We start from the raw sequence: 288,358 nt of genomic DNA, 5'->3' as shown, positions 1-288,358 counted from the left end.
CCTTTTCTCCAATTGATTACTAAAAAATTGCTGGAAGTGTAGCTCTGGCTCAAGTGGTAGAACACTAGCCTTGAGAAAAAAAAAAAAGCTCAGGGACTTCTTTAAAAACAAACAAACAAACAAAAACAACAACTCAGAAACTGCTAGTTCAAATCCCAGGACCAGCACATAAACAAAAGATATTTTTCTTTTAGGAGTTCTTATTTGGGGCTTGGTATGGGACTCCCATTGAATCCCAGCTGGAATAAATTCTCTCTGAAAAATTTAATAGTAGCGGATGATTTTAGGGAGTTCAGACCACATAATTTTATAATCACATATCACTTAATCTTGGAGGAGCCTAGCTGTCCTCTGATCTTCAAGTGGGTCACTTCTGTGGTTTTTATTGTAACTGATGTAATTATTGGCTTATTAACCCTTTTCTAAAGACTTTAAAAGTTGTATAGGGTCAGGGAAAGAGGACAGGCTCATGCACCCTGAGTTAAACTCAATTTCATCCAAAAAAGGAACTAGTAACACTAGAATTGGTGTTATTAGGGAAGGGTTGGGGGTGAGAAAAATTCTGGGATAGAAGGGAGGGAGTAATTCTCAGCTGAGTTCAACTCAGTTCCCTGATTGCCCTTTCTTCCTAGACTCTTGCATTCAAGAATAAGACGAATTTGAAGGCAATTCACAAAGATAATTCACAAGAGTTACACTATTGCCAATGTTTTCTGTTCTTCTGCATATAGCATTTTTGGGTCAGAGAAATCTCTCCTTCTCAGACCAAGTTACTCATCTAAAGAAATTGTAATACCACAAATGATATTAACCATAGCTCCTGATTCTGGCTGATGCCATTTTTTTTTTAAATTTAATTTTGATGCCATTTTTTTAGATGACTGTTTTTCCCTGTCACCTTATTCTAATTATCATGCCTTAGTATTAACAATACTCAATTCCAAAAGGATTAAGATTAAAGGTAAACCAGGCACTGGTGACTCAGATCTGTAATCCTAGCTTCTCAGAAGGTTGACATTTTAGGACCATGGGTTTGAATCCAACCCAGGCAGAAAACCCCGTGAGACTCTTCTCCCCAATTAACTAGAGAAAAACATGCAGAATAGAGGTGTGGCTTAAGTGGTAGAGTTCCAGTCTCTTTCTTGGTAAGAAAGCCTAGCAAGAGATCAAGGCCCTGAGTTTAAGTCCCAGACCTAATACATTCATTAAAAAATTAAGCTAATAAGCTTAGTGTCAATTGCTCATACTTGTAACTTGTAGCTACTCATGAGGCTTAGTTCTGAGAATCATGGTTCAAAGTCAGCCAGGGCAGGAAAAGTCCATGAGACTCTTTACACAAGAAAAGACAAAAAATGGAGCTGTAGCTCAAGTAATAGCGCATTAGCTTTGAGATAAAGCTCAGGGACAGCACCTAGGGCCTGAGTTCAAGCCCCAGGACCAGCACACACACACATACACACACACACACACATACACACAATTAAGGAAGTATATGTTCAGTACTAAAAATCTTGTCTGGTGGGCTGGGAAGGTGGCTCAGTGGTAGAGCGCTTGCCTTGCATGCATGAGGCCCTGGGTTCGATTCCTCAGCACCACATAAGCAAAAAGAAAAAAGCCGGAAGTGGCGCTGTGGCTCAAGTGGTAGAGCGCTAGCCTTGAGCTGAAGAGCTGAGGGACAGCGCCAAGGCCCAGAGTTCAGGCCCCATGACTGGACCCAAAAAAAAAAAATCTTGTCTGGTGCAGGTGTTCAGTTAATGAAGACATTCCTATTACTCCAACTTATACAATCTACCTGTTATATTAAAATGCACCAAGATTCATCTTTCATTCATTTGTTCTTTGATCCAATAAACAGCACAAAGATGGTTTGTAATGCTTATCCTATACTGTTTTAAAACTTGAAGAGAGGCAGACAAAGAGTCAAGTGTATATGTAAATATCCATCATATCCATCGGGAGGCAAGAATAAAACTGAAGAAAAACAAAGCAAAGGAGAAGACAGGAAGTTCTGGAGAGGACTGTACACTTCAAAAGGGAGACTGACTAGGTTAAAAGCCACAAACAAACAACAAAAGAAGTGACATTTGAGCCCGACAGAGAAAGGAAGCAAGGGTCGCCATGCTGGTGTCTGTGGGAATGCTGCTCCAGGCAGAGAAAGGAGCTTACTCACCGTGAGGTGGGCATGCTATTGCCTTATCTAAAGGTGAATGTTCTAGAACAGTGTGGACAAAGAAAAGAAAATAGGAAGTGAGGTGAGGGGGGTCCTGGGAGAGACTGTCAGGTCCTTGGCTTTTTCTCTGTCTGCTGGGAGAGCCACTGGAGGGCTCTGAGCAAACCTATTGTGGTATCTGCTTTAGCTTTGATTGCTCTGATTACTCTTTTGAGGGTGGACTATAGGGAACAAAAGCAGAAGAGGAAAACATGTAGGAGACTATTACAATAGTCCTGGTGAGAAATTGCCAATGTAAGTGGAATTGGTGAGGGACAGTTCAGATTTGGAGGTAGAGTTGAGAGACAGCCAACAGCATTTCCATATTGAAAGTTGTGAGAAGGGAAAAGAGTCAATGATAGATATAAAGTTTTTTAAAATACATTTTTGTGCCAGTACTGGGGCTTGAACTCAAGGCTGATGATCTACCACTTGAGCTGCACTTCCACTTCCAGATAAGGTTTTGGTAGTTAATTGAAGCAAAGAGTTTTATATACGTTTCTGCCTAGGCTGGCTTTGAACTACCATCCTCAAATCTCAGCTTCCTGAGTGGCTAGGATTACAGGTATGATCTACCAGAACCTGGCTCTCTAAAGTTTCTTATCTGAGCCAGTAAAAGGATAGAGGTTTTTTTTTTTTCCTCCAAGTTTAAAATATCCTTGCTAATTAACTATCTTAAAAAGATCTGCCATATTTCTATAAGTTTTTAAGAGCAAAAAAAAAATACCTTATTTCTCCTTCATAGGTGTTTCCATGATACTTTCCTCTCCATATGGTAATCAGCAAACATTGATGAGTGATTGGCTGATTATGTCCAGCTTGTCAGTGACACTGATTAAATTTGTCATAAAGTTAGCGGTGCTGGCTAAGATCATTTCCCATGTTACAGTCAATAGACGCATGGTTATGGTTGAATTGGTTAAATGTCTCTGGAGAAATTAAAGGTTCTATATGAATATAGAAGAAAAAAAGTGTTCATGCTAAGAATTTATGCTGCTTTTAAAAGTCCCAGTTAGAAGCCAGGTGCTAGTGCTGACTCTTGTAATTCTAGCTCCAATTAACCACCAAAAAGCCGGAAATGGATCAATGGCTCAAGTGGTAGAGTGCTAGCCTTGAGCAAAAAACACTCAGGATCACTGACCAGGCCCTCAGTTCATGTCCCCAAACCAGCACATAAATAAAAAACAATCTCAGGTATAAAAGACAGTGTATTTGAACAATTAGTTGTAGAATATAAGTAGTACTGCAAACAAGAAAATCAACACAGGGGGCTGGGAAGGTGGCTCAGTGGTAGAGCGCTTGCCTTGTATGCATGAGGTCCTGGGTTCGATTCCTCAGCATCACATAAGCAAAAAGAAAAAAAAGCCAGAAGTGGCTCTGTGGCTCAAAGTGGTAGAGCACTAGCCTTGAGCTGAAGAGCTGAGGGACAGCGCCCAGGCCCAGAGTTCAGGCCCCATGACCGGACCCCTGCCCCCTCCCCGCCAAAAAAATCAATATATTCCTCAGTGGAACAATATGTAATTACAACCAGTAAGTCTAATGTTCTAAGGACTAAAAATAAATATTTTATTTCTGAAAAAAAATTTTTTTAGTCGGTTGTGGGGCTTGAACTCTAGGCCTGGGCGCTGTCACTCAGCTCTTTAGCTTAAGACCAGCTCTCTACCATTTGAGCCATGGCACCACTTCTGGTTTTCTGGTGGTTTATTGGAAATAAGAGTCTCACGGACTTTTCTTCCCAAGCTGACTTAGAACCAAGATCCTCAGATTTCAGCCTCCTGAGTAGCTAGGATGACAGGAGTGAGCCACTGGCACTCGGCTTCTGAAAATTTTTAATGGTCTTCTCTACATTAGCTAAAACCAAATGAAGCTCTTATGTATTTATTTGTGTGTGTCTATGTGTCTGCATGTGAATCTTAAACATGGAGAAAAGTATGTGTGTGCCAGTGCTGGGGATCGAACTCAGGCCTCTTGCTCTTGCTTACCTTGTTTTTTTACTGTGAAAATACTGTACAGAGGGGTTACAATTACATGAGCAAGATAATGAGTACATTTCTTATCAAGCATTGTACCCTCCTCCTTTGTTTCCCCTTCCCATCCCATCTACCCCCTACCCCCACCACCAAATCCTCCCTACCCCCACCAAAGTTGTAAAGTTCGTTTTTGACATAACGACTTGTACATCTCATTGTTGCAATGGGTCCATCTGTATCCCTATTTAAACGATTCGTTGTTTTGTTTATTTGTTTTTGCCCAATCATGGGGCTTGAACTGTGGGTTTGGGTGCCATCCCTCAGCTCTTTAGCTCAAGGAGAGCGCTCTACCGCTTGAGCTACAGCGCCACTTCTGAATTAAACGATTTGTTTTTTCCCTTCCCCTCCACAAATTATACTGACATCAAATACGGTGAAAGCAGGGGTTATACCGTGGGGGAGGGACATACAAAGCAACAAAGAAATAATATTATAAATGTGTTAGAAACAATTGCATGAAAGAAAAAAAAAAACATTTGAATACATATCTTAGGGTTCATTTCCCTAACATAAACTTATCTGACCTAGCCATACAATGGACAAGGGTCTCATATCTAAAATATACCTGGAACTCAAAAAATTAAATCCCCCAACAACAAATCTTCAAAGAAACAACTGCCCAATAAGTGGGCTAAAGACTTAAAGAGAAACTTCTCTGAAGAGGAAAGAAGGATGGCCAATAGACACATGAAGAAATGCTCAACATCCCTAGCCATAAAAGAAATGCAAATCAAAACAACATTGAGATACCACCTCACCCCCGTTAGAATGGCAAAAATCAAGACCTCTAACAACAACAGATGCTGGAGGGGATGTGGACAGAAGGGAACCTTACTTCATTGTTGGTGGGAGTGTAAACTTGTTCAACCACTTTGGAAAGCAGTATGGAGGTTCCTCAAAAGACTCCACATAGAGCTCCCCTATGACCCAGCAATCCCATTTTTGGGCATTTACCCAAATGATCACAAACAAGACCATACTAAAGCTGCCAGCAAGACTATGTTTATTGCAGCATTATTTACCATAGCTAAGATATGGAACCAACCCAGATGCCCCTCAGTAGATGAATGGATCAAGAAAATGTGGTATCTATACACAATGGAATTCTCTGCCTCCATCAGAAAGAATGACACTGCCCCATTTGTTAGGAAATGGAAAGACTTGGAAAAAATTATATTAAGTGAAGTAAGCCAGGCCCAAAGAAACATAGGTCCCATGGTTTCCCTTATTTGCAATAACTAGTATATGTCTGAGTCAAGCAGAAAAGGTCAGATAACTTGCTTAGCTTTTTTGTTCAATGCTTGAACCATAATTCCATTTATAGTGTTTTGCAGATTAATTGGAGATAAGAGTGTCAGGGACCTTGCTGTTCAGGCTGGCATTGAGTGGTGGTCATCAGATCTCCTCCTTCTGCTTAGTGAGGATTACAGGTGTGATCCATGGGCACACGGCTTTTTCTGTGGTCTACACAGAGGCCAATGAGAGACCAGCCTCACCTGGAGGTGCGATCATACATTTCCATTTGTGGACCCTCCTGGCTTTTCACACTTTCTGTGAAACTGAATCGAATCCTTCATTTTACTTCAAGTACAAATAACCCAGCCTTAAGCATTTTGGGATTTCAGTAGCATTCTACATTATAAAAAGAAAAAAAAAAGACAGAATGTTCTCAAAAAATAAAGTTAGTGGCTTAAAGCCAATCAATCATTCAATATTTGGTATGTCAGCTCTAAAGAAAGGATGGTAATTATTGAATTATTGGTCAATGCTCAAGACTAACATTTTTTTAATAGTCCAGACAGTGATCATCTTAACGACATTTTATACTTTAGAAAATTATGCTTTTTTTTTTTTTCCTGGTACTGGGGCTTCGATTTAGGGGCTTATAATTTTGCTTAGTTTTTTTTTGTTTTGTTTGTTTTTGTTTTGCTCAAGGCTTGTGCTCAATAGCTTGAGCCATACCTCTACTTTTGGCTTTTTACTGGTTATTGGAGATGAAAGTCCACAGACTTTTCTGCCCTGGCTGGCTTTGAACTGTGATCCTCACATCTCAACCTCCTAAGTAGCTAAGATTACAGGTATGAACCTGTGCCACCTGGCTCAAATTATGTATTTTTAATGCTGATAATCTAGCTATTCATTAGACTTTGAGATAGAATCATGAAGTATCACTGCCCAGAAGAGATGTTATTTATAACCACAGAGTATTTTTTTTTTAAAAAAACAACCTTATGTTCAAATAAATATTAATTCTTTAATAAATATTAATTCAATAGAAACTTAAGATGTTTTCATGGACACTTCTATATTCATCCCATTTCTCAAGTAATCTGTCATTTTTGTTTTATTTTATCTTATTATTTTGGTTTATTTTATTCCCTACCCCCAGACAGCCTCTATAGTCCTCAGAATGGCATGAATCAGATAGAGGGTGTTTTGTCAAAGAATTTTGCCCTTCACTTTCCAAATAAAACACAAATTTTGCTTATTAGCAAATATTTTGTAAAAATATTTCATAACTTTTTTTGGTAAAAAAAAAAAAATGGAAAGATCTTGCAAGCAAAAACGAAATGCTTTTTCCATGTTTCTAATCCAATGATACATGGGGCTCAAATTGGGTTATCATGCTAGTCCACTAACATTTGGCATACTATTAAATTCCAATACGGTGTTTGGTAAGATCACGATATTATACTCTGCAAGGGGTGAGATTTTTTTTTTAACCAGTCCCTGTGGTGTAAACAATTTTAGAAACCAGTAAAACCAGATAACTGACACAAACAGCTTGGCAATAGTATTTATTGCCATTTATTTTAAAAACAAAGAACAGATATACTGTGGATGGTCTTATTTTTCTTAATTCTAGGCATAAGTCACACAGGCAGGGAACAAATATGAGTCTATCATGAACAATAAAATCAGCTTTGCAAGTTCTACCTTGTGGCTAGAGTTATGATCTGTCCCCATTACTGACTCATGGCTCATTCTTTAGTTTCAGATACTGTAGGAAAATTCCATCTCTCCCTTGAAAAAAGTCCAAAGGCTCCCTTTCTTATTAAAATCCCATGCCTCCATGCTTCATATTTCTTCTTCCTCCACCTGTTATACCCCTCTCAGTCATGATAGGAAGTTATTTGGATAATGTCTAGAAGGGGAGCCCCACCCTCACCCCACCATTCAAAAAGGTTAGGGATGGAGGCATTTTGTCAATACTCGACAGGTGTAAATTTTTTAATGTATGAGCAGTATATGAAAATACAAATCACCGTGGAGAGCCAGCCTAAAGCAGACTGAAAAGCTGTCATAAGCAATTTTCCAAAAGCATGAGTTATTTGGTTTCTTTCCCAGGGAGAACAACTCTACAATCATAAATTTGGGAATGATACTTGACAATCTTAACAAGTCTTGCTCTTGCCAAGCTCTCTGTATGCCTGACATGTGATGTGGATTTTTCTGGTCACCAAAGGGGAATGGAGATAACCATTGAGATCTTGAGCTACCTTAGGCACCTATCAAGGAAGACATTACATAGCTTCACATTCTGGAACATTTTTTTAGGCAATTTATTTGACATCACATTTTCTTCTTGGTCCCTCCTCATTTGTATTGTTTTGTTTTGGTGTCAGTCCTGGGGCTTGAACTTAGGGCCTGGGTGCCGTCCCTGAGCTTTTGTGCTCAAGGCTAGTGCTCTTAACACTTTAGCCACAGCTCTACTTCTGGCTTGTGAGTCGTTAATCGGAAATAAGAGTCACACAGACTTTCCTTCCCAGGCTGGCTGTGAACTGTGATTCTCAAATCTCAGCCTCCTGTGTAGCTAAGATGACCAGTTCTTAGCCATACTAATTTATGGGGGCATAATATGAAGGCAGATGTAGATTCTTTGGAATGGACCCTTCCCCCAGTCACTAGCTTATATTCTCTAACGTGATGGAAGTTCTTTTCTTATTTTGGCCTCAGGTTTACTGAAAAAAAATCTTTAGTAACCAAATAGCCATCTCCTTAGTGTGAGGAGACTGGCTTTAGCCAGAGTCCATGATTGACAAGTTGGTTCTAATTGAATGAGTGTCAAAGCCAGACCCCAACAAGTGGTGAAGATGAGGAGGCCCTGGAGTGGTGTTTATTTCAAATCATATTATATATCCTTTTTTTTTTTGTTTTGTAGTAGCACAGGGCTTGAGGGAGAATATGTAAAATTGAGTAAGCTAGAAAATCACAGCTTTCTGCAGTAAGTGCAATGGAGAGATGTGTTATTTTTGTACTTTTAGTAAAACTGATCACATAAAATGTACTGACATCCACAAAACTCCACACTTGGGACAGATTAGAGCCTGAATTTGTCCCGAAGGCTTTGGTATGATGGAAGGAGGATATTTAAAAAAAAAAGAAAAGATTCTGTTTGTGCGATTTAAGATCCTCCAGGGTCTTCTATTCCTCCAGGACAGTGGCTTGCAAACTACTTTAACCTAGCGATAGCAGATCTGAATTACATGGCATGAGCAAAGTACCATTGTGTTAACGTGGACTTCTTCTGTGTCACGTGATTCAATTTGGTAAATTTCTATTCTGCAACAATTGGGCATAGGTAGATTCGGAGGATATGCAGTATTTTTCTGTTTCAGTATTATCTTCATCCACAAATTGCTAATGGTTCACAAATTGCTATTAGAAATACATGCACTAGAAGGTTCCGCATTGCCCAGATATTTTGCGCATTTCCTCCAGTTAGACTTTTGTTCATAATATTCTTTGCAGTATGCACTCCTCTTTTCTACCAATTAAAAAGCCTGGAAGTAATTGGGAAGCAGAGACGTCACCTTTTGCATACAGTATGGAACTCTGCCTTTGACCAGCCATGTCTTCCTTCAAGGTTCTTCCTGTAACCACAGAGATAGAAACAAATGGCTGACAAAGGATTACTGGCTGTGGTTTTGCCATCTAATCACAGGATAAGGTGACCCAGGCAGTGTGGAAAGCACATCTTAATCTGTGTTCTGAGTTTTCTTCCAGTCAAGAAATCAAGACAATGCTCTTTGTCATTGCATGCCACTACAAATCTGCTATACTTACTCAAATTCACTCATTCATTCAGGAAGATACTTTGGGTGCCAGCCTGTACCATGTGCTTAGCATGGTAGCTATTATGCAATGTTCTCCTGTGACCAGTAACTCTATTCCCTTAAGTCCTCTGTTTCTTTGTCTGTTTTCTTCACTGAGTGTTTGTCCCAGTTGACAGGATTTCCCAAGCAGAGAGTACTTAGAAGTATTTCTACCCTCTTTCTAAATCATGTCATAGTTTAAATATCTAGCAGAAGAATATGTTATGTAACAGTGACTTACTTTTCAAACACAATAATTCAGCTGAGACTAACAAATATTCATTGAGAAAAGGCCCTAACACAGTGAACTGTATTTAAAATGCTTTCTGTGTTGCCATGGTTTTGTGTAACTGCTTTGTAACCTGATGAGCTGTAGCAAGTACATATTTGGGAAAATAAATGCTAAATCCTAGCTAAAACATGAGAGATCACAGGAGAGGGGGAAAAAGGACGAGGAGGACGAAAGAAAATATTTTCTTCTATATTAAAAGTGGTAACTTCACTGGGTGCTGGTGGCTCATGCCTGTAATAGTGGCTATTTAAGAGGCTGAGTTCTGAGGATCATAGTTCGAAGCCAGCCCAAGCAGGAAGTCTGTGAGGCTCTAATCATCAATTGACTAGCCCCCAAAAAGGCCAGAAATGGAGCTATGGCTCAAGTGGGAGAGCACTGATTTTGAGCAAAAAAGCTCAGGGACAGTGCCCAAGCCCCAGAACCAACACCTCAGCCCCTCTCCTCTCCACCCCCTCTCCTTTCCCCTCTCTTTCTTCTCTCTCCTTTCCCTTCTTTTTCTTCTTCTCCCTCTCTTCTCTCTCTCTGTCTCTGTCTGTCTGTCTGTCTGTCTGTTTCTCTCTCTCTCTTGGTTCTCTCTCTCTGTCTCTTCTCTTGGTTCTCTATCTTGGTTCTCAATTTCTCCCTAACCAGTCCTTCAGACTTAGCTTGTGGTTTTTTTTGGGCCAGGAATTCATAGAAGACATAAAGAGTGATTTTTCTTCTCTATATAAGGCTGCCTGAGTTTATTTAATGTCTTTTAATTAGAAGTTAGACAGATTGGGGAACACAATTCCACACTCCTGTAGCTGCTACTTCAACCAGTACCTTGGCAGAAAAGTTGATGTGGCTGAGTTCACTGAAACTTAAAACCAGAACAACCTGCACATAGCTTATCCACAATGATAGACTTCCAACATTGCAGAGAAGAATGTGTCTTCTTTCAGGTGGCTGTGATAAAGTACAGTAGACTGGCTGGCTTAGCAACAGAAAGGTAATTCTTACTGTTATGGAAGCCGGAGGTCTGAGATCAGTATGTGAGGGTTAGACTTTGGATTGATGCTTACCAGCTTCTCATTGTATAATCGTATAGGAGAAGTACAGTAAGAACTTGCTGGGGGTTGTTTTATAATGGAATTACTGACTTTTCATGAGGGTTCTCTCTTTATGACCTATTTATTTCCCTCAAGACTCACTTATACATGACATCCTGAAAGAGGATTACAGCTTGTGAATTCTTTAGGGGGTCTTAAATATTCAGTCTATTGCAAGACACTTTCAAAGGTACTGTCCTCCAAAATAAGCACAGAGAGAAGCTATGAGTCTTTGTATCAGTTTTGACTCCAAAGTTTTAGAATATGTTTTCTGCCTTGTAAGAACAATGAATGAATTTTCAATTAGTGCATACAGAAGGAGTAGCCATTTGAAGGCATGGTCATTGTCTCATTGTTTCTGTGGGTCAAGAATCAAGCAGCATCTTCCTTGGCTAGGAGGCAGAATATCTCTCATGAAACTGTAGTCAGTGGTCCAGGCAAACATTTCACCTAAAAATCTGATTGGAGATTTTTTTTTTCTCCCACAGTCATTCACTTGGTTGGTTGAAAACTTGATGTAGGCCTCATCTTTAATACCATGGAATTGGGAGGCAGAGACTAGGGAATGATGTGTACAAAGCCATTTTGGGAAAAAAAAAAAAAAGAAATTTGAGAATCTCCATCTCAACCAGTGGCTTAGCATTGTGGCATGTGCCTTATATTTTCAGTAAAAGCACAGTATCTGGGCACAGTGACAGCACACATGTCATCTGCAGTGACATGAGAGGTATAAGTAGGAGGATAGCAGCCTAGGTTGGCACCATGAAGTAAGACCTTACCTAGAAAATAACCAGTGCATAAGGGCTGGGAAGGTGGCTCAGTGGTAGAGCGTTTGCCTTGCATGCTCGAGGCCCTGGGTTTGATTCCTCAGCACCACATAAGAAAAAAGCCGGAAGTGGCCCTGTGGCTCAAGTGGTAGAGTGCTAGCCTTGAGCTTAAGAGCTGAGGGACAGTGCCCAGGCCCAGAGTTCAGGCCCCACTACCGGACCCCCCCCCCAAAAAAAATAACCAGTGCAGAAAGGGATAGAGGTGTGGCTCAAGTGGTATCTGCTACTGCCAAGTAAGCATGAGGCAGGCCCTGAGTTCAATCCTCAGTGTTGCTATAAAGAAAAGGGAAGAACGTGGTTGGAATATCCTATGCCTTCTCATATGCAGAGTCTCGATTTAAGAAAATCACATGACTATAAGAAGGAGATTATACATGGAGTGGGGAGGTTGAAGAGAGAGCTATGAGTGTAATGGACATGATTGACGTACATTATATGCTTGTATGAAAACAAAATAATCAAACTCATTAAAATGTAAAGAAATTAGGCTCTGGTGGCTCACATCTATAATTCTAGCTACTTAGGAGGCTGAGATCTGAGTATCACAATGCAAAGTCAGACGGGGCAGGGACGTCCATGGAACTTTCATTTCTAGTTAACTACCAAAATTCTGGAAGTGGAAGTGTGGCTCAAAAGCATCAGCTTTGAGTGAAAAAAAGCTAAGAGAAAGGGATGGTTGGGGGAAAATAAAGGAGGGTGTAACAATGCTCGATAAGAAATGGACTCATTACCTTGCTCATGTAACTGCAAACCCTCTGTACAGTATCTTTACAATAATACACACACACACACACACACACACACACACACACACACATATAAAAGAGAAGGCTAAGAGACAGCACTTAGGCCCTGCGTTCAAGACCCAGTTACTACTGGCATGGAAAAAAAATGGTTGAAATGAGAGTTAAGAGTATTAAGAGAGTGAGCTGGGCACCAGTGGTTCCTACCTGTAATCCTTAGCTACTCAGGAAGCTGAGAACTGAGGGATGAAGTTTGAAGCTATCCAGGACAGGAAATTCCATGAGACTCTTATCTCCAATGTACCACCAAAAAAAGCTGGAAGTAGAACTTTGGGCTCAAGTGGTAAAGCATTATCCGTGAGGAAAAAAAGCCCAGGGACCACATTCAGGCCCTGAGTTCAAGCTCCAGGACCAGCACCCTCTATAATACAACAACAACAACAACAACAAAAAGTAATAGAGAACTGGGAATGTGTCTTACTGGTAGAGTGCTTGCCTAGCATGCATGAAACCCTGGGTTTGATTCCTCAGTATCACATAAACAGAAAACACCAGAAGTAGCGCTGTGGCTCAGGTGATGGAATGCTAACTTTGAGCAAAAGAAGCTCAGAGAGAGCATCCAGGCCCTGAGTTCAAACTCCAGGCCTGGTACACACACAAAAAAGGTAACAGAGAATAAATTTGATAGATGCACACTATATGCATCTATGGACATATCACAACACCCTTTTGTATAACTAATAGGCACTAATAAAAATGAGCCAGTTGCTAGTGGCTCATGCTTGTAATTCTCCCTACTCAGGATGCTGAGATCTAAGGATTGTGATTCAAAGCTAGCCCAAACAGAAATGTCTGTGAGACTCTTTAATTAACCAGCAAAAAGCTGGAAATGGAGAGGTGGCTCATGTGGTTGAGCACTAGCCGTGAGTACAAAAGCTCAAGTCACTGCCCAGGCCCTTCTGAATTCAAGCCCCAGGATTGGCACCAAAAAAAAAAAAAAAGAAGTTTATTAAGACTGGAAAGGTGGCTCAGTGGTACAGTGATTGCCTTGCATGCATGAGGCCCTGGGTTTGATTCCTCAGTACCACGTAAGTAGAAAAAAGTGGAAGTGGCACTGTGGCTCAAGTGGTAGAGTGCTAGCCTTGAGCTGAAGAGCTGAGGGACAGTGCCCAGGCCCAGAATTCAGGCCCCACAACTGACATCCCAGAGACAAACACAACAAAGCATTTTTGCTTTTCCCATGCTTGTAAATGACTGGGAAAGCAAGTATATTTTTTGAAAGCAACTTCTACTATTATAACAAGCTGGAATCAAAGTGACCAATCAGTAATAAGCCAACTCTCTATTAATTTGCACTGAATTATTTTCATTTGGCAGATAAAATAACCATTTTTCCATCCCTAATTGGAGTTTGGCCTAATAGGATTGACGAGGCAAACTGGAAGGAAAGAAAATGCTGTGTTTAATTGCTTTTAGTATTCAGGTTTTTTTTTTTTCTACTAGATTGAATTTTGAGGAAGTGCCAACGAAACTTGAAAATCCCATGGGTTTTTTGTTTTTGTTGTTGTTGTTTGTTTGTTTTTTTGCTTGCTTTAAACACAGACTGTCTCTCAGCAATGGACATCTTTAGAAGCGTGCTGTTAAATATTGACCTTTAAGTCCTCATTGAGCTTATACGTTTGGTACAAATGGGAGTTCACTGTGGTAAGCCCCTTAGATTTCTTTTACTCCTCTGTTGCATGAATATAAGTTACTCTGTCCTTTATAACTGTTGCTTATGCTAAAATGTGTTTGTGGATAAAGGAAACAATATGGACAAAACACATAGGCTTTAGCGTGACAAGAACTCAGGACTAAATTCTGCCTCATGTACTTCCTGGCTCAATGACCTTGATTGTGTAATTAATTGTCTCAGAATGGGTTATGGATAAGAAAAGGTTCTAGCAAAGTTCTTGCTCTGTAGAACTGGCTCTATAAATTACACTTGTTGGTCCTGTAATTCCCATGTTCCAGCCTAACCCCCAAGCCACAGAGAGGGATGAGGCTTAGAAATGGTCAGCTTCCCACTGCGTTGCATAAGAATGTAAAGAACTGGACTGGAACTGGCTGCAAACGTCTTTTTTTTTTTGTTTTTAAATGATGGGGTAATAATGTTCGACAAGAAATGTGCTCATTGCCTTACTCACGTAACTGTAACCCCTCTGTACAGCATCTTTACAATAAAATAAAATTAAAAACCAAAAAGAAATGACAGGAGATAGTGTAATGGGGAACTGGTGGTTCATGCTGGTAATCCTAGCTATACAGGAAGCTGAGACCTGGAGGAATGAGGTTAGAAGTCAGCCTGGACAGAAGAGTCCATGAGACTCCTTCTCCAAAATAACCAGCAAAAGTCTGAATGGGAGGCATGACTCAAGCAGTAGAAGTAAGGAAGTTGAGTAAGCTTGAGGCTCTGAGTTCAAATCTCATTATCTCCCCCCCACAAAAAAAAATAAAAAAAGAGAAAGTGGAACTATGTAGATGAAGCTAGTGACTAGAGAAAAATAAATAGTTTTAAGTTTGGGAAGGAAGTGAAAGGAGAGAAGGAGAAAGGAGAACACCTTGATCTGTTTTCTCTCACCTCATAGTCCAAGACGCACGGTGGTGGAATTTGCTGCTGTGGTTTAGAACAAGAATTTTCAAGCCTTTCCGTTTCCTAACAAATGGGGCAGTGTCATTCTTTCTGATGGAGGCATAGAATTCCATTGTGTATATATACCACATTTTCTTGATCCATTCATCTACTGAGGGGCATCTGGGTTGGTTCCCCAAGATAAGTATTTAAATGTTTATTTTTTCTTTCATGCAATTGTTTCTAACTTATTTATAAGATGATTTCTGTGTTGCTTTGTATGTCCCTCCCCCACGGTATAACCCCTGCTTTCACTGTATTTGATGTTGGTATAATTTGTGGAGGGGAAGGGCAAAAACAAATCGTTTAACTAGGGATACAGGTGGACCCACTGCAACAATGAGATGTACAAGACGTTATGTCGAAAAACGAACTTTACAACTTTGGTTGGCGGGGGAGGATCAGGTGGGAGGAGGTAGGGTGAGTATGGGAAGGGATGGGAAGGGGAAACAAAAGGCAACAATGCTTGATAAGAAATGTACTCGTTATCTTGCCCATGTAATTGTAACCCCCTCTGTATGGTATTCTCACAATAAAAAAAAAAAAATTTTCATGACTGAGCTAGGTGCTTGGTGGCTCACCCCTGTAGGCCTAGCTACTCAGGAGGGTGAAGTGAAGATCAAAGTTCAAGACTATCCTTGGCAGGATAATCCATGAGACTCTTATCTCCAATTAGGCAACAAAAACTTGAAGTGGAGGAGTGATTCAAGTAGCAGAGTGCCAGGCTTGAACAAAAGAGCCATGGAAGCCTGAGGCCCCCCCCCACACACACACATCAAAAAAGGAGAATGATCTTGACTTGCAATGCCATAATTGATAACTTCTTCTTAATCAACTGACATAAGATCTTATGTCCCAGTATTTTTTTTTAATTTAATTTAATTTTATTTGTGAACATACTGTACAGAGGAGTTACAGTTACATGGGCAGGATAATGTGTACATTTCTTACCAAGCATTGCAGCCTCCTCCTTTGTTTACCCTTCACATCCCTTCCCAGCCTCCCCCCTCCCCCCCTAATCCCAATCCTTCTCCTTCCTCCCCCCCCCCCCAGCCTCCCCCCCACCAATGCTGTAAAGTTCGTTTTGGACATGACAACTTGTACTTCTCATTGTTGCAACAGGTCCACCTGTATCCTTAAACAACTGGTTTTTCCCCATCTCCTCCACAAGTTATACTGACATCAAATATAGTGAAAGCAAGGGTTATACTGTGGGGGAGGGACATACAAAGCAACAAAGAGATAATCTTATAAATGTGTTAGAAACACATGCATGAAAGAAAAAAACATTAAAATACACATCTAAGGGTTCATTTTCCTGACATCACATTATCTGACCTTTTCCGCTTGACTCATACATATACTAGATATTACAAATAAGGGAAACCATGGGACCTACGTTTCTTTGGGCCTGGCTTACTTCACTTAATATAATTTTTTCCAAGTTTTTCCATTTCCTAACAAATGGGGCAATGCCATTCTTTCTGATGGAGGCATAGAATTCCATTGTGTATATATACCACATTTTCTTGATCCATTCATCTACTGAGGGGCATCTGGGTTGGTTCCATATCTTAGCTATGGTAAATAATGCTGCAATAAACATAGTTGTGCTGGTAGCTTTAGTGTGGTCTTGTTTGTAAACATTAGGGTAAATGCCCAAAAGTGGGATTGCTGGGTCATAGGGGAGCTCTATGTGGAGTCTTTTGAGGAACCTCCATACTGCTTTCCAAAGTGGTTGAACAAGTTTACATTCCCACCAACAATGAAGTAAGGTTCCTTTCTGTCCACATCCCCTCCAGCATCTGTTGTTGTTAGAGTTCTTGATTTTTGCCGTTCTAACTGGAGTGAGGTGATATCTCAATGTTGTTTTGATTTGCATTTCTTTTATGGCTAGGGATGTTGAACATTTCTTCATGTGTCTATTGGCCATCCTTCTTTCTTCTTCAGAGAAGTTTCTCTTTAAGTCTTTCGCCCACTTATTTATTGGGCAGTTGTTTCTTTGAGGATTTGTTGTTGGGGGGTTTAATTTTTTGAGTTCCAAGTATATTTTAGATATGAGACCCTTGTCCGTTGTATGGCTAGTAAAGATCTTCTCCCAATCCGTGGGCTTTCTATTGATCTTGCTAGCTATGTCATTTGCCCTGCAGAAGCTCTGCAACTTTATGCAATCCCATTTGTCCAACCTTTCTTTGATTTCTTGTGTTTCCGGGTCTCTATTCAGAAAATTTCGGCCTGAGCCAAGGAGACCCAGGGTTTCTCCTATTCCATCCTGTAATGTTTTCAGAGTGTCTGCTTTGAGTTCAAGGTCTTTGATCCATTTGGAGTTGATTCTGGTGCAGGGTGATATATAAGGATCTAGCTTAAGTTTTCTACATGTAGTTAACCAATTTTGCCAGCACCATTTACTGAAGAGGTTGTCTTTCTTCCATTCTATTGTTTTAGCTCCCTTATCGAAGATTAGATGGCTATAGGTCTGTGGGTTCATTTCTGGGTTTTCAATTCTATTCCATTGGTCCTGAGGTCTGTTCTTATGCCAATACCAAGCTGTTTTGATTACTATGGCTTTATAGTAGAGTTTGAAGTTTGGTATTGATATTCCTCCAGCAGTGTTCTTTCCATTCAGGAGCGTTTTTGCTATTCGGGGTCTTTTATTGTTCCATATGAATTTTTGGATTGCCTCTTCTATTTCCTTGAAGAATGAGGGTGGAATTTTGATAGGTATTGCGTTGAATTTGTAGATAGCCTTGGGAAGTATTGCCATTTTCACGATGTTAATCTTTCCAATCCAGGAGCATGGGAGGTTTTGCCATTTTTTAAGTTCTGTGTTGATTTCCTTTTTCAAGATTTTAAAGTTTTCATCATAGAGGTCCTTCACTTCTTTAGTTAATTCCTAGGTATTTTATTTTTTGTGGGGCTATTACAAATGGAGTTGCTTTCCTAATTTCAGCCACACTTTTCTCATTGTTGGCATACAGAAAAGCCATTGATTTTTGGGGGTTAATTTTATAACCTGCTACTTTGCCGAAGTTTTGAATCAGCTTGAGTAATTTGGGAGTGGAGTCTATGGGATTCTTTAAATACAAGATCATGTCATCTGCAAAGAGGGAGAGTTTTATTTCTTCTTTCCCTATTTGGATCCCCTTTATGTCTGCATCTTGTCTTATTGCTGTAGCTAGGCATTCTAATACTAGATTGAAGAGAAGTGGAGAGAGTGGGCATCCTTGTCTTGTTCCTGAGTTAAGAGGAAATGGCTTTAGTTTTTCACCATTGAGGATAATGCTGGCTGTAGGTTTGTCATATACAGCCTTTATCGTATTGAGGAATGTTCCATGGATTCCTAATTTTTCCAAAACCTTCATCATAAAGGGGTGTTGGATCTTGTCGAATGCTTTTTCTGCATCTATTGAGATAACCATGTGGTTCTTATTCTTGCTCCTGTTGATGTGATGAATAATATTAATTGATTTGCGTATATTGAACCAGCTTTGCATCCCTGAAATGAATCCTGTTTGATCGTGGTGTATGATTTGTCCCAGTATTTTAATTCACATCACAATTTAAAAATGTTCTGTTTCCAGGTAGAGGGAAAGGTAAAAATTCAAACGTAGTTTTTTTTCCCCCTCCCTTTTATTTCACACCTGCTATAAGTAAATTATAGACATAAATGCATTTGTTCTATAACTCACTGCGGCGCCTGATGCATCCTAGGTACTCAGTAGTTTTTGGCAACATGAAGGATGGCTTAATTAATTTGAAAAGCTTCCTGTAGTGCACTAATTCTTAGGTGATTTCATTAGATTAAATTCAAAGGAACTATTTTTATCTTATCTGCACAAATTCATCCATGAAACACTGGCAGTTGTAAAAAAATTAATTCTCAGTTGTGAAATAAGCATTTGCAAAAATATACCTCTCGATTTTCCTTATTGCATTATTCTAAAGGATGGAGACATGGCGTTCTTAACAAAAAGTAGAAAACTTGAAAAGTCTAAAAATAGTTTATTATATAGAGCGGAAGTATATGCAGTTCAACAATGCTATTTTTTTTACTTCCATATATTGTCCTATTAAAATACTTGATCGTTTTTTCTTTTGTGTGTGTATTGGCCCTAGGGCTTGAACTCAGGGCCTGGGCAATGTCCCTAAAGCCTTTTTTCCCCCTCAAATCTAGTATTGTATCACTTGTGCCAAGCTCCATTTCTGACTTTTATTGGTAATTAATTGGAGATAAGAGTCTGCCTGTGCTGGCTTTGAATTGTGATCCTCAGATCTCTGCCTCCTAAGTAGCTAGGATTACAAGGCATGAGCCACTTATGCATGACAAAGTTCATTGTCTTTTATTACCTAAATACAAGTTGAAAATAAAAAATAAAAATGTTCAACATATATAAAAAGCAGACAATTGTCTAACATACATAAAAAGAAACAACAATCAGGAAAAAATCATGAACACATGTCATATACAAGTAAAAACGTACACAAAATGATGAAAGAATAGTAAAAATTCAAATGGTAAGTTCTCATTTTATCCACTTTCTCATTTCTTCTGCCTATTTTTGCCAACTCACTGAAGGATTTTTAGATTTAAGGGAAAATGCAGAGACACCTGTTAGTCACCTGGCAGGCTTGAGAAAGAAGGCTGCTTAGAAGTTGGGTGCTGGTGGCTCAGGCTTGTGGTTCTAGCTACTCAGAAGACTGAGATCTAGAGCACTTTGGCTTGGGGCTAACCCAAGCAAAAAAGTTTGTTACACTCCATCTCCACAACAGTTAGGCAAAAGCACAATGGTGGCAGTGTGGCTCAAGTGGTAGAGTTCAAGCCAAGCAAACAAGCCAAGCAAGTGCAAGGCCCTGAGTTCACATTCGAGTAACACTGAGTGAATGGATGGATGGATGGATGGATGAATGGATGGATGGATGGATGGATGGATGGATGGATGGATGGATGACAAATAAGGCTACTGAGAGCCTTAGAGGACACAGGAGAAGACGCGGATGAGGGAGAGGAAGAGGCTCTTGGTGCCATCTCTGTGAGTAAAATACTGTTCTTTAAACTTAGGCTGTGGTACAACTTTTCTGAAGGAAGATTGTAACCACCTTCAGTTAAGAAGATTTCTGGTGGTAAGAGCAGGGAAACTATACACAAATCTCTTTGTCTGTCTGTCTGTCTGTCTCTCTCTCTCTCTCTCTCTCTCTCCTGAATATGTAGTTTCCTCACAGCTTTTCTTTCCCTGTTGTGCATTTAACTTAAATCGGACAGAAGCCATGGATGAATTTTGTCATAGACACTATTGGTACTTTAGTCATTGAAAGGCACTTTGGATGGGCTAATATCAGCAAAATTGTAGTGGGTCATCAGGGAATGCTACAGGAAATATGTAATTGGCCTCTGTGTGAAATAGTTCACTAATATTCTTCTGGGGGGGCATGCTTCACATTCATCTAAATCTGAATAATTTGTGGTAAGTGATTTTCAGCATATTTTAGGTACCACCAAGGATGCATTTGGGGCAGAAGGCATGCTTTAAAAATGAGGACCTAATGGAGTTTGGGGAGTTCATCTTTCCCTATGAAAATCTATATATGCTCTGTTTGATTCTGTGACTGTCATACAATCCTATAATGTGTACAGCTTTCAGCTTGAGAGAGGATCAAAGGTGAGACAGGAGACGGAGCCAGGGGAAGAAGACCTTTAAAATGCCACCCTTTCTTCTAGAAGATTCTAAAACTAGTCCTTGCTAGAAAAATCATTTCCCTAAGACATATCCTAGAAATTGCCCATAGGAACAAATTCTGCTTCGTTAAGTAATACAGCTAGTTCTAGAGAAATCCAATCTGCTTGGCCAAAGTGAGGCCCCTTTAGGCAGACAAGCGGAGAGAGGAAGGGCTGGTGAATGGAATCAGCCTGCTCAATGTACACATGCAAACATGGAAGCAGGTAGCTTGCTGGGATGGGTGGGGCTGGGGGAGATGGGAAGAATGATGGAAGGGGTGACATGGATCAAGATGCATTGTACTCATAAACTGATGTGTTGAATTGAAACCCCTTTGTACATGTACATAAATACAATTTTAAAACTACAGCATAAATAAATTGAAACTAGGGCCCTTTAGTTTTATCCTAGGGGATTCAGGCCCTTGGTATTTTTTTAAAAAATTGGTCTGAATTCTAACTTTCCTTTGTCTTTTTTTTAAAATGATGTTCTTGAAAAGTAGATTGTATATTGAGATTGGTTTTCCTCATTTCTTCAGGTCCTAAGCATTGAAAACAAATCTTCTGGGCAACAGTGGTTCATGCTTGTAATCCTAGCCACTCAGGAGGCTGAGATCTGAGGATTGTGATTCAAAGCTAGCCTAGGCAGGAAAGTCCATGAGACTCTTACATTTCCCATAAACCAGCAAAAATCCAGAAATGGAGATACCAGTCAAATGGTAGAATGCTAGCCATGAGCCAGAAAGCTAAGGGAGAGCACCAAGGCCCTGAGTTCAAGCACATGTGTGCACATGTACACACACACACACACACACACACACACACACACACACACACACACACACACACTCCAAATCTTCCTACTGACTGAAATATTTAACTTTCAATGAGATAGCGACCCACAATGTATTTAATGTATAGTCCAACTTCCTGGCATTTCAAGTCAAAAAAGTTTATCCTCGTAATTCTCTCAGTCTGCTTGCCAGATAAGTTAAAAATAACCACGAAGGCAAAAATGTGTCCCCAGCCACACCTTCTGCACCCTTGCAAACCAGCCTGCACTGTGTCCCCCTCCAGGAGGCAGGGAATGAGTCACTACTGAAGAGGGAGAGTCATTGAAACTCACTTCTTCCCAGTAGCTCATGGCATTTACTCCATTTCCCTCATATCTGTAGTATGCATGTTACAGTTTCCTTCTAGAGTTGTCTTTCATAATGTGCTATGAATGAAAGCTAATGGTTTTGTTATGAATGTCTAATATTTATATGTGTATGCTGGCTTGAAACTCAAGGCCTGGGTGCTGTCCCTAAGCTTTTTGGCTCAAGGCTCGCACTCTACCATTTGAGCCACACCTCCACTTCGGTTTTCTGGTGGTTAATTGGAGATACAGGTCTCACAAACATTCCTGCCTATGCCGTTTTTGAACTGTGACTCTCAGATCTCAGCCTCCTGAGTTGCTAGGATTACAGGCGTGAGCCACCAGTGCCAGGTCCACCACAGAAAAACTTCAAAGTCTTTCTCCAATCTTTACCTTAAATCCTGTGTTTTACCATTCTTTCAAAATTATGCTAAAATAACCAAACTCCATCCATCTTCTCCATTGTATTACAAATTCCTTAGGACCTTTGCATGGTCTGTGTCTTCATACACAGAGCTTTTCCTTTATTTCTTCTGCTTCATGTTAAAAAACAAAAACAAAACTTTCTCAGTGAAAGCATCTTGGTTGATACTGATCAAGATACATTACTCACACACTGACATGTTGAACTAGAACCCCTTTGTACAACTAAAGATAATAAATAAAAATATCAAAAATAGCCCAGAGCCAGTGGCTCACACCTGTAATCCTAGCTACTTAGGAGGCTGAGACCTGATGATCGCAGTTCAAAGCCAGCCCAGGCAGGAAAGTCCATGAGACTCCTATCTCCAATAACTTACCAAAAAGGCTGAAAGTGAGCTGTGGCTCAAGTAGTAGAACCTTAGCCTAGAGCAAAAGAAGCTCAGGGACAGTGCCTATGCCCTGAGTTCAAGTCCCAGTACTTGCAAAAATAAACACACACATATATACATTTTTGTGTATACATATACATGCACACACACACATATATAAATAGATATGTGTATGTTTATATATAATAAAATAAACATTGTCTCTCTCTCTTGCCTCTGTGTACAGTAACAATATTTGTAGTTTTGGAGCTCTAATATTCTCCCAAAAGCCATGATCACCAGTAATTCCACTTGTCAACATTGATCAGAGATTAAAATATTATTTTCTCTTGTATAGAAGAAAACCAACAACAAAAAGATCCCACTAGGTTCTTTGAAGGAAGTAGTAACACATTATATCTTATTTACAACAACTGCTAAATTATGTTTAGATTGAAAAGGGTAAATATTTTGGTATCAGATTTATGGAATGTAATCTCTCACTGTTCATCAACTGCAATCATTTAAGTATCTCAGCTCTATATTTAATTGTACTGTAACTTGATGATGGTTATTGTTTTGCTTTTGTTTTTGCTTGTGTGTGTGCTTATTTGTTTGTAGGTTTCTGTGCCTGTACTGGGGCTTGAACTCAGGGCCTGGCTACTGTCTCTTAGTTTTTGCTCAAAGCTGGCACGCTACCCTGCGAGCCACACCTCCACATCTGACCTTTTGGTAATTAGCTAGAGATAAGAATCTGACAAGATTTTATGCCTGGACTGGCTCCACATCCTCATTCATAGATCTCAGCCTCTTAAATAGCTAGGATTACAGGTATACGTCAACTTCCATGATGTGCTTTTTTAAAATATTCAAAATTAATGGTGTTTTCTCCTCCTGCTCATTCATTTGAATTAAACCCAGCTTGATAGTGGCAGGCAGCATATTAACCATCCAGCCGTGTGACAAGAGCGCACGATTCTCCACTTAATACTGAGAAGCAACAGCTAGTAAACCTCAGGACAGGAAAAGAAAAAAAAAAAAAACCTGCTCATTTCTGTTTGATTGACATTTTCCTGCTCATGTTTTCATTTTTACTGTTTACCATTTTATCATGTCTTGACTTCTTATGAGTCAAAAGGACTGTTAGTAAAAGCAGAATTAGATCAAAGAATTATGAACCACCCTTTACCTCTTCAAAAACATGTTGAATGCATGATATTTCCATCAGAAGCAAGAGGGGTAGGGGAAGGAAAGACCAGCACCTTGGGAAGGTACCAGTGAGTGTCTCATGCCTGTAAGCCTAGCTGCTCAGCAGGTTGAAATCTGAGGAGCCAGCCAGGGCAGACAAATCCTTGAAATTCTTTCCTCCAATTAATCAGCAAAAATGAGAAGTATGAAGATGTGGCTCAAGTGGTAGAGTGCCAGCTTTGAGCAACAAAAGAAAGATAGGGGACTGACAGAGACAGAGAGAGAGAGAGAGATAAGGACAGAAACAGAGACAGAAGGATAAAGAGATGAAGATTGAGACAGAGAAAAAGAGGACAGAGACAAAGACAGATAAAGGGAGACTTAGAGAGACAGAGAAGCAGATAGAAGAAAGATAGAGATGAAGACAGACAGGTAAAGGTGGAGAGATAATGACAGGAAGATTGAGACAGGCTCTGAATTCAAGCTTCAGCACTGACATACACAGATGCGTGCACACACACACACACACACACACACACACACACACAAACTCTCTCAGGTCATTCACACACACACCTAGTACTAGAGCTGAAAATGAAGAAGGGCATAATTGTTTTATGATACTAATAAGTTCAGTTCTAAGAATGCCGGAGTATCTGGCACTTTAATCCCTGAAAGGCATTAAAGCAAGGTAGTAACTTGACTGGATTTCTTTTTTGTAAATGCTGAATTTTATAATTTAGTAGGAATTCTGGCCAGGTCCATGAGACTGAATGCGAGTAGGTCGCTGTCATAGAAGATGATGGCATTCCTGGAGCAAAGTGTGGTAGTCACCAAAATTCAGGAAATTGGGCAACACGGCGGGGGTGGGGGTGTTTGAGTTGGTCAGGACAGGACCAGTAGCACCTCATGAATTTGTAGGCATGGGAATGAAGAGAGGTAAGGTGACACATGACACTGTCTTTTCTAGCCTGGATACTCTGGGGGATTTTTGGTGTTGTTTTTGTTTGTAGGATTTTGATGTGTGTGTGTGTGTGTGTGTGTGTGTGTGTGTGTGAGTGTGTGTGTTGTAGCACTACTGGAGATTGGACTCAGAACGTGGGTTCTGTCCTTTAACTTTTTCACTCAAGGCTGCTACTCTACCACTTGAGTCACAACTCCACTTCCAGCCTTTTGCTGGTTAATGAAGAGTTTCACCAATGATCCTCAAGTAACAGCTTTCCTAGTAGTTAGGGTTACAGGCATGAGCCACCAGCTCCCAGCAATTCATTCATCTTAACCAAGATATTGTACCATTTGCAATTTGTACTTTTGACATGAATTTACTGTTTTACTCTTCTTAACCACCCCAGTTTGTCATCTGCCAGTTTCATTCCACTGAATTTGAACTCAAACGTTAGACAGAAAAGCCAAGTGCTAGTGGCTCAATGCCTGTAATCCTACTTGGGAGGCTGAGATCTGAGGATCACTGCTTGAAGCCAGCACCAGCAAGAAAGTCTGTGAAACTCTTTATTTCTCATTAACCACCAAAAAGCTGGAAGCGGAGCTGTGGTTCAAGTGGTAGAGCACTAGCTTTAAGCAAAAAAACTTATGGACAGTGCCAAGTGAATTCAAGCTCTAGAACTAACATACACACACACACACACACACACACACACACACACACACACACACACACAACCTCTCAACTAGAGAGATTATCTCTAAAAATGTACTATTGCAAAAGGCTGTTCTAATTAGAAAACATTCTTTGTATTTCACACTTTTAAGTCAACAAAAGAAGAAACGAGAAAAAGAGCAATCCCCACCCACCTACACACACCATCTTGCCAGTGTGCATATTACATGCACAAGAAATGCTTCAACCCTGAGGTGTGGAAGGAACACCCAAATTGTGAGCATCGTTCTTCCTGATGGGTTGCATGTTGTGATCCAGAACGTGGGCTCCCCAGGGACTGTACACTGGCACATCCATTCATTTATCTTCTAAGGATTAACACTACCTTTGTTATTAGTGCCAGGGTCCAACGCTTTAGTAAAGTCCTCATTCACAACGGAGCAGATGGATAACTGGGCTGTAAACTAGGTCCTGCGTAGGTCATTTTAGGTGGGTGCTTGAGGTAACAGGGTGGCCTCACCCAGCAAGAAAACCATTCTTGCTACGAAAGCCCCTAAGTTGCCTATTTAATGGGAAGCCTGTAGGAAGCAGCGAGCTCTTTGATGCTGAATTCTGAGCAAAGAGTTCTTTGTGGGGAAGTCTTATCAAACAGCCGGGTTTCCATGACAACCCCGGCTACATCACCCATTTGGGAAAATACTTGTAGGACCTAACACTCTATCATCTGTCATTCAATAATTTCATGTTCATAATAACGAGGAAATCAATGGCTATCCTTGGAGACCGTTTGTAGAAAAGGGCAGGCCTGCTATTGGCAATACCCAGGCTTACATTTGTGTCTGTTTGTTGTGATTCTCGTGCCAGGCTAGGAGTGTGAGGGAGAACTTGTGCGTTTGGACTGGCACAAAGATGAAAGGCGGTTGTCTTTTTTCTTTTTTGCAATCCAATTACATCTGTAGTGTTTCCATGTACCAAAGAGAGAGAAAACCAAATGGCATATTCCTAAAGCCTTGGCTAGACTGCATAAGGAAGTAATGTTTACATTTCACATTTTAAAATTCTGTAAGAAAACCTAAGCCCCAGTTATCACAAGACAGGGCATGAACAAATTTGAGACCGTCAAAGGCGTTTTTCTTATCTCAGCTTTCTAATTAAACTGCTTATCATTGTACAGAGCTGTGTTACCTGGATGTATGTACAGAATATAAAGTGATTAGAGAAAAGTAATTAAAATTTTTAAACACGCAGCCCGTTGACTTTACATACAATTAGCTTTTAGAGTGTGAGGTGTGATAATAAGACTCTGTCACTGCAGAAGAGAAATATATACTTAATAATTACCTTGACAGTCTTTATCACCTGGAAGAAAAATGTCAAGAATCATTTCAGCAGATGGATATTATAAATAAGAAAGCAGGATGAACTGAGATCATAAATGAGAGCAAAGGAGAGTAAAAAAAAAGAGCATTTGGCATTCTGTAACATACAAAAGAAATAAAGAGATTTCACCTTTGTGGAAACATTTATAAGATACTGATTCATACATTATTAAAAGAGAAAAGGCTAATGGTTTTCTATTTCCAAGTGTTTCTACACATTAAGATGAAGATGTATGTAAATTGCTTCAGCACAACAGGTTTTTTACTTTAAAACTTACTTTTAAGTTTAAGTGTGTGGGGTCTAAATATTGTCAAGGTAGAAGTAGGCATTAAAATACCTTCTTTCTCCCTGGCTGCCAGTAGCTCATGCCTGTAAATCCTAGCTACTCAGGAAGCTGAGACCTGAAGATCACAGTTTGAAGCTAGCCTGGGCAGGCAAATCTGAGACTCTTGTCTCCAATTAACTACAAAAAAATCTGTAAATGGAGTTGTCGCTCAAGTGGCAGAGTGCTAGCCTTGAGCAAAAAAGCCCCAGGACCAGTGTATGCATACGCGCATGCGCACACGAACACACACACACACACACACACACACACACACACACACACACACACACACACACACACACACACACACACACACACACACACCTCTTCTTTCTCCTGTTTCTCAGTATTTGAGATAAAGTCCTCTCAAGTGAGTTTATTCAACATTTCAAAGAGCAGTGATGAAGATTAGCATGTGAAATGGGAGGACATTTATTTGAATTCATTATTAATGCTTGCTTGAATGAAAAATGAGTGTTTTTGTTGTTTTTAGTCTTGAAACCTACAAGTACCCCTAAACTACTAGGATATGTATATAAATAGAAACCAAAGATAGCAAAGACAACATTATTGCTAGTATTGAATGAATTTCAACTGCAAGTAGTTTGAAAAGAGGAGATTGTATTTTAAAATGTAACAACAGATTAAACATCGGGTTGTAGTTGAAGCTGATGAAACATTTCTGCATAGTTAGCAATGGCTTTTATTTTGCCAGTCCTGGGGCTTGAACTCAGGACTGGAGCACTGTCCCTGAACTTCTTTTGCTCAAGGCTAAAGGTCTACCACTTTGAGCCACAGTACCACTTCTGGCTTTTGCTGTTTATGTGGTACTGAAGAATCAAACTCAGGGCTTCGTGCATGCTAGGCAAGTACTCTACCACTAAGCCACATTCCCAGCCAGCAATGGCTTTTAAATACAGGGGAGTTCTCACATTTTTGTCTTTGGAAACCAATATTAAATGCCTCATCTTTCTTTCTTTCTTTCTCTCTCTCTCTCTCTTTCTTTTTTTCCTTCTCTTCTTTTTTCTTTTCTTTTTATTCTCTTTCTCTCCCTCTCTCCCTGCCCCTTCTCTCTCTCGCTTTCTTATATTTTACTCCTTGGAAAACGTCCTGATCATCTTCCTAACCCACCTTCCCTTCCCTCCCTCCCTCCCTCCCTCCCTTCCTTCCTTTCCTCCCTCCCTCCCTCCTTCTTTCCTTCCTTCTTTTTTTTCTTCATCTCCTTCTTTTTTCCTCTGGTCCTGTGGCTTAAACCCAGGGCCTGGGCACTATCCCTGAGCTTTTGTGCTCAAAGCTAGTGCTCTATCGCTTAAGCCATAGCACCACTTCTGCTAAGAGTCTCACCAACTTTCCTGCTCTAGATGGCTTTAACCCATGATCTTCAGATCTCAGCTTCTGAGTAGCTAGGATTAGAGGTGTGAGCCACCAGCACCCAGATCATTTTCTTAAAGGTTCAGCTGTAATCTGTTGGTTAATCTTTAATTCTTTTAGTGCATGTATATATGTGTGTATACATATATACACATATTATTTGTATATGTTACAATATTACATACTTTTTGATTGAGCATATTCCAGATCTCCATCCATTCTGCTTGGTACAAATGTTACAAAGACCAAGTTTCCATCCCTGAGGGCCTCCCAGGCCATTTCCAGACAGCAGGATTTATAATGTAATGTGAGGGCATCAAGAAGATTCTTGATAAATCTTCTACCATTGTTTGATGCATTTGTTTGCTTTATTGTAGGAATTAATGATATTAAGTTATTTCTGGCTAGCTTTTGTGGTACTGGGACTTGAACTCAAGGTCTAGTAATTGCTTAGCTTATTTGCTTGGCTGGTACTCTACCACTAGAGCCACATGTCTAGCTCTCCTTTTGGAGTAAAAGTCTCAAAGACGTTTCTGTCCAGCTGGCTTTAAAAACTGCAGTCCTCTGGATGTCAGCCTCATGAGTAGCTAAGAATATAGATATGAGTCATCAGTACTGAACACTGACCGTGTGTGTGTGTGTGTGTGTGTGTGTGTGTGTGTGTGTGTGTATACCAGTACTGGGGCTTTAACTCTAGGCCTGGGCACTGTCTATTAGCTTTTAACACTCATGCTTTACCACTTGAGCCATAGCTTTTTGCTATTTGGAGATGGGAGTCTAGGGACTTGCCTGCTTGGGCTATCTTATAACCGCCATCCTCAGAGCTCAGTGTTCTGAGTAGCTAGGATTATAGGTATCCACCACTGGCTCCTGGTGTGTTTTTTTTTTAATTATCAACTATTTACCACCTTATAAATTAAGACTCAGAAATAGCAACATGTCAAAGATTTCACTACATTTCATGTGACAAAAGTCATTTTCATTTTCTTTTATTATTCATTTATATATTATTTTATATATTCATTGTTATTTATGATTCATTTATATATTAGTATTATTATTTATTTTATTATTTTTATTTATTATTCATTGTCTCACTGTCAGCATTTTTGAAATCCAGATGTCAGCTAGGCGTGTTCTGTCTGAAGTCTTTAGGAGAAGATCTTCTCTTCCTTCTACTTTCTCATAATCCCAGGGATTCTTTAGCTTGCAGTGGCATAACTCCAGTCTTGGCTCCTGCTAATATAATATTCTCCTGTGTCTGTCTACTATGATATGCTCTGTGTCTGCCTTTGTAGTCATTTTTTCAGAGCACCAACCATAATAGATTGGGCCCTGCCCTATATCTGCATGACCTCATTTAACTAGTTATACCTACAATAACCTTAAGACCAAATAAGGTTATACTATATGGTATATAACCCCAATATATTTTTGGTGGACACATTTCAACCCACCAGATATATAAAATTCCTTCTTAACTCTTAGCCTCTTTGAGAAAATTAATTCAAAATGCAAGCCATAACACATTTAACTTATCAGCATGGTTTCAAGCACTTGGGTTTCCTTTAGTGTATCTGCTTTAAAAAAATCACATGCCTAAAAACCTTTCATGTTCTCGTATGCTGGGAAATACGCACAGAGAAAATAATTACAAAGATAAAGGGGAGAATTGGGTGCCAGTGGCTCATGTCTACAATCCTTGCTACTCAAGAGGCTGAAATCTGAGGACCCCAGTTCAAAGTCAGCTTGAACAAGAATGTCTGTGATATTCTAATCTCCAATTAACTAGCAAAAATCCAGAAGTAGCTGGGTGCTGGTGGTTCATGCCTAAAAACCTAACTACTCAGGAGGCTGAGATCTGAGTATCACCGTTTGAAGCCAGCCCCAGCTGGAAAGGCCTTGAGTACCAGAAAGAAGAAGAAAGAAATGCAAGGGCCATTGTCAGCATGGACAGATTTTCACCCTATCAGTAGCTAGCTGAGGAAATGTTTGTCACATCATCTTGGGAATCTATAGCAGGTTGAAAATGAACTTTACAACTTCAGGGGACAGGCAGGGAGGAGGTGTGGAGGTGGGGAGGGAAGGGATAGTAGGGAAAAACAAAGGAGGGGGTAACAATGCTCTATAGGAAATGTACTCATTACTTATGTAACTGTAACCCCTCTGTACAGTATCTTTACAATAAAAAAAACTTAAAAAGCCAAAAACATGAGCTGGGTGTCTATAATGGGAGAACAGCCCCCATCTATAAGTAGAACTGGGTTTAAAAAATAACTTACTATCTTTAAGTAGTTGTACAAAGGGGTTTCAACATGTTAGTTTACTAATACCGTGCATCTCAGTCAAGGCCACTCTTTCCATTGTTCTCCCATCTCAATCCCAGCCCTCCCTTCAAGTTACCTGGGTCTGTTTTTACAAGTGCACATTGAAAATCATGACTGCATTCACTCTCCTTCCTCTATCCATTCATCTGTCCCAACTGCCCTTGACCCTTACCCCCCACACCCACAGTAACACATATTCCAGCTTCCTGGAATTTATTTTGTTGAAGTGTAAGTTGCTTAAAAGAGTTATACCATTGGAGGATTAACTTACTATGAATACCATATTAGTAAATGTGTTTATGTATATGTATATATATGTATGCATATGAAAATGTGTATGTTCTCATCTATGATTATAATTTAGACCTAACTTCCACATATGAGAGAAAACATAGATCCTTCATCTCTCTGAGCTTGACTTACTTGACTTAACATAATGTTCCCAGGTTTATCCATTTCCCTGCAGATGACATAATATTTCCAATACATGAGTAAAATTCCATGTGATTCCATAAATCCTATTTATGGCACACACAGTATATATGTGCATGTATAAAAATATATGCACATATATACATGTATATATGTGTGTGTGTGTGTGTGTGTGTGTGTATATATATATATATATATATATATATATATATCACATCACTTTTTTTGATCTACTCATCCATTGAAGGACATCTGATTGTTTCCCCACTTGGCTATTGTCATTAATGCAGCAATGAGCATGGTTGTGCTAGTGTCTTCACTGTATCCTGACTTGTAATATTCTAGATAAATGCCCAAGAATGATATTACTGCCTCAATGTTTAGTGTTTTGAGGAATCTTCCCACAGCTGTAAGTAGTGCTGTTTTATTTTTGTCCTAGTCTTCCTTTTGAGCCCTAATTCCTTCCTTCTCTGATTTGGAAAGGTAGAAAGGAGAGGAAGTAGAAAGATGGCAGTTCCTGTGTGTCACCCAGAGCTCCATCATCTCCCTGGATGGTGTCTATTTTTAGTTTTAGGCTAGATCAGTGAAACTTGTACATTTGAGCGAGAAATATCATTGATCATGCTGACTTCTCTCCCTGGTTGAAAGAAAGAAAAATCAATTGATCCCTGGTTCCTTGTTTATTGGACACTCATCAATAGAAGCACACACATTGCATCTTGGGTTCGGCTTTTTACTATGTTAGAGAACTTGTGGGGAAAATTCTGGCTATTTTATCCTGTTGAGTTAATGCTTTTTGGGGAGGGGGAGGGATACTGTTTAATTGCAGTAAAAAGAGATACTTCAAGTAAAAGGCATAAAAAGGAATTTGATTTAAATCTACTTAATTCTTTACAAGGCCATATAGAAAACAAAATGTAGCACCTGTAGTCTTGATTTTTTATTTGCTTCCTTTCTTAGTTTTAGTTCATTGTGGGTGGATGTGCATGTGTATATATGCCAGCACTAGGGCTTGAACTCAAGGTCTGGGCACTGTCCTCTATCTCGATGGCTCAAGGATGCCACTCTACCACTTGAACCATACTTCTAGCTTTTTGCTGGTTAATTGAAGTTAAGAGTCTCATGAACTTTTCTGCCTAGGTTGGCTTCTAACCTTGATGCTCAAATTTTAGCCTCCTGAGTAGTGAAGTAGTGAGGATTAGAGGTGTGAACCACCGGCGGCTGGCTAATTTTAGTTCTTAATGTGATGAGCAACCTTTTATCCCAGATGCTACTAAGAAGAGCTCTGCTTGTTAACTAAAGGAGACAAAGAAGTAGAGCAGGGTTAGGAACAGAGCCACGGGCCTAAGCTCTCATGTCTGGTGTGTACATGGTGTACATGGCAAGGAGATTCTCTTAGACTGACTTGAATTGCTAGTTTTCAGGTTAAAGGTCTCCTTATTGAAAGTTGAATTCTTATGTTTTCCCACAAGTAGTTACATATACACACATAGAATTTGGTGGCTAATGTAACAGTCACAGAACTTCTTGGACCACATGGATGAGTGTCTCTGATCTCCATTTTCAAGACCACTTTATGTCCACGGGATTTCTTCACCTCCAGTTTTGTCCATCTTGTGCCTCATGGAAAGACAGCAAAAAGAAAAAGAAAAAGGTAAAAAAGGAACAAAAGTGATTTGAGCTAACAATTTCGTTATAATCCCTTGATTAGAAACTTGTCTATATCTGAAAGTTAAGGCCATCCTTTGGGATAATCATGTACTGAATTTAACATCTGTAGTGTCATTGCACAACACACACAATATTGGATAAAAACAAATAGTGTCTTTTATAAAGATTTATAAATAGGCTTATGTACTGAGTAAATAAAGGCAGAGGCTAACACGAGAGAAAAGATTATATTATATGAGAAAGGAAAAATAATAAAAATACATAACATAGCTCATCAACTCAAGGCTTGGGTGCCATCCTTTAGCTTTTTCACTCAAGGCTGGCACTCTACCATGTGAGCCTCAGGTTTTTGCTGATTAATTAGACATAAAAGTTTCACGAACCAGCACCCAGAATATGCATTACTCTTTTTTTTTTTTTTTTTTTTTTCGGTCATGATGCTTGAACTCTGGGTCTGGGCATGTCTCTGCACTCTTCAGCTCAAGGTGAGTATGCTACCACTTGAGCCACTGCACCACTTCCTGTTTTCTGGTGGCTAATTGAAGATAAGAGTCTCAAAGACTTTCCCACCTGGGCTGTCTTGACCCACGATCCTCAGATCTCAGCCTCCTGAGCAGGCATGAACCACCAGCGCCTGGCTATACCTCTTGAGGAACTTGTAGAATGTGTGAGAAGAGGAAAGAACATAAAAAAGATTGTCATTTCAGCTTGTTTGGGTACTAGAAAGATACAGACTGGTTTGGAATTGAGACACATGTAGAACAGTGAGCAATATTCTCTTTTTTGCTACGTATCCCTTGTAAAATTCCAGTAGTAGCCTGGAACTTTGCCTTCTCATATAGTCTAGGACTTTATACCTCACATAATCAAATAAAAGTTAAACGAACTAACATCTTGGCCTATATATAAGAAAGTATTTGGCACTGGTAGCCCACACCTGTAATCCTAGCTACTCAGGAGGCCAAGATCTGAGGTCTGTGGTTTGAAGCCAGTCCAGGCAGAGAAATCTTTGAAATTCTCATCTCCAGTTAGCCAGAAAAAAGCTGAAAGTGGAGCTGTGGCTAAAGTGTAGAGCACCTGTATTGAATTAAAAAGCCAAGTGACAGTATAAAGCCCTGAGTTGAAGCCCTAGTACTGGCATGAAAAAAAAGGAAAAGGAAATGAAGGGGGAGAAGGAAGGAAGGAAGGAAGGAAGGCAGGCAGGAAGGAAGGAAAAATATAGACAAATTGACATCATTAAATTTCTCCATAAAAATATAGACAAATTGATATCATTAAATTTCTCCATACTAATAGCATTTATTGAAAGGCATCCAGCATTCTTAGACATATTTAGACTTTGGGGGAAGTATTATGAGTCAAGTATATCAATATTTTTCCTCTATATTTACAAGAGAAAATATTGGATATCTTATGGTAGATAAAACAAACATAATTATTTGGAAACAAGGAATTGAGTCCAGAAGTCATGTTTTGCCATGGCAACCTTAACACTGAGTTACAGTACATCTTTCAATTTTACAAAGGGTAATTTATCATGCGAGGACTGTGCTGAATATGTCACATTGCGCTATCTGCTTATTTAGTTAGGTAGCCAAGATCTTGACTCTCAAAATAGAATTATTCTACATTTTCTGTCTGATTTTCATGCTTGCAAGTCTCATATGCATATGCTTTAAATTCAGTTTAAATTTTAAATGGAATAAAACAGACTGCTGAGTGAGCACACAAGACTTAGAAGCGAAGCCATATTTCAATATTCTCGCCTGACCATATAGTCATGTGATTGGTAGAGACCCAAGTGTTTCTTCTGAGATGGGAAAAAAAATTTTTTTTCTTAAACTGAGTCATTGAAATTTGAAGATTTAAATGTGGTAGACACTGTAAAAGAAAAATTGATTTCAAATGAAAGCAAATGTATAAAATTTTTCTGACTTAAAATTTCAATCTTTTAGCCAATATGTGTGTGTGTACATATATGCACGCACATGCGGTATGCATGCACATGTGAATGCTGGGGCTTGAACTCAGGGCCTGGGAACTGTCCCTAAGTTTTACACAAGGCTGGCACTTTATCACTTGAGCCACAGCTTCAATTCTGGCTCTTTTTTTGTGGGGGGGGAGAGGCAGATAATTTATTGGACGTAGAGTCTCCATCCTCAAAACTCAGCCTCTTGAGTAGCTAAGATTACAGGTGTGAGATACCAATGTCTGGCTTCTGATACATTTTTTAAAAAATATATATTCCACAGGAAATTCAGATAGCCACTGGAAATTCCTGTCTCCAGCAAATGGATTCTGTTTGTTCCCTAGGTTGATGTTTTAATTTTCTGCAAGTTGGTTTTCACATACATGTAAGATGAGCACACTTTTTCCCTTTTTAGTACTGGATATTCAACCCAGAGTCTTATACATTGCAAACCAGTTCTGTAGCACTGAGCTAAATCCACAATCCATGTCCATCCGTTCCTAAATACTACAGTACAGTTCTCCTAGCTGAGTACAAGCATGTGTAAACTTCCCCCCCCCAACTTAAACTCCACCTTACACACTTTACTTGATCATATACCTTGATGTTTATAAAACTTCATGCTTAAAAAGTCAAAGAAGCCAGGTGCCTGTGGCTGATGTCTGTAATTCTAGGCTACATACCTGGTGAAGAAAAGTGCACCAGATTCTAATTAACCAGCAAAAGCTGGAAGTAGAGGCATGACTAAAAGTGCCAGCATTACATGTAAAGTGCCAAGCAAGAATATGAGGCTCTAATTTAAAAACCCAGCACCAGCACACACATACACACTGAGTCAAAAGAATATGCTATTGAAGACACAAAAATTTGACTTCATCTATGATAGCTTAAAACAGAGAGGTGGTTTAGGTTGGCACTGGTGGCTCATGTCTTTCATCCTAGCTACTCAGGATGCTGAGATCTGAGGATCTTGATTCAAAGCCATGCTGGAGGAAAGTCCATGAGACTCTCATCTCCAATTAACTACCAAAAAGCTGGAAGTGGCACTGTAGCTCAAAGTGGTAGAGTGCTAGCCTTGAGCAAAAATGTTCATGGACAGTACCCAGGCCCTGAGTTCAAGCCTAGAGACCTGTACCAAAATAGGGGAAGAGATAGAGAGAGATTAATTTGTACTACTTTTAGAGATGATATCCTGAAATAAATGGACTGCCTAAGAATAATTCCCAACTAGGCAAAAAAAACTAACAGTGCCTCAGTTCTAAAGAAACTCATTTTTATTAACTTTTTTTGGGGGGTTGATGTGTGTATGTGCATGTGTGTGCCAATACTGCGGCTTGAAATATTGTATTGTTGTCTTTCCTCCTCTCCTCCATAGCTGATATTGAATTGATGACCATTTGGGGCGTGATGCCACCTTTGATGAGTATCATTGTCAACATGAACCAAATAGCATTAACTATGTAAAAGGGAACATTTGGCAAAACCATTGGCAATGGTAATAGTTTAAAAAGATTCATTCATTCATTGTGTCAGTCCTGAGGCTTGAACTCAGGGCCTGGCTGCTGTCCTTGAGCTTTTTTGCTTAAGACTAGCACTCTGCCACTTGAGCCGCTTCAGGCTTTTTCTTTTTTTCTTTTCCAAATTCTTTATTGTGATTAAGTGATGACATAATTCCCCAAATTTCACAGTATTGTGGGATAGTGATGCTTAGTTAAAGTCACAACCACATTCTAACTTTCATGGGCAAATTTTTTTTTGTCTATCGTGGTCTATAACATTTATGAGTTCTATGAGCTTTGCAATGCAGTTATTTCTTCCACATTGGGTGATATGGACATTTCTTTTGTTTTGCATAGCATCACTTTCCCACTTGTTCCCTCCCTCCCATCGCTGCCATTGAGTTGCTTAGTTCATTCTGATCAATATCCAGTGCAGCTGATGGGTCTCGCTGTTGTTATGTTTTTCCCTGATTCCCTCTAGGGCTTTTTCTTTTTCTTTTCCTTTTTTCAGTTAGTTGGCTATAAGAGACTCAAGAACTTTCCTACCTGTGCTGGTTTTGAGCCAAGCTCCTCCGATCTCAACCTCCTGAGTAGCTAGGATTACAGGCATCAGCCACCAGCACCTGGCTAAGAGGCATGTTTATGATGTTCTTCCTGTGACCAATATTTCATTTTCATTCACTTCCTCTGATCCTCCAGTTGTATTTAAAAAGGGTTCAATTCCTCAGTACCACATAAACAGAAAAGGCTGGGAGTGGTACTAGCTCAAGTGGTAGAGTCCTAACCTTGAGCAAAAAAAGTAGTTCAGGGACATGCCCAGGCCCTGAGTTCAGGCCCCAGGACTGGCAAAAAAAAAGTGTCTACAGAGCCTCCAGCAGGAATCAAGAGGCCAATAACACTGTACTCTGGAGATGTTAAAATCTAGCAGGTAGCTGACGATAGTGTTGGAATTCCTATGAAAATGATACATTACACTGTGCTACAGAAAGAGCACATGACTCTGCCACAGGAAGAAGGGTAAATATGGAAGCGGAAAGTGTGAATTCTCAGATGAATGATGGTATTCAGAGTAGAAGGATCAAAATACACCAATGATCAAAATACACACCTGCTATCCTAGCTACTCAGGAGGCTGAGATGTGAAGATGTGGTTCAAAGCCAACCCAAGCAGGACAGTCCATGTGATGCTTATCTCCAACTTACCACCAAAAAAAGCTGGAAGTGGAGCTGTGGTTCAAATTGTAGAATGCCATCTTTGAGTGACAAAGTTAAAGGACAGTGCCCAGGCCCTGAGTTCAAGCCCCAGTATCATCTTGGGAGAAAAAAAAAAAGCACACAGACTGAAAGGTGGCACAAGAATGCTGTAGTACAGATGCTGGAGGGGATGTGGACAGAAAGGAACCTTACTTCATTGTTGGTGGGAATGTAAACTTGTTCAACCACTTTGGAAAGCAGTATGGAGGTTCCTCAAAAGACTTCACATAGAACTCCCCTATGACCCAGCAATCCCACTTTTGGGCATTTACCCTAATGTATACAAAAAAGACCACACTAAAGCTACCAGCACAACTATGTTTATTGCAGCATTATTTACCATAGCTTAGATACGGAACCAACCCAGATGCCCCTCAGTACATGAATGGATCAAGAAAATGTGGTATATATACACAATGGAATTCTATGCCTCCATCAGAAAGAATGACATTGCCCCATTTGTTAGGAAATGGAAAGGCTTGGAAAAAATTATATTAAGTGAAGTAAGCCAGGCCCAAAGAAACATAGGTCCCATGGTTTCCCTTATTTGCAATATCTAGTATAGATATGAGTCAAACGGAAAAGGTCAGATAATGTGATGTTAGGAAAACGAACCCTTAAATATGTATTTTAATGTTTTCGTTTCTTTCATGCATGTGTTTCTAATGCATTTATAAGATTATTTCTTTGTTGCTTTGTATGTCCCTCCCCCACAGTGTAACCCCCGCTTTCACTATATTTGATGTCAGTATAACATGTGGAGGAGATGGGGACAAACAAATCATTTAAGGATTCAGGTGGACCTGTTGCAACAATGAGAAGTACAAAATGTCATGTCAAAACGAGCTTTACAATGTCGGTGTGTGTGGGGGGAGGGGGGTATGATTGGGTGGGGGGGAAGGGGGAGTCTGGGAAGGGAGGTGAAGGGTAAACAAAGGAGGAGGCTGCAATGCTTGGTAAGAAATGTATGCATTATCCTGCCCATGTAATTGTAACCCCTCTGTACAGTATGTTCTCAAATAAAATAAAATAAAATTTAAAAAAAAAGAATGCTGTAGTAATACAAAGATTTTTAAAAATCTTTAAAATTTAGAAAGAGGGGCTGGGAAGGTGGCTCAGTGGTAGAGCACTTGCCTTGCATGCATGAGGCCCTGGGTTCAATTCCTCAGCACCACATAAGCAAAAAGAAAAACAAAGCCAGAAGTGGCGCTGTGGCTCAAGTGGTAGAGCGCTAGCCTTGAGCTGAAGAGCTGAGGGACAGCGCCCAGGCCCAGAGTTCAGGCCCCACAACCGGACCCCCACAAAAAAAATTTAGAAAGAATGCTGTAGAATGGCAGGACTTTCCCTCTGTGTCAGATGAGTAAGGTAGATTAAAGCTATAGGTAGGGACATGTGGTATAGTTCCCAAGATTTCACTCTACTTTCATGCATACATGATACAACAGTTACTCCAACATGTTAATTCCCTTGATAATCATACAGCACAAACCCCAATTCATTAATTTCCTTATATAAACATGACAGTAGGTGAGAAATGACTCTTTTATATGCAGCATAATACTTGGGTAATTACAGGTTTGTGTGTGTACATGTACGTGTGTACTTGGGTTTGAACTCGTGGTCTAATGCTTTTGCTTGGCTTTTTCACTCAAGGTTGACAACCAGTCACTTGAGCCACATCCACACCTCTGACTTTTTGGTGGTTAATTGGAGACCAGGGGGTCTCTTGGATTTTTCTGCCCAGACTAGCTTTGAACCATGATTCTCAGATCTCAGCCTTTTGAGTAGCTAGAATTATAGTTATGAGCCACTAGTGCCTGGCTTGTTTGTATATGTTTAATAAAAACTTGAACATTGACTACCAAGTAAAATGTATGCAGTTGTAATAGGGTTACTTTTTTCCTGCTTCTCTGGCTAGCCTTCTGCAGCAGATTATCATTTATTTGAATTTATAACTGACATTGATAAACAACAAAAGTATACTGATACTGCATGTATTTGCTTCTTAAATAGAAACATGCTTTAAATTCTAAATGGAAAAACTGGGAACGTGGCTTTCACGCTATGCAATGTTAACTGAAAGTATATTGTCAGCCTAAATGACTCATTGGTATGATTTCTGCTGGTATATTATCTGGAAAGAGTAACAAGGAGAAAGACACTGTGATAGGTATTTTTCAACACTATCAAAGGCATTCCAGCTTACAGTGAAACCAGGAAGTAACTGGAGCAATTACGAATAGAGATGCCACCTCTAAAATTCTCCAAGGATTTTTATTGCTGGTTAAAATAATTTTAAATCTCTGACTTGAAGAAAAAACACTCTAGCGAGGTGTGATAGCTAACGCCTCTAATCCAAGCTGCTCAGGAGGCTGAATTGAACCTCTGAGAATTGAGGCTCAAAGCCAACCCAGGCTGGCAGGAAAGTCTATGGGACTCTTATTTCTAATCAACCACCAAAAGGCCAGAAGAAAAGCTGTGGGTCAAGTGTTAAAGCACTCCCTTTGAGCAAAAAAAGCTAAAGGACAGTGCACAAGTCCTGAGTTCAAGTCTGGCACATGTGGTGTGGGGGGGGGAAGAGCATAAAATAAAATAATTGTCAGTTTGAAAAGGAAGTTTCATCTTCATAAGTAGTTATGACTTTGTCCTATTTTTTAGTAGCTAAAGCAGAGATTCTGTTAAATGTTGTATTTTTAATGGTTAAAGCAGAGATTCACTACATTTTTGCCTGTGGCTACTTTGCTACCATGAAAATTTCCGAGTTGGCAGTTATGTAAAACAAAGCAATTCCACTGCAGTCCTCCTCAGAGGACTGCCTCTGATATATGAAGTTTTGATCTATTGCTGATTCCCTGAGCAGATACAGAAGCAGCTGAGAAAGGAAAGTGGGGGTGGGGGACTGGCTGGGGCAGGATGGATGGCTGTCCAGTGCAGGGGCGCAGCTGTGGGCGGGGGTTGGGAGGACGGTCATAACTATTGGCTCAGTCCAGCATTTAGCTGGAAGCCTACAGCCGGAGAACCATTCAAACGAGACAAATCTTCCCTTGCAATTTGATGGGATGCCCTGCCTGGCTTCTTATAGCCAAAGGAAGCAAAGTAGATTCAAGTTAGAGAACTCCATTCACAGATAAAGTGGGATTTTCCTGTGTTAATTTGTACTGGTTTTCTTTTTTTTCCATAGCAAATGGGCATGCAAGGAAAAATTCTTCCTTAAATAGACTGTAGCAATAACCCCATATAAGACTTTCTTTTGGTGTTGTCTTAACTGTCTTAAGTACTTGTTCCATATCTAGGGGTTTGATTTTATGGGGTTTTGTTGTTGTTCTTAGTTTCTTCTTTAAGTGAAATGGCTTCTGTGAGAGTCCTCATAAAACTGTGCTTGGTTGGCAAAATACTCAGAGCCACGCCTGTGGTTTTGTGTGCAGCAATCCTGGGACATGTGTATACAATAGTGTAGCAGCTGGTGCGGCTGGTGTGTTCCTGTGGCATGCTGGGACTTTGAATCCACATAGATGATGAACTGGGTCAGCTTTGAACAGACCTAAGTATCCCTCAGACAGCTGGCCCAGGAGCCGATCCCCTCGCCCATCCTGGGAGAGAGACTCGCTGGGTAACATTAATTCTCCTCTCTAGCAGAAGGGAAGGTAAACTGACACCAGTCCAGTCATGCTGCCTTGGGATTTTCACCTAATGATCTTCTGGAAAGCAGGTGCATTGGCAGAGAGTTTGAAGCTTCTGAAACCCGGACTAGTATTATCGAGTAAACCTTTGCTGTCAGGGGGGGCTTTAGAGATGTGGGGTACATTAGTGTTAGATCATTACAAAGCATTTTGCTGACTAGTGCAGAATTAATGGTGCTTTTATGGCTGACGGTTAATGACTGTCGAAATGTAAGAGTGTATATCTATTCAAATTCTCATTCGAAATCAAGCCAGCCAGCTGTCGGATACAGCCAGGGTCTTCTCTGTAGTATTTGGTGCTTTTCTTATATCCCTAGGGTTATTATTTTTATACTAATTTTTTTTATTATCTTTAAGTAGTTGTACTAAAGGGGTTTCAATCCAACATGTCAGTTTATGAGTGCCATGTATCTCCAGTCACCCCTCCCAGCATTCTCCTCCACCTCTCCCTCCACCGACCCCCTCAAGTTACTGGGTTCCATTTTCACATATATACATTAAGTATTGTGACTGTATTCACTCTTCCCCCTATTGACCTCTCCCCACACTGGATTATTAGATTATTGCTTGGAACTTCAATTATTATTAATTAATTAATTTATTTATTTATTTGTCATGAGGCTTGAACTCAGGGCCTGAGTGCTGTCCCTGAGCATTTTCACTCAAGGCTAGGAGCCACAGCACTGCTTCCAGTTTCCCAAGGGTTCATTGGAAATGAGAGTCTCACAGATTTTCCTGTCTGGGCTGGCTGCAAACCACGATCCTCCGATCTCAGCTTCCTGAGTAGCTAGGATTACAGGCATGAGCCACCTTGTCTGCCTGTGGGTTTATCTGTCTTCTCATGACAAATACAAGGCAGGTTGTCACTTCAACAAAAAGTTTCCATGTCAGGGCTGGGAAGGTGGCTCAGTGGTAGAGTGCTTGCCTTGCATGCATGAGACCCTGGGTTCGATTCCCCAGCACCACATAAGCAAAAAGAAAAAAGCCAGAAGTGGCGCTGTGGCTCAAGTGGTAGAGCGCTAGCCTTGAGCTGAAGAGCTGAGGGACAGCGCCCAGGCCCAGAGTTCAGGCCCCATGACCTGACCCAAAAAAAAAAAAAGGCTCAGGGACAGGGCCCAAGCCTTGAGTTCAAATTCCAGCACAAGCATACACAGAAAAAAAAAAAAAAAGTTTCCATGTCCCCTGTGAAACTTTGATTTGCTTTACTTTTTTTAGTTTTTTTTTATTGTGAAAATACTGTACAGAGGGGTTACAATTACATGAGCAAGGTAATGAGTACATTTCTTATCAAGCATTGTTGCTTGATAATGGTAAGGGGAAACCCTTACCATTCCTTTCCCCCTCCCCCCCTCCCCCCCCATCCCCGTCAAAGTTGTAAAGTTCGATTTTCGACATAACGTCTTGTACATCTCATTGTTGCAATGGGTCCACCTGTATCCCTATTTAAATGATTTGCCTTTTCCCTTCCCCTCCACAAATTATACCAACATCAACTACAGTGAAAACAGGGGTTATACCATGGGAAAGGAACATACAAATCAACAAAACAATCACCTTATGAATATGTTAGAAACAATAGCAAGAAAGAAAAAAACATTTGAGTCCTTATCTTGGGGTTCATTTCACCTAACATCAACTTATCTGACCATTTCTGCTTGTCTCAGACATATACTAGTTATTGCAAATAAGGGAAACCATGAGACCTGTGTTTCTTTGGGCCTGGCTTACTTCACTTAATATAATTTTTTCCAAGTCTTTCCATTTCCTAACAAATGGGGCAATGTCATTCTTTCTGATGGAGGCATAGAATTCCATTGTGTATATATACCACATTTTCTTGATCCATTCATCTACTGAGGGGCATCTTCAGTATAGAATACTTAAAGTAACTGTTATTTGTCAAATAAATTAATTTTTCTGTTTTGGTGGAAATTTAAGAAAATTATATCCAACCTACTACCTACCTTCCTTCCTTCCTTCCTTCCTTCCTTCCTTCCCTCCCTCCTTCTTTCCTTCCTTCCCTCCCTCCTTCTTTCCTTCCTTCCTTCTCTCCTTCCCTCCTTCCTTCCTTCCTTCCTTCCTCCCTCCCTTCCTTCCTTCCTCCCTCCCTCCCTCCCTCCCTCCCTTCCTTCCTCCCTTCCTTCTCTTCTTTGTTCCCTCCCCCCTCCCTCCTTCCCTCCCAAGATGTGAACTCATCAAAGTCTACTCCTTTCCCACACTGCAAATTGTCCATAACTCAATTACTTGCTTTCTGAGTGAAAGGGGGAAAAGAAACAATTATCCTCTAGTCAATACCTGTGTCCGGCTTCCTTCTTCACCTTTCTAGATGTTTCTCCTTTCAGCCTCTTTAGCCGCTTTTTTTCTTGGATTCATTTATTTTTATTTAGTTATTTTTTTTGGGGGGGGGGTCCGGTCATGGGGCCTGAACTCTGGGCCTGGGCGCTGTCCCTCAGCTCTTCAGCTCAAGGCTAGCTCTCTACCACTTGAGCCACAGCGCCACTTCCAGCTTTTTTCTTATGTGGTGCTGAGGAATCGAACCCAGGGCCTCATGCATGCAAGGCAAGCGCTCTACCACTGAGCCACCTTCCCAGCCCCGGATTCATTTATTTTTAAACAAGCAAGTAAAACCTTCGTTCTGGCAAAACTGGACATGGTTTCTTCTTTCCATGACAAACTGCTTGAAAGTCTAGCCTTCATGCACAGCCTCCTCTCCATCACGTGGCCCACGGCTCATGCAACTCCATTACTGCCTTGCTATGAGTTGAGCTCTTAGAAATGACTGGCACATTCCAATGCAGAAGGCCACCCCTTCCCGCTCAGGGCCTTGCCTGCTTGACATTCTCTAGTTCACAGGACCCTTACCTGACCTGTTGTTCATTTCTGAGTCTGTTTCTATGGGGATTCACAATGCCCTTGACCATGGCCTTTCTTCCCTTGGTCCATCCTCTTGTTTCTTTATCTAGATATATCCAAAAGCTCAATTCTCTCATTTTCTCTCCCTCTTTCCCTCCCTCCCTCCCTTCCTCCCTCTCTCCCTATCTTGCTCTCACTCTTGTCATTCTTCTACCTCTCTTTCTTTCCTCCCTCATTCTCCTCTCTCTCATTCTTTATTCTCTTTCTCCTCTCTGTCTCTCCTCTCTCATTCTTCTCTCTCTGTCTCTTATCTCTCCCCTTTCTCTTAGTCATTCACCTTTCTTTCCTCTTTTTATTCTCTCTTCTCATTTTCCTCTTTCCACTTCCCTTCCTCCCCCTCTCATTCTTTTATCTCTGTCTCCTCTTTCTTCTTTCCTCTCCCTTCTCTCCTCTCTATCTTCTCTTCCTCTTTTCCTCTTCTCTCTGTCTCTCCCCTCATTTTTGTCTCTTCCCTCATTTTCTCCTCTCTCTGTGTTCTCTCAAATTTTTCTCTCTCATTCATTCTTTTAAATCTTTACTCTGTATCTCTCTCCTCTCTCCTTTTCTCTCTCTCTCTCTCTCTCTCACACACACACACACACACACACGCACACAATATTCTTCTCTGAATGCCAACTCAGGGCCCCCATTCCAAATATTAATGACCTTCAAAACTCTGTCATTACCTTTGACCTCTCTCCTCAAACCTTGAACTCCATAAACATCTTTATTCTCAAAAGTACAACAATTTCTTTGTAACCAACTGTTTTGTTTATATTTCTATATTCGGTAGCTCCTCCTCTTGAACTTTCTTTCTATTAATGGTACAACCTTGAACCCAGATACCCAATCTTACAAATGCACTCCGCGTTGCTTCTGTCCTATCCCTTGTCCAATGTTTGTAAGACTCTTGTAACATTTTCCTCAGACTCCCTAGCATTCTCCTCATCTACTTCATGGAAGTCCCTATTGCATTTCCTTTGTTCACAACTATATAAGGTTAATTGTTTTGTTAAACTCACTTGAAGAGTCGTGAAAATTGAAATACTAGGCTGACAGTTGGAAGTCATTCACAGAGAAAATGTCAGTAGCTCTTCATCATCCACAGCAGAAGGAACAACTGCAGACCCCAAAGACTCGCCACAATCATCACTCCTGAGAGATCCCACCCTTTCCAGCACAGGCTAAATTATCTACCATTTCCCTCCCCCTCCCGTGCTTTACTCATTCATCCCCTTTCTCTTCCCTATTCTTCCCCCTACCAACTTTTTTCTTTAACCTTCCATCTCTGCCTGGAATTTTTTTTTTCTTCATGATATCTTTTTCTGAAAAAGTAGGAAAAAAATTATGAACAATAAAATAACATGTATCACGTATTTACAAGTAAATGATAAATAAAATGGATTTCTCACTAGCTAATACCCCACCGTGACTGGTATGCTGTCTCTACTAAGAATTCCATTTTAATGATTTATTTATTTAATTATTTAACGTTACCAGAATACCCCTGTGTATGAATAAATACTTGTTGAGTGAACAAGTGAATTTAACAGATTATTTTTAATTAGAGTCCCTTGGTTCATTACCTTGATATTTCTAGGAACTAGCAGAATATCAGTTTTGCTTTTATTTGTAAAATTTTTCCTCACTGACGGGTATACTCTCTATACACCTATGGAAATAGCAAAAGGAGTTTATCATTTAACTAGAGAAAGTAGAGTCCACACAATCTACATTATTTTCATAATGCTAATTAATATTAGAAATGACCAGACTGGACCCAACATTACATGACAGAAATCATAAAATGTATTATTGGTCAAATGAGCTATGTGTCGCAGCTCTCAGATTATTGAGCTCTTCAATGAATTTTGGTTGCTAATCGTTATTATAATAAATGTCTAGTAATAAACCCCATTTGTTAATCATATTAGTTGCACACATTTTCTAAATATGAACACTCTTTCTGTGTGTCTGTGTGTCTTCTGTGTGTGTGTGTGCGCGTGCGCGCGCGCACACACACACACACACACACACACATAAAAGAAATTTCTTCCAGACGTTTACAAAATGCCTAGCCAAGTTCCTATCTTCTGGGGCCTTCCTTCCTTTTACATACATTGATTCTGGTTTTACTAACCTTTTATCTTCTAATTCCCTTTTTTCAGTGGCTAAACTTTCTTGGGGAAAAATTGGCAACATGACTCCATTCTGTTTTATGGTGTGTTTCCCCCGACTTTGTAGCAGTGATTTCAGTAGACCTTTCAGCTTCATTCAACCCCCATCATATTCCTAAAATGTTACTGAGTCTGCTTTATTCCATACCTCTGACCTCTTGTACACAACATTCTTACCAGACACTGATAGCTATAGTTTTACCCAGCTCCAGATCCCCGAGTCTCTTTCCCAAAAATAGGTGTTAGTTTACCTGAGCCTAGACTCTCACCTTTCCCTCCGAGTCTTTAAAAATTGATGGGGATGTAACCTCCTTAAGTTGGTGAGGATTTTAATAAGCTAGCCATTGTAACCCTTCCAGGTCATTCAGAAAGCACTAAGGCTTGCGGGGAGCTTGAGTAGGAAAAGATGGTTTCTCTGAGCAACAATGACTTGGGGTAATCAATGCTATCAATAACTCCAAGAGTCAGAAGCTGTTAACTCTATCTCAGGAGTGGAAAACCTTGAGACTCAAAAAGTTAAGCATGGCTTGGTTGCTCAGATTGTGGAGCTGGAATTGAAGCTTGGGGCTTTTCCCTCCACCTTCTGAAGGTCATGTCATCCCTCCCCCCCCCCCCCCCCCACACTACTCTGATTATGTTGGGAAGTTCTTTGTATTATGGAAAAAGTATACATATCTCTATCTATCTGTATCTATTTTTTTCAGCCTCTAAACCACACTAAAACCCATCCCTTCTATAACTGTTCCCTGCAAAGCCTCCTCTCCTTTATGTAAAAATACGTATGTGTCCCCAGATCACCAATCAGCTGTATCCATCCGATTACGGTACATTTGTTTGCTAGGGAGTGGCAGTCTCTACCCAGATAAAATCAAGGGTTCTCTGAGAACCAATATTTCCAAAGTGGGTAAAAAATTTGCTGCAAGAGACCGTTACCTATTTGGGTCATCCCTTGTATGTTCTCAGTCTGCTTATAGAAAACTATCGTTCCCCCTCCTTTCTGTCTGTACATAGTTAAATGGATACCACACATGGGGTCTTAGGTCCTTTGTCTTCCTCAAAAAAAAATAAAAAAGAATTTTGAGGCAGGAACAGTGGGAGCAGAGGCAAAATATATTTGAAAGTAAGATGAAGTAAGTGGATGCTAAATCCAAAAGGTTAGGTGATACGACAAAACTAACAGGACTTAAACAAAGAACTCCCGCTCATCTGGTTGAACCACTACTAAATATCCTCATGCTGCTGATCACAAATATGGTATATAACATGTGAACACTGTTATATATTACAGACTGTGGTAGACAATTTGCTCCAGGGAAGTTAGAATGAACTTGTGACTTTGAAATTATGTAATCATTTAATCACAATCAAAAAAAAAAAAAAAGAACCTCGGGGAAGGGAGGGAGGGAGGGGATGGTAGGGGGAAAACAATGGAGGGGGGTAACAATGTTCAAGAGGAAGTGTACTCATAACCTCACTCATGTAACTGTAACCCTCTGTATAGTAGCTTTACAATAAAAAAAAAAAAAAAAAAAGAAAGTAAGATGAAGATGTCAGAGAAACTGAGGCAAAATCTATGAACTACTGTTGGGTTGATAAAAGCCCCCAGTATGGACTTGTGAGGATCCCTCTTTCTTAGTGCTTTGGGGCAAGTCTCAGCTGCTGTGGCACCTGGATGGGTCGCCATCCACCTCATCCCCAAAGGATGGGGTTTCTGTCTCCCTCATAGAGCTGCTCCAGGATCGTCAGAGGAGGGGCCTTGTTTGATCTCCATGGCCCTGCATTCTCTAGTTCCCAGCATCTTCAGGAACAGAAGGAGGGGGCATCTCCACTGGGTGCTCTGCTGCCCACCATGCTGGCAAGAGGAGGAGGCATCATCTCTACCAGCTCCTGCCTCTGTTTCCCTGTCTGTCAAGTCTTCTCACTTTTGGTTTCTCACTTAGAATGCTCTGACGAGCATCTGGATGGTTGGTTTGTAGGAAACCTTTGGCAATTTTCATTACTGGCAGTTGTGACTATGTGTTCAATTACAATAGGTCATCTTGGTCCATCTCTTTAGACAGAATTGCTCCCTAGAAGTCACTGCAATCCAGTGAGTCATGAGGAGTTGAGTTTTCTTTCATGCCAGTTGTAATTTATTTAAATGCATGATGTCTTTGAGTCAGTCATGTTAAGGTATGCTGGAATAATGATTCTCACAACCTTTGGGGTTGAATGCAGGAAAGGTCCATGTGTCTTTCATAAAGAGTTAGAGGTAGGTTTGGAACCCCTTTGAGTGACTTTCTTCCAAGAAATGCATGAGAGATCCAGGCTATTACCAGTGCGAGACTCAAGTACATGGCTACTTTGGGGGCTCAAGTTTGTGGTGGGTGAAAAGAGGGAGAAATTGATATCTGCTGTGGGAGGCCAGGCCTGATGATGGACTTGATTAGCACTTTTAACCATAATTTCTTCACTGAAACTTGTCACATGACACCACTGAGATATGAGATTGCTAATACAGTCTTCTGAGGCATTAACATATCCCACAGACCCTGCTACAGTGATGATCAATGTGTGGATCAAAACTGTATTTATGACATATTATTAAAAAACATTTTCAGGCTGGGCACAGGTGGCTCAGGCCTGTAATCTTAGCTACTCAGTAGGCTGAGATCTGAGGATCACAGTTTGAGACCAGCCTGGGCAAGAAAGTCTATGAAACTCTTATTGCCAATAAACTATTCCGAAAAAGCCAGAAGTAGCTCTGTGGCTCAAGTGGTAAGAGTGCTAGCACTGAGCACAAAAAGGCTCAGGGACAGTGCTCAGTCCCTGAGTTCAAGCCCCAGGACCAGCAAGGTAGGGGTGGGGGGTGTTCAGGACCAGGCTCTTTAATCACTTTGAAATAAGGTCACTCAGTAACACCTGGACTGGACTTCGTGCCAGTGTTGCACTGATGGAAAGTAGGTTCTTTATTTTGTTCATTCAAGCCTGGCACTACCACTTGGCCATACCTCCATTTCTAGCTTTTTGCTGGTTAATTGGAGAGATTAGGGTCTTGGGCTTTTCAGTCTGGGCTGGCTTTGAACCACAATCCTCAGATCTCAGCCTGCTGATTAACTAGGATTACAGGCATGAGCCCCAGTGGCCAGCTGGATGGTAAGTTCTTATATCTAGTTTCAGAAGCTATATGCAGGCCATCAGAGGACTAGTAAGAATTTGCTCATCCATATAGCCCATAAGTAAGATATGTCCCGTAAAGGGCACAACAAAACAAGTAATTCAAGGTTCTCTCTACGACTAGCATTCATGACACAAACTAAAGTTATCATGCTTGGTTAAACAGTCAAGTTACAGAATCTGGGACTTATGGTTGGTGTTGGTTTTTTGAATATGTAAATAACCACATGTATCTCATATAATATTTGTGAGACATAAAACACTTGTAATGCCCTAGGCATTTTCCTATGGCAAAGGGATTTTTAAAAATAGATGCAATGACCTCCAGAATTATATAAGTATTGTGCCATGTGTTACGATGTTAAGCGTTCAAAGAATGGCATCTTGTTTAATAACCAGTAACCTTAAGCTTTACAGGATACTTTTCTGTGAGGTGTTGAAAAATGTACACCCTCAGGATATTTTGTATTCACAAACTGCTGTGTTAAATGGCAACTCCTTTGGACAACTACTTGAAGATAATTTTTTTTAAGCATATATCTTCAGAACTTCCCTTGATTGGCTAATTCGGGGGACAGGGTATAGAGCTGTGCACTTGTAATTTGGAAACACTTCCTGATTGGCTCTGCTCGGCCTGGGTAGGGAAGTGCCACAGCTGTAGAAGGCAGCACAAGGAAGTCAGCACATAGGCGTTGCCTAGCATATACATGTACATCTGTGTCTTTACACAGTTTCTGTCTCCCGAAATCACATAGCTGTTTTCTGTTCCTTCCTAGATACCTTTCACTAGGACACCAACCACTGTTGGTTTGTCTTAAATGTAATCCCCCCCCCCCCCCCCCCCCCCCCGAGACAAGTTGATGTTTCAAAGTGTCTTGCCAGACATTTGCCAAAAAATGTAGACAAAACAATAATGTGCCTTCATAATAACGTAATTTAGAAATGTACTATGAGCTATTGAAAGACTTACTATGAGCTACAAGACTCATTATGAGCTGTAAAATATCAGCTATTATTTATTGAATACAGAGCCGATACTAGTAGCAAATGCCTATAATGCCAGCAGTTGGGAAACTAAAGCAGGAGGATTATGAATTTGAAACCAGCCTGGGATGCATAGTAAGTTACATTAGCTTGAGCCACATTGTAAGACATTGTCTCAAGAGATATTAAAAATAAGAAGTATTTCATGCTGCGCACTGGTGGCTCACGCCTGTAATCCTGACTACTCAGGAGGCTGAGATCTGATGACCACTGTTTGAAGCCAGCCCTGGCAGGAAAGTCCGTGTGACTATCTCCAATTAATCACAGAAAAAGCCAGGAGTGGTTCTGTAGCTGAAGCGGTAGAGTATTAGCCTTGAGCAAAAGGCCCAGGATTGGAAGAAAAACAAATTCGTTGCAGAAGAGAAATGGTATGATGTGGGCCTGAAGATATAAGGACCGTCAAAGATAATTTACTTCCTGGGATTCCTCTAGATAAAGCAAACTTTAGAGCCTGAATACCTTATTAAAATATAATAATCTGTTCTCCTGTTTCCACCTTACCAGCCTTATGTTTCCACATTTATGTTTACTTCATGTTATAAATACCTCCATATAGGCCAGGCCCAAACTCTAGTGGCCCAAACTCATCATCCTCCCTGCCTGAAAGATAGAGATCACTTGACACTTGGCAGAAAAAAAAAGTTCATACTCTTCTATCTGAACCATCTGTCATTTCAGATATGTTAGAGGCTGAGATCGGAAGTCTTGAGATTCCAGGCCAGCCCAGGTAACAGGAGTCTGCAAGAAACCAAACCAAAAAACCCAAAACCAAACCAAACCAAAACAAAAACTGGCTGTAGTGGTACACACATTGTTTATCACTGCTATAATGGGAGTGTAAACTGGAGGATCAGTATCCAGCCTGGCCTGGGGAAACAGTGAGACTCCATCTTCAAAAAAATAAAAAGCAGAACAAAAAGGGTTGGAGGCTCTGAGCACAACAGAACCTTATAGATAGATGCCAACATTTTGTTGTTCATATCATTAACTCCAAGTGCCATTGCCAACTCAGCCACCATGAGAAGAGATGTCAGCCTGAACCTAAGACAATGTCATAGGAGGTGACAGAAGGAAGAAAAAGACAAATCCCTTCAAACTGTCAATGATTTGCAACTAGATGGAGGAAGCAAGGAGGGTGAAGGTGCCCAATGTGAGTGGCTCAGGCCTGTAATCCTAGTAGCTCAGGAGGCTGAGATCTGAGGAGCATGCTTCAAAGCCAGAGCAGGCAGAAACTTCCACAAGACTCTTATCTCCAAGTAAGCACCAAAAAGCCATAAGTGGAGCTGATGCTCAAGTGGTAGAGCGTTGTCCTTGAGCACAACAAAACCAAAGGAACAGCAGCACCCAGGTCCTGAGTTCAAGTCTCAGTACCCCCCCCCCACACACACACACGCACACACACACACAAGGGTAAAGGCAGATATGCAGGTGGCACACTGGTACACCTGGGGACAATCAGGCCATTTTGGTTTGGAGCCCATGTAGCGCAGTGGTTATATGGTGGAGGAATTGATAGGTCCTGATGAGCTTGATTGCATATACTGTGGATGGACGTCCCCAGGGGGGATCGTTGGTAATGAATGAATAGGTGACTCCAAAGCTAAGTTGGGCAATCTGACGTTGGGGCTCATCAGCACATCTCCCCTACACTTCTCTGAGAACTTCCAAATCTGCCTTTTGTCAGTAACAATTATCGATTGCTTCTCAATACACTGGTGGAATGTGACTGCTCCTCCACCAACGTACGCATTCCTTACCATTTAGAAAAAAAAAAAAGTGCTAAGAAGGAAACTCTGCTACAGCGTGGTACATACTCAGTGCTGTATAACCGTCACCCATGGAGTGGAGTAACATTATGAAATTGCTTAGGTTTTATTCAATCTATTTTATGCAGTCATGCTTGAGGCTGCAATATGGAACCTGGAAGTTAATTTTCGACTCCACTTCTGGTCCTGAGGGAAATTTTTGAATCTCAGTGAATTCAACAAACGTCACCAGAATTTCCGCCTCCTACTCTCTGCCCCCTTCCCACCTCCCCTGCAACTATGTAGGAATGGATCATGATCACCCAGCTCTGAGGAGCAGGAAGTGTAAGTTAGTGAATCTTGACTGCTTGCTTTTGTACACTGCCTGTCCGATCTAGTACTCCTGTGATCCATTCATTATCTGTCAAGAAGAGATAATAATAGTACATGCCTCATGGGGTGATATGGGAGCTAAGTGAAATTACTAACATATACATAGTACTCAACTAATAGTACATGAATATACTAAGTAACTATTAGTAATTCTTTTCAAAAGTCCCAGGAATTGTATCTATGCTTTATTCTCAATACTACTCTACAGGTGCTGGTATAATACCAGCACCTGTATTTACTGGAGGCCATTTGCCGCACTAGAATTGGTGATGGGAACATTCTGGATAAACTCCACATACTAGCTATGATGTTATGTTGCTTCACATTAGAGAGGCCAATATTTTGGCCCCTAATCAAGTCAGGAAAGCTAGTATTATACTGGACTTGATTGGTAGTTGCTAATGTTCTCTAAAGAAATGCTGCTGGGCTACTTATTACATAATGCCATCAATTATCCCTCCAGTGTTCTCACTGGCTTATAATTAGTTATGGACACAATATGCACGTGTTATGCAGTAGGAACAATGAATGGGACATTGGGGATATCACTGTGAAATGAATAGAACATTGAGATATTACAACACTGAAAAGTATGTGGGAAGTGGAGGTGTGACTCAAGTGGTATAATGCCAGCCTTGAGTGAAAAAAGCAAGTGAGAATCAGAGGCTCTTGATTCAAGCCCCCCAGTACTGCACCAATAATATATATACATATATATGTGTGTATATATATATATACATATATATATATATATGTATGTGACATTTATAAAATTGGTACTTCCTGTGCTACTATTTGTTATATGAAGAACTAGTAAATAGCCTTTGAGATGATATTGACTAGCCTGACTAAGAATTCAGCACTGAAACCCACTAGATACTATGTTAGAAATGAACTATACAATTGTGTGGGGGGGGGGGGGTGAAGGAGGAGAAAATCGTGAGGGCAAAAACTGGGAGAGAATGAGGGAGTGGGTAATACTGTTCAAAAGGAAATGTTCTCATTATCTGATTTTTGTAATTATAACTCCTCTGTTCATCACCTTTACAACAAAATTTTAAAAGTCTAAAAAAAATACAGTAGCAAACAAGGTGGTCAGAAGAATGACTAATTTGGAAGTGACGCTGTGGCTCAAGTGGTAGAGCGCTCACCTTGAGCTGAAGTGCTGAGGGACAGCGCCCAGGCCCAGAGTTCAAGCCCCACAACCAAAAAAAAAAAAAAGAAGAAGAATGACTAATTATTCAGTGAAGTTGTTACCACAGAAAAATTAGTAACAGATCTTTTGAAAATCTAAACTGAGAATCAGTATTACCATTATTCTACTTAGTGCTATAATAATGTGGTCAGCTACGAATACTTAATTCATAGCATGAAAACAGCTTTATTGCTTGAAATACCTACATGGTAGTTGATGCTATTATCTCTACTCTAGAGATAAGAAACTAAGAAACAAATTTTAAAAATAATAACAAAGCTGGCCACTAGTGACTCACACCTGTAATCCTAGGTACTCTGAGGATCCTGATTTGAAGCCAGAAAGGGCAGGGAAATCTATTAGACCCTGATCCAATTAACCACCAAAAAGCAGAAGTGGAGCTGTGGTTCAAGTGGTAACCGCTCACTCTGAGTGGACAAAAGCTAAAAGACAGTGCCAAAGCCCTGAGTTCAAGTGACATACAAATACATAATAATAATGTGGGTTTTTTTTACATCACATGCATCGAAACTAAGATCATCCATGACACATGGGCTCCAGAGTCCCAGCTAACCCAAGACACCAAGGTAGACAAAATCCAGATAGTTCACGAATGCATGTTCATGTCAGTTAGGGTGTTTCCTCCTCACAAACACCCTAGAAGTCAAGTGTAAATCTCACAGTATATAACTTGCACACAAGTCATAATGACAAGGCTCGGATGAGAACCTCAGCCTCCCACATCCTCTCTCCCCACTGCATTTCTTGTAGACAGGACACATTTCAAAGGATTGCTTTGGATCAGCAAGCAATGACTTTAGATGCAAAACGAAGATGATCAACTTGTGAATATCAATGGAAATGATATTCACATGAGCTATGCCCAGGCAAATGGACACCTGTTTTCTGGTACAGTCAGAAAGCTTCTTTCTGAATTCATGATATGAGCTGATACTGCACAGTAGTGTAAAAAATAACTTGATTAGAGTCAAAACACAAACTCTCTGGAGTCTTTTGGACTTGGGAGTTACAACATCTAAAGATTTATTTATTAATAAATAAGGGATAATACTTGACTTCAGGGATATTAGATACAAAATAAGACATGTAATTTCAAATTTCTGGGATTTATATGCCACCAGATAGATATGATATGTACCCCGAAACATATTTATGGAATAAGTAAGTGAATAATTGGTTGTGGTGGTTGTGATATGGGCCAGGATCTAAATTTAAACATGGAAAGAATATGTTCATATGAATATATAACTAATAAAACATGTATGGTCATGGTTAGTATTCGTCAGGCAGATACTGTTTTTCAGACACTCTAAAATGTATGAGATTGAATCAAATTAAATTTATTCCTAGAGCTTTTCAGTTCTTTAACTGAACATTCTTGACCTAGCCCTAATGGGAGGGAGAAATGTCACCTGACAGCTAGGCATGGTAGCACAAACACTGATTTATGTCATCTTTTGTATTTTAGTCACCAAGCATTTATTGAAGGCCTGACCCATTGTAGAAACTGGGTGGGAAGTTGAACTCAGAGATCCTGATATCTTACAACTACTCTCACATGTCTAGTTTCATAAGAGAGGAGAACATGGGGCTGGGAATGTAGCTTAGTGGTAGAGGGTCGTTTAGCACGCATGAAGCCCTGGGTTTGATTCCTCAGTATCACATACACAGAAAAAGCCAGAAGTGGAGCTGTGGCTCAAGTGGTAGAGTGCTAGCCTTGAGCAAAAGAAGCTCAGGGACAGTGCCCAGACCCCGAGTTCATGCCTTAGGACTGGGGGGGAGGGGGAAGGGAGAGAGAAAGAGAGAGAGAGAGAGAGAATCATAACTGTTCGTAGAAATGTTGTGGGATTTGAGGTAGTCTGGTTAAAATGCGTGGAAAGCTTAGAAGCTGAACACGATAACCAGTTGATAAAGTCACAGAGGAAAGAAGAGTTCATCTGGACCACACCCTGGCTGGTTGTCTGAGGGTATTTTCCAAATAAACAGAATGAGTTTGCATCACAGGCAACAATAGGATGAGGTGGCCCTGTATATAGCAGTTTAACAGCCCTGAACCCTCAAGAAAGAAGTATATGTTCAACTGCTCAGTGTACCAGGGGCTCAACATTTCCAGGATTTGAAAGTTGGAGCCCTAAAGACAGCAGAAATCCTTAGCACGCCAGAATGACATGGCCACCCTAGACTGTGTACTTAGACACAGCATCTCAATACTGATTTTGTAAGGAAGTATCTACTAGATAGTATTCAGCTGAGACATAGTTAAACATTTCAGTACTTTGATGGGTAAGGTTTACCTTTTTTTTTTTTTTTGCAGTCATGGGGCTAAACTCTGGGCCTGGGCACTGTCCCTCAGCTCCTCAGCTCAAGGTGAGCGCTCTACCACTTGAGCCACAGCACCACTTCCGGCTTTTTCTGCTTATGTGGTGCTAAGGAATCGAACTCAGGGCCTCATGCATGCAAGGCAAGCACTCTACCACTGAGCCACCTTCCCAGCCCTAAGGTTTACATTTTTAACCACAAACTACTTCCCTTATTTTAGGTTGGATCTTTAATTATTATTATTATTTCATTATCTTTAAAGTAGTGGTACAAAGAGGTTTTCATTCAACAAGTCTGTATATGAGTACAATGTGTCTTGCTCAACGTCATCCCTCCATCATTCTCCCCCTCCTCCCCTGTCACCTCTCCTACCTCTTCCTCGTCCCCTCCTCCCTCTCTGTTTCCCTTCCCCCCTCTCCCCTGCTCTAGTTTCTTTTCTCTTTCTGAAATTTCAGCACTTTCAAGTTATCCTCCACTTCCTCAGCCATCAGGACAGAGACATATCCGTGGAGCTCTGACTTCCTCTGCCCCAGACACAGCTCAGCAGTTAGCTATTGAATTCAACCACAGAAACTGTAATTGGAGAACTGAGTTCCGATCTCTCTAGTCTCTGGTTGACCTTGAGCAAGTCATGGTCTGCAGTGAGCTTCAGGTTCTTTGTCTCTATGACTGATAGGAGATAGACAGATAGTAGAGAAATAGATGATATTTTAAAATAGAGGATATATAGATAAGATAAACAGATGACAGATAGATGGGTGGATATTAGAAACCATCAGGAAACGATTTCTTATTTATACTCCAAAGTACCTAAGAATCTCCTGATGGGAGTGCACGGTTGGACTTAGGATGGCATGGTAGCACTGAAGGGTTAGGAGGCCAGCATATGGCAGTGGCAGTGGTAAGCAGAAGGGAAGGAGAATGTCAAACCTCTAACCTAGGAAAGAACATCTGTGCTCATGCAAAAGACATGCTAAGAAGCAATCATCTACAACATATGTCAGCTCTTATACAACAAACAAGATGGGTGATTCAGAATAGTCCTAAGTGACCAGGCATGGGTGGCTCCCACCTGTCATCTTAGCTACTCAAGAGGCTGAGATCTGTACCATTGTGATTCAAGCAAGCCTGGATAGAACAATTCATGAGAATCTCAAATTGGCCGGCAAAAAGCAGAGCTGAAGGTGTGGCTCACATGGTAGAGCATCAGTCATGAGCAAGAAAGCCAAACAAATGAAAGATCCTCAGTTCAAGCCCCAGTACTTACAAAATAAAAATAGTAGTCCTGTGGATTTTTCCTCTCTTAGTAGAGACTGTGAATCTATACAGCAGATTCTTGTCCACAGGGGAAGTGTTTGAAAACCCCTAGTGGAAGTTTGAAAGTATAGTCAGTATATATACACACAATGTGTGTGTGTGTGTATATGTGTGTGCGCATGTCCATGGTAAAGTTTAATTAAAAATTAGACAATGTAAGTTGTTAATAACAATAACATAGAACAGTTATAACAATATGCCATAATAATAAAATTAAAAGCAGTTAAAATGAATAGCTATATCCAAAACTATTATTATTATCCAAAAGCTATTATCCAAAACATTATTAGGTTCTCTCCCTAAGGGTATTGGAAAGGAGGAAAAAGTACTCTTTGGTCTATATTATCCATCCAAGACATGGAATATTTAATCCATTTGTATTTTTTAAATAATGTTCTGATTAGTGCATTTATCTCTTTTTTGCTTCAAAAAGAGAGGTGCTATTCTAGCATAAGCTTTGGCTGGTTTGTCATTGGAAGACTGAATCTCATTTGCTAATGAGATTCTGAGGACTCTGGCATCATGGGTTTTCCTTTGTTCTAATCACCCTGTAATTCTTTGGGATGAGCCCATGAGTAGGAGAAGATGGAATCTTTCCAGGGTAGATGGGCCAAGGGCAGCTTTGATAAATGATTGGAGAAGCTGCTCTTGTTTCCTGAGATAGAAGAACAGAGAGACTTGTAATGAACCAGGAGAGCAGCCAAGACACACTGCCTCGGTTTGAAATTGTTTAATTCACTAGAATTTTCCCTTTATGTGTGTAGGGGAGAGGGGGCTTGAACTCAGAACCTCTAGTTCTCACTTGGCTTACCTGCTCCAGGCTAGCACTCTACCACTTAAGCCACACTTCAGTGTCCTCATTTTTGCTGGTTAATTGGAGATAAGAATCTCAGTTACAGACTTTAATGCTCAGTCTAGCTTTGAACCTCAGTCCTGAGATCTCAACCTTCTCAGTAGTTAGGATTATAAACATGGCCTGTATGTATGTATGTATGTATGTATTATTTATTTATTTATTTATCTGCTATTTTCCACTGTCTTTGGGCTTGAACTCAGGGCCTGGGCACTGCCCTTGAGTTTTTTTTTTTTGCTCAAGGTTAGCACTCTACTACAAGTCTAATTCCAGCTTTTGTTTAACCTGTAGTTCATTGGAGATAAGCATCATGGCTTTGAACCATGATCCTCATATCTCAGCCTCCTGAGTAGCTAGCATTACAGACATGAGCCACTGGTGCTTGAGAAAGGTTTTTGATGACTAAGAAAATACTTAGAAGTCTATCTTTTAATTTTCCTTTAAATCCTAGGAAATATGATACAGATGTTCCAGTAAGTATCAGATTCAATCACTGTTTCTTGGCTTTCCAAACCTGCCCATGAAGAAGCTTTATCAATAGAAGGTAATAATACTCATAGACAGAATTGTGAGCCATCTATGCCTTGCAGAATGCAAATTCCTAAGTCCAGGCTCTCAATCACCTGTGTTCATAATATAGCTTTGTTATTTTATAATATAGCTTTCTAGTTCATATAAATAGCTTGGAAGTGTGAACTTTACTGTAATAACACTTCAAGGGAAGTATTATGGAGACTAAAGAAAATGAAACCTTTGACAAGCATCATAAATACATGTATTTTAGCCAGGTGCCAGTGGTTCATGCCTGTAATCCTAGCTACTCAAGAGGCTGAGAACTGAGGGCCCAGGATCAAAGCCAGCCTGGGCAGGAAAATCTGGAACACTTATCTCCCATTAACTAGCATAAGGTGAAAGTGGGGCTGTGGCTCAATTGGTAGCACACCAGCCAACCTTGAGTGAATGAGCTAAGGAACAGTGCCTAGGGTCTGAGATCAAGCTCTAGTACAAACACACACGCACGCACACACACACACACACAAGAAATATATATATATATTCAATATATGTGTATATATAATATTTGTTATTTATAAGTAATAGCAACTTTGGGGAGTGGTGGAGAATCCATCTCTTAAAGATTCCATCTTTTCATGGGCTCATCACAAAGAATTAAAGGATGATTAGAACAATATTACTATTATATATATATAATAGTAATAATAATATAATAGTAATATAATATAATAGTAATATAATACAATATAATAGTAATCATAATAGTAATATAAAATAACTGCAAGTAAGGCCTTGCCTTCTGCTTGTGGCCACCATTGATTTTCATTTTCATAAAAGTACCTTAACGAACCCCCTTAAATATACTCCCCCCACACAAAAAAATGAATTGAGACTTAATGAGTATCTCCTACAAGTGGGTTCTAATTTGCAGGAAGTCCTGGTGAACTTTGCTCACATTCCAGGTTCCCAATTATGATGCCTCAGGTTGGCTTTCATCCAGGCTGTTAGGTGAAATTAGGCCCAGAAAATCGGATTATTACCTCCCAGGAGGAAATGTTTGCTATGCAGCAGATGATAGCTCATCTTCTTCCTAACTTGCTGGTGTGGAGGTGTTGCTTTTTTTCTTTCTTTCTTTTTTCCTTTTTTTTTTTTTGCAAAGCCAATTTGTTAACAATTAGTACTCATTAGAATCATTTCCTGCTATTGATTCTACACATTTGACAAAGCACTTTTAGGGAATTGGACCCTCTCTCCCCGGCCCAAAGTTGCCATCCATAAGTGTTGGTGCTATTAAAAATCCTTCCGATCCAATGTAATTCCTAACCAGAGTCATCAGTTCCCAAGTAATTATTTTTGCTTTCCAACCCACCTGCTATCCTGTCCAGTTTAAAGATGTGCTGGAAGAAGGAACATACTTCTTAATTAGCAGAGGTGGTAGATAAATCTGAGTGGGAACAAAAGGAATTTTCTTTTATTATCTGCTTTGGCTGTTAGTCATCTATCTTTAAAACTGCAAGCTGGCAATCTACCGTAAGTCCTGTGAGTGTGCGGAAGTCAAAGTGTTACTTCTGTTATCTAAACATCGAAGCTTCTAAATAGCGCAGCTTCATTTTTTAAGTCGGTTCACCTTTGCAAAGTGTGAACTCCAAATATGGAATCCTAAGTGGAGTCCTTGTGCATTGCCTTAGAATTTAAATATTGCCCGCGTCAGCTTTCTGAAAATATTATATATGACTTTAATAAAATTAGCATAAATACCATATGCATTTGAAATGTTCTGAGGGAAAGGTCTTTATAGTTAGCTAATTTTAAAATATAGGCCTGCATGGCTTCAAATTTGTATTTAATGGGTATGTTCTGATTATCTAATTAAAATACTTATTATCTGTAGACATATCTGTATACTTGCTTCAATGTTCTTTATTTAGAGCAAGAGAATATGCCTGGTAGGTAACAGTATTTACCTAGGAACTACTTTGTTATTTTTGTAGGATCAGAATACAAACTAAATACTAAGCCCCCTAACCTTCTATTCCTTTCTTCTATCACCCTCCCCTAAATTTCCTTTGCTTCTGCATTTCTTTTATACCTATAAATAATTGCTCCTATTCCTTTTCCTTTACATCTGGTAATGCTAAAAATATTTCTTCTTGTTGTGGCAAAAGGAGGTAAAGAACTACTATACTTGTGTTTCTGCCTGTCTAATTCCCCTGCCAGTAGCTTCTATCAATGGAGAAAATGAAGTGTCTGCTCTTTTTGGAAATGCCCTGTGCTCACCCTTTCTATCCTTAATAAACAGAGATGGTATTGACACAAGTGAATTTTGTTTAACCACACTACATTTGCCTCTTAATTAGTGAATATTCATCTGTCATCAGCCGCAGCTATGACACCCCCTCCCTGCTAACATGCTCTGTCATGAATAATCAATGAGGCCCTAATTAATATTCATGAGCCGGAATCTGTGTAGTCATGTGCACTGATGCAGAGACAGGGGGACTGTTGCCATGAACTGACTGAAAAACTCGTGTGTGTGTGTGTGTGTGTGTGTGTGTGTGTGTGTGTGTGTGTGTGTGTGTCGGTGAGTGCGAGCTACTTAGAGGCAAGCGAAGAAGAGCATGCTGCCGCTGCACACCAGCCAGGCTTAGGCTTCCAGCTAGCAGCGGTTTGTCTTGTGTTTCTGGAATGAAGTGACTGTTGAAAACCAGTAGTGGAGTCTGGAGAGTTCAGTTCACTTGCCTTTCAGTCCTGGGGAAATTAGAAGATTTTTGCTCTCTCTCTCTCTCTCCCTCCTCTCTCTCTCCTCCTGTCCCTGCTTCTTAGAATGGGTTGCAATTTGTGCACTTTTCAGAAAAGAGAGGAACACTACAAACTGCTCTATGAAGTTTCTCAGGTGAGTTGCAGGTCTTAGACTAGCAGCAAAAACCAGCCACGCTTTGTGTTTGTCTGCAAGATTGATAAGGATGCTTTCTGGCTAGCTTTTATTTGTGTTCTTCAGCACTAAGGGCAAGGCAATGAGCTGCTTGGGGGCTTCTTTTTGGGGGGTAGGGGGGAAGGCTTTTGGGGTGGTAGTTTTCAGTTTTCTTGCCACACCCCTTTCAGATGACTTCCTGTGGGATTCTTTTTTTTTTTTTTTTTTAAAGCATTTTGTGTATCTACTGCCAAGCTGTCAGTCATGTAAGAGGGGTAACAGTGAAATCTTTGCTGTAATCTTTGGAGAGACAGACCCTTTTCATTTTGGAATCTGTATCTGAAAATGGATTGCATTTTTTTGTCTGCATAAATGTTGGGGATTTAATAGCTCTGTGATCTCAGTTATTTCTGAATAGACAGGAAAAGTTTCTTGTCAAATCTTGTTAGCCAGAGGAAATTATTTGATTCATTAGAAATTGTTGTTTTTGGTTTAAGAACAAGATTTGGTGTTTTTGTATTCTACCAGAAAAACAAAAAATTGATGAAATGTCTTGGTTTAAGAAAGAGAAAAGGGAATTTCCTTTTCTACTTGTTCTTGGATCCTTTTTAATATTTTCATCTGTTTAGCACAAAATACTGATTTTAAGAGGTTGTCAAAGTATCAATCTATGTGTGATATAGGAAAAGTGTGCAAATTCAGATGTCTGTTTAGTGTGTATGTGGAGGGCTCCTCAGAATAAAAATAAGATGCTCAGCCTTCATAGTTGTAATAGAATTCTCTTAGTTTGCCATTTTATTTGAGCAGGTTTGCCTGGGGGTGAATATTCAAATGTTTTTGTCTTGTCTGGCAAATAAAGTTTATTTGTCCATCTTTCATCCTGCCCCGGATGTAATTCTATTGGTTTTGTTTTTAGATAAGATGACTGATAAAAAAAAAATGTTTGGGATGTTTGCTGTTTGGTCCAGTAGCCCACTATCTACCGGTTCTTTCAGATTCTACCCGCCCTCTCGCCAACCGTGATTCATTTCGCAGTGGGCTAATTACAAAGTGGATTTGCTACACACGAAACACCAGTCTCAATGTTAATTCACATTTTCATGGTAATGTGATCAGAGGCTCATTAGCCAGTTTCCAAAATGATCCTCTGCATTAATTAAATATAAAAATGACTCCTTTATCACTGTAGAGAGGAAGAGAAAAAAAAGATTAACATTGTTAATTACACTAGGGGCAATACCTTTTTGCATTCTTTTTTTTTTCTTGTAAGCTGCAAACTTGTAAGCATGAACTAAAAATCATATTCGTTTCTCAGAGAAGCTCTTATCCACTATGATTCATGAAAACAGGCTCTAGGTGGAACACTTTGCCTTTAGTTTGCTTGTTGGAGTTTGAGTTCTGGTATTGTTTTTCTTTGGGTAGTTGTGGAGAGAGGAAGTGGATTCATTGATCTATTTTTTTATTTTCTCTGAATTCCTAAATGATATAAAAGTACAATATTGGCAGGGGTAGAAGCTGGCATCCTCCTGATTATGCCTAGGTTAAGCTGTTTATATTCCGCTAGGAAGTCTGGCAGGATTATTGCCTCTAGAAAGGACCACTGGGTTTGCAGAAGAGCAAGGAGCCTTTGTTATGGATTTTTAAAAATGCTTGTCTGTGAGTTTTGCTTTCAAGTGCTTCCTAAATCTTGAGAAAATAGATAAGCCAAAGTCTTTATTGCCTCTTACCTTCTCTCCTCCATATATTTATTTTATTTTCCTCTACTCCCGAGTTCCAGTACTTATGATCTTTAATAAAGGGGGGTGGGGGGGTACAATGAAGTATTAGCTTCCATGTAACTGGCTTTTATTAGATAAGTTAAAGCCCCAGCTTAGAGGTCTTGCATGGATTTTTTTTTTTTTTTTTTTTTTGCCTAGGAGCCCTCCTACAGTTTGTCCCCCATTCCTCCCCCCACCCTGCCCCAGCTTTGCCTTCTATGTTATTGAGTTAATGGAATAGATAAGAAATCAAAGGAAAGCAGTGATAGGCTCATAATGCGCTAGAGCCCCGTGTGGTGCTGTAAACTAGTTTCTATTTTTATTTGGAAGTAAGGCAGCTCAAGAGCACACATGAAAGCAAGCATGTTCTTAACCAGGTGGTGAGGGGGGGGGGGTCTCACTGACTCCCCTTCCCTGGAGAAGATACTGTGTACAATAGTATCTTGACACCGGATGCCTGAGTATTTCTAGCTGGCTTACTAAAATGAATGAGCTTACACCAATATTAACACTCGATTGCCCAAATCCTGTTTGTGTATGTATTTGTGATTCTTCTGTCACCTGTCTTTGTGTTTCTTTGGGTTGTTTCTTAAGAGCTAAGGCAAATGACAGTTTATCAGGGGATATAATAAGGCAAAATTACTAGTGAATATTAAATGCATGCCCACCAGCAAAATGTCTATTTCTTTATAATCAAATCATTGTGATAATAGAACTGTTGGTGATTTAGGGATATGATAATACAGGCCAAGTAGAATCTGGGTTCTGGTTTCTAAAGGCAATAAACAAAAGCAAATGTTCCTCTGTGCTGGTGCTCACACCTGTAATCCAGCTGATTAGGAAGCTGAGATGTGAGGATCATAGTTCAAAGCCAGCCCCAGTAGGAAAGTCTGTGAGACTCATATCGTCAGTTAACCACCAAAAAGATGGACATGGAGCTGTGGCACAAGAGGTGGGGCCTTGAGTGAAAAAACTAAGGGACAAAGCCCAGACCCTAAGTTAACAAGCCCCAGTACTGGCACAAAAACAAATAAATGTGTTGTCTGTGAAAGAATCCAAATGGTGTGCTTATGTGGGAAAAGAGGTCAAGATTTTATATATATATATATATGTATGTATGTATGTATTTATACATATATAATGTATATATATGAATATATATGTATGAATATATATACATATATAGTTTAAATATAATAACTATACATATATGTGTATATATAGGTATATATATAGTTATTTGCTCCTGTAGAGGAGCTGAGACCTCCAATTGGTAGAAAAGATGGGATGTCACCTTTAAGAAAATTATTTTTAGCTGGACCTGGCCCAATCAGAGTCTAGTGTGAACACAGATGAAAGAACCTAGGGTTGGGGTAGATCCCGGAGCTTTGATACCAAAGTGTTTCCATGAATCTTTATGTGTCTGTTAACTTTTCTATATGCCAGGGAACTCAACTAGTTTTCTGAAGTGATTTATTTTTTATCCCAAGTAAGTTATTTATTAACCTCTTAAGAATTAATAAGTGGGTAATTTGAACAATGCCTTTCTATTGACATGAAGTGAATTGACTGCTTTGTATGAATTTCATTAAATAGCCTCCTGGACCTAGAAAGCTACAATAGCTTGAGAAGCATTTTTGACTTAATAATAGAATTTCTTCTAAGTGGATCTGATGACTTCCTAGGTGGATGGATGGATAGATAGATAGATAGATAGATAGATGGATAGATAGATAGAAAAATGTGTGTGAATTATAAATAAAATAGTTATATATTACATAAAAATAATTAGATATATGAATTATATATAAATAAATTACATAGATATATAAGTTGTAGCTTGTGGATTGATTCAGTGATCACAGCTGCCAATTGGATGTTCCTTAGAGATGAACACTGGATTAAAATCAGGGACAAATATTTAAAAGTTCCTGCTTTCGGCACAAAAGTGTTTGTAGGATTTCATTTACATCTTCTAATGTAATAACACAGGATTCTGTTTTTACTCACTTGCCAAATTAAAGAAAGGAAATTAATTTGCTTACCATCTCAGAAAAGCCAGCTGAACGGTCATGGCTCTCCAGGCAGGGTCACTGACAGAGCTGATTTATTCATTCGAATGGCCGGGCACAGCTCTGAGGTCTCTTCACCACCTGCCTCTGTGACTCAGTCTTACAAAGTAGAACGGAACCTCCACTGACTTAAAGCACTCCCTGTGTTTTAAGCAGTGGGCTAGCCGCATTCCCTGCAATGTATTATCTAGCTCATCCTTACACAAAGATCCAGTTAATGTTTCATAATCTCTTCCCCTAATTTCTAGATACAGTGAAGTCTCCCCTGTTTTATGATGTTTCTCCAATCTTGCAATAATTTCCTTTCTCACAATTCCATGACTTTCAGAAATCTGTATTGCCTCCTACTAGAGACTTACCATCTCCTAATTGCTTTCCCAACACTTTTTTTTCTTTTACTTTCCTTTTTTTTAGGTGCTGATCCTGGGGCTTGAACTCAGGCCTAGGCACTGTCCCTGATGTTTTGTTTTTGTTTGTTTGGACTTTTCTTTTTTTTTTTTTTTTTTGGCTTGAGGCTACTGGTCTACCACTTGAGCCACAGCTCCACCTCTGGCTTTTCAGTGGTTAGTTGGACAGAGTCTCACAGACTTTCCTGCCCAGGCTAGCTTCAAACTGCAATCCTCAGATCTCAGCCTCCTGAGTAGCTGGGATGACAGACATGAGATACCAGCACCCAGCTACCCCCAGACACCTTTTTTCCATAACCCTTCCCAGGGTGAGCAAGGGCTGCTTCCTTCAGGTCTGTGCATGCACACCGGAGGCCACCTGGCTATTTTCACTTCCGCCCATTCCCAGGCCTCATTCTTGGCAGGTCACAGGCAAAGCTCCTTTTTCTCAACTCTTTGGTTTTGTGCAAAGAAGTTTCCTTCTGAGAATGTGCTCGTGCACTGTTAAGGATCGATTGTGGCTACTGTAATAATGGACAGCAGTAACTGGCAATGTGGAGTGGTTCCCAGTGACTATAAAGTGAAGTTTAAAGATCACCCTCTGACTTGGCTGTTCAAGACCTTCCTGAACTGACTATAGTAGGTTCTCTTAAAATGATCTCTCACTGTTGTTTCCTAAGGCGATGTATCATCAGTCCCTCCTCATCCTTCCCACTCCACCTCCTTTACTTGAAATCAGCCTCACCTCTGTACCCTCACAACTCAAGTTTCCCTCAACTTCTGTGGGACACACTCCATATGTACATTACTTAACTTCCATACTTCCTTATTTCCATCAAAATACCTCCTTGGGCAGAGAAATTTCCGCAGTGATTGGGGAACAAACCAGTGTCTCCTACCTTGGAACTCCTGTAGCCTTTGTTCATACTTTTTTATTTGGTTTGCTTTGGTGCCAATGTTGGGGCTTGAACTCAGGGCCTAGACACTGTCTATCCCTCCACTGTTTCCCTTCAAGGCTAGCACACTACCTCTGGCTTGGTTTGTTGGTCTGTTTATTGGTAGGTCATTGGAGAGAAGAGTCCCATGGACATTTCTTGCCCAGGGTGGGCTTTGGACCTCAGTCCTCATATCTCAGCCTCTTTAAGTAGCTAGGATGACAGATGTGAGCCACCGGCACGTGGCTTGGTTCATCCATTTTAAGCTTATTTATTTATTTATATACATATATATTTGTTGGTTCTATTTGTTGGCTTGGTCACTGTGTTTGTGCTTCTTTGGCTCAAGGCTAGCACTCTACCACTTTGACTCACCGCACCACTTTTGCTTTTTATTGGAGATAGACTCTCATGGACTTTCCTGCCTGGACTGGTTTAGATCTCAGCTTCCTGAGTAGCGAGGATTATAGATGTGGGACAGGGGGAGGCGGGGAGACAGGGTGCAGGGGGAATATCTGGCTATCTGTATTATGGTCAATTATGTGTGCCTGAATTGTAAGCATTTGGAAGGCAGGTCAGGTACTCACGTGTTCTTTAAGCCCTATTCTGCCTCAGAGGAAGGGTGGGTGAATGTAGTGATGATATTCAATGCGCATATGTGAACATGGTGACTTGAGGGAAAGGGTGGGGCTGGAGAGATGGGGGAGAGCAATGGAAGGGGTAACATGGATCAAGATGCACTGTACTTATAAATAGGCCTGTTTAATTGAGACTGCTTTGTAAAGCCACTTAGAGATCATTTGTAGAAGTTACTAATTTAAGAGAATAAGCCTAGCTACTAAGCAGGCTGAGATCTGAGAGCCATGGTTCACAGCTAGTACAGGCATAAAGTCTGCAGGATTCTTATCTCCAATTAACTAATAAAAAGCCAAAGAGAACTTTTAAAAAATTGGTCGAGTGTGGTGGCTTATGCCTATAATCCTAGCTACTCAGGAGGCTCAGATCTGAGGATAATGGATCTAACTAACCCAGGCAAGAAAGTTCATGAGACTCTTACCTCCAATAAGCTACTCAGAAAAAGCCAGAAGTAGCACTGTGGCACAAAAAAACTCAAGGACAGCATCTAGGCCTTGAGGTCAAGCCCCAGGACTGGCACCAAAAATAAATAAATAAATAGGAAAAAAAAATCTAAAATTCCCAAAACTAAAAAGCCAGAAGTGGAGGCATGCCCTAAGTTGTAGAGCACTGGCCATGAACTGATAAAGCCAAGTGAGAATAAAAAAATAAATGGAAGACAAAATTGAGTCGCAGGTCTTCAGGTTGCAGTGCACACCTGTAATAAACTGGCATTTGATTAGCGTGAGTGAGGTGACCATGTCTTGCACCAGAAGAGCAAGTGTGGACATAGGATAAGAGTGTCTCGCTTCGGCTCTACCACCTAACAGGCGCCTTCAGCTCTAGATGTGATTGTGTTCAATGAACTTTCAGTCAACTTTGACGAGTGTGTGTGTGTGTGTGTGTGTGTGTGTATGCTGGTCCTGGAGTTTGCAATCAGGGCCTGGGTATTGGTCCTGAGCTTTTTTGCTATAGTCTAGCATTCTTCTACTTGAGCCACGGTGTTACTTCTGGCTTTTTTTTTTTTTATATTTTGGTGCTTAATTGGAGACAAGAGTCTCATGGAGTTTCCTGCTTGGGCTGGCTTTGAACTGTGATTATCAAATCTCAGGCTCCTGAGTATGAGCCACCAGTGCCCAGTCAACTATGACTTTTTAATGTATGAATATTGTCTTGAGGGACCTACACATCAATGTGGCAGTCCTTGTTTTAGAGAAACACCCGAGAGAGACACCAAAGCAGAGTTTCCTGTGATGTGACGAATGCAGCATGAAATCGACAGGGATGCTGACAATGACTCCACAGAGGCTCATGATGGTGAAGTCTAGCCTGGGAGGGAGAGGAGGGGACAAAGTCTGTGGAGATGGCAAACAAGTGACAGATAGGCATGAACTTGGAGTAGAGAATTATTAGCAATAAGTATTACCGAAGCCTACAGTTTGAGGGCGACAGGCTACCCAGACACGGAAAAGAGCAGACCGAGAATGTCACTCATGCTCTCATTTTTTGTTTGTTGTGTGTTTATGTGACTGTAACTGTGTGTGTATGTGTGTGTATGTAGAAAGAGAGAGAGTGCATTCTGATAGGATTTGGTTTAGTGTTTGAGACATTAGGGATGGAGGACTGTACAATAATGAAGGAATTCAATTGGGAGGCTGTGCAAAGGGCGAGCTAGTAGAGAACGTAGAAAGAGCCTCCTGCCTGTAATCCTAACTACTCAGGAGGCTGAGATCTGAGGATCAGGCTCAAAGCCAGCCTGGGCAGGAAAGTTTTGAGAGTCTTCAGTTAACCAGTTAACCAACAAAAAGCTAGAGGGGGGGCTGTGACTCAAGTGGTGGAACACCAGTCTTTAGGAGAATGGAAGGAAGGGAGGGAGGAAGGGAGGGAGGGAGGGAGGGAGGAAGGAAGGAAGGAAGGAAGGAAGGAAGGAAGGAAGGAAGGAAGGAAGGAAGGAAGAAAGGAAGGAAGGAAGGAAGGAAGGAAGGAAGGAAGGAAGGAAGGAAAAAATGTGCCTTTAGCTAACAAGAATTTTATCTTTCCAAGACTTAAAAAAAAGAAAGAAAGAAACCTTTAATGAGGCCTAGCTTGGTGGTAGAGTGCCTGCCTAGTAAACACAAAGCCTTGAGAAAGAAAACCTTAAGTGTTTCAATGTTGCTGATATGCAAAGACTTTTTATAAAAATATTTTTAATGATTCTAATAAGTCAAAGTCAGTAAGTGAAGTATTTTTCCCTACTAGAAGGATTAGATGGTCATATATTTCACTTATATGTATTTATATAAATACATCATTTATGTATATGTATCACCTTCTTTTGGGGGAGTGCGGGGAGGGCTGTGTAAGAATTTATACATTCTTTTTTAAAATTTTTATTTATTTTTTATTGTGAAAATACTGTACAGAGGGGTTACAATTACATGGGCAAGATAATGAGTACATTTCTTATCAAGCATTGTAGCCTCCTCCTTTGTTTCCCCTTCCCATCCCTTCCCAGGCTTCCCCCCCCCCCCCGCCCCCGCACCTAATCCTCCCCCCCCCTCAACCAAAGTTGTAAAGTTCGTTTTCCACATGACAACTTGTACTTCTCATTGTTGCAACGGGCCCACCTGTATCCTTATTTAAACGACTTGTTTTTCCCCTTCCCCTCCACAAATTATACCAATATCAAATACAGTGAAAGCAGGGGTTATACTGTGGGGGAGGGACATACAAAGCAACAAAGAAATCATCTTATAAATGCATTAGAAAGAAATACATGAAAGAAAAAAATTTAAATACATATCTTAGGGTTCATTTTCCTAACATCACCTTATCTGACCTTTTCTGCTTGACTCATACATATACTAGATATTGCAAATAAGGGAAACCATGGGACCTATGTTTCTTTGGGCTTGGCTTACTTCATTTAATATAATTTTTTCCAAGTCTTTCCATTTCCTAACAAATGGGGAAATGTCATTCTTTCTGATGGAGGCATAGAATTTCATTGTGTATATATACCACATTTTCTTGATCCATTCATCTACTGAGGGGCATCTGGGTTGGTTCCATATCTTAGCTATAGTAAATAAGGCTGCAATAAACATAGTTGTGCTGGTAGCTTTAGTGTGGTCTTGTTTGTAAACATTTGGGTAAATGCCCAAAAGTGGGATTGCTGGGTCATAGGGGAGCTCTATGTGGAGTCTTTTGAGGAACCTCCATAATACTTTCCAAAGTGGTTGAACAAGTTTACACTCCCACCAACAATGAAGTAAGGTTCCCTTCTGTCCACATCCCCTCCAGCATCTGTTGTTATTAGAGTTCTTGATTTTTGCCATTCTAACTGGGGTGAGGTGTTCTAAGTATGTGCTCTACCACTGAGCCACACTGCTAGACCTTGCATTTCTTTGCTTTATTTTTTGTTTTCTCAGTACTAGTTTTGCTCTGCTTTTGTGCTTACAGCTGGCATGTTACCACTTGAGCCATGCCTTCAGCCCAGCATTTTGCTAGTTAACTTAAGATGGAATCTTGAAGACTCCGATGCTTCAGCTGGCCTCAAACCATGATCCTCTAGGTCTCAGTCTCCTGAGTAGCTAGAACCACAGATATGAACCACCTCTGGCTTATCCTTACTTTTAGTTTATTTCCATCTCTTTAATTGATCTGGGCCTAAGAGAAGGCCATCCGTGTGTTAACTTATGAAATATTGTAGGAAAATTCTTTCTTCAATATCATATACCAGAGAAATACATGGCTGAGAATTTCAAGTAGTATATGTGCTGTATGTACGGGGATACTGAACTCACCTGAACTTTTTTTTTTTTTTTTTGTCGGCTGTGGAGCTTGAACTCTGGGCCTACGCACTGTCCCTGAACTCTTAGGCTCAAGGCGAGTGCTCTACCATTTGAGCCACAGTGCGCACTTCTGGCTTTTTCTGTGTATGTGGTGCTGAGGAATCGACCCCAGGGCCTCATGCATGCAAGGCAAGCACTCTCCCACTAAGCCACCTTTCCAGCCTGCTCACCTGAACTTTCCAATTAGAAAATTCTTATCTTAAGTATTGAAGATACTTCTCAAATACAGGATCTTCTTCACATAAATACTCAATATATGCTTATGTCTTACCTATTTCCAGTCATGATAAGAACCACTGATTGAATGTCCATAAGCAAGCAGTAGTTCCTTAACTATACAGAGTTATTAAGTAATTAAGTATAAAGATTAATTGATAGTGAAAAATCCTTTATCCACAGTCAATCACTGTCCAGGACATTCCTTTTTTTATAAGTAGATTTCACCTATTGAATTTTCACAAGTCCTTTAAAAGGTATTCAGTCAATCTTATTAAATGATTAAGAAAGACACCAGAATTAAATCACCTTGCCTTGTAGCTCTCCATGGGCTCTATCCTTTTCAGACCTTCATAATTACAGGTGGCTCACGCCTGTAATCCTAACTACTCAGGGGGCTGAGATCTGAGGATTCCAATTCCAAGCTAACCTGGGGAAGAAAAGTCCATGAAACCATTATCACTACTTAGCCACCAAAAAGCCAAAAGTAGAGCTGTGGCTTGAGTGATAGAACACTAGCCTTGAGTGAAAAAGCTCAGGGACAGCACCCAAGTCCTGAGTTCAAGCCCCGGCTCTGGTACACACATGCACACAAAAATTAAATTCATGGTAGGGAAATAAGCACAGTAACTGGGTACAGAGTCTGCTTCTGTCATTTAATCTTTTGGAGACTCTCTCTCTCTTTCTTTCTCTCTCTCCCCACTCTCTCGCTCTTCCCCCTCTCTCTTTCCCTCTCTCTCATCCATCCAACACTTGCACCTGAAGAATTTTTGACATCTTTCTAAAGAAATGTCATCTCCTTGTGACTAGTATGGATAAAAGTATTACTAGGTAGTAATTTGATCTTCATGTGTACAATTCCAGATTCTTCCTGCGCAGCTGTGCTTTTCATATCTGAACACAGCATTACCAGGCATCCATATAACCTGTCCCATCTCCTTCTTCTTCCAGCTGGAGCCATTTCTTTCTTCTTAATTCCACCTCTCCCCCTGTGGGGTGCCAGCTTTAAGAGGGGTTATTATAAAGAGTTCATTGTTTCCTTCCACCAAAAAAAAAATAAAAAGGCTTCAAAGGTAGCAGCCTCATATTCTCCTGTGTTTCCACATCTAACATCTAATTGCTAATTTGTGCCATTCTCTAACAAGCTGTAAATCTTGCTTTATGGTTGTTTGGGTCCTTGTAAAGCTCCCTTCTTCCACAGCTCCCTTCTGCTTTATGAAGCTTTGTAGAAATGCTACAAGCAATGGTTTCTGGAAACTTCCTCACATCTCAGTGGAAATTAGGTTTTTCTTTTCTTCCTGAACAAATCGCTCACTCTCAAGACTCTTAAAAGAGTCTGCTTCAGGTACAAAATAAAATTAAGTAAAGCCTCTTTCAAGGATATGTGAACAAAGAGAATTTCTGAAACACCTAGTGTGGTTTAAAGCATAATAAATCTATAGATGAAAGACCATCATTCTAATCAGTGACAATGTTTTCCTATAATTAAATCACAGTAGAATTTTTTTTTGTACCGGTACTAGAGTTTAAACTCAGAGCCTTAAGCTGTCACTTGGCTTTTTTACTCAAGACTGGCATTCTACCATTTCTCTAGACCTCCATTTCTGGCTTTTGGGTGATTAATTGGAGCTGAGAGCCTCACAGACTTTTTCTGTCTGGGCTGGCTTCAAACCATGATCCACACATCTCAGCCTCCTGAGTAGCTAGGATTATAGGCATGACCCACCAATGTTACATATGTGTGCATAAATATACATATGTATGTTTTATAGATAACATGTTATATGCATATATCATATATGACATATATGATCGTTTCTAGCACTAGGGTTTTGAACTTAGGGCCTAGGTATTGTCCCTTAGCTTTTTTGCTCAAGGCTGGTGCTCTGCCTCTTGAGCAACACCTCCATTTTTGGCTTTTTGCTGGCTAATTGGAAATAAGAGTCTCTCTCTGATCTATTTGCCTGGTCTGGCTTGAAATCTCAATGCTCAGATTTTAGCCTTCTAACTAGCTAAGATTATAGGCATGTGTCACTGGTGCCCAGTTTCATATACACAAAAGTATATTCCTTTTTATACAATAAAATTTTATTATTAAGGCATTAATACAAGTGTCTTGTAAGTCAGGTAATGAGTGCATCTCTTCTTTTGGACAGTATCACCCCTTTCTTCCCTTTCCTCCAGTTTTCCCCTCCCTGCCCACAGGTTACAGAGTTCATTTTCCACATAGTGTACACTGAATATCTTGATTGCATCTGTTTACCCTTCCTCCCTCCCTTTCTGCACTCCCACCCTTAATAAATAATAAATAATTACACCACACTTGGTTTGTGTTCAATATCTGGTAGGTAGTAGCCCAGGTTGCAGAAGAAACATAAACTAAAGAATCAGTCTTCAGGTGGCTCACGCCTATAATCCTAGCTACTCAAGAGGCTGAGATCTAAGGATCGTGGTTCAAAGCCAGCCCAGGCAGGAAAGTCCGTGAGACTCTTATCCAATAAACCACCAGAAAACGGGAAGAGGCACTGTGGCTTAATTGGTAGAGCACTGGCCTTGAGCTGAAGAGCTCAGGGACAGCACCCAAGCCCAGAGTTCAAGCTCCATGACCAAAAAAAATAAAAAAGAATCATTCTTCAAGGAGTATATACAGTATCACATACTACCATGGACAAATCCTTTTAGAAGGATTCAGAAGTGAATGACCTGACTGGTCATTGTAAAGGAGGAACATTTCTAGATGAGCAAGAGTAGTAAAAGGAATATTATAGAGCAGCTTAACATTGCTTTCTTATTTTTTAGGGGGCTGGTACTTTTTGTTTGTACTGTTTCAGTGGTATAGGAGTTTGCTCTCAGGGCATTGTGCTTGCTCCAGGCACGCTCCACTGTGAAGCCACCCTCTGCCAGCCCCTTGCCTTTAGCTATTTCTCAGATAGGGCCTCCTGCATTTTCTCCATATCAGCCTCACTCCTTGACTGTCCTATGTAGCTGAGATTGTAGAATGTGCTACCATTCCCAGCTTGTTCTTTGTGTGTATATGTATGTGTATGTGCGTGTGTCTATCTGTGTGTGTGTATGTGCATGTGTGCATGCACAGGTACTGAAGCTTCAATGCAGGGCCTGGGCTCTGTCCTTGTTCAAGGCTGGGGCTTTACCACCTGAACCACGCCTCCATTTCTAGATTTTTTTTTGGTGGTTAAAAGCATGGTTCTTCTGTCAACACAAAGTCCCTTTGGCCTAGAGTGCCTATACTCATACAAACGTTAGTGTCTTATGACTTAATTCAAGTTTTACTATCTGAGAAACTTCCTCTGAACTTACTCTGCTTCTGGCTCTTCTTTCACAATGCTTCGCAATTGGACACAGACTCAAATGCTTTTCTCATTTAAGTTTAGCTCTCCTGCCCCTCAGCAACTCTACTAACTCATGGTGTCTGACCCACAATTTAATACAGTGTCAAGGAAAGGGCATGGGGCCAGGGGAACAATTGTGTTTGTTTAAAGAAAAAAACTCATTTATTCATTGTGTGTGCGTGTGCATGTGTGCGTGCATATGTGCGTGTGTGCTGAACTCAGAGCCTGGTGCTGTCCCTGAACGTTTTTGCTCAAGGCTAGCACTCTACCACTTGAGACACAGCTCCACTTCTGGTTTTTTGGTGGTTGACTGATGATAAAGTTTTCATAGACTACCCTATCCAGGCTGGCTTCAAATAATGATCCTCAGATTACAGCCTCCTGAGTAGCTAGAATTATAGATGTGAGGCATCAGCACCCAGCTAAGAACTCCTTTATTATTGTCACTAATATTCAATGAGTTCTCTCTGAAAACAAAATCATTAAAGAAATTATATACGCTGTGTTTCGTGAAGTCATCTATTTTAAGATATATCTTAATTACAAGGCTCCTCATCAAGTTTAAGAGCAGTTGAGGGGTCATGGTTGGCATGCATATTTTAAGGTGAATATTTTTATATTCATACTGATTGCAAGATGCATCTCATTTCCAGAAGGAATACTATATTGAGGGAGAACATAGATGTTAGGCGAAACAGAAAAAGGAAAAATACCTAGTGTGTTTGTTTAATTTGTAACAAAGCCCTTACGGACAGGTGCAGACAGTAAATCCTCTTTTGCAACCCAGTACTCATTGTTGAGTATGAGATTTTTGATACAAATAAGAAGAAATATGATTGTTCCAATAGTTGGCAATGACAGGGTTTGTTAACTCATGCAGGTTGGCTCTGAGAATAAAAAATATTAGTGCTGATTGCCCATGGTTCATGACTATAAACCTAATTTCTCAGGTGCTTGAGATCTGAGGATGGTGGTTCAGAACCAACCTGAGCAGAAAAGTCTGTGAGACTCTTATCTCTAACCACCAAAAAGCTCACATGGAGGTGTAGCTCAAGTGGCTGAGCATCAGCTTTTGATGAAAGAGCCAAACTAAAGTGTGAGGCCCCAAATCATATGTGATGATATAATAATATCATATTGAACACAATCAGTAGAATTAAAAAGTAGACCAAGACAATCTTCCCCCTCACTATAACCTTATTTCATCATATGTGAAATTCACACTAACAATTCTTAGAATATAAGCCATGGATTATGTGGCTTTATTTAGTCGTTTCCACCTTCTGAATAGGTCATCAATGAATATGAGTGACATCAACAAATGTGTAAATATTACAGATTCATTTGTGCAATGTACTGGGAAATAGTATGTTATCAACAAATAGATTTAGGTAGAGTTTGTAACTGCCCATTCTTTTTCAGGATTATGAGATAGATGTGAATACTAACCAGATTAAAAAGTTGTTGGTGAGTTCAGGTGTCTCATGCCTGTAATCCTTGCTACTCAAGAAGCTTACATCTGAGGACTGGAGTTCAAAACCAGCCCAGGAAAGAAAAAAGTCCATGGGGCTCTTTATCTCCAATTAACCACCAAAACTCCAGAAGTAGAGTTGTGGCTCATGTGGTAGAGCATCATCTTTGAGCACAAAAGCTAAGGGACAGAACCCAGGACCTGAGTTCAAGCCCCAGTACTGATGAAAAAAATGTTGTTCAAATTAAGACAGATACAAATTTGTAAAAATAAGTTTTCCTATAGTTCTTTCAAACTATCATTCCATTCTATTCATGAAGTTCCAAAAGGCGAAAATTGCAGCTTGGTAACAGTTAAAACAACAGTGAATAAAAGTATTTAAAGCAAAGGGTGTATATAAATAGCTCCCCTGCCAATTTCCACATTCATCACTTCCTGAACTAATCTCCTGGAAGGATGTCTATTTTCCAGCTGGGAAATTGATTCTGTGTCTAGGATGGGTGGAATGTAACCACAGTGTTCCCCCTTGGTCTCTTTGAGCACCTACTAATAGTATTATAAATGTGCAAAAGACTGTATCCCAGTGCTTTTCTCCTCTTTTTCATAGTACCACAAATACCTAGTTTTCATTTCTCCCAAGAAAAATAATTCTCAAACTTGGGCTCCTCACTTCCATGTTTGCCTTGATAGCTTTGAGATGTATCTCTTCTTGGCCAGTATTATTTCTGTTGCATAGATCACAGAGCAATGCTGAGAGCAAGCAAGCGAGGGAGGAGAGAACACTCATTCATTTGAGATGTAGATTCTTCTTAACATGTTTCACAAAGGTTTAGTTTCATTTTTTTAATATCCTGTAGTAAGTGATTGCTTTTAGAAGGTGCATATGAGACAGCTAATGGGATCTTGAGAGCCATCGATTTGCATGTTATGAATAGCATCACAGTGCCCCACCAGTGGGTGATTGGGTCATCTAATATTACCTTGAATCCTCCACAAAAGTAAACCATCATTTGTAGCAAATATCCTGATCTAAGAGAATCAAGCTCCCTCCTTAAATTAGTCAATGCTGCATTAGTCAATAATGCATTCAAGGAAGCTAAATAAGAAGCAGCTTCTTTGCATGTGTCTAAATCCTTTAAAAAGTCATTCTATTTAAACTTAGCTAACTACACATCTAAAATATTCACACTTTATTTAGAACAGCCTTTAGATGATCTTAACTTGTTATGAAAATAAAGCATTTGATGAGTGGAGCTGGGACTCAAGTGGTAGAGCAGCAGCCTTGAACAGAAAAGCCAAGGGAGACTTCAAGGCTCTGAGTTCAAGCTCCACTCGCACAACAGCCCTAGACAGAGATTTTAAGTGAGATTGTTGACTGAGCAGAGCTGGGAGAGTTGAGCCACGAGGAGTCCACCTCTCCACGCTTCAGCCCTTGGGAATGAGTTCTAAAAGAGGGAGAGACTGAATTCTCAGCCCCCAGTATGTCCAGCAATTCATCTTTCCCATAGGTAGATGTAATTTTCAAGCTATCACCAAATTTTCCTTCCCAAGGAAACTTAAATCACTTCCAAGCCCCAATGAGCTTTCCGGAAGGCTAGATTGTCTCTCTTCTCTTGCTCCAACTGTGGCTAATTCTTTCCATAATGAGGACCCCAGTGGAACCTGTGACGTTGAAGGGCTCATCTACGGGGATTCAGTGGATTGATTATATCTGGAGATTGATTGGGCTAAGTACCAACACCAAATCATGTTGCAACGTAGTTGTAACTTACTAAATATGGCCTGGGCCCCTACTGTTGAACTCTGAGCCACCAGAGTCACCTGATGAGCCTGTTCTTGTATCCTGTGACCAGTGGCTTCAAATGGACTCATCCATCTTCTTGTCCCATTACATTTGCTGTGACTGATGTCCTGTACCCATTAAAATTGATGGGAAAGAACAAAGAGAAGAAAAATGTGCCCTTCAATGGATTATTTCCCTGGAAGAGCAAATGAGAATTCTCCAGTACCAACACAAGATTTAGAGGGGTACATCGCCCCATTTATTAAGTGCTCTAATGAGCTAGTTTACTAAACAGACTCTCCTGGTTTATAAGGGCATGCTTTAAAATTCAATCTCCTTTTGAAATATGTTTGATCTTTATAAGATGAATTTAATAGCTCTAACGTGGTTTAGAGTCAGGAATTATTTTGGTGAATTTTTAGAGTCAATTGTATCCGATGTCTTGCATGTTAGGTTTTATGTTTGCTTGGTCTTTTTCTTTGGCTTTCTGATGAGCTATCCTAATGGCTCATTTTATGCCCTGTGATAGCCAATAATTAATCTGGCCGTGATGGTAAGCGGAAGCCAAAACCATAGTGATTTGAGAAGGCCTAGGCTTCCTAGATTGTCTTATATTTACTGAATGTTGTCTATGTGCTCGACAAATCACAGAACAGCAAGATAGTTCTGTGATGCTCACAAAACATTTGTTGAATTACATTCTTAGATGTGTAAGAAGTAAAAATAAAACCCGTCCACTGGCATTGCCAGGCACCTGGCCTCTCCCCTGTAATCTCCTGAGGTTTTTAATCTTTGAGGTAGAGTAAATGTTGTATACTTGGTATTTTTTGGAAGTATGATAGAGTCACATTTTTTTCTCTGTGCATATGCCAGTCCTAGGGCTTGAACTCAGGGCCTGGGTGCTGTCCCTGAGCACTTTTACTCAAAGCCTGTGCTCTACCACTTGAGCCTCCACTTTACTTCTGGCTTTTGTGGTGGTCATTTGGAGGTAAGACTCTCATGTACTTTCCTGCCTGAGCTGGCTTTGATCCTCAGATCTCAACCTCCTGAGTTACAAGGATTACAGGCATGAACCACCACTCTTCTCATGAATTACTGAGGTTTGAAGAGGACTGAGCCCTCAGAGAGCCAAGATTACAGGTGTAAGCCACCAGTACTCATCTTAGAGTCACATTCTTAAAAGGTCTATATTTATCTTTTATAATTGAGTTCCAAAGGAACTCAATTTTTCCATTTAATATTAAATAAATTCTTTTGGAGTTTATGTCCTCGTGGGAGTTTGACCGCACTGGGACCTCAGAGGTAATTTGAGTGTTGTGTACAACATCATCCCTGGAGAGACAGGAAAGTGAGAAACATTCTTTTCGTATTGACCCTGGTCACAAGGATGACACAAGCTATTCTGGGACTTTGACCATAAGAGAAATCTGGGAACAGCTGTCAAATTAGCTGTGGTCTGGCTGGTCTACATTTTCAGCAATATTAATGATCATATTTTATACAACTACTGGAACTGACTGGGCTGCAAATGGCAGCAGTCAGACTAGAGGCATGAACTTAAATTGATATAAAATTACTCTTTTGACAGACACCAGCAGCTCATGCCTATAATCCTAGCTACTCGGGAGGCAGAGATCTGAGAATCACAGTTTGAAGCCAGCCCAGGTAGCAAAGTCCATGAGATTTTCTTTTTTTTTATCTTTGATTAACCACCAAAAAGCCAGAAGTGGAGCTGTGGCTCAAATGACAAAGCACCAATCTGAGCACAAATGCTCAGGGACAGCTGCAAGGACTGGCAAAAAAAAATACAAGGTGTTTAGTTGAAATGATGAAGTGAAATGTTTAGGTTTGATGAAAGGCATGTCTTTAGACTTAGTTGGGTGGTATTATGGCAAAAACAAGCATTTGCACTATAGTCCTGAATTCCATGCATTCTAAGCATCTATATATTATCCTCAACAGTGGACTGCTTGAAGCCTTGAACCCATGCACCCCAAGGGTTTATTGTAGTTAAATAACCATATTAATAATATTATAATTGGGTGAGCAGTTTTCATTCTAGCTTCTTTCAAACTCTATCCCAGTAAGAGAGGTCTGTGACATTAATCATGCATATTAATCGGTGAAGTAGTTTGGTGTCATTTTCTTTCAAAACACTTAGTGATCTTATCTCTAATAATACCTTCCATTGTGGTCAGTATGTGCACCAAGATAGTCTCAATTCAGTCTCACCATTCAATTAAGCCCAATTCCTTTAGGTAGAAGTTTGTTGTCTTTCCTGCCACTCACTACAGACCCTAATTAGCAAGCAAGCTAGTGTCTGCTCACCGTGAATCCCTCCCCTGCCCCCGCCCCTTATCCTCCCCTCTCCCTCCCCCGACAGTATTGCAGTTTGAACTCAGGCCCTCATGCTTACTAGGCATTCTACCATCATGAGTACATTTGAGCCACCACCGCCCACCCCCTTTTTTCTTTTTGCTTTAGTTGTTTCTCAGACAGGGTCTTGCATTTTTGTTCAGGTCCAAAGTCCTTGGACTGCCAGCCTCCTGCCTGTGCTTCCCTTGTAGCCAAAACCACAGACATTTGGTACCACACTCCGCTTATCTATTGAGATGGAGTCCTTCTCAGATTTTCCTTGGGATGCCCTAAAATCCCAGTCCTCTTAGTCTCTGCCTCTCAGGTAACTAGGATTACAGGCATGAGCCACCATGTCTGATGTGTTTTGTTTTGTTTTGTTTTGTTTTTTGGGGGGGGGGGTGTCCAGTAGTTGGGCCTGAACTCTGGGCCTGGGCGCTGTCCCTCAGCTCTTCAGCTCAAGGCTAGCGCTGTACCACTTGAGCCACAGTGCCACTTCCAGCTTTTTTCTTTTTGCTTATGTGGTGGTGAGGAATCAAACCCAGGGCCTCAGGCATGCAAGGCAAGTGCTCTACCACTGAGCTACCTTCCCAGCCCACCATGTCTGATGTTAAGTGTGTAATTGTGACTTCCCTTTTTTACTTGGCTGTATTTATTTTCAGGATAACTAAAACCTGGATGATTGTTTATTTCTTTGGAGATTGCTAAACATTTTTTTTAATTTGTAACTTTCCCAGACTTTCTCATCTACGTAGAGCAAGAGAACATTTTTACATTTTGTAAAAAAAAAAAAAAAAAAAAAGGAGATGCAAGTTCACCCTAAATTATATAGCCAGTACCTATCCTGTTTCAGGGTTTTTTTGTCCCACATTAATAAGTCAATGATAATCATATCCCTCTGCCTTAGCATATATCTGGTATATAATATGTTAAATGAATGTTGATTGATTGAATGTTCATAAGTGAATTACAGAGTGTTGAAGGAAGCCTTTTAAATGTCGTGCCTAGTGTTTGAACTGAACTGCCTAGACAATGAGCAGAACTGTATCATGTAAACAGGATTAGTAGTGTGAACTGGGGAATTATTTTAAAAAATTACCAGCAAGCTGAGTAAGCAGGAGGCCCCAAGTTCAATCCACACTACAAGCATAAAACACAAACACATAGACCCACACACCAAAACCAAATTGAGTGAACCAGTGGCTCATGCCTGTAATCCTAGCTACACCGGAGGCTGAAATATGAGGATCATAGTTCAAAGCTGTCCCTAGGCAGGAATGTCTATGAGACTCTTATCTCCAGTTAACTACCAGAAAACCAGAAGTGGTGCTATGGCTCAAAGTGGTAAAGTGCTGGCCTTGAGCAAAAAGAGCTGAGAGACAGTGCCCAGGCCTTGAGTTCAATCCCCATGACTGACAAAAAAAAAAATTAAGCCGGGAGCTGAGGGCTCACACCTGTCATCTTTGCTACTCAGGAGACTGAGATCTGAGGATCCTGGTTCAAAGCTGGCCTAGGTAGAGAAATCTGTTGAGCCTCTTAGTCTCCAGGTAACTAGCAAAAAGACAGAAGTATGGCTGAGACTCAAGTGGTAGAGCACCAGCCTGGCGTGAAAAAGCTAAGGGACAGCACCCAGACCCTGAGTTCAAGCCCCATTACTGGCACACACCCACAATCAGTACATTGTGACTGGGGACCTCAATTAAAATGAGGCCAAGACAAATATCAAAGAACAAACCGAGAATTACTTCTTGACACTAGTGGAGTGGAAAAGCAGAAGGAGATAGGCAGAACCCAACCTCGTGTCCTTGTGTCCACCACAGCTGTGGCAAAGGCTGGTGCCCAGACCAGAAAGAGGCCCATTTGGAGAAAAACCTGTGTTCTTCCTGTGTTCTTTGAATACCATTAACCATTTCTTTGTGCTAAACCCTTTGCATCTGATTATACTGAATAAAGTCTGCTTGTTGTTTAATTTGTATCTAATTATTCACGTGTAGAAATGTTCTCTTCCCTGGCTTTTGGATTTTTGATATTTGTTTTGGTGTGTGTGTGTGTGTGTGTGTGTGTGTGTGTGTGTGTGTGTGTGTGTGTGTGTGTGTCTGTCTGTCTGTCTGTCTGCCCATGCGTCTGTGTGTCTGTGTGTGTCTGTGTGTATGTCTGTGTTTCATGTTTGTACTGTGGCTTGAACTCAGGTCCTCTTTAGCTGGTGCTCTATCACTTGAGCCTTAATTCCAGTCCAGCTTTTTTGCTGGCTAATTGGAGTTAGAGTCTCACAAACTAAGAGCAGTTCTCTGGTTCTCAGCCTCCTGTGTCGCTAGGGTTACAGGGGTGAGCCACCAGCACCTGGCTTCCTCTAACTTTTAATTTTTTTATTCACTTGGTAGGAAGACTATTGGCTGGGGGAAATGTGGACCCTCCAAAAGTATGGAATCTCAGTATGATACAAATTCTTCTTTTGAGTTATACCGATATACAATTGGCTATATAATTGAATATGTAATTGAATTATTCTAAAATATCTCAAAAGTACTGGTTGAATTTTCTCCCAAATGTGTTTTGCTTCGGGATGATTTTTTAAAAATTATCTTTTAAGTAATTTGTACAAAGGAGTGGCCATTCAGCAATGCATGTGATGGTTACAGTGTCACTTCTTTTATTATTCTCTCCCATCACTCCCAACCTTCCCCTTCCCCTCAATTTTCATCATTTTGTAGGCTATGCATTGAGCTTTAGGATGATTTTACACATGAGATAAGACCACAATGAGTGTTACTAACTTTTTGACAGATGGAAAGTTGCTTAGACTTTAAAATCTATTTCAATCTTTCTAGCAAATACTAAAAAAAAAAAAAAAAGCCTCTAGCTCTGTAGCAAAAAAAAAGAAAAACTTAGAATGAATTATTGCTTGCTGTTCCCCCTTTTAGCTAGAGTAGAATAAAATGATGGGTTAATGTTCCCATTTCAGTCATGTGCTGATTATTCTAATTTCTGGTGAAGCAACACCCATTCCATCAATGCTTATTTTGATTGTCTCAATGTCAGAAATAAGACATTTGTTTAAATTAAATTAAAATAATTTGATTTGTGAGTATCAAATGTGCCTCTTATAAATCATTGCAAAGCATTAGTGCCTTTTTAGCAACCGGCATAGTAAATTTACCCAGTCTTTGACCATCCAGTGAAATACCCAGACCTATTGAACTCATTCCACCAGTGAAGCCTGATGTGAGCCCAGTGGAGGTTCTAGGAGTGCAGGCAGGACCTTGAAGCCTGGGCCCAGGTGTCTCATGCCAGGAATCTTAGCTACATGCATGGTTAAGATAGGGAGGATCGTGATTCCAGACCAGCCTGGGCAGAAAAGTCCATGAGACTCCCATCTCCACAGAAGAAGCTAAGTGTGGTGGGGTACACCTATCATCCTGGCTTATATGGAAAGTGAAAAATAGCAGGACTTCGATCCAGGTACAGGCCCAAGCAAAAAGCAAAGACATCTTTAAAAATAACCAGTACAAAGCTGGACACTGGTGGGTCAACGTGTGTTCTCCTGGTTACTCAGGGGCCTGAGATAGGAGGATGGGGGTTCAAAGCCACTCTGAACAAGAAAAGCCAGACATGGAGCTGTGGCTCAAGGCTGGTACACACTTTTATTTTTAAAAAAGTACAAAAAAGAGCTGGAGGTATAGGTTGGTGGCAAAGTGCCTACGTTAACAAGATAAGGTCCTGAATTCAAATCCCAATACTTCACAGACAAAAGAGGGCCTTACTACTAAAAGACCTTGACCCTCCACAGGATTCATCTCTTTAGAACCTGTCCTTAAAAGCACATGGTGAAAGGTGTTTGCTGGCAGGGAAGGGAGAAGACGAGGCCTAAGGATGTGACAAGAAAACCTCAGAAAGGGGGACTGTGGGGTACAGTGCTCTGGCCAGCAAGAGAATGAAAAACCAAGGAGTCTCAGCCTGGGACTGAGCGGAGGGTTGTGGGCCTGCCGTGGGGCTGAGCTCAGGGCCTCAGGGAGTGGGGAATGAGTGACCGTGCATGGGGGAAGCAAGTTGGGAGACTTTTCATGCAGAGTGGAGCGGGGCGAGGTTTGTTCTCCATATGATTAGGAGCCTTACTGGACTTTTGGAACCAGAAGTGTTGTGTGCCATGGTTTAGATGTGGCTTCGGTGTGTCCTGCATGAATTCACACACAAGAAGATTCATCTCCAGTACAGAGGTGCTAGGGAGCCCTTGAGAGGTGGAAGGTTTTAGGCCCAAGGACATAACCGTTGGGAGGGATTAATGCTGATCCCAACAAGTGTGTGAGTTCCCAAGAGATTGGGTTGTCCTGGGTACCTGGCCGTTCTGGGTATCTGGACCCTCGCCTTGGCAGGTGACCAATTCCTGGTCCACTTCCTTGATGTGTTAGAATGTAGCCACAAAGAGTCCCTCCACCCTTGCCCCTGCCCAAGGCTGGACTTTCCATCTTCAAAATTATGAGCTAGCAGGGGGCAGGTGCCTCACACCTGTAATCCTAGCTACTCAGGAGGTTGAGATCTGAGGGTCACACTGGACAGGAAAGTCCTCGAGACTTATCTCCAGTTAACCACCAGAAAACTGGAAGCGGCACTGTGGCTCAAAGTTTGTAGAGCACTAGCCTTGAGGGAAAAAGCTCAGGGAACAGCACCCAGGCCCTGAGTTGAAGCCTTACAGCTAACCATTTTTTTCTTTATCAACAACAAGAGATGAAGCCACAAAATCAGATTTAATGTTCGTCTGCAGGGAATCAGGGTTGTTATCAGTGAGAAGGGCAGGAGATGTTCACTGTAGGTTTAGGAAGAGAGTCTTGAATTTTCTTTCAAATGAGGTAAGGAGCTGCCACATGAACCATGAGTGTCTGGTTGTGAATTGGTCATTGGATGACCCCTGGAGGCTCCTATAGGTAGATCTAGTGAGGGAGATGACCAACCATGACAGGTACAAAGGAGAATCTCAGGAACTGGGAGAGAGAAATGAGACAGGGATCAGAGAACTGGCTGGGGAAGGGAAAACTGTGAGGCCAGCCCTCAGCCACAATCATGACTGGGTAAAGGATTTGATAGAGAAGGTTTGAGAGACACAGGAATTGAAGGAAATTACAGAGATTTCACCTTGGGTCAGCAGGGACAGGGACAGGGTTGAGGACAGTGGTACTTGGTGTGGCCTCCAAAGAGCCACAGCAGGGCTTTATAAATACTTGAGGAATCCAGTTGTGTCCTGAGTTCAAAGGGTTGGCTGAATGGGCAGGCGCCAGTGGCTCACATCTGGAATCCCAGCTCCTCAGAAGCCTGAGATCTGGAGTATGGAGGTCTAAAGCCAGCCCAGACTCTGTCTCGAAAATAGCCAGCAAAAAGCTGGGCTGGAGGCATGGTTCAAGTAGTAGAGCACCATCCAAGTAAGCCAGCTGAGTTAGCATAAGGTCCCAAATTCAAACTCCAACAAAATTTCTTTTTTTGTATACTTTTTTAATTGTAAAAACATTATACAGAGGGGTTACAAGTTACATGAGCAAGGCAATGAGTACCTTTCCTATCAAACATTGTTACCCCCTCCTTTGTTTTTCCCCTACCATCCCTTCCCTCCTACCTCCACAACTATACCCCTCCACCCCACCCCCACCCCCCACCTAAATTGTAAAGTTCATTTTTCAACATAGTGTCTTTGCATCTCATTGTTACAGTGGGTCAATCTGTATCCCTAAATGGTTGGTAAAATACTAAAATAGTTGGCACCAAGAATTTAGACAAATGCTAGTTGTTTTATTCAGAGATCTGAATGGAATATGAATATGCATATGCATATTCATGCATATGCATCCCATGTTTCAAGGAAGGTGATTTCTCTGTGCTGATGACTTTTTTATTTAGTGTCCCTTGACACTTTGTAAATCTGACCTAGTTTCCCTTTGTGTATGTGTGTGTGTGCATATGCCTACATGTGCATGCGTGCAAGTGCTGGTACTAGAACTTAAACTCAGGGCCTCGCATCCTCCCCCAGGATTTTTTGCTAAAGATTGGTGTTCTACCACTTGAGCCACACTCCCACTTCTGCTTTTGCTGGTTAGTTGGAGGTTAGAGTCTCATGTGCTTTCTTTCCCAGGCTGGCTTTGCACCATGATCCTCAGATCTCAACCTCCTAAGTAAGTAGAATGACAAGCGTGAGCCACTGGTGTCCTTTAACACCAACATTTTCAAACGACTTAGGACCCACAGGAGGAGATGAGCGCCTGGAGATGTGACATCTGATTTAGGCTGATGTAACAAATTTTAACTTGTGTTTGCACATACAAGTTAAAAATATGCAGCATCGGCCGGGTGCCGGTAGCTCACGCCTGTAATCGTACTCAGGAGGCTGAGATCTGAGGATCGCGTTCAAAGCCAGCCCAGGCAGGAAAGTCTGTGAGACTCTTATCTCCAATAAACCACTAGAAAACCGGAAGTGGCGCTGTGGCTCAAGTGGTAGGGTGCTCGCCTTGAGCTGAAGAGCTGAGGGAACAGTGCCCAGGCCCAGACTTCAAGCTCCACGACCGACCCCCCCAAAAAAGAAATGTGCAGCATAGGGAGTGGTTGAAACTGCATATGCTTCTTTTGGCCAGCACCAATTGCAGCTTGCAAAAATATGAATGAACATCCAGAAGTTGGAAGGCTGCCTTTGTCTAAAATCTGTGCCTTCTCACTCACCACTGCCTTTCAATTAGCCATAATGGATGTAGTGAGAGGAGTATCCCTGGGGCTTGCTTCTCCACCCTGGATCTGATTCCAGAACTAAGCAAATACAATGTGTACCATCATCAGTGAACCTGCACAGCCTGAGATTCAATTATTTCAGGAAGCTGTTCTGAGCAAGCCTTTAAAAATGTGAATATTTAGTAGACACTACAAATCATGTCTGCCTTGCAACGAACATCAATTAGTAGTATTTCACACATCACAATTCCTAGCACTGGCTGATTTCTTTCGATAGCATAGCTCTATATCACCTATATTCAGAACTATTTTTTAGAAGAGAGAGAGCTCATGCCTATAATCCTATAATCTCAGGAGGCTGAGATCTGAGGATCATTGTTCGAAGCCAGCCTGGGCAAGAGAGTCTGTGAGACTGTTATCTCCAATTAACCAGCTAAGGCAGGAATTAGAGGTGTGGCTCAAGTGGTAGAGCACCAGCCTTGAGTGGAAAAAGCCAAGTGAAAGTGCACTGCCCTGAATTCAACCCCAGTACTGGCATATACTCAGGGAAAAAAAAAAGCCCATTAATGTTGGTTTAAATAAAATAAAAAACTTCTGGAACAAATTACAGTTTGAATATTTGACTGACGGGTAGGAAAAAATGGCCTTTTTTTCCCCCCTAGAAAATGCGACTTGAACTGCTTTGCATAAAATTGAGCAAAGTCTGAAGCTTTCAATCTAATGTGATCTTAGCTCTGCTTCCTGAATAAGTGGTGAATTTTTCATATTCAAATGTGTTCTGCCAGGAGATCATAAACATAGACTCCCTACCATGTTTTTAATTTTGCTTTTTTGTTTATCAGTTATCAGCTACATCTATAAGTCTCCATTCCTGGCTTGAATAAATATCCTACTTTCCAAATATTTAGGTCAGTGTTAAGAATAGGTTAGTGTTAAGTCCGTGTTAAGAACACACACTACTTTTTGTCATGGTATATACTAAACACATAGTCTTTAATGGCTATGACTTTTCCATGAATGAAAGTAAACATATTTAACTGGTTTCAAGCTCTTTAGTGCATATTTTTTCACAGGCAGGGAATGAATCATTGCCTGAAGCAAACTTTGGTGTTTCGTTCAATTTGAAGAAAAAAAAAGTCTGGACAAAACTGAGTTATTAGTTACAGGTAAATTCATTTAAATTTTATTTTTAGAAAAGTAAATAAAACAAAGCCATCAGCAATAGTCTTCTTTGATTGTTCTTTTCTTTTTTTATTTTTGATGCTGGTGCTAGAGTTCGAACTCAGGTCCTCTACATTGCTGTATTGTTTCACTTACTTGCTAGGCTGTCACTCTACCACTTGAGCAATATGTTCAGTCTGACTTTTTGCTGGCTATTTTGAAGATGGTATCTCACAGGCTTTTCTGCCCCAGTTGGCTTCAAACCAGGATCCTCTAGCTCTCAGCCTCCTGAATAGTTAGGATTCCAGGTGTGAGCCACTGGGGCCCTGGCTGCACTAGTCTTAAAGCTTACAGAAGACAAGAATGAAAATGACTGTTATGATTCCAACTGTGCCAAAGTTGTGAAATATTTTGAAGTAAAATGTTGCTAATAATTTTGTGAAAATCCTTAATACTTACAAGTTTTAGATAGAGGAAAAATAGATAGATAGATAGATAGATAGATAGATAGATAGATAGATAGATAGATAGATGATAAATGGATTGATGATAGTTACAGATAGATTATAGATGAATTGATGATATATAGACAATAGATATGTGGATTAATTAGAGATATATAGTAGTTATACATAGTCATAAATGATTGTTATAGGTAGATGACAGATAATAGATTAATGATAGATGATAGATATATAGTTATAAATAATGGTACATAATCATAGATATTCGATATTATACATACACAGAGTAATCACATAGCCATCTAAGTAACCTTCTTGCCTCGCCTCCTACTATGATTTCATCAGAAGGAAAGACTAAAGTCTTGCTGTAAATATACATTTAACCCTAGCTAAATGAACTCTTGAGCATGTGTCTCTGCCACGAACAGAACTTCATGGTCTGAGCAAAGGAACAGCAAAGTAAACCTAACAAGGGCTTTTTGGAGTTTCAAATTGTCCCCTTAGCTAGGCACTAGTAGCTCATGCCTGTCTTCCTAGAAACTTAGGAGGCTGAAATCCAGAGGCTCAGGTTTTAAGGCCAGTCCAGACAGAAAGTGCCTCAAGACTCCATTTTACACACACACACACACACACACACACACACACACACACACACACACACACACACACACACACACAATGAAAAGCATGGAATGAGTCAAGTCCTTGAGTTCAAATCCCAGGACCACCACTCAGGATGATGCACTGACAAAGTTAACTGTGGGAATGAATGGAGCTCTTTCCATGGCCCCTGGAAAACCTTAAGCATTTGAATAGAACTGCAGAAACACAGGTCCAAACAAATCACAAGCACAAAAACGGAGAACACGTGACAGCCATCGTGCTGTGTAAGCCCCTGCGGGAGACAGAGGAGGCCCCGGGCACTTGGATGCCCAGTACCCACAGCTCTCTTTGCTCCTTCCCCCCAATTTTCGTTGCCAATCATATGGCTTCACTAGGTTTTCCCCATATTAAAACATTTTAAAATGTTCGGCTCAAGAAGGAGGTGGTCAGCTGGGTGCTGGTGGCTCATGCATATAAATCCTAGCTACTGGGTATGTGGGGGAGAGCTGAGATCTGAAGATCTCAAGTCAAAGCTAGACCAGGCAGGAAAATCCAATTAATTAGCAAAAAACCAGAAGTAGAAGTATGGCTCAAGAGGTGGAGTGCCAGCTTTGAACAAAAAAGCTCAAGGACAGCACCCAGGCCCTGAGTTTAAGCCCTAGAACTGGCTTGTGTGCATGTGCATGCATGCACGCGCGCACACACACACACACACACACACACACACAAATAATGTCTAAACCTCCCGTGTTGAACTTTTAGCAGGTGCTTCGTGTTTTAATTGTTGTTTTTCTTTAGAGCAGAACCTGTGTCTTCTATGCTCACCTCCTCCTTTTTCTAGTTTCTCAGACTAGCGTTATGCATATAGTAGATACTCATACTCACATTCGTACTCACAATCGTGTTCAAGAGCTAAAATTTTCACATTCAGTGACTGTGAATGCTAGCACTGTGTACCATCAGCTCCTTCTGCCAGTCAGGGGTTACAGCTTTCTGAACTTGACTTTCAAATCTCTTCAGGATTAAACATAAGTAAATTAGCATCTATCCTAAAGACTCCTTGAGGAAAATATCCACTTCATATATCATTTCAGTACCCCACAGAGTTGCTTAATACAGGGCTTTTAACAAAATAGATCTTCAGTGTTTGCTGAAGAGAAATTCTTAAGTCAGGACTCCCTGTAAGGCTCAGATAGAGCCATGCAACTGCTGAGCACACATTTCTTATGTATATTTCTCATAGAAAGTTAATGTACCACGAAGCTTTCATTAAGTTTTCATTATGCTTGAACTCTAAAAAGGTATTGACATGGTTTAGAAGTCATTGATCATTAGTCACAAGATGCTGCTAATCTCTCTACCTGAGTTAAAATAAATGAAACTATTCAGGTAAAAAATTGGCCCCTACTATGTCTTTCCTTCAGAGTTGGAAGTTTAATTTAATTTAATTTTTTTTTAATTTTTTGTGCTGGTCCTGGGGGTTGAACTCAGGACCCGCGCTGGGCATTGTCCCTGAGCCTTTTTTTTTTCTTCTCCAATCTAGTGCTCTACCACTTGAGACAAAGCTCCATTTCCACCTTTTTGGTGGTTAATTGGAGGTAAGTCTCCCAGACTTGCCTGCATGTGCTGGCTTCAAACCGTGATCCTCAGATCTCAGCCCCTTGAGTAGCTAGGATTTACAGGTGTGAGCCATTGGCTTCTGGCTCTTCAGATGAGTTTTTATACTGTCTTTAAGGACAAAATTGTGATGACTTAGGATGTGACCCCTGAATTCTATTTCCTTTCTCTAGCCAACCTCTGAGACAAAAGCAGAATATTGATTAATGTCAGATTTTGACAAATTAAGTTAAAAAGTATGAATTTTAGGGTGAGATATTTATTGGTATGGAAAGAATGTATCACACAAAAAACATGATGAACACAATTACGTATTGGTATTCTATGCACTTATTCTGAAAATCAGCTTATAATGAAACAAGAATTAGCCAGGCTGTAGTAGGTCATGCCTGAAATCCTAGCTACCCAGGAGGCAGAGATTTGAAGCTCATAGTTCAAAACTAGCCTGAGAGGCTCAATGAGACTCTTATCTCCAATTTGCCAGCAAAAAAGCCACAAGTGGAGCTCTGGGTTAAGTGGCAGAGCACCAGGCTGAAGCAAAAAAGCAACACTAATATCACCAAAAAAGAGTAAGCATTACAGTAGTTGCAGTAACTTAACAGTGTTCTTGGTATTAGCAAGAACAGTTGATAATTAGAAGCAAGAAAATCATCTGGGGCCTGTCCATGGCCAGGCCTTGGCACATCCCAGCTTCCCCGAGGCTAAGATATGTGACCCCTGAGATTCCTTCTTAGTATCAGGCACTGTCTATAATGTCAAATACATATATACATGTTCTTAAAGAATACCAGACAATGCCTTTCCCTCGTTCAGAATCTCCAGGGGCTCACCATGGTCTATGACAATCACCCCATCAGGTGTAATTAGCATTAGCATGTGTTTTATGATTACAGTGAGGCCAATCTTTTAGATCTCAGGCCCAGAGTCCAGGAGTAGTCCCAAGTTAGGGCTGTCCATATGCCTCATGGGCCAAATAAAGAATCAGGGCAGAGGAAGGAAATGTCTTCCATGGTAGACGTAGGAAGCCAGCACTTCAAGACCTTGGCAGCCATCCTCAGGAAACATACACTGTCTTTAGGTCAAGTAGGAGAAATGGAGGAGAGCTGCAGTCATCCCCCGTCACAAGCATGGACTGGGTGACCATTAGCCCTCTCTCTGGAAGAGGTCCTGAGAAGCTAGTCACCCTGTCCCATGAGGACAAGTTGTCTGACAGGCCATCTCCTGAGTTTTTAGCTGTGTCCTTTGAGATGATCAGAAAAAGGAATTGCCTGTTGGAGAGGCAGTTTTTCTCCCACACACAATATTTATCGGTGAATCTTCTCTTTCCTGGAGCCCAAGGAGACTGTCAAGGGCACAGGTACAAGATTGGGGGACATGCACGAAATTAATTCACAGCACCCTGCAAAAGCAGGGTTGCCTCTTACAGTTGTGCTATGATCAAATTTACCTATCTCTCAAGCCATCTTTCCTGATTCTCCCAAATGCATGAAAGAATGCATTCTTTACTAGCTGCTTCCATCAGAGCTGCTCAGATTGTCTAGGGTATCCTTAGGTTATGATCTCTTCAAATGACAGAGCTCTGTCATAGATTCTCTTTCTCCTTTTCACCATATTAAGGACAATGCCTACTCCTGGTAGCTATAAACCACTTAATCTTTAAATCATCAAATGAGAACCCATAACTGCTCAGAGGCTACAGAACACATAACAGGTATAAAGAGCCATAGAAAAGAATATCCTGTGGTAGCTGTCACATTTATACTTTATGTGGAACTCGCTTGCTTGTTCAGACAGGAGAGTACTCTGTGGTCTATTTCAATCTGAACCAAGATTGAAGGTTATTCTCACCCCATTTTGTTAGGGCCAGGGATTGGTGGCTGTCCCTGAGCCTCTTTGTGCTCAAGGCTAGCGCTCTACCACTTGAGCCTCAGTGTCACTTCCTGCTTTTTCTGAGTAGTTGATTGGAGATTAGAGTCTCAAGGATTTTCCTGCCCAGGCTGGCTTTGAACTGGTAATCCTCAGATCTCAGCCTCCTGAGGGGCTAGGATTACAGGTAGGAGCCACCCCACCTGGCTAGTAGTGTGCTTTTTAACAGTAGTAGTTAATGATCTTATCTCAGCAAGCTGTGGTGTAGCCATTTTCATCTAAAGTGAGGCTCCACTCCGGCCAAAGCCTGGGGTCTTCTGGTAGCTCACCACAGCTCTGGGGCTCAGAAGACAGCAGGGCTTTGCTGCCTCCCACAGAGGAATCTATTGTGAAGGTCAGATTTGCATCCCCAAGGGTGACATGAGAATGGAGTTCAATTACTTCCAGAAGTGGCTGCTTTGTCTCGCACACCACCCTCAGCGAGCAGTCGAGCAATTATATGAATGCACAGCAGAGCAGTGAATGCACACTGAGGCAAGAGGCATTCAGGCACACATTGACTGACACCACTGGCTATCTTCTGTTGAGAGAATCAGCCCAGTTCTGAGCTGAGCTTCCACCCCACTAGCTTGCAGAAGGAACAGAATGTGACTCCCATATGCTGGTCAATTCTCTTCAGACAGAAGAGCTCCTGATAGAGGGAATAGAAAGACCACCTGGGCCTGCTCCACATTTGCATTGGGATGTCATTCCATGGAGTCACTGGTGCCATTCAACCATTTCTGGGGGGCAGGGCCTGTCTAGACAAGGATCAGGATATTTAGAAGATGTCTACACGGTTCATATCCACCCCAAAATTGTAGCTGACCTGCTTTTATTTTCATATGGCTTTCTGGAAAATAGTTGCCACTTTAGTAGTAATTTTTGAACTGAAGGATGCTTTTGTTGGTGGTGGTGTTTTGGTGGGGGGTTTCGGTTGGGTTTACAGATGAGAATTTCTAAGTTGTAACTCAGTGTGCTTTTCTCTCGAATTCATCTCCCACGGTGAATTCAGTGGAATCTGGGAAAATATAAAGACAGTGAAGACGTGATGGCTGGCACCTATTTAGAATCATTTGAGTTGAACTTCATTGTTAAGTTGCTGAATGCATGCGGTAGTGTCCCTGTTGCTTCTTTGCCATGAAAATACTGAGTGAACATGAATGGACAGAAATTCTACCCTATAACTAGACTTCTTTCTCCATCAGGGTCTGAGCGTGACCCCCAAGTGTCCAGCTTCTTGACGTAATTGGTCCTTTGTGGTATGGAGGGAATGGCCTTATCCTGAGTCAGGATAGAAAACACAAACATGTTGAAATGATGACAACCATAAACAGAAATTTCACTTTTGAGGGGTTCTTTTCACATCAAAGAACCAAATTTCTTTTTTTTCTTCCCTCCTCCCCCTTCAATTCTTAATTCTAAGTAACATAAGAAAAATATGTATTTCTGCAAAGTGGATTGCCCAAGGAAAAACTAGGAAGAAAGATTGTGCTGACAAAATTATGAAATGGGGATAAAAGAAAAATAGCAAGTGACCTTTTGGGCTTATTATTATGTGTTTAGTATCATTCCCAAAACTTCAGTAGCGGGGAAGCAATTGACCAATTGTTTGTCTTAGCGTCTTTTTCCCTTCCTTGGCCCTATGGCTAGTCTTGCTTTGTATAGAGACAGTGTGAGAGTCACTGAGATGAAGGAGAGAGAGAAGAATGTGAGAAATCTTCGGACTTCTCGTTTCCTGCCAACTGTTGGTTTACAGACGCTCATCTAGTCAGAGCTGTATAGCTTAAGCAATAATGCTACACCATATTTTCATAAACCTTGTGTGTGACTTTTTAAAAAAGTTGTTTGATTTTATGTAGGTGGTTGGACAAAGAAGTCTTCAATGCAACATGTCTGTTGATGACAGGCACAAAGCATCTCTACCAGTATAACCCCTCCCATCCTTCTCTGTCTCCCCGAATCCCATCCATGCCCTCCAACCTGGCTCCATCTTCACATCTACAAATGGAATGTTCTGACTGTATTCACCCACTCTTCTTTTCTCCATTTGTCTACTCCCCCCCACCCCGTCTCCTCAACTTTAATGACAGTTTTAAGTATTAAAAAAAAACAAAGCCATTGGTTTTAATGCTGTCATCAATTCATTATCTATATGTTGTTTTACTCATTGTCCAGGCCCACTGTCTGATAAAATCCCTAATTATGAAGCATCTGATAATACTATACAAACTGCTTTAATTACAGCACATTTTGTGCATTTTTTTTATTACATTTCATGCTAGGATGAACCTAGCCAGGATCTTTTAATAAGGCCATATTAAATCCAGGCTAGAGGTTAAAACTCAGGAGGCTGCCTTGATTCTCTGTCTATTGTATAGGGAATCTCATCAGAAAAGTCCTAAACTTCATTAAAGACAGCTAGATGCCGGCCCCTCCTCTATTGCCATTTACTTTAAGGGCTATCACTCAGGGGCAATTATTGGTGTGCTCTTCATGATCCCTGTTATATGAAGGCAATTTCTACACCCAGGTTAGGCATTAATACCGCCATTATCTCCAACACAAATCCCCTGACAGTTAGAAAAGCAGGAGAAATTACAGGCGGATTAATCTCCAGTGCCCGTCCAAATAAATAAATAAATAAATAAAGACGAAGGAAAGAAAGAAAACCTTTCCCCCGGGGATAGAGAGGGGAATGTTGAACTCGGGGAAGCTGTGTTGGTTGTAATGAACAAGAGCCTCCCGTGCCTGCCTCTTCCGAGTTGCTCTGTACCCTTCTCAGCTTGTCAATATACCTTTTGGGCTTTCTCTAAGGAGATGGGGTTTTATGGAATCTTTCCCTAATTCTGTTTGCCTTTAAAAAGAAGAAGAAATAAAAGGAAATGACTATGCTCTCTATGTTGGAAGGCTGGACACTATAATCCATATCATAGAAAGAAGAGGGACACATTCAAAAAAGCTTAGGGGCTTCCCAGATTCTTTCTATTTCTTAGTGTGTGTTTGTTTGTGGGTCTCACGCCATGATCCGCCGAGAAAAGCAGATCATAGAATAAGGACAAAGCATCCTGCTAGACACAAAGGAGGGGGAACGAGGAGAGGTGGCAGGGACTTGGCAGGCCACAGGCAGCACACTCTGCCTTGCGTGATAAGGGTACCTTTGACAGGGGCTGCCACGGCTGCTGATACCTCTGTGCTTACTGAGGAGGCCCAGGGTTTTGGGAAAGGAACGATAAGGAAACACAATGAATAAGTAACAAAGCTCTTTTGATGAATGCAGTCATTTGCATTACAGCACAAAATAGCTTAGCTCCTGATGGGAGCCCTGCACACCGAACCACAAATCCAGCTTCCAATGACAGAAAAAGGGCAAGAGGAAACAGGGAGCGAGAGTTCTGTGGGTGGGAAATTGCAATTCATTGCATTGGAACAGGTAGAAAAAATTTATTTAAAAATGTTATTGGCCTCAAAAAAATTGATGAGGTTTATTTTTTTTTTGGTGGGAGTGGGGAGTTGAGAAGAAATATCTGTGTCAGAGTACATTCTTTCAAACTCCATTATAGCTGAAATGAATATGCCATGTGTTAAGGAATGATATACCATTAAACTCTTTGCCTCCTTGGCCTGAAGAAAAAAATGTGATTTCATTGCTGGTGATTATTCCCTGCTCAAGCAAAAGGATAAAAGGGAAGGAGGTATCACATGTATAATAGTGAATAAGCATGCCTGTAAACATAGCTACTCAAGAGGCTAAGATCTAAGGATTGAGGTTCAAAGCCAGCCCAGGCAGACAAGTTGAGACTCTTCTATCTAATTCACTAGCCAAAAATTGAAAGTGGAGCGGAGGCTCAAGTGGTAGAGCACCAGCCTTGAGCAAAAAAGCCAAGTAAGAGCACAAGGCTCTGAGTTCAAGCCCTAGTACTGGCACATGTATGCATGCACACATGTACACGCATATATATATATATATGCATATTATACACGTTTATACAAAGGATTCTGGGTTCTTCTGTCTTTAAAGGAAGCAATTGAATATATTTGTCGTGATAATAACCAAATACAGTGGAGATTTGCTGGTTGAAATGGACCCACAGACCACAGATATAACAGTGTGACCCAGAGCCAGCCAAACCCCCATCCCTAGTTTTGATCTACTGCCTAGTGATAAGAGGTCACTTCTAATTCACAATGCAGAATACCCCAGGGGATCCCGTGCTTTCAGGCCAAGTGAAAGCTAATAAAAAGCAAGAAATCACTGGTTGCACAAATCATTGCTAATCCATGGTACATTCCCTTTTGGGCTGATAAACTAGTTGCTCTTCTGACAGAAAGATACTTTCCCTCTATTAAGTTACTTAAGGGAGTATATATCTTCAGTAACCTTGGATGGTTGTAGATTTACTCAAGGTATATAAGTGCTCAGTATTCCATTAATTGATGAAAAGTGGATATAGCCAAAATGAACCTATAGCCTTACATTCTTCCTCTAAGCGAGGAAGAAACAGGATGTAAATATTCCCAACACATTTTGGGAGCTCGACTTTTAGGCCCCTGCTCCAAATTGCTAAGATTATAGATGTCAGGTCTGCTCACTCTCCTGTGTACCCCAAATCAAGAGAAGGTGCAGGGCACTTATCATCCTAACTACTCAGGAGGCTGAGATTTAAGATGGTGGTTTGAAGCCAACCTGGGCAGGAAAGTCCATGAGAATCTTATCCCTAATTAACTACCAAAAATCCTCAAAGTGGAGCTGTGGCTCAAATGGCAAAGCCCAAGCCTTGAACAAAAAAACCCAAAAAACAAAAAACAAGTTCAAGGACAGCACCCAAGCCCCGAGTTCAAGCCCCAGGACTTGCAGGGGGAGGGGGAGAAAGGGGGAAGAGAGAGAAGAGGGGAGAGGGAAAGGGTAAGGGGAAAGAGGAGAGAGAGAGAAGGGAAGAGAGGGATTTAGGGGAAGATTTATTTCAAGGCATAGGCCATGCCCTGACATGAGGCAAAGAAAGCACTTCAGTCCATCTTCAGCCAACTTTGGGGAACAGACTTGATCTTTAGGTTTAAATAGACAGAGCACTGGAACAAGGGAGAAGAGGAGAGAGGTCTATGTAATTATTAAACCATCTGTTGTGTTTCCTTATCTAGTGTTAGTCCTTGTTTGGGGAGCAGTTCTAGAGAAGTTGTGGGGTGCATAGTTTTTCAGGATACACTAGCCATGGTTGTCCAGTGGGCGTCTGCAGAGGCTCTGATGTTACTTGTTCTTGAGAGATACCAACCTTTTCTCCTGCTTTTCGTTCATGGATAGGCACCAGTAAAGAATCTGCTCCTCAGCAAAAGCTGAAGTAGCAGATACAGTTGGAGGGATGCTACCACTGTAGTATGTGTAAAATGCCAGACACATGGGAAGAAGAAATGGAACATTACCACATAGGCTGGTGTTCCTCAGAAGTGGGGAGACCAAAGGTGAATCTGTGATTAAAGAGATGGGCCAATATAACTCTTATTGCCTGAATTCAGTGATTAGATTACAGGAAATCATGGGAGACATCTCCCACAGATTCATAATTGGTGGAAATCCTCTGCTCTCACTGTAAAAAAAAAAAATTCTTAATATTGTCTCTCTCCTAACTTTTCCAATCCTACCCACTCCCTCAATTTACCTGGTTCCATTTTCATATATGTACATGGGCTATAATAATGGATTGTGTTTACCCATGCTGCATCTGCCCCAGGCCCCATTTCCCTTTGGCCTTAACATCGCTCCCAACAACACAAATTCCAGCTTCCTGGTATTCATTTTGTAAGGCTGTACATTAGTTATTCAAAGTAGTCACACCATTGGAATCCTCCCCTGCATATACCCCACTTTAGTTAATACATGGGTATATCTATGTTTAGGCCCTTTGCATATGTTTACATGTATGTTGATAATTTAGATCTAACTTTCACATCTCAGAGAAAACATATGCCCTTTGTCTTGTTAGCCTGTGTTGCTGTGTCTTTCTGCTCACTCATTCTCCTTGTAGGACTTGCAGTGTATTTATTGGGGTTTTTTGTGTTCTCTATTTATAGTCATAGCTAACAGGTGATGTCAAGGTGAGCTGTAAATTCCAGAGTAAATTGTTTGTGTTACCACCTGAAAAATATATCAGGAAAGCTGGATTCTTTATGTTGGCACAATGAAGATTCAACCTATTTTTTGACTATGTGAATTATTGCTTCATGTGCAGCTAGGTTTTTATCGATAAATTTGAATACACCATGTGATGAGTTTTTTTGTATGCCAATCCTGGGGCTTCTGCAGCCTGGGTACTGTCTCTGAGCTTCTTTGGCTCAAGCCTAGTGCTCTACTACCTGAGTCACAGCTCCCCTCCAGCTTTTTTGGGTAGTTAATTGGAGGTGAGAGTCTCATGGACTTTCCTGCCTGGGCTGGCTTTGAACCTTGATCCCTCTCAGCCTACTGAGTAGCTAGGATTACCATTAGTGTGAACCATTAGTAGGCACTGATGTGATAATTTTTATACAGAAATTCAGAGGTACCTGTACGGTTGAATGGCTAGCATAATGAAAGGACCTCTTACAATGTACTTTGTTTCTGTTGCAATAACCATTATTGTGATTGCTGGGCTGATTGTCCTAAACATAAATTATTTATAAAATATGCCGTGAATAGTGCTCCATTGAAAGTTGGACATACTACCTTTATAAAAATTCTATTATAGAAGTCAATTTGCTTCTTTCACAATGCATTTTAACAGTTCAAGATTTCTTTCAGCATAATAATTACATTTCTAATAAACTTTAGTGTATTGGTGACAAGTAACATCAAATAAGTCAGTTTAACAAATAAAAGTTCAGACATATTCTGTATATTTATTTAAAAGATCTAATTATACGTGAAGTGTTATATACTAAAGTGCAACTTGTTGATCAACTGTGACAAAAGAAAAGAGATGCATTTCCGTGGAAAGCTATTTCTCTGTGACAACTAGTACTACCTCAGGAACATCAAATGTAGTTCATTATATGAGTATTATTACTATTGTATTAGGGATTAAACCCAGGGTCTGAAGTTTGTATGAGCCATGCCCTTTTACTTTTTTTTTTTTTGTATTGTATTTGAGATAGGGACTTGGTAATTTTTCCAAGGCTGAATTCAAGTACTTGAGATCACAGGAGTGGATGAACATTTTCATAGCTTTGAACTGGTTAAATCTTTGTCTGGTTAATCTTTCCTGTTAATTTGATTGTATTCAGAATGCCAAAAGAGATTAGTAAGGCTCCCTTCCTGGCTTTTCCATAGTGCAAGTCTACTATACTCTTTTTTGGATGTTTTTAAAAAGGAAGGGGTGACATTCACCAAGAAGCATTGTACTCGACCTGATTTATGGAATTGTAACCCCTTTGTACAACTACATCATCATCATCATCATAGAAATATCCTAAGCCTGCCATAACCTTTGGACCATGGTTGTATGTTAGTATACATATAGCTAACATCCATGAAGTTTACTTTTTGTTTACTTGTGCTGGTGGTGGGGTTTGAACTCAGGGCCTTTGTGGTAATTAATTTCAGATAAAAGTAACAGGAACTTTCCTGCCACAGCTGGCTTTGAACTACAATCCTCAGGCCTCAGCCTCCTGAGTAGCTAGGATTACAAGCGTGAGTCACAGCCCCCAGCTAATGGAGTTTTATAACTAGCATTCATGGAGGTTTTTTTAAACTAAATACTAGCTGTCACTCTACATGTTTTAATGTATATTTATGCATTTGGTATTCTTAGTCTGCAGATGAGATGGTAATATCGCTTCAATTATAACAAAGAAAAACAGAAGCTGGACACTGATGACTTATGCCAATAATCCTAGCTATTCAGGAGGCTGAGCTCTGAGGATCACGGTTCAAAGTCAGCCCTGGTAGAAAAGTCTGCAAGACTCTTATCTCCAGTTAACCACCAAAAAGCCAGAAGTAGAGGTGTGGCTAAAATGATGGAGCACTAGCCTTGAGCAAAAAAGCTCAGCAACAGTTCCCAAGCCCTGAGTTCAAGTCCCAGTAGTGGCGCAAAACAATAAAGAACAGGTATAGAATGCTTCCTTAACTTCCTTACAAAGCTGCTATTGTAGTACTAGCTAGTAGAGTAGACTTAAGCTGAAGAAATTGACCACCTGATCCTTTTAGCCTTGGGGACCACACTAGGTCAAAGCTACCTCTTTGAGAAAGTGTTGATTTGAAAGTGTTACATTTTTGCACAATAGTTTTGTAATATATATAAATAAACTTCCCTTCACTGAGCAACCAGGAAGTAAATGAAACATCTCTGCACTTTGTGGCTGTATATAAAAACACAGAAATAATGACAGCTTTTATTCTTTTGATTAAAAAAAGTGCTTTGCTTTTAGAAGACTTTCAGAACAATCAATGCTAGTGCCAAAAGGCCAAATGAAAAAGTTAAATCACAAGTTATTTTTATCAGGACTGTAAATTAGCTAAACTGGTCAAGTTGTTTTTGTATTTTGTGTGTGTGTGTGTGTGTGTGTGTGTGTGTGTGTGTGTGTGTGTGTGTGTGTGTGTGTGTGTGTGTGTGTGTTTGTCCTAGAGCTTGAACTCAGGGTCTGGGCATTGTCCCTTAGCTTTTTTGCTTAAGGCTGGTGTTCTACCACTTGAGTCACAGCTCTACTTCTGGCTTTTTGGTAGTTAATTGGAGATTAGTGTCTAAAAGATGTTCCCGTCCTGGCTAACTTTGAACCTTGATCTTTAGATCTCAGCTTACTTAGTATCTAGGCTCATGTTGTTAAAAATGGCTCAAGCTGTTAAGGTGTCGCATAGGAATAAGGACACCAACTAGTCTCAAGAATGTAGAAGGTCTGAATTACACCCTCTGCTACTTTCTTTACTTGCTGGTATTGTCTTGACAGAATAAGCAACAAGAGCTAAGCCAACAGGCCGAAGCAGGAACTTCTAAGCAACTCACTTTAATAGGAAAGATGGCTTTCCTCTCAACAGGCTTGAGTCTCCCAAACTCAGGGGTTTTGGTGTGTTGTTCTTTAGAAAAGTGTAAGTAGGATACTTCTAATTATAACCAAAACAACAAGATCACAAGATGGCAATCCTATGTGATCCAAGTCATTACCCACCTAAAACCACACACACTTAGTATTATTAAAGAGTGGACCAGGAGTTCTAATGAGGCAGAGGTAAAAGATGCACAGGAATACTGCATGGTCCTTACCATAAAATGAATCCACAGCTTAGACACAGGAGCAAACAACGTGTACCAGTAGAGTGAGAAACAACTGCTTTCAAGAGACGTTCTGATGAACTTGTGTTCTGATGCTGGGCTCCAAGAGACTCTACAATAAAACAAATAGAAGCTCTAGCTGGCTTTCAGAAAAGGCCGAGCCCTCTCACCACCTCCGAGCCTCACCTGTCATGCCTTATTGCAGTCTTTTGCCCAGGGACCCCTGAAATACATACATTCAACAGGTCTTCATGCTGTCTCAAGCTGCCTGCCTCCTTTCCTTTCTTGGCATGTGTAGTGATGTATTTTTCCTTTGCTGGCACAGCTTCTGATGCCCTGATTCCTAAGGACCTGAGTCAGTGAGCACCACCGCCTTTCACACCAGCATCTTATCTTCTGTCTAGCCTCAGTTTAGGGGGGAGGGGGTTATTCCCTAATGCCTATTCTGCTATCGTGTGGTGCCCAAACTCTGAATGGCCAAGTGATCAATAGGAGGTAAGAAAGAAAGTCAAAGTGCTAGAAACCATATTGTCATTTTAAGGAGAAATTTTGAAAATCACACATCACACTATTCAGAGAAAAAAAAAAAACACCACACACACACACACACACACACACACACACACACACACACAAAACCACAAACAAAAACCCTTCATAGAAGGTCTGGATGGTGATTTGAACTGGTAGAATTCAGATGAGTGGAAACATATATTGCAGGCTATTCAGGATGTGGAACAATTCTAAAAGAAGGGTGCAGGTGTGCATAGCATGTGGAATGGATAAGACTGTGAACCAACTAGTGCTGGCATTGGTGACTCATGCCCTCAGGAGACTGAGACTGGAGAATAATGGTTTGAGTCATCTCCAAAATAACCAGCAAAAAGCATAGCTGGAGGCATGACTCAAAATGTGAAGCAACAGTCTGGAAAATGTGGGGTCCTGCGTTCAAACCTCAGTGTTTCTCTCTGTCTCTGTCTCTGTCTCTCTCTCACACACACATACATACACACACACAGAAATCATCCAGCCAAAGTATAGATTTCATGTATTGGAAGAGTAGAGAGTAAGATTAAACCAGTTTGTCCTAACTTCTCTGTTAGAATGAGGGCTCTGAGTGACAGCCATACGTCCTGGCCATATACTAACATCTACTCTACACCTACTGGCCTTTCCAGCTTTGCAAAATCGGAGAAATTAATAGTCAGTTTCACAAATGAGAAGCTGAAATTAAAGTGCCTCATTAAAGGCTATATTTTAAAATTACCTTTTAGTTAATCACTTTTAAGTCATTTGGTATGTAATAAGCTCAGACCTAAGTGCTTAATAAAATTTGACTTAAACTACACAATAAACCAGTGAAGGAAATAGTATTATTCTCCCCCCCTTCTCTCTCTCTCTCCTCCCTTTCTCCCAGCACTGGAACTTAAAATCAGGACATGAGTGCTGTCCCTTAGCTTTTTCCTCTCAAGGTTGGTGCTGTACCACTTGAGCCACACCTCCACTTCTGTTTTTTTGTTTTGGGTGTTAATGAAAGATAGTCTCACAGACTTTCCTGTCCAGGCTAGCTTTGAACTTTGATCCTCAGGTCTCAGCTTCCTGAGTAATTAGGATTATAATCGTGAGCCACTGGCATCTAGGTTATTATTCTTTCTCTTAGAACTCAATGAGGTATCCAGGTGTTAGCGAACTCACTCAAAGCCTCAAAGTTTGTAGCTATTGGGGCCCTAGTTCACACCAAAAGTTCTGTCATAGGCTGTGTTCTCACATGCTTTGCTAACAGCTGTAAAACCAGAGGCTTATGGGCTCTACATGTTTGGAGCAGGACAATTTCACAACGAAATTTGTTCATATTATTAAATACTTGCATAGTGATTCAGGTAAGAGATGATGGGTATAATTTTAATCTGAGACAATTTAGGCCTAGAGTAGGGTTGTATTGTTCGAGAGAGAAAGACTTGAGAGAAATTGTGAAGGAAAAGAAAACAGATGTGGCAATAATCAGACATAAAAGGTTAAGTACAAAGAAATAAAGTATGATTCTGAGGACCATCCTTTATAGTCACACACCTGTCTAGCTAGAATTGGGATGCAATTGTCTGCAATTGTGGAAAACATGGTAAATATTATATGGAAGATTTGGTTCCCAGATTAGGAAATACAAGCAGAAATATCCAGTAAACCAACAAAAATAGATGCTACTGTACATTGTACTCAGGGCGGTCTCTTTAGTGGCTCATAGTGTATCAGGAGCATGTTTATATATCTTTTTCTCCTACACACTTTCCTCTTTGAATTCTCAGTGGCCAGCACAGGCCATGGTAGCCTAGTAGAATTTCAATAAGTAAAACAGTCCTGGGGGCAGTAGAAAATGAAGACCATGGGTCAGATTTCTCCTTCCATAGAATCTGCTTTTGGCTGTCTTTTCTCCTAATGTTTCAGGAGCCTGCAGCCTGTGATGTTGTAGAGTAAAACAAATCACCGTGTTTAAGCAGAATATTACCTTAGAATTCTCCTAATGGTTTAGTGGTGGGGATCAATACGTGCCGACTACTAGTGTATCTTTAATTGTGTTTATCTAGAGTATTTGATAGCTAGCCTGGAAGTGGTGTTGACAAATTGTTTGACACCTTAAAGAGTATTGTAGGAAATTCTTGTAAGAACGTTTATGTGCTGAAAGTGACATGCCTCTTGATTTTAGATAGCAATGAACTTTGTGTCTGTGTTCTCATTAATCTAAATCACCTTAGGAACAGAAGGGTGATAACATATAAACAGTTAAAAGTTTGTTTCCTACTTAATATCATATAAAGTTTGCCTTGCTTAGAGATGTTAGAAATGTAGATTTTATGGATGCATGTTGAGCCTTATTTTTTCCCTTATTTTCCATTGTTTTCTTCCTTCCTCCCCCCTTTTCTTTTCTTTCTCCTCTTCCTTTTTCCTTCCTTCCTACCTTCCTTCCTGCCCTCCTTCTCTCCCTTCATTTTTCCTCCCTCCCTCCCTTCTTTCCTTCTTTCCTTCCTACCCAGCTCCCTCCCTTCCTTCCTCCCTCCCTTCCCTCCTTCCTTCCTCCCTCCCTCCCTTCCCTCCTTCCTTCCTTCCTACCTCTCTTCCTCCCTTCCTCCCTTCCTCCCTTCCTCCCTTCTTCCCTCCTCTTCTCCTTTTTTTTTTTTTTTGTCTTGGTACTGGAGCTTTTACTCAGAGCCTGAATGCTATAACTTAGCATTTTCAGTCAATGATGGTGCTATACCACTTGAACCACAACTCCCAACTTTTTACTGGTTAATTGAATATAAGGGTCTATAGACTCGTCTGCCTAGATGGCTTCAAACCTTGATCCAGCTCTCAGCCTTCTGAGTAGCTAGGATTACAGGTGTAAACCACTTGCTCTGGGCTCCTCTTGTCCTCTTTACGCCTCTGCGAGTAATGTGATTTGTATCACTTACTTGGCATGTACAGCATGGTGTTTTATGCTGCCGTCTGATGCATGGAGGACTTCAGCGACTCCTGAGTACCAACTGTCACTTGTGAAGGCCGTCCTCATTGCCTGCACCCCATTATGTGCCACATCCCCAGGCAGAGGAGGGAGTAGAGAGGATCTAGTAGGTTGTTGATTGGCAGCCTCTGGATATTTCAAAATTAGGCTTTTAGGGTCCCCATGAATACACTGTCATTACTGTGAAAACTTTGTATATGAAGAGCCAAAATGTTTGAATGAAAGTTATGTATGGGAATGATGTATAGAAGAAATGATGTGCAGAATGAAAGCCAAGACAAGCCGGCTGCTGGTGGCTCATGCCTGTAATCCTAGCTACGTAAGAGGCTGAGATCTAAGGATCATGGTTGGAAGCCAGTCTAGGCATACAAAGCTGTGAGACGCTTATTGCCAGTTTCTGCTGGAAGTGTTGCTCAAGTATTAGAGCATTAGCCTTGAGCAGAAAAAGCTAAGGAAGAGCATGAAGTCCTGAGTTCAAGCCCTAGTACCACATATCCCTCCCCCACAAAGAGAAACAAAAACAACGCCTGATTTGTTTTTCTTTCGCAGATTTTCTTAAAAACTTGTCATGGTGACAGTTCTTTGCAAAACTGATGCCAAGTATAGATTTTTATACTATGTTTATACTGCTAAAGACTAAAATTAAGAGGTTATTTTTTGTTCTGAGGTGTCGCGGGTAACAAATGGATGGGTTTAATTTTTTTAGTACAGGGATTTGCTCTCAGGACTTTGAGCTTGCTAGAAAAGCACAGTACTTTTTAAGCCACACTCCCAGTCCTTTTCCTTTTCATAAAGTTTGTTTTACAGATAGGGTCTTGTGCTTTTGTCCAGTTGGCCTCCTGGACTCAAACCATGACCTCCTATTTCCTTCTCCCAAATAGCTGGGATTATAGTTATGTAGTATGTAGTTATTTAATTTCCCATTCACCATGTCCAGCTGAATGACTGCTAAGATGCCATCCTTTACTAAACCGGAGTGAGGCTACCACAGTTGGAAATGAAACACACAACCTTATCATCATCCACCTATTGCTTCTTTCATGTGGTCTTTTTTTTAAAAAAAAAATATTTTGGGGTCAATACTGGGGCTTGAACTCAGGACCTGGATGCTGTCCCTTAACTTTTTGCTCAAGGCTAAGATTGTACCACTTGGAACACACCTCTTCTGCCTTTTTGCTGGTTAATAAGAGATAAAAATCCCATGGACTTATCTGCCTGGGCTAGCTTCAAACTTTGATCCTTAAATCTCAGCTTCCTGAGTAGCTGGGATTCCAGGCATGAGCCATGGACATCTAGATGATTTTTTTTTTTGTCATTGTTAACTTTTCTTTATTTTGCCAGTACTAGGGCTGGAACTCCGGATCTTGTTTGTTCAAGGCTGGTCTCTACCACTTGAGTTACCCCCTCCACATCACATTGTCTCCTTTCTGCTCTTCCCAGCAGAAAAACCTACAATCCTTCTAACAACTTCTCTGCCAGAAAGACACAGGCACCCTGGAAGAGCTTGCTTTATGTTAGTAATACAAAGCCCCTCTCACTCACCTGTGTCCCTCCTCCCAAAAGGTGCACCCTTGTTGACAGCTCTGATCATGAAAGAAAACTGACAAGGCCTGGCTCCTAATGTCCTCGACCTATCTGTTAATGTTCCTCCTGCTCCTGGCTGCCTCCATCTCCAATTAGACATCTGCGCTGAAAACTGGAAAGCAGCCTCTTAATTGGGCAGCTACTGTTGCAAGGCAGGTGGTAATTTCTACAGAGGCCTTGATCAGCCAGGCCAAGATTCTCCCTTCTTCCTCACTCTGGCATTGGACTTTTAATTTTTCTGCAATTCTCCTCCCCCGTGTACGTACGTACGTGTACACACACACACACACACACACACACACACACACACACACACACACATCCCCACAAGGCAAAAATGAAGCCATTGGGCAAACATCTGAAAACACAAAGGCATTTAAAAAAAACAGGAGGAACTTTTCGCTCCATAAATAACATCCTACTGAACCAGGATCTGTAACGAATTTAGTCCTAATTACACCTTATTCTCCCTTCCCTCCCCGCCCCCTATCTCCCATTAAGATATATTGGCTAGGACACATGCAGGAGACCTGTTTGTAGCTATCTTTTACATAGAACTGATTGTTTAATTGCAGATTAAAGATTAATGCAAGTATAATGATTCCATGAGGACACTTCACAGACAAAAGCATCCTGCATCAGGCTCCCTGCCTCCATTTTTCAATTTGGCCATAAATTTGGCTGGGAATTAAATAGTAAGTAGCCGTGATTGCAACTCTGGTCTCTGAAGGCACTCACGGGAATGAAAATAAATGAACGGGCTCTCACACAAAGCATGTTTCATTATGGTCATTAGTAGGCAGATTCTCAGCAGCATTGAAGGTGAAATTGTCTAGAGGAAATGTTGGCATGTGGCTGCTAAGGAGTATGGTTAGAATTGGATGTAAGTGGTCTCGGTTGGGAAAAAAATTGCATAAAAACTTTAAAATTGTGGATTATTTTGGTTTACTTTATGTGTGTGTGTATGCCTGTGTTTCTGTGTGTGTGTCTGTGTCTGTGTGTCAGTGTGTTAGTGTGTGGTGCTGGAGCTTGAAATCAGAGCCTGAGTTCTGTCTCTTAGCTTTTTCACTGAAGGCTGGCACTGTACCACTTGAGCCACAGCTCCACTTCTGTTTTTTTTTCTTTGTTTTGCTGGTTCATTGGAGATAAGAGTCTCACAGTCTTTTCTGCCCAGGATGGTTTAAAACAGAGATTCTGGGGCTGGGAAGGTGGCTCAGTGGTAGAGCGCTTGCTTTGCATGCATGAGGCCCTGGGTTCCATTCCTCAGCACCACATAAGCAAAAAGAAAAAAGCCGGAAGTGGCATTATGGCTCAAGTGGTAGAGCGCTAGCCTTGAGCTGAAGAGCTGAGGGACAGCGCCTAGGCCCCATGACCGGACCCCCCCCCCCAAAAAAAAAAAACAGTGATTCTTAGATCTTGACCTCCTGAGTAGCCACCAGCACCTGATTTATCAACTTACATTATTTAAAAAGTATATATAGAACAGAGCCACACATTATTTGTAAACTTACTGACTATGAGTTCATGGTTCATATGATGTACAAAATAAATGCAGGTGATTGGTTCATTTGGTACACAAACCAAGTCTGCATCAGATAGCCAAATAGCAATATCCTAGAGTGAAAGTGATATTTGAAAATTCTATGAGGGCCTTTGCCATGTATTGAGGGGCATCTGGACTATTTCTGTACCTTGGCTATGGCAAATAGTGCAGCAGCAAACATGGTTGTGATGGTGGCTTTACTTTACTGACTTGAAATGGTTTTTTTTTTTTGAGTTGGGAAGGATGGGGGAGAATGATTGAAAGAGATGACATCTATCAGGATGCATTGTTTTCATAATCTGATTTGTTGAATGGAACTCCTTTGTACAACTACACAGTAAAAATATAATTTGAAAAGTACAGTTACAGAGAAGGACAAGTTCTGTGTACTGTAGAGTGAGTATATTACAGTAATGGATGTATAAACATTTCAAAAATCTAGAAGTGGTTGGGGAAAAAAAAATCACAATCTGGGCTCAGTGGCTCACACCTGTAATCCTAGCTACCAGGAAGCTGAGAGCTAAGGATCCCAGTTTAAAGCTAGCCCATGCAGGAGAGATCATGAAACTATTACCTCCAATTGACCAGCAAAAAGCCAGAGGTGGAGGTATGCCTCAAGTAGTAGAGCACTAGCCTTGAGTGGAAAAGCCAAGTGAAAGCTCAAGATCCTAAGTTCAATCCTCAGTACTAGCAAAACAAAAGGTGAAAACCACATCACCGTAGCAATACACATCCACTTACAAGATTTATGCATTTGTAGAGATGTTTTGAGTCAGAATTCTAGGCATAATGCTCTAGTTTAGTTACCCCTGAGTTGAGAAAACAAGGACCAAAGCAATCCCCTATTCTATCTTCTAAATATAAAAGCAAGTATTTGTGGAAAAGAATTTAAGTTGGGATTGAAGGCATGGCTCAGATCATAGAGTGCCAGTAGGGGAAAAACAAAGGAGGAGACAACAATGCTTGATAAGAAATGTACTCGTTGCCTTGCTCATGTAACTGTAACCCCTCTGTACAGTATTTTTACAATAAAAAAACACTAAAAAATTTAAAAAATAAGTAAAAACAAACATCAGAAACAGAGTTCAAGTTCTGTTGTGAAAAAATAAAAAGTGGGGGAAAAAGTATTCCAATATTCAATATCGTTATTGATGTGAATATTTCAGGATATGAAATAATGACTTTTACTGGTGACAGTATTGATGAGAGACAAATATAATCATCTGTTCACTTGGATAGTTTTCTGCTTTTGATTGACACACAGAAAGAAAAGCTGAGTTTCCCTTGTGATTGGGATAGTGTTGATTTGTTGTTAGAAAAACTAAAAGAAATGGCAGAGCTTTCTTTGCTTTCCTCTTTAAAGTCCAGTAGATCAAAGAATAGAGTTATGTGAGTGTTATGTTAATCAATACCCATTCATTTTTTACTTGGTTCTCTTATTCAAGATTCTTCTATGGCTGAGAGAATGATGGAATAACTTTTCATGGATGGGGAATTACTTTATAAAAAAGGCTAACCAACTGCTTACCACATTCACTGACAAGTGAGTGGGAAGAAATAGTTTGAATTACAGTCATGGGGTTCTAAGTTGCATGGGAATCATGCCCCATATTGTTATCAGTTATCCAAAGCCTTCCTGCACAGGACTTCCTATTCTCAGAGTAGTACTTCCTCCTAGGAAGAAATTCCAGAACAGTCCTTTATAGAAATCTCTTTTAAAAACCATAAATTTAGGCATATCCCTTTCTTAAGATGTTGCTAACAGCAATCTTTAACTCCTATTTCCTTGCATGGGGAACAGGAAATACTGCTCTCTCTCTCTCTCTCTCTTTCTTCCCCCTCCATTCTCCCTCCTTTTCTCTCTCTCTCTTGGCTCTTGAGCCATCTAACTAGAGCCTGCCATTTTTTTTTTGTCTTTTTTTTTTTTTTTTGGTTGGTCATGAGGCTTGAACTCTGGGCTTTCCTGCCCAGGCTGGCTTTGAACTACAATCCTCAGATCTCAGCCTCCTGAGTAGCTAGGATTACAGGCGTGAGCCACTGGTGCCCAGCACCATTTTTCTTGCTTTCTTTCTTTCAAACTCCTTGCTTTGCCACTTAAAAAAAGTATCAATAACAATTTGAAATTAAAGAACATTTTATATTAAAGAAACATGTAAGTCTAGAAGATGTGATAGATGTAGATCTGAACTAATTTATGCACATATTAAAATACTTTGCCATCCTTCAAACAGCTCCTCTTGACATGTCTATTTTATTAATAGATAAAATAGACAAAAATAGTATCAATCTCACTATATTCTATTAATATTGTGAGTAGATAGCGCTCATCTATTTTTGTAAAAGTACATCATACAAAATAGTGTAAGTGACATGCACCCCCGTGGTTCCTCTCTTGTGATTAGGTAATTCTTTGCATATTTCAAATCTTCATGTTTCATGTTCATGATAGTTTGGTGCAGAATTCCTCCACTCTATTAGGATTAGAAGTTCAAGGGGATAATTTTACATCTGTAATTGCCTCTCCCACAATAGCTACCTCTTTTACTGGTCACCTGTTGAGAGAACAACTAGACTATCATTTTCCTCAGTGACCTTGATTCCCTTTGAAAGGAACCATTCTCCTTTTGATGAACAGACATGTATGGCTGACATTAGACTATCGCTAAGCCACCAAAAAACAAAAACAACAACAAAAAACAGCTTGGCTATCATACATAGCCAAGCTAAGTTAATCAGTTTTGAAATTCCTAAGTAAAATACATTTCAGCCCTTTTCCCCCCTACCTATTGTACTAAGACTAGAAATTGTCAGTGACATGAGAAACCTTGCTGAGATTTTGATCCTTTAGAGTTGGACTCAAAATTGAATGTCAAATTGTGACTTGCTAAGAAGCTATAACTTACTCACTAGTATGTTTTATATTAGATTCCACTGGGAAGTTTTCTACTTGTCTATATCTGCATGAATGTGGCGTTAACAAATGCGGTAAACAGTTGCCTGGTGCTGGGGGCTCACATCTGTAATTCTAGCTACTTAGAAGGCTGAGATCTAAGGATAGAGGTTAGAAGCCAGCTAGGACAGCAAAATCCATGAGAGATTTATCTCTAATTAACCACCAAAAACCTGGACGTAGAGGTGTGGCTCGAATGGTAGAGCACTAGCTTTGTGCTTTAGAAAAGCTAAGGATAGTGTGGAGGCCCTGAGTTTTACTAGAACTGACAGAAGGAAGGAAGGAAGGAAGGAAGGAGAGAGGGGGGAGGCAGGGAGGGAGAGAGGGAGAGAGGGAGGGTAAGAAATGCAGTAAGCAAAAACAAATGTCAGGCTCAGTTATCAAACATAGACTTCCATGTAAATATTCCCTAGTTTCTTATCTTCTCTCCTGGAAGATATTCTTTCCTAAGAGCCAACAGAAACAAGGAGAGAAAGGGAAAGAGAGAAAGAAAAAAGAAAAGAAAAGAGGAAAAGGAGAAAGAGAGAGAAGTAGAAAAAGATGCTCTATGTAATTCAAATTGTCTTACATGTCTTTATCTAGACTCATCTTGCCCACACAACCAAGTACAACTCCTTCACTTGGCATTTAACTTACAACCTGCCCCCCTGCCACCTTTTCCTATATTCCTATATATAAATCTGACCAACTAGTCCCCGTGTGTGTGTGTGTGTGTGTGTGTGTGTGTGTGTGTGTGTGTGTGTGTGTGTGTGTATGCATGCCATGTTCACATATGCATGTGTGCATGCCTGTACTGGGGCTTACACTCAGGGCCTTGCAGTTTCACTTCGTTTTACACTCATTGCTGACACTCAACAATTTGAGCCACACCTCTGCTTCCAATTTTGTGTTTGTTTGGTTTTTGCTGGTTAATTGGAGATTAGAGTCTCATGGATTTTTCTGCCTGGGCTGAATTTGAACAATCTTCAGAGTTTAGTCTCCCGAGTAGCTAGGATTATAGGCGTGAACCAACTCTGACTCTCAGTGAAAGTCTTCCTTCTCATGCACTAATCATCCAGCCATGCTTTTCCAGCCTTTATTTTGTATTTAAAAGTATGTTCTTTAAACCCTTCCAAACAAGCTAATATCTAAGCCTTCTGTAATGTTTTCCCTGACTATCAGTAATTCTCATAGCACTGATGCATTAATAGTTTAACACTAAGAATGTGCCCACATTTGTAATCTTAGCTACTAGGGAGTTGAAGATTGGAAGTATTTATGCTCAAAGCAGGGGACTTGAGATGGGGGCCGGGGGTGGGGAGGTTAGGTTGTTTGCACACCATCTCAACAGAAAAAGCCGTGTGCCTGTTATCCCTGGTAGAGTGAGAAAGGTAAATAGGAGGACCACTGTCCAAATGGCCCTGGACCAGAGCAAAAATAACCACATCCAAGAGGGCTGGAGGTGTGGATCAAGTGGTAGCATGCCTGCCTAGCAAGATGGATGCTTTGGGTTCAACCCAGTACTACTTTAAAAAAAAATTCCAGAAACAATTGTTCTTTGCTTGTTAGGGGGTAGACACTGGCTAGACTTTTGGTTATCTCCTCTTGTTCTGAGCCTTCTCATTTACATAAATGATGGCCAAACCTCAAACTATCACATCCCAATAGTGCCAAACCTAAGATAAGAAAACACAAGTGTTTTTCCTAGTCATCTCTTTTATCAAGCTGGAAAAAAGTCCCACAAATACCTGAGTAGGTGTCCTGAAAAATACTTTTGAGCAGTGTACCATTGTTTGTATATGTACACAAAAACACACAGACACAGACACAGGCACGCACCCACGCATGCATACACATACATATCTCAGCAATCAACAAAGCTGGAAAAGCAAGGGTTTGCTGGGTACCAGTGCTTCACACCTATAATCCTAACGACTCATGAGGCTGAGATGTACAGATTATTAAGCAGGAAAGTTCATGAGACTACCAATTAACTACCAAAAATCTGGAAGTGGAGCTGTGGCTCAAGTGGTAGAGTGTTAGCCTTGAGCCAAATGCTACAGGACAGGGTACAGGCCCTGGGTTCAAGCCCCTGTACTGGCACACTAAGTGGTGGTGGGGTGAGAGTAGGGAATCTGATATACATTTCACATTTTCTTTTTTTTTTTTTTTCTGGGTCCGGTTGTGGGGCCTGGACGCTATCCCTCAGCTCTTCAGCTCAAGGCTAGCACTCTACCACTTGAGCTACAGCACCACTTCCAGATTTTTTCTTATATGGTGCTGAGGAATCGAACCCAGGGCCTCATGCATGCAAGGCAAGCGCTCTACCACTGAGCCACCTTCCCAGCCCCACATTTCACATTTTCTATTATGACTTTGCTGTCCAAGGATTGGTTCTAGGCATATTCCATAAGCCAAGGTTGGGGATTTTTGTCTTTGTAAGTATAGAAAGTTTCCTTTTCTAACATTATTGAAAAAAAAAGTAGCAGATTAGGGTTTTTTTTTTCCTTTTCTCCCAGTAAGCTTACACAAGACTTCAAAGAGAAGAATATCAGAAGAGTGAAAATCACATGTGTCTTAAGAGAGTCTTGTGGTGCCTCAGGATTTCTGGAGGGATCAGGCTCTAAAATATTTCCTCTTTTTGTTTTGGAAGCATTCAGGGAGGAGAAAGGAGGTGGGGGCTTCTTCCCCCCCCCCTCCCCATGTAGCAGCTTCAGAGCTGAATCAAGCAGTGATGTATGACATGCTATTTCTTTCTACAAGCATCAGGAATATTAAAATACTCCTATTATCTGTGCTGAGCCTCGAGCTCCTTTTAATGATTCTCCCAGATCTTGCAAGAACTCGGACTAAATCGACTGTGTGAGTTCAAATGGAAGCAAGAGAGTGACAATTAATGATTCTTGTCAGGATCCATAAATTATGACATCTAACTGCTAGTCTTTTTCCTGTCTTTCTTTTAGTATCTCTTCTATAAGGTTCTTGGCCTTTGCATCTAGCCTTTGCTCTCATGTGCCTCTCCAAACCACTGATCAAGGAGAAATTCTTGATGGTTTTATTCAATAGAGCCTTCTTCCTCTGCCATTTGAGGGAATATTTTTGTCAGCTCAGATTTTGTACTATTCATTCATTCATTCGTGATGGCTCTTGAACTTGAACTCAGGGCCTGGGCACTGTTCCTGAGATTTTTTTTTTTGCTCAAGGCCTAGTGCTGTCCCATTTGAGTAACATCTCCACTTCCAGCCTTTTTTTTTCTGGTTAAGTGGAGATAAGAGTCTCATGGATTCTCCTGCTCCAGGCTGCCTTCCAACCATGATCCTCAGATGTCAGCCTCCTGAGTAGCTAGGATTACAGGCCTGAGCCACTGGTAACAGGCAATCCTAATCTTCTTCATCACTGAACAAGCACCACTACATCTGAGACCATGGGGATGGGAGGGTTGCATCTAGATAATGCCTTTCTTGCTTCCCTCCTGCCCCCTAAGTCTTGGTCCTTCTTTATCTACCTTAGTCCCTTGGTTAGACCCGCATAGAGTAAGGCACAGGAAATTCTACACTGTTGCTAATCCTAGAAGAGATCCTGCCTAATTGAAGGTGTCATGCTGGGGAGTGAAAGGGAAGGAAAGAATGACAGGCACCTTGCAATGGGGGGGGGGGGTGACTTAGGGACCAGGAAGAGGTATTTACCTTGGAGGGCGGGGGGCACTGTGCTAGACTTTCCTCAAAGCAGCATCTAAGTTGATGGGGTCTTAGACATTGACTCTTCCTGTGGTTAATGCCAGTACAGAAATGACACATCAGGAAATGCCCAGGGTGCCAGGACTTCCAGAGGGATTACCGCTCTTATTGTCACCTGTTTACAGCCACAACTGAAACATGGAAGCCCAGCTGTCTCCCCCTTGCCCCTTTTCCCTCCTCTCCTTTCTTCTGTATTACTTACATAGGAGAATGTGTGAAGAAAAAAAGAAAAATCTCATTACCAAGAGCAGAGTTGAATTTCTATGTTCGAGTTTAGAAAACAGGGATAATTCTAGCAAACTCTTTTAAATAAAGGTCAAATCATTCTTATTTTCTCATTTGTTTTGGACCCTGTGCTTGCAAGAAGGCATTCTACGCCTTGAGTTATGCCCTCAGCTTCCCTACCCCATTTTTTGTTTGTTTGTTTCTGCTTTAGTTATTTTTCAGGTAGAGTCTCATGATTTTGCCCGAGACCAGCCTCAGTCTTTTATCCTCCTCCCTCTACCTCCCACATCACTGAGCTAGAAAGCATATATCATCATGTCTGGCCTTTTTGTTCAGATGGGGCCTCATGTTGCCTGGATTGGCCTCACACTGGGATCAAGCTCTGCCTCCTGACTATCTGGAATACAGGCAGGCATATGTCACCAGGCCTGGACTCAAGCTCTTTATTCTGGGTCACACTTAAAAGCCAAAAATCATTACTTGGGCCCTAAGTTACTATTTGTGTTTTCTTTGAACTAGAATTAGAGGCAAGGAATAGAAATTTCTCTTTCTGACTTTGCTATAGTGTGATCCCCAAACTAAAATTTATCTACAGATATACCTAACGGTATGGTGTCATATTTTAAAGATGAAATGTTTTATAAAGCTAACAAAGACAAACTATGATCAAGAAGAAAGAAAGGTGACAGTAACATTTCAAAAATTACTGTATGAAAATTTAATCAATAGTTTCCAATATTATATAAGGCAAAACAAAGGCATATCCTGGGGCTCCCTTATATTAGAGTATTATGGGTTTTATTTTTTATTGTTGTTGCTGTCAACGAAATCCCTTGTTTGACTCGTTTTCATCCATAGCCTAGATGACCACTTGATAGTCATGCTATTAAAGACATCCAAATACTGACTTGAGGGATGGGTAAACAGATGATTTCCAAGGTCTAGCACCATGTCTGGATATTTTTTGTTTTTTGGGTTTTTGTTTTTTGTTTTTTGGTGGTACTAGGGTTTGAACTCAGAGAGTCGCACTTACTAGACTAGTGCTGTATCACGAAGCCATGCCTCTAATCCTATTTTGCACTGGTAATTTTTGGACAGACTCTTAATTTTTGCCTGAGCACATGCAGGGACTGTGATCCACCTATTCTGTACTTTCTGCTATAGATGAGATGAAAGGCAAGTACCATCAGGCCCAGCTATTGGTTGAGAGGGGTTCCTGCAAACTTTTTGCCCAGACTTAAACAATGATCTCAATCTTAGCCTCCTGATTAGCTAGGATTATAGATTTGGGTCCCTACATCTGTCTTAAAATACTTCTTGAATCAAAGCTGGAGGGCAGAACAACAAAGAAACAACTTAACTTAGTGGAGAAGTCAGTCTGGCTAGGTTTCAGCTTTCACCGCTTTGTCCATCATGGGGGCTTGAACTCAGGGCCTGGGCACTGCCCTTGAGCTCTTTTTGATCAAGGCTAGTACTCTACTACTTTGAGCCACAGTACCACTTCCCATTTTCTGGTGGTTAATTGGAGATAAGCGTTTCATGGGCATTCCTGCCCATGCTGGCTTTGAACCGTGATCCTCAGATCTCAACCTCCTGCATAGCTAGGATTATAGGCGTAAGCCACCAGTGCCTGCATAGACATTAAGCAACACAAACAAGAATATTTAGCCTCTGTCTCTTTTCTCATCTGGAAAAAAGTAGTGGTCACAATGCCAGTCAAAAGAAGTTGTAAATAAGGGATTAAACAAGACTGTGACTGATGGGCAGAATAGGGGACGGACGTGAGGTTAAGATTCTTGTAGAGTTGACCTAGAAATCCCAAAAGAAGAAAACATCAGAAGGTAACAGGAGAATATAGGTGGTGGCAAAGATTGAAGGATATCATGTGACCAAATAATAAATCCAAAATTGAAGATAGGAAAACACAGTAAGAGACATAGGAGAAAATGTCTTGGAAAATTGTCTTATTTGGAAAGACAGCTAAGATTAACAACTTATACAATCAGTTTATTGTCTCTTGTTACCCCAAAGTCTCTGTCCCCTAACCCCACCCCTAGTCTTCAAGGCCCTTTTTCTCCCAACAAGGCTGTTGACGCTCCAAGAATGCCTTCCTTCTGTGATGCTCTGGAACTGGGCAGTGGCTCTCTGTGTCTCCTGAAATTTCAATAGGGATGGACATAGGAACATTGCTTTAATCCTTAACTAAATCTTCACTTAAACCCCATCACTTTCTCAGTGAATCCTGTGCTGCCAAAGACATCTCAGCCAGGCCTTGGTGGCTCATATTTGTCCTTCTTCCTAACCACTCAGGAGAGTGGCTGAGATTTGGGGACTGTGGCTCAAAACCAGTTTGGGCAGGAAAGTCTGTAAGACTCTTATCTCCAATTAACCGGCAAAAAACTGGTAGTGGAGCTGTAGCTCAAGTGGTAGAGCATTAGCTTTGAGCACAGGAGCTCAGGGACTGCAAGCAGACCCTGACTTCAAGCCCCAGTAGTGGCAAAAAAAAAGGGAGAGGGGAGAGAAAGACAACTTAAAGCTGGGCACCGGTGGCTTACATCTGTAACCCTACTTTCTCAGACCACTAAGATCTAGAGGATCACCATTTAAAGGCAAAATGTCTAACAGGCTTCATCTCTACAAATAACCAGCAAAATGTTGGGCTGGAGGTATGGATTAGACAGTAGAGGACTAGCCAAAGAAGTGTGAGATCCTGAGTTCAAACTCCAATATAAACAAATAATTTTTAAAACAAGAAAACAATCCCCCTTTCCCACTCTGGAGTGTCCTCCTGCTTATCTGTTTTTACATTTGACACATAATTATCTTTCCTTAGAATCTAAAAGTAATTGAGGAAATAATTGAGGACACATTTCCTTTGTTACCTGTTTATCTCACTTAGACTCGCTGTAAGTCAGGAATTCTATTTAACGCATTCACTGATATTGTAATCTCGGTGCCTAAAATAGTCTGCCCAGAGTTGGCGCTTGATATTTTTTTTAATTCATGAATGAAAATGGAAGGGGAAAAGAAGGGAGGAAGAAATTAATCTGAGACTCAGGAAAACTATTTTCTAATTTTCTCTTTTAATTAGTATTCACCATGCTTTGACAGGAGCATAACTTGACACAGTAGAAAGGTCTTAACACGTAATTATACTTTAAATTATAACTGATAGCTTTGAGCTTTAATAACATCATTGGCCTTCTAGTCTCTTGTAACCAGCTCTAAATGGGAAACAAGTGGAAATGATACAGACAGGAGACCTTGACCACGTGTATTGAAATGTTCTATAGTGTAAACTGAGAAAAACAGGCTGAATTTCAAAATTTAGCAAACTATACAAAGTATCTGTTTATATGTTTGGTATCAAACTGGAAATGTACTTTTACACATAAAGTTTGTCCCTTGGCATTGGAATTATCCAAAACCTTGATATCTAGCAAGTTTAGTGAGGGCACTGGAGGCTCATGCCTGTATTCCTAGCTGCTGGAGAGGCTGAGATCTGAGGCTCATAGTTTGGCAGGAAAGTCTGTGAGACTCTTACCTCCAATTAATCAGCTTGGAAGTGAAAGTGAGGCTGTAGTTCAAGTGGTAGAGCATCAAGCCTTGAATACAACATACCCTGAGTTCAAGCCCCAGTGCTGGCACAAAGTATAAATAGCTAAAATTGTAATGAGAGCAAGTGGTAAGGACAGGGCTCAGGTTTTGTCACCCTCTCTCTTCCCTGTTGGTATTTTCCAGTTGAGAAAGTAGTTCCTGACTGGGTAAACACACCAAGTGACTTTTATAGCCTTCTAGGAAATACATATGTATGTGTCCTTTTTAAATCTAAAAAGAAATGCATTATATATGAATGGATGAATAAGAAATGAGTCTGCTATGTTTCTTTCCATCAGCATCTAGAATAACAGTATGCAGTCCTGTCAACCACCCTAAATACTTAAATCTCATTTCCAGAACAAATGTTACAAGGTAATATTGTTTATCTGGGGATGTTTCACAGTTTTTTAGCCTTACAAAATACCTTCTGTCATCTCTTTCCACATCCCTTTTGCCCAGAACTCTAAATGCTGACTGAAGTCACCAAGACAGTAAAGTCTTTTCATCAACACAAAACAAAACATTTCATGGAACCTCACACAATTTTTGAATTTATGGCAGCAATGTTTAGGCGGACACTTACTAGAGATCATATTATAACAATATCTGAGAATATGAGAAACTAGAGAGTGTTTGGCAGAAATTTAAAAATTGAGTGAAAATAGAAAATAATCCAAATCCTAAGTTCAAGCCCCATAACCAACCAAAAAAAGAAAGAAAGAAAAAAGAAAAGAAAAGAAGAAGAAGATCTATACAGGAAAATTCTTGATCTTAATATGCAGTTTTTTATGGAAATAACAAAGCAGCCATCATATGGAACTCAGGGTTTTGTGTTCTCAGTTCTTACCATGTGGCCGCCATCATCACCACACAATTGGAAACTCTCAAGGGACAACTCAGGGAGCTGACATAGTGTAGGTCATGCAGGACCAGCTGTGTAGATTTTCAAAACCAGAACAAGGTCATTGTGGGAGACGCTACCATCATCATGCTTTACTTGTCCTTGTTAGTAGAGAAAATGAGCCTCACTAAAACTTGGCTAAGTAATAGTCCTCATTCATTTATTCTAATACATTTTCCAAAATGACAATATAATTATAAAATATAAAAGTGTATATAACTCATGGAATAGAGGTCAGGCTCTGTTGTTCAATTTCTAAGTTATGCAGTGTGCTCATTATAAACCCAGATCTCCTGTAGATGTAAAATTCTTCAACTTAGAAAATATGCCTGTATCTATACACACATAGATACAATGCATATGATTGATTTATGTGGTTTGGCTGTACTGGGATTGAATTTGGGGCTTTCCTGCTTACTAGTCACGCGCTCTCCCACTTAAGCCATGCTTCCTGACCCTTTTTGTCTTGGTTATTTTCAAAGTACAGTCTGGCGTTATGCCCAGGCTAGTCTGGAATGTGATCCTCCTACTTATGGCTCTATGCTGTTGAGAATAACGACCATACACCACTGTGCTTCCACCTGTAGCCAGAACAAAATGTATGTGCCATTGTACCCAGTCATTGAGTATTAAAACAGTGATTCCCAAACTTTTATGCCCAGGCTGGCCTCAAACTATGATCCTCCGGATCTCTGCCTCCCAGCGAGCATCGAGCCATGACACCTGGCTTTCTTCAAGTTAAACAGAAATACAACTGGATGTGACTGTGCCCTCTAGGGAATGTTTGGCAGTGTTTGAAGACATGGTGGTCTACGTGGGGGAAGGAGGATATGCTACTGGCTTCTAATGAGCAGGGGCCAGAAATGTTGCTGAGCATTGTTAAGGGCAGACTCCACCACAAAGACTCCCTCTGCCCAGGTGTCACAGTGGAGCGATCACAGCCTAAAGAGCATGGCGCTCTTTGACAACAGTTGTGTCATCAAGTCAGCCATCCCCACAGCTGGTCTGCCCCACGCACCTGTGTTCGGTATTCTCGAGGGTGAAGGAGGGGTTGATGACCTTCCCTTCAGATCTCCAATCAGAGCAGTTATACACAGTGTGTAAGCCACGTACCAAGGCAGCCTGCCACAAACTCAATGTATTATCTTATATTGAAAGTTTAGACTTCACACATGTTGGCTATTTTGTTGAAAATTTCCAATTTGTCTTTTCCCTATGAGACCTGTACCTTGTGTAGCTGACGCCTAATGAAATTAGGACATTTGTAAACATTAGTGGTGATGTCAATTCTTTACTTCCCCAGTTTTCTAAAGAGAACCAAAACGAATCCTTCATAAGACACCTACTTCACCTAGTGCTCCTGTGAACTTGGGCGCAGAGACCACAACTTGACAATCATTAACAGTCTCTGTCGTGTGTGTGTGTGTGTGTGTGTGTGTGTGTGTGTGTGTGTGTGTGTGTGTGTTAGTCCTGGAGCTTAAACTTAGCACCTGAGCTCTGTCCCTGAGCTCTTCTGCTCAAGGCTAGTGCTTTACCACTTGAGCCACAGCTCCACTTCTGCCTTTTCATGGTTAACTGATGATAACTGAAGACTCCCATAGACTTTCCTGCTCCAGCTGGCATTGAACCAGGATCCTCACATCTCAGCCTCCTGAATAATAGGAGTTACAGGTGTGAGCCAGCAGTGCCCAGTGTCTCTGTCTTACTATTATTGATTTTATAAATAAGCCATTTTGCTGAGAACATAATAATTGAATTTAAATTAGCAACCACTTTCCTATATCCTAACCACTGATTAACTTAACTAATCCAGGCATTAGGCTAGAGCTAAAGGAGAGCTGTCTCCTTCAACATTTAAAAATTCTGGGAGCCAGGAAGCCTTTTTAATCCTAGCTTGACCAGTTGAAGTTTGACCTTGGTTTTAAAAAAAAAATCAATTAAGCCAATATTTATCTTTTATTTAAGTTGTGGATTATACTTAAATCTCCTGTGAGAAATGAGATAAATGTTGGTGAGTTAATTAATTTATAAACTGCTGAGTAGACTGCAAATACCCAGGACTAACTCCTCTCATGTGTAAATGACTTCCTCTGTGTTGAACTCGTGGGCTGTGATTTCCACTGAGCATATGACTTTTCTAAGCTGATGAGAGATGGTGAAATACAAATACCTAAGTCTTCTCACCACCCATTCAGTTCAGAAACTTATCCTTCAACTTCAGACCATCCAAAAATCTTACAAGCATGCTTTTTCTGTGTATCTAAATATAACATCACTGTCATATGCTAATAAACATGGGGTAGAGAGTCCTGGAACAAATACCAAAGTCTGAGAATAATTTCAATATTTTGATTTGAGGACCTTCTCTTTCTGACTTAGTGATTATTCCTTAGTTGTGATTTCTATATTATTATTTTATAAATATTCTATTTAAAAAAGGAATCAAGGGGCTGGGAAGGGGGCTCAGTGGTAGAGTTCTTGCCTTGCATGCATGAGGCCCTGGGTTCAATTCCTCAGCACCACATAAGCAGAAAAAAGCCTGAAGTGGAACTATGACTCAAGTGATACTAGCCTTGAGCTGAAGAGCTCAGAGATGGTGCCCAGGCCCAGAGTTCAGGCCCCATGACCAACAACAACAACAACAAAAAGTAATCAAGCTGGGCACTTGTGGCTCATGCCTATACTCCTAGCTACTCAGGAGACTGAGATCTGAGGATTGAGGTTCCAAGCCAGCGCAGGCAGGAAAGTCCATGAGAATCTTACATCCAATTAACGAACAAAGAGCCAGAAGTGGAACTGTGGCTCAAATGTTAGAGCACTAGACTTGAGCAAAAGAAGCTCAGGGACTGCGTCTAGGCTCTAAGTTCAAGCCCCAGGACCAGCACAAATAAAACTCATGAAAACTTGTCCTTAGCGTGTTTATTTTATTCTCCTTGGAAATTGCATATTATATTACAGACATACTAAACACTGAACACACCCAGGATTTAATAAGAACCCATTTTGATCATGTGATAGTAAGGTGGACTTTGGGAAACATGCAGATTCTCACCTTTCTATTCTATTCTATCCTATTCTATTCTGTTTCTCTTATTAATGCCCAGCATAGTTGGAATGAAAATATTTTCACTTGGTATAATTTTAATAACCTGATTCATATCTGTTTCTTTCATACATATTCATACAAAGACCATATAACCTCCAGAAAAATGGAACTTACACTATGAATTGATTAGCCTACTAAGCAATCATATCAGATGCATACAAAATCATGTTTCTATAATCTGAAAAGATGTTTTTCAAGTTAAAGTTTTATTTACTTGGCAACCTGTAACTCTACATACTACTGTAACGATGTTTTAAAAAATACTAAAGGCAAATTGATCATTTTTACACAGTGAGAGATCTGCCCATTAGAGCAAACCTCCTATCAAATATGAATTCATTATACTCTTTTTGTCCTGAAAAACTCTTAGAATTTAAATACTGCCTTTAAGAAGACAGGAAATCCTGACTTTAAGAAGACAAGGAGAAAAAAGAAATCTTAAATAATACAAAAATCTATGACTTCCTCCCAATGGGGAACTTCACAAAAATTAATGTGAGGGCCACAGAGCAGACATATATCAGCTTATCATGGATTCTCTCTCTGTCTCTCTCTCTCTGTTTTCCCTTCCTTTCTTTTATTAGAACTTGGATAGACTTGAACTCAGAGTCTAGTGCTCTGGCTTACCTTTTTTCTCAGGCTGATGCCGTACGACTTGAGCCACAGCTCCACTTCCTGCTTTTTGATGGTTAATTGGAGATAAGAGTCTCATGGACTTTTCTGCCTGGGCTGGATTGGAACCATACTGCTAAGATTTCAGCCTTCTGTGTAGGTTGGATTACAGGCATGAGCCACCAGTGCCTAGCTTGACGTGGATTCTTGGAAGAGCAGAGGGTGTGTGTGTGTGTGTGTGTGTGTGTGTGTGTGTGTGTGTGTGTGTGTGTGTGTGTGTGTGTGTGTGTGTGTGTGTGTGTGTGTGTGTGTGTGTGTGTGTGTGTGTGTGTGTGTGTGTGTGTGTGTGTGTGTGTGTGTGTGTCTACTGAAGTAAAAGCTATCAGGTTGCTATAAGGAAAAGTTTTTTTTTGGTTGGTTGTGGGGCCTGAACTCTGCGCCTGGGCACTGTTCCTCAGCTCTTCAGCTCAAGGCTAGTGCTCTACCACTTGAGCCATAGTGCCACTTCCAGCTTTCTCTATTTATATTGTGCTGAGGAATCGAACCCAGGGCCTCATGCATGTGAGGCAAGCACTCTTCCACTGAGCCACCTTCCCAGCCCTGGAAGAGACTTTTAACTTTGTGATCTGGGCATTTTAGGTGGCTGCACATGATGGAAATCTCTGAGCCTCATTCTGCCATTTCAGAGGAAGTAAAGGAAGTGTTTGCTGCTAGATTTAACCATTCTAACAATGACATGTCAGGTTTTTAAAGTTCCCTAAAGTATGAGATTTTTTTGATGTAAAAAAAAAACACGAAAACAAAAGATCCGATTTTGTTTAGCATTCTAGTAGTCTCTTCTTTCAGATTATTCTTTGAACCTCTGAAATGTCCAAGTCACTCTGGGATCAAGATTTGTAGGCTGCCACTGTGAGATGACATTTAAAATGAATGAAAGAGATATAGACACCATGCTTTCTAAATAAACAAGATGGGCCTTGGCTAGAGAAACGGGTGGGGAAATGCTTGTTTCCTGACCTCCTCTTTTTGTGCATATGGCGTTCTGGAAATGATGAATTCTGTTTCACAGAACTACAATATTTATTACCAGAGGAAAATAGATTATTAATTACAGCCAAAGGCTGCTTTGATTAAATATACAATTAATTAGCTATGCTAAGCTCATCCATCCCGGAGCTCCTAATATTTTCAGCCCGATGATTCTTCTAGTAGTTTTAATTAAAATTGTTCTGAAAAAGCCACAAGTTAGCTGCATGTGCACTTAAACTGAAGTTATCTCTTCAGTGTTTCACTGCTTTCCGTATGCCATGTAATTAATCTTTAGCGATTAAATGTACATAAAATCACCAGAGATGCAAACTAATTTGGGCAGACATGCAACAATGAGTGATTTTTACCAGGCCTTGGCAGGATTGTTTTATCTGTTGAAAATTATTTCAAAAAGCATACAGATGTTAATTGTTGGAAGTAAATTTACAAAAATCTTCCCCCTCCCCCTCACTCTTCCAAATGGAGATAAATCAGTAGTAGTAGGGCAGAAACACTTGAACTTAAGAATATGAGGACTTGCTAGCCTGCCCGTGACACACGCCTGTAGTACTAGCTACTCAGGAGGCTGAGATCTGAGGATCAAGGTTCAAAGTCAGCCCAGGGTAGGAAAGTTCAAGAGACTCTTATCTCCATTTAACCACCAAAAAGCAGGAAGTAGAGTTGTGGCTCAAGTGGTAGATTGGCAGCCTTGAGTAAAAAGGCTAAGGGAGAGTGCAAGGTCCTAAGTTCAAACCCCAGGATCAGGATTGGCACATACACACGAAAGAGTATAATGCTTCTATTTTGCAGAGTTACCTCCACCCTGTTGCCCTGTCTTGCTTGCTTCCTGAAGCAGACACAGAGCCCTGTGGAGCATTGCTCAGAAAGTGCTGTTCTGAATACCGTTGACTAGTTGTGCATACTCCCAGACAGACCCAAGGTCTTGAATGGGGCAGAGGTCTCCTGCTTTACACGAGTTCCCTTCTGTCAAACTCTCCTGATTGTGTTCACTAAGAGGGAAGTGGAAAGTGCCAGATGGTCCTCTCCCCTGTGCATTTGTCCCTGTAGTCTGTGAGGCTGTTAAAGCTACCAAGACCCAATCACACATGGCCTAGGCTAGGCTTTGAACCTAAGATCTTAAAATTTAAAAGTCAACCACAGAGAGACAGGTATCAAAACACCTTTCAGAGCCTTTCCTGATTCACTTATAGAAAACCATTGGGGGCAGGGAATTCTCTTTACCAAAGTCTTTAATAAACTTATAGAATTGTATGCGCCTGCATACTTTGAAGTTGACTTTATTTCAGAACTGTGCAAGTCCTTGCATAATATCTAGCCCAATCTAGTCATTTGTTCAGAAACATATCATCTGGGGATTCAATTTAATACAATCATCCACCCACTCCAATATCAGCAGCTTGATTTGCTACTTCATAATCTTACAAAGTGCTTACTGTAAGCAAATAGAATGAACTTCCCACCAATCCTCATGTCTAACTTTGAAAGCTTTTATTCTGAAACTCCTGTTGACCTTTTTAAAAATTATTTTTATTATCTTTAAATAGTTGTACAAAGGAGCTGCCATGCAACAAAGCAGGTTGATCACAACATGTCTTGCTCAATGACCCCTTTCAACATTCTCCCCCCATCCCTCCCTTACCCACCACTTCTGTCAGTTTCCTTACTGTTGTAGGATATGCTCTGAATTTTATGACTGCATTCTCCACCTCCCTTCCTCTTTTCATTTGTCTACCTCCCTCTCCTTGACCCCAAGCCCATTTCCTTGTTTATTTTTGTTGGACTATAAGTTAGCCTTTCTCAAGAATTACACCATTTGAGTTCTCTCTTGAATCTACCACATTTCAGTTAATACATGTGTGTACACTTGCACACTACTCTGAAGAGTTGACTTATATATTCACAAATTAACTCTGGCTTCCATATACGAGAGAAAACATACATTCTTTGTCTTTCCAAGCCTGACTTAACATGACTTTTTTTTCCAGGTCTTTCCATTTCTTTGCAACTGATGCAATATCATTCTTTCTAATGGAGGAGTAAAATTCCATTGTGGATATATACCATGTTTTCTTGATCCATTTGTCCAATAAGAGGCATCTGGGCTGAATCCATACTTTGGCTATGGTGAAGAGTGCAGCAATAAACATGGCTGTGCTGGTGGCTTTACTCCATCCTGGTTTGTAATCTTTTTGTATAAATGTCCAAGAGTGGAATTGCCGGATCATTCCTTTTAAATATTCTTATCTTTAGATAGTTGTTCAAAGGAATTACCATTCAGCAAAGCAGTATGATTATAGTGCATCTTGATCAATATCACCCCTTTTGACATTCTCACCTACCCCTCCCAGCCCTTCCCTCACTTTTCTTGATTTTTAGGTTATGTATTGAATTTTTTGCATTTAATTTTTTTATTGTGAAAATACCGTACAGAGGAGTTACAATTACATGGGCAAGATCATGAGTACATTTCTTATCAAACATTGTTGCCTCCTCCTTTGTTTCCCCTTCCCATCCCTTCCCATCTCTGCCCCTCCTACCGTCCCCCCCATCAAAGTTGTAAAGTTCGTTTTTCGACATAACGACTTGTACATCTCATTGTTGCAATGGGTCCACCTGTATCCCTATTTAATCAATTTGTTTTTGCTCTTCCCCTCCACAAATTATACCAACATCAAATACAATGAGAGCAGGGGTTATACCATGGGGGAGGGACATACAAAGCAACAAAGAAATCATCTTATAAATATGTTAGAAACAATCGCATGATAGAAAAAAAACATTTGAATAGTTATCTTAGGGTTCATTTCACCTAACATCAACTTTATCTGAGCTTGACTCAGACATATACTAGTTATTGGAAATAAGGGAAACCATGGGACCTATGTTTTTTGGGCCTGGCTTACTTCACTTAATATAATTTTTTCCAAGTCTTTCCATTTGCTAACAAATACGGTAATATCATTCTTTCTGATGGAGGCATAGAATCCCATTGTGTATACATACCACATTTTCTTGATCCATTCATCTACTGAGGGGCATCTGGGTTGGTTCCATATCTTAGCTATGGTAAATAATGCTGTGATAAACATAGTTGTGCTGGTAGCTTTAGTGTGGTCTTGTTTGTGATCATTTGGGTAAATGCCTAAAAGTGGGATTGCTGGGTCATAGGGGAGTTCTATGTGAAGTCTTTTGAGGAACCTCCATAAGTATAAACTTGTGCATTTAATTTCTTGAGGAACTTCCATAATGCTTTCCAAAAAGTTAGAACAAGTTTCTATTCCTACCAACCATGTACTAGTGTCCTACTGACACTTAAAAATAATTTTCTAGAATAACTCTGGTTTTCTTTTGCACATTGTAGCTATGTAGTCTTGTTAATACTGTGTAGAGTGTAACTTCCAGTAAATGCTCAAGACCTTTTCTTATTGTGATTGTCATTATTGCCCATTTCAAGTGTACTTAGAGACGGCCATGTACAGGAAATTACTAGAGCAAAGGCCAAATATTTTCTATAAAAGTGTCCATTGCTATTTTAAGTGTATTTGCTTAAATACTTGGTTTCCTTGCACAGCAATGTATTTTTTAAAAAAATAAGACAGAATATTTCTCTCCCAAACCTATGGGCATTGAGGCAGCCAGGAGCCTGGTGCACAGGGGAAGCAGATTTATTTGTGGATGGAAAAGCTTGGGGCCTTCCCTGGGGACAAGGCCTTTCCACTATGGTTTCGTGTCAACAAGGGCCAGAGTGCATCCCAGAGGCAGAATCGATTGCTGGGTATGATTGAAACCACCCGCTTCTCCTAGAGTGATGACAGTTTGCTTAGACGTCACCTGTCCTTTCAGATCATATGAAATACCTTCCATCCTGCAGGCACTAGTGTAGAAATGCGGGTATGGAAAGAGACTCCTGTATGGCATGCCAGCACTTCCTTGCAGGAATCCATGTGTTCTAAAGGTCTTGTATATTCCTTTGGGCAAGATATCTTTCAAAGCCTATATCCCATGCAAGTTAAAAATAAATGAGTGAGTAGAGAATCTTAGAAAGTATAAAATTCTGTTTGTGTATGTGAGAGAGACAAAGAAAGACAGGGGAGAGGGAGAAGAAGGATAGAAGAGGGAGGAGAAAGTGGAGAAGAGGAGGAGGGGGAAGAGGAGAAGAAAGAGAAGAACAGAGAACAGAATAGAAAATAGACTAGAATAATAAAAATGTATTGATTTGTGCCAGTCCTGTGGCTTATACTCAGGGCCTGAGCATGGTCCCTGAGATTCTTTTTCTCAAGGCTAGCACTCTACCACTTGAGCCACAGTTTCATTTCAGCTTTTTCTGAGCAGTTTACTGGAGAGAAGAGTCTCATGGACTTTTCTGCCCAGGCTGGCTTCAAATTGTGATCGTTAGATGTCAGCCTCCTGAATAGCTAGGATTACAGGCGTGAGCCACTGGTGCCTGGCTGGATAGTAGAATTTATGATGGGGCAGTAACTATAAAGAAAGTTCAGAGTAGTGGAAGAAGTGGTTGTTTATTTCTAAAATCAACACTGAATATGTAAGTCTACCGGGGAGGGGCACCAACTTACAATGTGTTTATGCTTGTGTAGCTTAACTTTTACAATGTATGCTTTTGTGCTGTGTGGATTTACTTGATCAGAGTAGAAATGGATGCCAGGTTGTGGTAGAAAACTTGCCAGTCTGCTGAGGTCTTTGGCCTACATAGTGAATGGAGCTCCAAAGACCATTTTCCAGCCCTTCCCATCCTTTTCCAGTCAGACCATCCACACTGCCTGTACTGTGTGTGTGTGAACTCTGCCACGTGCAAACCTGCATCTCTCAGATGCTCAGTGTCCTGGGGTTCATTTCTTTTTCTGCCTTTGCAATTTATAATTTGAGGATGTGTGTGTGTGCATGCACACACACATGCACATGCATGCACATACAGGCACATGCACGTGCTGGTCTTGGGGCTTGAACTCAGGGCTTAGGCACTGTGCCTGAGCTTTTTGCTCAAGGCTAGCACTCTATCACTTGAGCCACAGCTCTACTTCCTGCATTTTGGTAGTTAATTGGAGATAAGAGTCTCATAGACTTTCTCACCCAGGCTGGCTTCGAACCATATCTTCAGATTTCTGCCTCCTGAATAGCTCAGATTACAGCTGTGAGCTACCAGTGCCCAGCCAGAGTTCTTTACAAACAACATTTGCCCTATGTCTTAACTACCTTAAGCCCATTGAGAAGATTCTATGTCGCTACTGGAATTTCTCATTAGACTTCAGATAGTTGGATGTGATATGTCAAAATTCAACAGATAGGTTTATTAATAAATCACCTACCCAAGCTCAGCATTATCTTAGGACATAAAAGGTCAGTAAGTAGTTGTTATCCTACCATTTTATCGGAGACACTTCTCCACAGACTTTTTAAGTCATTATTCATTGCTTATAGAGTCACTTGAGATACAAAATGGCTTTTGATAGTAATAAAGAACTCCCACAATTAGCCAGAAGGCAGTCATCTATCTTTTTAAATAGCCTAGACTAAAGAAAAACAGAATTTCAGGTGCTATTCAAATGAACTTTTATGACAGTGATAAAGAGGGTGATACCAATCTGCAGTTTTTGCTAGTAGGGCTGTGTGTGTCTGTGTGTGTGTCTGTGTGTGTCTGTGTGTGTCTGTGGGTGGGGGGGGATACATACGTGCACATGCCTGTGGGTAGCAGAGTAGGAATGTTCTCAAAGACTATAGGCAAAACCAGAAACAAACTCTGCAGGAAGCTCTTCACCCATCATTTCCTCATAATTATTCGTGAACTCTGAAAGATTACAGCATGAATCCACGTTTAATGACAGATAAAGCAGTGTTTTGAAACATTTTGACTTAATTTCATACTTAACCAAAAATGTTCAGTCAAGGTCTGTAATCCTAACTGATCAGGAGGTTGAGATCTTAGGACTAGGGTTTGGAGCCAGTCTGGGATGGAATATCCATAAAACTCTTATCTCCATTTAACTACCAAAAAGCTGGAAGTGTAGCTGTAGCTCAAGGAGTAGTACTAACCTTCAGCAAAGAAGCTCAGGGACAGTGCCCAGGCCCTGAGTTCAAGCCCCAATACTAGTACAAAATAAAATTAAGTTAAAATTAAATTAAGATGTTCAATGACTGGGAAGCTTGATCTCAAGAAGTAAAGCACCCACCATGAGCGAAAAGGCTAAGCAAGAATTCAGGAGCTGAGTTCAAGTCCTATCTCCCTCTCACACATTACATACACATTCAAGAACCATACTAAGTAGGGCACTGGGGTGGCTCAGATCTGTAATCCTAGCTACTTGGAAGATTGAGATCTGAGGATCACGGTTCAAAACCAGCCCAGGCAGAAAAGTCCCCGTCAGACTCTTACCTCCAATTAACCACTCCAAAACTGGAAGTGGTGTGTGGCTCTGGTAGTAGAGTGCTATTGAGCACAAAGAGACTCAGGGACAGTGCCCAGTACCTGAGTTCAAGCCCCACAACTGACAAAAAAAAAACCAGAACAACAAAAAAAACATGCAACGAACTCTCAAATATTATTTACTCAGAAACCCCCAAATTCTAACTTTGATTAACATGTTCTGCTTATTTTAGAGCCTTTCTCTTTCCCCTCTTGTAGCATGATCAGTAGTGGAGAAATACATGACTTCTGGGACATTCTTGTAAAAAAAAATACATAATCTGAAGCAATGGAGAAACTCAATCCAATAGAAAGATAGTCTACAGAATAACTGTACAAATTAGCTGTAGCTCAGTAAACATTACTAGTTTTCCCTTAAAATTGTTGACTTTTGCTAAATCTGAGAACCTGGCAATTGTATTTTAGATATAACTCACTTGGGTTGTGAAAATAATTTACAAAAATAATACATTCCAGTTCATGTTCTGTTTGTTATTGTTTAAATCAAAGATGTTTCAGATCTAGTTATATTGAGGAGGCTTTCCAAGGGGAAAAATGGGCACAAATGGTTGTTTCTTTGTGCCAGTAGTAGGGTTTAGGTGCTGTGTTAGCTTTTTTGCTCAAGGCAGGTGCTCTAGACTTTGAGCCACAGCTCTACTTCCAGTTTTCAGGAATAAGAATCTCATGGACTTCCAGCCTGGGCTAGCCTTGAAGCATGCTCCTCAGTGCTCAGCCTCCTGAGTAGCTATGATTACAGGTATGAGTCATTGGCACCTCTACCAGCAGTTTTAAGTTTGCTGGGGTTGGACCATTTAGAGAGTTGCCAGCAGAATGAATTAGAATCTAATAAGCAGCCGTGGAGCAAAGTCTCCATTCATTTAGTTATATTTTCAGATGGCAGATAATACATTGTAGAATGATTGAATGAGACTAATATATCAATTACCTCACAGTTTTTGTGTAGTGAATTATTTAATACCTCCTCTTAATGTAGTAATTTTGAGCAACATACTCCAGTATTATTAAGCCTATCTACCATGCTGTCCAGTGGACATGGAAAAGGTGGATGGAGCACCCATGGACCGAGCAGGGGAATGTGGGCCACGAGGAAGCTCACATCATGAAACTCAAGTGGGTAGAGAGCTGAAAACCTGTAACAGTGCCCTGATCATTGGTTGGACCAAACCATATTCATGAAGCCAACAGCCTAGCCAAGCAGCATGTGGATGTCAATGTCATAATACCCAGAGCTGGTAGAGAAGAGGAGGCTGTGGGTCTGAGGACAAATCAGGATACAAGCGTAGATACAGATCAAGATACAAGGTCAAGGTGGGAAACAATCCTTTCTTTCATTTTTCATGAGGAATGAGAGACTTAATAGAAACACCTAAATGTAACTATGTTGTGTACATTTCAGTTTGTTGCTGTCATTTCAAATTAGAGTATATCACGACCTGTTAATTGCAAGAGTAATTTATATAAGTACCCTTCAAATCCCAGATGGGACTATCTGGAAGAGAAATGTGGCAGATGGGGAAGGCAAAGGAAGATAAAATGCAGAAAGCAATACAAAAATAAGACCAAAAAAAAAAAAACAAAACAAAAAGGTAATGAAGGCAGAAATCAGTGGTGAGAGACATCACCAAGATTTTCTAGAGCTCAACTAGTTTTGAAAAGTTTACAAATCATTGGTTTATTACATGTGTGTGTGTGTGTGTGTGTGTGCGTGTGTGCATGCATGTGCTTGTGCTGGTACTGGGGATTGAACACGGAACCTGGGCACTGTTCCTGAGCTTTATCATTCAAGGTTGATGTTCTACCACTTGATCCATACCTCTACTTCTGGCTTTTTGCTGCTTAAAAGAGACTTATAGACTTTCCTGCCTGGGCTGGCTTCAAACCAGGATCCTCAGCTCTCTCTCAGTCTTCAGAGTAGCTAGCATTACAGGGTGGGAGCCTCTAGCACCTAGCTTACAATATCTCAGTATGAAAGGGTAAAGGGAGTCTTATTTGCACTTTGTGAAAACCTCACCATTGAAGTGCATTATGGAGGGACATGAAGAACACACAGGACCAGCATTGTGACACAGGCTTCACAGCCCAGGAACTCAACTTCATACTGGCTTTTTCCACATCACTTTGCGTTGCTAAGTGTCAACTATCTAATAAATGCTATGACCTATAATTATTTTTTAACTTAAGTTTTCAGATTGTAAGTGTATATGATAGAACAGGAGGTACCTAGCAAGGGGAAAATCCCCATGTTGTGAGTTCTAGGTTAAACAGCAGTCTCTTTGGGGCAAACATACAAGGCAAGTTCACACAGTCCCAAGTGTGCAGTGGAGCCAGGAGCTGGGTGGCTCCCGCCTATAACCCTAGCTCCTCAGGAGGACTGAGGTTCAAAGTCAGCCCAGGCAGGAAAGTCCATGAGATTCTGATCTCCAATTAACCACCAAACAAAGCTGGAAATGGACTTGTGGGTTGAGTGGTAGAGCCCTACCTAGCCTTGAGCAAAATGCCAAAGACAGAACCCAGGCCCTTAGTTCAAGCCCCAGGACCCGCACGTTCACACACAAAACACCGTGGCTCTGTATTCTACCACAAAAATCCACCCACTGTGGCTCTGTGTTCCTGAGAGAACATTGCCAGGCAGAGAACAGGGGTTCAGCCAGTCTAGGCTAGATGCCATTTGTGTGGGAAAGCAGGGGGCCATGGGACTCAGTGGCTGCTGCCCGACCGACCCTCTTCTACACAGAGAGAAGCCTCCTGTCCCTCTCTGTGGAAGAGCAGCTTCTGGGTGGTTCTGCTCATTCTGTCACATGTGATGACTACCACACTTGCTCCTAATCTCATCACCATATTAAGATCAGGACATTGGACAGATGGACTTATGGATCAAAGCAATGTAATATTCTTTTATATGTGCCTAGCCACTCTTTTTTGTTATTTAAGTAGTTGTATTAAAGGGTTTCAACTGAACTTGTCAGTTTATGAGCACAATGCATCTTGATCCACGTCACCCTTCCATCATTCTCCTCCATCTCCCCCAACCCCGCCCCTCCCCTCAAGTTCCCTACTTCCTTTTTCACATATGCACATTGGGCATTATGACTGAATGCCCCTACCCTTCTCTCTCCATTCCTCTGCCCCTGCCTACCCTTGAACTCCCACTCACATATCATACCTTGTAGCTTCCTGGTATTCATTTTGGTAAGTTGTTTGTGCATATACATATGCTCTGAAACCCTATCATAAGCACATACTAAATAATTGTTCATCAATAATTTTTTTTAAAGATTGAAGTTAATTTTAGACCATCACTCACAGTTTTCTTCGTATCATTTTGCACAATTCCTATTCTGTGAATTCCTTTCCCTATAAATACTTTTGATACCACGCTGTCTTCAACAGAGGTAACAGATGGCCACATAGAATCGTGTACCAAGTTAGAAAGAAATGTTCACGTCTTTCAAATCAGCTAGGTGCTGGTGGCTCACGCTTGTAATTCTAGCTCCTCAGGAGGCTGAGATGTGAGGATCACAGTTCAAAGCCAGCCTGAGGGAAGCCAGCCTGTGCAGGAAAGTCTGTGAAACTCTTATCTCCAGTTAACCAGCAAAAAGCCAGAAGTGGAGCTTTAGCTCATGTGGTAGAGTACCAGCTGTGAGTGAAAAATCCAAGTGAGAGTGTGAGGCCTTGAGCTGAAATCCCAGTACTAAGACAAAAGAAAACTCTTTAAAATTAACTTGTATATGACAAGTGTTCTAATGACAATAGATTTTTAAAAATTATTTTGAATCCCTTCTGTACCAAACATTTAGCCAGAATTTAACTATTATTTCCTCTTCCTGTGGAATGTTGCTAAACCCTGCTCTGGCATTGCTACTCTTATTATCACTTGGAGACTTTGATCAGAAGCAAGAATAGAGACTTACATTCCCTTTGTGACTTTAGGCACAACATCAATGCTATTTACTATTTGTGAGCATGAGCGTTCTTATAAATAAGTGAGGTGCAGCATAAATTATAATACTCTAGCCTTTTATACTTATTTGAAGTTAAATGTGCCTTATACCAATGATACCCAATCCTTGGTGGTGATACTTCTCTCATTGTGTGCTGTGGTGGCTGGTTGATTTGTGGTAATGTGCCAAGTGTTCTTCCATGGGAACCATACTGCAGTCTTTGAGTGGTTGTTGTTTATTCTGTCTTGGAAGATCCAGATGTTCAGAAGCCCTTGTTTTATCTAAGAGGCATGGAGATGATTTGGAAACCAGCATTAGTCCCACATAACTGACTCCACAAATGGCCATTCATGGGTACGACTTGGGTATTCATGAACTCGGTTGCACTTCAAAAGCCATAAGGAATCTTGTTGGTTTTCTGATATTCAAGAAAACATTTTATCTGGCTGGATTTAGAGGAATAATCCAAGAGGAGCAAGTCCTATCTAAGCAGAGGCTGCCAGTCACTGAAAAAAACAATAATGTGCCAGTACTGGGGCTTGAACTCAGGGCCTGGGTGCCTTCCCTGAGCTTTTTATTTCAAAGATGGCATTTTACTACTTGAGCCACACTTCCATTTCCAGCTTTTTGCTAGTTAATTGGCGATAGTATCTCACAAGTTCTTCTGCCTGGGCTGGCTTTGTACTGGGATCCTCCATCTCAGCCTCCTGAGTAGTATCCTTTTTTACTTAACACATGAAGTGTGTTAAGTAAAAAGCCCACCTGCCAAAACAAATATATTCATACACCTTTGGCACCAATTGCTATAAAGTAACTGCTTTTGTTTCCCTAGCCACTTAAGATTGTACCTGATAGTACAATGGGAAAATGACACTTGCTTTTCCTTCAAAACTTCCATGTTTGCTACAAGCCATCACTTGAGCAGCATCTGATTTTGAAGGCTGTCTGTCTAGAACTGACCCAGGCTAAGTGCAGGTAAGGGGAAGATCTCAAAAAGTGATCAGTTTGTCTCCCACGATCAATTTGTCTTCAGTTTCTTATCACATGCAGGCCTATTAGTCCAATCAAATATATATCATGTAACTGCTTCACACGTGACGTGGTCAAAACACATGCACCTCGCTCTTTGCCATCCCAAAGTTAGCCTGCCAGAGCATGTCAGCGCTGAAATTCAATCGCTGTTATCTCCTTCTTTTTTTTAGGGGGGGGGGGTCCGGTCGTGAGGCCTGAACTCTGGGCCTGGGCGCTGTCCCTCAGCTCTTCAGCTCAAGGCTAGCGCTCTACCACTTGAGCCACAGCGCCACTTCTGGCTTTTTTTCTTTCTGCTTATGTGGTGCTGAGGAATTGAACCCAGGGCCTCAGGCATTCAAGGCAAGCGCTCTACCACTGAGCCACCTTCCCAGCCCCCTATCTCCTTCTTTTTTAAAAGCAGTTCAAATTATCTTTAAGTAGTAATACAAAGGAGTTGCCATTTCACAAAGCAGTTTATGAATACAATACATCTTGATCAATGTCCCTCCTTGCTGTTGGCAGTTCTAGCTCCCTATTTTTTTTGTTTAATTTGTCTGCTTTTCCATTTCTCTGCAATCAGATGACTTAGTCACCTTTACTGTGCCCAGTCTTCACCACTATGAGACTCATAGCCAGTTGCTAAGCATCAAGCACGTGAATCTTCCCAGCTGTACTTCAGTGGGCTTGGCTGTCATAGTCCAACTCAGTTGGGGATAAAGTTATCAAATTGTCAGATGTTACAGTATTAGATAGAATTATATAATCTGTGGTTATAATGACACTCAACCCACTCACTCTAACAATCCCTGAAGAAAAGTCATTTTCTGTAGTATATACTTAAACCAAACTGCCTTCCCTCATGAAACTCTTCTGCATGTGAACTTTAATCCATAACCTGACGCTACTGGGAATTTTTTTAAATTATTTCCTTTCATCAATCTTCCTCCAAACACTATATATTTAATTGTTCTCCTGAAAATTAACTTCCCTGTATTCCTGTAACAAAAGAGCTTCCTACTACTTACTGAGCACCAAGAAAGGTTGAGGGTACATGCTTAAATACATAAGTATATGAGTATTTGAATGTTTACCTCCATGTGCTTGAATACCTACTTAATAGAGGGTTTCTCCATCTTGACTTGAATTGTGCAAAACAAAAATTGCATATTGTCCACACAGAAGCAAAGGTAAGACTGAAACAGAGAAGAGAGAGGAAAAAGAAGGAAGAAAATACTCTGGTAAAGAAATTGAATGTGCCTGGATGTGATGGCTCAAGCCTGGGAAGCAGAGATTGAGAGATTGCAGATCAAACTGCCCATGGAAATAAAAGTTCACAGGACTCTGTCTCAGCCATTGGCAGCTGCAATAGTGTACATCAATTATCCCAGTTACTGGGAAATTATAATAGCTGGTCGCAATGTGCATGCCTGTCATCCTCACACACTGGTAAGGGAGATCACAGCCATGGCCACCCTGGCATGAAATGAGACCCTACTTCAGAAATGACTGGGATTGGGGCTGGGAAAGTGGCTCAGTATGCATGAAGCCCTGGGTTCGATTCCTCAGAACCACCTAAGCAGAAAAAGCCAGAAGTGGCACTGTGGCTCAAGTGGTAGAGGGCTAGCCTTGAGCTGAAGAGCTGAGGGACAGGCCCAGAGTTCATGCCCCAGGACCAACCAAAAAAAAAAAAAAAAAAGACTGGGATTATCCTGGTACTGGTGGCTCACACCTGCAATTCTGGCTACTCAGGAGGCTGAGATCTGAGCTCTGAGGATCATGGCTGGAAGCCATCTAGATAGGAAAGTCTGTGAGACTCTTTATTGCCAATTAACCTTCAAAAAGCTGGAAGTGGAGCTGTGGCTCAAATGGTAGAGTGCTAACCCTGAGTGAAATAGGGACAGACGGGAGAGAACAATGGACAGGGTGACATTGATCAAGATGCATTGTACTCATGATCTAAGTGCTAATTAAAATCCCTTTCTACAACTCCTTTAAAAAAAGCTAAGGGACAGTAGCCAGGTCCTGAGCTCAAGCCCCCAGTACTGGCAGTCACCCCAAAAATAATCAAGGCAGGGAAAGAGCTGGAAGTGTGGTTCAAGTGGTAGAGCATCTGCCTTATAAAGGTAAGACCCTGCCTTCAATCCCCAGTACTCCAATGAATGAATGAATGAAAAAATAGAATAAGACTATGGAACCATGATACACTAAATTCCTTGTTGGCTGTAGAAACTAACAACTTGAAGAAAATGAAGTTTGGCCACTAATTTATGGCTTGATTTCCTATAGAGTTTCCTTATAGATTCAACTTCAGACACTCTTCTAATATTATCCGTCCTAGCCATAACTGAAGATAACTGAGCAAAACAACTGGCAGAAAATTGCAATTAATCTATTCTTTACCATGTTGTGAGAGGCATGACTTACAAAGCGGTGACCTTTCGGCAGGCTAACGCTGTGTTGATGAACTTCAAGCAGAGGAACATTTAGTATCAACCCTGCTTACACTTGGCTAAGGGAACACGTGGGGCAGGAGAGCCTTTAAAGGTCAGACACATCTTTACTTTGAGAGATATTAAATAGCTTATGAAAATAGAGGTCAGCCACATGGTAACTGGAAGAAAAGAGCATTCCCCAATAGGGAAGTAAGATATTTGAGGTTGTGTGGACTGGCCTTTTGTAAAATTATATTTGACTATCCTCAGATAAAAGAAGGAAATTTGCATATAAATACCATACTCTATACCTTTTGTCTTGTATGTTTTGGGGAGGGTAAGGGAGGTCATAGAAATGGAGAGACAAAGGGTGAGCAAATGCAGCAGTGATACTCACTAGACACTATGTTGAAAATGAATGATTCAACTTGTGGGTGGGGATGGGAGGGAAAAACTGGGAGAAAATGAGGGAAGGGGTGGCATTGTCCAAAAAAGTTATACATTATGTGAACACCAAATAAAACATAATTATCAGAAGGAAACTCAATTAAAAGTTCTTGCTTTGAAGATAATGAATGTAAGTTTGGCTCAGCACTGGTGGCTCACGCCTGTAATGTAAGCTACTCAAGAGGCTGAGATCTGAGGATTAGAGTTCCAAGCCAGCTGGAACAGAAAAGTATCTAACACTCTATTTCTGATTATCCAGCAGAACGGCTTGACTAGAGGTGTCACTCAAGCCATAGAGCAAGCACTAGCTGTGAGCAACAAAGTCAAATCAGAGTGTGAGGTCCTGAGTTCAATCCCTACAACAGCAGAAAGACAAAGAAAAGAGACAAAAAAAGATAGGGAAGGGGAAAGGGAAAGCCAGGAATACAGGTGGCTTACATCTGTACTCCTAGCTATTCAGGAGTCTGAGGTCTGAGGATCAAGGTCCAAAGCCAATCTGGGCAGGAGAGTCTGTGAGACCCTTATCTCCACTTAACCAGCAAAAAGCTAGAAGTGGAAGTATGGCTCAAGTGGGAGAGCCTCTGCCTTGAGTTAAAAAGCCAAGAGAGTGTACAGGGCCCTGAGTTCAAGCCCTAGTACCAGTATGCACATGAACACAAGCACATACACAAAAGCAAGCAAGCAGGAAAGACTGATTTCCTTATTTCATGCCACTCATCGAGGTTGCTCTTGATGCAAGACTTATAGGAAAAGGAACAGGTTGACAACATTTCAATCAATGTTAAATAGCTGATAACAGATTGTGACTGAGAGTTCTTTTCAGAGGGAAGAGTGTGGACCACCTCCCCTGGGAAGGGGCATCATAAGACAGTCTGGGGACAAAGTGGTGACCCTTCCCTGCTGCATGGATTCTCCTTGTAATCATATGACCACACAGTCAGCCTCAATAATCTATTTGCTGGGCACTGGTGGCTCATGCCTATAATCCTAAATTACTCAGGAGGCTGAAATCTGAGGATCACAGTTCAAAGCTAGCCCAGAGTCCATGAGATTCTTATCTCAAATGAGCTGCCAGAAAACCAGAAGTGGAGCTGTGGCTCAAAGTGGTAGGGCATTAGCCTTGAGCAAAACAGCTCAGGTACAACACCCAGGCCCAGAGCACTGATTGTCCCTCAAGAGCTCAAGGAAGGCACTAATGCTGTTCAGCGCCTGTATTTCCCACATGCCAAAGTCAGCATACCAAAGTGTGTCATTGGAAATTCCAGGACTATTGTTCAGCCCATGGAGAAAGTGTACACACAAGAGGGAAGTATGCATACCAGCAACTTCCACTCCCAGCTCCAGCTGAGATTCCCTACTAGTGAGCCAAGAACTGAACTGGGACGTATTTTGCTGGTGTGGAAACTTAACTGCTCATTTTTTTTTTTTTGAAGGCACATTAACTCTTTCAAGGTCCATTGAGTAAATTAAGTCCTCCAGATCATTAAGTCTGAGTCTATGTGGCGGGACAGTTTCTACCTAGCTTTGTATTATTTACCGCCTCCCCCCCTCCGAAGCCCCCAACACTTGAAAACATGCATATCCTTTGTCTACGAGAGAGAGAGAGAGAGAGAGAGAGAGAGAACTTATTTGAATGTCAGCAATTGTCTACTCAGAGAGAGAACTTATTTGAATGTCAGCAATTGTCTACTCAGAGAGAGAACAGAGAGACACAGAGAGAGAAAGAGAGAGAGAGAGCTTATTTGAACATCAGCAATTGTTCTTGCAATTCAGAGACTCTGGTTTCTTCATTTTTAGGTAGCCAGGGAACTCTCAAAGCCTCATCCATAAGCAGGTGGCTTTTTATGATGTCTGGAAATGGCAATCATTTCTAGACACAGTATTGTTTCACAATGTATCTCTTCCTATTTGCAAAAGCAAATATAAACATTACTCACTCATTTAGCAGAGGAATCCTGAAGCTACTGGATTCTAGAGTACTCTAGTAAGTCATTTCCACGAAGAGCCTGTGTTCTTAGGGGAACAAATTAATAAGCATTTGAGAGCCATCTGAGTAACAATGAGGAAAAGTGGACTGGTGGTCTGGGTGCAAGGCAAACTGGGGAACAGAGCTGGCTCTTTGTAGGAAGGTGTGGGGGGAAAAGAACTTTTCTCTGATGCTAAATGCCAACGATTCTGCCACTGCTGAGGACAGTTTCTGAAAAGTGATGCTAGCATCATCACTTTTCCTGTTCTGTCTTACACAGTCTTAAATTGATACAAACTGAGACATGTGAGCCCCCTCTGGGCACGGTGTACTCTTTCCAGGGGTATTTAGGGCAGAGTTTCTGTCATCATATATAGATCAGCTTGAGCTTGTTCAAATGCTACTTCTGGTGCTGTAGATTCGGGGTGGATACACAGTTCTGTATGTCTTGCTGGCTCTGCTGCTGCTGGTGGTCTATGGAACACATTTCAAATGGTCAGGAACTAAGTTTTACTGTGGCCTTTTGTTTTGTTTTTGGTGACAATACTAGAGCTGAACTGAGGGCCTAGACCCTGTTCCTTAGATTTTTGTTTGTTTTGTTATGTTTTGTTTTTTGCTCAAGGCTGGTTCTCTACCACCGAAGCCACAGCTCCACTTCTGGCTTTTTGGTAGTTAATTGGGAAATAAGTTGTCTCATGGACGTTCTTGCCAAGGCTAGTTTCAAATCACAATCGTCAGATCTCCGGCTCTTGAGTCTCTAGGATTACAGGCTTGAGCCACCAATGCCTGGCATAGCAAAGCTTTGAATAAAAATGACGAATATGAAGGAAATGTGACAAACGCCTAAATAAGTAGATTTCAGGCAAGTAAGATTTGGATTAAATATTGGAAACATCACTACCCAAAGATTAATAGGTGGGTTTGTAGCATTCTACTATGTGAAAATTTTGGTGACCATGTTTTGTCATTTAAAAAAAATTAACGTGGAAGCTAGATCTAACATTAAAAAAAATTATTGTGGACACTAGATCTAAAATGCACTGAAACATGCTACATTATCCAGAATTCTAGGCATTCACACACAGTGAGATCAACGGAGGATACTCTTAGGAGGGGATCACAACGGCACAATGACTCTGTGCATCCGATCATATAAAATAATATATATCAAAATGAACTCCAGAAAATGGAAATGTGTTTTGTTTTTCATTTTGTTTTTCTTTTGTTTGTTCATTTATCTGTATTTGTCAGGGAAGGGGGCACAGAAATGGGAGGGACAAAGGGTGAACAATTACAGCAGTGGTACTCACTGGACACTATCTTGAAAAAGAACAATACAACTTGTGGGTGGGGATGGGAGGGAAAACAGAGAGAGCAAGGGAAGGGGCCATGTTGTCCCAAAAGAAATGTCTTCTTTCCCTGAACCTGATTTATGTAACTGTAACCTCTCTGTACGTCACCTTTATAACAGCAAGTTGAAATTTAAAAAAATTAAAATAAGCGTTACTAATCATTCCTGATCATATTTTGTTCATCAAGCCCAGAGAGTTCATAAAGATGTGAAAATCATTATTTTTTTCCAATCTCCTCTTCATTTCCTCGCGTTGGCAAAGAGTTCAATAAATGTCACGGTCTGATTCAACATTCCCTTATGGAATTCCGGTCAGGGTGGGTGGACGCGTCCCCTGCCCTTCGGGGAGTCCCTTCCCGACGCCAGCAGCGTGTCCTTGCGTCCTGCAGGTCAATGGGAAGGACCTCTCCCGAGCCACCCACCAGGAGGCCGTGGAAGCGTTCCGCAGCGCCCGGGCGCCCATCGTGGTGCAGGTGCTGCGGCGCACGCCGCTGGGCAGACCCGCCTACGGAGCCCTCCCCGAGGTGAGCCACGCCAGCACGCAGACCGACATCACCTTCCAGCACATCATGGCCCTGGCCAAGCTCCGGCCCCCGACGCCTCCCGTGCCGGACGTCTGCCCCTTCCTGCTCTCCGACAGGTACTTAGGACCCCTTTGATCTCACTTGCCATTTCATGTAGATGTTGGGGGGTGGGGGGGGGACCACAGTCACTCCAGCAAGCTGGCACAGCACCCCAACTCTGAAAATAAGAAACCAACAACCATCCTTCCACTGCGTTTGCATCTAATCCCCAGCTAGCTACCCTACCTTGTCAGACACAATGCTTCAATCTTCTGGAATCATCCTGGCTAAGGAACAGTGGGAGGTAAAAAAACAGTTCCTGTTTCTGATGAGCTCCTCTCCATATGGCCCCGGGGGGAGTTGGGACTAGTATTAGGGCTTGAACTCAGGACCTGGATGCTAACGTTTAGCTTTTTTTTTTTTTTTTTTAACTCAAGGCAGATGTTTTACTACTTGAGCCACAACTCCATTTCTGGCATTTTGCTGGTTAATTTGGAGATAGAGTGTCTCATGGATTTTTCTGCCAGGGCTGGTTTTGAACCTCCATCTTCAGATCTCAGCCTCCTGAGTAGGTAGGGTTAGAGGCGTGAGCCACTGACACTCAAATTATTCCCAGTCCTCAAGAGCGGTGTGCTGCTACTGAACTCTGGTCAGGAAATTAGTTTTCCCACCAAAGCTTCCCTATTAAGACTCGGGTGAAAGTGAAATGTTTGCACTATATCATCTTCGGTGGGTCGCCGCTGTCTCTCTCCCTTGCTTTCTCTTCTTTAAAAGAGAAGCTGGAAAATTAATTTAATTACAGAACAATTCTCCAAAGAGACCAATTATCCAATATATAAAGATGTAAGCAAAGGGTTCTACTGTCAGAGAGTAAGTGTACTGCTCAGAAATAAAGAGCAATTAAAGGACTGTTGTCTCTCAATTTCTACCCATTTGAATGCAGCTAGAGATAATGCTAGTTAGGTATATATTGTGCTTGCACACACACACACACACACACACACACATGCCACTCCTGGGGCTTGAACCCAAGACCAGGACACTGTCCCTTAGGATTTTCTGCTCAACGTTGGTGCTCTACCACTTGAGCTACAGGTCCACTTGTGGCTTTTTGGTGGTTACTGGGACATGAATCTGGTGGACTTTCCTGCCCAGCGTAGCTTCAAACCATGATCCCCAGATCTCAGCCTCCCGAAGAGCTAGGATTACGGGTGTGAGCCACCAGTTTCCAGATCCTTACATATTTAGGTTGCACTTAGATTCTACTTTGTGGAACAGAGTTCTGATTGTGTCTACTATCCTTCCCCGTTCCTGGCATCTCTAAGCCTCTTTCAGTGGATCACAGGTGTATCTTAGAATCACTGAGGAACTTCAGGAAGCTTTTCAATGTCACATCCTATCTCTGGCCCACTCAATAGCATGTGTAGAGTGGACTCAGATGACAGAATTTTTCAAGTCTCCCTCAGCAACTGTAATAGCAGCTAGGGTTCGGTAACCTCAGACCTTGAGATTTCTGCTTCTAGGACAGCAGTGTTTCCATGTGCTGTGTATTTGTCTATTTGGTCATCCATTATACAGTAAGTAGTGTTTTGTGTCTGGCCCTGAAACTAAGTGCTGAGAATAAAGCTAGGAACAGAATGAAACTACCACCTCTTGGAATTAGATATGGCTGGGTGTCAGTGTCTCATCCCTGTAATCCTAACTACTCAGATCTGAGGATCAGGGCTCAAAGCCAGCCAGGGCAGGAAAGATCTAGAGACTCATCTCCAATTAACTACCATACAGCTGGAAGTAAAGCTGTGGTTTCAGTGACAGAGCACTAGCCTTGAATAAAAAAGCTCAAGGACAATGCCTAGGCCCTGCGTTCAAGCTCCAGGACCAACCAACACACACACACACACACACACACACACACAGAAAAAGAGATGGCCTTATGTCTTTGACCTTCTTATGGTTTAATGCTTAATATCTATGTCATAGCTATAGTGATTCAAAGATCACTTCTAGAAGTAATTCAAGTACTTTCCAAAAGTTAAAGGTTATATGACAACCATGTCCAGAATCTCCTCACTTCCTTTATGTGCTGAGATTATGAAGCAAAATAGGAAAAGATTATCTTTACAGGGAGATAATATATGCAGTATCTCTACAATCTGTAATATATATGCCCTTATAATGTTAATGACTTTCAAAAACTAGATTATCTTCAGAGGGTGATAATGTGTGTACATTCTACAGTCTGATATATATACACACACACACACACACACACACACACACACACACGTACATGCATACATATGCCTTTGGAAATGGCAAAAACTAGTCTGGGAGGAGTGTGGACATCTGTAATCTTAGCTACTCAGGAGGCTGAGATCTGAGGATTGTGTTTCAAAGCCATTCTGGGCAGGAAAAGTCTGAGACTCATACTTCAACCACTAAAAAGCCAGAAGTGGAGGTGTGGCTCAAGTGATAGAGTGCAAGCCTTGAGCAAAAAAATCTTAGGGACTGCACCCAGGCCCTGAGTTCAAGTACCAAGACTGGCATGCACACACACACACAAAAACAGTCCCAAGGGCTGTGGATATTGACATTATTAGTGCTTTGCTCTAAAATATCCTCTTTGAAGGAAGATTGCAATCCAAAATGCCACCCTTATTTGTGGAGCTGGTCACTTTTGGATGGTGGGAAGCTGACCAGAGATTATCAGTGGGAGAGCATGAACCATGGAAGATTTCTTATCAGTGTCTTCTCAGAAGGCAACTCTAGTCCTGAGCTCTTACCTCTTTTAGTCTTCTTTCAGAAGTAGTGTATGGGTGGATGGGATTCATCTCAGAAGAAAAGCGATTAGTCTCATTCATCATGTCGGGACCATTTAGATCACTGCAGGTCTTATTCAAAAGCAGAGAACACTAAAGTGCAATTCAAAAAAAAATAGTTTTAAGCATGCAAACAGCCTTCCTTGCATTCCACAGCTGCCATTCCCTCCATCCAATGGAACATGAGTTTTATGAGGACAATGAGTATCTCCCCAGCTTGCCCACAGATGCAGACAGAACGGAGGACTTCGAATACGAGGTAAGATCGCTTTTCTCTTCCTGTTTCTTCCTGAGGGGTTTTGTACACCAAAGGAATTAATTTATTACATTGAGAAATGGCTTATTACATACTTAGAACTCACTAGTATGTGAGTTGTCTGCGATATTTTAACTATGTTGGAAAATACTTTTATAGTCTAAGCTTGAAAATAACTTGGATTCTGTTACTTTTGATATGGTATAATATAGTGGCCATTTTTTCCTTCTTTCTATAATGTAAGAAGATTTCTTTAGTAGACTTCAGAAAGGAGATTGTGCTCATTGCTTTTATTCATTGGGTAGTTTTCTGGTTTTAATTGCTACAGTATTTTATTAGTGATAGTATCCTTCACAAATTCCATGTTCTCTTTATTTTGTCTCAGGTATATATTCCAAAGAGCACTTTCAAGTATCTTTGAATGCTCTTAAAGAAATAATGGGCACATACACATACACACATGCACACATATATACACAGAGCATTTCCACAGATGTTTTCTGGAGATGGTCTTTATTTAACAACGGTGACACAGTATAGCCTTCATGTGGTTTAATGTTGGATGGTCTATTCTGCAATATCTAACCCTTCAAAACAGTTATCTTCCACTTATTTAATGTTATTCACTAAAAGGATTTAGCCTAATATTTCTTCTCCTTCTGTGGTCCATAAATCTTTGAAAGGCTTCAGACCACTCTGACATTTAGAAATAAAGTAGATTGAGAAGGTAAAGAAGCTTTTGGTAAACAGGGCTTTTAATGCTTCAGGTGGTATCGTACAGGTTTGGCAAAGTGTTCTTTTCCATCTTACAACCAAGAAATCCTGAAATCTCTTCCCTTAGGAGGATCAGAAATCAAATAAGGCCAATTCAGTGGAGCTCATCTAAAGCAAACAGACGTTTATTTGAAATCTCCCCTCTGCAAAAGTCATTGCTAGCTGCTACAGAAATCATCATTTGGAAAGAGGTGTAGTGACCCCCGCTATCTTAGTAAATGGTTCTCTCACTGTTGTTGATGTTGTTTTCCTCTCTTCCTCTCCATTACAGGAAGAGTTCTATTTTATAAATTTACTCAGCCATTGGCATACTCTGAAACAGTCATTAGATTTTGGTCTGTTTCAGCAAAATGAATTCTGAAATTGAAGCACTTAAGCAAATAACTTAAGAGTATATCGCTTTTCCTTCAGTTCATGGATACCTTGGGTTTGGTGAATGGATCTGGATCACTTTAGCTTCTTATTTAGCTTGTGCCTTAAAGTTGTGTTAAAAATAGGTCTGCATTCTGGGGGTGGGGAAGGGAATAGGAGGAAGCGATTAAAGTTAAGCAAGTGAAGAGGAAAGATCCTTTTTCATGAATCAGTGTCATGGCAATATTGTAGCACAGGGTGGTGTCAGAACATTATCCTCTTTTCTTGACCAATATCCTTTGTGCTGGCCCACATCCAGAGGATGACAGTGGTAAATGTTCAGATAAGTTCTCTGTAGCTTGAAATCTTAGTTGATCACAGCACCAGAGTCATTCATTTGCTGTCAGCTGTGGGTTTTGTTGCCAAAGGCACCTTTCTGAGTGATTGAAATAATGTCCCTGTGAAATGTAAAAAGGGAAGAATTCGCTATGACAGTCTTCAGTCATGGCAGAGATGCATATGGGTACATAGTGAGTGGTCACAGGTAGGGATGGAGACATGGGAGAGTATCCTCAGGATCATTTACCAAGTTCCAGAGAGAAGAATGATTCTACCAGTGTGCTCTTACGTTTGTTACAGTTACATGACACATATAAAGTGACACACGTTGTCCCTCATGGCTGCATTGTGTGAAGATTGTAAAAATCAAGTCAATTTATTACTGTTTCCAGGGCCAGCTGTGGAATCTATTGTAAATGAGGAAGAAAATCTAGAAATACTACACCTGTGTGCGCATGTGCTGGCCTTGGGTCTTGAACTCAGAGCCTGGAAACTATCCCTTACTTTTGCTCACTGTACCACTTGAACCACAACTCCTGGCTTTTTGTTAGTTAACTGAAGATAAGAGGCTCATGGAGTTTCCTGTCCATGCTGGCTTGTACTGAAATCCTCAGATATCAGGCTCCTGAGTAGCTAGGATTACAGACATGAGCTACAGTGCCTAGCTTTAAACCTGTCTTTATGTTTTGCACAACCACAATTGCACAAAGAAACAGATTGACCTGAGTATTTCTATGGCCAGCTAAGACGACCCTAGCTGTACTTAGGCTTAATTAGAACCCAGTAGCTAGAGAACAAGCACCGTCAGGGAAGACTAGTTATTGCCACTTCAGAGAGTATTACAGAGCTAGGTGCCAGTGGCTCACCCTGTAACCCTAGCTACTCAGGAACTGAGATCTGAGGATCATGGTTCAAAACCAGCCCAAGTAAGAAAGTCCATGAGACTCTTACCTCCAATTAACCACCAAAAAAAACCTGAAGTATAAGTGCCAGCCTTGGGTGAAAAGCAAAAGGTCAGTGCATCAGTCCTGAGTTAAAGCACAGATAGGGAAGGGAAGGGGAGGGGAGGGGAGGGGAGAATGGTATCAGGTCAGAGGGAGACCCCGAAAACATGAGCATAATAAACCAGCAAAGAAGTAGGGAGAAGACTGCTCTTCCATCAGCTTTCATTCATTGGTACCTAAGCAGTGGGTACACACTTCAAAGGTACCAAGCACTCACCTAAGTACAAGTACCGGTTCACTGAAAGGCCTGCCTTAGTTTCACTGCTAGGGGAGGAAGATGGATAGTGGGTGTGTAAATAAAGACCCACTCTATCTAATAGAGGAGAGGTGGCAGTAAAGGCCAGAAGTGGGTGCAGAAGATGGAGAATCATGGTGTTAGGGTAGGATGCTGCGGTATTACACACGATCGTTAGGGAAGTCCTCTTATGAGAGACTCAAGGAAAGAAAGAGATGGAACTTTCCAGAAAAGGGAAGGGCAAAGGCCAAGTGGAGAATGTGAATCAGAAGAAGAGGCCCATTAGAAGAGGAGCTCTAGACTTTTACTCTGAGAAAGGAAGTTGCTGGAGCAGAGAAGAGCCTGTTCTTCTTCTTCTTCTATTATTATTATTATATTATCTTGAAGCAGTTGTACAAAGAGGTTTTAATTCAACATGCCAGTTTATCAGTACAGTGCATCTTGATGATTGTCACCTCTTCCATCAGTCTTCCCCCTCTCTCCTAACCCCACCCTTCCTCTCAATTTTCCTAGTTCCATTTTCACATATGTACATTGAATATTGGGACCGTGGTCTTCCTCGCTCTCTGTCTGCCCTCCCTCCCTTGCTCCTAGCCCCTGACCCCTCAAGTTCCAGTTTCCTGTTCATTCATTCTGTTAGACTGTAGAATTAAGTTGTTCAAAACGTTAGCACCATTGGAATTCTCCCCTCCATATACCATACTTTAATGTTCGTGTATCCATACAGGTGACCATGTATATGTCTGCAGATATATATATATATATGCACACACATGTACATATGTATACACATGCACACAAATTAAATCTAACTTCTCTGGGCCTGACTTCACTTATAAAATTTTCCAGGTCCATCCATTTCTTTGCAAATGATACAATATTTTTCCTGATGGGTGAGTAGAATTCGACTTTTGTGTGTATGTGAGTAAATATATAAATATATATTTATCTCTTTATATATATATAAAGTATATATATAAAGAGATAAATATACACACATATGTACATACATACAGGTACATGTATGTATATGTGCATACGTATCTATACATAGACATTTCTTGATCCGCTGTTTTCCCGATCCATTCATCCACTGAAGGGCGTCTGGCTGGGCCTGGCTCGGGCTGTGATAAGCTTGAACAGAGGGAAGCAAAGGGTACAGCAGGGCAGACAGGTGAGAGGGAGAGGTGGCCAGTACCTAGATATTTCTGGCCAATAGGGAAGGACAAAGTTGGCAAATTTGGCATCTTACTCAATCCCATGGGCTCTGCCTAAGTATCTGTCTTTCCATTTCTTCTCTAGCTTGAAAACAGTTTGTGCTACAATGGTCTGTCTTCCGACTTCTTTTAAGCAAAATTGAGAGTAGAGTGAAGTATAGTTTCTGTTACCCTCTGGAGTGATCATAATAAATGTGCCCCTTAAGGTACAGAAGTCAGCTGGGGGCAGATGGCTCACACCTGTCATCCTAGCTACTCCAGAGGTTGAGAGCTGAGGATCAAAGTTTGAAGGCAAGAAAATCTATGAGACTCTTCTCTCTAATTAACCATAAAGGCCTGAAGTAAGAGTACTAGCCTTGTTCAAAAAAAGTTAAGGGACAGTACCCAGGCCCTGAGTTCAAGCCCCAGTACCAGCATGTAAATAAAATAAAACAAAATGCAGAACTCAGGGCCTACAGAGTATATCTCCAAACACGCTCAAACACAAACTATGCAGGTCAAAATTTTCTGCAACAAACTATGCAGCTACTTAATGCGCTTAAAAAAAAAAAACCTACTTACAAGTGACTCAGTGGACCACGGCTGATCTGTCTATCTTGTGAATACATATTTAGAGACATTTAGCACATGGATTATTTGACCCAGTGGACCCAACCAGATCTGACAATCTTTTAAATCCGTATAAGGGAATATTTTAACATGTACACTATTGCACCGAGGGACTATTTTAGAGTGTCGTCACCACCGTGCTGGACGGCAGACCCAGCTGTGGAGATACTTTACAGTGTGCTGGTGACTCTGGTGTGTTCGGGACCTCTATAAAATTTTAATGACACCCATATCTCACCATGGCCTATCGTCATTTTTCCTAAGAAAAATATTTGACTGGGTTTTAAACTTCCCCACAGTGCTTCAGAATCATCTCCGAGGACCAGTCTACATTAAAAGACTCACAGCTTGAAATTTGTTCTCTTTAAAAAATGATGACACTTGGTCTCTAATTAAAAATGATGGATGATTTTAATTTTATTTTTGAGAGGAGGGGAAAATAAAAATACCAAAATTGAAACAATGTTCTCATACGAAGAGTCTGGGTGCTACTTGCCACTGGTTACCCGTGAGGATGAAGCTTCTCTTCTTTATTTCCAACTTTGTTCATATATATATATATGATATATATTTTTTTTTCCTACAGCCAGCTCAAAGTTGAAATAAATCATAAAATAGCCCTAAACAAGGCAGAGACAGATCTCAAATCCAGCCTCTACCAGAAGTAATTTAAAGGGAAAAGCTTTGAGAAATAGAGACTTCTTTGTTGGGGCTTGAGCCCTGAGCCCTGGGCACTGCCCCTTAATCTTTTGCATTCAAGGCTGTCACTCTGCCACTTGAGCCACAGCTTCAGGTTGGGTTTTGGGGGGATGAATTGGGATATAAGAGTCTCATAGACTTCCCTTCCTAAGTGGGCTTTGAACCACAATTCTCAGATCTCTAGCAGCATTTCTGATCCTCCAAATTTCTGTCAAACAAATATGCTCCTTGAAATCAATTATAGTTCTTCTTTTAAGGTGGAGCTGCAGTAACATACCAAAGAGTTTGAAGTAAGTATCTTTTATGTCTTCATTGTCATAAAATGATCGCAAAGCAATTTTGAAATCTGTTTGAACTGGGATTAAAGGCAGAAAGGAGAGGATGAGTATATGTCATAGTTCCATGAACACATTAACCAAAAAACAAATACTTAGGCCAGTGTGTATAAATAAGAAGGAGCATTTAGCACATTAATTAGCTACCTCTTGGCAATCCTTATGCAATGCATAAATAAATACTTGTGCTGTTCTGAGAAGTGTCATTTTGCAAAATGAATTTCTGCTGTTGGAGTAAATACAAGCAGAATATTTGTGAGAATTTCAGGATATTATCTGTCTTTTTACCTTGGTAAAGAATACAGAATTATCCTGGTCATTGGGGGCTCCCTCCTGTAATCCTAGGTATTTAAAAGAGTCTGAAATTTGAGGATTGTGGTTCAAAGCTAGCCTGGACAGGAATGTCCAAGAAACTTTTATCTCCAATTAACCTGGTGGTTAATTGGAGATGGGTGCTGTGGCTCAAGTGATAGAGTGCTGCCCTTTAGTGAAAAAGCTAAGGCACAGAGCCTGCATCCTGAATTCAAACCTAGCACTGGCACAAGGGAAAAGAATAGAGAAGAATTATGAATCAGGAAGATACTCATTAAATACACACACACACACACACACACACACACACACACCAAGAGTGTAGCCACTAACTGGATACAAGTCCTATGTTTTTGGAACAACTTTGTGAATTGTAAAGCCCATGTAGTGGAAAATCTCCCTATTTTGCATGTGTAAAAGTTGGGGTTCTTTCTAGAATCTGAGAGAAGCTTTCTCTGCTTCGTTTGTCATTGCATAGCATCTCGGGCTTCCTAGTGGGCACTCAATAAATTAACTTAATGAAGGAACAAATAACAATTCCAATTGCCATAACTGCTAGATAGGTCCTTTCCTCCTTCTTGCACTAGAGAATGAGAAAAGATCAAAAATCACCACATGGTTATGAAAATTCCATCTCCCCTTCCAGCCAGTGTTTCTACTTTGAGTCAGGTTTGGATTTTGTTTTTGTTTGTGCCTGTCTTTGGGCTGGAACTAAGCTTTTTTGTTTTTTCCCTCAAGGCTGGCATATTACACTTCTGGCTTTTTTGGTAGTTAACTGGAGATGAAAGTCTCAGGGACTTTTCTGCCCAGGTGGAGTTTGAACTGTGATCCTCAAATCTCAGCCTCCTGATTAGTTAGGATTACAGGTGTGAGCTACCGGCAACCGGCGGTTATCTTAATTGTTATGTTTATCAAACCTTTATCAAGGCTGATGGTTTGTAATCACCCGTAATATAATATTCTATGCAGAAGTGACTCTGGATTTCTTAATTTGAAGGTTTGTGTTTATTAAATTATTTCCCTCGTCATGAGAATCCTATTTAAGGGAAAAAAATTATTCCTTACAGAGTAACTAGCAAGAAATACCACAAAGCTGAGGATGTTCATTAACATTACTGTAATTCTTTTAGATTTATTACTGAAAGAAATGAGGTTAGTATTGCCATTAATTTGGTCGTGTCATATTACAAAACAAATACAAAGCAAATCTATGTTTTGCTTCACTGGTTATGACAGCACCAAACCTGATTTCCAAAGAAAACATTGAAAAACAAATTGAACCTTCCAAGTTAGTTATTACACAAGAGTACTATGAACACGTTCCTTTTTTTTTTTTGCTAGGAATCTAGATGTAAAATGCAGAGTCCATATTTCATGTACATAAACGTCATCTAACTGCTAACATTCACTTTTGTTTGAAGATACACATTCAGAGGATTTCTTTGCATTACTTAAAGGTGTCCAGGAAAGGTTATGTTTAAAGGGAGTATTTGCATACCACCGCATAGTCTCCCACTGGGTCATGTTGAGGGTTTCAAAGGATTCTGTTGGGAGCAGCTGAGAAATGAGAGCTGACTTGCCAGGATAAACCAAATCGTAGGTGAAGACAGCAGAGACCCACTAGAGGCAGATCACCCAGCGGAAGGAAGCCATGAGAGTGTGGATGGCTTCTGCTCCAGGCTCTTCTCTTCATGGTCTTCTAGAATAATCTCCCACATCCAGCATTGTGATGCTCACGAGCATCTTCATCCCTGGTGAAGCAAGCACTGAAATCGCTCATCCACATACCTCACTATCCGTCTGAGGTGTTTGGCTTTCATTTTTTGTTTTCTTGCTGCCAGTCCTAGGGCTTGAACTCAGGGCCTGTATGCTGTCACCAAGCAATTTTGCGGAAGCCTAGTGCTCCTCCACTTGAGCCACAGCTCCACTTCAACCTTTTTTGTTAGTTGTTAACTGAAGAGAAAAGTCTCATGGGCCTCCTGTCTGAGCTAGCTTTGAATGACAATCTTCAGGGCTCAGCCTCCTGAGTAGCTAGGATTACAAATGTAAGCCACCAGCACAAAAAGCTTTTACAAAAGGAGCACACACTCTCCTGGTCTGTCTCCAGTGCCGCGCTGTACCAGTGGGTACCAGGTGGCCCTCTCCGCATATTACCAAATGTTATTATTAGTCCAGTATACATTTGCTAATTTGGAATGATAGATACAGCCCATGGGAAATAGAGAGCAAATCATTCTCATACATGTTCTTTTTTAAAATTTTGAACTAGTGTACATTTATTATCTAAGAAGGCATCGTGATATTTCCGTATATGTGTACTTTGAACGTGTTCACTATCTCCATGGAAACATAGTGGAGATGGTGAGTATTTTGTTTTGTTGCTTTGTTTTGTTTTGGAGTGTCATTATGGGGCTTGAACTCAGTCCTCACACTCTCCCTTAGCTTTTCTACTCAAGTCTGGTGCTCTACCACTTGAGCCACACTTCACTTCCTGCTTTTCATTGGCTAATTTGAAATAAGAGTCTTGTGGATTTTTCTTCACAGGCTGGCTTTGAATTTGGATCCTCAAATCTTAGCCTCCTCAGTAGTTAGGATTAGAGGCATGAGCCACCAGTGCATGGAGGTATTTGTTTTTAATTTTTTAATTTAAAAATAAGAAAAGAAACCCAGTTTGGATTTTTCCTACCATTTTTTTATGTAAGGTTAATGTTGGACTCCTCAAAATACTGTGTTACATACTGAAAAGACAGGTTTCTTCAACTTCCTTCCAGGACATAATAAGCTACTGATTTGTAGTTGCATAACACACTGGTTTGTAGTTACATAATTAGGTATCAGTATTCATTGTGGATTAAGTAATAAAAGTTAATGTTGTTCCAGTACAGATGGTATGTCAGTAGCCAAGCATTATATTAATCCGGTGTATGAATGGAGTGCACAAAATCTTGAATAACAGCACCTGCAGTAGTAGTTCCTGAGCCAATCACAGCATTGTGTGCCTCTCCCTCTTCTTTATGCACTGTATTTTTATATAATATACACAACTTCTTAATAATTACATTTTTTTCCTAGGCTTATCCATGATTCTTTGTCCAGAGCCTGGCACTGGTGGCTCACGTCTATAATCCTAGCTTCTCAGGAGTCTGAGACCTGAGGATCCCAGTTCAAAGCCAACTTTGGAAGGAAACTCTGTGAGACTCTCCAAATTAACAAGCAAAAATCCAGATGTGGAGCTGTGGCTCAAGTGGTAGAACAGTATCCTTGAGCAAAAATGCCCAGTGACAGCTCCCAGATCATAAAATCAAACCTCAATACTGGCACAGGGTAAAAAGAAAAAAAGTTGCATCTACATATTATATTCTCACAGGAAACATATATGAGCGTACTCTCACTCATAATCAGTGACCTTATTTCCTTTATTGTGTGTGTGTGTGTGTGTGTGTGTGTGTGTGTGACTGCATGTGTGTATACATGCATGTGTGCACATGCCTGTTCTGGGGCTTGAACTTAAGGAATGGGTGCTGTCCATGGTTCATTGTACTAAAGACATAAGAAAAAAGATTTTGAATTTCTCACCACAAGTAAATGATATCTATTTGAAGAAACAGATCTGATTTGAACATTATACAATTTTTACAAGCATTGAAACATCAGCATGGTATTCTATAATTGCATACAATTTTATAAGCCATTTGAAACATTAAAAAAAAAGAATTAAAGGTGCTTGATTCAAATATCCAGTTCACAGAAATAATGTATGTTGTTCCATCAATCTAGTCAGTGAGATTAATATTAGAGTTAATATTTAATGAATACCTATTTCCAAAGCAGCTATATAATCAAGCAGAGGTTCACAAGAATAAAGCTGACAGAAACACAAGGCAAGTATTAAGAGACAGAGATTGCCTCCTAAATTAAGCATGCTGCTGCCCTCAATGCGCTCTCTCCTACCTTATATTCTGTTTAATCACTCCATTGTCTGCACATTTTTAAGTTACTGTGGCCAAGTGCCCCTGGCTCCTTGCTACACTGGAGGCTGAAATCTGAGGATCATGATCCAGAGGCAGCCCAGGCAGAAAGGTCCTTAAGGCTCTGAACCTCCAGTTAGCCAGCAAAAAGCTGGAAGTAGAACTGTGGAGGTGTGGCTTAAGTGGTAGAGCACCCGCCAAAAAAGCTAAGTGAACCAGGTGCCAGTGGCTCATGACTATAATCCTAGTTATTCAGGGGGATCTTGGTTTGAAGTCAGACCTGGAAGGAAAGTCCAGGAAATTCTAATCTCCAATTAATCACAGAAGAATCTGAAAGTGGAGCTCTGACTCAAGTGGTAGAGCACTAGCCTTGAGCAAAAGGATCTCAGAGACAGCACCCAGGTCCAGAGTTCAAGTCCCAGAACTGACAAAAAAAAAAAAAAGCAAGTGAGAAGGTGAGGCCCTCAGTTCAAGTACTGACATGGGTATGCGCACACACACACACACAGACATACAAACACACATAGCTACTGGGTGGTGAACATTTACTGTGTTGATGGATTCTCAATTGAGTACTTCTGAGAGCATATCTAATCCTTAAAGCAAAACTTACTTTCTAGGTACAATGGCACAGTAGAGCAAGCTGGAAGCAATTATAACTCTTCTTGCCTCTTACCTTCACCATCCAGAAAGACATCTCAGTTCTGTATGGTGCACCCCACCGTACCCGCATACATATACCCCTCACGCATCCTAGGCAGAGCCCTCCTCATAGCGTCCTTAGTCCCTGCGGCCATCATCCTTGTGATCATGTCACCCCGTGGCTGAAAAGTCTTCCAGCTTTGACAGGCTGCTCTATGAGTTTTCCTGCAAAAACAATAAGGAGTGTGAGGTTGTAGCTCACACTCACAGGGTGCATGTACAGCCTGAAGCACAACTCTACAGAAGTTTTGTGTTTCCTTTGTTTTTTTAAGTGATGTGAAATTTGTACTTTAAGCCTCAGTAAAGACACCACGATTTCCTGTAAATGTAAATGTCAGCTGTCTCGACAGTAACAATCATCTCCCCCTTGGTGCTTCCTCCAATGATACCACCAGAACAATGCTCGCGTTTCAGCTGTAGCTTTGGGGATCTCCTGACATCCAATTTGGAAAAATCAAGCCTAGTAACTAAAATGTGAACGCTGTTAACTTACACAGGTTCTTCTATAACGTGCTTCCCTCCTACCAGGCCAGTGTGCCAGCCATTCCCCGAGGCAAGCCTTGGTTGCTTTTGTTGTTGTTTTCTTTGCTTTGGATAGTTTTTCTTCTCCTCCCCTGTTCTAGATCTCATCTGCAGTACAATGAAGCAAAAATAAGACAAAGACAAAAATATTTTTAAAAATTGTTCAAAGAAACTTATTTTTGGTTCAACACCAATAGGAGGTATTTAATATAACTTAAGAAAATTTCAGCTAAACCTGTCCTATACGTCCTATGTTTGCATCATTGTTCATGCCCTGCTATGTATAAAAAAGAAACAATGTCATTTTGTGTGTGTGTGTGTACTATTCCTGGGGCTTTTATTGCTCAAAGCTAGTGTTCTATCATTTGAGCCACAACTCCACTTCTGCCATTTTGGGGGTAATTAATTGGAGATTACTTTCACGGCTTTGAATTGTGATCTTGAGATCTCAGCTTCTTGAATAGCTCTTTTAGGGAATTTAGAAATGAAATTCTTTAGATACTTCACCTTTTCAAAAAGGTATTTTGGCCTTCATATTAAATGTGAAGGTTGTATGATTATAGTTTCTCTAAAATATTTTATTGTTACTATAAAAGTGATATACAGAAGGGTTACAGTTACATAAGCCAGGTAATGAGGACATTGCTTTTGGATAACATCATCCCTTTGGTTATAGTTTTTGAGTTGAAACTTGAAACTACTATTGAATATTACTACTTCAACATGTCATAAATGTGACCCACACAAATACACACCTGTCTCTCTGCCCCTTTATCAGCTAGTAGAATGGGTTGATGGAGCAAATATGTCGTTAGCTCATTTCAAACCCAGAGAAAGATGTCAAAATTTTGCCACAAATTTGGTACAAGAATAAGAAATCTATGCCTATAGTCCTCATAAATGGAATATATTAGGAGAATGTTTAGATGAATTCTACAAAGTTGATAATCCCTCTGATTGCACTGAAAGAGGGCAATTGCATAGATCATCCAATTTTAAATCCACAGCTGCTTGGTTGATCCTCAGATCTCAGTCTCCTAAAAGTATCTGGGATTACAGGCGTGAACCACCAGCACCGGGCAGTGGCCACTCTCTAGAGACCCAGACCCTCTTGTTAGCTGGAATTCTACAGTAGAAATTGCTCACTAGACAAAGTGAAAGTTTCCCAGGCTCTCAAAAAACTCACTGTGTGCACTTTCATTTCACTTTCTCAGACTTTCCTAGATATTTCCTTTTTGACTTATGTTTATTTTCCAGCCACAAAAATGTTCTAAGTTAAGCCTGAATCTTTTGTTTCTTTGTTCTGTAGCACAGTGAAGTCATCTGTTCTTTTTACCCTCCTCAGAAGACCAGATTTTTAAAGTCAGGTTTGGCCCAGTAGGAAATAAAAAAAAAATCCATAGGAAGCAGTAACTAAGGAAGAATTTGTCATAGAGAACTTGTTTTTTTTTAAAAAAGTACTTTTAAGAGGAGAGCTGTAAGATGAATAGAGGTCTCCTTTCAAACATAAAAGGAGTGCTGATAATCAAAGCATAATAAGAGTTGAAATGGAGATTTAAAAATGGATTAACATGTTCCTATAAAGGAAAATTAAATGGCTTTTGGACAGAAGAGAATCAAAATAAAAGAGAATTCTAACATGGTAAAAGATGAACTACAAGAAGACTATAGGGAGTTGGGAGAGTTGGGAGAAAAGGCTGACAGGGGTGACATGGATCAAGATGCACTGTACTTGAATTGAATCCCCTTTGTCCAACTATTTAGAGATAAATAAATAAAATCCAATAGAGAAGCACATCCAGGGTGCTTGACAAAGGAAACAGAAGCCCGTCAAGGTTCAAGACTTACCCACATAACTAGTTAATGGCTAGTATTAGACACGAATTTCTTTATTTAAAAAAATGACACAAAAAAATGCCAGTTCTGGGTCTTGAACTCAGGGCCTGGATTTTTTGCTCAAGGTTATACCACTTGAGCCATGCCTCCACTGCCAGTTTTCTGGTGATTGTTTTAGGGCATATAACTGCCAAGAGTCTCTGATGGCTTTCCTTCATTTTTACTAACAAATGAAACCCAATACAAGTCTATAAAGTGTGATCAACTGTGATTTATCTTATGAGAGAGGTCTAACAGCCCATAATAGCCTTGGAAGGGGCGGGGGTGGGGGGGTGTTTATTGGTCAGGAAAAGACTCACTGACAGCTGGTGAACCTCTTTTGAAGCCAGGAAGTTCATATTCTTAAAGAATGTTCCTTTGGCTTAGGTCTGGATTTCTACCAAGTACAAACAGTTGCAAATCCTTTTTGGCAAAAGTTGTCAATATGCTTTAAGAACACATGAACAACTTAGTTGAGAAATCCAAAAGAAAACGGATATCCCACAAAGAGATGCTGCAAAGTATTCTCAGGGGAAAAAGATTAATAAGCTATCTTCTTCTGAAATGAAAGCAAAAGGAACCCAGAGGGCCAGCAGAGGTTTCATTAATTCCTCTTTTCACTTTCAGCTCTATTTTTATTTTTTTGTCAGTCCTGGGGCCTGAACTCTGGGCCTGGGCGCTGTCCCTCAGCTCTTCAGCTCAAGGCTAGCGCTTTACCACTTGAGCCACAGCACCACTTCCGGCTTTTTCTGCTTAGGTGGTGCTAAGGAATCGAACCCAGGGCCTCATGCTTGCAAGGCAAGCGCTCTACCACTGAGCTACCTTCCAGCTCTGGTAATATCATCTTATGAAATAAAATTTAGTGTAGGATGGGTAAATGATCTCACAGACCTAGAGAAACACATGTAAGTGGTAGTTCCTGTTAGTATTCCATTACCTTTACTATCTGATTCTCATCGCGTGAAGTGCCTTAACATTATCAAAAATAGACTGGCTAGCCAGGCACTGTGGCTCACGCCTGTCATTCTAGATTCTCAGAAGGCTGAGATCTGAGGATGGAGGAATGAAACTAGCCCATGTAGGGAAGTTTGTGAGACAATTACTTCCAGATAACCAGTGTATCTGAAGCAGTAGAGCACCAGCTTTGAGCAAGAAAGTGAATGGCCCTGAGTTCAAGGCCCAGTACTGGCACAAGAAAATTCCAAACACAACCAGACTGGCCGTTTTACAGGCATGTTCTACCCTCCATGTGTGCCAGGAACAGAGAGAGCCGTATTTTCTCTCAGGAATTTCATGTGGATGTGGGACACTTTCTAAAGTTTCATTTCCTGTCACTTTCTTTAGTGGTTCTGGCTCCATGCATTATCCCACAACACAGGATAGGTGTCCTTAGTAATTCAAGGTGAGCGTATGACAAAGGTTCTAGAAGATTCTCTAACACTCATATTACTTGGCAATTTCAATTCAATTCAATTTCTGAAATAAATCCTCTTCATTAAATCTTCATTTATTAACACCTAAATATGCCCTAACCATTGATTTGCCAAAAGACATATTTATTTCTCCATACAAAGTAAATATCTAACTATCTTATTCTTGTTGGAGAAGTTATATTTAGGTATGTTTAGAATCAGCCCTCAGTAGGCGCAAGCAGACTCTGCTAGTTTAGTCCTTGTGTGATCTGATTCAGGTGTGGGTTCCTCATTGGTGAAAGAAGATAGCAATAATGTTTCTTTCTTAGTCCGGCAATGGTGGCTCACACCTGTAATTCTTGCTGCTCAGGAGATGGCTGAGATCTGAGGATCATGATACAAGGCAAGCCTGTGCAGAAAAGTCTGTGAAATTCTTCAGTTAACCAGAGAAAAGTAGCAAAGGAGGTGCGGCTCAAGTGGTAGAGTACCAGCCTTGTGTGAAAAAACCAAATGACAGTGTTTGACCCTGCGTTCAAACCCCAATACTGGCACAAAAAAATAACATTTCTTGATATTAAATACTTTGAAACCATGTTTTAGAGTGGCAAGCTCATCTATGTTTCATATATATGTCTTCTATATGTACATTTAGGTAGATGCCATCATTTCATAGCCTAGGATGAGGAATGGCTCCAAGGTTGTGGACTAGTGTAATTCATGCACACCTAGGTACGTGAGTTTTACCTCTCATGTAGCCGAGATAAAAATGCCCAATAAGCATATCTATAGGTTTGCTTCTTTGTGGAAGCAATTTGAGACTTGGAATATCTAGGTAGAAATGATCACAAATTAGATCAGCACAGAAGTAGAGCTGAGGAATGAAGTACTCATTGGAACAGGAAAGCTAAGAAAGTTTGCTAGAGCTGTGAGTTGGAGACTTCACTTTACCTTTTGCTTGGAAAAATACTTCTTACCCAGCTACTTCATATTAGAGACTATTTCAGGCCTATCCATACAGGAGCTAAGACAATTTCACTACTCTTCTGGAGTTTTGTATGCAAAAGTAGAAGAAGACAAGGTGAAATTAAAGTAAGAGAATTTGAGATGATGGTAAATGTTAGGAAAATTGTGTGAAATGCTAGTAACAAGCAACTGCAGAGTGCCCAAAGGCCTCTGTAAAACTAAAGGCTGAGAGAGAACAGTCATTCGAAGATCTCAGGGAATAGCAATAATAATCAGTCCACAACAACAGTATCTACTGACTTAGACTTCCCCAACTGAGCCAGCTTCAACCCTGTGATCCTTACATCTCAGTCTCCTAAGTAGCTAAGATTACAGACTAAGCGTCCAGGCTCATGGCTTCTTAAGTTCCAAGCAAACACTACCATCAGAAATTTGTCTCAAGTCTCCATTTTAGAGCTTTCCAGCTTGTGGTAGCTGAAGAATTTTAGTTGCAGCCTGATCTCAATCCTTATGTGTACACAGACCACAACATCTTGACACTGCAAGATTAAATGTGTAGCTTTTTTTCCCATTTATATCACTCTACATTTTGCTTATAGATGCGACGATTTTGAGATCTGATGAATCCTTTTTTATCTCTCTGAAAGCCATTGTGACCCCATTAAGTTCAGAAGTAAATATTTTGAGCAGATTCTATGATGAAGCTTTAAGAAGCAAACAATAAATAAGCCACTGTTTTCTATTAAGGAGCTCTTGGTATAAATGTGGAAATAGAAAGGCAAACATAATTAGATCAGGGTGAGACACTGAAAAGAATAAAATGAAAACATGGTATGGACAAGGCAGTGTGACTGGCAGTTTGGGGAACAGCCCAAGAGGAGATGATACCCCAGCAGAATTTTGAATAAGCCATGTTTAGAGCAAAAACAAAGGGAAGAGGCATCAGCATGCAATACAGGCTCAGGAACTGCACCTAGTTGGAGAATTCCAACTAGGGAAGAAAGATATGGAATTTGGCTAAAGAAATGCACAGGGGGTCAGATAAGGAAAGGCCTTTTTTGTATGTGTTGGTTGGTACTGGGGCTTGAACTCAAGTATTCCCCTGAGCGTTATTGCTCAATAAGCCACAGCTCCATTTTTGGCTTTTTACTAGCTAAGTGGAAGAGTCTCTTAGACTTTCTTGCCCAAGCTGCCTTTGAATTGCAATCCTCAGATTTCAGTCTTCTCAGTAGCTATGAATACAGGCATGAGCCACCAGCATCTGCCTATACTAAATTTCTTTACAATGTACAAATTGATGAAGTTGTTATCATTCTCACACTCTGAGATGACCACATCCTTGATAATCTATAAATGATTTCCCAAATTCTGCACTTCAAATAAATTCCATTAAACTAGCTATCTTTGGGGATTTTCGTTTGGTTTTGTACAGGGTCTGAACTCAAGACCTAAGCTTCTTTGTGCTCAAGGCTAGTGCTCTACACTTGAACCACAGCACCACTCTGGTTTTTTGGTGATTACTGGAGATAAGAATCTCATGGACTTTCCTGCCTGGGCTGGCTTGAAGCATGATCCTCAAATCTCAGCCTCCTGATTAGCTAGGATTACAGGTGTGAGACATCAGTCCCAGGCTATGAAAGGCCTTTTATGTTGGAATGAGAAACTTACTATTTTATTGCATAGGTAATGGAAAGATTATTCTAGATCAGAAAAGAGATAATGGAGATCAAACTGGTTATCCAGATAAACACTTTTTTGTAGGGATGTGGAAGACAAGGTTATAGAAAGAACAAGAAAAACCCCAGAAAGGAAAATGAGTGACAATTTTTATAGTCTAGGTATGATATGAAAAGGATTGAAACTAATGTGAGTATATCATTGTAACTATAATCTATATGTTGGTAATGGAAAGAGGGAAGTCCAAATAAGGAAATAGGTGCCCTTAAAAATAAACATAAAGCTGGGTGCTGGTGGCTTATGCCTGTAATCCTAGCTACTCAGGAGGCTGAGATCTGAGGATCACAGTTCAAAGTCAAACTAAGCAAATAAATCTGAAACACTCTTTTTCTTTAATTGACCAACAACAAGCCAGAAATAGAGGTGTGACTCAAGTGGTACAGCACCAGCCTTGAGTAAAAAAAGTCTGACAAGAGCACCCAGGGCCTTGAATTCAAATACCAACACACACACACACACACACACACACACACACACACACACACACACACACACACACTCACACACACAACAACAACAACAAAAAACCATAAATGACTTAGATTGCTGTCTCTCCCCTGTGAGCCGACTGGTGATGAGTTCAATTTTCTTTCTAGTCGATTGCTGGCCAAAGTCATTCTGGCACACTTGACATTCAACATGATTTGTCCTCTTTGATAAATGTTTCTGGGAGTTGAGACAGTCACATGTCAAAATTGATAAGTGAGATGAGAGCAGGGCATGCAGTCTTATTTGTAACAGTCCAGCTGCGAGCTCGGGGTGCCTGTTTATTCCAGGATGCTTCTGTCTCGCTCCAAGACTTTTCTATTTCCTTCCAAACAGACTGAGGCTATGCCTACCTGTGTGAGACCTTCATTCCTGACTAGTCTCCACGTATCAGAGAAGGCCCCTTTTATTAGGCTATTTTCACAACTGAAGGGTTTCAGTAGATCTCAAAGGGAACCCATGAACTTGACCAATTCTCTATAGGCACGTAGCAAAATAGGTGGTAAATTCTGTGACACAGAAAACGCTCAAGGGATCGCTGCCAAACCTATTCCTAAAATCTGAAAATGTTCATTAGCTCATGCATGGAATTAGGAGGCAGTGTTTTGATTAAAAGGTCTTCATTCCAAACAATGGAGAAGCAGGGATTTTTAACTTAAATGCACAAGAAAGCCATTAAACCTCCACCTTCTGCTTTTGTAAAAGAAAGATGGTGTCAAAGGACCACCCTACCCCCACCGCGATGAGAAGTCCAGCGTGTACTCTGCAGATCAACTTTTCTTTATAAGTGGAATTGTGGTTGTCTGCATCCTTGAGAACTCATTGCTGGTGGATCTGGACTTTAAATAGAGCAACAGCAGGACTTAGGTCTACCCACTGTGGACTCATTAACCAATCTTGTATTCACAGTGGAAACTCAAAATAATCTTGATCTTTTTCTCTAAATGAGAAGTTTGGAATGGTTCGACAATCTCTAAGGACAGCAGGCTTGAGTTCATTTCTTCACATAGCCATGTCACAGCATCATAGTGCTTACTTTACAAGCCATATTTTTGAAGATTCATTTTTTTCCTAGAAAGCAAACAGTGATATTTTTGGAACTACAGTTTCCTTTACTTTCCAGCACATGAGTGAACTGCAAGGTTTTCCTCTTGAGCATCTATGTTTTCAGCAGTGGCTAGAATCCCTCAGTCCTGTCATTGATTGGTTACAGGTATTTCCCCTATGTGTCATTTAAATAAAAAAAAAAATTTCCTGCTTATGTGGTGCTGAGGAATCGAAACCAGGGCCTCAGGCATGCAAGGCAAGCACTCTACCACTGAGCCACCTTCCCAGCCCCTAAATAAAAAATTTTGTTGAATTAAAAAAAAAAAATTCTCTTTGCCATACACTTCACATCTTCCTGCTGAGATTATTCCAAGGCCTAATAGGTTCCATCATTAGCAAACATCTTCTAGCACTCCAATTGGCTGTTCCTATGTTGAATTTCCTCCAGTTTTTTCCCCTCCATTGCTCATTACAGAAGTAATTTGCAGAATGTCTGCATTTTAGCCAGGGGCACTCATAGAGAAAGACTTCCTAAGGTGATAGATACCAATGGCCTTGTGAAGCTAGGGGAAATTAAGCCTTGAATTTTTTTAGGGCTGTATATATTCAAACTGTGTGTGTGTGTGTGTGTGTGTGTGTGTTAGAGAGAGAGAGAGAAGAGAGAGAGAGATAGACGTGAAATAAAAGAAAAGGAAAGGAGAAGTAGAGAAAAGATAGAGAAAAGAGGAGAAAGACAGTGAGAATAAATTTGTTTCTGGATTTCCATGCATGCATGACTGTCTATGCTACCTTTGGATTTTGTCCCCTTTATAAAGTGTGGAGACCAGTGTTTGCCTATACCTTTACACACACACACACACACACACACACACACACACACACACACCCTCCTATAGTAGACACTGAGTTAAACTTGGATAACCCAGTTGGACTGAGACAGCAATGGAAGACTATTGCAGTATTAGAATAAACCACACATCTTTTGTGTTCTTTTTGTTGTTTTTTGTTTTGTTTTTTAGTCGGTTGTGAAGTTTCAATTCAGGGCCTGGGTGCTTTCCCTCAGCTCTTCAGTTCAAGGTGAGCACTCTACCACTTAAGCCACAGCACTACTTCCTGTTTTCTGGTGGTTTATTGGAGGTAAGAGTCTCACAGACTTTTCTGACTAGGCTGGCTTAGAACCGTGACCCTCAGATCTTAGCATCCTGAGTAGCTAGGATTATAGGCATGAGCCACCGGCTCCTGGCTACAGCTTTAGTTTTTAAAAATAGTATCCTTAATATCTAGACTGAAACACAAAAGTGGTTTCATAGGATTTCTGTTGGATTTATGCATTCATGTGAGAAGTGTTTATTACATCATATTTGGTACCCAGAAGGTAAAAGATTTATATAATTTCTTCCCCCAGTGAATTAAAGCTCATTGTTAATCCAAGTGCACAAACAATGTCTTTTTCCTAGCACATGCCTATCCTTAGATAAAATAGAGGGCAAGAAGACAGTGTTTTTCTGTCACTATCCTCTCTTCCAGGTTTTGGGGGTTCCTCTAGTCCCCCCTCAATATTCTTTCAGAAGGTTCTGGAAATCTTTGGTGTATCTCACATGTGTTCTTGGACTTCCTTCTTGCTGCCTCACAACATCTGGCATTTCCCTTCTTCTGACTTCAGCTGGGCTGCCCCTGCCTCTGCTGTTCTTTCCATTTATCCATTCCCGGTTGGCCCAGCTTGCTCAGATCACGGTCCATACATCGTGTCACGTTCAAGAGTTATTTGAAAGAAAAAGATGAAACCTTTACCTATGCTTCGCGTGTCATAAAAAAAGAAGCCAAAATGAGTCTCTTATTTCTGCTGTTCTCTATTACACTCTCAGGACGCTGACATAAGACTTGAATGAAAAGTGTAATATAGTCTGAGTGAGCAGTGTGATGCTGCACTGTCTCCTTTCCTTCAGACAAGGTTGCAGTGACTGGCCATCTGCCCCCACCCAAGTTCCAGAGGAGCTGGAGCTCCTGAACCTGCCTGCCTGTACCCCATCTCCTTACCTCCCCCTAGAGATAATCACGGCATTTTGTGTCTGTCGCTATCTTGTTTATCATTTTTCCCCATGCAGCAGACCCTTAGCATCAGTAGCTGCCTGGTCCCAAGGAGACCACCCATAACTGCTCAGTGCACGATGATAATGTGGGTGTTAGAGTCACTTTTTTCCCGTAATGCTCCCCAATGCCCACTACGACATGCCATCCTTGAACAGCTCTATTGTTCTCATGTGCCCACTCCAGTCAAGCAGACTCACTTTTACCTTGTTTGGGAGGGAGGCCCCATTTGCTTTGAGGAGGCTGATTTCTGGCAAAAGTAAGGGAAGGAGACACTGAGCAGATGACAAGGATTTAAAAACAACTGACCACAAAGTGACGGCCAGTTCTATCAATTCAACTGCAGAATGGGAACAGACGTTTACAATTAATTGTCTTGAAATTTCTTTTGTTTTTGTTTAAAATCTATAATTGTGTTCTTTATGGATTTATCTATTTACAATTTTTCTATCTAAATACCTACCCATCCCTATCTATCCATCTTGACCAGGCTTGGTCAAAACTGAGTGTAATAAATCTACGAATAAAGTAGGTTTAAGTCTGTATCTTTAAATGACATTATGTTGTTGATAATTGGGGGTGGGGAGCATACTAGGTCTTGAACTTAGGGCCTGGGAACTGTCCGTGAGTTCATTTTGCTCAAGTGTAGCACTTTGTCACTTGAGCCACAGCTCCATTTCTGGCTTTTTTTGGTGTGTGGGGAGGGGGAAGTTTAGCGGAGATAAGAGTCTCACTGACTTCCTGTCTAGTCTGGCTTTAAACTGCGATCCTGAGATCTCAGCCTCCTGGGTAGGTGTGAGCCACAGTACCTGACTTAAATGACAAATTCTTTTACATCTTTATATCCATGCAACAAAGCGGAATGGATCTCCTGAAACCTGGTGATATCCTCAAAATTATGAGTCTTGTTCCTCCATCACCCCATTTGCTATGTGTGGATATAATTCACATGGCATGTCTCTTGCCATCCTTTTAACCTTCCTGATTTGACATGTTACCTATGTACCTTGTAACTTTTCATTACAAGTGTTTTTCATACCCAGTGTGGTGGCTCAGATCTGTAATCTCAGCTACTAAGAGATGAAGATCTGGAGAAGAATTACAGTTTGATAAAAGCTTAGGCAAAAAGGTAGCGAGAGCCTATCTCAACAAATAAGCAAAGGCATGCCTATGGTTCCACCTATGCAGGAGAAATAGGAGGATCACAATCCCAGGCCAATTCCAGAAAGAAAAAAAAAAACACCTGAGAAATAACGAAAGCTAAAGGGGCTTGTGGTGGCGGTTCATTTTATCTATCAGCCTAAAGCCACTCTAAGAATAACGTTAAAAATTGACTTCCTGTTTGTTCACTATTTTTTTTAATTTGTCCTCTGAGTGTTTATCATTATTTTGTACATATCTGAGAGATATGTACAATAAAAAAGGAGATGGTGGGTAAGTGTCGGGGGTCAGATTATGGAGTCTACTGCAGTCTGCAATCGGTTCAAGGGATAGAACAGATGAGGAGGAGCTAGGATAGGCCTGAGCTAGCGGAGAAGAAGGTGGGAAAGAGGGTCTTCAAGACACTGGCACTAGAGAATAAAAAATATCCCTGAAAGCCAGGCACTGGTGGCTCATGTCTGTAATCCTTGCTACTCAGGAGGCTGAGATCAGAGAATGGCTGGTCAGAGCAAGCCTGGACAGGAAAGTGTGAGATTCCGATCCTCAATTAACTACAAAAAAAAAAAAATCTGGAAGCAGAGCTGTGGCTCAAGTGGCAGAATACTAGACCTGAGCAAAAAAGCTCAAAGATAGTGTCTAGGCCCTGAGTTCAAGCCTCAGAAATCACACACACACACACACACACACACACACACACACACACACACACACACACACACACACACACACACACACACACACACACACACACACACACACACACACACACACACACACACACACACGGTTTGTGAGGCGTCAGCAAGTCCCAGCTCTTGGGCAGCTCTGGCTCTGTTACCAGCTGGGGCACTTCAGCTGTGGTGGCGAAGCCTGACTGCACTTGGGACATAAAAACAACTGAAGGGCCAGGCACCAGTGGCTCACGCCTGTAATCCTAGCTACTCAGTGGAGGCTGAGATCTGAGAATCACGGTTCAAAGCCAGCCCGGGAAGAAAAGTCTATGAGACTCTTATCTCCAATAAACCACCAGAAAACCAGAAGTAGCACAGTGGCTTAAGTGGTGGAGTGCTTGCCTTGAGCTAAAGAGCTGAGGGACAGCGCCCAGGCCCAGAGTTCAAGCCCCATGACTGACAAAAACAAAAAACCTAAAGTTTAGAATGGGCATTTTTTAAAGGGGAGAGTGAAATAACTCATCTTTTTTAAACTATCATATTATGATTGCACACTCATAAATTGAGTATTCACAGAAGTGGGACTTAATGCTCTCCCTTGACTTTTTCTTCAAGGCTGCCATTCTACCTTGAGCCATACCTTGACTTCTAGCTTTTCGCTAGTTTTTTGTTAATTGGAGATAAGAGTTGCAGAGACTTTCCTGCCTAGGCTGGCTTTAAACAGTGCTCCTCAGATCTCAGCCTCTTGAGTAGCCAGGATTACAGGTGTGAGCCACCAGTGCCTGCCTCATTGCCTGCTCTTTTTATTAGGTAAGACTTCCAAATCTCATCCTTGCATTTCCCAAAGATCCTACTCCATTAAGCAGTTTTCTGTATTCTTCACAGGTTCAGAGACCTGCTTGGCTAGTTTCTTTCCCGCATACAATGGCACAGCATTATACCATTGTTTGGTTTCTGCTGCTCTGCCCACTCACTGAAATTATTTTTCTTAGTTTTGTTTTAAATCAGTGATTTCTGGTATAAACAAATTTGATCAGACAGAGGGAAAGGAACAGAGATCAGTGGGCTCCCATAATGTTTATAATATCCACCGTTAAGACCCAGTCTCAAACAACAGCAACAACAAAATCTAATTTAGCAAATAAAAAAGGAATGAGAAAAACTGGGACATAAATATTACTGCATTAGCAAGATCTCAACAGTATTATGAGTATTGTCCTGTTAACAGGACCATAGACAAAGCTCCTCAAGCCCTCAGTAGCTAAGAAGAAATTTGTCCTAGCCCGTGCCTCATTAGAAGAGCCTATCTGCCCCAGTAACCAGTTGATAGAAATAAGGGTTCACTTTGTCAACAGGGTTATTTAATTCCTATTCTTCTTCTTCTTCTTTGTTAATCTTCCCTTTATGTTTCCTTAATAATACATGCTGGAGAAGTTCCTAAATGGCTTTTCACATACAGAGAAGCTCCACAGAGGATTGACAAATTTCTGTTGTGTCAACAAGGATTGGGGTGCCTCTCAGTCTAGTACTGGAAGCTCAATGTGTGAAATAGATAAATGTGGAAACTCTGTTCCTCATTCATCAGATCAGGAGATATTCAGGTCTGCTAATTGATTTGAATGCATGTTATTAGAACTTTATTGCCAGGATAATAAAGATGTAATGCACTTTATCATAATAGACTGGCATTAAAAAATAACTAAGAAGCCAGGCGCTGGTGGCTTACGCCTTTAATCCTAGCTACTCAGGAGGCTGAGATCTGAGTATCAAGGTTCAAAGCCAGCCTGAGCAGGACAGTCTGTGAGACTCTTATCTCAAATAAACCACTCAGAAAACCGGAAGTGGCACTGTGGCTCAAGTGGTAGAGCACTAGCCTTGAGCTGAAGAGCTGAGGGACAGCGCCCAGGCCCAGAGTTCAAGCCCCACGACTGACAAAAAAAAAAATAACGAAGAGATCCTAGCTACTCAGGAGGCTGAGGATCGTAGTTTGAAGACATCCCAGGCAGATAAATCTGTGAGAGTCTTATCTCCATTTAACCAGCAAACTCTAGAAGATATTTATTGCTCAGGTAGTACAGCATCAGCCTTGAGAAAAAAGCCATGCTCTAAATTCAAGCCCCAGTATTGGCATGTGCACTTGCATGCGCGCAGGCGTGCGCTCACACACACACACACACATACACACACACATGCCTAGTCAAGAAATAAAATATTTTTTAAAAGAGCAGCTCCCATGAAAGACAAACAGTATAAACAAAAAGCATATAGAATGTGTGCTATCAAGTGAGTTCTTTGGAGATCTTCAATGATGGTCAATGACAAAATGCAAAATCAAATAGGAAAACATACATGGATTCAGGATTGGCCTATTGCAAGTAATTACTAAGTGATTACTCAAGATGTATTGATAAGGAAATTTACTGGTATTATACATTGTGGCACTGTCTGAAAATAACATGAGGCTTCTTTAAATATTAATCTTGTATATTAAGTTTCTTATGGAGCCTTAGATTTTAGGGAAAAAAATAGCATGTTTTCTGGTTGTCCTAGTAAGGCATGAAGTAAATTTAAATCATTATTTGATCATAATCTTAACCAAAGTGTTGAGTGTAAAAAGTAAAATAATATGAACAGGTTCTTTGTTTTTTTGTTATTGTTTTGCTTGATCTTCTTCCAGGTACACAGGATAATTCTATATCATGTTTACAGTGTGAAAGACTGTGAAGTAATCTGTGTCATTTCATTTCTCCCTATGTATGTATGTATGTATGTATGTATGTGTGTGTGTGTGTATGTACGTGTGTATGTATGTGTCTGTCTATCTGTCTATCCCTCCCTTTCTTCCCTCCCTCCCTCCCTCCCTCTTTCATCTAGTTAATATGTAATCCATTTATTTATAGTACTGTGGTTTGACCTCAGAGCCCCACACTTGCAAGACTGGCATTCTACTACTTGAGCCATACTTCCAGCCCCTTTTTGCCTTATTTTTGAGGTATGGTCTCAATTTATGCCAAGGCAGTCTGGACTGTGGTCTACTACTTGTGTGCATCCTTGTATTGCTAGGATCCTAGGCCTCATCCCCCTATGCCTGGCCACGGTGTTTCTCCCATAGCTGAGACAATAGGAACATGCCACTATGCCTGGTCATTGGTTGCGATTGAGTCTGGTGAACTTTTATACCCAGGCTAGCCTCCAATCTCAATCCTCTAATCTCTCAAGTGACTAGAATTTACAGGCTTGAGCCCATGACCTGCCGGTGTCATTTTTGTTATTTTATATGAGAATTGGATTGCAAGATACAGAGAGGCCACATTTTTTTTTGTCAGTTGTGGGGCCTGGACTCTTGGCCTGGGCACTGTCCCTCAGCTCTTCAGCTCAAGGTTAGTGCTCTACCACTTGAGCCTCAGCGTCACTTCCAACTTGTTCTGCTTATGTGGTGCTGAGGAATCAAACCCAGGGCCTCATGTATGCTAGGCAAGCTCTACCACTGAGCCACCTTCCCAGCAGAGAGGCCACATTTTGAGAGGTTGAATTGGGAGTGTTTGTTAGAAAGCTGGCAACTGCAAGTGGGCACATGTCCCCAAACACTTACAGCCTGCAATGCACTTAATACTGTTAGGAAACTGCACCATGAGGGTAGTAAAGAAAGAGCAGAAAACAATCCAGATCAACTCTAATGTAGAGTTGAAGAGGGATCCATGGTGACCTGAGGAGAATCTAGAGACATGAGGCATGACACAATGGTGGCAGAGGCAAAAAGGATCATGGTCAGGGGGTAGGGTCACAGGAAGTTGAGAGTTCAAAGAGTCTTGTGAGATCATGATACAGGTCTGGCAGGTCCCTGAACCTATTGTCCAAGTCCCTACTCCATCTGTTTCTAGGAGTTCAGGTACCCTTCACCAGGTGGTGGGGGTGGGGAAGTGAATTTCACCTCTAAGAGTTTCCAGAAAGTCCCCCATCATCCATCACGATGCCAAGATGGCACCAGTTCGACACAATATCCATATTTCATTTACACAAAGAATGAGTTCCTATTATTTTTTGCAAGAACTCCCATTACTTATCAGTACATATGTCCAACAAGAAACATGTAGAATATTATCTGATGAATTTAGATTAATCCCTACAGTTAAATGAATAGTTTTTGTTACTGTACTCCAGGATTTTTCTTTCATTAAATTTTAGCTCAGTCTGACAGTAAGTCGAACCCTCTATCAAACTCTGTGCCAGTTGGATCAGATATTTAGTTCTAGCTAAACTAAGTATTTACCTCTTTGGGATTATCTTAGACTGTAGCCCTATAGCTCTTAATTTTGCTTTATCTCTTTGTCCTCATCTGATTTTCCTCTCAAAAGGAATAAGCCATTTGTTCAACATCTGTGTCAGACATTTAAAAGAATTTCCTATATTTCAAATATTGGTTATCAGGGATATTGTTCCCTACTAGCTAAAATAATAACCCTTACCACCATAGTTTATCATCCCAAATTGCTATCAATTCATGTCACCCCTAGTTGAACACATTCCTTTAAAGGTGCTCTTTGGGTCATGTAAATGTTTGCTTTTATTTTCCCACAATGTTCTCTGCCCCCTTGATTAGCTATATAAATTCTTTCCCTGCCTTCCTGTTTAAGTTCAGATACTTTGCCATCCACAAGTGAATGTCTTCCTTGTTGAGATGTTTCGTTACTGTAAAACAGCTTCAGCTGATCCTTGTGCTAAAACCATGACCAGGTCAAACATACACCAGGGGAGAGTCCCAGGGAGCATCATCAAAGAATCGGAGACCATAGGGGCCACAGGGCTGCCCTGGCCTTTCCCAGTATTTGCCTTTCAGGAAGTGCATAGCTAATATCAAAGAAATGCTGTTTACACTTGTTGGGCAAAGCTATTTTCAGTAATTCAAAGCAAAGGCAGTTTACCAGTGTGGAGAGGAGATAGAATGAGAACAGCGGGACGGCGGGGAAAGCCGCACACTGAACTGACAACCGTGATGCGACCTCTCACTCAGAACACACATGGGCTTTGATGTGAAAGTTTGGGGAGCTCTTTCTTCTTTTTAAATTTCTAAGCATTATTTTAAAAAATGCTTTTTTAAAAAAGGGGAAATTTTACATCAAGTTTTCCTCTCTTAAAGATCCTGCCTGTATCTCCCTGGCCTGAATGATATATCAGCAAGCACTAGGCTCTTGGTCTTGGCCCTTTCTCTGGGGAGCCTGCCTCCTTCAGCATCTCAGTTCTGTTCAGTGATTATGCTATCCCTCTAACACACCCTTCCCTGCACCCCACATGGGAATGAATGAGTAATAGAAGAATGTGCAAGATAACAGAAAAGAGCCATTAAATGACAGAAGGCTTATTTTCTTCTAGTTCTGTTGCTATGTTACCATCTAATATGGGTGAGTTCCTTCCATTTATGAAAGATGATGGAGAGCTGTGCTGGGTCTGGTCAGGCCTGTGATCCTAGTTACTGGGAAGGTAGTTATCGGGACAGCTGTGGTGCACTAGGCATGGTGGAGCACATCTGCCATCCCTGTGTGGGGATGTTGGAAAAATAATGAAAGCAGAGAGTGAAGACTAGCCGCTCAGGAGGCTGGCCTCTGAGGATCACAGTTTAAAGTCAGACCAAGCAGAAAACTTCATGAAATTGTCTCCACTTATCTAGCAAAAAGAACAAAGTGGACGTGTAGTTCCAGTGGTAGACTGCCAGCTCTGAGTGAAAAAACTAAAGGACAGTGCCCAGGCCCTGAGTTCAGAACCCAGGATCGGAACACACACACACACACACACACACACACACACGCACACGCACGCACACACACACACACACACACACGCACACGGAAAAATTTCATTATCTGTTAAAATCAGGTAGGACTACTCTCCATCAACAACAGAAAAGAACCAAAACAGATGTTTCACTGTGTCTCCTAACTAAAAACTCCAAAGCTTTGCTGTTACAAATATAATTTGATCTGGGGGCTCAAATGAGGCTCTTTACTTTTTCTGTCTGTCTCCAGACTTGGTTTTTATTTCCTCCTTTATATAAAAAAAGTCCATCCTTTGGTTCACTGTATTACGATAAGAATAAGCGTTGAGTTACTCCTAATGTGCGCTCATACAAGTTCAAGAACAGCAGCAAAGACAAGTGCTCTTTATCCAGCATTATTTATCCTGGTCTTGATTTTGATGGACTTGAAGTGGATCTAATTTTAGGAAACTGAGTCATGAGGGTATTCAAATGAAGAAAGATCAGCAAGCAAACTCAACAGATCAGATCAAGTTTAATGGAAAATTGAAGAGGGATGCCATAGTGACTTGAGGAGAGTGAGGAGACAGGATGGGGGTGCGTGACGGGAGGGGGTGGCATAGAGGGACTGTAGTAGGGTCCAGGGTGGGGCAGGGGCAAGAGTGGTTGGATGATACCTACTAGCAAGCTTGTTGTCTGGGCCTCAAATTGATTACTCAGGCCTAGTTTGGGAACCCACTGTTTGAGCAAGTCTCTGCTTAGCAGGTGCCTCTCACCTGGGGGGTAGGGTGGGGAATGGTTCACTATAACAGGGAAATCAAATGGTCTGGCTGCCTAATACTTAGATTACATATTCACTCCTAAACATACATAGAGGCTGGAAAAGATGATGTAATTCTTTAAAATAAATTTAGGGTTCTATTTCCAAAGAGACAGTGAATGGATGTTGGCTAGGCCAGAAATAACTACTCTGTGCTATATTACGCTGATAAATTTTGATAATATTAAATGAGCCATTTTTCACAAAACATTTAGCACAGCGTTTCATACAGAAGAGCTTTCCAGAACCCTATAGGGGCTCCTGAAAAAATGTCAAGTGCAAAGTGTTGATCAGTGAAAGTGAAATCTGCTGGAAAGAGTCTCAGTATAAGCAATTTTTAGATTATTTGCTTTATTTTTACAGTAATCAGTGATTTTCTTCCAATTATTTGCTTTATCTTTACAACTCAGTCATTGACCACTTTTCTTGTTGGAAGAGATTATGAGACTAAGTCCTATCTACCTGTTTGTACAGCTTTCTAAGGGAATTCTACTTAATCTAATACAATTATACGGCAGTCCAAGTATAGCCAAAGCAATTATAATTTACACTCAACCTTACTATGACACGGAACTCACCCAGCAAACACATGTGGGTCTTCCCTTAAGCTCTCCGCACCAGGCTGAGGCTGGGATTACGAAATAAAAGGAAGATAAAGCACCATTCCCAAAGAACCAAATGCTTGCCTCCTTCATACATAAGACTTGCAGAATAAAATAATACATATACAAGCCAAGTACCTACTTCTAGGAGAGTGGAGGAAACATAATTAAAGACGTAAACAACGTCATAAAAATCTAAGTTTGCTAATTAAACAAAGAAATAAAATTAAATAATTGGAGCTACCAGGAAGTTATTAAACAACACTGAGATTACTGTGAGGAATTCTGGGAGTGCTGCTTTTTCACTCAGAGCTAGCTCCCCCTCTTCAACCACACCTCCACTTCTGGCATCTTTACTGGTTAATTCCAGATAGATCTCATGGGTTTTTCTGCTCAGGCTGGCTTCAAACCTCCATGCTTAGATCTCAGCCTTCTGAGTAGCTAGGATTACAGGAATGAGCCATTTGGCATTTGACCTGGCATTTAATGTTTGTTTCTGTGCTTTTGCATTGTCAGCATTTCTCTTTTGGAAATTTTGTCTTCTTGGTGAGTACCCAAATCAAGTCCCTTATCCTTCTAGAAGCCCCCAAATCAGAGCTGACCTGGCACCTTTTTCCAGCTTCCTCCTGTCCTACTCCATATAAGTGTGTCAGCCGTGAGTGGGAGGGGACAGTGAAAAACATTTAGGGAAGAGAAAGTAACAAGGGAGGGGGTAAATTTGTTCTAAGTATCTTGTATGTATGTATGGAAATATCACAATGAAATTCCTTGGTACAATTAATATACACTGATAGAAAAGAGAGGAGAGGAAGAATTAATTTTGTAAGAACAATTATTGAAAAATAAAGGAAACATTTGTGCAGGGTAAGATAGAGAACTCCCTTTCGTTGTGCTAGACAGACAGTGTAGAATGTAGACATAGTTGCCTGGAGGTTGACACAGACAATGAAGAAAAAATCCCAGTAGTCTCCATCTCATGGTTCTTCTGCTTTTGGTGAAGTATAGGAAAGGCTGCTGGGTTAGCATGAGCAGAGAGAAGACACTGTGGAAAACTTGGGGAAAGAAGCATGACGTTGGCGTTGTGGTTTTGTTCTGATTTGGTTTTGTTTTATAAGAAGTAAAAGCAACTTGACCAGGAGAGTGTAGTGCGGTTGGCAGGCAGCAGTGACCGCCCACCTGAGACTCATGGGTGTCATCATCACCCTGCGTATTTTCCCTCCAGCACCACACAGTTGCTCAGGCAGGAAGTCAAGGCAGGGAATATGAAGGGTTAAATACCGTTGATGTTTTTCCAAGCAATACAATACAGGAAGAGAGCAAAGGAGCTGTGGATATTTTGTTTTGAAAGATGATATGGCTAACACAGATTTAAAGACAGGTGAGAATCTGGGCACCAGTGGCTCACATCTGTTATCCTAGCTATTCAGGAGGCTGAGATCTGAAGATCATAATTTCAAGTCAATCCAGGCAGGAAAGTTAATGATATAAAGAAAGTAATGATATAGAGAACCACCAAAAAGCCAGAAGTGGAGCTGTGGCTCAAGTGGTAGAACACATCCTTAAAGCAAAAATTTTTTTAAAAGCCAAGCAAGAGTTCAAGGCCCTGGCTCAAGTGGTAGAACACATCCTTAAAGCAAAATTTTTTTTAAAAGCCAAGCAAGAGTTCAAGGCCCTGAATTCAAGCCCCAGTACAAGTGTGTGCACACATAAACACAAAGCCATGTGAAGACATGAGGGCATTATTCATAGTTTAAAAGGGAAGGGCCAAAAGGTTCAAGTTAGGGTGGAGTGCTTATAAAGGGTTATTTTTAAAGTAAAGCAACTTTGAAATGACATTGAATGAATTCCTGCACATCCTTTATGGTACATTAAGCTATGTAGATGGAGGTTTCCTAAAAACTAACTTACCAAGGATGGCATATCATGCTAAATGGCTATGGATAGTTAGCAATGCCATTCAAAAGCTAATAAATGATCCATTTCAGATTTACTGAAAATTCTTGGGTCAACTGAAAAAAATTTTGCTTAATAGGTTCTTGCAAAGATAAGCCTAAAAATATTGTAATTTCCTCAAAAGATATAACAAGCCAAATACATTTGATATAAAAATCTTCTGATCTGAGCAGAAGATGTTCCCTTGTTTTCTCATTTGCTTTTGACTTAGATTTGGTGGAGTCCATTCTTAGACTGCCTTTATGTGTATAACATGGTCTCTGGTTGGTACAGGGGAAGTACTACACACAATGTATAGACTATTTCTCACATATTGACTAGTTCACTTTAGCTTTCCTCTAGACATGTGACTTTGGCCTTTAATACCAGCAACTTAGAAAGCTGGGATCTGAGGATCAAAGTTTGAAGCCAGCCCAGGCAGACAAATCCTAGAGACCTTTATCTTCAGTTAACCAGCAAAAAGTCAGAAGTAGAGGTGTGGCTTAAGTGGTTGAGCACCAGCCTGGGGAGAAAAAGCCAAGTAAGAGCTCAAGGTCTTAGGTTCAAGTATCCTCTCCCCTGACCAAAAAGTGAGGGACGTAGTTACTGTTGTAATACATTGTTATGAATGATGTTTGGACTTAGGGAGTGTGAGCCTGAAATGGTGGTATAAAGATTTAGATATTGCAGACATTTTATTTATTTCCTTCTCAGTAAGATACCTACTTTCCACTACCTAGAGGATAAGGACCTTGAAGCTGTGTGGGGGAAGGGCTCATACAGTATCTCACAATAGGGCTTAGGCTGCCCTTGAAATCATGCACTTATCCTGCCTAACACCTTAGTCTCCTAAGTGTTGGGATTGAAGACATGTGCCACCATATCTAGCCGTGAAGCAACGTTGTCATAGTAAACTATCTAGATTTCCTTTACTTGTAGGGGTTAAAGTTTTCACATCTCCAACTTGACTTCTTTTTAAATAAATGTTTTCTTGGGACAATTAATCATGGCATTTCACTATTTGCTAATCAACATTACAAAATGTAAGACAGTGATAGATGGTAACAGCGTGGGTAGAAGTGCACGTACTGTTTAATAAATAAAAACCAAGAAAATCAATGAGACAAAAATAAAGATACACAGCTCCCTACCCGACAGCTGCCTATTACAAATAAGCAACCTATCTGTTCCTGGAGAGTCTCCAGATTTCTATTGGCTGGCTGCGAATACTTTACTCAGAGGAAAAATTTCCTGGCATGGCCCTCAGTGTCCTTTAGAGTTTGGAAGTGTTTATACTTAGGTCATCAAAGGCAGCTGAACCCTTTTTTCCTCCATCAATAGAGTCTTGGCAAAAAGGTAAAAATTTGAAGTGCCTTGATTTTTCCCTAGACACAATGGTACATCACTGTAGTACAACTTATTTATGCCCAAATACCTTTTTTTTTTGGCGGGGGGGGGTTAGTCTTGGGGCTTGAACTCAGGGCCTGGCTGCTGTTCCTGAGGTTCTTTTGCTAGTGCTCTACCATTTGAACCACAGCACCACTTCTGGCTTTTTCTGAGCAGTTTTCTGGAGAGAAGTCTCATGGACTTTCCTGATCAGGCTAGTTTGAATCACGATCCTCCGATCTTGGCCTCCTGATAGCTAGAATTACAAGCATGAGCCCCTGGCACTCAGCTTTAAATCTTATTCTTTTTAATACACATGTTAGTTTAATTGATATGAATTGTACATATTTATGGGGTGCAGTGTGAGAGTGCAGGGCAGCATTTTCTCTATCTATCATCTTGGACATTTACTATTATTTTATATATATTTTTTAGTTGTAAAAATACTGTACAGAGGGGTTACAGTTACATGAGTAAGGTAATGCGTATATTTCCTATCGAGCATTGTTAACCTCCTCCATTGTTACCCTACCCTCCCTTCATTCTCCACCTCCCCAACTTTTCCTTCCTCCCCTACCCCCCAACATTGTAAAGTTCGCTTTCAACATAGTGTCTTGTACTTCTCACACAATGGGTCAATCTGCATCCCCATTTAAGCATTCCATTATCGAGATTTATTATTTATCTTGGGGACATTCAGAATCCTGTCTATTTTGAAGTAGAGAATTTTTGTCAACCATAGTTACTGTACTGTGCTACAGAACATTCGAAGCTATTCCTCCTATCTAAATACACTCTGGTATCTGCAAACCACCCTTTCTCCTTCCTACCATTTCCCCAAGCATTCCCAGGTACTGATAACCAATAATCTCTTCTCTACTTCTGTGGGATCAGGGTTTCAGCTTTCACGTATGAATGAAAACAGGTATTACCTGTTGCCCTGTGCCTGGCTTATTTAACATAATGGTCTTCAGTTTTGTCCATATTGCTGCAGATGAATGAACTTCCTTTTTATGGCTAAATAATATTTCATCATGTATACATTAACTACATTTGCTTTGACCTGTCCCTCATCAGTGGGAAGTCAAGATGATTCCATATCTAGCCTATTGTGGGTAGTGCTACAGTCAATATATGGGTGCAGATGTCTGTGTAACTTACTGAATTCCTTGACTTTCCATACACACCCAGTAGTGAGATTGCTGGATCACAGTTTTGAGAAACCACAATACCAATTTCCATTATATGTGTACAGATTTGTGATATTTCAGAGTTCTTCTTTGTCCATCCTCATCTGAAGTTTGTCTTTTCAATCACAACCATTCTATCTGGGGTGAGATGGTATCTCAGTATTAAAAATCCCTTTCTTAGCCAGGCACCAGCGGCTCACACCTCTAATTCTAGCAACTTAGGAGGCAGAGAACTGAAGATCAAGGTTCAAAGTTAGATGGGGCAGACACATCCAAGAGATTCCAATTATCCAGAAAAAAAAGGCTGGAATTGGAGCTGTGCCTCAAGTGGTAGAGCACTAATCTTGAGTGGAAAAGCTATAGGAGAGCATGATGCCAAGAGTTCAAGACCCACCCCCGGCACACATACGCTCAACCCCCCCCCCCCAACTTCAATCTTCTACCCTATCCTCGATCTACATGCAATCAATTTCTCACAGGATTCGACACCACTGTTCGATTGTATTTTTTAAGTAGACTTCGCATGTTTTCCCTGGAGCCCAGCATCTCAAAGCACATTTCAGTCAAAATGAATGTTGTCTTGTCCCGTGTGTGAAATACTTCCAACCACTCACACGTGACTTATGGGTGGTTAATGCTCCTGTCCACTGAAGCTCAGCTTTGATTCGTCTCAGCCCATGAATCGTCTCCATGGAGAAAATGCACAGAGATAGCATTTCACTTTAATGTTGTTCATCAGACAGCTTCTTAGTGGCAGGAAAAAAAGGTACAGAAGTTGTTAGGGAAAACATTCTATATTACCAGGAGGTAGCTTCTTCAGGAGTCGGGGTGGGGACGTACATGCTGTGGAGGGAATACTTAATTAACTCTATGTGGGAGGATTCCTTTCACATCATCAGAGACTGATAAGCCACCTTTATGGCTCATAAGCTATTAAGGAATGAAAGGAACTTTCTGGACTGTAATGTTTCAATGTACCAATAGGAAATAAGGAAGATAGAAGACATTCTTAAAGAAATTCACTTGGGACTCATTTAGTGGTTTGTGGGATCCAAACGATCTCACGGGGCTCTCTCAGTCTGAAATCTTACCACTATAAATTCAGTCCTTTGAAGGCTTTGTGTTTTCTGCCTTTACTAGTGTGAACTGGGCCACGCTGGGTCTTGGTTGTTGAAGTGAGTGTTTATTTATGTATTTATTTGATTGCACAAAGGGGTTTCAATTCAACATGTCTGTTCATGAGTACAATGCATCTTAATGTCACACCTTTCATCATTCTCATCTTAAAGTGATTTTTAATGAAGATATTTTCAAGATAGATTTAGCAATTATCTTGATGCCCTCATTAACTAGCACTTACCTGCAAAGGCAGGCCATAAACACCTGTGACACCGATGACACATGACCATGTCATGTGACTCAAAAAAAAGCAAGTCTAACTGAGTTTAGTGATGCAGACGTGGAAGCTAGGCTTTTGAGAAACTGAGGCAGGAAGCCTGCTTGGTCAGGCTGGCCTGGGCAAGGTTGAAAAGTTATTTTGGCCTCCAGATCGTCATCTTTTCTGTGAATCTTGCATCAATGGAAGTCTTACGAATAGGTTCCTCCCTTTTCATTTCAATAGATGCATTTCATTTCTTTCATTTTTCATTTGCATCTTCTAAAAAGACACCAAAGTCACTGAGAAAACACTCCCAACAAGCGTTTCCTCTGCAAATGTGTTCTGGAAGTACTGATAGTTTGTTTCTTCCATAAGTTGGCAAGACATTGAACATGAATGGATTTCAGGTTTAACTACAACTGCTCATTTGCCTTGATTTAAAGGCCCTCATGTCAAGTGTTCTTTATGGAAGGCTTACATTTCCTTTTATGTCTCTTAGACATTAGAGACTCCTGTTGTAACGATATACTTTTTTGGCTGCAGTGAAGCCCTTCTGCTCCTGTAAGTCCTTCCTTACAAAATTTTTATAAGCATTTTTTATCTTCAAATAGTTTTGCAGAGGTTTCAACTCAACATGTCAATTTATGAATATAGTGCCCCATCTCTTCCAGCCCCACCCCTCCCCTTGAGTTACCTGGCTCCATTTTCACACCTGTGCACCGAGTATTATGACTGTATTCACCCTCCCTTCCTCTCTCTGTGCATCTACTCACCCCCCCTTTCCTCTTCCCCCTTTTCCCAAAAACACATAGATTTAGGCAAGTGCTCTTTATGTGCAGAGGGCATTAACTGTTGCTAATTTTTAGAAGATTCCTGCTTGGTGTGTGAATTTTTGTTGCTGGTGTCATATCACCATTTGCTAGTCTTCATCTAGTTGAAAGGATTCTTCATCCTCTTCTATTACTGTTTACCATGCATCATTTCTTTTTTGGACTATTTCATTACAATTTAGAGTATCTTCACCATCAGGCAGAAAATTTTCCACTAATTTGTATCTCACTTGTACCATCTGTGTCAGGATAGGGAACTTAATTTAGTTGAATTTGCTGTTAGCTATGAAACGATTGGAGTTATGATGGCAAATACTCTCTAGGATTTACCCCATAGTTTATAGCTTAGCATTAAAACAAATGGTTATTATCCAGTGACAGCAATTTCACTAAAATACAAAGGAGTGGTGTTTCTTCAAAGTTATTGGAGTATTCTGGAAAAGATCTTGTTTGAAGTTAAAAGTATTTTTAAAAATTTTTTAAATCCAACTGGGTGCCAGTGGCTCATACTTATAATCCTAGCTACTCAGGAGGCTGAGATCAGAGGATTGTGGTTCAAAGCCAGCCCGGGCAGGAAAGTCCGTGAGACTCTTATCTCCAATTAAACACCAGAAAACCAGAAGTGGCACTGTGGCTCAAGTGGTAGAGCACCCACCTTGAGCTGAAGAGCTCAGGGACAGTGCCCAAGCCCAGAGTTCAAGCCAGCTGACAAAAAAATTTCACTTATTAAGTAGCTGTACCAAAGCATTTCAGTTCAACGAGTCTGAGTTCAATACATTTTCTAAAATATTTTTATTAAGTAGTTGTGCAAAAGAGTTTTAAGTACAATATGCCTTGCTCAGTATCACCCCTTCTATCCTTCTGTCTTTTCCAATGCCCCTCCCATCCCTTCTAGTTGAATTTTTCTTTATTTAGTACTGGTAACTATTTCAGATTCTGGACAATTAATGGGCACTTTGTCTCAGCACATTCTTGATGCTATAATAAAATGCTATGATGGAACATTTCTCACAGTACTGGAGGCTGCAGAGCCCAGGATCAAGCCTAGTGTCTATTAAAGCCCATTTCCTCCTAGAGGCTGCCTATTCTGTGTGTCCTCACATGAATTAGGGACAAGATGGCCTTTGTAGAGGGCAATGATTTCATTCAGGGACTCAAATCTTAGGACCTAATTATCCCCCCAGAGACTCTACTCCTTATACAATGGTAATGTTAGAGATTGGGATTTAAACATGTAACTTGTGATGATCATTTAGATCATAGCATAATTACTGTCTTCTTGAGGCACATGGGCACACACACCTATTTTCAACCAAAGAGACAAGGCTGCTTAATTGCTACTTTATGAAAAGTTGTGTTGACACTGAGGAAGTAAAATCTACCAGCCTTCCTAGCACCAGACTTCACTCCTAGTGTAAAGATGCCTTGTTTTTCTGCATCTCCTTATTTACTAAAGCTATGCAGCAGGGAGCAAGCGCTCTGTGATTAGAGTGTCGGTCTGTGTTGTCGTACTTGGAATGATGGAACTTATCCTGAGGTCACCTGCTTCTAAAAGTGGTACTATCTGTTTCAGTATGTAAAAGTGGAATGCACTGAAATGAATGTCATCGTACTGACTCTAAGTCAGGACTTAGTACACATTGCCTAAGGTCTGGCATTTCAAGCACCTGAGCGATGTGTTGCAGAAAATGCACTTTCTTCTCCTTTAATGGCTATGTCTGGCATCACTTAGTTCTGTTCCACGTAGCTGTGGATGCCTGTCCTTCAGCCTGGATGAGCCCATTTCTTTCCAGGGGTGAGCATTTCCAGAAAATAATATGTTGACAATCTTGACCCAACCCCCACAAATCTCTTGCTGATTTTCATCTTGCAAACTCAAAAGAAGAAAGTCTTTTAAAAATTCTAACTTCTTTCATTTTATTATAATACAAAGACAACAAAGGGACTGAATATTTTTATGAAGGTTTTGCAAGATACTTTCATATTCTCAGAGATTCTCAATGATTTCTACATAATTTTAGGTGTTTTTGCATTCTTCCAGTTTATAATAAAAATAGTGAAAGTTTAAGACATTTGTGTGACTATAGAGAAATGTACGTTGACGATAAATTTTAGTGATCTTTGGCCGTAAAAGTTAATTTCAGATGTTCTGTGGTAATTATTAAAACTTCCCAAGTAACTGAAAGTTTATCCTGGAATTATCCATTTTTCCCCTACTATGCCGAGGGCTTTCTGAGGTAAATGTTATGTGTGTGGTTCTCAGGAGGTCGAGCTGTGTCGTGTTAGCAGTCAAGAGAAGCTGGGCCTGACGGTCTGTTACCGGACGGATGATGAAGACGACACAGGCATCTATGTCAGCGAGGTAAGAAATGCTGTGAAGCAGAGATGAGGGCACGCCACTCACAGTGAGAAAAACCCTTCCTTCCTCATCTTTAACATAAGGACTTGGCCATGTTCCCATTTCTGCCACTTGTGAGTAGGAAAGCAAATTATGCTGCCCAAGTAATGTAATCACTATTCAATATGGAACCCTTCACTACAGAACCTTAGCAAGAAAACAAAAAGTGGTGACTTTGTCTATATTCAAATGTATTTCCATAAGAATGAAGGAAGGCAAACAAGGTTTTTGAGCTGCAAACATCTGTCCTTTCATTCTAGTGCATCTTAGGTGAACAATAAATATCCCTGGCAATATTGTTGACCTAAGCTACCATAGCTATTATTTCAAGCTAAGAGTAATGGCAATCACATCTCTTACTCTGGTAAATACCCCAATAGTATACATATCAGTAGGCCAGGCACTTTCAAGAAATGACAAGACAAATATGAGACACTGTTTTAGTATTATTTGCTTTGTTTCCGTGCCTGTACTGGGGCTTGAACACAGGTCCCTTAATACATTCATTCAAGGCTGGTACTCTACCAGTTCAGTCATAATTCCACTTCTGGCTTGTTAATCAGAGAAAAGGAGTATCAGGGACTTTTCTGTCAGGCTGGCTTTGAACCATGATCATCAGATCTCAGTCTCCTGAGTAGCTAGGATTACAGGTACAAGCAACTGTGTCCAGCTGTATTCATAGCATTGAGAGACTGTTGAGCAACATATGTCACCAGGGGAGTTTTTTTTAATCACCTAAGAAAAAATTTAGACAAGTATGGTTTCACAAAAAATTGTACTTGTATACTTACCTAGGTACACACACATATAGCCTAACTCCTGCAAACATGAATACAAGAGTCAGAATAGCATGGAAAAGCAATTGGTATCTATTTTGTCCATCTTTTCATGACCATGATGTTAAAAGCATTCCCTAACATAAAGGATCTCTCAACAAGAAACTTACTGTCACAATGTTTCTTGTTTATATTTTTGTTGACTGCTGTTTATTTGATTTGGGTTTTGGTGTTTGAAGACAAGGCCCTGCTAGGTAGCCCACACTAGCAGTGAACTTGGAGTCAATCCTCCTGTCTTCTTAGTTCTGGGATTACAAATGTGAGCTCCCATGCTTCGCTGTGTCTTCCTGTTTTAATAGAACTGTTTAGAAAATGGGAGATATCATGTAATTAATGCATTTAGAAAGTGTTACTAGTCTTTATCATAATTAAATATTAGCTCCTAGGATAAACTGCAGATTATTTGGTAATTCCTCTGATTGAGGAAGTAATTTTTTAAACCTAATGAAGAATTTTTGTCATATGCACAGAAGTAAAAAGGTAGAAGTTTAATTTGGTTACTGTTCTGACTACAAAGTTTGGGTTGTAAATGACTTTTGAGTGAGATACAACTGAATATTCATCCCTCAGTGTTTTCTGGTAAGTCTCTAGTTACCATTGAGACATATAGATTTGAATTTTTTTCAGAGATGATAAGTCACAGAAAGGAAGCACACATACCTGGAATATTATCCTTATTCCTACTACATGTAATGAATTATAGTGTGCAGCATGCTGATTCACCATTTAAAGCCTAGTTATTATAGATGGTTCCACTAGTAAGAAAATAATATCTAACATCTGCATTGAAATGCTTTGCTTGGACAAAAATATGAAGCCATCCCATGAAACCTAATGGAATTACCCCTAGTGAACAGAAAGCCATACTCAAGTTTGACCCATTAAAATAGTGATAAAGCTCTTTTAAAAGAACTTGAAATAGATACTTATTCTAACATAATTCATCATTAGTATAATTTTCCCTATATGTAAAATGGTACTGAGTAATGAAATGTATACAGATAAGGTTTTATTTCCACTTCTTGAGCAATACAGATTGTAAACCTCATTATAAATTAATATTCTCAAAGATAGAAGTCCCTTTAATAAATATGGAACTTCAATGTCAGTATGGTATTCTGGGACAACTAGAGAAAGATTTTTAAAGAATCGCCTTAGTAGAAAGCAGATTTCCTAAGTTCAGAAAACCTGTGGTATTAATTTCATTCATTATCAGGTGAAGAAGTCCATGCTTAATAATTGTTATTGAGTTATAAATATGAGGAGAAAGAAAGAAGAATAGAAAGGAGAAAGGGTAAACAATGGTCTTTAAGTTCTGCTTAGTTCACTTTTTGGGGGGTTAATATTTTCAGAATGAATTAGTTTTGACAGAGAAAAACTTGATACATACTGTTGTAAATCCATAGAAAATCTTTTGGACCATGATTTTAAATATATATTTTAAAACACAACAAATCAAAGAAAAGTTGGACAAATGGGATTGCATGAAGCTGCAGAGCTTCTGCATGGCAAAGGACATAACTAGCAAGATCAATAGAAAGCCCATGGATTGGGAGAAGATCTTTACTAGCCATACAATGGACAAGGATCTCATATCTAAAATTTACTTGGAACTCAAAAAATTAAATCCCCTAACAACAAATCCTCAAAGAAACAACTGCGTGATAAATAAGTGGGCTAAAGACTTAAAGAGAAACTTCTCTGAAGAGGAAATAAGAATGGCCAATAGAAACATGAAGAAAATGCTCAACCTCTCTAGCCATAAAAGAAATGCAAATCAAAACAACATTGAGATTCCACTTCACCCAAGTTAGAATGGCTATAATCAAGAGCTCTAATAACAACAGATGCTGGAGGGGATATGGCCAAAAGGGAACCCTACACTCCATTGTTAGTGGGAGTATAAACTTGTTCAACCACTTTGGAAAGCAGTATGGAGGTTCCTCAAAAGACTTCACATAGAGCTCCCCCTATGACCCAGCAATCCCACTTTTGGGCATTTACCCAAATGATCACAAACAAGACCATACTAAAGCTACCAGCACAACTATGTTTACTGCAGCATTATTTACCATAGCTAAAATATGGAACCAACCCAGATGCCCCTCAGTAGATGAATGGATTAAGAAAATGTAATACATATATATATATATATATATATATATATATATATATATATACACCTCCATCAAAAAGAATGACATTGCCTCATTTGTTAGGAACTAGAAAGACTTGGAAAAAATTATATTAAGTGAAGTAAGCCAGGCCCAAAGAAACATAGGTCCCATGGTTTCCCTTATTTGCAATAACTAGTATATGTCTGGGACAAGCAGAAAAGTTCAAAAGGTATGTACATATGACCAGATAAGATGATGTTAAGTGAAATGAACCCCAAGATAGTGACACAGTGGTTTTATCTTTCTTGTTACTGTTTCTAATGTATTTATAATGTACCATGTGATTTTTTTTGTTGCTTTGTACGCTCCTCCCCCACATTATAACCCCTGTTTTCACTGTTTTTGATGTGGGTGCCCTGCATCTTGTATATACACTTCTCTAATTTGGGGAGGGGAAGGGAAAAAACAAAATATTTAAATAAATAGGGATACAGGTTGACCCACTGTAACAATGAGATATACAAGACACTATGTTGAAAAACGAACTTTATAATTTAGCCGTGGGGGGGGCTCTAGTGTGGTTGTGGAGGTGGGAGGGAAGGGATGGGAGGAGAAAAACAAAGGCGGAGGCAACAATGTTTGATAGGAAATGTAGTCATTACCTTGCTCATGTAACCCCTCTGTACAGTATTTTTACAATAAAAAAACTTATTAAAAAATAAAAAGAAAAATATATTTTAATCCGGTGGCAGTGGCTCATGCCTGTAATGCTCGCTACTCAGGAGGCTGAGATCTGAGGATCATGGTTCAAAGGCAGCCAAGGCAGGAAAATCCATGAGACTCTTATCTCCAACTAATCACCTAAATGCTGAAAGTGGAGCTGTGGCTCAAGGGGTAGAATGCTAGCCTTGAGCACAAAAGCTCAGAGATAACACTCAGGCCCTGAATCCAAGCCCCAGGACTGGAATAAAACAACTTATATATGCGTGTGTGCATGCATGTGTGTGTGTGTTCTGTATTTGAGAAAATTGCCTATTCTCCACTGAATAAGAATGTCTCCTCTGTTACAGATAGATCCCAATAGCATTGCTGCCAAAGATGGGCGAATCCAAGAAGGGGATCGTATTTTGCAAGTAGGTGGTGCGGTTAGTTCAAGGTGCCCAAGGTTTCTTTTTCATTGTCTTTTCTTTGGAGTATTATTGTGGACAAAACAAGCTATCAGAAACATGTGTAAGTAATGCTGGTGCCATTTCCTAGGAACTATTAGCTAACTTATTAGTGGTTGAGATAGACTGCAGGGAGATGACTCGACTTCACCTTCCAGCTTAAGCCTTGTCTTTCCACGCCATCATTTAACCTCCTTTCAGCTGCACCTCATTTCACATCTTCAAAAAATGGCATTTGCAGTTCAAAACCAGCCAGGAAAGTCCATGAGACTCTTATCTCCAATTAACTAGCAAAAAAGCCAGAAGTGGAGCTATGGCTCAAATGGTAAAATGCCAGCCTTGAGTGAAAAAGCCAAGAGCATGAAGCCCTGCACGTATCCACACACACACTCAAAAAGGTACCATTTTAATATACCATCCATCCAATGAAAGATCCAAAATAATTGAATTTTTAATTAAAACAATTTAAATGCACAGTGGCTTTACTAACATCTCCAACTAAATAGATTGGAAATAATATAACCATTCCATTCTCAGAGCCATGTTATACCCAGCAATCCTGATACAATGCTGCTGGAGAGCAGAATGCACAATGACATCATGAAAGCCCTGGAAGACTTTCCTGCTCAGGCACAGAAGGATTCTTTTGGCTCCATTTTCAGATGCACCCAGTCTCTCTATTGGTTTTTCTTACTGCATCCTTACTGCCCTCAGCTGTCTCTTCTCCCCCAATTCCCACCATGGACTGTCAGTTTCCAGCTAACCACTCTCTCACAGGATAAACAAATAGTTACTAAAATTACTTCTATTAGGTCTGTGGGTATATTTGGATAGAAATAAAATGCCTCTATTTCCATACATGCATATTTTATGTTTTGACACTTCTGAATATTTGGCTATGTTGTAAGCAAGTAAATATTCAAAGAAAGGATCTGCAGGAATGTAAAGTATTCCTTAATAGAGTTGCTTTGGTGAAGATAACAGCAGGATTGATAAAATGCTGTTTTCTGTCTGATTATATATTCTGTGATGAATATGTCCCACTTAATGAGTAAATACATCACATTAAAACATCTAGGATTCAATTCTGTCTCTACACATTGGAAACAAAAATATCTTAAGAGTGATGGTGAAATTATGCCCACAAACTATCAGCTCCAGGTGTGGGGTGAGGGGATAATGGAATACCCCTCAATGAACCATCAATGACTCCTTTCCCAGGGAGACAAGAACAGGGAAAGCAGATTTCCTTCTGACCCATGAGGTCTCCTGGCTGGCTTTTATTTCAATGAATCTCTCTGGGGAAAGTTTGGTTTTAATGTTCTATTTAATCTAACCTCAGTACAGTTTGTTTATGGTCCTGACTTCATTGTGTAACTAAAATTTTCTTCCTGTAGAACACCATAAGCTTGTTTGATGATAACACACACACACACACACATACACACACACACACACACACACACACACACACACACACACACACACAGAGGAGATAATGAGCCAACTTCATGAAAGCATTTCTAGTGCTTGTGTGTTTGCTCTGCAAAGGCTTGGTGGTTCCGTCTGCTGTAGCTGATCAAGAACTTGTGTCTAGTTTCTTCCCAGGAATTGATCTTGGTAACTCCTCTCACAAACTTACAGGGCTGAGAAATGCACTTCTGAGCTAGGTTTCTATAGGAGAGCACTCCATATTCTCATTTTGTCCTCAGGATGGTAAATATTTAACATTTCCTACGAGCAACCTAAGTCATGTAGACCAGAAAGTCAAGCATGTTCTTAAGGATTACTTTCCATACAAAACTGTCAGAATGCAATCAATGTGATATTCTAATGAGTTCTTTGCTTTCTGGGCCCTCCATATACACGGATCCATAGCCTACCTTCTTCCCTTTCTTTTCTTTCCTTTGAATAGTTTCGCCTCATTTCTGTTGTTATTTTCATACCCATATCTCTACCTTTCATTATTCTTTCTGCCCATATTAATATATATGTGCATTTCTGAAATGAGTCTCCCTTCTTTTGCCTGTTATCCTAAGAAATTTCATACATAGTTGGATGAAAGAATTTCAGTTGCCCATCTGCTTCTGGAACAGTACAGGAAACCTAAAAATTAGTATATTTAAGCATTAATAATGTATTAAGCCCATTCCTCTATTCCTCATTATCAATTCTTCTTGTTTGTCCTCTCTCTCTCTCTCTTCTCAAATACAGAAGGTAGATTAGGCCTAAATTGACACTTTCTTTTTTTTTTTACTAAGCTATTAAAGTACCAGAGTCATAAAACAAAAGATAATATCCACCTTGGAAACTACTATCATATGACAAACCTGTATGTACACAAGACATTTCTGCACCAATACTGGGACTTGAACTCAGGGCCTCATGTAGTCCGTGGTCCCTTGGCTTTGTGTGTGGTTCTTTTTACTCATGCTTATTTCTGCTCTTTCACATAAAGGACATTCCTGTACTTCTAGATCTGACTTCTAGTTCTCAGGATTCTATTTCAGATCAGTCCAGCCTTGGATAACTGGAATTTATGGATAGATAATTTTGAAACCCCAACCTTAAGGCTCTAAGCTTCCTTAACTCCAAATGTGTTTACTGATAATTTACATTAATGGCTAGAAATAATCTCTATGGTGAAATCCTGGGATTTCTTACTCTTCTTCTATGCTAACTGCAATTCCCTAATATGTTCACAAATTTCCCCATTGTTTTCTCATGAACCTTTTTTTCAGTTGTCTAGCAAGGGTGAAGCCCTGAATTTAAGATCCCAGTTCTATCTCCCTACCAAATTACTTATTAGACTATTTCTCCTAGGAGAAAATACTATTGGTTCAGCAGAAAATTATAAATAGATTTCTCTTTACATTTTTTTTCTAGTTGTGATGGTCCCTTGGCTTTTTTGCTAAAAGTCTGGTGCTCTGACACTTGAGCCACAGTTCCACTTCTAGCCTTTTGTTGGTTAATAGGAGATAAGAACCTTCCATAATCAATCATTTTGAACCAAAACCCTCAGATCTATATACATATTCAAGTGAGAAATGGGGGATGGGGGGTGAGGTGGCTATTAAGAAGAAAACCCTACTGTGATTTGTTTTTCACTATTATCGTCTGCTGGCCTGGTTAGCAGATCCTAACTACATATGATAGACTCTAGAATAAGGACTCTTCCTTGTGGCCCGAGGTTGAGACCTTGTGCTCACTTTCCAGTAACTACATACATCTGTACCCCCAGACCCTCAGAGAGAAAAAGCACAGTGGTTTCCTTCATGCTTTTACACAGAAATCTTTACACAGGGAAAGATATTAAATTATTGAAAACAGGGTTAGTGAAGCCACATTTTCATTCAGTTCAATATCCAAGAAATTAATAGTTTTTTGTTGCTGTTGATAGAAGTATTTTTTTTGGGGGGGGGTCCAGTTGTGGGGCCTGAACTCTGGGCTTGGGCGCTGTCCCTCAGCTCTTCCGTTCAAGGCTAGCACTCTACCACTTTAGTCACAGCGCCACTTCTAGCTTTTTTCTTTTTTGCTTATGTGGTGCTGAGGAATCGAACCCAGGGCCTCAAGCATGTAAGGCAAGCGCTCTTATCACTGAGCCACCTTCTCAGCCTATGACAAAAGTATTTTTAAATTAATAATTTTAAGGAGAATTTCCCTCTTAAATTTTTTGCCACCTATTTTGATGACATACTAAGTATCTAAATCTTCATTATCATCATGGACCTGAGTAATCAATAAAATTAATTTTAAGATATGATCCAAAGGAAAAAATACACTTGAACCTTTCTATTTTAAAATGGAACCTCTACATTCTTTAAACAATTCTAGTTTTAGTATTTTGGAAAGTCAAAACAAATATAGATTCAAATACTCCAAGAATCATTTCTGTGTAATGAAAGTTTACTAAGGGTTAATAGAATAAAATTGCCTTTATAAACACAAAACAAAAAAAATGGAAGAAAATAACTTTTAGGTAATTTTAAAGTATGTGCATGCATTTTGTGGTTTTAGAAAGGAACCGGTGTATCCTTGAGGGTAATCCTGATTAGCTATTCTTCCCTTTGATAGCTGAGCCCTGAGAGACAGACCCTCAGAGCCATGCTTGGGCAACTGAGGCAGACCCACACACCAATAGGAAATGATTAAATGAGAATGCAATCTTCATGGCCTGGGCGCACTGCCTGGTGAGAGATAATACTGCAGCTCTTTAATTGGCTCGCAGCAAGCATGCGGGATGACGGATTTCAGTTGTGGCATTGCTGGTCCTGCTTTCCAGGCACTATTATCTCAGAGTGACACTTCCATTACTCTGAGCGGAGAAAGATGAACGTCACCTGTCAGGGGCTGGTTAATTGTGTTGCTAGATGTATGTTGCCAGGGCGCAGGTTGGACATTTATGAACATAACTGCTTCCTCTGATGTCCGCCATCCTTCAGGGATCGATATGGCTCTTACAGTAAGCGTGTAATGGAGTGAGGGCACTTTCCACACGAGGGGCTGGAGATGAGCCCATTGTGTGAGCTGCGTTGTCCATACATTTACCATAAATGAGCTGATATTTGCCATTTATTGTGTGTGCAGCATTGTGGAAATGGAAACTAATGTGCCAGTTTCGTTTGTTTTCTAGATAAATGGTGAAGATGTCCAGAATCGAGAGGAAGCCCTGGCACTGCTGTCCAGTGAGGACTGTAAGAGAATCGTGCTACTTGTTGCCAGGCCAGAGATTCAGGTCAGGAAAGAGCAGGCATCTTGAGACTGAACTGCTGTGAATGTGTTTGTGTTCATTTTCCACCATTCTAAACTCAAATCACCACCATGGATATCTGTAAAAGGAAACACACAAAGAAGACTAGCAGGTGCTGGTGGCTCATGCCTGGAACCCCAGCTATTCAGGAGGCTGAGATCTAAGGAGTGCAATTTGCAGCCAACCTGGGCAGACATATCTTAGAAACTCAATCTGCAGTCACCCACCAAAAAGTCAGGAAAGGAGATATGGTTTGAGTGGTAGAATACTAGCCTTGAGCAAAAGTTCAAGGCCCTGAGTTCAAGTCCTTGTACAGGCACACCGACATACAAATTTTAAGACTGACAGTGTCCCTTAGAATGATAGCTAAATAAACATCCTCTTCAAGAAAAAAAAATTAAACACATAAAACAGTGACTTGAAGTTTAATTCTGTGTGCATCTTCCCTTGAGGATTCTACCTAAAAATTGGTGTATTAAGATGAATCTGAGAAAAAAATAGTCTATCTCACTACTTTCTTAACTTTTATCAAACAAAATATGTAGCATAGGGTGAGTTCCATTTATATAGTTGTTTTTCTTTTTTGCTAAAAAATTTATGTGACAAAAACATTTGGCCTCCAAACTTGATGCATGTAACAGAATGTTTTAAAAATCCATTTACAGAGGAAGACATCAGGATAGTCTAGGAGAGGAAGGAGAGTACTAGAGATATTTCTTTTACTTCCTATTTAAGTCCCTTCCCCCAACAGAGGAGGGACATCACTCTGCCATCCTTCCATCCATCCGTCAGTAGTTTTGAGTGAAGTTAGTTATGTCACCATTTGTCTCCTAAGTTATTGATCGGATATTTTTCAGACTCAGTAACTATATACCACCTATAAATTACATTGAGTAAGTGTATTTCAGTGTCATACTGAGGCCTGACTTGAATATAGTGGTTATAAAAGATCACCCTTTCCGCATATATTTCCTTTATGCCTTTGACCATTCTAAATGGTTCTCATAAAGCCTGCCATAGCCTGAAGCAGAGTACAGCTACACACCTGAGATCTCACAAGCTTGGAAAGAAACCCGGATGGCCTGGCTGGTTTGACTAGGTGTGAGTGGATTTTTTAAATATCTTATAAATTATACCAACTACCCAGAAAAATGGCTAACCAGTTCTGTCTGTGATTCTAAGTTCTTGGAAAAGAAAAGGGCTAAAACTACATGGTGGTGAGATCCATAATAAAATGAGCTCAGTAACTACACCTATGGTAGAGGAAATACTGCTCTGCTATAGAAGAAAGTCATTCAGAACTAAAGCATGTCCTCAAACGATATCACCGAGTAGCCATAAATACCATGAAAATAAATCCAGAAACTAATGACACAAGACTAGGCCCTGTTAATGTTTGGTAGAAGACATATACTTGTCAGAACCAGTGACACTTTGAATTATCTAGCTTGCACTTCAGGACTTTGCCCTCCAAAGAGTCAGTACTTTGGGGTGAATTTTCAAATGAGAATTCCTTCCCACAGGGGATAGTCACCTGATGCTAGGCTGCCACCCTGCCTTCAGAAATCAGGGCTGAATCCACCCCTTGATTCAAAAAAGCTTTCCTGGCCTGGAATTATCTTAGAATAGTCAACCAAGAAACTACATCTTAATATTATACTTTAAAAACATATCTTAATACAGGCTATAAACAGACACAAAAAGATCCTAAAAGAAACCTTGTGTCTGCATCACCCAGCTTTTTCCATCAAATTCAGTGTTATCTCATTTCATTTTATGTAAGACTATTTTATTCAGGGCCATTGTGGAAGGTTGTGTGTGCGCACGCATGCATGTGTGGTTTTTCTAGCGTGTTTTCATTCTTAGAAATGATCTATGGAGTTGCTGGGGGCAATATTGTACATCTGTGCAATATTTTTAAATAACTCATTTCCTTCTTTCCCTGTCACCTTCCTTTCATTTCCTGCCTATTTTCTTCCTCAGACCATTAAAGATATTGCTTTTCTGTCCCAGTCCCCTCAGGACTTGGGGGCAGAGAGGCTCTGGTAGGAACTTGGAGCCATGTTTTTTCTGTAAGACAGTGTATTTTTTTCTCCCTGCCTCCCCGCCCCCCCACACCCCCCGCCCGCAATCTCATGTGCTCCATTTTGGTGCAGACAGCATACCCTGTATTACAACGACAGTCCTTTGTTCCTGTAGCCCAGCTCTGGCAAGGGACAGCTTGTCTCCAAGAGTCACACTATAGTGAGTAAGCCTAGTTGAGAAGAGGAAAAAACAGGTGGGCAAGGAGACTTGCCTCTTGCTATGTTGTGTTCCCCTAGCCTAGAAGGAAGCAATGCAGACATGAACTGACTGCCCAGGGCAACTCAGAAAGAAAGAGTTACAAGGTATAATTAATCTTTACTCTTTTCTCTCTATCTTCCCAAACCCTTCTTTTAAACCTTACAAGACAATGTTACATTATTCACTCTATCAGTATTTAGTTTGACATGATTATAAACAACAAAAATTTAAAAAAAAATAATCATTGCTATGTTTAGACAAAAGACATTTTTAGCATTAAGTACTTCCTGTTTGGAGTCTGGCATTAGTGGCTTTCTGACACTAAAATGGACTTCAAGAATGTAACAATGCTTGATAGGAAATGGACTCATTACCTTGCTCATGTAACTGTAACCCCTCTGAACAGTATTTGTCCAATAAAAAACGTACAAGATAATAAACTAAAATAAAACTACTACCTGAAAAACAAAGCAAAGCAAAAAAAGAATGTAACCTTGAACAAAAAGGCAAGTGAGAGTTAAAGGGTATACTGATGCATGTGTGCACACAGGCACACACACACATTTGATTATTTATTGGTTAAAAACCCCCTCGAACTATTGTCCATTTTTGCTCACTAGAAAGCTACTGCTCCTTTGGAACACAGAAAAGCAGAGCTTTGACAATAATCCAATTCATTTAATAAGCGCAGTCAGCTAATTTACGTAATCCAACTGCAAAAATCCACTTTGAGGCAAATTATCTCTACTGACTGTCACTGGCAATCATATCAGCTAGGTAATGACCAGCTTTTACTTCACTTTGTATGGAGAAGCCAAAGGGATTTGTTCAGTTCAATTTGTGTAAGATCCCCTCAAGAATACTTGTGTCTAGCACCTACATGGCTAGTGCTGCCATGAGCTGCCCCACATGACGCCCCCCTTCAAAGGCCACAGCGTCTGTGGCCTTTCGCCTTATAATTGGACCTGATAACCAAACCAAAATAGACATGATGGACCTGGTGGTGGTGGTTCAGTGATAGGAATGAAGCTCTGGGATCAATTTTCAGCAACCTAAAAAACCAGACCTCTTTTTTTTTCTTCCTATTGACAAAGAACAATTTTAGCTGGGTACTAGTACCTCACACCTGTAACCCTGGCTACTCAGGAGGCTGAGATCTGAGGGTAGTGGTTTAAAGCTATCTCAAACAGAAATATCCTATGAGACTTTTATCTCCAGTTAAACAAAAAGCTGGAAGTGGAGGTGTGGCTAAAGTGGTAGAATACCAGCCTTGAGCAAAACAGCTAAGTGAGAGCGAGGTCCTGAATTCAAGCCCTGGTACATACACACACATACACACAAATGATTTAGATTTTTATTCCTTCTTAACAGACAAAAATATCTGTGTGTTCTTTGATGGCAAGGAACTACTCTGTTGCCTTGAGAGCCACCTACCTAAAAATTTAAAAAGTAGGATGAGATTCCATCAGCTTGGGGTGAGAAGCACCCTGTGTATCACCTCCTTGGGACATAGCCCTGCCACGGGGTTCTTTTTCACAGAGCAACAGTTGTAAGGATCACAGCTAAGGATTATGTCTTTGCTTTTCATATGCTCTGAAAGAGAGTCGTTGTTCTCTGGAGATTTATTTGGTTATAAGACAAAAATACGTAGCTCTGTATCAGAGAAGGATAAAAGGCCTAAGAATCTTTTTTTAAAAAAAATTATTATTGGTAACCCCCTTTTCTTCTGAGAGGTAATCTATAGGAGGCTGGTATTCTGCAGATAATCATTATGATAAAAGGAGCTGGTCAGGCGTCACCATTTAAGTTTCCCCTGTTTTAGCATGAGATCTTCCTAACGTAATAGAAAGTACTAATGTATTCTTTCGCAGCTGGATGAAGGCTGGCTGGAAGATGAAAGGAATGAATTCTTCGAGGAGTTAAACTTGGAGATGCTGGAAGAACAGCATAATGAAACAACGCAGCCTTCTTCCAAGGAGGTGGAGCAGGTAGGGGCCAACAATTTCAACTACATCATTTGAAATGTTGCTAGTTCCTTTGTTAATATGGAACCAGAAATGGGGAAGAAACCATGAATCAAAGGGTTTGATCAAACATCTCTGTAATGTGAATTCTGTGGAGTACATGTTATCTCAAATGAAGCAAAGGAAATGTATTTTTTTTCTATTAAGCATTCTAATTATATATTAGTGTGTGGCCCTGGTCATTTCTCTCACTGTAGCAAAAAAAGATCAATAGAACCCAGATTCTTAGGTGTCACTCATGTCACTCTAAGCTGTCAGTTTACTCATTTATCATCATGATCTCAATGTTAATTCTTTAATACATCCTAAAGATCATCTCTTTAAAACAAAACTCCTGACAGATTTAGCCACATGTAGCATAAATATCACTTATCCAAGCTTAATAAATGAAGTGTGTTTACGTGTTAGCATCTCATAACAAAAATGCACGTGTGAACATATGCTCATAGACAAAATAAGTCATCAGATTTCCAGCCACAGTGTCAACACAGCTGTGCGTGGGTCAGGTGAGCAGCATGGATTTAGGCTAGTGTGGTGACTGCTATTCAATAAAGACTGGACAGATTGATATTTTTATGTATGACTTCAACAAGTGGCCACAATAGAGATATTTTTTGGCAGCAGCTGCTGGTTACAAACAAGAAAGTCTTTGCTCCAGGCTTTCTCTCCCTTAGATACAAAATATGGTCTGATGCAGAATTGACAGGAAGATGTTGAATTGAAGAAGTTAGGGAGGATTCCTGTCTAGGTAAAGCGATACTGTGTCAAGAACTACCCACTCATCAGGCATAATACAAATGTCAAGTGTCCCTGAGGTTACATGCTCATTGTGTGGAAACTGTTCTTCACCATGAGACTGAAAAATGATGAGAATTATAGATACCTTTAAAAGTCCCTTGCCCTTCGAAACCATAATACTGCATTAGAAATGCCTTGGTAGAACCCTAACCTGTCTCTGTAAAAATTCCATGGAGAAAAGATAAATGATGCGGGCATTACATTAGGAATCAGAAATTCTAGGTTGAATGAAACTATGTTTACAGTTGGTCATAGACCAAGGATAAAGGAATGTCCATTCTATTTAAAAATCTAAATAGATCCAAATGCATCTATTTAGGTACGGTGGCTCATACCTATAATTCTAGCTACTTCAAGAAGCCAAGATATGAGGATCCCAGTTCAAAACCAGCCCAAGCAGGAAAGTCTATGAGGCTTTGATGTCCAATTTACCAGGAAGTGGTGTGGTTCTGGTCATAGATTATTAGTCTTGAATGTGAGGCCCTCAGTTCAAGCCTCAGTACAGACTCACCCACCCACAGGAATTTAAATAAGCATACACAGATGTGTATGAATCTGCTCTTAGGAAAAGTTTCACTTTCTGTATACTATCTTTGGTCACATGGCTGCTGCTGAGTTCATTTTTAGAGTTTCTCACAGCTGATTTTTATCTTTTGAACTGTGTATAAAGAAAAAAATAGCCTTTGTTAAAACTATGTGTGGTTTTATAACTCACTGCAAGATAGAAGAAATATCATAATTAACATGACCTATCAACTCATATGCCAGCATCAGTAACAGCATTGAGGGTGATATGTGTGATACATATTACATAGCACAGAGACCTCACATTGTTAGCTTATAGTTGGGAGATACAAATGTGACTTACTTATCAATACATTTGAAATGATAACAAATGAGAAAAAGAATTTTTCTGCTAGTACTTGTGTGAAATGAAACAGAAATTAACTATTGAGAGATCCTAATTTTAGACTTATTTTAGAATAACTATTACCAATTCCACCATTCTTTAGCACTAACTGGCTTAATTATATTTAAGAATGTAGTTATACATTATATTATAGAGGAAAGACAGATAAACCTAGCAGTAAGCAATCAAAAACTTCAAGCTACACTACTGTAGGTTATATGACAGAAGACAAAATAATTTTACTATTATTTACAAGCAAAGTATGTAAGCAACTAATTAATGAGATACGGTAGATTGTTCTGTATGAAAGCCAAGGAATAGAATTGTGTATATACATACATATACCATCTTCTTTGTCTGTGTGTGTGTGTGTGTGTGTGTTTCAGAAGCATTTTTTTTTTGTGATACTAAATTTTAAGGATCTCATCTTTGTTAGGAAGGTGTTCTTCCATTTAAGCCATGACCCTAACCCTTTTGTGCTGGTTATTTTGGAGATACTGCCTCGCTTCTTGCCCAGGCTTGTTTTTAGGCCATGGACCACCACCTATTTAGGCTTTCAATTTTAGCCGGAGAGACAGGTGCATGCCTCCATGGCTAGCTTCTTTCCATTGAGATGGAGTCTCTCAGACTTCTTCCCCTGCTGTCCTAGCACCATGGTCTTCCCAACCTCAGCCTCTCACATAGTTGGGACAACAGGTGTCTACCCCTGCATCCAGCTACTGGTTGAGAAAGGGTCTTGTGTGTATGCCTAGACTGGCCTGAAATCACAATCCTTCTGATCTCAGCCTCCCAAGTAGCTAGGCTTGCAGTTAGGAGAGATCTACACCAGCTAAGGACTTTTTTTTTTTTTTTTTTTTTGTGCCATTCCTGGGGCTTGAACTCAGGGTCTGGGTGCTGCCCCTGAGCTTCTTTTGTTCAAGGCTAGTACTCTACCACTTGAGCCACAGCTCCACTTCTGTTTTTTTGTGATTAATTGGAGGGAAGTATAGTACAGACTTCCTGCCAGGGCTGACTTTGAACCATGATCCTCTGTTCTCAGCCACCTGAGTAGCTATGGTTACATGTGTAAGCCACTGGCACCTGGCAGGACATACTTTTTTTTATCTCATGCCCAGGTCTGGCAATCAATATTTTCCAAATTTTCAGTAGAAGTACCATTTTAATCAGTGTTACTGAGCAACAGGTAACTACACAGCATGCACAGAAGCCAGTACCACAACACCAGAGAGAAAAAACAATACATCAATTAATTAAATTTTTATTGCACAGTCAGCCAGCAAGGAGGCTAGGAGCAAAGCCAGAGCTCCACTCTGTGTCTGCCTGTTCATGGGTCATACATGTCCTCTGGGGAGAAACGTATGTTCTGTGCAGGGGATTTTGGGCTCCTGACCAAACAGCCTACTCCTAGGCATCTTATAATGTCATTCCAAACCGTGAGAATCACACGTGGAAACTTTCCCTAAAGAGTAATACCTAATTTATGTCGGAGTATGTTCATGTTTTAGCCTACTTCAGTTGCGATGGACTAAACCTCATCTTTGAAGGAAATTATCACTGGGAAAGAGAAAAATAATTTACGTTACTCACCTAAGCCATGCAATATGGCTGCTGCTTTTGAGAAGCACAATTTGGAGATTCACTAAGGTCAAGCACACGAACCTAGGAATGCAATAGCAATGTGTGCTCTGCCTCTAGCCCTGGTGCTAGTAACTTGAACTCATCTGGGAGAATAGGAAGGTTTTGCGCTCTAGCTAGTACATGATGTTCACCCCATCCTGTAACTTGGTAATACTGAGTTGACTATTGTGGCAATAATGCTGAGTCAATAATGCTTCCTCTGAATTAAATGTTGGAAACACACACACACTGGGTGAATGTGACTCTAGACTTGTAGGTGGATGGAGACCATGTCTTCTGTCTTACTGATCCCTTGGAAGTTCAGTCACTTCATTTATACGAGGAACCCTGTCTTATTCATACTCATGACTGTTACCGATGTCCTGATTCAGGGAACTTTCAAATTCTCTATTTGATCAGTCTGTTGTCTTCATTTCTAAGAACTGTACTTCTTCCAAGAAGCACTGAGTTGCTTCTGATTATTTCTTTTTTTTTTTTTTGCTATTACTGGAATGGTTCTTTTTTTTTTTTTTTTAAATTTTATTTTATTTTACTTGAGAACATACTGTACAGAGGGGTTACAATTATTTCTTTACAGCATTCGTGTTAGCAGACATTAGCTGTGCGGGTGGGGGTCTTGTGTCACCTCCAAGCACTTAGACAATGGATCCTATCAGTCTCACCCCCGCCTTCTACAGCAACCTCAGCAGGGCTCATGGTTCCGTTCGCTCGCGTGCAACCAAACTACAATGCATTGTTTCTGAAGCAAGTGTCCAGCAGCCGCTGCTGGACAAAGTAACCCATCTCCTTTGTTTCCCTCAGCCAAAAAAGCAAGAGGAAGAAGAAGGCACCACCGACACGGCGACCTCGTCCTCCAACAACCACGAGAAGGACAGCGGCGTGGGGCGCACCGACGAGAGCCTGCGGAACGAGGAGAGCTCGGAGCAGGAGAACGCGGCCGAGGAGGCCAGAGGCCCCGAGTCCCTGCTGCCGCTGCCGCGGGCCGCGCGGGGCGGCGCGGAGCTCCCGCGGGACCACAGCCTCCCGCCCGCTGAGTGCCTGGACTCGGACGGCGGCGCCGGCAACCCGGGGGAGGAGTGCGAGCGGTTCCGGCAGCTGTTGGAGCTCAAATGCAAGATCCGCTCCCAGGGCGAGTACGACCTGTACTACTCGAGCAGCCGGCTGCGCGGCGGGCTGGGCGGGCTGGGCGGGCCAGACGGGCCCGAGGGCGTGGAGCACGAGCTCCAGCTGCTCAACGACGAGCTGAGGAGCATCGAGCTCGAGTGCCAGAACATCATGAAGGCGCACCGGCTGCAGGCCGGGCCCGAGCGCGGCAGCAAGCTGGACGACATCCTCGAGCACCCGGAGAAGTCGGACAAGGATAGCTCGAGCGCCTACAACACGGCCGAGAGCTGCCGCAGCACGCCGCTCGCCGTGGACCGCTCCCCGGACAGCTCCCTCCCGAGGGCCGTCCACGGGGCCAACCGGAAAGACCTGAGCTGTGGCGCGGGGCCCAGCGGCGGGGAGCCCGCGGCTGGCGGGCCGGGATGCTGCGGCGGCGGCGGCGGCGCTAGCACGCAGGGCCGGGAGAAGCTCCCGGAGCCGGAGAGGGCGGCGGGCGAGCCGGTGCCCTACCTGTCCCCGTACCACAGCTCCCCCTACAGGTGTGCCAACATCCCGGCGCACGCCCGCCACTACCAGAGCTACATGCAGCTGGTGCAGCAGCGCTCGGCCGTGGAGTTCGCGCAGAGCCAGCTCAGCCTGCTGGGCGTGTGCAAGGACGCGCCGCGCGGCGGCGGCGGCGGCGAGCCCAAGATGGAGTGGAAGGTGAAGATCCGGAGCGACGGCACCCGCTACATCACCAAGCGGCCCGTGCGCGACCGGCTCCTGAAGGAACGTGCCTTAAAGATCAAGGAGGAGCGCAGCGGCATGACCACCGACGACGACACCATGAGCGAGATGAAGATGGGGCGCTACTGGAGCAAGGAGGAGCGCAAGCAGCACCTGGTCCGCGCCAAGGAGCAGCGGCGGCGGCGCGAGTTCATGCTGCGCAGCCGGCTCGAGTGCCTCAAGGAGAGCCCGCAGAGCGGCGGCGAGGGCAAGCGCGAGCTCAGCATCCTGGAGCTGAGCCACAAGAAGATGATGAAGCGCAGGAACAAGAAGATTCTGGATAACTGGATGACCATCCAAGAGCTGATGAGCCACGGGGCCAAGTCCCCCGACGGCACGCGGGTCCACAGCGCCTTCCTGTCGGTGACCACCGTATGACCGAGGGCCGGCCCGCGCCCTCCCCACGTCCCCCACCCCCGTGCCGCCACCCCCCGGTGGCACCAGCACAGTTGCCTCGTTCAAGGTGGCGTTTAGAGATATTTTGTGACTCTTTAAAAAAAAAAATGGGTTTTTTTGGTAAGCAAAATAACTTGGTAATTCTTCCCCCCACCCCTTTGGTTTTTCATAGACTGACTGGTACCTTCTTTTTGGGGGCTGAGATCTTTCCTGAACTTGGGATATATGAATATGAACTGTTTATACACATTATATATATATAGATATATTAAAAAAAGATACAAAAAAACTGAGCAAAAAAATATGGAGGAGCTAATTAATTTCCTACTTTGATGTATCTATTGTAAGTTAAAAATCTGGATTTATTTCTCTAGTCCACTTATTTTCTACTTTAATAATAATGCCAAAACGTTTCTATTCTTGCTTCTTGGCATAACACATGCTGAACTGACCTGCTAATGAAGCACACGCCACACCCCGTCTTACACATCCAAAACACCTGTTTTTAACATTGTGTGTACATCTAACACAGAAATGACCGTTGTCTTTGTCTCCGTAAAGTGTAGGTGGACAATCTTCCTGTGATTTGTAGTGACACTGGTCATGTAGCTAGATAATTGTGGTAACTGTGACAAGAGAATAAATTATTGGTTATCCCTAAAAGTTACCAAGGAGTGTTTTCGTTGTCCATGGTAGTGAACAGATACAGATCAGTTACATGTATATTATTTAGAGGACTCCTAGCTGTGAATTATAAACTGTGCCTATCCTCTACCATGTTTTTTTTTCCAATAAAGTTGTCTTGAATCATGTCCTATAGGTCATTGTGTTACACAATGCATCAGAACTAAATGAGATCATATATGTGGTATTCAGCAGATGCTAATAAGCATCCAAAACACATTAGTTTATGTTCCCCTTACCTGTCATTTGTGTAAGGAGGAAGCCAAGGAAAATTTAAGGAAAGATGGCAAGGATCCATTTCATAGCTGGTATTTATAAGAATGACAGGTATTTCAGGCTTCTCAGGTTGCCAAAACAAAATGCCATCCACAGGGTGGCTTCAACAACAGGAACCTATTTCTCACAGTTTTGGAGACTGATAGGTTCAAGGTCAGAAGTAACCTGGGCATTGGTGGCTTATGCCTAGCTACTCAAGAAGCTGAGATCTGAAGACTGCAGTTCAAGGCCAGCCCAGGCAGAAAAGTCTGTGAGCCTTTTATCTCCAATTAAAGTGTGGCTCAAGTGGTAGATCACCAGCCCTGAGTGAAAATACTAAGGGACAGTACCCTGGCCCTGAGTTCAAACTCTAGTGCTGGCATGCATGTGTACGCATGTGCATAAACACACACACACACATACACACACACACCCCAACAAGCAAGAAAACAACAAAAAACCCCAGAAGATCAAAAGTTAACTCCAGAGCTGGGGATGTATCTCAGTATTAGAGCCCCTGCCTACCATGTGAGTCATAGCACCATCAAAGTTAATATTAGAAGTAATGGCAGTTTCAAAAGCCGTTTGCTAGTAACTCTATTTTAAATATCTTGAGCCCAGCTTTTCATTGTAAGTAAATAATAGATTCTTTTTCTCACTGGGAAATCTGCTTAATAAAGCAAAAAGCTTGGAAAGGCAGAGCAGTAAGGAAAACAATACCAAAATGACTTAATATGTAGCAACATGGGAGAGACGCAAGTTAAAATTAACTAAAAATTTACTATTTATTATTCAAGCAGCATTCTATCAAAGAATCACAGAGAGAGGTGGGGACAAGGGCTCTCCCCCTCCCATGAACTTAAAATCTATTCAGGATGACAATAAGCCCTAGCTAAGTGATTGGATAACGATCTTTTAAGAACAACATTTCCAAGGTCAAGCAATATGATTAAATACATGGCAAAGATCTGAGAGAAGCTCATGTCATCTAAACAGTCTTCAAAAAGAATAATTGTACGTGAGCACACTATATAGGAAGTATATGACATGCTCTCAGTTCTAGGCAGAAAAAGTAATGTGTTCTAACTTTGGCCAGGCTAGTGAGGAGCCAAGAAAGACTCAGAGAAGATGTAAGGAGGATTAGTGGGCAAGGGAGGCAGACTCTTGGAGGCATTTGAACATAACACCGAGGCCAGGCCCCAGAGTCTAAGTGCTAACAGAAAGTCACTGTAGGTTTTCATACAGGAAAGTAGCTTTGGAAATATTCAGATGTGGTGTGCTCATTAAGTCAAAGTCAACCTGTTGGGCTGAATTAAAATTTGCTTAAACTCATGTTTGCATGCACAGTTGATCTTGACTTTCACTCTGGAGGCAATATGATTGATTGGCATAGAATGTGGTTTATATGCATCTACGATGAAAAGCTAGAGTTTTTAAAAAGGCTGTCTAATCATCTGCCAATTGTACCATTTAATAAACTGACATCGAAGGCATTTTAATTGACCATGACTGCAAAAATGGTTTCCCCCAAATTTATTCTCAATTAACTTCATAAATATACTGAGGATGGACTGAATTGTGTCCTATTCAAATTTGGAGGCTGTAATTCTAATGCCTGAGGTATGTGATCTTTGCCTTTAAGAAACAAAATTTGGTGCCAGTACTGAGGCTTGCACTCAGGACCCTTGGCTCTATCCCTTAGCTTTTTCACTTGAGCCATAGCTCCGCATCCAGCTTTTTGGTGATTAACTGGAGATAGAGATGAGTCTCGCAGACTTTCCTGACCAGGCTGTCCTTGAATTGTAATCCTTCGATCTCAGCCTTCTGAAAAACAGGATTACAGATGTGAGCTACTGTGCCCAACTTTATCTTCTAGTGTTAAATTAAGAATGCCTACCTAAGAGTTCAGTTCTTTCCAGACTTAATGTCTATGATTACTGCTCATCCTCTGCATACAACTTGAGACAACACACAGATTTTCCTGAAGGATGTATATATCTTATAGAATGTAATCTTTCCCAAATTAACAATTCAATATTACTTTTAACACCAGGTATGCTTGCCAACTTTTAAAAATGTAATTTTTTCATGTATGTGTTAATATAAGTCTACCAAATTTCTCTTTAAAACAATCAGCCAGGCACTAGTGGCTCACTCTGTAATCCTAGCTACTCAGGAAGCTGAGATCTGAGGACTACAGTTCAAAGCCAGTTCAGGCAAGAAAGTTTGAGAATAGCGTTGCCAATTAACCACCCAAAAGCCAGAAGTGGAACTGTGTCTCAAGTAGTAGAGGCTAATCTTGAATGCAAGAGTTCAGAGATTGTGCTCAGCCCTGAGTTCAACCCATAATTAAATAACTTCTCAGTCTGTTTTGTTGGCACAAAAACAGTTGCAGCAGATGGTAGGGGGAAAACAAAGGAGGAGGCAACAATTCTCAATAGGAAATGTACTCATTACCTTACTCATGTAACTGTAACCCCTCTGTACAGCATTTTTACAGTAAAAAACATAAAAAAAAACCAGCAGCAGCAACAACAAGAAAAGTTTTATCATTCTGCACAACTTATTTGTATGCTGAACATTTTTTAAGTCACTGAATAATCTATTGCTCAGCAAAGAAAAACAATTGGTTACAGGTAAGATATATTTCAGGTCAAGAGAAAAATGTGAATGTAAAGAAAATACTTTACCTGTGCTTACTTTTGCAATTCTTTTTTTTTAAAACTATGAGTGTTAGATTCATATGCTAGGGACTCATGTCCCTTTCTCGATCATAACCATATTGTCCCTGCTTCCATTACTCCCACTTTCACTCCTTCCTCCCCCCCCCCTCATCTTTTTCTTTTTGTGACAGTCCTAATGTTTGAACTCAGGACCTGGGTGCTGTCCCTGAGCTTTTTTGCTTCCAGTTAGCTTTCTACCCCTTGAAAAACACCTCCACTTCCAGCTTCTTAGTTGTTAACTGAAGATAAGAGTCTCACAGAGTTTCCTGCTTGGGCTGGCTTTGAACAGTAATCTTCTGATCATATCCTCCTGAGCAGCTGGGACTATAGGCATGAGCCGCCAGTGCCTAGCCTACACTGTCGCTTTCTGAACACATTTTGGGTGTCTAAGGAAGAATCTACATCAATTCCAAGTTGGTGTCACAAGGAATAAAATATGTCTCTGCCTTCTACCTAGACTCCAGCTTCTCATCCTTGTCATGAGGCTGGTGCTCTGGTCACCTGGTCTCTAGGCTTGTCACCTGAGCTCCTTCTTCAAATTGTGGCACAACATTCCCAAAGCTCAGAGGCTAGAATGCCACTGTTTCCTGGCTAAACCGGGTCTGCTTTCTTTCTAGTCTATTCTGCACAGGATGGAAACATCTGCTAGCCCAATATCACTTTCTTACTCGTGCTGAGATACGTGCAGGACACAAATCTGAGTTTCTGAGGCTGTTGATCAAGGATTTCTGTTGTTCAGCCTCTGCCTGGTTTTCCACCTCATCTCACACAAATCTTGAGGCACTTCCAACTTACACCTTGGGAAACCTATGCTTTGGGTAAATAATTCACATGATATTCTTTTAAGCCATTATTCCTGACCACTTTAATTAGAATTCAATTATATTTTATATTTTGTATTGTACTACTAGTCAGTTGCTATTTAATATTTCTAATAATGATTATTAAGGTAACTAATATTGTACAACATATAATTATTAAATAACTTCTGTTACCTCTCTGAATATAGTCTTTTTGGTGCCAGTTCTGTTGCTTGAACTCAGAGCCTTGTGCTCTGGCTCAGCTTTTTCCATTCACTTGCTTAAGGCTGGTACTCTACCACTGGAGCCACACCTCCATTTCCAGCTTTGTCCTGTTTAACTATCTTCACACCTCCATCCTCAGATCTCAGCCTCTGGAGTACCTACGATTCTAGATATGAGCCATCAGCACCCAGCTTCAATTAGTACATTTTAACATTGCAATTGATTCGTTGATTAATTCACTTCTTCTGGGAATCTAATAGGGAAAGTAGATCTTATTCCGAGAGCTATTTGAGCCTGACCTCTGAAGATGTTGATTTTTGAGCTCTGGAAATATCTGTGGCTAGGAACATGGTGGAATGGAGGCACCTAGCATGCACCTGCTGCTCCACAAAGAGAAGCAAAAGCATGAAGTGTGCGCCTGCGTACTGAAGGCAGTGACCACAAAACAACAGCGGACGTGAGCAGCAGAGATACTGGAACCTCGTAAGACTCAGACACGGAGGACAACAGACAGCACTGAGGAGAAAACAAAATATCCCTGCACCTGGCTCCTCAGCTAAGGGAGGCAGAAAGTCTCAGAGTAAGACAAGACCCAGTACTCTCTCTCTCAGCATGGATATTGGCAGTCCTAGCTATGGCAAAGCAATACTGCCCTACAGCCTAACGGGACGAGTAACCTGAAACTGCCCAGGAGTTTTACTATGGCGAAGGTTCACCGTTCACCTCCCAGCAAATTCTGAAGCTGTAGGCAGGAGCCAGCCTGAGGGATGGAATGGCTGAATTTGGACCTCCCTCTGCATTTTCCTTGGGGACCCTCACAGACGTGCCATGCCTTGCAAACCTGGTAGCTGCTCAGAAAGTGACTCTCCACCAAACCTGCCGGGTGCATCCTGCACTAGAGGAGATAGATGTCCCAACACAAAGGGGAAGGGCAGGTGCTGCCTCAGAAGCCAGAGGATAGAGTTCAGCCTCGGACACAGTGCTGTGCGTGCTGCATGTGGCCTGACAGGCAGTCACCCGGATGGTTATTGGCACCCCCTCTTTGAGCCCCATTTGCAGTGCCTCTCTCTAGTGGAGCAGGGGAAGAACTCTTTGACTCCACTACCGTCCTGCCCCCAGGGGCAAGTTGAGGCAGCTCTGAGCTACACTGGAGTGTGAGCCGTCACCAGCCCTGAGGGTGCATAGCCTAAAAAAGTCCCAAGAGAAATTTTGCCAGCACTGGCTTCATCTAACCAAAGTAGCATGTCACTGACCCAAAAACAACGACATAGAATAATTGAACTGAGTGGAGAACCCAGAATTAAACCTACACATCTACAACTAGCTTATTCCCAACTAAGAGGTTATAAACATACACAGGAGAAAGGACAGACTCTCAACAAATGGCGCTCGCAAAACAGGACCTATACATGCAGAAGGTGGAAACATTTCCGCTGCACTAAACAGCTGTTCTAGGTTGTTGGGTGCCATTGGCCCATCCCACAGTGCCATCTTCCAGCAAACTCTGTTCCTGTTTGATTCACCAACCATCAACAAACTAGAGTCCTGCTTGTTATTCAATATCTAACTATAATTATGTGTGTGTGTGTGAGAGAGAGAGAGAGAGAAAGAGAAAGAGAGAGAGTGAGAGAGAGAGAGGAAAGAGGGGGAGAGAGGGAGGGAGGTAGTCCTGGGGCTTGAACTCAGAGCCTGAGCTTTTGTGCTCAAGGCTAACCCTCTACTGCTTGAGCCACACCTCCACTATCAGCTTTTTTGGTGTTTAATTGGAGATAGGAGTCTCATGGACTTTCTTGCTCTGGCTGGCTTCAAACTACAACCTCTAGATGTCAACCTCCTAAGCAGCTAGGATTATAGATAGGATTGCTAGCACCTGGCTGACTATACATTTGTAACTTAGTAGTATTAACTATTTACCACCTGGCAGCTCTGCCATTTTAAGAGAATTGTAATTTCAGGCAAATTCTCTTAAGCTTACTGCTGCTCAGTACAGAAGGGATAATTACAGACTTTTTCATAGGCTAAGAATTAAATGAATGCATAGAAGGAAGCTAAATCAGTGTGGTCAGAGAGTAGGCACTCAATATATATTAGCAGTTATTTTTTGTGTATGTGCTAAGAGTTGGGGCTTGAACTCAGATCCCGGGTACCACCCCTAAGCTTCTTTTGCTCAAGGTCTAGTGCTCTACCACTGGGAGCCACCATGCTACTTCTGGCTTTTCGGTACTTAATATTCTGCCTAGACTGACTTTAAATTTTGAACCTAAGATCTCAGCCTCCAGAGTAGCTAGGATCACAGGCATGAGCCATCTATGCCTAGCTGAGATTTTTTAAAATCAGACATCAAGTAGTTTCTCTCATGTTAACCAGCCCATAACTACATCCTACCTTAGATTCATCACTCTGTCTGTGGTGCCACACCCATGGTCAGAAACATGACTCTGTTGGAAGAGCCTCTCACATACCCATTCGCAATAATCTCAGGGATCTGTAAAGCCTAGTGTTTTGTTCTGGTGGTGGTGGTTTTGTTTTTGTGCAGTACTAGGGCTTGATATCTGGGCCATTTGATCTTGCTTGGCTTTTTTGCTTAAGGCTAGTCCTCTAGCCCCTGAATCATACCTCCATTTCCAGCCTTTTGGCTGGTTAATTGGAGATGGGAGCCTCATCCACCATTTTTGCACAGGCTGGCTTAAACTGTGATCCCCAGATCTCGGCCTCCTGAGTAGTTAGCGCCTCAAGTAGGAACCCCTGGCTGAGACTGGTGTTTTTATGGGAAATATCATTGCTGCTGGATTTTCAATTCTCAAGTGTGTTTGAACAAGGAATTTAGTGCAACTTATTTTCAGCGTCACCTCCCTCATGGGGATGAGAACAGGCTGAAAGAGATGCGTGCGACTACCGCCAACCTGTCTGGGAATATTTGTGAGGTAGTCTGAGCCTACTGAAATGTGTCAGGAAAATAGCCCTCGTCTGGTGTTCTCATTATGGTGGGGTCAGTGACCACAGCATTGATGTCTATTTGTGTCCAGTCAATTCAGCCTGACTTCACTTTTGAAACAGAACACTAATCAGGAAATCAATAGGTATTGAAATGTGCTGTGTGGAATGCACAAAGAAATAGAAACAGCACAAAGCAGTCAAGAGAAGAAAATGTGTTTGAGAGCCCAAAACATTCATAGTGTTGGATCTTTGCATGGGTCATTAATAAACTTGCCTTAGAAGATGAAATTAATTCTATTTGAGCAGAGTGTAAACATATAGAGTAACAGATCCAGCGAGGAGCACAGAAAGGCTAGCTAGGAGGAACAGGACTAGATGGGGGCTGCTGCCGTCTCCAGAAAGCCCCCCATTACCTCACAGCCTTCAGCCATGACTTTCCCAAAAGACAAGCTCTCCTTAGTTCTTTGATCGCAAGAAGGTTGCCTGTTGAGTCTTTTTTTTTGTCTATTTATAAAATGAGAACAGAGGAACGAATGACCTCCAGAGCCCATTTCATTTCTAACATCCTAGATATTGATAACAATCATTTTAGTCCAAAAAATCCCTTAAGTTCAGCCCTATATAATCTATTATAGGGCTATCTTGGATAGATTCATCATGTTCAAGTGGAGCAAATTGGGATATTTGCAAGTGGAAAAAAAGTAAGAAAGCTATCCATTGGTTGCGGGGCATTGGTTGACTCACAATATGTAAGCAAGGGATAGAGTGCCAGCCTTGAGGAAAACAGCCAAGGAACAGTGCTCAGGCACACATGTGCACACACACACACACACACACACATACACCACCACCACCACCACCACTACCACCAAGAGTCTTTAAATATTTAAATATAGCCCCTTGTAACTTCAGGTCAGTTTTACAACTCAATTATAGGAAAAAAATTTCAGAAATGTATCAGTTTTGAACCTTATTTACATCAATAGTAGCATAACTGGGCAAACTTGCTTTTTATCCCCTATTAGTGTATACGAAAGTTTCTTTATCCCTGTATCCTTTTCCCTTTCCCCCTCTTTTCTTCCCTCACCCTCTTCCTCTCTTGTCTTTTTCTCTTCCTCTTCTCCTCCTCTCTCCCTCCCTTCTTCTTTTCCTTCTTTTTTTTTTCCTTTGTGCTGATCCTGGGGCTTTAATTTATGGCCCGGTGCTGTCTCTGAGCTTCTTTTGCTTATGGCTAGTGTTCTGTCACTTGAGCCACAGTTCCAGCTCTGACTTTTCTGGTATAGTGTAGATGAGTCTCACAGTCTTTCTTACCCAGGCTGGTTTTGGTTAAAGAGAATAGCATGCCTCTGGATCAGCTGATAAGAGTTAGGACACAAAGTACAGGATCAGCAGATGAGGGGAGAAATGTGTGCTAGTAGGAGATGCAGATCCTTCCATACTCTGTAGCTAGAAGTCAAAACTGTGCCATGTTTATGGAGGACAGCATTCATGAGAGTAACCATTGAAATCCCAGATGTACATGTGTTTCTAGAAGTAGAATTATGGTAAAAAAAAAAAAAGTAGAGATACTCATATATGAAATGACATACTATAATATAATTGAGGCATTCATTGCAATAGCTAAATGTCAGAGACAATAATAATATGTATAAATGGGTGACAGATTAATACAGTTATGGTACTAATAAATAATCAGGCCAGTAGGATACAGTCAGTGGGTGTCAATAACAGAGTGGTGGCTGAGCAGACAGGAAGTAGGGTTTTTGTATTCATATCCAGGTTTTGCGGGATGAATGACTTAAACATCTGGGGTTCCTAACTAAAAACACATTAAAACTATGCCCTCACAATTTGGTGCAAAAATAAATATCTCGAATATGAAAAGGAAATGCAAACAACTGTACATTTTGAAAGGTTTGTGACTATCAATTGTATCACAAAACTTTTGAATGGTTTTTTGTATTATCTACCAATTATATATGGTTAATATCTATTCTTCCTAGGTTTGGGCCTGCCTACTCATTAATCATCTGTTTAAATAACAATTATCTTGTGATTATTTATAGGAAGAGAATGGAAAGATAAGTCAATCTTTCCTTTATCATAGTTCACTAATTCTTTCATTATTATGGACAGTTTAAAACATTTGCTCTTCTTAAGTCATTACTGGCAATCTGTAGGATATTTTCAACACTGGGATATATCTTCCAAGTTCCTTCTTTATGTGAATTGAAAATCTTTATGCTTCACCTTAGATTTGTTTCTGTTTTTCAGCCCTTTCTCCACCACGACACACATACTTTCACTGGCAGGAATTGTAAGACAATCCATGGTTCACTATAATCTCCAACTTTATAGTTTTATATTTGTAGACAAGATAGGATAAGAGTGATTCTTAAAACCCCTTATGTTAGGATAGCTAGAAATAACCTAATATTACAGATAAGTAACTGTGACCCACATGTACTCTAGTAAACCAAAATAAATCTATTCTCAACTCATTTTCCTTTTGGTCTGAGTTCAAAATATCCATGGCTAGCCTGTTACCATGGGTACAAGGAGAGTGTGAATGAAAGTAGAAACACACAGCAGTCTTAACCAATTTTATAATTCTTCATTTTTACCAATTTTGCAAAAACGTGGCATGTGAACACATTGATCAGCCCTTCCTAGTGGCCAGAGGGAAAATGAGAAGACACTGAGCTCAACTTCCAATGGATCCACTGTGACTCCACCTCTGGCTTCCCACTCTCTGCTTGTAGCAGTATCTCCAGAAGAAACCACTGCCCCTCTTCTTCAGCTATAGCTTCTACCAGACAAGCAGACCACAGTCTCAGATTCCATCAACTGACGCTGGCTCCTCAACACCTAAAATGCAGTCTAAGGATGTTAGTGGATTCCTCTCATTTCTAATTTCTGCATTGCCTCATTTGCAGCTTTATCATCATCTTTACTGGATTGTGTTTGTTGAAAGCAATTCTGTTGCTTTTATTTAAAGCAATTTCTGTTCTCCTGGATTAGGCTACAATCAAATATTCTTTTTGATCTAGACCTGAAAGTAAGCTTCAAGGATGAAATGGCTCCTCTTTGTGTGTGAACATATCCAGGATCTTCCTTGAAATTGGAAAAATGAACTATCAGCTGCATGAACAAATGAAAGGGGAAGAATCACATGTGGGTGCTTGGGATTAAGAACCTGATAAAATCAATGTTTTAGGGAACCAAATAGGTCCCTTTGTTTGTCTGCAGTTAGGGAACTACTACTCACAAAGAATGTGAAGTGTGACAACTATTTATGATAGCACTGGGTGACTGTTTATAAAAGTTATTATAACAAGTCATATTTTCATTACAAACCCATTTATGGGAATCAGACATGAACACTGACAAATCTTATCATATCTCTATCTTAGACAAGCTAAGATTCAGAATACCTAAAGCATACCCACTCTAATTCTTTCTTATGAAAAACATTACCCATTAACTTTAGTTACTTACACTATACCCAGCCCAAGAGCATCCAGAGTTGAAACCAGCTTAAAGAGTGGATTAGAATATGAGCATTGCCCAAACACAAGTCATGGTCAACAGAAATAAACTTGCTAGGTATTGTACAACATGTTGATTATAGTACTCTTGAAAATTTCAATAAGAGTAGAATTTCTCTGTGTTCTACCAAACAAAAGATAAATATTCATAACACTGAGTATGTTAAGGACATCAATTTAGCAATTCTACAATAAATACTGATTAGAAAACATATACATGCACATACCCATACAACACTTTTGCCAACTAAAAATGTTAAAATAGACAGCAAGGTAGAGAAAGTGGCAGCTGAGTAAGATCCTCCTGTGATCATCTCCCCTCAATTTAATTGCTATCAATGTACCAAACTACTTTCATTGTAGCTAAGGAAATAGGTAAGAGAGAATAATGCAGCCAGGCACCAGTGGCTCACACCTGTAACCCTAACTACTCAGAATCTGAGGATCATGGTTCAAAACCAGTCCAGGCAGAAAAGTCTATGAGACTCTAATCTCCAATTAACCACCAGAAACTGGAAGTGGCACTGTGGCTCAAGTAGCAGAGTGCTCACCTTGAGCTGAAGAGCTGAGGGACAGTGCCCAGGCCCAGAGTTCAAGCCCTAACACCGACAAAAGAGAGAGAGAGAGAGACGAGAGAGACAATAATGCCTACTTTTCATTTAACAAAATGAAGGCAGGAAGAAATTGGTTGCTAATGTCCCTGTTCCTCTGACTCTAAGCAGTCTACGACAGAAACTGAATCAAGCACAAGCCAAAGTCTTGAAACCAAGTACCAGGCCCATCAAGATGAAACTTTCATGACCCTTACCACCCTAGTGACCTACAGACCAGGAGTCACTAGAGCTATGTTGAGCTAGGTAGCTGATAGCAATGGTAGCTGTGGATGAGGTATTCAGTCCTATTCTGGCACCAAGAGGAGGCTTAAGAGAAAGACTATTTTGTCCTGGTATTTTCCTCCTTTTTTTATGAACACTATACCAATAGTGTTTAGGGACATGGCTCAGCTTGGATTGCCCTCTACCATTTAAGTGCTGGCAATGCACCAACAACAGACTCTTAGCAAATCTTGATCGGGTAGTTACTATTTTTCCACCAGCACTGAAACAGAAGTGAATATAAGATAAGAGGAAATAAACTTTCTAGGATCTAGAAGAAGATAAGGATATCCACTTATAAAACTTTTATTCAGAATAATGTTGGAAGTAATAGCCAGAACAATTAAGCAACTAAAAGAATTCAGAATATGTAAACTGAAAGGAAGCAATTAGAGTGTCACTGTTTCAGATTGTTACAGTCATCAACCAATTGGAAGGAATTCTGCCCAGCTCTGAACAGGTCACAATGAATGGGTCAGTCAGCCTCAGGTCCCATATCACACCAATGCTGCCAAGTCATGCCATGCCCTGAGATCTCAGCCTGCCAAGATTAGCACAACACTGGTTTGTGATGAAGGCCTACACTGCCATTGGTTACCTTGTGGACTGTGGCCCAGGATCTCTAAAAATAGCCACAGATGATACTAGCTAGAATAGAAGTCTGACATACTGAAGCCATGGCTTCACCAGCATGATTACAGCATGCAGACATGGGGTGGGGACCATTAGGATCTACAGTCTTACATTTCACATTTCAATATTATAAATTCCAGGGCAAAAATCTATTTTCTGTGTTGTCCTATCCATAGCTAAGGGGATCTTAGCCATGGGATAGTGTTTAAGGTAGATAGTTCCTTGATGACGTGGTTGATGCTAAGCAGGGTTGTGTCTGAATCCTACTGACAGGAAGACTTAAATGGTCTAAGGGGGACCTGGGGTCATGCCACAGCTGGCAATTATGCATATCAATAAATGTAACCATTCTCCTCAGGCACAATCTCTGCCTGGTGTCAAGGCGGTTCTAGAGCCCCTTCTGTGAGCACTGACTTGGCATTAGCCATGCTGCCAAGGTTGGGGAGAATGGGTGGTAAAGAGAGCTCCTTAACTCTGGGTTGTTTGGTGCTTATCTTTAAATTGTGTTCTAGTGTGGAATTGAATTTTCTTTCATTCCCAAATGGGCAGAACAAGCCAAAGAAACAAAAAAAAATGGCAAGTCAGGGAACCTCAACTCCTACTCAAGATAAATGGGCAACAGAGAAGTTAATGAAAAATCCAGAAGATAGTTCTCAAAATGCTCTACAAACACTTCTGGTAAACATGCTGAATGAAAGAATGAAAGCCTGCATGGGGCTATGTGTGAGCTTGATGAGGCTAACCAAAGATTAATAGACAAATTCATGAAATTCACAAACAGAAAGCTGAATGTATTCCAACAGAAGGAAAGGAAGTCCAATGAAAGTATAGCCTTTCAACTAAAGGATTTGCGAATGAACACTGAAAACCAAATCAAGGAGGTAAAGAAGTCCATACAAGATCTAAAGCAAGACTTCAATAAAGAAATTGAAGCCATCAAAAGTGACCAATTAGAAGAAAAGGAAATTTTTTAAAAAGTAGAAAGTATTGACAGTAGGCAAGACGATGCAGAAGATCGAATCTGGAAGTGAAGATAGCCTGGATTATATAAAGAAGAACACACAAGTATTTAAAACAAACCAAGAAATATGATAGATACATTCAACAGATAGAAGACACCATCAGAAGGCCTAATTTAAGGCTAATGGTTGTAGAAGAGGACCTAGAGACAGAAGCTAAAGGACTAAGAAACTCATTTAACCGAATCCTAGCAGACAACTTCCCAAACATTCAAAATGACATGCCCATTCAGATATAAGAAGCCTTTACAACCCCAAATAGACCAGAACAGAACAGACATCCCACCATCACATTGTAATCCACACAGATCAATATAGACCAGGGAAAGGATCCTTAAAGCTGTCAGGGAGAAAAGATCAATCACCTATAATGGAAAACCAATCAGAACAACTACAGATTTCTCAGCAGAGACAATGAAAGCCAGAAGAGCCTGGAATGAAGTATGCCACACTGTAAGGACAAACAAATATCACCCAAGAATAGTGGACTCAGCTAAACTCTCTTTCATAACTGAGGGAAAAATAAATACCTTCCAGAGCAAAGAAAAATCAAAACAAAATATCTCCATTAAACAAACAAAAAGAACACAATAAAGGCAAAGCCCCTAAAAAGGTGGATAACATGGCAGGGACTACCAAACACCTCTCAGTCCTCTCAATATTAATGGATTTAATTCTCCAATTATATGACATAGAGTATCTGGTTGGACCAAAAAGCCAAATCTATCTATCTGCTGTCTTCAAGAGATACTCATTGCCCAAAAAACAAACATATTCTGAAAGTGAAAGGCTGGAATAAAATCTACGAAGCACACAAACCCCATAAGCAAGCCAGAGTTGCCACCCTAATATCAGATAAAATAGACTTCAAATAAAATTATCGAGAGGAGGTAAAGGATACTATATACTAATTAAGGGAATCTCTCTCCTTCAGGAGGATATAACAATTATATATATATATATATATAGATATATATATATAGATATATATGCACACATACATCAAACACTGGAGCACCCAAATTTAAAAGTGATCCATAAAAGTGATCCAAATAGGGAAAGAAGAAGTGAAACTTTCCCTCTTTGCAGATGACATGATCCTGTATGTAAACAATGACATGTACAAGTCTTAATGTTGAAAAACGAACTTAACTTTGGCCGGGTTGGTGGGGGGGAGGGATGGGAAGGGATGGGAAGGGGAAACAAAGGAGGAAGCAACAATGCTTGATAAGAAATGTACTCATTACCTTGCCCATGTAATTGTAACCCCTCTGTACAGTATTTTCACAATAAAAAATTAAAAATAAACAAAAGAAAACACCAAAGTGCAAAAAAAAGAACCCATAGACTCTTCTCCCAAGATACTTGAGCTGATCCAAAACTTTGTCAAAGTAGCAGGGTATAAAAATCAACCCACAAAAATCAGTAGCTTTTCTGTATGCCAACAATAAGTGCAAGGCTGAAATTAAAAAAAAAAGCGAGTTCCGGGAAGATGGCGGAGGAGAAGCTGGAATCTGAACAAGCTCTCGCATAGAAAGCAGTTTTAGAGTTCCAGTGAACAGTCCTAAGCCAGAGAAGCACATCAAGTGTGCCATCACAGGACAGAGAGTTAGTCAAGAGAGGGGAAGCCAAGACAAGGAGACACATCTGAGCGCCTGCCAGCTTCCGTCGCGGCGGCGGCAGCAGGGTCGCAGTGGCGACCGCAGCCACGGCCATACCTGAGCACTCACACAGAGAGTCCGGGACGAAGGAGCCAGACGCAGCGGGCGAGAGGATTCTACTCAACACCAGCAAGAACCGACAAGGAGCGGACATCTTCATCCTGCAGTTTGCAGACCAGAGACGACCCAGGATCCAAGACTCGGCGTGAGTAGAAGCCCGACTTCCTCACTCCTTCTCAGGGAGCAAAGGAGGGAAGGCCACCCCTCCCCCCACAGCACCGGTGATCTCCATCTTGGATACCGACAAAGCTCGGAGGAGCTGCTAGCTCCAACTCAGGCCTTGGAATAAAATGAGTCATTTAACAGGTCACAAGAACTTAATGGCGAAGTGACCTGCCAGACTCAGCTCCATCCAGGGAAAAGTCACCCAGCTCAGGCACCAGCCATTGGAGTGGCTTTCCTCACTAGGTAACCAGAGCCAGAGGCTGCCCCTCCCTCTAGCAGCCTCATCAATCAATTGAAAAACAGAAACCCTGAGAATGGCTCCAGGGTGGGCTCTGTGAATTTTTCACAAAATAGACCCAGGGAAAAGCTACTGTTTGTTGAAAGGCCTCAACTCTACCAGAACCTAGCCTCATCACCCCTCTTTTGTGATTCTCAAAGCAGATCACCCTCCCATTAAACTAACCTGGGAGGGGGATCTCAAAATCTTGGGTAAAGCAGAGCATTTTTCTGCCTGTTCGAACAAACTGACTTAAGAAACCAATCAAGCCACAGGACCTCAAGCTGACCAGAGACTCCAACAAGAGGCTGGTTACAGACAAAAGGGAGATACAGGATTCTTCCCACCCCTCCCAAAAAAATAAAAAAAAAAAATCAAAGAACTTATTTTTCTTCTTTTCTTTTTTCTTTTTTTTTTTTTGGTACCTTATATATATAAAAAATTTTTTTTTCCTTTTCTAAAACTTTCATTTATCTTTAATTTTTGCCTTTTTTGAAAAAATAATTGTTTTCCAGTAACTTTTTTTTCCCTCTTATAATTTTTATTTTAGGAATACGTGAATGTACGTTTTCCTTTCTTTTCTTGTCTTCTCTCTCTTTTTCTTTCTTTCTTAATTATCTTTTTGTTTTTTGTCTAGCTCTACTGAACTTCTGATCTTTTTTTTTCTCCCTTTCTTATCCTTTTCACCTTTTCCTTTCTTTTGTTCTTCTGTATGTGACTTAACTCTTGTCCTGCACATCCTCAGATAAACCCATAGTTAACTAGTAGACCCTATCCCCCATTGTGTACACACTTAATCCACAAATTTATTACTCAATCCAAAACCTCTGAGACTTAAATTCCTTAATAGCAGTACTACCTCTTTATACCTATATAATATTTTAAGCATTTTGTAAGTTTTTCACATCTCCTCTCTCTCCCTTGTGTTTTCTCATTATATTCACATTCCTTTCTAAATAGATGGTCTTTCAATCTCCATAACTATATTAATTTTTACGTTTCTAATTTTTTTTCTGGTCTCTTTTCATTTCCCTTTCCCTTTCTTCTTTTTCTCTCCCTCTCTACTTGCATCCTACCCAACCTATTTCCTGCATTGGGATTAGGACATAATTAACTCTCCCTGTGCCTCCCCACACCAATCTATTCCTAATTTTTACCCACATCTCTCCCTAACCCTAAAAATTTCTGGTTTTCCAAATTCTTCTCTGCGGTTAGAAGCCCATTAACATATAGTTGTTTGATGTTGAATAGATGTATCTGTTGAACTAGATTGTATCTGTAGACTATTGACTGTATAAATGCAAACGTTGGTTGATGGTTGCCTTAAGATAGTGTTCTAACACAAAACTGGTGCTATTTTCATCTCAAATGGGCAGAGTAAGCCGGAAAAACACAAGAAAAATGGCAAATCCGGGTATCTCAATTCCCAATCTTGATAATCAGGGGTCAGATCAGATAATGAACAATCCAAAGGAAAGTTCCCAAATAGCTCTACAAACACTGGTGGCAAACATGATAAATGAGAAGTTTGACAACTTACAAAGGACTCTGTATGAGCGTGAAAGGGGAGAGAGGAGGCATCCCAAAAGTTTATACAGGAATATCATAAGCGTGAGGAAGCTACTCAAAAACTGATACAGGATTTGCGTGAACAACTTGAGAATACTCAAAGAGAAAGGGAGGAATGGCGTGAGCAGGCTGAGAACACTCAAAGAGAACTGCAGGAATCCCATGAACGGGAGGAAAGAGAACTGCAGGAATCCCACAAACGGGAGGAAGCTAATCAAAGAGTAATTCAGGAATTGAGAGACCAGGTAGAGAACACACAAAGATCACTAAAGGCATTCATGGAATCCATTAACAAAGAGCTGAAGGAAGTCAGGGAGACCACAAAGGGAATGCTGAATGGAACCCAACAGAAGGAATGGGAGTCCAAAGAAACCATAACCAATCAACTAAGTGATTTGAGAACAAACACTGAACACCAAATTAAGGAAGTAAAGAAATTCATACAAGACCTAAAACAGAGCTTCAACAAAGAACTTGAAGCCATCAAAGCTGACCAATTAGAAGGAAAAGAGATAAAAAACAAAGTAGAGAGTCTTGACAGCAGGTTAGACCATGCAGAAGATCGAATCTCAGGGATTGAAGACAGCCTAGATATTATAGAGAAAGAACATACAACCATCCAAGGCAAGTCCAAGAAATATGATAGATCTATCCAACACCTGGAAGACACCATCAGATGGCCTAATCTAAGGATAATGGGTGTATAGGAGCACCTAGAAACAGAAGTTAATGGTCTAGGAAATTTGTTTAACAGGATCCTAGCAGAGAACTTCCCAAACATACAAAAAGATAGGCCTATTCAGATACAAGAAGCTTTTAGAACCCCAAATAGACCAGACCACAATAGGACATCCCACCGTCACATTATAATCCACACAGGATCAACTCAGACCAAGGAAAAGATCCTTAAAGCTGTCAAGGAGAAAAGGTTAATCACCTATAAAGGGAAACCAATTAGAATCACCTCAGATTTCTCAGCAGAGACAATCAAAGCAAGAAGAGCCTGGAATGATGTATGCCATGCCCTAAAAACAAACAACTATCAACCAAGAATACTGTACCCAGCTAAACTCTCCTTCATAACTGAAGGCCAAATAAAAACCTTCCATAGCAAAGAAAAATTGAAACAATACATCTCCACCAAACCAGCCCTACAAAAGATTCTTAAAGATGTCCTACACATAGAAAACCAACAAGACCGCAACAAAGGCCAAGAAACTGCACTCAAACTGAGAATCCAAGAACCATAGGAAGAACCCAGTTTTCGCAGCCCCCAAGAAGGTGGGTAACATGGCAGGAACTCCCAAATACCTCTCAGTCCTATCTCTTAACGTTAACGGACTGAACTCTCCAATTAAGCGACATAGACTGTCTAGTTGGATTAAAAAACAAGACCCTTCTATCTGCTGCCTGCAGGAGTCACATCTTGCCCGTAAAAACAAACACATTTTCAATGTTAAAGGCTGGAACAAAATCTACCAAGCAAACGGCCCCCATAAACAGGCGGGAGTTGCAATCCTAATATCAGATAAAATAGACTTCAAATTAAAATTCGTGAGAAGAGATAAAGAAGGTCGCTACATACTAATTAAAGGATCTCTCCTTCAGGAGGATATTACAATTCTAAATATCTATTTGCCAAACAATGGAGCACCCAAATTTATCTAAGAAACACTACTTTCCCTCAAATCCCATATAGATACAAAGACATCAATTGTTGGGGATTTTAACACACCACTCTCCCCACTAGATAGATCAACTCGGCAAAAACTCAACAGAGAAACCACAGATCTAAACAGCTGCATAGATCAAATAGACTTAACAGACATCTACCGAACATTTCACCCAGCAGCATCAGAATACACGTTTTTCTCAGCAGCACATGGAACGTTTTCTAAAATAGACCACATTTTAGGCCACAAAGCAAACTTGTCTAAATTCAGAAACATTGAAGTTATACCTTGCATTCTCTCTGACCACAAGGGAATAAAATTAGAACTCAATACCAAAAGCCACCAAAGAAAATCCGGTATCACATGGAGGCTGAACAACACACTGCTGAATTAAGAGTGGGTCATGGAAGAGATTAGAAAGGAAATTCAAATGTTCATGCTATTCAACAAAATGAACACACAAATTACCAGCTCCTCTGGGACACAGCAAAGGCAGTACTCAGAGGCAAGTTTATAGCTCTGAGCTCCTACATCAACAAATTGGAGAGATCTGAAACTAGCAATTTAATGACACATCTAAACCTCCTTGAAAAAGAGCAGCAAGATAAACCCCAATCCAGTAGACGGAAAGAAATAATCAAAATTAAATCAGAATTAAATGAATTAGAATCCAAAAAAACTATAGAAAGAATCAACAAAACAAAGAGTTGGTTCTTCGAAAAACTTAACAAAATTGACAGACCCTTAGCAAATCTTATCAGAAAAAGAAGAGAACACACCCAAATTAATAAACTCAGAGATGAGAATGGAAACATCACCACGGAAACAACCAAGACTCAGAACATTATAAGGGAATACTTCTCAAAACTTTATGATAATAAGTTTGAGAACTTGACAGAAATGGACCTTTTCCTATCAAATATTGACATGCCAAAACTAAACCAAGATGAGTTAAACCAGCTTAACAGGCCCATATCAAGCATTGAAATAGAAACAGCAATAAGAGACCTCCCAGCTAAGAAAAGTCCAGAACCAGATGGTTTTACAGCGGAATTTTACAAGGCCTTCAAAGCAGAGCTCACACCAATTCTCCTCCAACTCTTCAATGAAATTGAAAGAGAAAGCTCACTACTGAACACATTCTATGAAGCCATCATAACCCTCATCCCAAAACCAGGCAGGGACTCATCAAAGAAAGAGAACTATAGACCCATTTCTTTGATGAACATTGATGCAACACTTCTCAACAAAATTTTGGCCAACTGACTTCAACAATTCATCCAAAAAATCATACACCACGATCAAACAGGATTCATTTCAGGGATGCAAAGCTGGTTCAATATATGCAAATCAATTAATATTATTCATCACATCAACAGGAGCAAGAATAAGAACCACATGGTTATCTCAATAGATGCAGAAAAAGCATTCGACAAGATCCAACACCCCTTCATGATGAAGGTTTTGGAAATATTAGGAATCCATGGAACATTCCTCAATACAATAAAGGCTGTATATGACAAACCTACAGCCAGCATTATACTCAATGGTGAAAAACTAAAGCCATTTCCTCTTAACTCAGGAACAAGACAAGGATGCCCACTCTCTCCACTTCTCTTCAATCTAGTATTAGAATGCCTAGCTACAGCAATAAGACAAGATGCAGACATAAAGGGGATCCAAATAGGGAAAGAAGAAATAAAACTCTCCCTCTTTGCAGATGATATGATCTTGTATTTAAAGAATCCCATAGACTCCACTCCCAAATTACTCAAGCTGATTCAAAACTTTGGCAAAGTAGCAGGTTATAAAATTAACCCCCAAAAATCCATGGCTTTTCTGTATGCCAACAATGAGAAAAGTGTGGCTGAAATTAGGAAAGCAACTCCATTTGTAATAGCCCCACAAAAAATAAAATACCTAGGAATTAACTTAACTAAAGAAGTGAAGGACCTCTATGATGAAAACTTTAAAATCTTGAAAAAGGAAATCAACACAGAACTTAAAAAATGGCAAAACCTCCCATGCTCCTGGATTGGAAAGATTAACATCGTGAAAATGGCAATACTTCCCAAGGCTATCTACAAATTCAACGCAATACCTATCAAAATTCCACCCTCATTCTTCAAGGAAATAGAAGAGGCAATCCAAAAATTCATATGGAACAATAAAAGACCCCGAATAGCAAAAACGCTCCCGAATGGAAAGAACACTGCTGGAGGAATATCAATACCAAACTTCAAACTCTACTATAAAGCCATAGTAATCAAAACAGCTTGGTATTGGCGTAAGAACAGACCTCAGGACCAATGGAATAGAATTGAAAACCCAGAAATGAACCTACAGACCTATAGCCATCTAATCTTCGATAAGGGAGCTAAAATAATAGAATGGAAGAAAGACAACCTCTTCAGTAAATGGTGCTGGCAAAATTGGTTAACTACATGTAGAAAACTTAAGCTAGATCCTTATATATCACCCTGCACCAGAATCAACTCCAAATGGATCAAAGACCTTGAACTCAAAGCAGACACTCTGAAAACATTACAGGATGGAATAGGAGAAACCCTAGGTCTCCTTGGCTCAGGCCGAAATTTTCTGAATAGAGACCCGGAAACACAACAAATCAAAGAAAGGTTGGACAAATGGGATTGCATAAAGTTGCAGAGCTTCTGCAGGGCAAATGACATAGCTAGCAAGATCAATAGAAAGCCCACGGATTGGGAGAAGATCTTTACTAGCCATACAACGGACAAGGGTCTCATATCTAAAATATACTTGGAACTCAAAAAATTAAACCCCCCAACAACAAATTCTCAAAGAAACAACTGCCCAATAAATAAGTGGGCGAAAGACTTAAAGAGAAACTTCTCTGAAGAAGAAAGAAGGATGGCCAATAGACACATGAAGAAATGTTCAACATCCCTAGCCATAAAAGAAATGCAAATCAAAACAACATTGAGATATCACCTCACTCCAGTTAGAATGGCAAAAATCAAGAACTCTAACAACAGATGCTGGAGGGGATGTGGACAGAAAGGAACCTTACTTCATTGTAAGGGAATGTAAACTTGTTCAACCACTTTGGAAAGCAGTATGGAGGTTCCTCAAAAGACTTCACATAGAACTCCCCTATGACCCAGCAATCCCACTTTTGGGCATTTACCCTAATGTTTACAAACAAGACCACACTAAAGCTACCAGCACAACTATGTTTATTGCAGCATTATTTACCATAGCTAAGATATGGAACCAACCCAGATGCCCCTCAGTAGATGAATGGATCAAGAAAATGTGGTATATATACACAATGGAATTCTATGCCTCCATCAGAAAGAATGACATTGCCCCATTTGTTAGGAAATGGAAAAACTTGGAAAAAATTATATTAAGTGAAGTAAGCCAGGCCCAAAGAAACGTAGGTCCCATGGTTTCCCTTATTTGTAATATCTAGTATATGTATGAGTCCAGCGGAAAAGGTCAGATAATGTGATGTCAGGAAAATGAACCCTTAGATATGTATTTTAATGTTTTTTTTCATGCATTTGTTTCTAACACATTTATAAGATTATCTCTTTGTTGCTTTGTATGTCCCTCCCCCACAGTATAACCCCTGCTTTCACTATATTTGATGTCAGTATAACTTGTGGAGGAGATGGGGAAAAACCAGTTGTTTAAGGATACAGGTGGACCTGTTGCAACAATGAGAAGTACAAGTTGTCATGTCCAAAACGAGCTTTACAACGTTGGTGCGTGGGGGGCGGGGGCGGGGTAGGAGAAGGATTGGGATTAGGGGGGGAGGGGGGAGGCTGGGAAGGGATGTGAAGGGTAAACAAAGGAGGAGGCTGCAATGCTTGGTAAGAAATGTACGCATTATCCTGCCCATGTAACTGTAACTCCTCTGTACAGTATGTTCACAAATAAAATTAAATTAAATAAAAAAAAAAAAGCAACTCCTCTTGTGATAGTTTCTAAAAAAGTGGCTCATACCTGTAATCCTAGCTACTCAAGATGCTGATATCTGAGGATTGCAGATCAAAGCCATCCTAGGCAGGAAAGTCCATAAGACTCTTATCTCCAGTTAACAACCCCAAAACTGGAAGTGGTGATATGGCTGAAGTGGTAGAGCATTTGCCTTGAGCTGGAGAGCTCAGGGCCAGCGCCCAGGCCAGAGTTCAACCCCCAGGGCCAACAAAAAATAAAAAATAAAAATAAAATACTTACAAATAAACTTAACCAAACTTAACCTCTATGATGACAACTTTAAAAACTTAAAAAAGGAAATTAAAGCAGATTTAAGGAAGTGGAAAAACCTCCCAGGCTCATGAAATTCAATGCAATACCTATCAATATCCCAACACCATTTTTTAATGAAAGAGAAGAAGCAAGCCAAGAATTTATATGGAATAACAGAAGACCCTGAATAGCAAAAACAACCCTTAGCAGGAAGAATAGTGCTGGAAGAATATCAGTATCAAACTTCATACTCTATTACTAAACTGTAGTTATAAAAAGAGCGTATTACTGCATAGGAACAGGCTTAAGAACCAATGGAAGAAAATTAAAGACATAGTTATTCAGACCTAGGCCACCTAACCTTTGATAAGGGAGCCTATTCAACAAATGGTGTTGTCAGAATTGGCTATAAAGAAAACTGAATTTAGGGGCTGGGGGTTTAGCCCAACGGAAGGGTGCCCACCCGGCGCATGCAAGGCCCTGGGTTTGGTGCTCAGCCCTGGAAAAAGAAAAAAGAAAAAAAAAGAAAACTGAATTTAGAACCTTATATATCACCCTGCACCAGAATCAACTCCAAATGGATCAAAGACTTCAATGTAAAATCAGATACCCTGAAAACATTATAGGAAGGGATAGGGGAAACACTAGGGCTCTTTGTCACAGGTCGAAACTTTCTAAATAAATATCCAGAAATGCAACAAATCAAAGAAAGGCTGGATAAATGTGATTGCATTAAGCTATAGAGCTTCTGCACAGCAAAGGATATAGCTAGGAAGATCAATAGAAAGCCCATGGATTGGGAGAAGATCTTTAGCTATACAATAGACAAGGGTCTCATATCAAAAATATACCTAGAGCTCAAAAAATTAAATCCCCCAACAACAAATCCTGAAAGAAACAACCATCCCATTAATAAGTGGGCTAAAGTATTAAAAAGAGACTTCTCTGGAGAGGAAATAAGAATGTTCAATAGACACATGAAGAAATATTAAACATCTCTGGCCATAAAAGAAATGCAAGTCAAAACCACATTAGAATGGCTATAATCATGAAACCTAATAACAACAGAAGCTGGAGGGGATGTGGCCAAAAGGGAACCCTACTGCATTTTTGGTGGGACTGTAAACTTGTTCAACCACTCTGGAAAGCAGTATGGAAGTTCCTTAAAAGACTAAACATAGAGCTCCCCTATGACCCAGCAATCCCACTCCTGGGCATTTATTCAAATGATCACAAGCAAGGCCATAATAAAGCCACCAGCACAACTATGTTCATTGCAGCATTATTTACCACAGATAAGATATGGAACCAACGCAGATACCCCTCAATTGATGAATGGATTAAAAAAATGTGGTATATATATATACATATATATGTATATATATGTATATACCCATTGAATTCTATGCTTCCATCAGAAAGAATGACATCACTCCATTTGTTAGGAAATGGAAAGACTTGGAAAAAAAAATCATATTAAGCCAGACCCAAAGAAACATAGGCTCCATGGTTTCCCTCATTTGTAATAATTAGTATATGCCTAGGATAATACTAGCAGAGAATCACAATTGCTCAATAGCTATGTTCATATGACCTTATAAAATGATGTTAATCGAAATGAACTTCAAGACATGGAAACAACAGGTCTTTTTTTGGTCGTTGACCTTGTTGTCATCAATGTACTGTATCAAGTTCTTTCTTTATATTTCATTTTCCCTTTGTTTTATCCCTGGTAATCACTGTCTTTGATTCTGGTACCCTGTGTCTTGTGAATACATTTATCTGATTTGGGGAAGGGAAGAGGAATAACAAAATGGTAAAACAAAGACAACGGATAATCCAATGCAACAATGATACTCACAAGACATTAAGTTAGAAATGAATTTTACAGCTTGGATTGAGGGGAGGGGGGTGAATGGCTGGCGAAGGATGGGGGGAGAAAAACACAGGAATGGGTAACAATATTCAACAAGAAATGTACTCATTACCTTACTTATATAACTGTAAACCCTCTGCATAGCACCTCTAGAATAAAATAATTTTTTTAGAAAAAGAGAGCCCCTTAAGATACCTGATTCTCACAGCTACATTATTGGGAGGATAATGGGTGTTCCCCAGCCCCTCTCTATGACTGGCCTGATAAGAGCAGCACTGAAGTCTGTCATACTATATTGCACAGGTCTCTGCCTAAAGCTGTGGGCTCTGGCCTATGTATGGATTCTTGAGTACTATCATATCTTTGGTTCCAACACAGTGGGTCAGGTATCAGGGCCTAGGTCAGAGCCCTGTGTAGCTTTATGCTCTGCTCAACAGCAGGTGTAGTGGCCACTGCTGGCCATTACTGCCTGAGGGTGGAGCAGGTGAAATGGAAGCGTTCATGATTTTGGGTGATGACTGGCAATAAAGTTTGTCCTTTTGAGGAACCTCCATACTGCTTTCCAGAGTGGTTGAACAAGTTTATATTTCTACCAACAGTGTAGTAGCGCTCCCTTTTGGCGACATCCCCTCCAGCATCTGTTATTAGATTTCTTGATTATAGCCATTCTAACTGGGGTGAGGTGGAATCTCAATGTTCTTTTGATTTGCATTTCTTTTATGGCTAGAGAAGTTGAGCATTTGTTCATGTGTTTATTGGCCATTCTTATTTCCTCTTTAGAGAAGTCTCTCTTTAATTCTTTAGCCCACTTACTAATGGGGCAGTTGTTTCTTTGAGGATTTGCTTTGGGGGTGATTTAATTTTTTGAGTTCCAGGTATATTTTAGATATGAAGCCCTTGTCTGTTAAATGGCTAGTGAAGATCTTCCAATCCATGGGCTATTTATCTTGCTAGCTATGTTCTTTGCCTTGCAGAAGCTCTACAGTTTAATGCAATCCCATTTGTCCAAACTTTCTTTGATTTGTTGTGTTTCTGGGTCTTTATGAAGAAAATTTCAGCCTGTGCCAAGGAGCCCTAGAGTTTCTCCTACTCCTTCCTGTAATGTTTTCAGGGTGTCTGCTTTTACTTCGAGGTCTTTGATCTATTTGTATTTGATTCTGGCATAGGGTGATATATAAGGATCTAACTTCAGTTTTCTTCAGGTGTTTAACCAATTTTGTCAGCACCATTTAATGAATAGGCTGTCTACATTATTACCCAGCAATCCTACTTTTGGGCATTTACCCAAATGATCACAAACAAGGCCATACTAAAGCTACCAGCACAACTATGTTCATTGCAGCATTATTCACCATGTACCAATTGCATTCAGGGGCCTTATACAACCCATGGACGAGATGTTCTCCAGGCCTGATAGAGCAGCCATTAACAGTCTCCTCTTTCCCCTTTCTCTTGTTTGCTGTTGGTATAATACATAATACTACTTGATAAAGCTATATATACTAATCCAAGTAACTGGATAAATAGCCCCAAGCCTCCTAGAAGGAAATCAGCATTTCTAAGAATTTTCAATCATATTGCTAAAATACCCTTCAGGAAGTTATTATCAGTCACATTCATAACAACATGTAAGAATGCCCATTACTATGAAAAAAAGGCTGCAATTTTTTAAAAGCATAAAAGCCTCATTATCTCTGGGAAGTTTCCCCAGCTAAAGCACCAAGTGAGGTTTTGGGAAAGTTTTGAAATAAATGAGCTCATTGAACATAGATTTGCTAAGTGGATAGAAAACTTTCCAAGAAGTTAGTGGGCACTTATGATAGTTGGTTCTCTTTGCTAGGGAGACTAATTTCTAAATCCTTTCTACAAAAACTAGTATACACTCCCTGGATGTTAGCCAGAATTCTTTTTCTTTTTCTGGAAGGGAGGATGGCCTCAATGCCAAGCTCTTGCTTGGCATTCTTGAGATTGGCATTCTTCTCTAAAAGCTAGCACTCTATGCCACTTGTGCCACAGATCTACTTATGGCTTCTTGCTGGTTAACTGGAGGTAAGAATCTCAAGAATTTCCTGACCAGCCGGCTTTGAAGCATGAGCCTTAGATCTCAGCCTCCTGAGTAGCTAGGATTATAAGCTTCAGTCACCAGCACCAGGGCAAACTACTTTTAATATGGGTTTTACATCCTACATAGTTTTAAAGTTTTAGTAACTATTGCTTTCAAGATATATTTCTAAGTAGCAGGAGACAAAGTGAGGAATAAGGGTATTTTTATTGCATGTGTTTATACCCTTCACATGGACAAGATACATATCCTATACATAGTACCTGTCTGTGTGTGAAAACATGTATTGTGGCTTCAGTAGATTGATGAGGGAATGTGATGTTTCGATGAACTAGACCCAGCTCTCCACCAACTTCGTGAACTTACACAGATGAGTTCACCTTTAAAAGTCAGCCAAGTAAAACATCTAAGCTCTAGGATGTTTTATATCTTGTAAATAAGAAATGAATCAGACAATGCATCGTAGAAGGTGATTAGAACTATGAATTTCATGACAGCACTCAAAAAGTTTCAACTGTTAATCTGTGATGTGTGAAAATTATGTCTTAAGAAGTTGTCACTTCTGGATGACCTGACATGAGCCACATGCGAGACTGGCAATGAGCAAGAGCACAGAGGTCAACTCTGTGGTCCCATAGTAGCCCCAGCATGGTTGACAATCTCTGATGTAAGACTCCAGTTGGGGAAGGCGACAGGCATTTTCAAATATCCTGTTTGAATAGAATGCTGAAAATGTTAAGAGGCAAAAGATGAAGACACCCATCCATCTTTTCCTAAATGAAGTGTCTTACACCGGGAATTAATTTTTACGCTAGAAGACAAAAAAGATCTGCATCATATTTATGACAGCAGTAAGAATAGAGAAGAATTGAAGCAGGAAGTCATTCAACAAGCTCAGGAAATTCACTAGAGATCAAAACAGTCCTCTGTGGCACTTTAAAGGCTTTCTTATTTTTGTGTGATTATTTAACCCTGCTGCCAATCTCAGCTCTGCATAAATATTTTTGTGGCTTTGAAACCACCATTCCAATGGCATATAAACTTGAGAGAAGCATGAAGTGTATAAATATTCATGTCAGTCAAGATGTTGTCATACCTAAAGAGAGGCTGGGATCTCCAAAATTACAATATGAAAGCATATTCTATTGTCTCCTCCCTTTTTATCTTTGGCTTCATGCTTAGGTAAGTGGTGAAGATAAAGAAGTAGACCCTGAAATGCATATCAAGGTTCAGGTGTAAGAAATTAAAACTAAAGACCAGTTCAACCCCGACAGTTTAATTTACTTCTCTTAAGATCGTTAATACCAAACTTATCAGTTCTCTCTGTTAGGCATTAACTTGTTAAATGAGTCTTAATTATACATAAGCAGATGGAGATTTGAATTAAAATTACCTTACACTCGAGTGGCTTTAGTTCATTATAACATATCTTCCTCTTAATCACTGAGGCAGTCTCATCATCTTTCATAAAGAAGTTATTAAAATATTCCAATTTCCATATTTCTTCAGCTACAGCCACTATTAAATGGCAAGAAATACACATTAGCAGGTGACATGCCATCCGAGAGTTGGTGAATTATTCATGTCAGGAACAAGTTTTGTACTTTTCTGTCATCAGAAACATTTTCTTTTAAATACTTTATATTTACTTGATTCGTGGAACCTCACCTCATTTAACTTTAAGTACCAATTTTAATTCCATTCTCTTTCCAGGGGGATAGAAACTTCAGCTCATAAGAGTCAAAAAAGTAAAGGTATAGAAACTTAGAATGATTACAAAAAATGCTAAGTACATCTTAATCACATCAATCTTCGAGAAGACTGCTGTATTCTAAAACAAAGTACTCATGAAAAATAGTAATGCTTTAAATTAGCCACAATATTGCTAAATATTGAGGTACAACTCATTAGCAAGTTTACCTTGACAACCAATATTTCCTTTTTATTTATTTTTATTGGAAAGGTGATGTACAGAGGGGTTATAGTTACATGTCAGGTAATGAGCACATTTGTGCACATTCCCTCATTTTCTCCCAGTTTTTCCCTCTCAACCCACTCCCATACAAGTTGTATAGTTGGTTTTCAACATAGTTTCTACTATCACTGCTGTATTTGCTTTCCCTTTGTCTTTGGTGCTCCTAGTTACCCTCCCCAAAACAGATAAACTCACATACAAAAGGTAGAGAAATCAAAACCAGTGCCAAAGAAGAAAAAGAAAAAACAAAAAGCAAAATAACAAAAGACCTCTTTTCTCCATTCATTGGAGTTCATTTTGATAATTTTATATGATCATATGGCACATAGCTATCAAGTCTTTGTGATCCTCTCCTAAGAATATCCTCCTCTGGTCTTACTATGACAACCAATATTTCTTGCCCAACAACTAAATTGAAAATTTGTTCCTCAAAGTTGCCAAAAGTATGGAAGCTGCTATACTTGGATCTTGTTCTAAGACCAATGAATGATTTCAGGGAGTCATAGGTTAACTCGGGCCAAGTGGTAACATGTTAGTATTCATGAAAGTAAGAAATCTACAGCTATTCTCACAGGATCCACTCCCCCCACACCCCCCCCCCTCACTTGAGATTTACAAACCCCAAAGTGCCAGGCCTTCCTTTAGATGCAAAATCCCACCTTGGGCTATTATTTTACCCAAGTAGTCAATCAGTATCCAATAATGTTCTGTTCCAGAGGTGTCACAGGATTTACAGGCAGCTATGGCAGCAGCAGCAGAATGAAACCAGACAGCTGACAAGAACCGAACAGGAGATCCCAAGTGCTGGCTGAGTCATCAAGATGAAAGTTCTGTCAGTCTTGTCAGGCGTTGTCATATTTTATTTATAAATGAAGTGCAATATCATTCTTTATGTTTGACAAAAGTCAATATGCAGCACAACTCTTTCTGCACAATGATGCTTACATGAATGAAGACAATGACTCCCCAAATCCACACAAGACTGGAAAAGTAGGGTGAACAAGGTCTGGATTGCATAGTGTGTTGCAGTAACTACAAATACAGTAATGTTGGATAAAAAAGTACTGGACCTAAAAGATTTAAGACAAGGAAACTTTTCCCCAACCAGAAGATGAGAGACGTGAACAATTAGTTATAGCATATTAATCATTTGACATCATAACTTAATGAATATTTTAGTGAAAACACGAAGTAAAAAAAGAAATATAATTCAGACCTAGAAAGCAAACACTAGAAATATAAAATGTGTTCAAGACATTAAAATTGACTGGTGCTAGTGGCTCACACCTGTAATCCTAGCTACTCAGGAGGCTGAGATCTGTGGACTGTGGTTCAAAGCTAGCCAGGGGAAGAAAGTCCAAGATTCTCATTGCCAATTAACCAACAACAAACTAGAAGTGGAGCGGTAGCTCAAGTGGTAGAGGACCGGCCTTCAGCAAAAAAGCTAAGGAACAGTGAGTACCCAGACTCTGAGTTCAGGCCTGAGTACCAGTACTTTAATATGCATACACATAAATATACATATACACATAGGCCTACATACACATACTTGCAGTTTGAGAAACATTTATATTCTGCTGAAAACAAGGAAAATAATCTTAATGTTTTGTGTTTGTGAGTATGTATTTTCTGTGTCAGTCTTCGTGGAAGATTAGGCGTTTTATTTACCTTTTTATATCGTTAATTTCACCTACTGTTCTCTATTATTGAATTCCTCAAGAAATGTATATATAAATGTATCAGGCTCTCAAAAGTAGTTTAGAAACTCTTTTGAATCTCTGCCAAGGCTGGTATGCTTTAACATGGTCCCTTTTCCCACCGAAAAACTGTTTGGGAATCCTCCAGCCAGCTCATGCTGTGGCCTCCCAACTAATTAAGTTTTCTTACTGCCATTGAAGGCATCAGTCAGGTATAATTAAAACTGAGCCAATGACAGCAGTGGCATTTGTCAGAATCATCCAGTGGTTCAAATACCAGTTCTGACAGAAATGTCAAACTGATAGCTCCCCCATCTTCCCAGTACATGCGAGGGAAAAGCCAGGAGGACTTTTATTATAAATGCTTGGCTGATAACCTTTTTGAATCCCAGAGCACCAAATGCTTCACAGGAAATTTCATTACCCTGGAAAAGAATTCAGCTCAGAGATGCTCAAACCAGTTCAACATTCTACATTTCTGGTAGGCCTTTCTAGGATTTTTTGAAGGAGACAAACAGAAAACGACAGTCATGTCACCTGAAATATTCTAGTTGTAATGGCATCTAAGTCCTACATGAAAAAATTTTGCTGTGTTAAAAAATGTTATCTGATTTCTGAACTTATTGTTATACTTGAGCTTTACAATTTTAAGTGATTACAAACTGCTTTTTAAAAAACCTAGTAAAAGCACAATCATAAAAGGAGAAAAGCTCAAATTTTAGCTCTTGGTAGGATTAGTGGTTTGAATTGGCAAATAGAATGAGTCAGAATCACACATGCTCAGCAATGCCATTTCTTTTTCTTTTCGTTTTCAGCAATGCTATTTCATTTTCTTTTCTTTTTTGCCAGTCGTGGGGCCTGAACTCTGGGCCTGGGCGTTGTCCCTCAGCTCTTCAGCTCAAGGCTAGTGCTCTACCACTTGAGCCACAGCACCACTTCTGGTGTTTTCTGCTTATGTGGTGCTGAGGAATCGAACCCAGGGCTTCATGCATGCAAGGCAAGCACTCTACCACTGAGCCACCTTCCCAGCCCAGCAATGCCATTTCTTATTCATGGTATAAAATTAGTCACAGGATTTTAGAATAAGAAAACTCCGTGGTTACTTAGAAGTGAGCAGGTGAGAAATCAATCTATCTGTTCCCCTCTTTCCTCTGTAGACATGTGATAGTGAACTTTAGATTAATAAGCAAAAAACACTTTCACTGATCCCAATGCCAAAGAAATAATATGCCCATGAGCCAAGAATGCCAGATAAATTTAAACACAGTTAAACTATTGGATCTTAATGATTTAATAGTCTACCTCAGAACTGTCATGGCTAGATATCTGGTCCACTTTGGAGTATGATTTCTAGTTAAATTTCAACAGAAAGTGGTGAAACCCCTAACATGCCCCCAAAAAGGACTGAACTGTGCTAGGCAAAGGTTCAACCACCTCCAGCCTTTTTGGAGACTGAGTCCCAGCTGGTCTGGAACTCACTCCTTCTGCTTCAATCTCCTGAGGGATGGGATTAGTCACGTATGACTAGCCTCAGCTCATTTGGAAAATTTTTATGACATCATTCCTTCAAATATTAAATACTTCTTTTCTCTCATTCTCATTTATATTTTTATCCCTTCTTTTCCTCATGTATTACTCATCACACACACACACACACACACACACACACACACACACACACACAACTCTGTAGTTCTCTATTGTTATCCCTTGAATTTTGTAATGTATTCTCTCTGTTCTCCAGACAGGATATTTTCCGCTGATCAGTACTAGAGTTGAATAATTCTTGTTTGCAGTTAATATATGCTCACTGACATTTTCATTTGGGGTGTTTTTTACTTCTAGAATACCATTTGAGCCTAGCAGGAAATATTTTTGTTCTCCTCAAATTCTTTGTGTTACATAGAATTTCTAAAATTTCTTGAAGTCTAACTCTACTATTAACTGAGCCAGTGTTAATTTTCCCTCTTGGTTCTAGACCAGTTCACACTTTTTATTTCCTCAGGCATTTTTGTTTTTAATTCTAAGTAAAACACTTTTTTGTAAAAGCTTGCAGGAGAATTTGAGGCCCTGAATGATTTTACAAGCCTCCAAAAGGTTTGTGTTTTGAAGATACTTAGTTTGGGAAACAATTGCCTTAATATTATCCTGTATTGGTCCAATTCAGGCTTGACCCTTATCCAATACTTCTCCCATGCAATGCAGTATCACCAGGAAATACATCCATTAATTTCATACATGTTCAGAATCTGAAAGAAGTGGCTTAGATTGTAGTTGCTTAAAATGTCAACAAGTGCCCATGTAGTTTATTACCTAAAAAATATCATCTTTATTAAGTCCTACATTATGAACTCTTAAAAAACTAACCTGCATAACTGTGACTGTCCTGATGACCAACCACACCCACATGTATGTTTCTAAATGTTGTGTTGTAGATGTAATAGACCCTACTATCTATACCTAACTATGAAACTGACAAAACTTGAAACTGACAAAAATGCGTATTATTTGGTTCTAGAGCACAAATACTCAAAACATTACTGGCATGATACACAGCACTGGAGGCTACTAATCCTTTTTAAATATATATTTATTTTTTATTGTAAAGGTACTGTACAAAAGGGTTACAGTTACATGAGTAAGGTAATGAGTACATTTCCTATCGAGCTAAATTGTTAGCTCCTTCTTTAGTTTTCCCCTACCATACTTTCCCTCTCCACCTCCCCAACTTCTCCCTCCCCCTGCCCACCAAAGCTGTAAAGTTCTTTTTCAACAGTGTTTTATACCTCTCATTGTTACAATGGGTCAGCCTGTATCCTTATTTCAGAATTGTGTTATTTTCCTTTGCCTCCCCAAATTAGAAAAATGTATATACAAGATACAGTGAAAACCAGGGTTATCCCACGGGGGAAAAACATACAAAAGAAACAAACAAACATACATTATAAGTGCATTAAAAACAACAGTAAGAAAGATAAAACTTTTTGTGTCCCTATCTTGGGGTTTATTTCATTTAGCATCATCTTATATGGTCATATGTACATGGCTTTTGATGTTTTTTGCTTGTCCTAGTTATTGCAAATAAGAGAAACCATGGGCTTATGTTTCTTTGGGCCTGGCTTACTTAATATAATTTTTTCCAAGTCTTTCCATTTCCTAACAAATGGGGCAATGTCATTCTTTCTGATGGAGGCATAGAATTCCATTGTGTGTGTGTGTGTGTGTGTGTGTGTGTGTGTGTGTGTGTATTCCACATTTTCTTTTTCTGGGGGCTGGGGGGGGGGGGTCCAGTCGTGGGGCCTGAACTCTGGGCCTGGGCGCTGTCCCTCAGCTCTTCAGCTCAAGGCTAGCACTCTACCAACCACTTGAGCCACAGTGCCACTTCCAGCTTTTTTCTTTTATGCTTATGTGGTGCTGAGGAATCGAACCCAGGGCCTCATGCATGCAAGGCAAGCGCTCTACCACTGAGCCATCTTCCCAGTCCCTCCACATTTTCTTCATCCATCCATCTACTGAGGGGCATTGGTTGCATATCTTAGCTATGGTAAATAATGCTGTGATAAACATAGTTGTGCTGGTACCTTTTATATAGACTTGTTTGTCATTATTGCTGGGTCCTAAGGGAGCTCTATGTGGAGTCTTTTGAGGAACCTCCATACTGCTTTCCAAAGTGATTGAACAAGTTTACATTCCCGCCAACAGTTCAGTAGGGTTCCCTTTTGGTCACATCCCCTCCAGCATCTGTTGTTGAAGGTTATGATGGCTTCATAGAAAGAGTTTGGCAGTGAACTTTCACTTTCAATTTCATTGAAGAGTTGGAGGAGTATTGGTGTGAGTTCTGCTTTGAAGGCCTTGTAGAATTCAGCTGTAAATCCATCTGGTCCTGGGCTTTTCTTGGGTGGGAGGTCTCTTACTGCTATTTCTATTTCGGTGCTTGGCCTGGGTCTGTTAAGTTGGTTTAAATCATCTTGGTTTGGTTTGGGCATGTCAATATTTGATAGAAATTCGTCCATTTCTTCCAGATTCTCAAACTTATTAGCATAAAGGTTTGACAAGTATTCCTGTATAATGTTCTGAATCTTGGTTGTTTCTGTGGTGATGTTTCCATTCTCATCTCTGAGTTTATTTGGATGTGTTCTCTTCTTTTTCTGATAAGATTTGCTTAGGATCTGTCAATTTTGTTAATTTTTTCAAAGAACCAACTCTTTTGTTGATTCTTTCTATGGTTGTTTGGACTCTAATTCATTTAATTATGATTTAATTTTAACTATTTGTTTCCATCTATTTGTGCCTCGTTAAATTGTTGGTTTCAGATCTCTCCAATTTGTTGATGTGGGAACTCAGAGCTACAAACTTGCCTCTGAGTGCTGCCTTTGCTGTGGCCAGAGGATCTGGTCACTTGTGTGTTCATTTTTGTTAAATTTCATGAATATCATAAATATCATTTGAATTTCCTTTCTAATCTCTTCCATGACTCACTGGTGGTTCAACAGTATGTTGGTCAGCCTCCATCTGTTACAGGACTTCCTATGGTGGCTTTTGGTGTTGAGTTCTAATTTTATTCCCTGTGGTCTGAGAGAATGCAGGACATAATTTTAATGTTTCTAAATTTGGACAAATTTGTGACCTAAAATGTGGTCTATTTTGGAGAATGTTCCATGTCTGTTGAGAAGAACATGTATTCTGATGCTGCTGGGTGAAATATTTGGTGGATGTCTGTTAAGTATAGTTGATCTATGCAGTTGTTTAGATACGAAGTTTATCTGTTGAAGTTTTGGCGGGTTGATCTATCCAGCGGGGAAAGTGGTGTGTTAAAATCCCTAACAATTAATGTCTTTGGATCTATGTGAGATTTAGGGAAAGTAGTATTTCTTGGATAAATTTGGGTGCTCTGTTATTTGGTGGATACTTAGAATTGCAATATCCTCCTGAAGGAGAGATCCTTTAATTAGTATGTAATGATCTTCTTTATCTCTTCTCACTAATTTTATTTATTTATTTATTTATTTTATTGTGAAAATACTGTACAGAGGGGTTACAATTACATGGGCAAGATAATGAGTACATTTCTTATCAAGCATTGTAGCCTCCTCCTTTGTTTCCCCTTCCCATCCCTTCCCATTCTCTCTCCCACCCCCCTAATCCTCCCCCCCACCAAAGCTGTAAAGTTCGTTTTTGACATAACAACTTGTACATCTCATTGTTGCAATGGGTCCACCTGTATCCCTATTTAAACGATTTGTTTTTCCCCTTCCCCTCCACAAATTATACCGACATCAAATACAGTGAAAGCAGGGGTTATACTGTGGGGGAGGGACATACAAAGCAACAAAGAAATAATCTTATAAATGTGTTAGAAACAATCGCATGAAAGAAAAAAAACATTTGAATACATATCTTAGGGTTCATTTCCCTAACATCACCTTAGCTGACCTTTTCTGCTTGATTCAGACATATACTAAATATTGCAAATAAGGGAAACCATGGGTCTTCTCACTAATTTTAATTTGAAGTCTATTTTATCTGATATTAGCGTTGCAATATGGGTGCAGTTTGCTTGGTAGATTTTATTCCCAGCCTTTCACTTACAGAATATATTTGTTCTTGTGGGCAAGGTGTGTCTCTTGAAGGCAGAAGATAAAAGGATCTTGCTTTTTGATCCAACTAGACAATCTATGTCGCTTAACTGGAGCGTTAACTCCATTAAGAGGTAGGACTAACAAGTTTTTGGTAGTTCCTGCCATGTTATCCACCTTCTTGGGGGCTTCCTACGATTCTTGGATTCTCTTTTTGGGGGCTATTTCACTGCCTTTATTGTAATCTTGTTGGTTTTCTATGTGTAGGACATTTTTTAGTATCTTTTTTTTTTTAGAAGGTCATGGGGCCAGAACCCTTGGCCTGGGTGCTGTCCCTCAGTTTTTCAGCTCAAGGCAAGTGCTTATACCACTTGAGTCACAGCACCACTTACAACTCTTTTTGCTTATGTGGTGCTGAGAAATCAAACCCAGGGTCTCATGCATGCAAGGCAAGCACTCTACCATTGATCCACCTTCCCATCCCCTTTAAATATCTTTTGTTGGGCTGGTTTGATGGAGAAATATTGTTTCAATTTTTCTTTGCTGTGGAAGGTTTTTATTTGTCCTTCCATTATGAAGGAGAATAAAGGTGGGTACAGTATTCTTAGTTGATAGTTGTTTGTCTTTATAGTGTGGCATACTTCATTCCAGGCTCTTCTGGCTTTTACTATCTCTGCTGAGAAATGTGACGTTATTATGATTGTTTTCTCTTTATAGGTGATTGATATTTTCTCCTTGACAGCTTTAAGGATCCTTTCCTTGGTCTCTATTGATTGTGCGTGGATTACAATGTGATGGAGGGATGTCCTGTTATGGTCTGTTCTATTTGGGATTCTAAAGGCTTCTTGTATCTGAACAGGCCTATCTTTTTGCATGTTTGGGAAGTTCTCTGTTAGGATCCTGTTAAATTAATTTCCTAGACCTTTAACTTCTGTCTCCAGGCCCTCCTTTTCACCTATCAACCTTAAATTAGGCATTCTGATGGTATCTTCTAAATGTGGAATAGCTTTATCATATTTCTTGGATTTGTCTTGAATACTTTATGGAGAACCATAATGTATGGGCTATCTTCAATCCCAGAGATTCAATCTTCTGCATGGTCTAACCTACTGTCAAGACTTTCTACTTTGTTTTTTATTTCCTTTCCTTCTAATTGGTCAGATTTGATGGCTTCAAATTCTTTTTTGGAACTTTGTTTTAGATCTTGTATGGACTTCTTTACCTCCTTAATTTGGTTTTCAATGTTCATTCTCAAATCCTTTAGTTGATTGGTTATAGTTTCATTGGACTTTTTCTTCCTTTGGGCTTCATTCATCATTCCCTTTGTGGACTCCATGGATTAGCCTCCTCACGCTCACAAAATTCCTGTATTAATCTTTGGTTAGCCTCATCATGCTCATGGATTTCCCTATCATGCTCACACAGTGTCCTTTGCAGGCTTTCAATCTTTTTGTTCAGCATGTTTACCAGTCTATTTGTAGAGCATCGTGAGAACTCTCCTCTGGATTATTCATTAACTGCTCTATTGCCTGATTATCATGAGCGGGAGCTAAGATACCTGGACTTGCCATTTTCCTTGTGTTTCTCTGGCTTGTATGCCAATTTGGGTATGAAAGCAAAACCAATTCTGCACTAGAACACTATTTTGAGGCAAGCATCAACCAGAGTCCTGTAGTTGAACAGATTGATGCAGTCAAAATGAGTACATGTACAATCTAGCTCAACAGACACAATCTAGTTCAACAACAAATAACTAGGGATCAGTGGACTACGAAAATCAAAGAAGGAGTCAGCGGACCAGAAATAAATAGGTTTAGGGAGAATTGTGAGCAGAAAATAAGATTAGAGGAATGTGGGGAGGGAAAGGGATAGAGGGACTATAACCAAGACCTAAATCCAGAGAGGTAAAGGATAGAAAGAAAGGAGAGGAGAGATAAAGAAAAAGGAAAAATGAAAAATAAAAAAAAATTTAAAATGAAACACTTAAAAATTATATAAGCATAAAGAAATAACACTACAATTAAAGGAGTTAAAGCTGAGAGTTTGTGAACTGAGTAATCAATATCTGAATTTAATATGCACACAATGAAGGATAAGGTCTAATAATCGAAGATGGGTACATATCTGGGGATGAACAGAGCAGCAATTAATTAAAGCAAAAAAAAAAAAAAACAAAAAGTACCAAAAGGGAAAAGAATTAAAAAAATTTAAAAAAACATCTAAAAATAAAAACAATTTTAAAAAAATTAAAAAATTAGGTAGAAACAAGAGTTCTTTGATTTTTTTTTTTGTCTCCCCTGTGTCTGTAACTAGTCTCTTGGTGGAGTATCTGGTTTTCTTGTGGTGTCTGGTTTTCCTGTGGGACTTTATGACCCTCTTCCCAGGCTAGCTAGTTCAGTGGGAGGGTGATATGCTTTGAGTATCACAAGAGAGGGAGAGATGGCTGTTTCCTCTAGCTTGGAATTGCTGTGATGGGGCTAGGTTGTGGGTAGGGTTGAGGCCTATCAGTAATCAGTAGCTTTTCCCTGAGGGACTAGCTCCTGAGATACTCACACAGCCCAGCCTGGAGCCATTCTCAGGATTTTTGTTTACTGAGTTTCCAATTGTTTTTCTTTTTTTTCCAATTGTTTTTCTTTTGCCCTACTGCAGCTAGATCTGCTGCCTATGCTACAGTGGGATGGGGCAGCCCCTGGCCCTGTTTACCCAGTAAAGAAAGTAACTCCTCCATGGGTGGAGGTTCCTCTGCCTGGGAAGGGCAACTTTCCCCAGAGGTAGAGCTGAGCCACACAGGTCAGGTTCCTTTGACCTGCTGAATGGCTCCTATTGTCTTCTTCCAAGGCCTGAGTTACGGGCTAGCTGCTCTGGCCTGGTCTTTGTCAGTATCAAAGATGGAGTTCTTCTCCAGTGGTGGTGTGGGGCTACCTCCCCACCACTGCTCCATGAAAAGGAGTGAGGATGTCTTGTGTGGCAGTCACACCTTTCCCTTGGTTTCCAGGCTATCCACGGTCTATGACTGTCTGTGGTCAGCAGGATGAAGATTTCCACTCCTTGTCAGTTCTTGCTGTCTGTGAGTAGAATCCACTCACAAACTGCCTCTGAGGCCCTTGTCCTGGACTCTCTCTGTTGATATAGTGGCTGCAAAAGCAGCTGCTGCTGCCGTCATTAAAGAAACCAGCAAGTATTCGAATCTGTCTCCTTAAGCTGCCTGAATTTTTCCTCTCTGGCCAAACCCTCTATACTATGATGGCACATTTGGTGTGATTCTCTAGCCTTGGGCTTTTCACTGGAACACTAAAACAAGCTCTACGTGAGATCTTGTTTAGTACCCAGCTTCTCCTCTGCCATCTTCCTCCAGACTCCAAGGCTACTAATCTTCTGAGGTTCCTTTTGGGGCCAATGAAAAGAATACATTCTTTCTCTTTCTCTCTCCCAAAAAGAAGTATATGGTGTTCATTCACATACACCATTTTGCATACAATTTTAGATTGTTCAGAATCAATAAAAATTCATGAATAAACCCAGTTTCAAGTTCCTAAATAGCAGCTACTCATGAGAGGGAGTTTGGGAAGACTGTGGTTCACAGGTAGTCTAGGCAAAGCATTAGCAAGATAAACAAGCTGGTTATGGTGGTTCATATCCCAGAATCCTGGTTATATGAAAGAGAAGTAAATAGGAGTATCATAGTCTAAGTCTGTCCCTGGAAAAAGGTGCAAAGCCCTAAAGCTGAACGAGTGGGAGTATGGCTCAAGTAGGAGATAAAGTACTTGCCTACCAAAAAAAAAAGTAATAATAAAAGATGACTGAAGAGAAACACACCTGCTCCTCCACAAAGATCCAAAGCAATAGATGAATAGCTCCATTCTGAAGTAGAAATCAACAGGAGAACAACAAAAGCCTTGGAATATTCAGAAAATTGAGGCAGCATGCTGCAAGGAACAAAATATCCCAGCACCTGGCACCTCAGCTTTATGACAGAGGAAGAGAATCTCTTCCACAAGAATAAGAAGAGGAAGAGTCCCAACAAACATGATCAGTATAGATGCTGGAAATCGCAGCCACTAGAAAGTTTCACAATCCTCAAGAATCAGACACACATACAGTAGCCTTGGAGAAGCCAGCTACATCAACTCCCTCTCCTAAAGAACCACACACACAAACTGCCAGATGCTGTCTTCATTCTACTATTATGCTGTCCCTGAATTAGTCATGAGGAGAAAGTCTCAGATATCACCCTAACCCCAGACACATTCAGCTAAGGCTGGACCCATGGAAATACTGCCTGGAAACAGCTACAACACACTCCAGCTCACTTTCCAATAGTGCTCTAGCCAAGAGTATGGCACAGGGAGAATTTTCCCAAGCATTGCCCAGTCCTAGGATGTGTGAGGCTAGGAATCCCTAGCGCCCATTCTCAGGTAGGCTTCTATAGCTTACAGGAATATCAAAACTTCTTTCACCACTTTGTACAGACACCACTGGCCCCCCTCACTCCTTGCCTGGTCATACACTACTAAGGATTGGGTTCAAATGCCACAGAGGGTATGCTAGGATTCCTGCCCTCCCCTCTCCTTGAAGCAGGTACCATGGTCTGGCCATAGAACAAGTGATCCAAGCCCCTTGTCACACTGGTGTTGCCATAAAAGTAACAGCTCCTCCATCATCAGTGTCTGAGAAGTTCCAATCTCCTGATGGCCAGATTCATATAGAACTGTATAGAAGCTATGCAGTACATGCCAGGCCAGCCTCAACTATTGTTTCAAACAGAAGAATTAACTCCAACTCTGTGCTTAAACTCGCTAATCTGAGAAAAACAGCTTGAATACAGTACAATACCATGCCAAAATTAAGCTAACACTGCCTAATGAATTTTTGCCCAAGATGCAACTATAGAAGAAGAAAACTGCTTATTAGAAAGGGCATACCACAACTGGTAGAGATATACAATCCAAGTTGATTGCCATACAACCCTGAAAATACCTGATATTCTTGGGTCTCATAAACTCAGCAGGGTCAGGTCTGGTTAGTATTTGGATAGGAGATACCCATCCCATCAGATATACACAGAGGAAGAAATATGAAGATGAAAGGTAATGTAATACTCAGAAGTTCACAACTTGTTAGAACAAAAGGCCCAAGAAATGAATATGAACAAACTCCTCTTGAAGACTTCAAAAAAAATGATTTCCAACTGAGATCCAAAAGGGTAAAGATAAACAGTTAAATGACATTAGCAAAACAATGAAGAATGTAGAAGAGATATTATACAAAGAGATGGGTATTGTGAAAAAGTACCAGACAGAAACTTTGAGAATAAAAAGCTCAATAAATCAAATAAGAAATTCAAAATAAGGGAAACCATGGGACCTATGTTTCTTTGGGCCTGGCTTACTTCACTTAATATAATAACTAGTATATGTCTGAGACAAGCAGAAATGGTCAAATAAGTTGATGTTAAGTGAAATGAACCCCAAGATAAGGACTCAAATGTTTTTTCTTTCTTTTTTTTTTTTAAATTTAATTTTATTTTATTTGTGAACATACTGTACAGAGGGGTTACAATTACATGGGCAGGATAATGCATACATTTCTTACCAAGCATTGCAGCCTCCTCCTTTGTTTACCCTTCACCTCCCTTCCCAGCCTCCCCCCTCCCCCCCCAATCCCAATCCTTCTCCTTCCCCCCCTTCCCCCCCCCCCGTTTTTTCTTTCTTGCTATTGTTTCTAACATATTTGTAAGATGATTTCTTTGTTGCTTTGTATGTCCCTCCCCCACAGTATAACCCCTGTTTTCACTGTATTTGATGTTGGTATAATTTGTGGAGGGGAAGGGAAAAAAACAAATTGTTTAAATAGGGATATAGGTGGACCCATTGCAACAATGAGATGTACAAGATGTTATGTGGAAAATGAACTTTTCAACTTTGGAGGGGGGAAGAAATGGGAAGGGATGGGAAGGGGAAACAAAGGAGGAGGCAACAATGCTTGATAAGAAATGCACTCATTACCTTGCCCATGTAATTGTAGCCCCTCTATATGGTATTTTTACAATAAAAAAAGAAAAAAATGAAAAAAAGAAAAAAAAAGAAATTCAGTAAGTTGGCCTGTTTTAGTGGTAAAGAACTGGCCTAACAAGTGTAAGTTCAAACTACAGTACTGAGGAAAAAAATTCTTAAAATTTTAATTGAAAATCTAAATAATAGATAAGCTCAAGCAGAAGAAAGAATATTAGAGATGGAAGAAAGACAACAAGACTTTTTAAATAATACAGAGAGGAAAAAAAATAAAACAAACTAAAAAAAAGACAGAAAAGAACATTTGAGTTCTTCAGGGTACCATTAAATAATAAAATATACACATCACTGGAAATCCAAAGACAAGAATATAAAGGATTAAGTCTTAGAAATATATTCAGTAAAAAAATTAAAAAAAAAACAGAAAACTTTCCTAATACTGGGAAAAACATGGCTATCAGGGAACAGGAGGCTTAGAGAGCCCAAACAGACATGAACAACAGGGTCCTCACCACTACATATTATATTCAGATTGTGAAAAGTATGAAACAAAGGAAGAGTTTTAAATTCTGCCAGAGAAAGTACCAAGTCACATCCAAAGACAACCCCATTAGACAAGCAGCATACTTCTCAGCAGGCCAGAAAGAAATGGAAGGATGCATTCCAGCTCCTGAAGGAAATACTGCCTAATCAGGTTACAGCACTCAGAAAGACAATCCTTCAGAAAGAGAAATAAAGATTATCTGAGACAATCAAAAACTGAAGAAATTCATGATTAGCTTTATAAAACATGTTTAAGAGCCAGGTACAGGTGGCTCGCGCCTGTAATCCTAGCTACTCAGAAGGCTGAGATCTGAGGATTGCAGCTCAAAGGGAGCCCAGGCAGAAAAGGCCTTGAAACATTAATCTCCATAAACCACCAGAAAACCAGAAGTGGAGCTGTTGCTCAAGTGGTAGAGCACTAGCCTTGAGCTGAAGAGCTGAGGGACAGTGTCCAGGCCCAGAGTTCAAGCCCCATGACCAACAACAACAAAAAACTTAAGGAAGAATCAGAAGAGTCAATAATTGCCGATATAATATGTGAAAAGTAAAATCCCACTAGAAGAGCAGATACACAAAAGAGAAACAGAAAATAAACATGAATAAAACAATCTATCTAACCACAAGAGAAGAAAAAGACAAAGAATACTGAAAATTGGAGGAAAAAAAAAAAACAAAATGAAAGGCATTAAATCCCTAACTTTCTATAATAGCATGGAAGGTAAATGGACTAAGTTTTCTGATTAAAAGTTGATAATCCTGATCTGAAGAAATAGAGAGGGGAAGGAAGGAAGGAAGGACAGAAGGAAGGAAGGAAGGAAGGAAGGAAGGAAGGAAGGAAGGAAGGAAGGAAGGAAGGAAGGAAGGAAGGAAGGAAGGAAGGAAGGAAGGAAGGAAGGAAGGAAGGAAGGACGGACACAGAAAAAGTCATAGTCTGATCTTTTTTTTTAATCACAATGAATGAAACTATAAGTCAATGATAGGAGACATTTTAAAAATTACACAAACACATAGAGACTGCACAACACATTTTCTTAATTGAACAATGAGTCATTGAGGAAGTTAGAAAGGTAATTGAAAACTTCTTGTGACAAAAGAAAAGGGAAACACAATACACCAAACCCCACAGGAAACACAATAGCTAGTACTAAAGAGAGTTCATAGTAGCAAGTGCCTACATTTTTTAAAATTAGAAAAGTTTCAAATAAGTAACCTAGTATATAAAAGGACCTAGAAAGGCAAGAACAAAACCCCAAATTTGTAGAAGGAATAAATACAGACTAAGTATAAAAATAAATGAAATAAAGACTAATAAAAAATATAGAAGACCAACAAAATGGGTTTGAATAAGTTTTCTTTGAAGAGATAAAATTGATAAATCTTTAACTAGACTAAGAAAAAATAGCTACAAATAATAAGATATAAAAGGAAGGAGTCAAATTTTTCCTGTTTCTAGATGATATGATTATATATCTAAGTCTAAAGACACCACTCAAAGACTACTAGAACTGATAAATGGATTCAGTGAAGTAAAATTCAAAAATAAACATTTCCATATACCAATAATAACTTTTTTAAGAAATCACAAAAGCAATGCCTTTCACAATAGCTTCAAAAATACTTATCAAATAAAGTTAAGTGAAAGATCTCTATGATGAAATGTGTATAACATTGATAAAGAAAATGTAAGACTAGGGCTGGGAAGGTGGCTCAGTGGTAGAGCGCTTGCCTTGCATGCATGAGGCCCTGGGTTTGATTCCTCAGCACCACATAAGCAAAAAGAAAAAAGCCGGAAGTGGCGTTGTGGCTCAAGTGGTACAGTACTAGCCTTGAGTTGAAGAGCTGAGGGACAGCGCCCAGGCCCAGAGTTCAGGCCCCACGACAGGACCCAAAAAAAAAAAAAAAAAAAAAGAAAAGAAAAAGATAATGTAAGACTATATAATAATAATCTTATGTTCATGCTCATTAGAAAATAGAGCATTATTCAAAAATACACATAATTTCAGTGCAATCCCCTAACTATCCAAGACATTTCTCATAGAACTAGAAAAAGCAATCTTAAAATTTTTATGGAAACACAAAAGAACTCTAACCATCTTGAACGAGAAAGGAAAGCTAGAGGTGCTACCTTATTTTTAAATATACTATAGAACCATAATAACATGAGCATGATTGTGTCACAAGAAACAGACATAAGATAAAGTAACACAATAAATGAACATACATAGAATAAATATAGAAATAAAGAAACATAATAGAAAACCTATAAATGAACTCACATATCCATAGACAACCAATTCTCAAAAAAGGACTACCTCAACAAACGGTACTTGGCAAACAAGATATTCACAGGTGAAAGACTGAAATCTGACCAGTCAGTTAAAACTGTATCCTTAATGTAAGTCTTGTAATTCTGAAACCATTATAAGAAAATATGGGGACCTTCACCTTGCTAGGATAGGCAATGCTTTGCACACAGGACTCCCAAAACTTGGGAAACCAAATCAAGAATTGACATGTGAAATTACATCAAACTACAAAGCAAAGTTGAGAGCCCAAGGCCCAATATGGGTACACACACATACCAAAAAAAAGAAAAGAAAAGAAAGAAGAAAAGGATTGTACCTTGCTCACGCACAGATCTGGGTGAGTCTACACAACAGGTCACACATTTACACTAGTTGTTCACATGTAGCAATCGGGAGATTTTGCATAAAAGTATTTGCTTCTGTGTCCTCTCTGGAAGTCAAAAGACACAGACACAGGGGGCTCAGATCTCAACGTAGCAGCGGTCAGCGGGGGCTGAGTAGCCTCTGCCTGGTTTCCTGCTCTCTAGGCTCTGAGAAGCACACACAACACTGTGTCATTCTTTTCATGTGTGTGGCTGACCTTAGGTAGGCCCTGGAGCTTGTGCCCCATGAGGTCAGCCCTGGAATAAATGACTGCTGACCTTGCACCACAGAATACTGCTGGGAAGGCTGACTTTCCTATTTCTGCCCTTTCTTGACAAAAACAACAATCACCTCGCTCCTTGATGGGAGATTCCAAACTCATCCCCTACTCTCTGAATTCATGGCTCAATTTTTTCCACATAACTTCCAGCTGACCTCCCATCACATGCTGCTTAGGACCAAGCTTCCTGAGGGAAAGGAGGAGAGAGGGCTGTGCCGCAAGCCCTGGCCTACAGTTAACAACTTCCATGGCATGCCCATGTCTCTTAAATTGGAGACTGTCCTTAGATTGGAGGGGTTCTGTTTTTTGAGGGTGGGCAGGAAGGAGCTTAGAGCTTATGTTTTCATTTTGAGCTTCACTGGTGAGATTGTCAGGTTACTAAGTGCTGCAAGCCATGTCTAGACAGATTTTATTTCTTAGTGAAAATGTCTTGGAGATCACGGTTGGTATTTGTGGCAGAGTTGGGTCAAAATTAACATAGTGCAACAGCTAGTGTCAGGCTAGGTTGCCAATTTTCCTCCAGAAGTGTAAGGCTGAAAGGTCATGCTCATCAGCATCGACCGCAGAGAGCTGCAACATCCCACCAGGTGATTTCTTTACAAGTGAAAGTCACTTCTCTCCTCTTGCTCCAGCCACCACCCCCACGCATGCACCTGACTTCCACATGAATCACTCACCCACCCTGCATAGCCACCCTTCCTCTCAACCCATTTCTGTAAATCCCATTTCAATCAAGCTCCGAGTCTGATAACATGTGCTGTATTAGTCTACTTTTTTTGTGCCCTTGATCTTCGGAAAATGCCTACTTAAATCATTAACAGGCAAAGCACTGATGGCTCGCACCTGTGATCCTAGTTACTCAGGGGGCTGAGATCTAAGAACTGAAGTTTGAAGCCAGCCCAGGCAGAAAATCCCTCTCCTCAATTAGCCACCACCAGAAAAGTGGCACTGTGGCTCCACTGTTAGAATATCAATCTTGAGTGAGAAAGATACGGCCAAGCCTGAGTTCAATCCCTAGTACCAGCACACATGCACATACACACACACAAACATCACCAAAATAGTAACCTATTTAGTATTTTGCATTTAGTAACAGGTGAGTTCTCTTGAGCAATACATCTTTGTGTAATGCGTGCTTGTGGCATGACCTGCTAGCTGGCAGGGGTTGCCAGAGCGCAGGAGCGTTCCTTGTTATAGAAATAGATGTGTAGTTTAGTGGAGGCTGCGTCCACTGGAGGACGAGGCTGACCTGACTGCTCATTCAGGATGATAGCAGAATGACAAGTTATTTTCTGGCACTTGTCGATGGCTATTGGCTTCATTAACCCTGAGGTTGGTGAAAGAAAGACACTTTCCCTCACTTGACCACTAATGCCTATTTTGTGAATACTGCCAGGTGAGAGTTCAGCTTCTCTGAGAGCCTAGCTGTATCACAAGAAGATGAGGATGTGAAGCACTTGGCTGAGAGCCTGGGATTTCATTTCCTTTCATCTGATGATTCAGCACCAGCACCAGCGCGCATGGCAGCATCCTCAGTGGGAAGATGGATAACTCTGAATGGCACAGTGACCATAATTCAAACTACAGGCATCTCAAGAGTATTTCAGAGGTCTGTGTCACCAGAATACTTGTGTAGGCCACCCAAGGAGAGCTACTTGAGTTTGTAAAAGGTGATCTTCAACTGGATCCTGTCTTTTCAATATACCTTGTGTGCCAAACTACCACCAACTCCAGTGTCATACATTGTGTCTCTAAATCAATCTTTCAACCTCTTTCTCTCCCCTCCCCTTCTTTCTCTCTCCTTTACAAAGCATGCTATCTTTCAATTAACATAGTGATGACCTATTGTTACCTAATGCCATGCTAATCCTGAGCTGGTGTGAAATTACTTCATAATAAACACTATGGAGTTCTGACTTTCAATTAATTTTTCACATGCTGTGCTAAATCAGATTAACGCCCCCCCCCACAACCACCCTTTGACCACAGACGTAATTCCTTCCTTATCACGAAACAGGGGGATTATTTTATAGGAAGCATATTTGTACACATTTGCAAATAAATGTAAAGACAGACTTTGTGCCAGATTTGCATTGTGCATGGTGTCAAGCGGAATGCAGCCTCTCTGAGATGATTAATTTTTTGTGTTCACAGGGTGGAGAACGATATTTCCAGTTGTTGTCGTCTCCGTGTGACATTCTAACTAAAGGCTTTCACAAAGAATAAGCAGACAGATGCCTTTAGATGCCACAGTGCCAAGAGAACTGTGCACCACCACACTAGGAGGAAGAGAAGTAAATGTAAACACTGAAATGGAAACAATAAGCAGTAATTGCTAAATTGACTTTAGTTATTCCTGAGTATATATGTCCACATTCCAAAAGAGTGAATGGTGGGGAGGGGAAAGGAGAGGAGAAGAGGAAAGTGGAGGGGAGGGAAGATTTTATATGACCATTCAATTGGAGGAATTGATGACAATTTTAAGCAAACAATGGCTCATACTTTTGTAAAACTAATAGAGGCCCTGCAGAAAATTATATTCTCAGGGAAATAATTATTTTCATCTTTGAAACTCATTATTCGAGTGGAGTGATAGAAGACGAATGTGGACACACTCTAAATGAACAAATTTGTGTTAAAAAATTAATCATACTACCAAGATGCTAGGTTGTATTTTTTTTCCTCTTGTCAGACCCTAGTGTATTTCATTCAGCTTTCTTTTATTACTACACAATATTGATAGAAAAATTTCCCCAAGACATATTTTCTTTTTTGACACCAAATGAGAAAAACTGCCAGGAGAACTAAAGGTATGGCACATAGAAAAGATAAATATGTACTTTTTAGATCCTTTTAAGCCAGTCTTTTAATAACAATGGCAGAAATAAAATCTTGTTCACTGTTGCAATAATGAAAACATTTTACCACTGACTTATTTTAAGGCAGACTGAGCAAATTATGTTCTGCAAACACTGGAAATTTATTGATTCAGTCATTCTGTAGATATTTAATGCCTACGATGTGCTAGCTACTACTCTCAGTATACCTGATCAAGCTATGCAGAGGGCAAATCCGTCTGCTGGCAGACTCTCAGTTGAGGGAATGAAAATCCAAACCTAAACAGGAAGGATCATTTAATGTATTCGTACTGCAGGTTACTACTGTACCAAATGGGTGGCATGTGTTAACCATTTCAACCCATAGGCTAGGCTATTCTTGTGTGTGTCTGTGTGTGTGTGTGCACGCACACGCGCCAGTTCTGAGGCTTGAATTCAGGGCCTGGACACTGCCCCTGAGCTTTTATGCTCAAGGCCAGCACTCTCCTGATTGAACCCCAGCTCCACTTCCAGCTTTTTAGTGGTTAGTTGGAGATAAGAGTCTCACAAATTTTCCTGCCTGGGCTGGCTTTGAACCTTTATCTTCAGATCTCACTCAGCCTCTTGTATAGCTAGGATTCAGTCACGAGCCACAGGTGCACAGCTTTATTATACACATTTTAAGGATTAATAACTAAAGTTGAGAAGCCAAAATCATTTGTATCCTCCTTCCCTACAGCTAGATACAAAACGAAGGTGGAGTTGCTGAGTATTATTCACTCTACTATACTGCCTCCCATTTCAGATATATATAACCATCTCCTATTAGCTAAAATTTTATTTTGTATACAGTGATGGGTAAAATAGGAATACAAAATATAATCTTCAAACCAAGCGATGGTGGTTCATGCCAGTAATCTCAGGAGGCTGGATCTGAGAATGGTGGTTCAAAGCCAGCCTGGGCAGTAAAGTCTATGAGACGCTTATCTCCAGTTAACAACCAGAAAACCGGAAGTGGCACTGTGGCTCAAGTGGTAGAGCACTTACCTTGAGCTGAACAGCTCAGAACAGTGCTCAGGTTCAGAGTTCAAGCCCCACACTGACAAAAATATTATATATAATAATCTTTAACCTACAAATATTTCTAGTCAAAAAAAATTGAGTTGGGTGCCAGTGGTTCAGGACTGAAATCCTAGCTACTTAGGATCTGAAAATTCACAGTTCAAAGCCAGCTCAGGCAGAAAACTCCATGAGAGTTGTGTCTCCAATTAACTAGCAAAAGGCCAAAAGTGAAGCCTTGGCTCAAGTGATAGAGTGCCAACCTTGAGGGAAAAGGCCAAGTGAGAGTATGGGGCCCTGAGTTGAAGCCCCAACAGACAGACAGCACACGCACATGTGCACACACATACACACAGACACACACACACACACACACACACACACACACACACACACACACACACACGACAGAGCTGATCTTTCTCATACCTGATACAAGCTGTTATCCATTACAAGGGAGAATCAATAATGATCTCATTAAATCTAACTAGAATGCAGTCAACAAGTGAAAACATAACTGATTTTCAAGAAAGATTTATGAAGTCTCATATCAATAAGATATCTGCAAGTGTTTCTATGGATTGTATTTTATTGACAATCAGAAAAGTCTGTATTCTATTTTATAAAAAGCTTATATGTCTTCATATTTAAAACTGAGGACACATATTTAACTTAACAACGTCTAAATATAATTATATTGAGTTAAAATAAATGCAAAAAAAATCCACACTTTGTTTAGTTTGCCAAAACAACTGACTTGCATAAGGAATAATGAAAGTCTGTGAACTGGTCTTAAGCAAAAACTTTGATCTCACTGCTGACTAGGAAGGATTGTGAGGGTTTTAACTGCTATCCAATCCTGAACTTCATCACTTGAAATGCCCGTTTCTTTGCTATCTTTCCAAAACATGACATATGTCAGCACTAAAGACCTAAATGGAATATAGGAATAGTTTTTCAGTGAACCAAACTTTATAAATAATGAAACACATTTGATCACGTTGTTCTCTCCAAATACATTATGAGGCTTACAAGTTTGTTTTTTTTTTAAATTTTATTTTATTTGAGAACATACTGTACAGAGTGGTTACAATTACATGGGCAGGATAATGCATACATTTCTTACCAAGCATTGCAGCCTCCTCCTTTGTTTACCCTTCACCTCCCTTCCCAGCTTCCCCCCTCCCCCCGACCCAATCCTTCCCCCCCTCCCCCCTCAGACCGACATTGTAAAGCTCGTTTTTGACATGACATTTTGTACTTCTCATTGTTGCAACAGGTCCACCTGAATCCTTAAACGACTTGTTTGTCCCCATCTCCTCCACAAGTTATGCTGACATCAAATATAGTGAAAGCGGGGGTTACACTGTGGGGGAGGGACATACAAAGCAACAAAGAAATAATCTTATAAATGCGTTAGAAACACATGCATGAAAGAAAAAAAACATTAAAATACATATTTAAGGGTTCGTTTTCCTAACATCACATTATCTGACCTTTTCCGCTTGACTCATACATATACTAGATATTGCAAATAAGGGAAACCATGGGACCTATGTTTCTTTGGGCCTGGCTTACTTCACTTAATATAATTTTTTCCAGAGGCTTACAAGTTTTATATAATTAACTTAAAATCAATGTATCTAAATATTGACTTTCTCTGTATCAAGAAGTCTATTTGGGAATGTTTGCTATTCTAGCTTACAGTGTGTCACTGTTAAAATGGGTGACATAATTATATGTTACAATAAGAAAAATAAGAAGAATATGGCTTAATTATGAGACTCCACAAAGTGTTAAGAAATGTTCAGATTTTTGACACTAAAACCTTTTGGTAGGGGTGTTAAGGACAAGTAAGTAATTGTGATGAACTGAATTCTAATAACAACCAAACAGTATAAGCACTTGCCTTAACAATTCAGGAACCTCTTGTATAAAAATGTGGAAATCCACAATCCAGGCCTAGTGGCTAGACCTGGCTTTAGAATTACATTAGTAAGCCAAGTCTCTGCATCATCTTGCTGTGCTGTTTCTAGAGTGTGGTCCAAACTGAAAGCTAGTGAAATGAAAAGTAGAAGATAAATACCAGTTCTCTCTTAAGGGGTCCATAATTGCTTACAATTGCTTGAACTAATATCCCACTGGCCAGAATCGGGTCATCTAGCCAGGTGAAATGAATGAAAGAGAAATGTCTCTAGGTCGTCATGGCCTATGACACCGGCATTTAATGTAGAAGAGAGAGGAATTAGCTGTTGGAAGATAATCAGAGTTCTAGCCATGGGGCATAATATACTAGCATAGGAATGCATGTATCTAGTTTATAAATAAATATTTAAAGAGTATATGCTAATAATTTATTTTACAGATAAAGTTTAGAGATGATTATGACAGAAGATCATATTTAAAGACAATGGGTGGCTGGGCACCCACCAGCTTGGGGGCTTCCACTCATGCATTCCTGCTTTACTATGGAGCCTTCCCCTTACCTCCTTGGGTGTAATTTCTTCTTAGCCTTTTGGCACCAGTCTTACAATGTCTCTACTGAGTCAAAAATCTAAGTCAGTCTAGTATATGTCTGAGTCAAGCCGAAAAGGTCAGATAAGGTGATGTTAGGGAAATGAACCCTAAGATATGTACTCAAATGTTTTGTTTCCATGCGATTGTTTCTAACACATTTATAAAATTATTCTTTGTTGCTTTGTATGTCCCTCTCCCATGGTATAACCCCTGCTTTCACTGTATTTGATGTCGGTATAATTTGTGGAGGGGAAGGGGAAAAACAAATCGTTTAAATAGGGATACAGGTGGACCCATTGCAACAAAGAGATGTACAAGTTGTTATGTTGAAAATGAACTTTACAACTTTGGTGGGGGGGGGGGGAGCGGGGAGAATTGGGTGGGGGGGCAGGGGGGAGGATGGGAAGGGATGGGAAGGGGAAACAAAGGAGGAGGCTACAATGCTTGATAAGAAATGTACTCATTATCTTGCCCGTGTAATCATAACCCCTCTGTACAGTATTTTCACAATAAAAAAAATACAAAAACAAACAAACAAACAAAAAATCTAAGTCAGGCCAGGCTCCAGTGGCTCATGCCTGTCATTCTAGCTACTCAGGAGGCTGAGATCTGAGGATCACGTTACAAAGCCAGCCTAGGCAGGAAAGTCTATGAGACTCTTATCTCCAATAAATTACTCAAAAAAAAAAAAAGCTGAAAGTTACACTGTGGCTCAAGTGGTAAAGTACTAGCCCTGAGCTCAGGTACAGTGACCAGGCCTTGAGTTCAAGTCCCAGGACCTGAAAAACAAAACTAAGTCAGAATGACCTTGTTATCACCCATTCTTCCTAGCACTCATCACCATCTGTCATTACGCTCATGCACGTGTCCCTAGGGCTTATGTCCCTCACTCCTTCTATAAAGCAAGCATGGCAGAGATGCTTCCTTCTCGTGCGACATGCCTACTGACCATTGCCCTGCCTGGCAGGAATGCCAGCTCACAGAACAGCTGCTGAAGAATCGCTATGTTCCCTGCCAGAAACTGGTCCAAGTTCATGCTCTCATTTAATGCGCCAGCTCCACTCCATAGTTACTATTGTTGGCCTCATTTTACAGAAGGGGAAACTGAGGAAGAGAAGTTCAAATTCAACCTAGGTTCATAGTTTACTCATTACATTTTTGTTGACATGTATTGGAAACATACAATTGCAGGTACTGGGAGGTACACCACTAGAAAAAGTGAACAAAATGTCCTGCCCTCCTGACAGACAGTAAATGATAAGGATGGGATCTGGCCCAGGGGTATGTGCAGAAATCATGGATCTGGCCCCAATGTGACATCCCTTCCTTCGCTCCAACAGAGTAAGTGACGTGGGAAAGACCCTATCAATCATTTCATTGGGAAAATCACACTTATCTAACTTCGGGTTATTCATTCATAGCACTGCTGATTTGTCTGTTCCTAAGTTTCTCCTGATTTCCCAAAGAAAAAAAAACTGAAGCTTGAATTACCAATGTTTCCATTTTAACCCTGTAAAGTTCCCTTGCAACTCTATTCCTCAGGTGTGGTAACACTGATGAATGCAATATCACCAAAATAAACTGATGTTGAATGAAAGGAGGAGGAGGGCCAATGAATGCTCTCCATATGTGGACTGCCACGTGGCTGTTAGCATGAATGCTTCATTTCTTATTGGCTTTGATTTTTAGGCAATAGACTCAGTACTTAACTCACTAAGACCATGTTCATGAATATTTCCAGTGATAATCAGAGCAGTACATAGCCCTGCAGGGAAGGCAAGGGCACTGCGGAAAGGCTTAAGGGAGGATGGGAGCAATGATCTGTAGCTGGACTTGACAGCAGGAAGGAAGGAGGGACCAGAAAACAGGAAAGGAGGAGAGGAGAAGAGAGGGAGGGACAGAACAAATAAAGGTACCAGTGGGAGAAAATACCTTTAGTACTATATGGTGACTTTTTTATGAAGTAAAAAATGGTTATCTTTCCATTTAATGTAATTACACTTAATTTCCTGACAGTAACATGTTTAATTTTTGTGCCTAATGAAGTATTATCCTTTGAAGAAATATTTAATAGTTGCTAACAAGTATTCAAAAAAAGCAGCCAAGCACTGATGGCGTCTGCCTGTAAAACTAGCTACTGAAAAGGCTGAAATCTCAAGGGTCAGTTTCAAAACCAGGCTGGGCAGACAAATGAGACTCTTACCTCCAATTAATCAGCAAAAAGCTGGAAGTAGAAGCATGGTTCAGTGGTAGAGGGCTATCCTTGAGCGGAAAAAGCCAAGTGAGAATGTAAAGCCCTGAGTTCAAATTTCAGTACAGGCTCACACACAAAAATGTCAAGAGCATAAAGCATTCACTTACCTAATAAAAATCATTAACCTAAAAGAAGTGTCCCAGATTAACCACATACACACGTCCTACTTGATATACCCAATTATCTCTTTGTTCTAGAAACTATCCTAGCAAATGTGGCTGTAATTTGAAAGGTAGGTTAATGGGGAAGAAAAGAGTGATTCTGAATCCCAGGAGTAGACTTAGTGGATATACATATCCATGGTCACGAGCACACACAGAATACGATTGTAACTATGGGATTATGTAGGAGGTTTAGGAGGAGAGAGAGAGGAACAGGAAGATCGTAAATAATTTCAAAATGCAGTGCAACTCTGTATGAAGACCACATAAGAAACTACAATGAAAGCAATTGACTAGGAAAAAGCAATAGAAAAAGTTACTCTGAGAAAAAGAACCTGCATATCAGAAATACTATAGTCAAAACCCTTGGTGAAATTAACACATCCTAAAAATAATGAACGATAGAAAAGTAAAACAAGCTCGGAGGGGAGGGTGGGCCCCAGGGAGAACACAAATGGAGGGCAAATGGAGGTAACCCGGGTGAATGGAGATGCATGGGGTCTACATCATTTAGAACATAGAACAATAAAAACCCATTGAAATTGTTGTAAGAGTATGGAGATTGGAGAATGTGACAGACGGAGCAGGTTAATTGGAATACATTGTATACAAGAGTGGAAATGTCACAATGAAACTCCCCTTTTACAGTTAATATATGCTAATAAAAATGCAATAAGTGAGGGGAGTAATTTTGCATTCCAAAAATTCTTTCACATCACACCATTTCAATAGCCCTCATGCTTAGTGATTTATCCTGCACAGCAGAGCAATATAAAATATCAAAATATGATAGCAAACCAGATGTTCTTACTCTTCTCTCAATGGTTTTAACCATGAAATGGGCTATTACCGTATACAAAAAATTAAGGAGACTTGTTTACTCATAAGATATGATTTCTTTAATTACTGTTTTTCAGTCTAAGGTAGAATACTAATTTAATTGACATAAGCATGGATTCCTTAAAACTAGACTGGTGGTTGATGGTAAATATAAGGTCCTGGAGAATTCTTGTGTATTTGAACATCCTAACTGGTACCAAGGTCCAATCAGGAATTCAAAACCTCAAAATATAAAAAGGTGAGATTCACCCTTTCTTACCACATATCCTTCCCTGTTCTGAAGGAAACTAGAGAATCGGGGACTGGACCAAGTATAGTAGACCTAGGCATCATGACAACAGCAATCATTTGGCAGCTATCAGAACCCACAAAGAGGAAATGGAGGCATGGTTCAAGTGGTAGAGCATCAGCCATGAGCATAAAAGCCAAGAGAGTATGCAAAGGCCCTGAGTTCAAGCCTCTATGGAAGGAGGGAAGGAAAGAATAAGGGAGGAAGGCAGGCAAAGTGAAAAATACGAGACCCTGAGTTCAAGCTCTAGTACCAAGAGAAAGACACAAAGAGAAAGAGACAGAGAAAAAGACAAAGACAGAGAGAGACAGAGACATGGAGACCAAGACAGAAACAGAGATGAGAGAGAGATAGAGACAGAAAGAGAGACACAGAGGAAGAAAGGGAATGGGGAGAGGGAGAGAGGGAAAGAGAGAGAGAGGGAGGGAGAGAGAGAGAGAGAGAGAGAGAGAGAGAGAGAGAGAGAGAGAGAGAGAGAGAAGCAAACCACAAAGATCATTCTTCAGTAAGCATACCCCAAATCAGCAAAGAAATTCTGACTTTTCCTTTACCATTCTCCCTTCAGAAGGCGTGACAGAATACACTAGTTTTTCAGATGACAACAAATGGGTGTCACAGCCTTCTTCCAAGGGGAAGTCAAACCTTTCTTCTGGAACAAGTGGACTCAAAACATAGGAAGAGGAGTGTGAGTGTGCTTTAGTGGTAGAGTGCTTGCCTAGCATGCATAAAGCCCTGGGTTTGATTCCTCAGTACCACATACACAGAAAAAGCCAGAAGTGGCACTGTGGCTCAGGTGGTATGTGCTAGCCTTGAGCAAAAGAAGCTCAGGGACAATGCCCAGGTCCTGAGTTCAAGCCCCAAGACTGGCATAAAAAAAAAAAGAAGTTGTCGCATTAAATGTTTCAGAATGAAGCTTGTAACCTTCACAGGGTCCTCTCTTCCAGCTGTGTTCACTTCTACTATAATGACTCTGGAGAACAGCACTGACTCATTTTAGATGATGACTACATAACTATTCATTTATACTTAATGAGTTTATCCACCAGGTACAGTATGAACTCTAAACAAATGGTGTCATTGAATCATACATGTCAATAAATTCGAACACTAAACTAATCCCACCTAGCAAAGGTAATGATAAGCTGTGAGGACAAGAAAGCTGTGTCTAATTAATGAAAATGCCCTTTGTGTTTTCTAATGGTTGAAACATTAACTTGAAAATGGCTTTCTCTGAAATCATTTACAGACAAGCACTCTTTAATGGGAAAACAATTTAAATTTATGTGCAATTAAACTACAATTATTTGATTAACTTTATTAAATTCTTGTTGATTTTACAGTCTGGATGAAGTGTGTCATTTTTTTTAAAAGTTCATAGGTCGTTGTTTTAAAATTTTCAGCCTCAGGATTCAATTGACCTCCTTTGGTGCCCAGTAGATAGGAGTTGGGTTGATTGGGATTCATTTCACTGTTTCTTTCTGTAATGATAATCTTATTTTCATCTCCAAGAGGTCCCTGAATAAATTTAGTAGCAGAATGCAAGTGTTTCTCTGCCGGTTGTGTTTAACTAAAAGTATGGACATCATCTGACCAAAGGAAAGCTCCACTCAACTAGGCAAAATCCATGATGTATGTTCTGACTTAATTAGGTAGTACTAACCACTCAAAGAATTCTCACAAAGCATGAAAGATTTATTGAGGAAGAGGAAGACAGAGATTCAAATCTATAATCTAAATTTTTATATTAAGAAATTAAGGGGGATTGAAAGGAAGTAGAAGTGTAACTTACATGGTAGAACCCTAGCCTTGAGTGAAAAAGCCAAACAAAAACATGAAGCCCTAAGCTCACGCACCAGATTTGGCACCAAAAAAAGAACAAATAAAATGTATGAAAATGGAGGGGGCTGTATACAAATCTCTAGAGATTATATCACAGCAGAGCTTGAGTAAGACAGCATTATGGGAAATAGCAGACACCAGCAGATAAAGGAAACAATAAGGACAACAACAATAACTTAAAGCAGAAAAAAAGAAACTCAGAGAAATAGATGACACTAAAAGATGACTCTTTGAGAGGGTCAATATAATTTATAAATCTCAATCTGTTGTCAAGAAAAAAAGAAACAATATAAATTATCAATATCAGAAAACAAACAGGATATTCCTTACTGACATTACAGTGTTAATAAGGTAATAAATATCATACGAAAAGCCAATGCTCAGAAATTCAGTGACTTAGATAAAATGAGCCAGTTCTTGAACAGCAAATGGATAATATGAATAGTCCTATTTAAAAAATTGAATTTGTAATTAAAAGCTCTCCAACAACAACAAAAACCTCTAGGACCAGATGATTTCATTGAAAACTCTATCAAACATTTAAAGAAGAATCAATATAAAGTTTATATAATACTGTGCAGCAAATAGAATGGAAGGCAGGACCTTCAAACAAATCTCATCATCAAGGAACAATTACAGTGATACCAAAACCAAATATTAAAAAAAAATACTATGGACCAGCATGCTTCATGAAAAAACAAAAACAAAATGGGTACAAAATATTTAAGAAAACATTAAGAAACTATTATTTAGGTAATATTACTATTTATGTAATAATATATTATGACATAGTAAGTCTTTCCTGGAAATGCAAGGCTGAGTCAATATTTTTAAAAATCAAAAGATTAAAGAAATCAAAGGATTATTTAAATCTGTGCAATAAAAAATAACAAAATACAACCATTATTCATGAAAGGTAATAACGCTCAGTAAGCTCAGAATGACAAGAAACGTCCATATCCTAATAAAGAGCATCTAAGAAACATACATCTAATATTACAATTAACCAAAAAGCCTAAATGTTTTCTAAATTAAAGTGAGAATGTCTCTATCTAATAATTTTTAGACAGTACCATAAAGAAGGTGCTAGCTAGTGCAAAAAAGGCAATAAAAAGAAATTTAAAAGTATAATTGATTAAAAATAAAATTTTCAGTTGAAGCTATGATCGTCTATGAAGATTATTTGTACAGAAAATTCCAAATAATCTACAAGAAACTGTTTTAGAAACTGCAACTGAGTTTAACAAGGTTATAAGATACAAAGTAAATGTTAAAAATTCAAGTGTATTTCTACTATACTACTATTTGACAATAAGCAACTGGAAATAAAACTTTTATAAAAGTGCCCTTTAACATAGCATCAAAAATGAAACTCATAGGTATGAATCTACTCAAAACTAGTCTGTTAAAAGCTATAAAATATTGATAAAAATGAACATATATATGTATCCTTGAAAGAATATCTATATATGTATCCTTGAAAGAGTATATCTATACCCTTAAAAGAGGATATCTCTCTCTTACACACACTCTATATCTATGTGTCTACTACACATCAACAGTACTAGGGTTTGCACGCAGGTCCTGGCTTGGCTTATTGCTCAACTGGCACTATACCACTTGAGTCATGCCTCCAAACCAGCTTACATTGATTATTTTGGAGATAGAGTCACACAGACTTTTCTGCCCAGGATGATTTTGAACTGTGATCCACTAGATCGCAATCTCCTGAGTAGCTAGGGTTACAGACAGGTGTGAGCTACCAGTTAAAACTCGTTATGTTTAATATAACAATTCTCCTAAAACTGTCCTATAAATTCAATACAATCTCATTCCAACTACCAACAAAACTGTTTGCAATTACTGACAAGCTATTTCTAAAATGTTTATCAAAATAAAAGATCTTACAGGAGAAAACTAATTTTGAAAGTTGGAGAACTCATACTACCCAATTTAAAGACTTTTTGTAAAGGTACAGTAGGCAAACTAGTGCAGAACCAACAGAAAGATATATGGACAGGCCCACATGAAAGAAGAGAGTTCAGAATCAGATCCATACAAACATGGTCAACTTATTTTTGACTAGGCCAAGAAGAACTCAAGGAATAAAAAGATCGTCTATGAGTTGAACAGTGACCCATAAATGTAATCCTAAGTACCATAGAGGCTGAGATTGGAAGGGTCAGAATTTGAGGTCATTCCAGGAAAGAAGTGATACATCACTTTAAAAAAAAACAACAAAACAAAACAAAAATAGCAAAAAGAACTAGAGTGGTAGAATACCCATCTAGCAAGTTCCACCTACCAAGTTCAAACCTCAGCATCACCAAAAATACAAACATTGTACAAAAATCTGTAAGTGATCTTAGAACAATTTAACATGCAAAAACGAAGCTTCAGAATGAGTTAACATATGTAAAAAAGCTCCAAGGTACACTTTGCAACACATACAAAATTATAAATGGATCATAGATTTAAATGAGAAACATCAATCTCCAAAACTTTTTTTTTTAATTTAGGTATAAATCTCTCTTTTTTTTGTTGTTGGTTGTGGAGCCTGGGTGCTGTCTCTCAGCTCTTCAGCTCAAGGCTAGCGCTCTACCACTTGAGTCACAACGCCACTTTCCGGCTTTTTTTCTGCTTATGAGGTGCAGAGGACTTGAACCCAGTGCCTCATGCATACGAGGCAAGCACTCTACCACTGAGCCACCTTCCCAGCCCCTATACATCTCTATTTTCAGAGTGAGGCAAAGAATTTTAGGTACGGCTCAGAAACTATTAACTATGATAAAACTGATTAGCCAGGTGCTGGTGGCTCATGCCTGTAATCCTAGCTACTCAGGAGTCTGAGATCTGAGGATCACAGTTCAAAGCCAGCCCATGCAGGTAAGCCCGTGAGACTCATCTCCAATTAACCACCAGAAAACCAAAAGTGGAGGTGTGGCTCAAGTGGTAGAGCGCTCGCCTTGAGCTGAAGAGCTGAGGGACAGTGCCCAGGCCCAGAGTTCAAACCCCACGACCAAAAAAAAAAAAAAAAAAGCAGAAGTGCATTCCACATAGTGCTGGAGGCTGAGTCCTCAGATAACCGGACTCCAGTCACCGGACACTGGTGGCTCTCCCTTATAATCCTAGTTACTCAGAAGGCTGAGATCTAGAGGATCATGATTTGAAACTAGCTCAGGAAGAGTATATTAAGACTCCATCTCCAAAATGACCAGCAAAAATCTTGGCTAGCAAATACACTGAGCAAACCCCCATACTCCGGGGTGGGGGGTGGAGACACAAGAAAAACATTCCATTCAACTGGGTTCTGTCCTCATGAGCTAACTGCCTCCCCATCCCCACCTCCTAACACCATGAGAGGATTTCAACACACCATGAGAGGATTTCAACACACCATGAGAGGATTTCAACACACCATTTAGAGAGAGGAGAGGGGTGAACACAAACTTAAGACATTGTTGTGGTAAAGACAAGACACAGACTGCAAGAAACATTGCAATTCACACATCTAACAAAGGATCCATTAACAGAACAGATAAAGAACTACTCTCAAAACTCAAAAGCAAAGTTAGTCAATTTTCGTTGTTTTGTTTTATTGAAATAGGGTCTCACTATGCATTCCAAGCAGGCCTCAAACTTTTGATCTTCCTGCCTCAGCCACTTAAATGCTAGGGTAACAGATATGCATCACCATACGCTAAACTCAGCTTTTAAAATGAAAATTATCCATAGATACTTCGCTAAAGATGGCACAGGGGTAATAATTAAGCATAGCAAAGGATAATCCAGGTAGTCATTTTAGAAATACAAGCTAAAATACAATGAAAGAAAAAAAAGAAAGAAAGAAAAATAACGTCACATAATACCTCCTGTTGTCACTGTACTTGATTTTAGTACCCTGTGTAAAATATCTATCTATCTATCTATCTATCTATCTATCTATCTATCTATCTATCTATAGATATAGATAGATAGATAATTGATCTGAATTAGGGAAGGGAAGGGGAACAACAAAATGGTGAGACAAAGGACAAAGGGTGAACCAGTGCAACAGCGCTAGTCACAAGACACTATTTTGGAAATGAACTTTACAACTTGTGGGGGAGGAGGGCAGAGGGGGAAGGGTAAGTGGGAGAAAAACAAGGGAGGGGGTACCAATGTTCGACAAGAAATGTTCTCACTACCTTATGTGTAACTGTAACCCCTCTGTACATCACCTTGACAATAAAATTAAATTTAAAAAATACAATGAAATAAACACACTATTGCACACCTATTTGACTAGGTAACAGAGACAAAACAGACAAGTGCAAATGCCAATATGTACACAAAACAATCATAACTCTCCTAAACATTGCTGATAGAACTGTGAAACAGTATTCACTTTGTAATTTAAGAAGATACGCTAAAGTTAAGCACTGATTGCCAAATGACCCAGAAATTACTTAAGAAGAGAACTACATTCACACTAAAATCCATGTAAGAATGAATTTAATGACTTTATTTACAATTATTTAAAAGTTAAAAATCAAGACATTTGTGAATGGACAAGCAAAATACCAGAAATAGTAAAGAATGTGCTGATTCACAGGACATGCACCTCAAGCAAAGCCAGACTCATATGCCATGCTCTTGGGTTTCAATTTTGAACAGGCAAAACAATATAAACAAGAAACCAATCAGGTTTTTTTTTTTTTGCCACAGGCTGAGAGTTGCAGTTGACTGCCCAGCATAAAAAATGTTTGGGGTCTTGAGGGGTATAGGATTACAGTAATGGTCATAGGACTTTATGCATTTGTCAAGATTGTAGAACTGTACACCAAACAGGGTCAATTTCACTACATGCCAATTCAAAGTAAATCACATCTTTAGAAAGTTAGATTTGCTGAATTTCTCCTTCATTTTATATTTCCATTTACCTCATTTTCCCCTAAAGGAAAAAAAAAGCCCTTACTAATCCATCACTACCAATGATACTCCTTTGCTTCCAGTTTTATCATTTTCATTGTCTTTGATTTTAGTTCTCCCTCCACTTCATTATCTTTAAGTAGTGGTTTAAAGAGGTTTCCATTAAGCATGTCAGTCTAGATGTGCAATGTTTTTTGATCAATACATCACTCTCTTTATCAGTCTCCCACATCTCTCCCAACCTTACCCCTCCCTTCTATTTTCCTGGTTTCAGAGGTACCACTTTCAATTGCTTGCTACAAAATGCTAATTCTTTCTGATCAAGCATTGTTGCCTCCTCCTTTGTTTCCCCTTCCATCCCTCCCCATCTCCCCCCACCCCACCCCACCCCCACCTCCCCGCTCCCCCTCCCACCCCCTCCCCAGCGCCAAAGTTGTAAAGTTTGTTTTTCGACATAACGCCTTGTACATCTCATTGTTGCAATGGGTCCACCTGTATCCCTATTTAAACAATTTGTTTTTTTCCCTTCCCCTCCACAAATTATACCAACATCAAATACAGTGAAAACAGGGGTTATACCGTGGGGGAGGGACATACAAAGCAACAAAGAAATCATCTTATAAATAGGAACAATAGCAAGAAAGAAAAAACATAAAGTTTTCTTTCATTAATCCAATTGTTATATCCCATTAGCCATTGTACTTGCCTAAGGCCAAGTTTCTATAATACTGTGTTTAAGTATTTTCTTTCCTCTCATCAGGAATTGTGCTGTTTTCCCTTTCCTAACATTTCTCTCTAGTGCTTCAAAATTATTGATTACCCTACATACTGTTTTCCATATTCCTGGCTTTAAAACCTTCCTTCATTCCAGACAAACTAATAAAAATGACAAAATTAATATCTACTGTTCAATCATTTATTATTTTCTAAGCCCCACGGTAAATGATTTTTTATTATTTCTACCCAATTCTGTCTGACAGCAATCCCATGACGTGGGTGGAGCCCCATTTTACAAATGAGAAAACTATGGTCCAAGTAGTAATTAAGCTTTATAAGACATCAGAAAAATGGTTAAACTAGAATTCAAACCAAATTCCTTCAATTCCAGGTCCAGTCCTGTTAGCACTTAATCTTTAATACTCTTAACACTTAGTCTTTAAAGTCCTTAAAATTACTTCCTTTGCTATCCCCCCTCTCAAAATCTTTCCTCTTTGAAGATTACTTTCTCATAGGTAAGCACAGTGACACATGACTGCCATCCCAGCCACAGGGGAGGCTACGAAGAGGAAGAGCATCTTCAACCCAGAGACAACATCTCAACAACAACAACAAAAATGCTGAACCTGGTGTCCCATATGTGTCATTCTAGCTACAAGAGAAGCATAAAAATAGAATGACCAGGGCAAATAGAAAAACTACCTTCGTAATAAGCAAAAGGATACAATTGAATATCACCATCTTAAGATAAGCCAAACTCAAAAAGACAGATATCATATGCTTTTACTCATTTCGTAAAAAGCTAAATACCTACATACATAAAATAAAACCTAAAATACACACATAATTCAACATACATATGCACATGCATATATACCTACATATGACACATCCATACTTATGTACATATATACATACAACAGGATTCTAATTACAGAGCTATTTAAGGAGATGAGAGGAAAAGAAAGATGGAGGGTGAATAATTTTGAAATACATGGCAACTGTTTATGAAAACAGCATAAAAAATCTCAATGAAAGCTGATTAACAGAGTATTGCAGAGATGGGAAATAGGAAGCAATAAAGACAAGGTTATTCTGAGCAAAATATATGCATGAAACCTTTTTGGTGCAATTAGTAAACAGAAAAAAATTTTTTTTTAAGAATGATAGAAGGCTGGGTGCTGGTGGCTCACTCCTGTAGTCCTGGCTACTCAGGAGGCTGAGATCTGAGGATCACGGTTTGAAGCCAGCTGGGGCAGGAAAGTCCATGAGACTCTCCTCGTCTATAAACCACTCAAAAAATCCAGAAGTGGTGTTGTGGCTCAAATGGTATAGCACTAGCCTTGAGAAAAAGAAACTCAGGAACAGTGCCCAGGGCCTGAGTTCAACCCCTGGTACCGGCATGGGGGGGGGGGGGGGGAAGGTGGGAAGATAAGTTTTCTTGCCTCTAATCACACATTGTTCCACAATTATGTTGTAAGATGTCTCATAGGCATAAACTTCCTCTGCCCCCAGCCCACAATTGAATTTAATCACAGGAGAAAGGAGCACTGTTTTGTGAGCATCTATTACATGCCTGGCAGTGAGCGAGAGGTCACTATGTCCAGGAGCTCTCATCAAATGGCCCAAGAGCAGAGTGCTTTCTCTTTTTAGTTTTAACCTTTCCCCCATCTCCCCAGGGTTCCTATGCCCCATCCCATGCTTTCAGGATGGAAAGGTAGCGCTTTGGTTTGCCATAGTCACAGATACACAACACCTGAAAGTCGTTGGAAGGCCAGCACAGATTTTATGCTAGAAAACTGCTAATGATGCCATCAGGCCCAGTGTCCTTCAAGGGAGACATGAGCGCTGGAAACAAACATGCACAAGCTGCAAACCATTGTCATCAGAAAGTGAAGGCAGCAAGGCGGGAAGCGAGCCAAGCTCAAGGTCTCGGTGGTTGTAAGGAAGGGTTGGGATTACCAGTGGAAATCAAACTAGCCTAGCAGCTGGATGAGCTCATCTGCACAATGAGCTTTGCTGGCTGATCACCACAGGGCCCCGAGAAATTAAGCAGACCCACAAATTACCTGCAGAACATTCTGGCTAGACGTTAGGAAGTTGAAATTAATTGCTCGAAAATAAATGAACAAATGGGGTAGGGCCAAGAATCACCTCATTAGTATTCTGCAACACTGCTATCTTTTTTGAAGAAAAGCAGAGAGGGTTGGAGAGAAAAAAGGAGAAACAATAGGAGGTAGGGAGGGGAGAGGAACTGAGAAGAATAATGAGAGAATGCATTGTGAGGACTTTCTGGGCACCCAGTTTATCAGACTGGTCACAGAATTTCTGAGAGTGGTGAAGTTCAAGGTGTGTGCGTGCACTGTACCCATGCTTTCAGAAGCCCAGATGTCAAGTCATATGCAAAACACAAATCGATTAACCACACAAACCTGTTCTCTTTTTTCCCCAACTTCGAGTTAGCTTCATTCAGGTGTTTTTCTTTGGCACAAAACAGGGAAATGGAGAGAAACAGTGCCCAACAGGTGCACCACTCAAACATGTTCATCCGTGGCTTTTTTCCAGCAAATGCTACAATGAAAGCCTGAATTCTCAAGGCATAATTATATTTTTTTCTTAACGCACTCCCCCCCACACACAGTTCATAATGCTATTCAGCCTTTAAAACCATGCCTCCAAAATGTAACACTCGTGGAACCATTTAGACAGCCTTTTGATAAGAGCCATGTAGATTATGACATCAAGAGATGGCCAGACAATGTGCTCTAGACTGAATATTTGTTTCCTCTCACCCCCAAGTTCATATGCTGAAACCCTACCCCACATTTGGATGGTAGAAGGACACAGGGTCATTGAGAGGTGAGAGGGTCATTGAGAGGTGACTAGCTCATGAGAATCAAGCCTATGTGAAGAGAATTAGTGCCCTTCTTAAGAGACAAGCAAAGACTGTGTTCTTTCTCCTCTCCTCTTCCAAATTTTTGCTAGTGCACTGGGCTGTGAGAAGTGAATATGGTTTAAGCCAGGAAGTGTAAGGTGATTTGTTTGTTCAACTCACTGAACAGACACATGGCCAGCCAGAGACAGTCCACTGCATGCTTTATGTATGTAATTCTAAGAGCAGACTGGCTTACCTGACAAAGCGGAATGGTCCATGGGGCCAGCTGCAGCCCCGTCCAAGAATCAGAAAGCTTCCTAAACAAAGAACCAACCAGCCCAGTCTGAGGTGAAAGCCTGAAACTCATCCCTACAAGTTCCAGTTCAAGGAATTGAGAGTCTGGTGTTCTTAAGGCAGCTGGGGCGGCGGCGGCAGCAAAACCCACTGCTCAAGGAGGGCCAGGGTGCCTCCTTCCATCCACTTTTTGACCCCTCTGGGCCTGCAGCCCTGGAATTCAGGGTGGGGCTTCCCCCTCAATTCCCTGGTTCACACTTCAATTATCTTCAAAACCAGCCCTCACTGACACATCCAGAATGCAATTCAACTTCCTAGGTATCTCTCAATCCAATCAAGTTGATGATCAGAAGTAACCAGCACAGCACCCAAGAGTCATGTTATCATTGTCTACTTAAATCTTTCTGAAAACCCATACAGTTTGACCTTTGCAGTCCAATGACACTAGCTTTTGTGGGAGCATTGGCATTCATTCCACTTTCCAAAGCCCTTCCCAGATTTTACCCAAATCCTTAAACCTCAAGTCAAGCTAGTAGAACAATTTGGTTTCCTTCCTTTGAGAGACAGAGTCTTTACTATGTTTCTCACAAGGTGGTCAGGTGTGATAATTTGTGTGTGTGTGCCAGTACTGGGGTTTGAACTCTTGCCTCTTGCTCTCATTTGGCTTATGGACTCAAGACTCGTGTTCTACCACTTGAGCCATACCTTCATTTCTGACATTTTGCTGGTTAACTGAAGATAAAGAATCTGACAGACTTTCCTGGGCAGGCTGGCTTCGATACAAGAACCATAGATCTTAGCTTACTAAGTAGCTAATAGTAATGCAGGCATGAGTCACCAGCACCTGACTTAATACTTCTTTATATGATGCATTTGAGAAACTTCCAGCTACAAAGCTGTTCCTCATTCTGGGTCCTGGAAATACACCTTTCCAGAAGCTTTGAGCCAGCAACACTAAATTCCATTTAGCATAATTGTCCTTCGACCATCTTTATGTTACCTAACAAGACCATACAACACCTTAAGGTTACATTTCAAAACTTTCTGTTATCTTTATGTTCCTCTTATTTCCTTCATATTTCAAAGATCCAGTTGGCTAGTATTTTGCTCACAATTTTCTTTTATAATCACAAAATATAGTTACATGCTAGCAGGAATCCCCTCCAAGGCAAAAATATTCTCATTGGCCCATGGCTTATTTTGGATAAGGATCTCTGCTTTATTTGTATCTTGTAATATAAAAGTGAGTGTCTTTTTTCCATATAGAGCAAAAGTATTGTCACTATAACTTGAAGAACAAAGATTTTTTTTTTTTTAATTTTATTTTATTTTATTTGAGAACATACTGTACAGAGGGGTTACAATTACATGGGCAGGATAATGCATACATTTCTTACCAAGCATTGCAGCCTCCTCCTTTGTTTACCCTTCACTCCCTTCCCAGCCTCCCCCCTCCCTCCCACCCAATCATACCCCCCCCCCCCACCGACATTGTAAAGCTGGTTTTGACATGACATTTTGTACTTCTCATTGTTGCAACAGGTCCACCTGAATCCTTAAACGACTTGTTTGTCCCCATCTCCTCCACATGTTATACTGACATCAAATATAGTGAAAGCGGGGAAGAACAAAGATTTTGAAATGAGAAAGAAATTATTAGCAGATACACATTGAGAATCTGTTAGCACAGTGGGCGCTCTAGGGTATGAAATGACCCCTTGGAATGAGTAAGAATGGGTACCACAGTGTAGATGTTTTCCTCCTTTGTTTATTTTAACAAAGGTAGACTCTTGACTCACACCTGTAATCCTAGCAACTCAAGAGGCTGAGATCTGAGAATCATGGTTCGAAGCCAGCCCAGACAGGAGACTCTTATGAGACTCTTATCTCCAATTAACCACTAAAAAAGCTTGATAGTACCCAAAGTTTGAGTTAAAGCCCAGCAGCCTCTCTTTCACACACACAAAACCTCACAGAATACAAAGAATTCCTACTCATCCTTTGATTCCCATGCTGTAATACACTAAGCTCTTTCCTAAAACAGCATCTCATTTAATCTCAACAGTGATCTGTAAGGTAAGTATTAATATGTTCATTATCAAAAGTGGACCCTCTCAGGTTAGATTTGCCCTAGATCTCTCTGTTCCCTCTCTGTCTCTGTCTCTGCCTCTGTCTCTGTCTCTGTCTATCTCTTTCTCTCTCTCTCACACACACACACATACACACACACTTGGCTACCAGGTGAGTTCCTTTGGTGGGGGCAGGTGTGGGGAGGGTGGAAGGGAGGAGGAGAGGGTGGGCTGATGCTATTCATCCTTACACTTGAACACCAGGACAATATCCAGCCTACAATAGGTGAGAGAAACTCAGTCGGCAAGGAATCAATTAAGGGGGAAAAAAAAGAAACAGTTCTAAATGCACTCTCATTTATTTAACCAAATATTGTGACTTCTTAAAAGGGATGCAATATTCTGAATCACAATGTTAACTTTAGATATCTTCTATTAAGAAAAATAAAAAGGATCCTTTGCACAGGTAGAGGTCTTCCCATTATTCTACCAAGGTCACAGTTTCCTTTTCCACACTGTTCGATGCTTTTGGTTTTTATATTAGCTTTGTGCTGAAAATTGAAATTGGAATATTAGAACTCAGTCGGGGAGCACACTAATTTAATTAAATATTAAAAGCCAGCTGGTTTTATGTTATGTGGGCAAATTAGAGAATTAATGATTTGGTACACTTTCTTGTTCCTGTCAAGCTACAAGAACATGAAGAATAGCTCATTCATACCCAGTTACAAAAGGTGAGATTGAAAAATTAAGTCTGCCCTATTAAAGTATTTCCACCTAAAGTCTTTTGAGAATAAGGTAACTTACTTATTTACAAAAATGCCTCAAAAGGCAGTAGCTCCCGAGACAACAATAGGAAAGAACCCAAGAGAGTGCACTGGTGTGTGTGTGTGTGTGCGTGTGTGTGTGTGTGTGTGTGTGTGTGCGTGTGTGTGTGTGTGTGTGTGTGGTGTGGTGTGTGTGTGTGTGTGTGTGTGTGTGCGTGTGTGTGTGTGTACTAGGACTTAAACTCAGGGCCTGGGGGCTGTCCCTTAGCTTTTTACTCAAGGCTCCTGCTCTACCACTTGAGCCACACCACCATGTCTAAATCGTTTATAGTTAATTGGAGATAAGGGTCTCATAGACTTTCTTACCTGAGCTGATTTCAAACCACAATCTTGAGGTCTCTGCTTCCTGAATAGCTAGGATTACAGGTGCTGGGTGCCTGTCTAGTGCAATTTCTGTAATCACATTTCAGACAGGAATGTCATCAATGACAGGTTATACCTTTTCCCCCAGAGATTGGTGATGTTGCTGCTCCTGAAGGAAACTCCTTTCAGTACTTTCATACAGTATTGCAATCAGCTTAGCTTGGCTACAATGAGATTTTAAGGGGATGAAAGTTTGGGTAATTTAGAGTCATTAGTTGGAATATGTGTCTCAGGATTTCCCATGTCTCCACTTTCTTTAAGTACAGCCTATAATTTGGGGTTTTTTTTCATAATTTTTTTCTTGCTTGCTTGCTTGGCTTGCTCTACCACTTGAGCCTCAGTTCTAGTCTGGCTTTTGCTGATTATTCTGGAGAAGTTTTATGTAAATTTTCTGCCCGGGCTGGCTTTGAATCATGATCCTCCAGATCGAAGCCTCTGAGTAGCTAGGATAACAGAGGATAACAGATGGGAACCACCAGTGATTCACTGGTTCAACAGTGACTTTTTTTTTTTTTTAAAGAAAAAGGCCCCAGAGTCGGGTGGCTCAGGCCTGTAATCCTAGCTACTCAGGAGGCTGAGAGCTGAGGATCACAGTTCCAAGCCAGCCTAGGTAAAAGAGTACATGAGATTCTTATCTCCAATTAACTACCAGAAAACCAGAAGTGGAGCTGTGGCTCAAAGTAGTAGAGTGCTAGACGAGCATAAAAGCTCAGGGACAGCACCTCGGCCCTGAGTTCAAGCCCTATGACATAGCTATAACCCTAAATAACACAGATACTTCTTATGCCTCCATCAGAAAGAATGACACCACCCTATTTCTTAGAAAATGAAAAGACTTGGAAAAAATTATATTAAGTGAAGTAAGCCAGGCCCAAAGAAACATAGGTCCCATGGTTTCCTTATTTGCAATAACTAGTATATGGCTAGAACAAGCAGAAAAGCACAAAAGCTATGTACATATAACCATATAAGATGATGCTAAGTGGAATGAACCCCAAGATAGGGACACAAGTGGTTTTATCTTTCTTGCTGTTGTTTTTAATGTATTTATAATGTACTATATGATTTTTTTTGTTTCCTTTGTATGTTTTTCCCCAGTGGTATAACCCTTGTTTTCACTGTATTTGATTCCAGTGCCCTGCATCTTGTATATACATCTTGTATATTTGGGAGGGGAAAGGAAATAACAAAATGATGAAATAAGGATACAGGTTGACCCATTGTAACAATGAGATGTACAAGACACTGTGTTGAAAACAGACTTTACAACCTACAGAGACCTTTACAACCTTTACAACCTACAACCTACAGAGTTAGAGAGGGGGAGGAGTTAGAGAGGGGGAGGGAAGGTATGGTAGGGGAAAAACAAAGGAGGGGTAACAATGCTCAATAGGAAATGTACTCGTTACCTTACTCATGTAACTTGTAACCCTTCTGTACAGTATCTTTACAATAAAAATATATTAAAAACAGATAACTATAATTACCTCTATGATTAATTTTAAACTTAACTTCATGAATATTATTTCATGTCACTACATACTCTTAATGAAAGTATTTTAATGGCTCTTACAAGTAAGCTCACTAGAAAGTAAAACTGAGCCTTTTCTAACCACTCTTTGTTTTTGTTGGTGGACTTTTTATTAGTTAGATGACAGCTAAAGTTGTTGAAAAGAAAGAAGAGGATTTGAGAAAGAAGGAAAGGTAGGAAGAAAGGAATATATAGGAGTGGAAAGGGAAGGGGAGAAAAGAAAAAAATGGGAAAGAGGGGAAGGAAGGAAAGCAAAGGAGTGGAGGGTTAGAGAGGGGAGAAAAAAGAAGAAGAGGGAGAGGGAAAAGGAGGAGGGAGAGGGGAGGAGAGCAGAAAGGGAAACAGAGAAGGATGGGAGGGGAGAAGAGAGGGAAAGAGAAAGGAGGGAAGAGGAGGAGAGGATAGAAAAGGGGAGGAGAAGGGAGGAGAAAAGAGGAAAGGGAAGGAGAAGAAAGAGGAAAAAGGAAAAGGAGAAGAGAAGGGTTGGGAGGAGATGGATTGGGAAAAGAGGAAGCAGAGAAGGGAGGGGAGGAAAAGGGAGGGAAGGGAAAAGCAGAGAAGGGAGGGAAGGGAACAGTTTAGCTTAAACTGTTGTAAGTTTTCATTATGGGAGAAGAGCTTCTCCCAATCATTAGGAAGTAGACACGGTACCTGGAGAGCAGCCTCACCATCTTTTTAAAAGCATGACTATGAGATGGCATGCATTGTGGTACAGACTGTTGCTAGCCTAAGCCTTTGGATAAGTCCAGCATCGAAAGAAGCTGGTCTCCATACTTTCCTTTAAATAAGGCAGATGATGGATATGGAACACATCTTGCATATTGGGGCTGAAACTGGAGTTTTAGGCCCCAGACCCACATTCCAGGGGTCCCCTAAGTCAGGTCTGGTCCCACACCCCAGCACAATAGATAACTAGTAGAGTAATAGAGAAGGGCACAGAAATGTACTACCTGGCCCAGAACATGCTGTGGGAAAGGGCAATCCAGCCCATCCCTGGCCATCTTTGGGGAATAAAGCTAAGCTTCAGGTTTAACTAGACAGAGAATGGGGAGATGGCAGGAAGAGGGGTCTGCATAATTACTACCCAGCCTTGGTCACCAGTGTGTTGGGTAGACTAGCTCAGTCCTTGTTTCGGGGTGGTTCTGGAGAAGTATTTGTCATTTGAGGGGAGCAGTCTGGTCAAGATAAAGAAGTGATGGTTGCCTGTGGGTGACCTGCTCTGAGAGACTCTGATGTTCCTTTCCTGAGGACAATTAACTCATTTAACATGCTCTTCCCAGCCACTGTCATCACCATGGTACCTGGGAGGCACCAAGACTTCAGAGTGTTAACCAAACTGGCCAAGATCTCTTCCATGCAGCCAGAAATAAATCCAACTCTCATTTCAAAAATGTAGTCTTCCAACTGCATTATTATACTTCCTAACTGACTTAAAAATTAAAAATTAAAAATGGAAAAAAGATTTACTGCCAAGAATTCTGAATTTTTGGGTAATAACAAAATGCTCAAACAAGGACACAGGATGAGCCATTGCAACAATGATACTCACAAGACACTATGCTGGAAATGAACTTCACAACTTGGTGGGGGGTGGGGAAAGAGGGAAGGGAAGAGATAGCAGGAGAAAAACAATGGAAGGGTAACAGTGTTCGCTAGGAAACATACTCATTACCTCACTCATGTCACTGTGACCTCCTCTCTGTATAGCATCTTTACATTAAAATTTAAAAATTTTTTAAAGAATTCTGAATTTTTAAACATAATAGTTACTGCCAGGTATTGGTGGCTCATGTCTATGAGCCTAGCTACTCAGGAGGCTGAGATCTGAGGATCACAGTTCTAAGCCAACCCAAAGAGCAAAATCCATGAAACTCTTATCACCAACTAACCATCAAAAAGCCAGAAATGGTGATGTGGCTCAAGTGGTAGAACACTAATTACCCTTGAACAAAAAAAGCTCTGGAACAGTGCCTAACAGACCTGAATTTAAGCCCCAGGAGAGGCACAGAAAGCAAATAAGCTAATTAAATTATGATGATGATGATGATGATGATGATGATGATGACGATGACACAAGTAACTTCTTTTTTTGGGGGAGTCCAGTCGTGGGGCCTGAACCCTGGGCCTGGGCGCTGTCCCTCAGCTCTTCAGCTCAAGGCTAGTGCTCTACCACTTGAGCCACAGCGCCACTTCCGGCTTTTTTTTCTGCTTATGTGGTGCTGAGGAATCGAACCCAGGGCCTCATGCATACAAGGCAAGCGCTCTACCATTGAGCCACCTTCCCAGCCCGACACAAGTAACTTCTGATGTGCTTCTAAATACAGGCTTAGTAGGAAATACTGATAGGTATTTTTAGAGAAAGTTCTACCTCTGGAATCTTGAGGCTAGTTAAGCAAGTATCTGCAGTTCTTCTATTTATTCCTTTGTAAATTAAAACAATGACAGTAAATGAAGCTTAAAATAAGCCCAGCGAAAAGTAACGGACTTCTAGCCAAGTGTTGGTGGTTATGCTTGTAATCCTAGCTACTCTGGAGGCTCAGATCTTAGAATCACAGTTCAAAGTCAGCCTGAGCAGGAAAGTCTGTGAGACTTTTATCTCTAACCAGTAAAAAGCCAGAAGTGGCACTGTGGCTCAAGTGGTAGAGTGGTAGCCTTGAGCACAAAAGCTCAGGGACAGTGCCCAAACCCTGAGTTCAAGCCTCAGGGCCAGCACAGAAAAAAGTACTGGACTTCTGGATAGCATGCTGAGGACCTATGTTTCTCCAGGTGCCTCTCAGTGAGAGTGGCAACAGTTAATTGGAGAAAATGCACAATCATTAAATAATATGTGTAATTTTTTTTGAAAATTCAGCATTAGCTTCTAAAAGCCTTCCACTTACTGATTATGCTTTATTACCTGGTTTGCTAAGCATCTATTGTAAAGTGTTGCTAAATTATAATGAATTTGCTTTCCTTCCTCAGAAGTGTCACTTAAAAGCACTTAGCAGGCTCATCAGGGCCACAAATAGGTAATTATTTATTTTATTAAGTAGTTTCATTGCTTTTTACACATCACAAAGTACTTTTTCATTAGTTTTACCTTTTAAAAAAGTCAAACTATCATAGTGTGGAGTTATATGGTTTGGTCATATTCTTGCAAGGTTCCAAAGTTCTAAGTAGTTTTTTAGACCTGAGATACTGCATAAAATTTTGCCTTTGATCTTCAGATCAAAAGCCACAATGAGAATCTCATTAAAGATATAAAACTTCTCCCCCAGAAAAAGAATGCAAACAGAAAATGTCACACAAATCTCCCCCCCCAGCCCTCGTCCCTGGGGCGGGGCGGGGGGGGGGGGAGGGGGATGGTAAGAGCATCTCATGGATCTCCAGAGAGTTTATGGAACCCTAGTTCAGAAAGAAACTCTAAGTGAAAGAATTTTGAAATTCTTGACACACTATATAAAACACTATTTTTCTAATAAGTATTTGTGTACTCAAGAAGCAGAAGGCACGTGTCTATTGCTGTAATATAAAAAAGTGAAGGTTATTTCTTTCAGATTGAACTTTATTTAAATAAATAAATACTGTTCTACCCCTCCCCCTTAATCTTCCTATATACTGTCTAGTTTCTTCTGGGTGAATTTTACATGATAAAGGAAATTAATTTAGCCATTACAGCTATATCAAGTACTAAAGAATTGAGGAAATACGTTCTAATTTAAAATTTATTGAATGTGAGTTCTATGTTAGACATTGTACTAAGTGCCTTTCATGCACTATTTCACTTGGTTCTCACAATAAGCTGGAGGAAAGCTAAAACTTTTGTTTTCATATTACAGGTTAAAGAAATTGAAAGGAAAACAGTAATTCGGCTAAGGCCACAGTCAGTAAATGATGCAGCTTAACATTCAGTTTCTCTTTTCCAACTTGAAAAGCAAGCCAAACCTCTCAGAAGCAGGTGTATTCTAGCTATCTAAAGTTCTGCGAAAAAGGAGCCATTCTATTTCATTTCAAATAAACAAATGACCTAAATCAACTTGCACCTGCCCTTGATTTTGTGCAAATTTATTTATAATGAATTTCGACAGTAAGGGTGATAGTCCTAAATTCAGAGAATTTTAAATAGTCTTAAATCACGCATGTAGCATACAATCCCATTTGTCCAGAAAAGAGGCAAAAGGCAGGACAGTAAATCTTTCACACAGCAGAATTATCACAAGGGCGTGTGAGTGTTCCAATCTGGAGGACTTTCCCCCTTTGAGTGGAAACTGCAAATCACTGGGTTATTATGTGGCATAAGTTCTGAGTCCATCAATCTCCTTTGCTTTCCATTTGCCAGGGACTGACTTGACGTTGTGATCATGCATCTCTCCGATCACTCTGTGCCTAGCTTGATATGGAGTCTCCAGAGAGAGCTGCCAACACACTGAGAAAGAAGGCTGGTAGCTCAATCTTAACAGGGTCATACATGAGCAATGACAACATTAATAATGGCACCTAAGAGAGCTTGTGAAATATAAGCCAGTGGTAAAATGTAAAAGAGAAAAGAATGCAAAGCAGAAACGGAAAAGTGACACCAGGCACTGGTAGCTACCATCTGTAATCCTAGCAGGAGGCTAAGATCAAGGGATCATAGTTTGAACCCAGTCCAGGCAGGAAAGTCCAAGAGACTCTTATCTGCAATTAACCACCAAAAAGTCAGAAGTGGATCTGTGACTTAAACGGTAAAGTGCTGGCCTTGAATGAAAAAGCCAAGTGAGAGTGTGAGGTCCTAAATTCAAGCCCCATTGCTAGGGCTGAGAGAGAGGCACACACACAGAAAGATGCAAAGAAACTAGAAATGAATTTGCTTAAGGACTCACATTCAGAGTAAAATTTTCCTCTTAAGGTTGTAACACTCAGAAGCCTGCTGTGTAAATGCTCATTTTAAATTCAACACTTTTATGCATGATCAATTAAAGTCCAAAGTGGTACAATTACCTGAGATCTCATTGAAAATTGGTGGTAGTGCTTATTCTAATGTTTGACCACTATACCTACACTCTGTACCACACTCTGGATCCATGATCAACATTTTCTGAAAAGGTCAGAGAGTACATATTTCGGACTTTATGGGGCTTCCTGCCTCTGTATCAACTATTGAACTCTGCCAATCTAGCATGGACATAGCCATCAAAGGAATGGGTGTATATCCAACATTTTATGTACAATACAGCCCACTCGCTGGATTTGGACAGCTGGACAGTACTTTTACAACCTTTCCTCTACATTACAAATTCCAGTTCTGCCACACTGTAACCAAGGCTTTGATTGAGTCATTTAGTCTCTCTCAACTTGTTTCTTTCCCCGCATGAACAACACTGCTTTCCCAATGGTGGAAACAGATTTTATCAGATACATCATTGAAAATTGTTTCCGTGATCATTTGGAGAATATCACTCTTTAGATTTACAAAATGCGTATAGAAATATCTGTGTGCACATATATAAACATGATTAATCTTGATTTTGCAACTTGACTGGATTGGCAGACACCTAGAGGATGACACTTCTGGGTATGTCTCTGAGGGAATTTCTACAGATGACTGATAGGTGGAACAGCCAACCACTGAGGAGAAAGATCTACTGTGATTGTAGACAGCACGATCCAATGGCCTGTAGTCCCAGATACTTTAATAAAAATTAAAAAAAAAAAACCAGAAAGATAGCTTGTGTGTGAAGATTCCATTAATTCTGAGAAAATATGTCTCATCACTGTTGTCTTCACCCAGGGACATCAGGCTCCAGCTTCTTTAAAAGGTCTTTCAACACCAAATCACACCAATGACTCTGCTGGGAGCTTCCTGGCCTTTGCCTCTGTCTGGGGCACCATTATTGGTCCCTTTTTTTGGAATTTCCAGCATCTTAGGCTGAGCAATTTCCAGCATCTTAGGCTGGTTCTGTTCCTCTAGAGAACTCTAATACACACAGGTACATAATTTATAAACACTACAGTAAATATCAAACATGTACTATGAATTTAAATAGTAAGTGGTTCCGAGATGATAGGAAGCTCACTCAACCTGCACAGCTTGCAGTGGTAGAGCTGATGTTTTACTCATATGCATGCATGCTGTCTCTGTGTAGGAGAGTCCTTCACAGGAATTGTGACTCAGGAAGAATTGTACAGGCCCAAAGACTCACAGTCTCTCACCTTTAAAATGATCAAAATGAAAACCCTGCATTTCAACCCCACGTTAAGCAGCTGCTCTGGCTTCTCTCTGGCCTCTCCATAGTCAGCAATCAACCAGCCTCGACCTCCTATCACACCCACGGACACTGCTGCTGTTAATTAAGTTCACTGACAAGTTTCAAATATTTAAGGCTAACGAACACTTTTCAGTTCCTAATCCACTCTCCTTTTTTTTGTTATTTTTTCATTTATTTGTTTGTTTTTCTGTGCCAGTAATGGAGCTTGAACCTACAGCTGCGGTGCTTTCCTTTAACTTTCTTGTTCAAGGCTGGTTCTCTACCACCTGAGTCACAGCTCTACTTCTGGTTGTTGTTGGGGTTTTCTGGGGGGGGGGGTGTCTCATGAACTTTGCATTCCAAGCTGGCTTTGAACATGACCCTCAGGTCTCAGCCTCCTGAGTAACTAGGGTTATAGGTTGTGAACCACCAGTGTGGACTCTTGTTTTTCTCTTGTTTTTCAAAATCCTCCCTCCCTTTGATTTCTTGGAAATGTTTTTGGGTTAATTTCCCTTTTTTTTTTTTTTTTGTTGGTCATGGGGCTTGAACTCGGCCTAGGCACTGTCCCTGAGCTCTTCAGCTCAAGGTGAGTGCTCTGCCTCTTGAGCCACAGCGCCACTTCTGGTTTTCTAGTGGTTTATTGGAGATAAGAGTCTCACAGAAAAAAAAAAAAAAAAGAGTCTCACAGACTTTCCTGCCCAGGCTGGCTTTGAACCATGATCCTCAGGTCTCAGCCTCCTGAGTAGCTAGGATTACAGGTGTGAGCAACCAGTGCCCGGCTGGTTAATCTTTTATCATAAATCAAAATTTGAATTCCTCAAGAAGTGGAAAGGATAACATATGAGCAAAGTTGTCTTTTCTGCAGACACTTTGTACAGCAGGGAGCACATAAACACATTCTTATCTCCCTCCATAACAGGGACTTGCCGGTTAGTCTACAAATGTATGGGTCATGTGACCTCTCTTTCATTCTCCCATTCTGAAATGTTTAACTTTCCACTTAGGTGTCCTGCAAGAAATACAACAGTATAGCTAGTTGGTAAACAGTACCCAATCCTTAGTCTTAAAACAACATATTATGATGGAGAGTATGATAAACAAGGGCCACACTGTCTAAAAGAGTTGCCAATTCAATAACCCTAGGGAGAAGGTTAGGATCATGACCTTGGCATATTTGTCATCAGATCAGATTGTCTCTTGTTCAACTCCTTTTCTGTTCTATCCATGTGCGGTATTCACATTTCAGTACCCTACCTAAATAGGGCACTGCCATCTGACACTTCTGCCATACTGACACCTGCCAAAACACTGTTGGTAATGCTCTTCTCACAGATTATGCTTGTGTGCAGATAAAGTTGTCCAATTAGCTTCATGAGACTCAATGACTTAAAAGTTTATTACAGGTGATGACCCTTTCTTCTTTCCTTCCCTCTCTTCCTTCCTTCCTTCCTTCCTTCCTTCCTTCCTTCCTTCCTTCCCTTTTCTCCTTCCTTCCCTTACCTCCTTCCTTCCTCTCTTCCTTTCTTTTCCCCAGTACTGAAGCTTGAATTCAGGGCCTCAAGTTTTCATCTGTCTTTTTCCACTCAAAGCAGGTGGCTCTACCATTTGAACCATGATTCCACTTCTGATCTTTTGCTAGTCAAGTAAAGATAAGAGTCTCACAGATTTTTCTGCTCAGGCTAGCTTTGAACCTCAACCCTCAGATAGATCTCAGCCTCAAGAGTAGCTAGGATTGCAAGGCATGAGCCACCAGTGTCTAGAATGACTCTTACTTGCTTGCACATTCCACATAGCACATACACACACTGGTTTACACACAGCCCTTTGTCATAAATAATCTTCATTCATTCATGTTTAGACTCTAGGTTTCTGTAAAGAAAGAGTTTAAAATGTATCTGTCAAGTGGCTCTAAGTTTATATATTCCATACATCTTGCTTTGCATTGGGGGAGTAATTCCCTTCTCATTCTTGCAAAACCTCTATAAGTCCAAAGTAGTTTTATTCCCTGAAACAGTGGTTTTGCTAAGAAGAAAAAGGGGAAGAAAAGATTCCAGGACCAAATGAGACTGAAAAATTCTGCATTGAACAGAGCTTAGCAGTCTCTTGATTTTTGTTTCTGGTGCCAGTACTGCTGCTTGAACTCAGGACGTGAATGCTGTCCCAGAGCTGTGTTGCTCAAGGCTAGCACTCTACCACTTCTTGCTTTTTTGGTGTTTAACTGGAGATAAGAGTCTCACAGAAATTCTTTCCTGGACTAGTTTCTAACCTTGATCCTTGCATCTCAGCCTCCTTAGTAGCTAGGATTACAGGAGCCACTGGTGCCAGGCAGCAGCTCTTTATTGCACCATTGTTCGGAATGTTTCCTGTGCAAAGGCACCAAATGAGGAAAAGGTTGCTTTCCCAATATTCTACCCTCAGAACCATTTTCTGAGGTTTAAATCTCAGAGGATGGGATCATAGCTTGATTAGAACACACTGTCCTAAGAGTCTCAATGTTTGGAATATGAATCAGCTTACAATCTGTCCTCTATATTTGCCATTGTTTCCTGCGCCCTCCCTCCCAGAACCCATGTTGTCTGTTTCCCAAACACAAGCATTTCTATTACAGCATACTTCCAGGACTTCCATTGTCTAAGCACTTTACAATCTTCACTAAACGTAGTTTAGATCTATCTATCCCCAGAGTTTAGACAAATACAAACTCTCCTAACAACCAGTCAGAACTCAGTCCTATCCTCACTGGCCTCTCATCTCTAAGCAGCATCTACTCTAATTGGGAGCCATGCTCACTTGATTATTGATATGTATTTTTGTTGTGTGTGTATGTATGCATGTATACATATGCATATATGGATATATTAACCAGCTTACATCTCTTGCTCCTCTATAGGATCTTCTTAAAAAACACTCTTTTCACTCAGGACCTTCTTCATAGAGGAAACTCAAGTCAGTGATTTTATGATAAAATAAATCAAATGAAATGATTTAGCTAAAAACCATGGACACAAAGATATACAGATGTGAAGGGCAAAAAGGAATCCCTCAGTAGATGAATGGATCAAGAAAATGTGGTATATATACACAATGGAATTCTATGCCTCCATCAGAAAGAATGATATTGCCCCATTTGTTAGGAAATGGAAAGGCTTGGAAAAAATTATATTAAGTGAAGTAAGCCAGGCCCAAAAAAACATAGGTCCCATGGTTTCCCTTATTTGCAATATCTAGTATATGTCTGAGTCAGGCAGAAAAGGTCAGATAAGTTGATGTTAGGGAAATGAACTCTAAGATATGTATTCAATTTTTTTTCTTTCATGTGATTGTTTCTAACATATTTATAAGATGATTTCTATGTTGCTTTGTATGTCCCTCCCCCACAGTATAACCCCTGCTTTCACTGTATTTGATGTGGGTATAATTTGTAGAGGGGAAGGGAAAAAACAAATCATTTAAATAGGGATACAGGTGGCTCATTGCAGCAATGAGATATACAAGTCGTTATGTCGAAAACGAAAACGAACTTTACAAACTTTGGTGGGGGGGGGGGAAGGGGGCGGGGAGGATTGGGTGGAGGACGGGGGGGGGGGGTGGGAAAGGATGGGAAGGGGAAACAAAGGAGGAGGCTACAATGCTTGATAAGAAATGTACTCATTATCTTGCCCATGTAATTGTAACCCCTCTGTACAGTATTTTCACAAAAAAAAAACTATAAAAAAAAAGGACCTGGTGTTAACTTAAAAGATTGCACAGCACTATTTTCCCAGCAATCATGTAAACAAAAGAGCTTTCTGTCTCTAGTAGAAACAGTGGAAACATGGGATTTCTTTTCTATTTATTATTTTAGAATATTTTTATTATTATCTTTAAGTAGTTGTACAAAGAAGTTGCTATTTAACAAAGCAGTTTACGAATACAATGTATCTTGATCAACATCACCACTTCAGCCATCTCACCCATCTCTCCCCTCCCCACCCCTTCCTTCACTCTTCTGCTTTATTTGTCCGTCATGGGGCTTGAACTCTGGGCCTGGGCACTGTCCCTCAGCTCTTCAGCTCAAGGCTAGCGCTCTACCACTTGAGCCACAGCGCCACTTCCAGCTTTTTCTGTTTATATGGTGATGAGGAATCGAACCAGGACCTCATGCATAGGAGGCAAGCACTCTACCACTGAGCCACCTTCCCAGCCCCTTCACTCTTTTTAATTTTGTAGGTTATGCCTTGGGCACTTAAATTCATTTCCCCCTTCTCCTCTTCAAATAACAAAGATTGAAGAAAGAACCCCTTAGAGGGGAGAAAAGACCCTTCCTAGAAGGCAAGAAGACCTCTAGGAGAGAAAATGTGTGGTAAACATCTTAATTACAACATTAGTGTTACTGAGAAGAAAAAGATGTTTCATACAATTCTTTTATCAGTCCTAAGGGTTTGAGATACTTAAGAGTATGTTCTTTTAAAGAGTCAAAAATTAAAATAGTTCCTCCTGGGGTTTTACAAAGACCAGACCATCAAAGAGTGTCAGAAATAGCTCTCACACTTAGAAATTGTCCTTGTTCTCTAAGATACAGAGGTCTCCACGGAACACAGACACCTAGGGCTTTGAGGAACAGGAGTGGAAAAAGCAAATGTGTGCATCATTAAGACCTCATGTGCCAGGTGCCTGTGGCTTGCACCTGTAATCGTAGCTACTCCAGAGGCTGAGATCTGGGATCATGGTTCAAAGCCAGCCTGAGCAAAGTCTGTATGATTCATCCCCAATTAAATACACGCGCGCACAAGCACGCACACACACACACACACACACACACACACACACTGAAAGTGACGCTGTGGACTAAGTAGTAGAGTGCTAGCTTTGAGAAAAAAAAAAAAAGTTTAGGTACAGAACCCAGGACCTGAGTTCAAGCCCCAAGAGTGGCAGACCCCATAGGGGAAACAGCTAGGGAAGGGCCCACTGGGCCATATGGTCAGGGCTTCAAGAGAGCTAGTACCCTGAAAACAAACTAAAGATCTGGAGTGAACCCCTTCTTGTGTTCTCAGGGCCATTGTTACCTGGAGAGAGAAGTAAATGTATCAGTCAGAAATTCATTTTGCTTACAGTTTTGGCTTCCTGAACTGTTAATTTCTCAGGAAGGAAAAAAGGAATCTGAAAGCAAAAAATATTTACTTCTGTGGAAATAAATATGCATGAAAATGCTAAACAAAAGTGCAAACCCTGTATTTATGCTCATTTGCATGAATTTTAAAGCAATATGAATCAACAATGCTCTAAGATGATCATTCTGACTTTCTGTAATGGGATAGAGAATAAAGTAATGCATATATTTAAATTTTATTCTATGTATGAATAGATGCACATTATGTGGATGAATTTCTTTGTGCAATAATTGACTTTTTTCTTGTAAACCTAATAAAAGCAGTTTGAAATCATCAAAATTAAGAGATCAAGCTAGTGCGTGGCTAAGTGAAACATTCTAATCTGTATATGTAAATGAGGAAAGAGCATCACATTCAACATCTGTTAAATTCACAACATATAATATTCGTTTCATAGGTCTGAAATACAAACATGAATATTATGAAGGGGAATATAACTGCATGGAGAGAACTCTATGTGACATTTTTTCATTTCATATTTACACTCCACTATATGGGTAAATAAACAGGTATTTTAATATCTATACCAAATGAAAATATATATATTGCACTAGTTTGAGCTTTGATTCACATGGTTTATATGTATAGTTTAATTTCAAAAAAGAAAATGATGGAAAGCCCCAGGATTATCTAAGTTACATCCGGAGAAATGAGAAATTATCACCTCAGTCACCTTTAGTTTTGAATCAAAGTCCATCTGGAAATGCATCTATTTTATATCTAACCAGAGCACACTACTGCCTGAGTATCTGCATCTCTTAAAATAAAGATTATCCCTAATTAAGAAAAAGAAAGCCACTGCCTCTCCAAGTCTGGGGTGCTTACTTGTGTCACAACTGATCTGAATTTAATTGTTCCATTTTAAGGATTATTTATCTTGTTTTCCCCTCTTTGATTGCCTTCTTCTAGGGCCTTATAAATTGGAACCACTATTAGCAACATCACTAATTTCCCCGAAAGATCATCTAAGCTTTCAAGCTGAACCACTGCACTCAGTTTTATTTTTCATAAAATTGCAATGGTTTTAGATGACTAATTTTTATCATCTTTAATGTGAGCCTCAAAGGTAGCCATGTTTTTGTACAAGTAAGTAATTGCTTGGGCTGAAAAAAATTAACTGCAATATTTCAAAGGGAAAGATCATATTCAAATGATGTTGGTAATAATAATTAAGCCTTTTGTTCCATCAAAAATAGACTCTTCAGCTGAAGGCTGCTAAACTTCACAAGGTATGTAACAAATCATATTTCAGTTTATTGAGCCCAGATTCTTTTTTCTTCCCTGTGTTTAGTATTTGTCATTGGGATACATAAATAGAGAATTAGATTCAGAGTAAATTAAGCATAGTGATAATTTGTGGCGGCTCTGATCAATCATGTCTTTATGCTGTGTGATTACATGGAATGAGAGGGCCACCGCACATAAGGCTGATAAATTGCTCTAAGTCGACAAAGGCTTTGATCTGAAGATCAGCTCTCCTTCATTTTATCCAGGCCAAAACACATTAACTAGAAAACCTTTACTTAATGTGGCAAATGAAATTTAAAACGTTGCCAGGGGTAGGTATATTTAATGATTAGGATTAAACACAAGGAGACAATAAATAATATTTAAAAGACAGAATTGAAAGTGAAAGGCATGTGACCCAATCCCAGTGCGAAGGGAGGAAACTTGCCTGGGTGAAGAAATGAAATGGCGCAGAAAAGAGCTACACAGCGGAGGGTGTGTGTGGG

General features: G+C 40.4%; 1 protein-coding gene and 1 non-coding gene across 2 annotated transcripts; both read left to right on the top strand.

The window, feature by feature from the left end:
• The first annotated feature begins 61,746 nt into the window (after nt 1-61,746).
• Pdzrn4 (PDZ domain containing ring finger 4) lies at nt 61,747-203,860 on the top strand. The gene is made up of 8 exons (XM_042677680.1): nt 61,747-61,815; nt 143,051-143,301; nt 146,200-146,302; nt 184,957-185,055; nt 189,115-189,177; nt 193,844-193,945; nt 198,115-198,231; nt 202,415-203,860. The coding sequence occupies exons 1-8, from the start codon at nt 61,747-61,749 to the stop codon at nt 203,858-203,860; spliced, it is 2,250 nt and encodes a 749-aa protein (XP_042533614.1).
• LOC122106391 lies at nt 75,706-75,832 on the top strand. Its single transcript, XR_006147164.1, has one exon. It is a non-coding gene; the product is annotated as a small nucleolar RNA SNORA40 (small nucleolar RNA).
• Nucleotides 203,861-288,358: the final 84,498 nt, after the last annotated feature.

Source organism: Dipodomys spectabilis, unplaced genomic scaffold, assembly GCF_019054845.1.
Source record: "Dipodomys spectabilis isolate Male_0828 unplaced genomic scaffold, ASM1905484v1 ptg000039l, whole genome shotgun sequence".
Taxonomy (NCBI): Eukaryota; Metazoa; Chordata; class Mammalia; order Rodentia; family Heteromyidae; genus Dipodomys; species Dipodomys spectabilis.
Note: the sequence above shows the minus strand (reverse complement) of the source record. Positions and strands in the feature narration are given on the sequence as shown.

Coding starts and splice junctions, on each gene's coding strand:
- Pdzrn4 (XM_042677680.1), top strand. CDS start 61,747: ATGGGTTGCAATTTGTGCACTTTTCAGAAAAGAGAGGAACACTACAAA. Junction 143,302..146,199: donor CCCTTCCTGCTCTCCGACAG/GTACTTAGGACC, acceptor TGCATTCCACAG/CTGCCATTCCCTCCATCCAA. Junction 189,178..193,843: donor AAGGGGATCGTATTTTGCAA/GTAGGTGGTGCG, acceptor TTTGTTTTCTAG/ATAAATGGTGAAGATGTCCA.